Source organism: Tenrec ecaudatus, chromosome 3 (genome assembly GCF_050624435.1).
Source record: "Tenrec ecaudatus isolate mTenEca1 chromosome 3, mTenEca1.hap1, whole genome shotgun sequence".
Classification (NCBI taxonomy): domain Eukaryota; kingdom Metazoa; phylum Chordata; class Mammalia; order Afrosoricida; family Tenrecidae; genus Tenrec; species Tenrec ecaudatus.
In genome coordinates this window covers 71778925-72022717 of record NC_134532.1, presented here as the reverse complement: position 1 = coordinate 72022717, position 243793 = coordinate 71778925, and the positions used below count along the sequence as shown (strand labels likewise).

The 243793-nt window shown below is 40.6% G+C and overlaps 2 protein-coding genes and 1 pseudogene across 2 annotated transcripts; 1 reads left to right on the top strand and 2 right to left on the bottom strand.

Moving 5' to 3' along the window:
• The first annotated feature begins 1929 nt into the window (after window positions 1–1929).
• SMARCA5 (SNF2 related chromatin remodeling ATPase 5) lies at window positions 1930–50487 on the top strand. Its single transcript, XM_075543746.1, has 24 exons — window positions 1930–2551; window positions 4658–4732; window positions 13989–14155; window positions 16666–16766; window positions 21996–22096; window positions 22875–23054; window positions 27553–27708; window positions 27794–27925; window positions 30831–30899; window positions 33431–33540; window positions 34545–34771; window positions 36740–36861; window positions 37564–37716; window positions 38530–38662; window positions 42268–42416; window positions 42976–43095; window positions 43871–43981; window positions 44293–44406; window positions 44818–44940; window positions 45547–45679; window positions 46717–46835; window positions 47235–47447; window positions 48399–48506; window positions 49276–50487. Exons 1-24 carry the CDS (start codon window positions 2375–2377, stop codon window positions 49339–49341), a joined length of 3159 nt encoding a protein of 1052 aa, XP_075399861.1. The 5' UTR covers window positions 1930–2374; the 3' UTR covers window positions 49342–50487.
• Window positions 50488–65241: 14754 nt separating this feature from the next.
• FREM3 (FRAS1 related extracellular matrix 3) lies at window positions 65242–160459 on the bottom strand. The gene is made up of 8 exons (XM_075544808.1): window positions 155293–160459; window positions 153048–153137; window positions 97857–98003; window positions 91292–91522; window positions 88880–89005; window positions 81293–81544; window positions 69380–69529; window positions 65242–65474 (listed from the first exon to the last, which is right to left on the bottom strand). Exons 1-8 carry the CDS (start codon window positions 160457–160459, stop codon window positions 65242–65244), a joined length of 6396 nt encoding a protein of 2131 aa, XP_075400923.1.
• Window positions 72702–73115, bottom strand: LOC142443063 (large ribosomal subunit protein bL27m pseudogene; annotated as a pseudogene).
• Window positions 160460–243793: the final 83334 nt, after the last annotated feature.

Below are 243793 nucleotides of genomic sequence, written 5' to 3'. Positions count from 1 at the left end.
ATAGTTAAAAAATGGCTGCAGAAGTACATCAACAGGGAACTTCTAAAAGTTCAAGCTGAATCCAGAAAAGGACATGGAGAGAAAGAGGCATTTGCTAGAACAGAACAGGAGGCAACTATGTGGTTTAATGTCAGGAAAGGTGTGCACCAGAGTTGTATCCTTTTATGTACTTTTTCAAACTGTAGACTGAAAACACTATCTGAGAAGGTGGACTATATGGAGAAGCCAGCATCAGGATTGGAGGAAGACTCATTCACAACCTGTAATCTACAGATGACACAACCTGGCTTGCTGAAAGGCATGAGGTTCTTGAAGTACTTCCTGATGAAGATCCAAGACGAGTCTTCAGAATGGATTAAATCAACATAAAGAAAACAAAAATCCTCACAAATGGGCCAATAAGCAACCTCCTGATAAACAGCAAAGTTTGAAGCTGTCAAGATGTCATTTTACTTGGATTCACAATTATAGCCCATGAAATACCGTAGTTAAGAAATCAGTCTGCTCTCAAGAATGTTTTAAAGTGTTAATAAGTAAATATGTCATTTGGATGACTAAGGTGTGCCTAACCAATCCATGCTATTTTCAGTGGTTTCATATGCATGGGACAGTCGGACAATGAATAAAAAATACCAAGGAAGAATTGATGGCTTTTGAATTGTGGTTTTGGTGGAGAATATTCAACATAAGGAGAGTTTAAAAAGGTCTGTGGAAAAATGGAGTTTAAAAAATAACAGAAAATTCCCACCAAGAACTTTTTTTTGAAGGTCACTGGCGTACCAGGGAGGAGATCAGCCCAATAAGGACGCTGTTTGAAACCTCGGCCTCTCTGACGGAGAAAGACGGGCTTCCTACTCCTGTAAAGGGTTACAGTCTTGGAAACTCACCGAGGCAGTTCTACCATGTCATAGATGGCCGCTATGAGGTGACATCAACTGGACACAGGTGAGGTTTTTTTTGTTTGTTTGTTTGTTTGTTTTGGTGTGCCATGCCATGCTCAAAGAAAGACCCACTCTCTCTTGGAATGATATACAATCAAAACGCTCCTTAGAAGCGATGTTACCACTTTCACTCACCTACATGTTAACTGGAGGGACCAGTTCTTGGAGGATAGCATGCTTGGTAGACCTTCAAGGAGATGGGTTGACATAGCCCATGCAGTCATGGATTCAATCACTGCAAACGTGAACGTGGTGCACGACCGGCAGTGAGCTTCCTTCTGATGTGTGTGGGATTGTTAATGACTCCGGCTGGCAAGCCTTTCACAGAAACAAAATGTATTTTCTAAACGATTGATTCACCTATGAAGTGAAGATTAAGTACCAAAATCCCAAACTCACTGTCATGGAGCTGATTTCGACTTGCATTGACCCTACAGGACAGGTTAGAACTGCCTCTGTGGGTTTGAGACCCTTTTAGGGAGTAGAAGAGTCTGGTCTTTCTCCGTGGTAGCGGCTGAAGGTTCAAGCCACCAGGGTTCCTATTAAAATCACAATACAGGACTTTTTGTTGGAGACAACAAGGAAGGGAGAAGTCACTTGGGTTAACGAATGACCTGTGCCAGAGGTACGGAGACACTTTAAGCACAGGTGTCACAAGTATTAAAAGCCAGCATAGGCCTCCATGTTTCAGTACAAGCAGCAAAATCTGAGCAAGTTTACAGGAAATGCAGCCAATCTCCGTCAGGCCAAGCACATAAGAGAGCCAAGGACCCAGAGCCCTTAAGAAGGCCAGAGGACTGAAGTCAATGGGATGCCAGATGCGCGCAAGCTCCCGGCTACCCAGAGGCTCCGCCCACTCCCTCTCCGCCCCGCCCCGCGAGCACGCTAGAGGCCCGGGAGGTGTGAGAGGCGGGCGGGGGAGGCAGAAGGGTGCGCATGCGCCTTCCGATTCTAGCGAGGCACTCCGCAGTATCGCGAGAGTTGAGAGACGGTGGCGTAGGTAGTTGTCCTGGTTGCTGGCGAGCTAGGTGGCTGCCGTAGCAAGAAGTGGAGGCGGCGAAGCTAGTTCCCAGCCTCCATCTCTTTCGCTTTCCTTTCCCTTCCCTCACGCCCTCCGCCCTCCCCTAGAGCAGCCCGCCTCCCTTGACCTCGGCGACCCGCCTGGCCCCGCCCACTCGCGCCGACGCGATTCCCGCCGTGAGGTAAGAAGCGGGGTCGAACCCTGAACACCGCCGAGGAGGCCGCCGGCCGGGAGGAGGTCGCAGGGTGCCGCTCAGGCCCGTCACCGAGCCGAGGCTCCAGGGAGAGTTCGGGGAGCCCTCTTGCCCCGCCATCGGCTCGTCGGGACGCACACCCAGGCCTAGGCCTTTGCCTCCCTCCCTCCCCGCGGGGCTCAGGCGGCAGCAGCGGCTGACGCAGACGGAAGGAACATCATGTCGTCCGCGACCGAGCCTCCGCCACCCCCGCCGCCGGAGAGCGCGCCTTCCAAATCCGCAGCCTCCGCCGCCAGCGGCGGGAGCAACGGCAGCAACAAAGGCGGCCCGGAGGGCGTCGCGTCCCAGGCGGTTTCCTCTGCGGTCAGCGCCGGCTCCGCGGACGCCGACATGGAGGTGAGGGGGCCGAGGGCGGCGTGGGGGGCGCGGAGAGCGAGCGGGTCCCCTCCCGGCAGGCTTTCCTCACTCGGCACCAAACTCGGCCTCGGGCCTTTGGGATCCGCAGGGTGCGCTCAGCCTGGCGCCCTCGTGCTTCCTCACCCGGCGCCGACTCCCTGTGGCTCCTGGACACTTTGCATATAAATTACCTGCTGCTGCTCCCGCTGCTGCAGCTTTAGCCCAACCTGGCTGCAGCGCGCCTCCGAAGAGGATGTTCCGGGTCCCCGGGGCCGAGGGGGAGCGCCCGGCTTTTGTCGCCAGGCCTCGCCAGTGTCTGGGAAGCGAGGTTTTCGTTGCCGGGAGTGGGTCCAGGGCTCCGGGCGGTGCAGCTCCTCCGGGAAGGAGGCAGGCACGGAGGCGGCGCATCCCTGGGCTCGGGCCCGCTTTCCTTCCTCGGGGTCCCGGCGGGGGCGCTATCTGTTTGGGGCAGAAACAATGGCGAAGGCCAGCGGGCCGAGTGCGCAGTGGGGATAAGCGAGGCGCAGCTGCTCCCGCGGAGGGACAAGAGGCCCCTCCCAGGCACTGTTCCAACCCCAGGGATGCAGCCAGAGCATCAGCAGCTGTCTTGGACCCCTATGTAATGGGAAGGAGTGGGGAGGGGGGCGGTGTGAGTGGATGAATTGAGTTACTGACCACGGGGTTCAGTCCAGAGCTACCCCTCTTGTGGGCCTTTGCCTCCCGCCGCCAATTCCGAGCGCCCCCCACCCCCTTTAAAATTTAAAAGCCATTTTAAATAGACTACCACTGACTGTTGAGCCCTGTGGGCCTGTGGGATGGCGACTGTGCCCGTGCTGTGGGTGGGGGTGCAAAGAGGGAGCTGCCAAGCCGGGTCTCTGGTCTGCCCACGGCTTGGCGATATCAGGGAACAAAATTGCTGCGCCTAAGATTTGTATTCTTGGTCTTGGACGGCTTTGAGATAGTTTAAGAGTCCCGGTGGCATGAGGGTTTCTGGGACTCTTCCATCCTCAAAAAGGCGAATGAAGGGAATGGTGCGCAAAGGTAGTGTCGAAGTAATACAATTGAGGAAATGGCAGCGCAGTTGTATCAGTACGTCCTTTGCCGCAGTCTTATTAAGAGTCTAATAGAATAGGAAAGCAGATTATTCTGTAGTTTGCAGTGATGGAAACTTGTTACGAATGATTGGTATTGAGTGTTTGCCTCTCTTACCGCCCCTCCACCCCCTCTCATAAAATTTTTAAAGGGTTCCTTTGGATTACCAGATCTATTTAATTTGGATTTCTGCTTTATGACTGCAGGAGGTTTAAAACTAGTGACATTGAAAGCAAAATTGTGTGCAGACAGGTTGGCAGTTTTCATCAACTTCCCCAAATGGTTTGCCCTTGAACTCTTGGATACCTTTTTTATAGCCCTGGAAATCTTTACTGTAGCAGGAATTGCCAAGCACAGATTTCTACATTTATGAAAATTATTCTGTTACCAACTGTTCTGTAATTTTTTAAATGGATGAGTAGAAGTTTGCAATGTAAAAATCGTTGCTGATTTTCGTTGTTTGGCGTTTTAGATTGCAGAGAATAAATTTGCAAGAAAAAGACATTTCATACAGTTTAAGAGTCAGCCTATTCAGTTAAGACTGAGTGCTTTGTTTTTGCAGTATCTCAAAAGATAAAGATCAGAGTGAAATGGTACTTTTCAGTTGTACAATTGTGCACTCCACAAAGCAACCATTAGAATTTTTTGATTAACAAAAGGGAACAGTCTCCCCCCATTTGATATCATATAAACCCCACTTCCCACTACAAATTAGAAAAAGAGAACCAGTTGCCCTTATGGCTTTTATTGAAGGAAATTTTATTGTAGGACTGTGATACAAGTAACAATATTGTGTTTTAATTTAGGTAATAGCCACACAGTATCTGTATTTGGTTTATATAGATTGTTATCTGCATTGTATTTAATTTCTAGATTTCGTATGAGTGTAGAAGACAGCGATTTAAGTATTAGAAAGTTTGTGACAGGAATATATGCTTAGGAAAGTGATTTGGGTAGAAATTAGTCAATAATGGTGTAAACTACTTTTAATTCCCAATTTTCCCATCCTTCCAGGAAGTATTTGATGATGCATCACCTGGGAAGCAGAAAGAAATCCAAGAACCAGATCCTACGTATGAAGAAAAAATGGTATGTTGTAGGCATGTGAATAGCCTATAATGAAAACTTTTCTTTCTTTTTTTAATGAAAACTTTTTATTGGATGGTTAAATGTATTGAACGACTTTGATTAGTTTTTCTGACTAGGGTACCAGTTAAAATAAAACATAACATGAGGTGCTGCAACTTTTGTAACAATTGTATTTACTTGTAAATTAATATTAATGAAATATAATTGTTTGGATTATGTTAACATCGAAGATTTTAACATCTCTAAGGTGAATTAAATATCAGGAAAAAGAGTTATTGAGCATTTGCTTTTCCTGTATGTCTAGCTTTGTACTCTAGATGATTAGAAAGAGATAATGCTCCTTGTGCATGGCTTTTCTTATACCCATGATTGGTTTTCTAAAAATCTATGGAAAAGGGGAATTAGAACATTAACAATTTAAACTTTATTTCTCAATATATACTCCATGGAGTTTAGGACAGGTATAGGAGATATCAGCCATTTCTGTCCATCAGCCATTTCCCATCCCTAAAGAACTGAGGTCCTGGGAATTTAGCCATGTCAGTGCAGTGTTTTTTTTACATTATTAATTGAAGAAAATGGTGGCACTAATATCAGCTGATGCCTACTGATTCCCCTTCAAATGTTCCCCAAATTGCCTTGCTTGATAAGAGAATTGAGTAGGAGGAGCATGGTTAAGCTGGGTGCTTTTCTTTTTTAAAAATTATTTTATTTGGGGGCTCGTACAACTCTTACCACAATCCACACATCCATTCATTTTGTCAAGCATATTTGTATATTTGTTGCCATTAGCATTCTCTAAACCAGGGGTCCTCAAACCACGGCCGGCGGGAGGACATTTATATGATCCGCCGGGTGTTTTTGCCCCGTTTTGTTTTATTACGTCAAAATAAGTTATGTGAAATGTGCATAGGAATTTGTTCATAGTTTTTTTATTTTTAAACTGTAGTCCGGCCCTCCAGCAGTCTGAGGGACAGTGAACTGGACCCCTGTTTAAAAAGTTTGAGGACACCTGCTCTAAACATACGCTTTCTATTCAGCCCTTGGTATCAGCTCCTTATTTTTCCCTTCCCCCCCCCCAATGAACCCTTGATAATTTATAAACGCATATCTTATGCTATCCGATGTCTCACTTCATCACTTTTCTGTTCATCCCCCAGGGAGGAGGTTATATAGATCCTTGTAATCGGTTCCCCCTTTCTATCCCACCTTCCCTCTACCCTCCTGGTATCACCACTCACCACTGGTCCTGAAGGGATCATCTGTCCTGGATTCTCTGTGTTTCCAGTTCCTATCGGTACCAGTGTACATCCTCTGGTCTAGCGAGATTTGTAAGGTAGACTTGGGATCGTGATAGTGGGGGAGGAGGAAGCATTTAGGAACTAGAGGAAAGTTGTATGTTTCATCGTTGCTACACTGCACCCTGTCTGGCTCATCTCCTCACGCAACCCTTCTGTAAGGGGATGCCCAGTTGCCTACAGATGGGCTTTGGGTCCCTACTCCGACTCCCTCTCATTCACAATGATAAGATTTTTTGTTCTTTGATGCCTGATACCTGGACCCTTCGATACATCGTGATCACACCGGCTGGTGTGTTTCTTCCATGTGGGCTTTGTTGCTTCTGAGCTAGATGGCCGCTTGTTTATCATCAAGCCTTTAAAACCCCAGACACTATATCTTTTGATAGCTGGACACCATCAGCTTTCTTCACTACATTTGCTTATGCACCTGCTTTGTCTTCAGTGATCTTGTTGGGAAGGTAAGCATCATAGAATGCCAGTTTAATAGAACAAAGTGTTCTTGGCATTGAGGGAGTACTTGAGTAGAGGCCCAATGTCCATCTGCTACATTAATACTAAACCTGTGTATGTATGTATATATATATATATATATTTCCCCATCATATATAAATGTATTTACATATGTACATGCCTGTATTTAGACCTCTATAAATGCACTTTGCCTCCTAGTTCTTTCCGCTATTTCCTTTTACTTTTCAGGATCATACTTGGTAAGTCATTTTTCAATTTTTTATTTTTATTTTTTCCAGTAAATGCTTTGGGATCTTGGATAATCCCACTTATATTAAGATTTCCATGAAAACGCTGCTCTTGTCTGTAGCTGATCTGAGCTTGACAGCTTTGAAACCCATAGAGCAGAAAGTTTCAACTTCCAGTGTATTTAGTTAGAATTGTGTAAATTGAACCAGGTGAGAGATCTTTGGTGTTGGCTGTTTTTTTTTTGGGGGGGGGGCAGTTTTATTGGCATAGCCTACAATTCAGTGTTCTTTCATACTAAGGAGAGTTGAACAGTCATCACCACAATCAATTGTTTCTACTGTTAATTATTAGTCTTCAGTTAGGGCAGTGGTTCTCAACCTTCCTAATGCCATGACTCTTTAATACAGTTCCTCATGTTGTGGTGACCTCCAACTATAAAATTATTTTCGTTGCTACTTCATAAGTGTAATTTTGCTAGTGTTATGAATCGGGCAACCCCTGTTTTATGGTCGTTCAACCCCCAAAGGGGTTGAGACCCACAAGTTGAGAACTGCTGAGTTAGGGCAGTGAACAAGATTAAATTTTTTCCTTGCAAATTAGTTTTGGTGGTCTGCCACTATGAGCTTCAGCTTTAAAATGTTCTCATCTTTTAAAAAATTATTAATTGGGAATTAATACATATGTCATTCCATAGTTCAGTTGTATCCAGCAGAATTGTACATTTGCTAGCACAATCAGTTTCCAAATACTTATCTGCATGGACTCCTTGACATCAGTTCCCCTTAGTTTGGTCACCACCATGGTACAACAACCACGCCCCCCCACGCCCCCCAATCCCGTATTCTATTTGCTCTCTATAGCAGCGCTTCTCAACCTGTGAGTTATGACCCCTTTGGGGGTCGAATGACCCTTTCACAGGGGTCACCTGTTTCATAACACTAGCAAAATGAGTTATGAAGTAACAATGAAAATAATTTTATAGTTGGGGTCACCACAACATGAGGGACTGTATTAAAGGTTCGTGACATTAGAAAGGTTGAGAACCACTGCTCTATAGGTTCATCAATCCTGGTTTCATGTACCAATAAATGAAAAAAAAATGTAAAACATACTTCAAGAGGGTAAACCCAGTGACATAACTCCTGAGATACCTCTTAATATGTATAAATACCAATCAAAATACAAACCAAAAATACAGAAAATTTGGAAACCAGGTATCTAGCATGCATCGTAGGGAATCTGCTGACAGTTTTAACTGCTTAAGTCATATTTATGCGTTTCATCTTCTATATTCAACTGTTGTACCCATTATCCTTTTTTAAAATGAGTTATACATTTTTGCATTCCTAATAGCTAATTTTGCGACCTGTTTTTAGTTTCATATATCAGCTCACATTTGACATAATGTGAACACTTTTTCTTGTACATTTTATGCTTTTCAGTCATTATCAACTGCTATCTTTTCAGCTGACTACTTGCATATTTTTATTTCTAACCCAGCTCTCCAATTATTTTCATTTACTTGCTGGATATCTACTTTAAATATCATTGTCACTGCTAGCTTAGAAGGGTTCTGAATTTATTATCTTTACCCTGTAGATCTACTTGGTGTTATTGTAGTGAATGAAAGGGCCTCTTGCTGTATGCCAACATACCCATGATCGTACATTAAGCTTTTAAAAGTAATATACGTATTTCTCTTAACTTTTTAAGTTAGCATCCCTAATTTATTTTTAAAATTTTCCTAATTTATTTTAATTGTCATCTATTTATAAATTTTGTTGCTTTCTTTCCTTTCTTTATGATATGACCTCATCCAAATTGCCTCATATTTTTGCAGAGAAATCCCAAAACTTCTTGTTGTGAACTGAGTGGAGATTTACAGAACAGATTATCGGCCCTGCACTCAGTAATTCTCTTACACATTTTGTTTCCCCTTATTGGTTGTGGTATAGCATCACTTACCTTGCTTTATGGGTTTCCTGCTTTATTCCACCTTTTCTAATTTTGAGTTTTGTCCTTGGGGTAATACCATTTGATCTTCAGTGGTTAATTATTGTAAGGTGCTTGACCTTCACTTCTGTTGTTATTCCCTTATAGACTAGTCTGTTATTTGGGTGAGAATTGAGCCTTTGGGATAAGTTCATTTCCAGACCAAAAGGGTGACTGCTAGCCATGTTATCAGGGTCCCACCAGTAAGCTTGGTCTTTATGATTTTGAATTTTGTTAAAAATTTTCACCCATGCTATCTGGGATCACTTAATCCCTTGCAGAGCAGTTGATAATGATAGTTGGGGTACCATCTATCTAGTTTAGGAGTGGGGAACCTTTTTCTTCCAAAGCACCATTTGGATATTTATAACATCTTTCTTGGGCCAGATAAGATTATCAACTAAAACACATAGCCACTAAATGTGGTTGGACATTTGATTAACTCACTGTCATGTGGTGGCTAGAACTGCTTCTCTTTGGTGAGACTTGTGATGTTAGCTGATATAGATGATTTCTCAGGCATAACGTGGCCTGAGGAGTGGATGTTCTCCAGCCTTAATCTAGTTCTTTTGGTGTAGGAATTTGGAGATTGACGTTGAGTGGTCCGTTAGTCCATTGGACTAATTGTTTCTATGTGTCTTCAATTTTCCTCAGTTTTCCTCCAGACAAGGAGGCCAATAATAGTTGTACCTTTAGATGATTGTTCATAGCTTTTACACTCCACTTTGCTGCACACCAAAGTGGACTTTGTAGACTACAGCAAAATAATCTCTTTAAAAATAGTTTTATTAAATAAAGAATAGTTTCATTGACATGGTTCACATAGTATACACTTTTCTTTTTTTTGGATATATTTTTTAAACATTTTATTAGGGACTCATACAACTTACACAATCCATACATACATCATTTTCAAAACATTTGCTCTCCACTTAAGCCCTTTGCATCAAGTCCTCTCTTTTCCCCTTCCTCCCTGCTCCCCCCTCCCCCATGAGCCCTTGATAATTTATAAATTATAGTTTTGTCATATCTTGCCCTGTCCGGCGTCTCCCTTCACCCATTTTTCTGTTGTGTGTCCCCCAGGGAGGAGGTCACATGTAGGTCTTGTAATTGGTTCCCTCTTTCCAACCAACTCACCCTCTATTCTCCCAATATCGCCCCTCACACCCCTGGCCCTGAAGGGATCATCCACCCTGGATTCCCTGTGCCTCCAGCTCCTATATGCAACAGTATATATCCTCTGCTCTATCTAGTCCTGCAAGGTAGAATTTGGATCATGGTAGTTGTGGGGGAAGGAAACATTTAGGAACTTGAGGAAAGCTGTATTCGCCATGGGTGCTACATCGCACCCTGACTGACTCATATCCTCCCATAGACCCCTCTGTGAGGGGATCTCCAGGGGCTGACAAATGGGCTTTGGGTCTCCACACTGCACTTACCCCATTCATTCACTATGGTAAGATTTTTTTTTTTCTGATGATGCCTTATACCTGATCCCTTCAACACCTGGTGATCGCACAGGCTGGTGTGCTTCTTCCATGTGGGCTTTGTTGCTTCTGAGCTAGATGGCCGCTTGTTTATCTTCAAGCCTTTAAGACCCCAGACACTATCTCTCAGCTTTCTTCGCCATATTTGCTTATACACCCGTTGGCCCTCAGCGATCGTGTTATGGAGGGGTGCACCCAGTGATATGATTTTTTGTTCTTTGGGTCAGAACCTGAAGGGTCAGAACCTTGTGATCACACAGGCTGGTGTGTTCTATGTGAGGCTTTGTTGCTTCTGAGCTAGATGGCCGCTTGTTTACCTTCAAGCCTTTAAGACTCCAGACACTATCTCTTTTGATAGCCGGGCACCACAGCTTTCTTCACCACATTTGCTTGTTCACCCGCTTTGGCTTCAGCGGTTGTGTCGGGAGGGTGAACATCATAGAATGCCAATTTAATAGAAGAAAGTCTTCATGCATTGAGGGAGTGCTTGAGTAGAGGCCCAAGGTCCTTCTGCCACCTTAATACTAAACCTATAAATATAGGCACATAGATCTATTTCCCCATCATATATTTGCATATGTACATGTCTTTGTCTAGACCTCTATAAATGCCCTTTGCCTCCTAGCTGTTTCCTGTTTCCCTTGACTTTCCTCTTGTCCCACTGTCATGGTCCATCCCCACCTGGGTTACAGCTATACCTCTTCCTTACTTTACCCTTGATCATTCCCTACCAGGCCTGCCACTCCCACCTCACCATCAATTTGGATCCCTTGGTCCCATGTCCCTGGGTTTGTTAACACCACTTCCTTACCCCCCACCTCCCCCTATCCCAAGTCCCCCCGGAACTGTGTGTCCTGTTGTTTTTCCTACAGATAGTTCATCCAGCCTATCTTATTTAGACAGACCTGCAGAGATAATAACATGCACAAAAACAAGTAGACACTTTCATATTTAAGTAGAAACTAATCTTTATGACACTTCTCTGGCTATTGTAGGAGGTTTTCAGTGACATTCCACAGTACTTTTCATCTTCACGGTGACCTTTATTGTTAATCGCTTTTCATTTCTTCCAAGGTTTTCAGTGCCAACTTTATTTCCCTGTGTTTTCACTTAAAAAATTTATTCTAAATCGGTAGTCACTTTCTCATCTGCTATTTTCTATTAGCAAGTTTTGCTATCTGCTCAATTTTTGAATCCCCGATGCTGAGCACTACTGATGAAAACTAAGTAATAGTACTGGTGGAGACCAAGGTAAATTTAGTTTTTGCTCAACTGGACATTCATTGTTGCTTAGCAGTTCCATTTCATCATTGCCATCAATTCCGTTCCACATCATGGTGACTCTAGTTCAAGGTAGAGCTGCCCCTGTGGGTTTCCAAGGCTGTAAGTCATCATCTCTTCTCTTCCCCGCTTAGCTTAGTGATTTCTACTGTACCTATGATGTCTGCATGCACAGGTTATTTCTTTTTTTGTTTAACAGGTTTTTTGTCTTTAACAGTTTTATTGGCATATGATTAACATGTAATACAAGTATTAAGCAAGACATTTGGAGCCCCTTGAAAGTTCCTTTTTTTGGAAAGGTGTGATCTTAAGTTTTACATCTCAGCCCCCCCCCCCCCAATCATGAAAGTTCACCTCAGTTAGGCTAATCATGACCATTTTTGTAAAAATTTTAGTTCCACTCCAGATCCTTAGCTCCTTAACCTTGCTTTATTTTAATTTTGAAAACTTAAGCCTTCTGACAAATTTACATAATTGAACAATTGTTTCTTTTCAGTACTGGATTGTAATGAAAACTTTACATGGAAAAAAAGTACTTCACTTCTGATAGACACAACAATTTGTTGAATTGAACAACTTTTAAAGATGATATTGCTGATTGGAAAATATTTTGAAATTGTGAAGACTAAAGTCATTTTTGAATACTGTAGAAAAGCTTTTAATGTTCAAAACCATTTCTTTAATGTCTGAGGACCCAATATCCTCTGGGTTGATTTCCAAAGCTTGTATAATTCTAAGCACACAGCTTTATTTCCTGGTCAACATCTTAGCGTTGCATGCATGTTTTGGGCTTCTTTCCCCATTGGAAAAAAAAAGTGTCAATTCAATGTTTAATCAGTTTGTAATTTTCAAAAAGGAAAAGGCTTAGTCTCCCTATGTGTAGAACATTACCAGAGAGAAATGTGTTCATCTTTCATTAGGGTTTCTCACTGCTATTATTGTACAGATTGGATTTCTTTAACAACCTTTTGCCATTGCGATGCAGTGAAATATCACATACTTTCTGCATAGTAAGTTGGTCTTAACTTTTACAGTCGTGTGATATTTTAAAGTGAGTTCGACTTTAAAAAATATGTTCCATTTGCTGCATTACAATGTTTGGATGCTTTTTACCTTTTTAAAATTCATTCTAAAAGTGGAAATTTCAAACGTTTGCTAGTAGGGAATAGTTAAAAGTGTGACAGGTGGCAGATATGAAAGGAAGGAGTGGTTTTGATACCAACAAATGAGATAATACTTCATTATCTAAAACAATTTTTAAACTGATAATTTTTTAAAAAATTGACACTAATCCAGTAGACTAACTCTTGATTGATCAATGAATTTTCCTCCTACTGTTGAATATATTTACTTTTATTGTTCAGTGTCTGACTTCTAAAACTTTTTTGTTTGGAGTGGGGGGGCTGTATTTATGATAACAAATATGGTAGTTTTATGCCTAGAATTCAGTGACAGATGCAAGGGTAAGTAAAAGCATTGCTACTACGGTTTCAATTCATGCTGCAGACAGGTTTATGTCAAACGAAATATGTTTAAGCAGTGGAAGACTAGCCTCATTAGAGTATTTAAAAAAGTCCAGTCAAACGTTGCACTTGAGGCGATTGGAGAGGTCACCGATCTAAGATTTCCAAATGTATACATGAAACCTTGATAGATTTCCGTGAAGGACACAGGATGATCACAGGGTCTTATTAGAAATTTGTGAAACTTGAAAACTGCTCAGGTGAGAAATAGGCCAGGAAAGCTGTGCCTAGGAATTTCTCCCATCATAGTGTACCTGCTTATTCATTCTTGCAAGGGGCAACAAGAGCTGTGCTGTGGATTCTGGAAATGTTACTGCATCTCATGCATTCTGCAACCCTTGTTTCGACTTTTCACGTTTTCTTTCTCAAAACATTTAAAAGGAATGCAGTTTGAGCCCCTGGATGACTTTCTGAGATGGTGTAAATTGAGTGCAGAATTGTTCGTGGAAGGGTTAGAGATAAACTTAGCATCTTCGTAAGTTTGTAGTCCTGGATGGCAGCTGTACTGAGAAATACTAGTTTCTCATTTAGACTTGCTTGATACAGGTTTCTGGGATTTTGTAGCAATAATGATTGGCTTTCAAAGACAGTCATTGAACTGTCATGATTATATAAAGTGGTTTTACCAAATTGCCACTTACATTCAGTTCCTTATTCCCATCATTTCAGATCTGCTTTCTTGCATTCATTTTGTCATTTTTAGAGTTTGATTTGAGTAGAATAATACTGGGTTTAATCATGTACAACAGGGAGAACATGCCATTATCTTTTAGTTATTCACTAGTGTCTTTGAGCTCTTATGTAGTCTCCTATGTGGCTTGTTAAAATTAACATCTTTTTGACTTTCATCCTTGGGTCAGTAATTTGTTCTTTTTTATTGCTGAGTTCATTAAATGGAGGCATCTCAAAAATTTGATAATGTGAAGTTTTATTGATGGCTGATCAAATGTATCTTTAATTTTTTCTTCTTCAGCAAACTGACCGTGCAAATAGATTTGAGTATTTATTGAAGCAAACAGAACTGTTTGCACATTTCATTCAACCTGCTGCTCAGAAAACGCCAACTTCACCTTTGAAGATGAAACCAGGACGTCCACGAATAAAAAAGGATGAGAAACAGAACTTATTATCAGTTGGCGAGTGAGTAATTTTGAGTATTCTAAATAATCTAAAAATCTAATCAGTTCTGTAAAAGCCTTGCTATTCACTACTAAGTCAATTCCAAGTGTATTAGTCTGGGTATTTTAGAGAAACAAATCCACAGAAACTCATGTATAAGAGAGAGTTTTATATAAAGGTTAAGTGAGCATCAAGAAAACATCCCAACTCAGTGCTGCCCAAGCCCACAAGTCTAACATTAGCTCGTATGTTTGTCACCAGTCCACGAAATTCTCCATCTCACAAAACACATGCACTGATGCCAACTTCAGGAGGAAAGCTGAATCAGTGAACGTGTAAGCATCTCAGCTCTGGCAGGGGTCTCCACACAGCTGCTCCAGCACCCAGGGCTGCTTGGGGGTAGGTCCATGCATCTTCTCAGGGATGTCTTGCAGGAAGTGAGCCTTACCCGCTGAAGCAGGGAACTGGCTAAGGCACCTGCACCTGGTCTGACAATCAGAAAGCAAGAGACCCGAGAACTAGAAAGGCGAGGCACACCAAGCCATTTATCTCTCTGCCCTTCAATTAACTCCACTTATTTATCGGCCAGGTTGGCACAATAAACTATTAACTATCTAATCCAAGTAATGGCGACCGTGGGTGTTTCAGAGTAGAACTGCTCCATAGTGATTTCTCAGCTATAATTTTACATAAGCAGATCTCCAGGTCTTCCACAATACTGCTTGATGAGTTTTCAGTCACCAACTAGTAGTACAGCAGTCGAAAACAAGACATTGCAGTCTTGAAAACAAGACATTAAATCACTTTTAAATTTAGCAACAACAAAACGTTTCAGTGTTGTATTTTTACTACTTCAGTTGGTTTGGCAGGAATTAGCCATAAGTGTGTAATGAAGTTGGTATGCATAATGCCTTAGTTTTATAGCGTTATATAATTTATTGGTTATAACAACCATAGTGACATATAAGAAGGGTACCAAGCATGTAGTTTTGAAAGCATGCATCATGAAATGATGTCAGGGAATGGATAGTACAAGTAATTGTAATTTTTTTTGCTTGGTATATAATATAACATAGAAAATAGATTTAGACATCTCAGTAGTAGAATTTATTGTCTGTAGATCAAACATCTTTATTAAAGATAAAAGAAAATAAAACCAAATTCAGTGCCATAGAGTCTGTTCCAGCTAATACTGACTTTATAGGATTGAGTAGAACTGCCCCTTTGGGTTTCTGAGATTTTAAATCTTGACAGGAACAGAAAGCATATTTTCTCCTGAGGAGCACTTGGTGGGTTCAAATCCTACTCACCTTAATGCGGTTAGCAGCTCAGTTTATAGCATTATATAATTTATTGGTTGTAACAACCAAGGCTCCTGATGGAAGGTATGTAGTTATAAAATGGAGAGTTTCAGAATTGGGTAGTAAGTTTTACTGAATGAGAAGCTTTGGAGAATAAGAAACCTTCAATAATAGGGCTTCAGAAAATTAGTTTTATGGAAACATATCTGACTTCTGTGGGTAATAGCTGGACATGCCTATTTAAAAAGTTTTTTGATGCGGAGTGGCGACCCAAAGCCTTTTTGTAGACCCAAATTGTAGACAATTGGACATCCCTTACAGAAGGGTCACAAAAAGATGAGCCAATTAGGATGTAGTATAGCACCAATAAAACATAGTGTTCCCCTAGTTCTTTAATGACCCATCATGACCTCAGTTCTACCTTACTAATCTGCCTGGAACAGAGCATGTGCACTGGTACAGGTAAGAGCCCACAACACGGAATCCAGGACAGATAAATAACCCCTCAGGACCAATAATGAGAGTAGTGATACCAGGAGGGGAAGGGGAAGAAAGGTGTGGGGAGAAAGGGGGAACTGATCACAATGATCTACATATAATCCCTTCCCAGGGGACAATAGAAAAGTGGGTGAAGGGAGATAGTTGTCAGTGTAGGCTATGAAAAAAAAGTTACCAAGGGATCATGAGGGAGGGAGGGTGGGGGAGGGGGATAATTGAGCTGATATCAAGGGCTCAAGTAGAAAGAAAATGTTTTGCAAATGATATGGCAACATATTTACAAATGTGCTTGACACAATGGATGTATGCATGTATTGTGATAAGAGCTGTATGGGCCCCCAATAAAATGATTTTTTAAAGTGTTTTGTGTAACTGTCATTAGAATCCTGGTGAGTCGCTGCTTAAAATCTTATGTCCAGATTTTGGGTCCAACCATATAAGAAAAGTATAATTCTTAGATAACTCTTTTTCTCTGTCAAGATACTTAGTAATTTCTAAAAACAAGGTGATAAGTTGGATTCCAGGTTAACCTAAGGTACTATACTATAACCTAAGATACAATAGTTTTTTAACTGCTTACACTATTTCAGATTTAAATTTAGTGATAACTTCTGGTATTCACTATTTAGGCTTTAAGTGCTTTTTAAAAAATGGAATATTGGTAAACTTAACAGTTCAGTTGAAATAGTAGCTCAAAATTTAAATTGTTTGATTTTATTTTAAACTTGACAGTTACCGACACCGTAGAACGGAACAAGAAGAGGATGAAGAACTATTAACAGAAAGCTCCAAAGCAACTAATGTTTGCACTCGATTTGAAGACTCTCCATCATGTATGTGAAATGTTTTATTACTTGACTGAAAAATAACGTACTTTTAGGTATCGTTTGAATGTTTTTTATTTGTCTCAGGTATAATTTAGTAATCTTTTTAAATTGTAGAGTAAACCTTAGCTTTGTTTAAAACTAGAGTTGATAGTATATCAATGTGATAGTAGTGATATATTACTTAAGTATATAAAATACCTATATGTTGTTGCTACTTTAAATGTACAGCTAGGAATGGTGTTTTGTTTTCTATTTGATTGAGATAAAACCAAATGAATGTTTTTAAAAAGAAGTCATGAAGATCTGATTATTCTTCACCTGATGGTTTTTATAAAAAAATTTTGCCCTGAAATTTAATTAGTGATTTTCCAAAAGAAAACATAGGTTTAAATTTTATTTATAATTTTGATTGGTGGCACAGAGCTTCCCTTTGTTTTTGCTGAAGCTCAACAATTTTTGTTCCTCATTTTGAAGATTAGTTTGTGCTATTACAAGAGTTGCAAGCATAAAATAATTTATAAAGTTTTATATAGGGAATGGTTATTTGTACCATATCCTAGGGTTTGTTGCAAACTGAACTTTAGTCACATAGATAACTGGTTAGAAATTCATTCAGTCTGTTTTAAGGCTTTGTTTTGGGTACCGAATAATCAGTTTGTACGATGCAAGAGGTGAGGTATTATACTATGTGGAAACATTGGATTTTTTGGGTAATTTATTTCTTGCATTCCTGCTTTGTAATTAATTTCCCTAGTCTTGGTTGGCTTTTTATTAGAAATGGTATTCAGTAGAGACTGGAAAATGTATGCGTTAAAGAAAACAGTAATTAAAAAACCAGAAATAACACAGGTAATTGTGGAGCGTATGCTTGGTAATTAGCCTGGGATAATGGCCAGTATATAAAAAACACTGAAAGAGATGTGTTTCTGCAGGATTTTTAAAAACAGAATTTCCTTTGTATTTACAAGGAAGGGATCAAAATCACCAGAGAACCCCTATGTCTTTTTGAAAGGTTCTAACTTGTAATACAAACACTTGTAGTAGCTTTAAAAAGGAAATGATAAAGATTAGTCAGTACCTAGGGCCAGAATATGGGAACTGAGTGACTGGAATAGTATTCTGATACCTATAAATAAGAAACAACTTTGGGCTGGGTTCTCCAACACTTAGGGTTCCTTGTTTATCTTTCATGGTCATTACTACCTACTTTACTCAAGATTTCAACAGCTACTTCAAGTGAGTTAGTTATTCATGACCTCACGTTGGCTCTGACTCCCAGTGATCCCCTTCACACAACATAGCTGAACACTGGCTGGTCCTCTGTCATTCCTATACTTGTTATGTTTCAATCTGTTTTGTTAGCTGCTGTATGTGTGAATCTAGAACGGTCTTCCTTTTAAAATTTGCTAACACTCTTTACTTAGTAGGCATGATGTCCTCCCGCAGGGACTGCTTCTTCCTGATATCATATTCAGAGTCCATGAAGTGAAGTCTCACCGTCCTCATTTCTAAGGAGCGTTTTGGCCATACTTCTATGACAGGTTTGTTCTTCTGGCACACCCTGGTGTATTTAATGTTCTTTGCCAGCATCATACTCCAAGGGCATCAGTTCTTCATTGGTCTTAATGTCCTGCAGTCTCATGCATACGAGGCAATTGAGCATACTGCTGTTTAGGTCGGGCTTAACATATTCCTCTAAATGACACTTCATTTTTTCATCGGATTTTCCCAATACAGTATATTTGATTTCTTGATTGCTGTTTGCGTGGGCATTGCTTTTAATTCCAAATAAAATGAAATCCTTGATAACTTCAATCATTTCTTAGTTGTCCTTATATTTCTCACTGGTCCAGTTGTGTGAGGATTTTTGTTTTCGCTACGTTAAGATGTAACTCATGCTGACAACCAGTCAGATTTCAACAGTAAATGCGCCAGGTCCTCTCAGTTTCAGTAAGCAATGTTGTAGTATCATCTGCATAGCTCAGGTTGTTGTTAGTCCTCATGGTCTTTTTTATATGGTCTGGTTTCTCAGATGATATGCTCAGTATGCAGATTGAATTGATCTTAAACCATGTAATATCCCTTTGTTCTGTTCGAATGAGTTTTCCCTGGTCTATGTACAGGCGATGCATAAGCACAGTTGTCTTGGAATTTCCATTCTTTAAAATTACCCATAATGCTGCTATTTGTAAGGTTTTCACCTTAGGAATCCATAGTCAATGCTTATGGAAGTAGCATTCAAGAAATCAAGCAACATATTACATTGGGTAAATCAGCACAAGATCTCTTTAAAAGTGTTGAAGATTAATCAGAAGGCACTTTGAGGACTTGAGCCTGGGCCAGACATGGTATTTTTAGCCTCCTCATATGCATGTGTAAATTGGACCTTGAGTAAGGAAGACCACAGAAGACTAGATGCCTTTGGGTTATGGTGCTGGTGAAGAATATTGAAAGTACTGTGGACTGCTGAAGAACAAACACATCTGTCTTAAGAAGTACAACCAGAATACGCTGAGAAGAAAGGCTAGCAAGACTTAGTCTCACATATTTTGGGTATGTTATAAGGGGGGACCAAACCAAAAACCAAACTCACTGCCATCAAGTCAGTTCCAACTCAGAGATCTTATTGGACAGTGTAGAACTGCCTCTGTGGGTTACAGCGACTAAATTTTTATGGGAGTATGAAAGAAAGCCTTGATTCCTCTGGTGGTTTTAGACGACTGCCCTCTTGTGGTTAGTAGCCCAAAACAAAACCACTATGCCATTTGGGGCTCCAAGTCAGGAGATAACCAGTTTCTGAAAAAAGGGACATCATACTGGGTTGTGCCAAGTATCCTGTAGTTAATTCTGTGAGCATATATTATCCTGTATTGTAATTGTCTAATTATCCCTATTCAACTATAGCTGCCTTAGGACAGGACTGAGTCTTATTCATTATTCATGTGTAGTGCCTAGTACTGGTGGTGTGGTATGATCTGTGATCTGCATGGTTGGCAGTTCAAAGCCAACAGCAGCTCAGTACTGTAGAAGGTTAGCAAGAAAGAGGAAGCCCCTCAAGGAAATGGATTTACACAGTGGCTCCAACAATGGATTCAAATGTAACCATTGCGAGGATGGTGCACGGCTGGGCACCGTTTTGTTCTGTTGTATATAAGGTTGCTATGAGTTGGAAGTGATGTGATTTAGCACCTAAGAACGACATAAATTTGTTATGATCTAGTTAAATACCTATGTAGTCAATAAAACAGGTGTAACCAGCTTTCAAGTTATTTTCTGCTTTCAGCTCAGATCAATCAGACAGCAGTCATACCCTTTGTTCCAGATCCTCTTCTGATTTTTTTTGAGCCTCTGACAGTCTATCAATGTACTGCTGTAACTTCTTTTGAACTATCTTTAGCAAAACTTTATTTTTGTACGATTGTTAATGACACTGATTGATAATTTCTTCATTTTATGGAATTTTTTTTCCTGTTCAATGGGCACAAATACAGATCTCTTCCAATAAGTTGGCCAGATTGTTGTCTTCCAGATTTCTAAGCATAGCATAGTGTTTCTAGTGGTGCATCAGTTTGCTGAAATATTTCCTTTGGCATTCACCCCATTACTGACCCTTTTTCTTTACCATTGGTTCTTGATTACAGGCTGCCTCCTGAAATGGTTAAGTGCCGACAAGTTCTTTTTGGTATAGTGACTTTAGTCCTACCCTCTTGGTGCTCTCTGTGTCATTCACGTCTCGCATGTTTAGTTGTTACCTTGAGGAATGCTGAACATTTTCTTTCTTTTGATTTTCTATGTAGCTCTTTTCATATTTCATTATGATACTTTGTCTTCTTCAGCCACCCTTTGAAATTCTCTGTTTAGCAAATTTATTCTATCATTTCATCCTTTTACCTTGACTACTCTGCATTAAAAAGCAAGCTTCACAGTCTCTTGCTACACCCATTTTGGATGTTTCTTTCCCATCTTTTAAATGCACTGTTTTCTTTATGTATGATGTCCTGATGCCATCCGACAACTCATCTAGTATTGGTCATTAGTGTTCGTTACATCAAATTTACAATCTGTTCAGTAGACCGACCCTCACCTTAATCTGACTGATGATACCAAACTTCATCATCTCTTCACAGAAGTGGTTGATTAAATCCCTGTGAATTCCTTCTTGTACTGCCCTTTTTTATTAAATTCCACTTGTCACTGGTCCTTATTTACTAAAATTTAAAAAATGGTTTCTTTGGCGTATGTAATTCATATCATTTAATCTAATAGTTCAATCACATTAAGAGGAGCTGTACAGTCATCACCTCAATCAGTTTTAGAACATTTTCTTCATTCTTGTGTTCCTTGTTATTAGATTCCCATTTCCATCCAGTCTCCCTTGTCATGCCTGCAAGGAACCATTACTGTCTCTAGATTTACCTGTCCTGGATTGGTATGACACAGAAAAACTTAAAACAAACAGAAACCTCTTTTGGAAGAGCAAAATATTAAAAACTAAAGCAAAATTTAAATGATTCATAAGGGAGTTCAAATGCTAGGATGCTAAATTTAACTTCACTGACAGTATTTCATTTTCCCAATGCTTATGAACTAAACACTATTCTACTTCAATTTGTCATTCCTGACATACTAGATTGTATGACTGCTTAAAAATGTCCAACACCAGTCATTTTCAATCTTTAGGAGTTCCATTTTTACAATTCCAATTTTGAATTCCAATTTAAGATCCTATTCAGCAAATTCCTTTTCTGGTTTTTATACAATGGTAAATGAAGGTCTGAGAGCTTTACTCCATCTATATCATTAAGGTGGACCGATTTATGGAGGCAGCTTTTCCCCAGTCTTTGAATAGGTTCCAACTTAGGACGCCCTCTTCTGTCACTATATCTGACTCTGTTCTGATACCAATCAGGTTTTTGGTGGCCAATTTTTTAAGAAGTGTTTTTCTAGGTTTTTATTCCTAGTCTGAGAGCTGTGCTGAAATCTGTCTATTGTAAACAACCCTGCTAGTTTTGACTATGATCTAATGGTAAGCTTCTAGGACCACAGCCCTGCCCTAATACAAACTGGTACAAAACTGTTTTGTGACCTACAACTTGCCAAATATCTTATTTAGATGATAGGAAAGTCAGAGTAGTCATGTGTACCCCCAAGTTAAAACAGTTGGGTATTAGATGAAGTCACTTGATTATTTGTAATTTTTTTCTTTAAAAATGTCTTTTCCTGTTCTATTTTCAGATGTGAAATGGGGCAAATTGAGAGATTATCAGGTCCGAGGCTTAAATTGGCTTATATCTTTATATGAAAATGGCATCAATGGTATCCTTGCAGATGAAATGGTATGTGATTTATGGTTTTTTAAGAACTAGATTGGTGGGGGAAGGGGATTATTTTGCAAAATATCTTAGACCATTGAGTTTATGAAAGAAAACTTTGTTATTAATATTGCCAATCTAGGACATTACAAAATTTACCCTTAGACTATTATTACTAGTTAGGCTACATAAATAGGATTTCAAAGTACAAGAAATTAATCATCTGCAAGTATTAAAGTTATCTAAATTTATTGTGAGAAATAAGCTTTTGTTTAAATTTTACAAATACCATTTATGCAAAAAAGTAAACTGTTAATAACAAGCTTGAATATTCATTTTAAAAATTGAGGTCTTCAGATGTTTTTATCAGCAATAATTTTTCCCATGATGCCAACTCTTTTCAGTTTTCATATATTTTAAAACATTTTAATTCTTGTATGTTAGTCACTATTTATATATGTTTAAATATTTTTTTGTGACATGTGCTAAAAATACTTGCTTGGAAAAGATATGGCGTCAAGAAGTGAAAGATTCAGTTCTAGCTCTGCTGGGTGACCCTGAGAAATTACTTAATTAAACTTTCTGAGCCTTAGGTGGATGATAATAATAGTACCTCCCTTCATAGACTTATAAAGATTAAAAGATGTAACACTTATAATTGAACACATTAAGATCCTTCATGTTAGCTATTACACGTATGTTTTTATTTTGTAACATTCATACATAGATACATGCATACACAGGTTTAAACGTGAAATTTTGGTTTTGCTCATTTTATTGTGCTTGTTTTGAAATCTTTCAGGGCCTGGGAAAGACTCTTCAAACAATTTCTCTTCTTGGGTACATGAAGCATTATAGAAACATTCCTGGACCTCATATGGTTTTAGTTCCAAAGTCAACATTACACAATTGGATGAGTGAATTCAAGAGATGGGTGCCGACACTTAGATCTGTGTGTTTGATAGGGGATAAAGAACAAAGAGTAAGTTTGTTCTATTTCATTATATGTTTTCATTAAAAGAATGTGAATTCAGAATTGGAGAATGGCTATAGGAGGAATAAAGGCAAAAGACATCCAACAATCTTGTTTTTTACATTTGTTAATTTACAAATTATCATGATGCTTAAGAATTATACTGCCCAATAATTGGCAACTTAAATAACCATATACTTGCAATTTTCATACTTAGCTTTGTTGTGAAATGTCTAGTTCTGCAGACATGGTTTTGCCTCAGTGAGTGAGCATTATTGAATTGATTGCTTTGTGCCTAACTCATTGTTTTCTTATTACTTAAGTTTTTAACCTGTATAAGTGAGTATATCCCATGTATTTCAGTCTAAAAAGCCTTTCTGTATATGTGTGTATGTATGTGTATATATATATTTATTTTTCTCAATGGTACTTTAAAATCTAAATTATTGGCTAGATCACTGTTACTTAAATTTTTTTTCACCAAGCTGTTACTATTGCCTCTCAAGTGAACCAGGGATATATATAAATTTTAGATATACAAATGGAATTTGAGTTCACACTTAATTGGAAGCTCTAATTTTAACAATTAGTTCATACAATGTGGCCCTACTAAATGCTTGGCCTTCATGAAGTCAATACTCAAGATAAAGTTGCTTTAGCAAAGTGTGTGAAAAAAATCTCATAGTACCTGGTTATCAGAAAGAATAGCAAGTAGAATCTTAAAAGGCTCATCGAAAAACAAACAGCCATCTAAGTCTACTGGAACAAGCACACTCCCTACTGTCCTCCAAGCATTATAAATAATAAAATACAAGATCAGAGGAGGGATTTAGAGCTTAAATTCTGAGCAACTGATTTGCAGAAGGCTATGGACGACAGTGAAAGCCCAAAATCGCCCATATAGGCTTGAGTATAAGCTGAGTTTTTCAGCACATTTTTAATGCAGTTTTTGTGGTAAAATTAGGTGCCTCAGGGTGTGGTGCCCCAACAGACTGGACTGGAAAACACTCCTAAGGGCCAACAAATGATCCTTGAACTAACTACAAGCTTTTCTTTCTTGATGTGTTTTGTTTTTTTGTCAGTGGTTTCTTGTTGTTTTGTTGTCTGGTTGTATACTGTTGCTTTGCTTTCCTCTGTCTTGTTTTCGTGCATGTTATTGTCTCCACAGGTCTGTCTGAATAAGACAGGCTGGATGAACTATCTGGAGGAAAAACAACAGGATCGACAGTTCCGGGGGACTTGGGATAGGGGGAAATGGAGGGGGGGAGGTAAGGAAGTGGTATTAACAAACACAGGGACAAGGGAACAGCATGGGACCCAAAATGGTAGTGAGGTGGGAGTGATCAAGGGTAAGGTTACGTAAAGAAGAGGTATAGCTGTAACTCAGGTGGGGACGGATCATGGTAGTAGGGCAGGAGGAAAGTCAAGGGAGATGGAGGAAAGAGCTAGAAGTCAAAGGACATTTGTAGAGGTCTAGACAAAGACATGTATATGCAAATATATATATGAGGATGAGGAAATAGATCTATGTGTCTATATTTATAGGTTTAGTATTAAAGGTGGTGGAAGGACCTTGGGCCTCTACTCAAGCACTCCCTCAATGCATGAATACTTTCTTTTATTTAATTGGCACTCTACGATGCTCACCCTCCGAAACAACTGCTGAAGCCAAAGCGGGCGAACAAATAAATGTGGTGAAGAAAGCTGATTGTGCCCGGCTATCAAAAGAGATAGTGTCTAGGGTCTTAGAGGCTTGAAGGTGAACAAGTGGCCATCTAGCTCAGAAGCAATAAAGCCCACAGGGAAGAAGCACACCAGCCTGTGCGATCACGAGGTGCCAAAGGGACCAGGTATAACGCATCATGCAAAACAAAAATTATATATACCATAGTGAATGAAGGGGAAAGTGCAGAGTGGAGACCCAAAGCCCATTTGTCGGCCACTGGAGATCCCCTCACAGAGGGGTTTAGGAGAAGAGATGGGTCAGGGTCAGTCAGGGTGAGATGTAGTACCGATGAAGAACACAGCTTTCCCCCACATCCTGGATGCTTCCTTCCCCCAACTACCATGATCCGAATTCTACCTTGCAGGACTCGATAGGGCAGAGGTTGTACACTGGTGCATACGGGAGCTGGAGGCACAGGGAATCCAGTGTGGATGTTCCCTTCAGGACTAGGGGTGTGAGGGGCGATACTGGGAGAGTGGAGGGTGAGTGGGTTGGAAATGGGCAACTGATTACAAGGATCCACATGTGACCTCCTCCCTGGGAGATGGACGGCAGAGAAGGGGTGGGGAGGGAGACTCCGGATAGGGTAAGATATGACAAAATAACAATCTATAAATTATCAATGGCTCATGAGGGAAGGGGAGTGGGGAGGGAGGGGGAAAAAAAGAGGACCTGATGCAAAGGGCTTAAGTGGAGAGCAAATGCTTTGAAAATGATGAGGGCAAAGAATGTACGGATGTGCTTTATACAATTGATGTATGTATATGTATGGATTGTGATAAGGGTTGTATGAACCCCTAATAAAATATAAAAAAAAAATTAGGTGCCTCAGCTGATATTTGGGTCAGCTTATACTTGAGTATATAGGGGGTATTTTTCTCTGTTACTTCTTGTTGGTTTTTTTTGGGTGTAATTTTTTATATGAAATCCAGTACAGGTAAATCTATAGAGTTTAAATTAGAGATTAATAGTTCCTTATGGTTGTGACTTCTTTGTTATTGCCTCTAGATTTACCTATCCTGGACTCCTAGTAGTATAGTCGTTACCCTATAGTTGTTACTGGGTTGCGAGGTCAACTGTTCAAAACCACCATTCACTATGGGCAGAAAGATGCTTTCCACTCCCATAAAGAGTTCATCTCAGGAAACCCACAGAGACAGTTTTACCCCGTGCTATAGGGTCAGTATGAGACAAGATCAACTCCATGACAGTGCATGAGTTGAGTAGGGTTATGTCGGGGATTAGGGGCGCAATGAGATAATAATAATGACCATTCAAACCGAAAAATTAACCAGTTGATTCTGATTCATAGTGATACTGTAGGACAGGGTGAAACTGCCTCTGGGTTTCTAAGACCGTCATTATTTAGTAGATGATGTGTATCCTGGTTACATATTGGGCTACTAGCTGAGGTTAGTAGTTTGAAACTACCAGCCACTCCATGGGAGGCAGACATGGCTTTCTACTCCCTCAGAGTTTTAGAAACTCAGGTCCAGTTCTTTCTTGCTTATAGAGTCACTAAGACTGAGTCAACTCAATGACAGTAATAATTACAAGAATGAAGAAATGTTTTAAAATGGCAAGTGGTGATTACATAGCTCTTTTTAACATATTTAAACCGTTGAATTGTTTTAAATTAAAGGTGAATTATATGCCAATAAAACTTTAAAAATAAAAACACTGGATAAAAGAAGTATGGACTATAATCCACTTTAAAGAATATAGTTGGTTTCTTTACCCTTTGGGGAATGCTAGTATAATTGAAGAAGTCTTTGTTCTTGTTTTAAAAGTAGGTTTGAGTGAGGTAGTTTGCAATATATGGAGTCGGATTTTTAGATTGATGTGTGTAAGTAAGAGTATAGAATAGTGGGTTAAGATGATCCATAAATGGATTGAGTCAGTTAAAGTAGTCAGTATTATTTATGATTTCTACCCAGGTAAGCTGAAATATAAATTGATTGTCATAGCCCTTTTTGGAAGAAAACTTAGAAAAATGAAAACACTTTTGAAAGTGTATCTCCAATCAAACTATGCCACTGAATGGATTTCAGCTCATATAGTGACCCTGCAAAACAGAGTACAACTCTGCTCTTGGATGTTTCTGAGGCATTAAGTCTTTATAGGAGCAGACCACCTGCCCTTCTCCTTGGAGCAGCTGACCTGGGGGTTCGCAGCTCACTGCCATCAGAGCTGCTTGACTCAGATTCAAAATTTTATTTATACCGTATTGAAGGAAGGCGTACTTTGAATTTTTTTATCCCCCATTATAGTGACTATTCTAGATTTTATACCCTTATTCTGTACTTTAATTTCCCCGAGTGCTTTTTATGATTTGCGGCCTACTTCTTAAAATTCTCTTTTCACTTACTTCAACTATAAAATTATTATTATTCAGTCCATCTCATTGGGGAGGATTTGAGTTTTAAATATTTTAATATATCTGCTGAACCGCAAAAGAATAAAATGTTTATTTTAGTCCTTTGCCTTTTTTATATCTGAAGTTTTCTGCTGTGTAACCCTTTCTCAAGAATCATAAGGCCAAATGGAGTTGTGCAAAGAAGGAATTTTCAGTTACCCACCACTAACTATTAATAAAGCTGTCTCTGATAGTAATGATTAAAGTTTTGTGTTGCGATTTTTAGAGCTTGTTGCATAATGTAGCGACTAGAACCCTTCCAGTTTTAGGATTTCCACCCTCTTTTATATATTAGGTTACTTGGCATTAGTATACTTAACGAACAGTTTAATGTCTACATAATTTTTTCTTCTTTTGTTATGCAGGCTGCTTTTGTTAGAGATGTTTTATTACCAGGAGAGTGGGATGTGTGTGTAACGTCTTATGAGATGCTTATTAAAGAGAAGTCTGTGTTCAAAAAGTTTAATTGGAGGTACTTAGTTATTGATGAAGCTCACAGGATCAAAAATGAAAAATCTAAGGTAATATTGAGTTTGAAATGCTATGTATTGCTTTAAATTTTTATAAAATGTGTGCAGACTACTTACTATAACTTTTTTTATTTAGTTGTCAGAAATAGTGAGGGAATTTAAGACTACAAATCGACTGTTGTTAACGGGAACACCTCTTCAGAATAATTTGCATGAATTGTGGTCACTTCTTAACTTTCTCTTACCGGATGTCTTTAATTCAGCTGATGTAAGTACTTTTTGTTTTCTTGGTACAGTCAGGGTGATGTTTTGTCTAATACTACAAAATAAATTTTCATTTGCCTATGCAGTTGTCCTAGCGTTCCCTATTATAATTTCTATGAAATACTATTGTGCTTTTTGGCTTTAAACTTATTTTAAGTAATTGTTGCTCTGGAATGGCATAGGCCTTTTTCCTATTTGATGTTCATGTTGGCCTCACTTTGTTTTGGTTGACCGTTCATGTTTTTAAGGTGCTGTTCAAAAGTATTTAAGTGAATTTACCAGTTTTAAGTCCAGCTTTCCTTAAGATGGCCTTCACATTTGGTGAAATCAGGCTAACCATTTTTTTAACATGATTTCATAATAATTTTTTCTTTCTGGGTTGTTTACTAGAGTTTAATTTTGAGCCTTTGTATGTGTGTCTATGTCTGTCTCATTTGTCAGTCTTTCTGTCCCCGCTTGAATAGTTTCCCAGCATTACATTTATATAAAATGTTCTGAAATCTATTTGACTTCCTCTCCTTCTAGAAGTTTTGAAACTATACCATTCCCTCTCTTTGTAATTTTCTTGATTACAAATTGCTATCTGGCTTCCTCTTTTCAGTCTTGCATATTTGTTGTACTTTGGATACAGTCATGTAAATCTTTAAAGAAGTAGATAGCCTGATCTTTCGCTAATGGTGATGGTGGTTTCAGAAGATTGGCCTGCATTCAGTATCCGAGTATGTAACCCACTGTTGTGTTTTCATTCACCTCCTGTGCAAGTGAAAGTTGTTGAATAAGGAAGACCAAAGAAGAATTTGTTTTATGGTGATGGTGAAAAATATTCATTGTCCCCAGAACTGTCAGAACAAACAAATCTTTCTTGGAAGTACAGCCAGAAAGCAAGGCTGGCCAGACTTAGTCTCCCTTTAAAAAACGAACATGACCCTGACTTCTGTTTACCTGGAAAATGCCCTTTTGCCCTTGTATTTGAGGGCCACTTCTGTGTATCTGATTCTTGGTTGGCAGTTTTATTTTTCTCTCCGAGTTTTGTGTGTGTTATCACATTATCTTCTTAGTTGTATGGTTTCAGCTGAGAAATCAGAGTTTGGTCTTTCTGGTTCCTCTTTGTAGATAACTTTCCATTTTTTCCTGAGCTCAGAATTCTCTCTTTGTTTTTGGTTTTAGAAACTGATTATGTCATGGTTTTCCTTTGGGGGTTATCCTGTTTGGGACTCTTTCAGCTTCTTGAATACATATCTTACTGTAGTTCATGAGATTAGGAGTGTGTTCTTAAAATTTTCTGATAATTTTTAGATTAGGAGTACTTTCTTAAAGTACTTTCTGATCATTTTCTTTGTGCTTTTTCTTATCTATTCCTGTTCTTGAATTCCAATCACAAATACATTATTCCTTTACATGGTATCCCATATAAGTCTTAGGTTTTCTTTTTCTGATTGTTTCTCTAACAAATTAGCATTTAGAGATTTGTCTTCAAGGTCACACATTAAACCAGAAGTGCAGTCCTTAAACCCAGCAGATAAGTGACTGCTGTGGAAAAGAGGGTGTTACTGGTTGCTGGTTGAGGGTTGAACACACTTCTGATCAGCAGGAGGATGTAGGGAACAAGAGAGGATCCCACTTTCTCATGGCCAGCCACCACTGTACAAGTGTGGCCACAGTCTGGAATTCTTTTTTTTTCTCCTCCAAACCACCAGCCTGACATTATTTATTGTTAAAACATGATGAAGAAGCAAAAACCAAGGAATAAACCAGATTATTTGTCAATAGAAGTTCAGTTGATCAGATGGGGACAAAAGTCTTCATGCAACACAACATGATTTGAGCCTGGGCAAATGCGGCATGTGTGCCATATCATCCCTCAGGGGCTCCTCACAGACCCAGCCTGGTTCTTCTCCAGTGTCGTCTCTGGAGTTGTACCTGACATTACCGGTTTCATTCGAATCCATTGGGGAATGCGCCGATTGTGTTTCTTGGCCAGGAATCTCTTGATCCTGAAAGTGTTATGAGATGACATGGTGAAGTCGGAGCAACCCCACACTCAGGATGGCAGTGAGGTGCAGGCATGCTGGCAGTTCACCAGTTTGTCTGCTCTCTGGCTGTTTTATTTTATTCAGCTCCCCTAGTTGGTCTTCAGTCCACTTCTCTGTCCTTTCCTCGGAAGCCCAGGGTTCCAAGATGTTTGATCAGGTCACTTGTATCTTTGTTGTGGATGATCTGTAGCATGACTGTTGGCTCTTGCCTGAAGTTGAATCTCTACAAAGTTCTGAAAAAGTACTTATTTTGTTAAAGTAAGGATCATTTTTGTATGAATGAGAAAACCTATTTACCAAAAATCTGCTATTATTACATATTTTGGTATTTTGGGTTATGATATTTTTTTTCTTACTACAATGATACTTCAGTATATTTAATGATCTGTTAATGCTTTGTCTTTGTAAACATACTGAATTCTAAGATTATGCAATCTAATAAATGTTTGTTTAGAAGATAATGGGGAAATTTCCTTTATTCAAGTACTCAATTATTGCCCTATAGAAACTGTGTTGATAATGGTCTTAGAAAACAAACTAAATGTTTTCTTTTAGTTTTTAAGCTTTCTGTGAGAAAGGATGATTTTCAAAAATAATTTTTAATTATGTATAAAACTGGCATTGCAACTGGATTCTTTCCAGTGTAAAAGTTGTCATGTTGGTGTTTTGGGGAAAAGTGTTTAGGAATTATGATTTCTTTAAACTATTAGTTCTAAAATTTGTTTATATTATAATGCTTTACAAAGGGCTTATAAGAAATGATATTTGTGACATACCTCACCACAATTCAAGAAGTATAAGCTATATATAGGGAACGAGAGTACAGTTAAAATTATTTCTCTCTGATCTTAAGATGGTTTTTGTTTGTTAATTTAGGACTTTGATTCCTGGTTTGATACAAACAACTGCCTTGGGGATCAAAAACTAGTTGAAAGACTTCATATGGTAAGTTACCTCTTGTGTGAAAATGGTAGAGAGTTAGTGTGCTTTTTTTCAATAACACTACCACAAACAATAGTAGAATGATTGAGAGATGGGTTTTTAGATGTTTGGATCCTGCCAGCTAATTTAAAAAACATTTCCCCACGTTCTAGTCTGCTTCCTTTTTTTCTTTAGCCTGCTTCTTATATTCAACTTTTAATACATTACAATTATTCCATTGTCAGTTTTTTTATTAACATTATGCTAATCCCATTATCTGTTCTTTGCAGTTTTTTTTTTACATTTTATTAGGGGCTCATACAACTCTTATCACAATCCATACATATACATACATCAATTGTATAAAGCACATCCGTACATTCTTTGCCCTACTCATTTTCTTTTCTTTTTTTTAAAATCTTTTTATTGGGGCTCATAAGGCTCTTATCACAATCTGTACATACATCAAATGAGCAAAGCACCCTTATACATTCGTTGCACTCGTCACTCTCATAATTCACCTTCCACTTGGGTTCCTTCTTTGCAGTTTTTAAAATGAAAACATCATTTTATTGGGGGCTCTTACAACTCTTATAACAATCCATGCATCAATTGTATCAAGCATATTTGTACATATATTGCCATCACTCATTCTTAAACATGTACTTTCTTTTGAGCCCTTGGTATCAGCTTGTTTTTTTGTTTTGTTTTGGTTTTTTTACTATTTTTGCGATGGCTAGAATCCCCTTGCCAGCTTTCATAATACTTATCCCTAGACTGTTGGTAATGCCTTTTCAGTTTATTCTGGACATTTAAACATTACAGGACTTTATAAAGAGCATTGAAATGATTGATTCATAAGTGTTTTTCCTACTAGACTGATAATATACAGATGGTTGTTTTTGTACCTCTAGCAGGGAAACATAAATAGGGGAAATTAAATTTTTGAACACATTTTTTCAAGGTAAATTAATTTTAAATTGCTTTAAGCATTTTTTATGTACTGAAATTTAGTTTTGTTAATTTTTTGAAGTTAGGTCATAATCTCTTAGGTACCTTTATTTCCATTTGGATGGCATTTAAGCATCTATGGATACCATTTAGATTTATTCGAAGGATTGTGGAATATGTATATATAGTTTTGTGGGTGAGTAATTAGACAGAACTTAGTTTTTCATTCTTAATTTTTCACTTCATTTCTCTTTTTTTAATAAATTGGTAGGTATGTGGTTTCAACCCATCTGATTGAGGGTCATCTCTTTTTGCTGCCACTTCACTTTACCAAGCATGATGTCTTTTGCCTCAGGCTAGGAGCAATCGAAAGGCCCCCTGCAATGTTTATATCTGGTGTCTATAGAGTCGATATGGGTCAGAACCAGCTCAGTGGCACCTAACAACAACACATAGAGCAAAGAAACCAGACAACCCACTCAACAGAATTCATCAATTACGCCATTGCTGTTTATTTTAATCAGAGCTAGGTAGCAAGGAGCTTTTCAATTTAGGGTAGAGTCATGCCTCTTTTACTCTGCTCTGCTTTTTACTCTGAACTCCTTCATTAGCTTTTGTGGTCTTATGATAAAATAGTTCCTCATAAATTTGCGTGAGTTAGAGGTCGTAATGCAGCCAATAACTGTGTCTGATACTTATCCCCAGTGACCCTTTCAGCCCTTCCTCTGAAACAAAAACTGGTAGCTTAGATTTTAAAACAACTTCACGTTTTGTGGGTTGGCTGGCTAGTGTCTTTGCTGTATTCATCTGAGTTTGTTTTAGCTGCATTTAGCTGAATAATTTTGAAAGAGCCAATGTAGCTGAAGGTCTTCACTCAGAAGTTGGTTGTTGGCTAGATTACCTTTCTTGCATGTGTGTGTGGTTATTTTTGCCACCAATTTTTAATTTTGGTGTTGCTTTCTTTGGTGATACAGTCATCCGATGTGAGAACAAAACATGGCATAAATTTTTAGTTTTGCAGGTACTTTAAAATGTACTATTTATGAATATTCATGAACTACACATAGCATTAGTATGTCTGATAAATATTGAATAAAAGGCTAGGCATAAAGAAGCCAGAGATAATATTGTAACGTTAAAAATAGCAGAGCTAATGTATGGTTTAAAGTAAGACTTGCTGTCCCCTGGGTAGGAAAAAGAAGGTAGCAGATGAAAGGAGCACAGGAAAAACTTCTGGGTGTTTGTCTAGATGAGGTCACATGGGCATTTTAAATTTTTTATTCTATACGTCTATTTTGTATGGGTATATGTTAGTTTTCAAAGAAATAGTAAATTCGACAAATGTTGCATCCCTTATGTAGGCCCAGCTATTTATTATGTTTGGTAATCTGTATGCTAGTTGTTAGCTTTAAACCTAAAAGGCATTAAATGATGAAAACTTTGTTTCTAATAAAATGTATGCTTTAACATTTTATGAGTAATATAAAAATCCATACTCATTATAGAAGAAATAACTTGAAAGGACATTCATGTATTTGAAAGACTTTAGTTCCTCAGGTAATTTGCATTTCATTGAAGTCATGTCTTATTTTACCTCCTTTAAGGTTTTACGTCCATTCCTCCTCCGCCGAATCAAGGCTGATGTTGAAAAAAGTTTGCCTCCAAAGAAGGAAGTAAAAATCTATGTGGGTCTCAGCAAAATGCAAAGGGAATGGTATGTCATTGAGATGTTGAAAGTGTTATAACCAACTTTCATTTGTATGTTCATGGAAGCTTATATTAAATAGTCTCGTAAATAAGTCAAACTTATTAATTCCCTTTTTGTTCTTATTATCTTTGTGCTCTCCCTTAATTTTTATCAATATATAGAATAAGTATACTGTGCTCCAAAGTGGAGAAATCACAGCCACTCTACTCTGTACCTTTCATACCACATTGAAAATATATTCCATTCCCTACTTGATTTGGATAGATCATTTTAAGAGATTGGGGTTGTTAGGCTGTAACAGAAGGATTACTGTAAAAGTTGGGCTGCTTTACATGCCTTCAAAATACTGTGTTTGAAGGCCTACTGGGAGGCAAAGATTATTAGGCTTCCTCTGGCTCTAAAATACTGAACTACGACACAGTCAGTGCTAATGGAAGACATTTACTTCTTTCTTTAGGTAAACGTACCGATGAACTTTTTAATTAGAGCTATGTTGGAAAGGGGCCCTGATAAGATAGTGGGTTCCTCATTGGGCTGCTAACCTAGGGCAGCAATTTGAAACCACGAGGTGCTCTGTAGGAGAGAGCTAACATTCTTCCCCTGTGAAGAGTTCATCTCAGAAAGTCATAGGGCCGTCTTGCTTGTCTTAAACAACGCCATGAGTCAGAATTGACTAGATAACAGTGAATTTTGGTTTGGTCGGAAAGGCCTGCCTAGAACAGTATTTTGTACATCCATGATTTGAGGTGTTGAAGCATGTATTGCTAAGGTTTTGTTCAAAAGTTTCAAGGTTTAACTGGATTGAGATAGATATCTTATTCCCGTAAAATGATTGTCTAAATCCCAAAACCCCTCAAAAGGTATTTCAGGTTGAGGTGGAAAGAGGGATTAGAAGTTGATGATTTGTTTATTCCAGGTCTGTGGGGTTGAGGTAGAAAGGTGATTTATTATGTAAAGTGACAAGGCCTGTTCAGAGACTGAGTACTTTAAAGTACTTTTCTTTTCAATAGGTATACTCGAATTTTGATGAAGGATATAGATATATTGAACTCTGCAGGGAAGATGGACAAAATGAGACTGTTGAATATCCTGATGCAGCTGAGGAAATGCTGTAATCATCCCTATCTCTTTGATGGAGCTGAACCTGGTCCACCATACACAACAGATATGCATCTAGTTACCAACAGTGGCAAAATGGTGGTGTTGGACAAGCTGCTCCCCAAATTGAAAGAACAAGGTATCCATGTTATAGTCACAACTGGGAAGTAATGACAACTAAAAATTCTAATGTTAAAGAAGGCACTACATATTTGAAGTGATTACTTTTACTCGTTATAAAACTAAATGGGAGAGACCTTTAAATTGTTTATTATCTCGGCTTTTTGTCATAAAATGCCTAGACCACTTTTTGGATCCACGTAGTTCTAATATCCTTTATTAGACAACGGTATATGTGCTCACGGCATTGTTTCTAGAATAGTCACATATATTTTTTACTAAATTAACTACCGTGTGCAGACCCAAGTCTTACAAAATTTATAACATTCTAACTCTTTGTAAGAGAATGGTATGTGTGTGGTGTAATTATAGAAAAGTATCTTTAGAGATGTGATCATTGAAGGAACATAGTATGAAGCCAGCATCAGTCATTACCTGTGTGCTCATAGCAAACCTAATTTTTTCTATACTGTGCCTAGATCCTTCTTCCCAGGTTATTTTGCAACAAATCTCATATATTTCATGCATGAATAATTTATCATTTTAAATTCTTATGAACTAGAAAGAGATACGAAGGCATCGATAACCACTTCAGTATGCACACAAACACATAGGTAGCTCATCTTCACAATGGAGTTCTGTTTTGACAATTCCATTATAAGTCTGTTTTGAGGTAGTCGAATACTCTTTTATTTTAAGTTTTAAATTTTTATTACTAGTGCCTTTTACTCAGTGGAAATACATGTTTTTAATGTCTTTGGGAGGTGGTTTGAGAATTACAAGACATTAGTAAATTACTGTTGCAGTGTTTTATGTACTATATATTATTTATAATATTTACATTAAACCAAACCCCAAATACCAGTCAGTCATACGTTAAACACTACATATATGTGGATGCTTCAAAAAGTTTCTGGAAAGATTACTGGTATATTATTTTTTAAGTTCTCTTTTCTATGACCTTTTGAAGCCACCTCAGATTATATACACATAGATAACACATACAAGAGAGCTTCAAAAAGCTTATGGAAAAATTGTCATCCTTTTCATTTTTCCATGAAATTGTTGAAAGTCCCTTTATATACATGTATACTCACATAAAATCTTAAACTTTTATATATTGTGACATTTTAAAGTCCCAGTGATTTTTATAATAAGAAACCAGTATAGAATCGGATCTCAAAGTTTTCTGTTTCTATGTATATTTTATACCAATACAGGAATGTCTTCTAGGATGTTGGCTATCAAAACCATGTTATAAGAGTTATCAGTAAATTAGTTTTTTTTTAAGATACTTATTCATGTGACTATAATTTCAAAAGCACCTTGGAAATTAAAGAAAAGCTCATTTGGTGAGGAAGAGTGGCAGGAACCTATTTATTTCATAGGAAAAAAATTTATGTTTATTGAAAGATACACTGAACTCTCTAGGGAAAAGAGATTATCGAACATTCATTCTCATGCATTTGGGGTATGAGAAGGTGGGACAGTCAGATTGTCAACTGAAGCCGCTAAGACAGGATCATTTCACAAAGCTGGCTGGAAAATGAGTGGTGTTGAATCATTTCCATTATGACAGATAAATGAATGGTAAGTTGTTTAGATATCAGGCACAGAAGTAGATGACAAAACGGGCATATGGGCGTGTATTGGGGAATGAGTAAGGAAGCAATGTCACAGAAGGGCGTGGTAGTGGTGCGAGGACGGGGAGAGACAATGTATGTGAGTAAGAGTATAATGTGTCTTCGGGCTTATGAGAGGTAGGAGGCAGATAGCCTTCATTTTACCTGAGTGTGCTATAAAAACAGTACCCTTTTTATGCCAGAGTGGGGAAAGTGGTAAAGAATGACACACTTGGATAATCAATACAGATTTTTTCCCTTTGTAATTGAGTAATTTGGAAATAGGAGGTAATTTGGTTAACCATATACTTTTAAATAAGATTTTCTACTTTTGAAGCCTCTGTAATGAGATATTATATTAACAGGTTCACGAGTACTAATCTTTAGTCAGATGACAAGAGTGTTGGATATTTTGGAAGATTATTGCATGTGGAGAAATTATGAATATTGCAGATTGGATGGGCAGACACCCCATGATGAGAGACAAGTGAGTAAAAATCAGAGGATATGAATCTGACTTGAACAGTTAAAACTTTGTCTGTTGATCCCTTCTCTGCATGCTGGACCTGATCTGGTTTTTGGCATTTTCTGCATTTTTGTTTGTTCTTATTAGGATAATATCTCAGAGATGTTATATCACTGAGGTCGCCCTTAAGAAATCTGTGTTATTTGCTCTTTTTTTCGGTATATGAAACCCAGAATTGATGAACTTATAGGGACAGCAAGTAGAATAAGGGATTGGTCAGGGAGGGTAGGAGTGGGAGAGGTAGACGATGTCAAAGAGTAGTAAGAAAAAGAATATATGGAAACTGATAGTGGTAGCAATTGTATAATTCTGCTTGATGCGATTGAACTATGGAATGATAGGATATATGTTTTAACTTCCAATTAATAATGCATTTTTAAAAAAATGATATTTTACTTTTTATTGATTTTGTTTTTTTGACTGAGACATTTTTTTATTCATTTCCTAACTAATTATTACAGGTATATGAGGCAATCTATTGACTTTGAAAGAGCTATCTTGTACTCCAATTACAAGGTCTGAGTTCTTGTTAAGTAAAATAATTTTTCAATGAATATTTTTGTCCTCTTTAGTAATATAAATACATCTTTCATAAATAATGAAAAACAATTTAAAAATCAGTTGAAGTAATTTTCTGACACTTGTTTTATTTTTTATACATAGGATTCCATCAATGCATATAATGAGCCAAACAGCACAAAGTTTGTTTTCATGCTAAGCACGCGGGCCGGTGGTCTTGGCATCAATCTTGCTACTGCTGATGTTGTAATTTTGTATGATTCAGATTGGAATCCCCAAGTAGATCTTCAGGCTATGGTAAGAGATCGCAGATAAATAAGTTTTAGAGTTAATTAGAAAATATCCAAATACAAGTGATTTAACCCAGTAGTCTTTTCTCTCCCCTAATATTTCTTTCCAGTGACTACTTTGAAGGTGGTTTTCATCCACATCAGGATACTTCCATCTTATAGCTAGGCCATATTTTAGAATGCTGGGCTTTTCTTTTAACATCTCTTATGTCACTTGAGGGTTGTCTAATTTTGTTTTTAAATGTGTCAAACCGGAAAGCGTTCTCATAGAGCGTAACTGACTGCAAGGAAATTGTTAAATGGTCTGTATAGTTGTATTCCAAGGGGAAAGGAAATGGGCTTGCTAAGCAATTAGCTTGCCTGCCATGTATTACATGCTTAAAATGTGTGCCCATATGTGGCCAGATCAGGGAACTAATTTTTATATTGGGTTGAGAAAATTTATGATCTATAAATTAATATCAGAACTTAAATGACTTAGCTCATGGTTCATCTATTATTTAAAACGAGGGCTATTTTTAGTAATAAAATTTGTCGACTTACCAGAAGTTAAATAGAAAATGAAAATTATTTTGAATACTTGCATGTAGTTAAATGTGAGGACTTTTGAAGGTTAGGTCATAATTTAGGCTTGAATTAGGTAGAAAAATAGTGAATATAAATAAACCCAAAGTTACAAACAATTTTTTCTTATATTTTTATTGCTACTTTGTTAACAAAATTTTAAAAATGTTTTATGCTTGAAAATAATTTGAATGTATGCATGTGAGAATTACTAAGTTTTTAGACTATATTCAAAATAACATGGTTGACTGTCTAGGACCGAGCACACAGAATCGGACAAACCAAGACAGTGAGAGTGTTCCGATTTATCACTGACAACACTGTAGAAGAAAGGATAGTGGAACGTGCCGAGATGAAACTTAGACTGGATTCAATAGTCATTCAACAAGGTGAGCCTTAACTTAAACATTTTACCAAGTTGGAATGATAAATTGGTGGGGGTGCTAGTTTAGGAGTTTTTGTTATGAAGGCATCTTCTTGAATCAGGTAAGCTAGTAGCTAACATTTGTATTACAAAGCTTAGTTTGTTAATAAAAGTGTGGCAGGGTCAGGAATGTTGACTTTTGAGTATTGGCTCTATAAGTTAGCAGTCCCTCTTTTTGCTTATTTCAGCCCATTACACTCATCTCTAAAACGAGAAGAAAGTGTGTGTCTCCCCCCCCACCATATCTGCTGTCAGAGTTGATTTTTTTTCCACTCCCCAAATGAAGGAGTTTATTAGGGGAATTAATAGGTTGCCAAAAGTCAGGATCTCTAAACAGTAAGGATACCGTCATTGATCCACACAACACCTCTCCTCAGTCAACATCCAACTCTCTTGAGTCCTCAGCCTCTCAATCACATGGCCCCTGGGCCTCTGCCTCCCTGGTCTCTACTCTCTGTTCATCTCCTGGTTTCCTTACCTTGGTCTCTGGCCTCAGCTTGGCTCCTTCACTCTGTCTCATAGTTACTACTGAGCAACAACATCACATTGATCCTCACTCTTCCATCTCCTTTGGATTTGTATGAGAACAGACAGCTTTTCTTCTGTGGAGCAGCTGATGGCTTTGCACCACTGTGCTTGCAGATAACAGCTCATTCGTTCATCATTTAGCCCACCATTTAGGATATGTTTTTAGGATAAAAGGGATAATATTTAAACAATAACTAAATTTCTAGTATGAAAAAGTGTGATGATGGAGGTGATATTTGATCACCTCACTTCATTTGTGGAAGAAGAGTCACCATCTTTAGCATCAACTGCTAGTTCTTAAATGAGGTTGAGGTCAGCTATGCCCAACTTCTGTACCACTTAACACCAATTGCCCTTCCCACAGCACATTAATGCTGGGTTCAGTAATTCTTTGTAATTGCCATAGAGCTTGTAGACAGTACTCAGAATGATGGGGTTTATTAGGAAGCTAACAGGTTACAAAGAAACACATTACATTTACTGAGTTCTGGGGAATGCTGAAGAAATAAAAAATGCAAAAGTGTGATTTTGCTTTTTAAAAAAAGTGATTATTCAGTAAGCAGCCAGCCAGGTGCCTGTGACTTGATGCTGAGAGTGTTAAGGTGAACAAAATAAGTGCTTTTACTTCTATGGTGTCTGCATTAGGAGGGGACACGGACTAATCAGATATGTAAGTAGGGCTAACACTTGTGAGAAGGAACCCTGCTGGAATAGTGGGCGAAATGTTAGACTCTTACGGTTATGTTTGCTCAGCAGAGCGAGGAGGCTGTGCGGCTTGTAGACTCAGAGCCCGAAACCCCGCAGGGCAGTCTCTTCCTGCAGGATAGTCCCTCTGTCAGACAGGGTCTCTGAGTTAGAATCATCTGGACACATAGCAAAGGGTGGAAATGGGGCTATTATTTTGGATTAATTGAAGGAAACATCAAGGTCTCCTTTTAAATTCACTTTTAAGGAAGACACCATTTGTTTTATGGAAGTTAAAGTGTGCAATAGTATAGGTAATGCAAAAGTGGGTTGGGCGCCAGGAACTTCAGTACCCATTGACCACTCTTCTGTTGCATGGTTGTCTGCATGTTTGTCTATAAAGCTGAAATGTATTTCCTTTGTGTTAATTTTGGCAACCAAATGGTAGCCCATGATGTCATTCATAGTGTTAGCCACAGGTCTGAATACCAATAAGTTCTTAATAGTTTCTGTTAGTGAAAGCTTATAGTATCAAATGATTGTTGTGTGCCCGACGGTGTAATACATTCATTGTCTCTTTTAAAGCTTTTTTATGCCAGCTTGAGAGTTGGCATCAGAAGCAGAGCAGTCAAGAGGTCAAGTCACCTGTCCATTGTTTATACTGCAGTTAGCTCCTGGTTCAATAGGAGGCATACTTAAAAATCCAACAGCCTGTACCCCGAAACACTGTGTTTCTGAAAGACTCTTCTTGCCCAACAGAGAACTAGTTTCTTTAAAAGCACTTTGATAATAAGGCAGTGTTTAGTTCATAGAAATAGAAGGCAAATGTTTTGAGAATGATGATGGCAACAAATGTACAAATGTGCTTGACACAATGGATGGATGTATGGATTGTGATAAGAATTGTATGAGCCCCCAATAAAATGATTAAATTAAAAAAAATACATTCTGTGGATATATCTTCACATCGAAAGTCATGAATGTTAGGTTGTGCTGTGTTTTTTGTTTTCGGCTGTTTTGATGTTTTTATTTTATTTATTTTTTTAAAAACATTTTATTAGGGGCTCATACAACTCAACACAATCCATGCATATACACACATCAAGATGTTTTTATTTTTTAATACATGTAAAGAATTGACCAAATTCTTGCTCACTTGATCTTAATTTACTAGTGCTGATTTTATTTTATAATCCAAATAAGCTTTTGAGAGTTTTACTTAATCCAGGAATTAATGTGGTATGTTACAATTCTTTCATAATATTTGGCAGTATGAAGCTTTTATTTTGTACTTAAATTTGGAATGAATTAAAATTTTATTTCAGGAGTATTAACTTTGACATCTTTTGTACTCACCAGAAGCTTCTTATACTGATTTATGTTGTTTCCACTTATGGGAAAATACTTTTAATCATTTCTTACCAAGAACTTTGATTTTCAAATATCCCAAATTATAACCACCTCAGGTGAAAAAAAAAATTTCATTGTGACAATATTACAATCAACCCATTATGTAGTTTTTGAAATATTAAGAAGCTTATCACCTGAAAAATTGGCATTAAATTTTGTGTAAATATATGTGTGTGTGTGTATGTGTTTATACCATAGTGAATGAAGGGGGAAGTGCACACTGGAGACCCAAAGCCCATTTGTCGGCCACTGGAGATCCCCTCATAGAGGGGTTTAGGAGAGGAGATGGGTTAATTAGGGTGCGAGGTAGTACCAATGAAGAACACAGCTTTCCCCCACATCCTGGATGCGTCCTCCTCCCAACTACCATGATCCGAATTCTGCCTTGCAGGACTGGATAGGGCAGAGGTTGTACACTGGTGCATATGGGAGCTGGAGGCACAGGGAATGCAAGGTGGATGATCCCTTCAGGACCAGGGGTGTGAGGGGCGATACTGGGAGAGTAGAGGGTGAGTAGGTTGGAAAGAGGGAACTGATTACAAGGATCCACATGTGACCTCCTCCCTGGGAGATGGACGGCAGAGAAGGGGGGAAGGGAGACTCCGGATAGGGCAAGATATGACAAAATAACGATGCATAAATTACCAAGGGCACATGAGGGAGGGGGTAGCGGGGAGGGAGGGAAAAAAAAAGAGGACCTGATGCAAAGGGCTTAAATGGAGAGCAAATGCTTTGAAAATGATGAGGGCAAAGAATGTACAGATGTGCTTTATACAATTGATGTATGTATATGTATGGATTATGATAAGAGTTGTATGAGCCCCCAATAAAATGGTAAAAAAATTTGCGTAAAAATTCAGTGATCAGATGAAAATAAACAAATGATAGAAGCTACTACTTGCTAATAAAACTCTACTTGATTAATATACAATACAATGATTTTTTCAGGAAGGCTTGTGGATCAGAATCTGAACAAAATTGGGAAGGATGAAATGCTTCAGATGATTCGACATGGGGCAACACATGTATTTGCTTCAAAGGAAAGTGAGATCACTGATGAGGATATTGATGGTATTTTGGAAAGAGGTGCAAAGAAGGTAAAGTGCATAATACTTTTTTTTTTTTCAATTTAGTTGCTTTAATTCCAGATGGTACAGAATTCTGGGCATAGCAAAGACTGAATCATGGCTCGGGCAGGATTCTGGACTGGAGTCACTCTGTTCTAGCAGGGAATCTAGATGTTTACACAGGAATGGAATCAAGGGTCATCATTGCCCCAGTCACCAAGAACAGCTGACTTTTTGCCAGATTTCTTCATTCCACCTGGGGCCAGAGGGTCCTTCCCCATGGTTTTCACTTTTAGCCCCTTGAGTCTCTTCTGCTCGTTCTGTTTCTGCTTGTAAGTCTTATCTTCCTCGTTCATTTCCTTGGTCTGCTTTTTGGGTTGTTTCAGGGGCTTCTTGCCTCCTTTGCTGTGACATAAATGATAATTCTTTTAAGTTGTTTCCTAACAGAACTGTGTGAGGAAATATTTTGATGTGCCAGTAATAGATAATATTCCACTAAAAAAAGGCATTTGTGTACTCTAAAGACATTTTTTGAGTAGTGTGTTTATGGCCTTTTAAAAGTCCAATAAGGTGTTTCTTATGTTTCTAGACTGCAGAGATGAATGAAAAGCTCTCCAAGATGGGTGAAAGCTCACTTAGAAACTTTACGATGGATACAGAATCCAGTGTGTATAACTTTGAAGGAGAAGACTATAGAGAAAAACAAAAGGTATGCTAGGAAGAGGTTTTGATTATGTTAGTTTTTAGTTTACCGGAAACCTAGAATTTAAATACATGGTATAATAACTACCTTGTAAATTGTGGAAAACATCCATCATCTGTTTATATATGAGAAAGAGAATTTAATTTTATTTAAAACTAAAGGCTGCATTTTAATTTATAAGCTTTGAAATTATTTGAAGTTTGTGTAATTTTGTGGGACAAATATAATTATTTAGAATATTTGAAAATCAAAATTGCTGGCAAAAAGTTTTTTACAGCCTTAGTAGATTTTTTTTTTTCCCTTATAGCAGAATTGATGGTAGGGGAAATTTTCCTAATTTCATAAACACAATTTGTTAACATACAGAGACACTAGAAAATACCTACAAGGTAAAAGGAAAAATAGTCTTACCTACTTAGGATTTTTCTTATTAAGTTAAGACATGTGTTAGGGGGACTTCCAATAATTTGATGGAAATTTTCTGTTTTCTTTTTTGGAAGCTCATTGTGTACCTATGTCTTCTAATAAATGTTTAGTATGTATTGTATAGTTTTTTTTTAGCTCAGTAGAATATTTTATTTGATTAAGAAACCTGTAAGTGCCTATACGTTTCACTAGATGTGTTAACTATATGCTATTGAATATAGAACCTTAATCTCTATTGTAGAGCTTGGTGGTCATCTTTTGGGAATATTCCATTTACAACCCTCACTTCTAATGCATAATTAAGAACTTGCTAGTATGTGTAATAAGTTGATTTGAATTATTTTTCACATGCTAGATTGCATTCACAGAATGGATTGAACCACCTAAGCGAGAAAGAAAAGCCAACTATGCTGTTGATGCGTATTTCAGGGAAGCTCTTCGAGTTAGTGAGCCTAAAGCACCCAAGGTATGTTGACAACAAAAGAAATGGAAATGTATGTACATTTTCTTACAGTCATATGATCAAATTAGCCTACTGACCAAGACATTTTGCGTGATTTCTTAGAGTGTACTCTTCTATTCAGTTTTTAGTTGAAGTTTTCTAAAACTAATTTATGTGCTCACTAAAAGCTTAGTTAACATAATTTCCATTATATTAGAAAGTGCATGCAATTTTTTTGAGAGGTGATTATAGTTTATATAGATAGAATGAAAATGACTAGGAATAGATTTAAGGTAAAAGAATTTTTTTTTAAATCCTGTTTTATTTTTCTTTAGGCTCCTCGACCTCCAAAGCAACCGAATGTCCAAGATTTCCAGTTCTTTCCTCCACGTTTATTTGAATTATTGGAAAAAGAAATTCTATATTACAGAAAAACTATTGGGTACAAGGTATTGGAAATGCTTTATTTCATGTCCTTTCCTATTTATACGCCATTGTGGAGGTATGAGGATTGATTCTTGTGAATCTTTAAGTCCTTTGAGCTGAATAAAGGCAGTGAGTCATTCTACCTTACGATATGTCATGTGTCCGTTAGTCTTTTAAAGAGAGAGGGAAAACCCAAATCTGGTTTATTTTTAATATAAATGCTGCTGTTAATACAAGGGGACTAGAAAAGGCTGGGGGGAAATGTGTTACCCTTTAATTCTTTTTTTTAATGAACCCTTTGAAGCCCCACTGCTTTTTTTTGGTATGATTTGATTAGACGTGTGTTGTATTAAAATAACTGGTTGAGGATTTTAGTTCATGGTAAAATTCTCTAAAAGTTTACTGATTTGATAACATAGAAAAATATTTTTTAGGTGCCACGAAATCCTGACCTACCAAATGCAGCACAAGCACAAAAAGAAGAACAACTTAAAATTGATGAGGCTGAACCTCTTAATGATGAAGAGTTAGAGGAAAAAGAGAAACTTCTAACACAGGTGCAACTTTTAGTCCACACAGACTTAATAGTTTTGTAGGGCACTCTGCCAGATCGATTGTGTGAGGAGTTACACTGCTTTTGTTTCAAAGTTGGAACATTTAGAGCCAAAAATCCTCAAGATGTGTGTAAATGCCACATTTATATAATCACTAGTTAGGCAGTTCAGGAGGTTTGTAGAGTTTTACTGGTCTTGGTTAAGCAGGTATTCTGTTGATTAACTTTTTCTTACAATGTTCCCATCTTTCCTTTGCAGTGAATCTTCTACATTGCCAACATTGTAGTATTCTGGTGTGCTCTGATTTAGCTAGTATCTTATACAAACTCATCTTTTGAAGTCCAACCTGAAAGTCACCTTTTCAAGCAATCTTCCTTACTTTATTTCCCGCTCAGTTTTATTGTTTAGTTATCTAACTGATATATTGCCAAAAGTATCTATTATTTGGAAAAAATAGTATTTTAAAATATCAATAAAAAAAAGATTGCCTCGAAACATTGGAAAATTTATTTCTATAATACTTAGAACCAAAATATATCCCATGTCTGCCCTCCTCTCCCCCTGTGTTTAAGATTCTATAATAAAATATGCTGTTTCTGTTCTTCATAGGGGTTTACCAACTGGAATAAAAGAGATTTTAACCAGTTTATCAAAGCTAATGAGAAGTGGGGTCGTGATGATATTGAAAATATAGCAAGAGAAGTAGAAGGAAAAACTCCAGAGGAGGTCATTGAATACTCAGGTAATTAATTTGTTTTAATCGATTAAAGAATGTTTACCAGGCTTTTGAGCTTTAGTAAAATGTTACATTTTCTTGCTCTGAAACTCGATTTTTGACGCAATTTTGTGCTTTGTTCTGTGCTTTTCTTTTAAAACTTCAATTAGAAAATATGTCTTACATAAAATGGTATAATTGCTTGCTCTTTTAAAACCCTAGCTAACCAGTTCTGGTCAAGAGAATTAACAATAGGTACCTGAATGACTGTGGTCTCATTCCACTCCTTTTTTGAACGACTTTAATTATTGCATGGCTGTGTTTCCTGATGTTAGTTGGATTGTCAAGTGCGGTGTTGTGGTGAGTGTTGAGAACCACTGCCTTGGTTGCAGCAAGTGAAGAGGACGTGAAGTCCTTATTGGTAAAGATCAGAGATTATAGGCTTCAGTATGGATCACGCTTCAAAGACAGAGCTCCTTGTTAGATCTCTGTCTGTTCGATACATGAAATCCAGGATAGTCAGCCCTATGCAGGTTCAGTAATTGGATTAATAATTACCTAGGGACATGGCAGGAGAGGTTGGAGTATAAGAACAAAGTGTTCTTTAATTGATCCTGGTGATGATGGCACAATGCTTAAGCGGATTGAACTATTGGTCAGTTAGCAAACAACCACAAATCTTTACAACTGGACCAACATCATATTAGACAGGATACCAAATTCATGAATTATTCTATTTGTATTTTGGTGCTGGCAAAGGATATTGGAATATAAGATGGACTACAGAAGAACGAACTAATAGAAGAAGTATAGTTCGAATGTTCTTTAGACGCAATCATTGCAAGACTTTGTCTTACTTTGGACATGGTATCAAGAGAGGCCAATGCATAGGAAAGGACATCTTGCTTGATGGTTAGATTGACAGCTTAAGGGACAACCAGGCAGTGTCTCATTCTGTTAAACAAAGGGTTGCTGAGAGTCAGAAAAACTCAACAGCACTTAACACAACAAGCCAGTAAAGTTTTTATTATTCCTCCCCCCTAACCCCTTTACTCTCTTTACAGCTGTGTTCTGGGAAAGATGTAATGAACTCCAGGACATAGAGAAGATTATGGCTCAGATTGAAAGGGGAGAGGCAAGGATTCAGAGAAGAATTAGTATCAAAAAAGCACTTGACACGAAGGTACTGTGCTTATTACGAAATGTAACAGTTAAAATAGTCCTGTCTGTGAATATAAAGCATTAAAGTAGCTTTTTAAAAGGAAAAGCGGTCTAAAGTTAAAAACAAAACAGTAAAGCCCTACAGTTATTCTCAACAGAGTATATCGCCATATTAGGCTATTTTTTGTAAAGGCATTACTAGTTTTAGCTCTTTTCCTAAATATAGGGAAATGACCTTTATCTTCATAGTGGTAGAAACTAAACAGCTTTTTTCAGGAGAAAGTTTATATAATGGAATTTCAGTGTACTGAATTGAAAGTTCTGACTTGAAATACAATATTGCTTATTTTGTTAAAGTTGAGATTGAGGTATAGGTTACATAATACTTGTATTTTATTTAATAAAATATCTGATTTGATAGATTGGACGGTATAAAGCACCTTTTCATCAGCTGAGAATATCCTATGGTACCAACAAAGGAAAAAACTACACTGAAGAAGAGGATCGGTTTTTGATTTGTATGCTTCACAAGCTTGGATTCGACAAAGAAAATGTTTACGATGAATTGCGACAATGTATTCGCAATTCTCCACAGTTCAGATTTGACTGGTTTCTTAAGTCCAGAACTGCTATGGTAAGTGCATGCAGCATTTTTGTGGAATGTAGGAAGGAGTTCAGGTGCTATTCCTTAACTTTTTTTTATATCATGTTATTGGGGCTTGTACAACTCTTATCACAATCCATACATCCATCCATTGTGTCAAGCACATTTGTACATTTGTTGCCATCATCATTCTCAAAACAGTTGCTTTCTACTTGAGCCCTTGGTATCAGCTCATTTTTCCTCTCCCTCCCCACCCTCCTTCCCTCATGAAACCTTGGTAATCTATAAATTTTGTCATATCTTACACTGTCCGACATCTCCCATCACCCACTTTTCTGTTGTACGTCCCCCAGGGAGGAGTTTATATGTAAATCCTTGAAATCGGTTCCCCCTTTCTACCCTACCTTCCCTCTACCCTCCCGGTATCGCCACTCTCAGCACTGGTCCTCAGGGGTTCATCTGTCCTGGATTCTCTGTGTTTCCAGTTCCTATCTGTACCAGTGTGCATCCTCTGCTCTAGCCAGATTTGTAAGGTAGAATTGGCATCATGATAGGGTGGGGGGGGGCGCGGGGGAGAAGCATTTAGGAATTAGAGGAAAGTTGTATGTTTCAGAATGTAAATGCTTCTTTCTAGTTGACTTTACCCCTCAAGTATGTGCTTTTTAACTTTTTACATAAATGACACTTAGTTCTCAGGCATGGGCAGTAAACATCAATAGTATATATATTACGAAATGCTTTTATAAGTGAAGGAAATATTTATGAAAATTACTTATCAGCATGACTTAAAGAATTGACGTAAATGTACATGTGTCTGCCTCATTAGTTTGGTTGTGTAAGAAAATGACTTGTCTATTTCATGTATTATTAGGTGAATAAATCATTTTATATCAACCTATAAAAACATAGCTGTTTTAAAATTGAAATACTAAAAATCTGTAAATGAAAAATACACATTTATCATTGTAAATTGTAATTCAGGAGCTCCAGAGGAGGTGTAATACCTTAATTACCTTGATTGAAAGAGAAAACATGGAACTAGAAGAAAAGGAGAAGGCAGAGAAAAAGAAACGAGGACCAAAACCTTCGGTGAGTACTCATGAATATGTAGTTACAGGTTTTTAGACTTTTCCCCTTAAATGAATTATCATTCATTTCTTATTTTTTTCTCATAATTAGTATAGCTTTAGATCTCTTAAAAGTTTACATGAACTTTGTGTTAGTGACACACACTCTAATTGGAAAGGAAGTTCACATTATGTGGGAAATATTTTCATGATAATATAAAATACAGCAATTTGGAAAATCTGAGAATGTATTTTTTGGGAATGCCAAAACCTGTATTTCTCATCAGAAATACAAATTAAATTTTTGAATATTTTCAAGAAATACCAGGAAAGCAACACCTTTTACTATTGACTTGTAAGCTTTGATTTATTGTCCCAATGATGTCTCAATAAAGTGAAAGCGAAAGTATTAAGAGGAAAAGGTCATACATTTAGGTGCATAAAGTCATGAGTAAATGTATCTGTATGGCCAATATCTGGTATTTGCAATTTTCTTCTAAAAACACAAATTTGCTATTTTCACTTGGTTGGGAGATCATATATAATTTATTTGGTATTTTGATACTACTGATAATGTGAATTATTCATTTCTTATCCTTTCATTGTTAGCATTGAACCTAACTGTTTAAGTAAAACAGAAGCAATAGCTTGTTTTGAAAGATTTTATTATTCTTGATATGGAAATGTAAGGATTCTCTTGACTATGTAGCAACTAAAGTGTTGTTATGCATCAGTATATTTCATGTTTAAGTTTTTTTCTTGAGGAAAAGTAATCCTTTTGTTTGTTTTAGACACAGAAACGTAAAATGGATGGAGCCCCTGATGGTCGAGGAAGAAAAAAGAAGCTGAAACTATGAATATATTTTTGTTTTATAATCACTAACTTTAAACCAGTAGTTCTTTAATTTACGGGTCTTCATAAGATGTACTGTACAATGCTCAACTGTTGTCATTCAAGGACATCGTCAGGCTCATCTGTTTCCTGAGCTAGAAACATAGTATGTAGTTTCACTTTTTTAAATACAACAGCTGTGCTGAAATTTTTTTTATCTTTTAACACTTGAAGTAATAAAATAGGCTTCATTTATTAATAAATGCTTCATTTGATTTATTTTTCTATTATAGTTCCATTTGTGAAGATTGTGATTTTGTGCATCAGCTATAGTTTCTATATTTGTAAGATTTCCAACACAAGGAAACAACTTTCAAAAAAAGCAAAGCAAACATATCTCTGAGTGTCAACTTGTTGTGTAATTCTTTTCCCTCACTTTGCCTTTGTAGAAATCTGGGTATCTTCTTTGTGGTACCATCAGTCTCATCTGGAAGATTATGTAAATTGCATTCTTCTTGCTTAAGTGGGTAGAAAGGGGGAAGGGCAAGACAAATTGTAATTAAATTCTATGCATATTTTTGTTATGCTTTCTGTTTCTGTAGTTGGTTTGGAGGGTCTTTTAGTTGTATAGCCAAAGACATTTAGTATTTTCTGGTTCCTTGTTACTGTACCATTTTGTAAAAGGAATATTATTTTTTAATTGTTGGATAAATATTTTGACAAATGATCTTCAGAAGCAGCCACAATTTAGAAAGATAATGTCAGAACTGAGGTGATTTCTCCCCCCCCCTCCTCCCGTAAGACCTAGCCAACATACGGTATGAACTTGTCATACTGTTAAATTGAAATTCATGGCAAAATTTATGCCCTCCCACTTTGCAGAATTTTGAGTTTTAGAGTAATTGAAAGTTTTATTTTATTATATTTCAAGATAATTTCTAAAAGTAAGTGTGAGCAGCGAAACTGACTATAATTCCAGTTTTTGTTTTCTATGACCAGACTTGATAGACTGGAGACCTTGAAGCAGGAACACCCAAATTGTAGTGTCAGGATTTTAGCTGTACCAGAGGCCTTTGTGTGCTACACAAAATTTGTATAAAGTTTTATATGTGCAGATGGGTACATAAGCAGTTCTCCATTTTTCTAAGGGAATGCAATAAATGTAGCATCGTGAATAAATATAACTTTTATAATCCTTAAAGTGGTGTTTCCATTTCTTTAATTTCTTCCCCACTTTGTTTTTAATTCACTTTTCTTTTGGATGTTATCTTTTTTACTTAATGAGAATTTTCTTTCTCACAGATTTCTTAGTGTTTTATGCACCCACAGTCATTGACATTAAAAAAGCAAGTTGATGTCTGCGTCATTGTAAGTACTGTCCATTTTAATCAAAGCCATGTTGGTGGCAAGACTAACTTCAGTTCCTTGGTCCAGTTGGCCTTTGGACCTCCAGAATTGACTTCTACATAATGTTGCATTCTTCAAATAGGTTCTATCCCCCAAATACAAACCCATTGCTTTGAATGGTATTGATTCTGACCGATGACAATGGGTTTCTGAGGTTGTAAATTATTTTCTGGAGTGCTTGGGGGTCGAAGGTTAGCAGCCAGTGCCTAAAATAGATACTGTATGCAAAATTTGAGGAACAGTTCTTTCATGAAAGGGATAATTTTTGAGGATTATTTTAGAAAAAATAATTTTAAAACTTCACAGAGGTGACAAATGTTTCAGAGAAGGAAAACCCAAATCTCTAATCCATTGCTGTTGTGCTGATTTCAACATAATATTGATTTCATATTGATTTCTTGTGGAAGCAAGACTCACATGCATTCAAATCACCAACCTTTTGGTTATTAGTCCAATTGTTAGCCACTGTGCCCACAGGGCTCCTTAGAGTAGGGTGGGTGGGTGGGTTGGGGGAGGCATGTTAGTAGTGGAATTGCAAATGAATCTCGTGCCTTGGGAACTTGGAAACTATAAAAGAAAACACTTGAGAAGAGCACTAAAGATAAGCACATTTGGATCTATCTAATGAATGAGATGTTTATGCTTCACAGATAGATCTAGAATGAAATACAACCAAGTTTTTATATTGCTATTATAAGAACTAGCCATCTTTTAAAAATGGGAATTGATAGAACGTACTCAAAATTGGAACTATGGGAGAAAAAGGAAGCCCTGAACTGGTAAAATGGTACCTGGAGCTAATCCTAAAAGAGGATTGGTGATAAGTAGGTGACCAGTCTTAGCAATCTGTTATCTAGGATTTTAAGTTTTCTAAGTAAGTGATCCCTGCCCCCTCTGTGTGGAAAGCAATATGTTTATTGTGAAGATTGTAAAATAGTGTGACCAGATGAAAACAATAATAGTCATTGCTTTTGATATTTTAAATAGTTATGTTACAATGTAAGGGTAAAAACTTTCTAATATATTTTTTAAAATGGGCATTTAAAATTAACTATATATACTCGAGTATAAGCTGACCCGAATATCAGCCAAGGCACCTAATTTTGCAATAAAAACTGCGTTAATGTGCTGAAGAACTCGGCTTATACACAAGTGTATATGATAACACACATTTAAATGCCCTTGGTTTTATAGCTGTGCTTACATACTGGCAAATTTTTATCTGGAAATGAACGATATGTCCTTACTTAGTGTAGTTGGGTATATAGGCTTGTGAATGCTGGGCTTCCTTATGGGAGGGATACTTAACATCCTCATAGGATAAAGATGTGGGAACTTAAGGTACTGTTTTACTGTCCTCACTGTGAATACTATTCTTTCTTGAAACGACCTTCCTTTGTTTGTAGGCTTCACGGGCATTCAACACTGGCAGTTTCAAAATACCAGGAGTTTAATGTATTTTGAAAATTCACACCATGCTCCATGGATATATTCTTTAACATTTTTTTGCCAGGAGGGAGTGAGAAATGCAGAACCTTTGGCTTCTCCCCAGCCATGTTTAACTTGAGTCTGTTTTACTAAGATCTTCAGGGTGATTAATGCCCACATTGTTTGAGCATTGCTTTTTAAAATTATTTGCCTGAGCAAAATAAAATGCATAATTGGAGTAATAGTAATTTTTTCTAGTTTACCACCAAAAATCTGCCATCTAGTCTATTCCAAATCATAGTGACTCCTCATAGGGTTTCCCTCACCAAATCTTTATGGGAGCCAATAGCCTCATCTTTTTCATTTGGAGCAGTTGGTGGGTTTGAACTTTTGACCTTGAGGGGAGTATTTCAGTTTAAAAGCTTTTGAGTCTTGGGTTTTTAGATAGTTTTATCAGCGGGTGATAAGACCTGACAAAGTTTGAAGCACTTGCTCATGATAATCAAGGATTGCAGCCTTTGGTATGGCTATGACTCAATGTAAAGATTAAAATCTTCATAACTGGACTAACAGGTAACATCATGGTAAATGGAGAAAAGGGTTGTCAAGGATTTAGTCTTGCTTGGGCTCACAATGCTCATGGAATCAGCAGTTGAAAAGATCAAATGATGAGGTACATTAGGCAAACCTGTACAAAACCTCTTAAGAGTATTCGAAAGCAATGATTACCGTATATCCTCGTGTATAAACTGAGTTTTCCAGCACATTTTCAATGCAGTTTTTGTGGTAAAATTGGGTCGGATTATACTCAAGTGTATATGGTAGTTACTTTGATGACTAAGCTGCAACTGACCCAAGCTATGGTGTATGTTCAGTTGCCTCATGCATGTGAAACTTGGACTTTGAATAAGGAAAACTCAGAGAACTCTTGCAATCAAATTGTGCTGGAGGAGAATATTGAAATTACCATGGACTGCTAACAGAAAAAGTAAGACCAGAGTTAGTACTCCTTAGAAGTAAGGATGGCATACTGGCATGAAGCAGTGAACTAACAGGTCTGCTGGGCTGGCCTCAGTCCCAGCTATGCCGATCTCCCCAGAGGATAGCACTGAAGACAACCCAGGGAGAGTGGACCACATCCTGGCCCACCAAGCCCCCAGAACCAGACTGCACAGAGAGACTGTAGGGCTGGCTCCACCACAAGACAGGAAACCCCCCTCATTGACCCACAATGCTATAGGAGACAGCACTGGAAAATGCAGGAATTGTGCTTTTCTGATCACTAAACCGCCCCAAATAAGCGAGAAGTGTGCAAAAGCGCAGCAAGGTGAGCAAAGCAACAAAGACCATGAGGAATCCCGAAAATAGACTTTGGAACCAGTGGGCAGGGATTGGCACCTCACCAGACCTGGTTGGAAAACATAAGGGTCAGTAGACAGACTTGAAACTGTAGCACACACACCCCTTTCATGTCTATATAAGGTAGGATAAACAATCATCCCAAGGAGAAAATGAGGTCAGTGGTTCCAGGGGGACATGTGAGAGGAAGAAGAGGTGGGGGAAAGGCCAGGAAGCTAGCAAAACCAGGGGCTGGACAAGAAATCAAAAATAAATGGTGAGGAGGGTATAGAATGCCTGGTGGGGGTTGATCAAGTGGAAAGTAGCTAAGAGGAAATTACTGAAATCCAGATGAATGTCGAATATTATTGTGGGACAGGAGGAAAGTAAAAAGGAAAGAACTAGGAGGCAAAATACATTTATAGAGTTATAAACATGCATGTACATAGATTAATACATAATGATAGAGATACAGGTGCAGACTTTGTACCTAAAGTACTCCCTTAATACAAGAACCCTTTGTTCTAATAACCTGGCCTTCTTTCTGTGATGCTCACCTTCCCAACAGGATTGCTCAAATCAAAATGGGTGCTTACGCAAATGTGAAGAAAACCGATGGTGCCTGGCTATTAAAAGATAAAGCGTCTGGGATCTTAAAGGCTTGAAATTAAAACAAGTGACCATCTAGCAGGGAAGCAACAAAGCCCATTTGAAGAAGCACACTAGCCTTTGTGATCACAAGGTGTCAAAGGGATCAGGTATCAGGCATAGAAGACCCAAAACAATTATATCAATGCAAATGATGGGAGTCAGAGTGGAAGCCCAAAGTCCATCTATAGACAATTGGACATTCCCTCACAGAAGGGTCACAAGAAAGGAATGAGTCAGCCAGGGTGCAGCATAGCACTGATGGAACACACAACATTCCTCTAGTTCTTTAATGTTTCCTCTCACCCACTGTCATCCAGTTCTACTTTACAAGTCTGGCTGGACCAGAGCATGTACACTGGTACAGAGTGTACATGTACACTCGACACACGTAATTCAGGACAGATGAACTAATGACAGTAATGGGAGCAGTCATGCCATGAGGGTAGGGGAAAGGTGGGAGAAATGGGGAACTGATTACAATGATTGTCATATCACCCCACTCTCCCCTACCAGGGCGACAAACAACAGAAATGGTAAAGGGAGACAGTATAAGAAAGTATAATTTATCAAGGGTTCACAAGGGTGGGAAGGAAGGAAAGCTGATCCTAAGGACTCAAGTAGAAATTGAGTGTTTTGAAAATGATGGCAACATATACAAATATGCTTGATGTAATTGATACATGGATTGCTATAAGTTATAAGAACCCCCAATAAAATGCTTCATTAAAACAAAAAAAGATGGCAAGACTTCATCTTATAAACTTTCCCTGGAGAAGGACAACATGCTTGGTAAAATGGAGGGCAGTGAAAACGGAAGACCTCTTTAGAGATGGATTGACACAGTGGCTGCGTCAATGGACTCAGGAATAGGAACAATAGTGAGGATGGCACAGGACCAGTTAAGTGGTTCTATTGTCACTGTGAGTCAGAACCGGCTCAATTGTACCTTACAGCATTTAAGTAGCTAAATACCATATAGACATGAGTATACGCTGACCCAACTATCAGCCGAGGCACCTGATTTTACCACAAAAACGGCATTAGAAATGTGCTGAAAAACTCAGCTTATACACGGGTCTAAATGGTAAGCTTATTAAGTCAGTGGTAGTGTGTGATGCTAGGGACGCAGCAGTAGCAACACTTGGAAGCCACACATTGAGTTCCTGAAGTTCATAAATGTACTTTATGGGATCTTTTGCAAAAGGATGACTGCAGTGCATATGGTAAATGAGTAACTCCTAAACCGCATTCCACGTAGTGAATACTGAATGCAAGACTATATACTTCTTCTGCTAGGTCTCATTATGATGAAAGAAGTAGGCTTGCTGACAAAATGGGTTCAGTTGATTGTCACATCTTTTACAGGAAGAAATATTTTAGGCAACATGAAGCCACATAAAAGGAATTCCCATCTAGTTTTGCTTTGTATCTCATTTGAGACACAGCTTTGAAGTCAGGAGCATATGCTTATTTGCTGGTCAGGCTCCACTTGACAGAGAAAGTGGTCTTCATATTCAGACAGTTGAGACTCCAGAGGAATCACCAGTGCTCTGTTGGGAGGTTGCTGCTAAACTGCTGCTACAGCTGCTTACACATGGGCTTTCTCATCAGCTGCATAAACCCTGTCTCTTGGTAGAAAGGACATAAATAATACACTCCGGCTCAGGAACAAGGGCCCAAACCACTCCCTGCAGGGGCATAGGGCTTCTGTTTATTGGTGTTCTCTGAACATTTTTCACGATCGATCAGGCTGGTCTGTTGAGTATCCATGGCCCAGATAGGAACTCAGGATTGACTCCTACTGACATTGCAGCCTCTTCTTCTCAAAATGATTTGCTTTTTAAAAGTTTATTAAGTGGACAGTATAAATCATAGAAAATACCATGCTCTTCCAGTTGAGACCTTTGTGGGCCGGGGGTGGGGGTGGGGGTGGGATCTGCTTTGAGGAAAATTAGGAAGTATAAGAACCCACATGCGGGAAGGAAATGGGAGTCATGTTAAACATGAGCTGCAGGCACATGCGCTAGGAGCAGCGGAGGGCGGGCTGAAAGCAGATCCTGGCTCTTCCACTAGAGGGTGCGCTTCCTTGTGGTTTGTGACTAACTCAACATCCAAATTCCCATTGCCAAATTTCTTGAACATTTACCATAGAGATGACACAGGTATTTGGTGTTAACTTTTTAAAACCTGGTACTATCAAAAGAGGAACTCTGGAGCTGTGATCTGCACGTTCAATTTGAGAGCCCCAGCCTCTCGTCAAGAGAAAGATTAGGTTTCTTAGCCCCATAAAGAGTTACAGCCTTGGGAGCCCATAGGGGCTGTTCGGCATTTCCCTATAGCGTTTTGGGGTCGAACGACCCTTTCACAGGGGTCACCTAAGACCACTGGAAGACACATATTTCCAAGGTTGAGAACCACTGCCCTGTAGGGTTGCCATGAGTCAAAAATTAACAAAAACCAGTGCTCCATCTTCTTGATTAAATCATAAACTTTGATTTTAAGTATTTACATGAAATCAAATTAACCTGGGGTCAAATGTTTCTTTGACCAGCCACCTTGTCAACTCATAGCACTAAATTTCTATTTACCATTCCCTTCCCCACTCAGTGAATTACTACCTTATACAGCAGAAGGCTGACATATGAAAATGAATTACACACTAGGATATTGAACCTCAGAGTAAGATGGGTGTTTCAGGCAGGCAGCCAAAGCCTTATTTTCTAGATTGCATTTGGGAAATAATTATCTGCTCCTTTACATAACATTTCAATGTTGCAAATTAAAAAGTCGGCTACAATTTTGAACTGGGTCCATTATTACATGGCCATGGACCATTGCTTCTGAAAGACAATATGTAAGACTGATGCTCTGGACCGTAGGACCGCAGGGGAAAATCAGATCACATTCAAGTTGCGTGCTGAAGTGTTAGTTTGGCACCTTTGCTTTCTTTGTATGCAAAGCTAGTGATTGCAAATGTTCAGAAAGAGAGTGAAAAAAATCATGAACTCTTGAAACCAATTTTTTCCAGATTTTTCAAAAGCAGGTATCAGACACAGGGCTTTCCTAGAAATTCCTGATGATGTCATGACATGAGGAAATAATTAGTAATGCCTAGAAGCAGCAATTGGTGATGGCATCACTCAAGGTTTTCTTTTTTTAATACATTGGTCATTTAATCTGAAGAAATAAGGGAAGAGGGAATATTACCAAAAGTGATTTTTTTTTCCAGGATAAACAAAATTATACTTTACTAATGACCAACTCTTAAAATTACAGTGACAACGTGGTTCAGTAAAAGGTAATTTTCCCCATAAACTTTACTCTTTATTTAAATAAGCAAGTAAGAGAAAGCTTAGGGAACCCAGGCTGTTAGTCTCCAACATCTTGTAGCTGTCTCTTCTCAAAAACATGGCCTTCATAGTTGCTGTGATAAGGAAGAACACGTTCACATTGGCCTTCCTGCTTGGAACCTCAGCAGCCTTTAGCCACAGCTAGTCATTTGGCTTTTAATTGCAAGAATGTATTCCGTCAATTCCTGAAGCTTCCTTTATTTGCTAACACCTTCAATGCAGCTCAGATATCCTCCTTGAATATCACTGATTCTTGATCATATGCTCCCTATTGAAATGGATGAAGGTCAACGAATTCTTTATTTGGTAGAGTGACTGTGTGTCTAGTCTTCTTTGGATGGTTCCTGCCTTTATTTCTTCAGTTCGTTCTTTCAACTTGAGAAATGCTGTGTTCTTTTTTATTTTTTAATGCCATGTCTTAGCATAGTTCATTACAAAAGCGATTTCTTGTTTAAGGTAATACCAACTTAAATTGTCTTAAACTATCTTAAATTGTGATAAAACGTAGATGGTCACAACCCAAGGTCATGGATGCCCCATGGTGCTTCAGATCAAGGTTGGCATTGGATTCCATCTCTCACCACAACTCTCATGCAGTAGCTATTTGGGGGACAGTCTCTCAGCCAACTCAGATTCTGATTTCTCAGGTCAGGGGACCATGATTGGTTAACACGTGTGGCAAGAGAGAATGATGTTAGCTGCTTCCCAGGGGCAGGCATTGCTTGTGGATCTGAGCAAAACGAAATCCTTGACAACTTTAATCTCTTCTCCCTTTGTCTTGCTGTTGTCTGTTGGTCCGTTTTTTTTTTTTTTTCCATTCAGTTCCAATCCACACTGATGTTTGCAGCCCTGATCCTCATCAGTAAGTGCTTCAAGTTTTCACATTCAGCCAGCAAGGTTGTGCTCTCTGCATATTGGAGGGTGTCAATTACCCTTGTCATTGGGAGTAAAACATTGTAAAGAAGAAAGAGAAACTAACAGAGTGTCTGAATTGTTCTCATGCCACATCTTGGCAACCTCAAGTGGAGACACACAGTGGGCTCTGTCAATAGGAAAAGGAGGCTTTATCAAAACACAGCACGGAAAGAAACTAATTGCCAATCTGTCAATTCCAATCCTGCAGGACAGGTTGAACTGCTCCTGTGAGTTTCTGAGACTTTACGTCTTTGTTTGAATGTGCATATGTGGATATGTCTATGCCACAGTGCCAGAGCCCTCCCTGGTGGTGTGGTGGGCTGGCATTGGTCCGCTCCCTGCGAGACTAGCAATTTGCAACCACCAGCAGGTACTTGTAGAAAGCTGAGGCTTTCTGCTCCTTACAGAGTTATAGAAACTCACAGGGTAGTTCTCCTCTGTCCTACAGGGGCCATGTGAGTCAGAGTTGACTGATTGGCAGTGAGGTTTTTAAAAATTGTTTTATAGGGAAATATGAGTCAGAATTGACTGATAGGCAGTAAGGTTTTTTTTTTTTAATTGTCCTTGTAATTAAAAAAAAACCATGTGCTATAGTGGTTATGAGTTCGGCTGTTAACCACAAGGTCAGCAGTTCAAAACCATGAGCCTTTTCTCAGGAGAAAGATAAGGCTTTGTATTCCGGCGAAACATTACAGCCTTGAGTGATTAAATTGTATAATAGGTGAAGCATATGCCTATGATGCTAAAAAAAAAACAACCCAAAAATGAGTTACCATCTCAAATTGTCCTACCCTGCCCTCCAGGGTCATTATGAGTTGAGATTGGCTGGATGGCAAGGAGTTTGGCGTTTAAGTTGTGTCATTAAAGGGAAAAAACACTGGCTCTTGCTATTGACAAGTTGACAACTGAAAGGGACAGGAAGCGAAACTTAAATAAGTCTTTGTTATGCCTGCTAGCACTTTCAGAGTTGAAACAATGCATAAGATGCTCTTGGGGTCTAGGGTTCTCTCTCCCCCTTTCTTCCCTGCGTGGCTAACTGAGAATGAAATGCAAATCGAAGGAAGACCACATCTGATGGGCAGGATATCTGGCGGCCTCACCTCTGAACACAGAGGTTTCCTCCAGAAGTGGACAAGTCGTCTTTTATGGGAATCCTCACCGGGAAGATTCCTGAAGCGTCACCCAGAGGCCTCTGGGATCCTGACCAGAGCAGTTTGCCCAGTGCCAGGGACTGCGGGAGGCTGACTTTCATTTTGGAGAATTTGATGACTGGTTCTATGAAATTAATAGCACCACTTATATAGACTCGCTCATCTTAAAAATCACAAAGACAAACGTAAGACATAGGCCACAAACAATCTATTAAAATGTGAGATGCAAATAAAAACAGGAAGCTCCCCTTTTAATTTATAACTTTTTAAACCATAGACATGTCTAATATATTTACAAGTCTTACTCAAATACACGACCAATCTATTTTTTAAATCTTTCTGGAGGGAAAACGGGAAGCATACATACTCAAGCTATGTTTGCCCACTTACACTAGTTCCTAAGGAGTGATATGGCCAATGAAGGTCTCCTCCTAAGGAACAGAGATACTTTGATTTAAATTTTGGAAGATGTGTGACAGCAGAGTTTGTTTGCATTGTTATTCCTGGAGAGCTAGTGCATTCTCATTTTGGTTAATAAGAAATTTCATGGGATGAAAGGGTTAATAATGGCTCGATTAAATAGTAAGTAGTTTCTCAGTCCTGAGGCAGGGCTGTTCTGCTTGAATGCATACATCTAGATTTGGAAAAGTTGCATATCAACACTCCTCTTATTTATTACTTTCTAGCACCCGCACCTGTCATTTTCTGTGAAAGTCAGTAAAATTTCACTGCCTTCCCCTCCTTGCTCCCGAGACGGGTCTCTTTGGAGCCCCAAAAGAGGCTCGAAGAGCAGGGTCGCCTTTGGGGGTGTCAAGTGCAAGTCTCAGATCTTCATCTTCCTTCTCCATTATGGCAGCCACTCGGTTGACCTGCCCGTAGCTTGTCTGTTTCTCCCACAGGAAAAAGAAAGGATTGAAAGACGAAAGGAAGATGGAAAGAAAGCCGTGCATCTATCTGTTAAGGAAACATATTGGAGTGCAAATGTGGGAGGAAAATATTTAAAAGTATTTCTGACTTTCCCCCTAAATGCTTGACAAGGTTATGACTCATCCTTATGGAGTGTATGGGTGTTTCCTGAAGACAAGAACAGCTTAAAGTAAGTAAAGTAAATCTCTAACAGAGGCCATCGACCTGAACTACTGTAGAAGGAATTCAACTATAATGCTTTTCTCCTTTATTTCAAAGACCATCTTTCAGAAAGTTAGCTAATAAGTCACATGCTACCTCCAGATAAGCAGTCAGTAATATGAGATCTGACCCTACTTTTGGTCAGGTATATTGGTAAAAGTTATAACTATTTATACAATTTCAATTTGTTCAATGATCTATAATACAAATGAAACTCCCTCGGAGAGATTGTGTACTAATAGTGACTTTGTTCGTTCCCTTATTAATAGCCTTCTCCATCTTGGCTGTAGAAAGAGTTTCCATGTAGTCAGCTATAACACCTTTTGTGGGGTAGTTTTCAAAATGGCCACCATCCATTCATGTAAGCAATCTCTTTGCAATGCTATGTCATTGCTTCTTCCAAGAAGAGGTAGAATTTTTTTCTCCCCCCCTTCTACCTGCACTTGGCAGGTAAATTCTGTGGCAGATTGTGTTTTTCAAAAATAACCAAAGCAGTATGTCTTCCTTATGCTCTGCTAGAACCCTACACTCTCCACCGAAATGCTCAGTCTACTGTCTTCCCCCTAAAACAGGTGATGTTTTATGCATCACAGTGAATGGAATGGGGCAGAAGTGATGCTACGTGAATTTGACCTTATGATCGTAAGCCCCCACGCCCCACACACCAGGGGGATGAACAGCAGAAAGTGGGTGAAGGGAGACAGCAGTTGGTGTAAGATATGAAATAATAATTTATCATTTACCAAGGGGGTTATGAAGGTTTGAGTGGGGAGGGAGAGAAAAAAGAGGCGCTAATACCAAGGGCCCAAATACAAAGTAAATGTTTAGAAAATAATGATGGCAACATATGTACAAATATGCTTGATACAATTGATGTGTGGAATGTTATAAGAACTGCAAGATAAAGTGATTTAAAAAACTCCAAACAACTTTTTTTTGGCCTAGTTCTCTCTCATATATTATCTAACCATGGAGAATCTTTGAAGTATAAAGAAAAAAAATACCTGTTAATCTCCATATTGTAAAAACAAAGTCATTATTTTTCCTAAGCATTGATTTTTACTCTTTTTAGAATTTTTAAGGGTTACAAACAGCCATAACAACACACATTTGTATTGGATTTTTCCACTTCACATAAGCATTCTTCACATACTTACACAATCTCTGGTTCACTAGAGTTTATACTGTACGGTTATTCCAGAGTTATACTACATACTACAGTTATTCTGTGCAGTACTGCTATGTTGTTGGTTACCGTGGAGGTGGCCCCATGAGTTACAGGCTGCTGGTCCTCCAGCATCATCATGATTGCTGACACCCAAGAGTTCATTGTTATCTTGCATCTACCAGATGTTAACATTGGTAAAGCGGGACACCATTGATAAAACGCATATCCTGGCGAAATAGCCACATGGCAGCCGAAAACCGTCTACCCTAGCTTGTCGTGCATTCTTTCCAAAAATCGAGACTTTAAAAAAATGCTGCGGGACGTGGGAAAAACTGTTTAAAAGTGGGATGTCTGGTCACCTACTGGCACTGCATTAGCTAATTTTGGCAAGTAGATGGTCAGACCATTTTTCCTAGTCTGTCTTAGTATAAAAGCTCCACCCAAACCTGTCCATCAGGGGTGATCCTACTGCTAACTCCAATACTGGTTGTATAGCTTCTAGCACCATAGCACCTTGTTTTGAATAAGGCTAGGAGTAGCAACATTCTCATGCTTTGTTGTCCAAAAGAAAATGGACAATTAACTTTCTGGCCAGAAAACAACACTGTGAAATCATTGTCCGTTGTAACCTGCACTGTGTCCTGGGGAGCACAACATTCCACTAAGAACAGATGTCTCCCCTCCAGCAAATTACTGTCCTTAGCTGCTGGCCTCTTCCATTCACCCTGTAAATGGACTCCTTCAATTGGACCCTGGGTCCTGGAACAAAATAGGTAACACGTCCCCCTATACGTAGTTTAAGAGCTATCATCGCATAACTGGTGTATCTCCATTATGCTCTCCAAATCCCTCAGAAACAAATGAGAAAATTGGTGTATTTCCCCCCATAAAAATGTTAGCAAAGGGGAAGAGTGTATGAAACGTGGCAAACAAGCTCAATTTCCTGCAGAACATATTTCCATCTTTGGAAGGTAATGAAACCTTTTTCATTTGTTCAGGCCAGTAGACAACTTTCCTTGCCCACCTGTAGAATACACAATCATCAGTGTTTGGAATGCACTAGGTTTTACCTTTTTTAAAAAAAATTTAAATCATTTTATTGGGGACACTTACAGCTCTTATCACAATTAATCCATCCATTCATTGTGTCAAGCACATTTGTACATAAGTTGCAATATCATTTTCAAAAAATTTTCTTTCTATTTGAGTCTTTGGAATCAGCTCGTTTCTCCCTCCCCCACCCTCTTGAACCCTTGATAATTTATAATTTTTTTTTCATGTCTTACACTGACTACTCTCTCCCTTCACCCACTTTTCTGTTGTTTGTCCCTCTGGGAGGGGGTTATATATTGATCATTGTGATCGATATCCCCTTTCTCCCCCTACCTTCCCTTCCCCCTCCTGGTATTACTAGTCTCATTATTGGTCCTGCGGGGTTTATCTGTCCTGGATTCCCTGTGTTGCCAGCTTTACCTGTGCCGGTGTATTTTTTCTGATCCAGCCAGATTTGTAAGGTAGAATTAAAGTCATGATATTGGGTGAGTGGGTGGGGTAGGTGGTGGGAGGAAGCATTAAAGAACTAGAGGAAAGTTGTATGTTTCATTGGGACACGTTTTTATCTGAAGCAACTAGAAAAAGTATTTTCTTAAGGAGAGAGGAAAAGAGGGAAGGAAAGAAAGAGATTCAGGAAAATTGTAAAAGACTGAAATGTGTAGAGCTGAATCTTCTGTTGTATTTTTTAAACCATGAATTATCCTTCTATGATGAAATATGATCAAAAGTAACATTTCCAGATTATTGAATGTGGGTGAGGGAGGCTGAAATTCACTTCTGGAATGTTGCATGGTATATGTGTGTACTCATGCTAGAACGTGTAAAAATGTCATTTTTGCCATTTCCATGTTTTGGTGCTACGTGTCATTATTATTCTATTGTTTAATAGGTCTGTTGACACTTCACCGGTCTTTTCCAATTAGGCTGACAATTTCCGTTTTCCCTGGGCATGCAGGGATTCAGTGGGAGTGCCAAGACAGGTGATGCATTTGAAGCCAGAAGGAGGGCATCTCTGCGGGTCTGTCTGATACATCTGAGAATTATCTTGGCCAACAGACACTCTTTCCATTACTTTCCCCCTAACATGTGTGGGTCAAGGTTTATGAATTCTTGACATGTAGTAGAAATCCAGTCAGTATGTGTCAGATTTTTAATTTAAAATGTTGTTCACCCTGGTGGCTGGCCTCATGGCGGGTAATTTTCTTTCGGTAGGTCTAACTTAGACAGACGTACAACTGGAAGGATAGTAACAGAAACCTTGTCTAAAGTTCTCATTTTACAGAAGGAAAAAGTGAAGTCAAAAGTTACGAGGTTGCCTTTGAAGAAATTTCCTCTCTGGTGGGACAAACTAATGCTGTTTATTAACGAAGTGAGAACTCAGCTGAATCTAGATAAGGACTTTTCAGCCCATCAACACAAACCCCAGCTTCTGGAGAACCTTCCTCAGTGCGTTGGAGAAAATTTTCTTTTATATGTCATTTGGTTACAGAATAAACAATATCTGAAACACAAATTCAGAAAGGAAGACGTGAATTTAAAAGACCTTAAAGATAATGACGTGAAACCAGCATGGTTTTCAAAATAATCTCGGAACTGATATATATGATGATTAACTTAGGCGACAAAAAATTATTTATATTGTTAATTTAAAATTATTTAGGGATTTCTTGGACAGTTTTGGGATTGTAGAACTTTAAAATTTTTAGATCTTCTCTTCTATTCACATTAATAAACAATGTCTTTGCTGTGCAGATTTATATTGGTTTATTGCTTACTATCTTATTTTACAATGTTTGCAAAGAGGTGAGGGTTGGTTAAAGGATTTGGATACCTAAGTAGTTCTGATAAAAGACATGTAAAGGAAAACAGAGCAATAGGCCAAAATTGAGCATTAAGCTATATTCAAATGATAGAGCTAGACCTCTCTTATCACAATAACCTGGGAAACCAAAAGACGATCTGTTTTACAAGTAACAGGCAGGCCTACATTCCCAAAGTGCTTATTGTCTTGCATCCACCAGGAAACAGAGACTGACCCTTGGCTCCTAACTATTGCTTTTATTGATGGTGATGGGTTTTTCTGGACTTAGAAACAAGCTTACAAATAATAGGAAAAGGATAGCAGGAGCACAATGGAATCCTTGACTTTGCACATGTGTATGCATTTGCAGTCACACAAATTATAGTTGCACATCACAGGAATCTAACTCCACACGACAGTAAAACACCATGAATACCCCAGAGTTGTTACGATCTGGAAACAGTAGCGTTTCCTTCTGTTGTCAGGAGCTGGGCGTTGGCTGTTTCTCTCCTGTACAGTCTTTCAATCAGAGGACTTAAGTACAAACACTTTGCTTACAGTCAGTGATGGCGTCGGTGATGATCACGATGCTTTTATTTGGTTCTCCAAGGACCGCACCCAAAGGCATCTGAAGATGTAACTCAAAGCTCTCTGGACCTTCCGGGACAGACTCTCCTTGGTCATCAAGGATTGTCACTCGGAATACTTGCACGCGGACCCCGGGAGCAAAGTCCAGAGGTTGGTTGATGCCAACATAATCTATTCCAGCTGGTGGGAAATGAAAAAACAAGAGTGAGACAGGAAAGGCCCCCGCTGTGCAGTTTCCTCAGCTGTGCAGTGTATCTCCACGCACCTACTGCACTCTCAGAATTGTATAATGTAAGTTCAAGCCCCAGCAGAGAGAAGTTTTCATGTTTTCTCAAGTGCCCCAGTAGTTCACCCGTAGCATACCCAGGTGCCATTCTCAGCCCTCCCTGTCTAGACAAAGCATTCCCAGCGCTTGCAGTGAAGGGAACTTCACCTTTGGAACAAAAAGATGTGCCTTTCTTATGTGTACCTTTTAAGAGCTCTATGGAGGAGCCCAGGTGGTGTAGACTGCCACGCATCGGGCTGATAACCACACACTCAGTAGTGCAAATCCATCAGGCCCACCGAGGGAGCAAGATGAGGCTGTCTTCTGCCATATCATTTGCAGCAGTGGGAACATCTGCCCGTGGATGGCATAAAGCCCCGGAATCACCAATACCTGCTGACTCCACACGGCTCACCAAAGACAAGCGGCTGCACCCATCCAATGAGGGGCGAGTTACTGAAGTGTTTGACCAGCATGGCTCGTGAATGCTCCTATAGAAGTCCACATGGTCCTTGGCAGAAAAACGGTTCCCATCCCAGAAATCCCGTCTCAGAAGCCCAGAGAGGCATGTCTACTCTGTTCCTTAGGGCGGCCATGAGTCGGAACCAAGTCCAGGAGAACAGTTTGGGTTTGGAAGAGATCTGTTGTGTAATTCATTGTGATTAGATTGAACATATTCACCTTTGGCTGATGCCTAGCTGAATCTTCCAAAATTCTATTTCCTCTTCCTCAGCTTCTGACAGTCCTGCCCTTCTCCTGGTTGTTATTAATCTTTTTCAAGTGAGCCCACCTGACCACGAAACCTCCTTTAGAATCAGCAAATGCAATCTGAGTGCCCACATAAGAAATGACTACAGTGTAGTATATCCAGTTACATAAAATGGTAAACCACGATTTCATACTGATATAAATAAATACACAAACTGAAGAAGAGGATAATTACATGATCCCTAGAAATTGCCTTACAAAAAAAATACTGATTAGTCACTAAGGGAAAAAGACGAACTTTACAGACACCTGGAAAATACCACCTTCACCAAGTCATCAAAGTTACCACCACCAGCATAGGGACTAATTAATAAATGTTTTTGTTGTTACTGTAATTTTTAAGGACACATTGTAGAATTCAATGGGAGCACAATATCATTTTTGTAATTTTCTTGCTAAAGATGCATATCCTGAATCTAATTATGAGACATCGGACAAGCTCAACTTGAGTGAGATTCTAAAACCCAAATCAAACTCATTGCCATAGAAACGATGCCTACTCATAACTACATCACAGACATGACGGAACTGCCCCTGTGAGTTTCCAAGACTGTCATTCTTCACTGGAGTAGAAATTCCTGTCTTTCCCACATGGAGCTGCTGGTGGTACTGAACTGCTAACCTTACAGTTAGCAGCCCACCGTGTAACTACTCTGCCACCAGGACAGTCTATCCGCTACAAAAACTGAACAGTCCTCTTCCAAAGAAATGGCGGTCATGAAAACCAAAGAAAGATCAAGGAAGTACGTCCGATGGAAAGCAATCAATCGGAGACAACAGTAAGGTCTGATTCTAAACAGCCTCCTGTTGCTATAGAAAGGCATTTGGAGATACTTGGTGTGACTTGTACAAGATCTGAGAATTATATTGTCCTGCGCCAAGTTAAGGACTCTGGTGGCACAGTGGATTAAAAAGCTGGGCTGCTAATTGCAAGATCAGCAATTTGAATCTACCAACTGGCCTAATAGAGAAATATGAGGCTGTCTGCTTCCATAAAGAATTACAGCCTGAAAAACAGTAGAACTACCTCCTATCGGGTCACTAGGATTTACCTCGATGGCAGTGGGGTTGGATTTGATATCAAGTTAACAGACTAACTTTGTGCTTGCATTGTGGTGATATAGAATGTTTTTGTAGAAAGTACTCCAGTATTTTGAAGAGACATAACATGTTGGTAGCTCAATGACGAGGGGAGGCGGGGAACAGTGTACTAGTCACTATTCTGTAAGTTTGATAGCGTGTCAAAAATGACAACAAAATCATCAAGTAATTTCATTGAATAAAAATAAAGCCAGGTGACAGCCAGGAAGAGTCCAGGTTTTGGATCCTATGAACTCTGGATCCTATTTCATCTCTTTGAGTCTCAGTTTTCTCAATTACAAAATGGTGATAATTTGTACAACTCTTCTTAATGTGATTGAACTATTCAATTGTATGACATGCGAATTGCATGCCAATAAAATCATTAAATATATATACAATGAAAAAATAAAATGGTGATGATTTTAGCTTGTAAAGATGTGGTGAAGATTTTAGGTAATAAGGCAAAGATGGTAACACTGTCTTGAAATAGTACACATTCAATACATAAAGTTTTAAGTATATGCATATAATAATTTATAATTAAAATTACCCATCACATACAAGGATATATAATTTAATAATTCAACACATACAAAATTATTATGGATTATGTAGAATAATAAGAAACTGTGGTAGTGTTTTGGGGTAGGTCTGTGACCACTGACTACAAGGCTGGTGGATCAAACCCACTGGCCACTCCCTCAATCCACAGAATGACAGGTCTGCTGCTCCCGTAAAGATGTTCCATCTCAGAAACCCATCATGTGTCAGAAATGACTTGATGGCAGTAAGTTTGGTGGACTAATATATCTCATGATGACATATATAATAATCGTATATGTAAATAACTTAAATTTGCATGATTATGGTATAATAATCATATGCAAGTAATATATGATTGCATAATAATCATACATATAAACCATATAGTACTACTATATAACAATCACATATAAAAGTCATATTATTTATGTAATCATTATATATGTAAGCAACTGCATGTATATGATTATCAGATGTTATAATTAATACAATAATCATATATGTAAACATTTTAGCATATATTTTATGACATAATAATATATGCTAAATAATAATTATTAATTAACCTGAGTTGATAACAAATATTTACTAGGCTCTGTTGGTGAGCATCCTCGAACAGAGACATAAAGACATAACAATCTGCATTCATGAAGATGTACAGCCTTGGTAACCTCATGGGGCAGTTCTACTCTGCACTATAAGATTGCTCTGAGTCTCAATCAACTCGATGACAGTAGGTTTGGTTTTGCATCGACGATCAAGTACTTTCTTATGTTTCAACCCACAAGTCACCGTCCAAACATGAATGTCCATCGTGAGAGCAAGCAAAAGAGTCATTACTTTTAAATGATTCAGAAACAAAGGAATTTACTTAAATAGATTATTCTTCTAACCACAACCAAGATATCTAAGGAATCAATTGATCAGATTTATTTTTGTTTTCACAGACTGATATAGAGTGAGAAAATGGCCTACTGCACTCAGGAAATGAAAAAACAACAACCTCAGATTCAAAACGATAACAACAAAACCCTAAGATCCAACCTCCCCTTCTCCCCTCCCCGTCCGTGCCCCCAAAGAGCTAGTAAGGATCATCCCTGGCCCTGGTGGCACACATTGGGCTGTTAATTGTAAGATCAGAAAGATGATAAAACATCTACTAGGATAACAATACTACATTGTTTATATATTTGTTTTTCTTGGTACACTTTTTATTGAATTAGGTGAAGGATTACCATGCCGATCGGCAGTTTACACTCAACAACTGAAACCCATTTTGTTTCAATTCATCCATTGCCATCCCTCATCCCACTGCCTCCCTGTTTCCTGTTCCAGGTCTCCTTTCCTAATTTGTCCTTGGGTAAGTGCTGCCCTTTTGATCTTAGTGGGTGATTATATTCAAGGACACCTTTAACTGCTCTCTCACCTTCTGCAGAGGCTGGCTCGCTCTTCCTGGAGCGCACAGAGACAGAGGATGCTTGGGAGAGGTCAGGACCTGTCCTCCAGACATAAACTTCCAGGTAGTCAGCACTTTCCTTGACAAGATACTCAGCATCTCCAAAATACAGGACAGGCTCTAGAAGGACAGGAAAGGACAAACTGAAAACTCGTCAGCCCCAGAGCCTCCAATGGCCCTCTGTGAGCTGAAATATTTGTTACAACAGTTTTGCTGTTCTGTAGATTGAGGAAAAACAAAACAAAACACACAGAAGGAAAACAATGAGGTACCTTGGTAATACTTAAATAGACTTTGGGGCCAGGGCATGGTACCTCACCAGACTTGACTGGAAAATACTCATAAAGGTCAACAAATAGACCTGGAACTATTTATAGGCTTTTTATTTGTTGTTGGTTTTCATTGTTGTTGTTTTGTTTTCTTTGTTGTTGCTTTGTTTTGCTCTTTCTTGTTTTTGTGCATATTATTGTTTCTACATGTCTATCTAGATAATATTAGGTGAAATAAACATTCCAGAGGAGAAAACAAATGGACTGACAATTCTGGGGGGGGGGGATACGGAGTTGGGAGGTGTGGGAGAGGAAGGGGATATCAACCAACCTAGGGACAAGGGAACAACAAGTGATCCAAAATCGATGGGAGAAGGCTATAGGATGCTTGGTGGAGTTTGATCAAAGGCAATGTAGCAGAGAGGAATTACTGAAACCTGAATGAAGGCTGAACATGATAGTGGGACAAGAAGAAAGTAAAATGAAATAGAGGAAAGAACTAGGAGGCAAAGGGCATTTATAGAGGTCCAAATACAGGCATGTACATATGTAAAAATATTTTTATATAATGATAGAGAAATAGTTCTATGAACATATATTTAAAGTATTAAGGTAGCAGATGGACATTGGGCCTCTAATTAAGTACTCCCTTAATACAAGAACACCTTGTTCTAACAACCTGGCTTTCTGTGATGCTCACCTTCCTTGACACGATCGCTGATGACAAAATGGGTGCATAATCAAATGTGAAGAAAGCGAATGGTTCCTGCCTATCAAAAGATATAGCATCTGGGGTCTTAAAAGCTTGAAGATAAACAAGCAGCCATCTAGCTCAGAAGCACCAAAGTCCACATGGAAGAAGCACACCAGCCTGTGTGATCAAGAGGTGTCAATTGTGTCAGGTATCAAGTATCACAGGCCCAGAACAAAAATATCTTATCATTGTGAATGAGGGGGAGTGTGGAGTGGAGACCCAAAGCCCATTGCAGATAATTGGACATCCCCTTACATAAAGGTCACACGGAAGAGACGAGCCAGTCAGGGTGCAGTATAGCACCGATGAAATATACAACTTTCCTCTAGTCCTTCAATGTTCCCCCACCCCCACACCTATCATGACCTCAATTCTACCTTACAAATCTGGCTAGACCAGAGCATGTACAGAGGTACAGATAAGAACTGGAAACACAGAGAATACCAGATGGATAAACTCCTGAAGACCAATAATGAGAGTAGCCATACTAGGAGGGGAAGGGGAAGGTGGGGGGAGAAAGGGGAATGGATCACAACAATCTACATATAACCCCCTCCCAGGGGGGTGGACAATAGAAAAGTGGGTGGAGACATGGGTCAGTGTAAGACATGAAAAAATAATATAAATTATTAAGGGTTCATGAGATGAGGGTGGGGGGGTCGGGTAGGGAAGGGAGGGGAAAAACGAGGAGCTGATACCAAGGGCTCAAGTAGAAAGAAAATGGTTTGAAAATGTTGATGGCAACATATGTACAAATGTGCTTGACACAATGGATGGATGTATAGATTGTGATATGAGCTGTAGGAGCCCCCCAATAAAATGACTTAAACCCCCAACAACAGCACATACACACACATAGCCATAGAAAAGAGTCACATGCTATTATTTTGACTCCAGGAAATATAGTGAGAGATAATCAGATGGAATTACATTCAATTTTCTGTTTTAAGAGATCTGTCATGTCAATGAAAGTTCCCTATTGGGGAAAATTTGCTGAATGCCCATTACCTAAGCAAGTTAGTTATTGTTTGGGTAAATAGTGGGAATTTGGGGGAGGCTCTTTGGTGTTGTAATGCTTATACGTGGTCCTGCTAATGGCAAAGTCAGAAGTTGGCAACCTTACAAGCTACTCCTTCAGAGAAAGGTGAAATATTCTGAAATTCCCATTTCCTTTCTACCCATAAAGAGTTACAGTCTTGGAAACCCACAAAGACAGTTCTATTCTGTCCCACAGAGTCACTACGAATAGGAATCAATATGGCAGTGAGTTTGCTATTTTGGATCTATCTTGAGAAAGGAACCCCAGTAGTATAGTGGGTTAGGAGCTCACTGCTAACCAACAGGGCAAGAGTTTGAATCCGTTATCTGCTCTCCAGGGGTAAGATGAGGCTTTCTGTTTCCCATAAAGATTTAAAGTCTTGGCAATCCCAAAGGGCAGTTCTATTCTGTCCTACAGGATCACTATGAGTTGGGAGTGATTGGATGGCAGTGAGTTTGGTATTTTTAGCTTATCATGGGAGCTACTACTCATTCATCATTTTGTTGTACTGGTAAAACTTCCAGACTAGACAGGTAAGAAAGAAAAGCTTGGAAAACTACTTCTGAATATTGTTGCTGTTAACTGACATTGAGTCAGCTCCACCACCTGGTGACCTTATGTGAATGGAAAGATGCCTGGTCCCAGCACAGCTTCATGGTCCATTGTTGGGGCGACGATGTTAACTTGCTGCATGGAGGCTTGCCCTCATTTCCCTGACCCCCTGCTTTACCTCAGGTGGTCTATTTCTAGTAGTCGGTCTTTCTTCATGATGTGTCCTAACGAAGCACACCCAATTCTTGCCACTCTCCCTTTAAGGAGCATTCTGGTTATATTTCTCCGTAGATGGATTTATTCCTTCTTTTGGCAGCCCATGGTATATTCAATATTCTTTTTGAAGAGCATGTAATTAAAATACAGCATTTCTTCTTCTGTCTTTTCTGATTGCCCAACTGTGCATACATGTGAGGTGATTGAAAAGACCATGGCTTGGATCTGGCACATCTTAGCCATTAAAGTGACATCTCTCCTTTTTTTTTTTTTTAACTCTAACTATGTTTATTTCTGCCCCAGCTTATGTTACCCAAAGGGGGTTCCAGCTGCGTGTCCTGCAGATACACCACCAAGCAAACTGTCTCCATGGGAGGCCTTATCACCACCCACACTGTTTCTGGTACTGCCCTCTCTGGGCACCTGGGATCCAGTCTCAGTCCAGCAGCCTCAACCAGGAGCTCAGAACATAGGTACCAGCTTGAAGGTGCCCTCAGACTTGGTAGGAAGCAATGGACAAAAGTCTTATAGAGCACATCACTCTTGGGCAGCCTGGTGACCAGATCCATGACTTCTGCTTTGTTGGGGCACATAGACATCCGTTTAGTGGACTATCCCATCTTCTAGGGCATACAGGCCCACATGGGCTCCTGGGTGCCAACAGAACTTGTGTTGAATCCCTAGGATGTTGCCAGCATGAACACAGTGCCCTTCCATTTTCTTGATGCCAAAGTGCTTGCCAGGTGACTTTCCACCAAGGTTTTTGGAGCTGCCACCTGTCTTCTTGGATGTGTACCTGACAGCAAATGTGGGTGCTTGGAGGGAGCTCAACAGGCTGTCCATCCTTGCCCTCAGTGCCAGCACCACCAACGCCATGTTTGCTCGACACCTGACAGCTCTGCTTTTTTAAGCTTTTAAAGGGATCTTGGAAACTTTATGGATCCGAGCAGACTATAGCCTGAGACAGTGCTGTGAGATGAAACCTCCAGGTTGGAAGGCATGATGCGACAGCAACTACATGAACTCAAAGTGCTCATTAAAATGGAGATGGCACAGAGTCATTCGAGCATAACTCAGGTCGCCATGAATATAAGCTGGCTTGAAAACAGCTAACAATAACAACTCCTTGAGAAAAGCTTTCTCTCTCAATTATGGGGACATGCTTTTTCTCATGGTTTTTACTATTCCCAAAGACTGACAGAAATCTTGGGGGTGGTGAGGTGGTATCCTGTTCAGTGATGTGCCAGAAATGCTGTCTCCAGAGGGGGTCCCAAGAAAGGGAGGGCTACCCTGGTCTCTACAATCTTCATTTCTCACCTCATTGTATTTATTTATTTTACCTGTTTCTACTGAAAAACATTTTCCTTTGAAGAAGATAGACTCAAATTAATAGCTGAACAGAAAATATTAAAGGGCAGCTCAAGAAGACAAAGCAAAACATTATAATGAAATATACAAAGACCCAGAGTTATAAAAGAGTTAGGAAGAACATGCTCAGCATATCTTAAACTGAAAGAACCGAAGAAGAAACGCACTCCTCAAGCTCCAATCTTGAAAGATACTATGGCCAAAATATTGAGTGATTCAGGGAGCACTAAAAGAAGATGGAACGAAAACACAAAGTCATTGTATTAAAAAGAATTAGTTGAGCAATCATTTCAAGAAGTAGCATATGAGCAAAAACCAACGGTGCTGAAGGAAGAAGTTCACACTACACTGAAAGCATTAATGAGGCTCTAATTAGACAGAACAAGGTTTCAGGAATTGATGAAATATCAACTGAACTGTTTCAACCAGCTGATGAAGCACTGGAAGTACTTCCTCATCTATGTCAGGAAATTTGGAAGACAGATACTTGGTCAACTGACAGGAAGAGATCCATATTTGTACACATTACAAAAGAATGCTCAGGGCAACGTAACCGAGAGGAATTGCTGAAACCGAAATGAAGGCTGAGCATGATAGTGGGACAAGAAGTAAAAGGAAATAGAGGAAGGAAGTAGGAGGCAAAGGGCATTTATAGAGGTATAAATACAGGCACATACAAATGCAAATATATTTATATATGATGGGGAAATAGATCTATGTGCATATATTTGTAGACTTAGTATTAAGGTAGCAGATGGACATTGAGCCTCTTCTCAAGTACTCCCTCAATGCAAGAACACTTTGTTATATTAAATTGGCATTCTATGATGCTCACTTTCCCTACACGATCGCCGAAGACAAAGTAGGTGCATAAGCAAATGTGGTGGAGAAAGCTGATGGTGCCTGGCTATCAAAAAATATAGCATCTTTGGTCTTAAAGGCTTGAAGATAAACAAGCGGCCACATTGCTGAGAAGCAATAAAGCCCACATGGAAGAAGCACACCAGCCTGTGTGATCACGAGGTGTCGATAGGATCAGGTAGCAGGCATCAAAGAACAAAAAATCATATCATTGTGAATGAAGGGGAGTGCAGAGTGGAGACACAAAGCCCATCTATGGGCAACTGTACATCCCCTTACAGAAGGGTCATGGGGAGGAGATGAGCCAGTCAAGGTGCAGTGTAGTAATGATGAAATGCTTAATGCTTCTTCCCACCCCACTATCATGAGCCCAATTCTACCTTACAAATACAGCCAGAACAGAGCATGTACAGGGTTATAGATAAGAACTGGAAACACAGGGAATCCAGAAAATATAAACCCCTCAGAACCAATAATGAGAGTAGCCATACCAGGAGGGTAAGGGAGAGATCAGGGGAGAAATGGGGTGTCGATCACACTGATCTACATATAACCCCCTCCTAGGGGAATAGACAACCGAAAGTGGGTGAAGGGAGATGTCAGACAGTGTAAGACATGAAAAAAATTATAAAGGGGTTTGTGAGGGAGGGGGAAGGGACAGGGGATGAGTTGATACCAAGGGCTCAAGTAGAAAGAAAATGTTTTGAGAATGGTGATGGCAACAAATGTACAAATGCGCTTGACACAATAAATGTATATATGGATTGTGATAAGAGTTGTACAAGCTCCCAATAAAATGATTTTTAAAAAGAATGCTCAGATTATACAGCAATGTCATTGATATCACATGCCAGCAAACTTTTGCTGAAGATCATCCTACAATGGTTGTAGCAGTGCATGGACAGGAAGCTGCTAGAGATTAAGGATGGATTCAGAAAAGGATGTGGAACAAGGGATATTGCTGATATCAGATGGATCTTGGCTGAAAGCACAGAAAACCAGAAAGATATTTACCAGTGTTTCATTGACTGTGCTAAGGCATTCAACGGTGTGGACCATAACAAACTATGGTTAGTCTTAGAAGAATGGAAATCTCAGAACAGTACATTGCTCATGCTGAAATTATATGAATCAGAGGCAGCTGTGGATACAGTAAAAAGGCCATACTGCATGGCTTTAAAATCAGGAAAGGAACGGATCAGGGATGCATCCTCTCACCCTACTTATTCAATCTGTATGCAGAGCAAATCATCAGAGAATCTGCTTTATAAGAAGAAGAAAGTGGCATCAAGGTTGGATGAAGGCTGAAAGCAGGGAGGACTTGAAGCATTTGCTGATGAAGATCAAGGACTGCAGCCTTCAGTATCGATCACAACTCAATGTCAAGAAAACCCAAATCCTCACAACTGGACCAGTAAACAGCATCCTGATAAATGGAGAAAAGATAGAAATTATCAGGATTTCTTATTCCTTGGCTCTACAATCAATGTCCTGGAAGCAGCAGTCAAGACATTAAACGACACCTTTCCTTGGGTGTTGAAAAGCAAGAATTTTACTTTGAGAGCCAAGTTGTGTGTGACCAAAGACACGGTATTTTCATTTGCCTATGCCGGTGAAAGTTGGATATTGAATTAGGAGACTGAAGAAGAATCAATGCATTTGAACTATGATGCTGGTGAAGAGAATTGAAAGTATCATGGACTACCAAAAGAACAAACGGATCTTACTTCGAATAAGTACAGCTAGAATTCCCCTTAGAGGCAAGGATGGAGAGATCCATCTCAGGTACTTTGGATATGTTGTTAGGAGAGACCAATCTCTGGAGAAGGATTTCACACTTGGTCAAGTAGAGGGACAGAAAAAAAGAGGAAGGTCAGTTGACACTGGCTACACTGATGAACTCAAACTTAAAAACAATTGTGAGGAGGGCAAAGATCGTGCAGTGCTTCGTTCTGTTATATATCGGGTCATTAGGAGTTGGATCCAATTTGAAGGTACTAATAACCTGGTATGGGTGAAAATGCAGTACTCTTAAAATTGTTCAACTTTATGAAATGTTGCCAGCATTTTAGGTTTTTAGAGCCTGCTAAGGGTTCCTGAGCAACACAAATGGTTTACATTTGACAATTAACCTAAAGGTTAGTGGTTTGAAACCCACCTATGGCACTATGGAGGGAAGGCTTGGTGAATTGCTTCCATAGAGATGAACTTGGATATGACAGAGGGCAGAAGACTGTGTGGCAGGTAGAGCTTATACCAACTTACACTTAGGGATGGAGTACAACCTGTCAATCAGGTAACAGCCTGATGATGCCTCTTGGGAGTTGTTGCCTTTTTACTATGGAGACTCTGGGGATCCTTCCCCTCTCTTTCTACGTGCTGGGACTCCGGGGCTGACCAACACCTTTTTTATATAAAATTACTTCTTAGTATAAAGTTCTTTCTTACACACTTATGAGTGTCACTGATTTTGCTTCTCTAGACAACCCAGTCTAACACAGACCTTCTATGACAATATACTTCTAAACTAAATACAGTATAGGCCATTATAAATATTTCTTGAGGAATTATTTAAAGAACCCACCAAAACCATCCCAAACAACATTGGAAGTTGACAATTGGTCACGAGCTGGATTTTGTGTTTCTTTTCCTGCTTTCTTTCCTGTTGTTCTTTCTTTTAAAATATCTGGCATTGGCTATGTCCCCAATTTCTCTAACTCGAGCACAGAAGATTTAAAATTGCTGAAGCGTTAAAGTAAATATTCTGTGAGGCACATAGAAGGGCATAGGATAACCAACTTAAAAATGTCTCTTTAAGTGGAGGGTGAGTGGGTTGGAAAGGGGGAACTGATTAAAAGGATCCACATGTGACCTCTTCCCTGGGAGAGGGACAGCAGAGAAGGGGGGAAGGGAGACTCCGGATAGGGCAAGATATGACAAAATAACGATGTATAAATTACCAAGGGCATATGAGGGAGGGGGGAATGGGGAGGGAGGGGGGAAAAAAAGAGGACCTGATGCAAGGGGCTTAAGTGGAGAGCAAATGCCTTGAGAATGATTGGGGCAGGGAATGTATGGATGTGCTTTATACAATTGATGTATGTATATGTATGGATTGTGGTAAGAGTTGTATGAGTCCCTAATAAAATGTAAAAGAAGAAAAGAGAAAAAAATGATTAGGGCAAAGACTGTACAGATGTGCTTTATACAATTGATGTATGTATATGTATGAACTGTGAAAAGAATTGTATGAGCCCCAATAAATTGTTAAAAAAAATGTCTCTTTAAGGATGCCAAAAAAAAGAAAAGGATGCCAGTGAAAGACCCAGAGCAAAAAATCATAATGTGAATGAGAGGGGGGCAGGAGCGGGTGCGGCGTGGAGGCCCAAAGACAATCTTTAAGCAATTAGACATCCCCTACAGAAGGGTCATTGTTGGGAGATGGGCCAGTCAGGGTGCAGTATAGCACCAATGAAATATACAGCTTCCCTCTGGTTCTTTAATGCTTCCATCCCCCCAATATCATGACCCAAATTCTACCTTACAAATCTGGCTAGACCAGAGCATGTACATGGGTACAGATAAGAGTTGTAAACACAGGGACTATATGATAGATCAACTCCTTGGGACCAATCTTGAGAGTAGCCATACCAGGAGGGTAAGGGGAAGATGTGGGGAGAAAGGGAGAACCGATCACAATGACCTATCTATAAGCCCCTCCCAGGGAGATGGACAACAGATAAGGGGGTAAAGGGAGACATCAGACAGTGCAAGACATGAAAACATAATATTTAAAAATTATTAAGGATTCATCAGGGAGGGAGGGGAAAAGAATGAGGAGCTGATATCAAGGGCTCAAGTAGAAAGAAAATGTTTTGAGAATGATGATTGCAACCCACGTACAAATGTGCTTGCCACAATAGATGCATGTATGGATTGTGATAAGAGTTGTTTGAGCCCCCGATAAAATGATTTGTTAAAAAAAATAGAAAAAGAAAAAAGAAAAGGATGCCAGAACTTCCATCTATTTTTGGGGTATTTTTATGCATAGACTTACTCTTACAGGTTAGTCCTAGTTTGTTCATCTCATTAACTTTGCTGTTGACGTAACGCTGTGCTGTTAATAAAATTCATGTCAGTAGTTTTGACTTTCATTCTTTGACTTCAGTTATTGCCATTTGCATCTCAGTGGCCATCCTGATTTACAGACGCAACGGAATGATTTGGAATGTGAAGACCAGTGTCAAAGCTGGAACAATTTAACCAGGTGGGTTTCCGGGGGATGTGCAGGTGACACAAAGGCTAAGCACTCTGTGGCTAACCGCAGGTGAGCGGTTCCGACGCTTCTAGTGGCTCTGCTGGGGAAGGCTGTGATCTGCTTCTGTAACGATCTCAGCCAAGACAAGTCCCGGGCGTGGTTCTCTGCCGTCATGTGAGGTCTCTATGAACGGGAGTGGGCTCCATCGCACCCAACAAGTCCGAGATGAGTCGCTGGGTTGTACAAGCGACGAATGTGCTCTGCTGCTCAGCGAAAGGTTGCATGTTTGAGGCCACCCAGAGGCACTTTGGAAGAACTATTCTCCCCAAACTTTAGAACAGTGCTACTCTCACACATATGGGATTAGCATTTGGGGAAACAACTCGACAGAAATGCTCGGACCCTCATCTTGGTTTCATTTTGGGGCGCACAGTGTTCTATTGGGTGCGTAGCAGTTTCTTTAGTCCTCTACGGATGGTTATCTGGACTGTTTACAGCTGCTTCCTATTGTGAACTGCATGACAACGAACACTAGAGAGCATATGTCTGTTCATGTTGTTTCTTATTTCTTTGGGGTATACGCCCAGCAGATGTATTGCTGGCTCGTGTGGTATCTCTATTCCCAGTTGTTTTAAGTAGCGCCACCTCCCTGTCCACAATGGTTCTACGTGCTGACAAGTCTACCAGCAGTGTATAAAGAGTTCTAATCTGTCCAAAACCTCTCCGGCATTTATTCTTTTCTGGGTTTTAGAAAATTGTTCTATGTTGTGGGTGTAAGGTTAGGTCTCATCATTGTTTGGAGTGCTATCTCTGGATGGATGGTGATCGTGAGCATTTTTTCATGTTTGTTAGCCATTGGAGTGTCATTTCTGGTGAACTGTTTGTTCATGTCCTTTGCCTGCATTTAATTGGACTATTGTTTTTTTTCCCACTGCAGTGTCACAGAATGGCATACATTTTAGTAATTAGTACCTTGTCCATTGTGTTGTTGCTAAAGATATTTCCCCCCAGGGTCCTGGTTTCATTCTTTGGATGAAGTTGTTTGATGTGCATAAGTATTTTATTTCTACTAAGCCAGTCGTAGATTTTATTTTCCATTGTGTGTGCTTCCTGTATCACACCTGGCCGTCTGTGTATGCCCTGCAATAGGTCTTTGACACTTGTCCCACTTTCTCATGACGATTCTTAGTGCTCTGGGTTTACAGTTAGGTCTCTAATCCATCCTGCGTGCATTTCTTGTTCATGGGTTGAGGTATGGGTCCTGTTTCATTCTTTTGCATATGGCGATTCAATTTTCCAGTTGAAGAGGGGTATCCCTTTCCGATGAAATGCCTTTGAAATGCCCTTTGTCAAAAAGCAGTTGCCTGAAGGTGGATGCAGTTAGTTTTGCATTTTCGATTCTGTCCTTTGGTCTAAGTATCTAGCGTTGTACCGGTAGCACATCTGTGGATGTGTAGCGGGTCCTAATCCTCATCTTAACCATAGCCCCGAGATGAGAAGAAAGCAAGAACACTTAACCTTTCAGCGCTGCCTTCATGCCAATGTTGCCCTTCTTTGCATTCCGACTGCCCCTTTCCTGAATTTGCCGTTCATACTTATCAAGTGGATCTGACCATGTGGTGGCCCCTCAGAAATCTCAATAGGTCAACCCGATTATGTCATTTCCTCAGATTCTCGTCTTCTCTTGGGAAACAAAAGATAAGTTCTACATAAGACTGTGGGAATAACATTTCTTTTTCTCCAGCAAAGACTTTTCCAGGTAACTATGGGAAACATGCCTAGAAAGCACCCCTGGGCATCTTTGTGGCCTAACAGAGGGTGTAGAAGACCCATTTGAAATTCCCAGAGAGTCACATTCTGGAAATAGATGTTATTTTAAAAAATGAATATTTTAATTCTAATTCAGAACTTTCAATGGGAAAAATACACTACGGATAAATCATAGATCTCAGGATCTATACTTATTTTTAGTGCTTACTTCTTACCAAAGACAGGGTTTGTCATTGAATTTGTAGTCACAGCTCCTCTGTGGGAGAAAGCTGTGGCAATCCGCTACGTTAAAGCTTAGAAGCAGTCAGCATCGGCTCCACAGGCACGGGTCTAATAAGTACTGAATTCCATCTGGTACTTTTTGCTGTGAAGATGATGTATCTGTGAAACAGTCTGGCTAAGTAGGTCTTCTTCCTGGCTTCCTCATCAATCTTTCCCCTTAAATGTGTGCATGTGTGTGCAAATACTTGACACTTCACTAGTGTGTTCACAAATGCAGCTCAGTAGCACATGTACCATGTTCTTTAACCTTCACCCCTGACTGCTCCCCAACCTCAGCCTTCAGACGCACATCTTTGAGCTATTTTCTTGTTTGGGCTAATAAAGTCATATACACATATGCAATATTTCTTCATCTATTCTAATTGTTAATGATGTGCTTTTGCTTGAAAAGTCTTTGGAGGAAGAGGAATGGCAATCATTCATTTAAAAGACTAAGATGGGCTTGCCTTTCGACTGCTGGGGGAAATGACAAGGCAATGATTGCCAAGAGTTTGGAAGTAGGACGAGGACTCACCATCCTCACGATCCGCCAGGATGATCACCTTGGTGGTGGGGAATTCGGCTCCAAGCTGCCCTCCCACTGGCAGGCTCAGGGAGACGTGAAAGGATTCCTCTTCTTCGTAGAGGGCGTCATCAATGATTACCACCCGGCAGCTCTTCTCAATCTCCTGCTTTCCAAAGTGGAGGACGCTGGTGTGGTCCTCTGGATGGGAGACGTAGTCAGGGGAAAGCAAGACCGTGGAAGGGATTGTGCCTGTGGCAGAACCTACATCGATATAAGAAACCACAGTGAAGATGAGAAAGAATTGAAATCTCATAGAGGAAACCTGTTCCCTGCTGGTTTTTTAAACTATTTGTAGACTATTACTATCTAAATGATAAGGTTCTCTCTCTGCACCTTAGGCACCGATATCAACATTGTAATTAGAAGGCTTTCAAAAGAGATTCTGGTATTTTTACATGGTCAAGATGTATAAGATGCAACAGTGATAGCTCAGTAGTAGACGTTGGGAGACCTGGACTCAATTCCTGGCCAATATACCAGCAAGTGGAGTCACCACCCATCAGCTAGTAGAGGGTTGTGTGCTCACCAAGATGCTGAACAGACTTCAGTGGAATTTATAGACTAAGATAGACTAAGGAGAAAGGCCTGGTGAGCTACTTCTGAAAACAATCAGTCACTGAAAACCCTATGGGTAATAATAGTCTAATACCATTGTGCCGAGTCTCAACAAATTGGGGACCGATTGCCTGGCAACTAGCAACGACAGTGTTGAATCATTAGTCAAGGGAAGGGGCAAATGAGGAAAAGGGTCAAATGATTCCAGGGCTGATTCTAAGTGTTACACGTGGGAATGCCGAGACACTGGGACTAAAGAAACTCCAACATGATAATGGTACAGCCCCCCCTTCCCCCCTCCCCACCCCGCTTCTCAGCAGGATCCACAGTGGTACAGCTGTGAATAAAAACCAAGCTTATTGCCGTCGAGTCACTTCTGATTCATTGGATTCCACAGACAGGATTTCCGAGGCTGTAAATCCAGATGGGAGCAGGTAGCCTCCTCATTCTCCTGGGGAGTAGCTGGGGCTTTGACCTTGTGGCTAGCAACCTGGCTATTACAATCTAGTGCCACCAGGAGTGGCTTCCATCTAACCTGACACCAGCCCCCTTCTGACAAAAGTTTCCTTCGTTACACTATAGTAGAGACACAAATAGAAATTACTTGTTACTTTACTAGGGAAGTAGGTTTCAAAGATTCCAGTTTAGGTCCCATGTACTTTAATATTTATTGAATTAATTTACATACATGAGGATTCATCAACTTAAAATGCACAATTTAACAAGTTTTGGTAAATACATAGTTTATGTATCTACAAGCAGAGGAGCTCTAGTGGCATAGTGGTTCCACATTGGACTGATAACTTCAAGGTGAGCAGATCAAAACCACCAGCCACTCTGCAAGAGAAAGGTGAGACTTTCTACTCTCCTAAAGAGTCACAGTCTCAGAAACTCACAGAGGCAGTTCTACCCTGTCTATAGGGTCACTATGAATCAGCATTGATTTGATTGCAATGAGTTTGGTTTTGTTTTATAATTATAGAACATTTTAATACCTCACCAATAATTGACTTGTATTTTCTTAAAATCTATGCCCCCTTTTCTTCTATGGCCCCAAACACTGCTTTTTGCCACTATTGGTATGTCTTCTTGAAAATTTCAGATTTTCATGGGAGTCATGGTGTAAGCTAGGTGCTGACGAGCTGCTGTGGACTCCCAGGGATCCCATGTTCAACAGAACGAAACAGCATCCAGTCCTGTGCATATCCTCACAATTTTGAGTGGAATCATACAGTATACAATCTTCAGGGTCTGTCTTCCTTCATTTAGCACAATGATTCACCAGTGTTGCTGTAGCTATCAGGACTTTATTTTTTACTGCTGAGTCGTGTTCAGACAGGCCTCCACCCTCCATCCTTCTTTACTGATTCCTACACCAAGCAGTCCTCACCTGATGCTCAACTTCCCTGCTAGGTTTAAATATCTATTGCAATGACTATGGACAATTATGGGGGTTTATTAGGAAATTAACAGATTACTACAAGTCAGGGTCAGTAAACAGTAGGGATATAGTCATTGCTCTACAGCAGTGCCCCTCCTCAGCCAGCAGCCAAGTCTCACTCTCCGGTTCTTCGCCTCTTCTTTACATGGTCCCTTGTCTTCTGCCTGTCACTCCACTGACTCATGGTCTCTGGTGCAGGGGCCCTCTGCTTTGTCTCCATGTGGCTCATTTTCTCGGTCTCATGGCCTCTGGTGTCTCTGGCCTCAGCCTCCACCACTTTAGGAGGGGATCTCCAGTGTGCCTTGCTGATGGTGCTTCTTCCTTAATGGTCCCAGGATTCTCTCTGTCTGCTTCCCAGACAGATCTCTTATACATAAAAGAATGGCTTCGATAGAGGTGTGGCTTTGTCTTTCAGCAGACCATACCCCCAAGAAACAAATGGTGGTGACTTAGTTTATTGTGCCAACCTGGCTGATAAACACATGTGGGGTTAATTGAAGGGTGGAGGGATAAATGGCTCGGTGAGCCTCACCTTTCAAATTCTTGGGTCTCTTGCTTTGTGATGGTCGGACCAGGGTGCAGCTGCCTTAGTCAGTTCCCTGCTCCAGCTGGCAAAGCTCACTTCCTGCAAGACATCCCTAAGAAGTCACATGGACCTACCCTGATGCAGCCCTGGGTGCTGGAGCACCCGTGTGGAGACCCCTGCCAGCGCTGAGATGCTTACACGTTCACTAACTCGGCTTTCCTCCTGCAATCGGCATCATTGTGTCTCTTTTGTGAGATGGAGGAGGACTTTGTGGACTGGTGTTGGATATATGGGTTAATGTTGGACTTGTGGGCTTGGGCAGCACAGGGTTGGGATGTTTTCTTGATATGATATGCACTTAACTTTTATATAAAACCCTCTCTTATACATAAGTTTCTGTGGATTTGTTTCTCTAAAGTACCCAGACTAGCACAGGTGGTGACTTGAGTCCCACTCTGTAGCAAGGTGAAGACTTCGAATACCTCCTACCTTAATCCTGTCCACTAATGTAACAGAGAACCCCCTCCAAAATGGGACTTCTACCACAGGCGTAGAGGTTAGAACTTACAATGCAGGATAAAAGGGGTCATGGGTAGTAGACTCTTAAGAAATTTCATTTCACTACAAGGTCCAAAGAGGATGCTCCACTCCTTGGTCTTCTTTATGAATGGTAGTGAGATCACTCCTTCCTACTTCGGAGACGACTCATTTACAATCCAGTTGGATGGACAACACCTTCATTTGAGTTCAAAGTTCTTACAATCACAGTGAACTGTTAACAATGACTCACAGCTGAGGCATATAACACTGGTAGTATTCCAGACTATGGCTTGAAGAGCCATAGTAAATAATTTTGGGTGGAATCATTTGACCTTATTCTGTGACAAAGAAGACATTGCAGACACTGCAGAATCCTATTCATGACTGAGTTCTCTGAGCTCACATTGAGAGGCTGGCTTTTGACATGTCAGAGACAATCCCTAGCTATAGCACTAAATGTCAGAGGCAAGCATTCTCAACTAAACGAGGAAGTACCTAGGTAGCAATCAAGACAGACCCACAGGATGAGATGAAATATTGTTCTTGTTGTTCAGGGAGATTGCTTGTGTTCCAGGACACAACAAAAACGAAGACAAAAGGTCGTACCATTTTACAACCATCTGAGCAGATTAAAAAAAAAAAGGTTTTTAGAACATAAGAAAACCAGAAATGATTTCTTTGTTATTATTTATTTAAGGTCTAGACATTTGAAAAGGGATAGCCTTTGGGAAATACACTTTTCATTTTCCTTATTGTGAGGGATACACACTGTTGTTATGGTAGGTACTGGAACAAAACCCCTCAACTCCACGAAATATGTGTCTCAAAACTGCTTCAGGGAAATATCAAAAGAAGATCTACACTGAACCCACATATTAAATATCTAATATTATCTTCATGGATTCTCTTTTCCAATGCATTTTCCCTAATGATATAATAAAAAAATATTTATCATGAGACGCATGCTAATTAGGCTTGTCTCATTTTCTGTGTTTTTTCTTTTAGCGGACCGGTCCACTGGTTGGAATGACAGTTGTTTAGCGCTATTAATTTGTTTCTAGATCATAGTGACCTTATGTCTAATGGCATTCCTTCCGTGGCCAGGCTTGTGCCGTCCTCATAATTGTTCGTGGCAACCCCTGTGCCAATCCCTCTCACTGAGCATCTTCGTATGTTCTTCTTTTTGAAGCCTGATATCTTTCTCCAGTGAATGGTCTTTCCGGATCATATGTCACAGAATGAGGTCACATGTGAGAAGATCTTAAAAGCATAGAAAAGATACTCGATAAAGATCGGCTTTCACACAGCTTCTTAACCACAACAACGGAAACCAGAAGACGGGATAATACAGGGAGAAAAGTACTGCTTATACCAACCTAGCATTTCAAGAATGAGGGTTGAAATAAAGACAGTTTGTTAAACAAATACTAGAGAATTTAGCCTCAGCAGACCTACAGAGAAAAGACAGCTAAAGAGCATACTTCTGAAAGAGTAAAAATGATCGAGGTGCCAGGCGTAACTTCTAGTTACACCTATAAAGAAAGAACTAAACACAGTGAAGGAGTTTTAAGAAGGAAAGAAAGGAGAAAGTTTTTCTCCTAGACGTTCTTGGAGCCATCTTAGATGACTACTTTCTACCTTCTCCAGAGAGACTGTCCATTCTGAGAAGTGGGACTGGGTCCATGGTTTGTGGTTTACTACACCGGCCCTTTCATCTCGGAAAAGTTAATAATTTGAAAACCTCAATATATTTGACTTGAGGCTGACTGAAAACCGCAAGATAATTCCTGCCCATTTGGCTTTAGGTTCTGTGGTTTGCTCTTCTTTGGCGGCTTCTTTCAATCACAGCAATGTCCTGACAAAGACAGTAACTTCTGGGAAGAAAAGGATAGATGACATTGGCTTAGAGAAGAAACGGGGCCAGCAATACAAAAAACCAAAACCAAAAGGCAGTGTCAGGGTAGAAGGAACACTCATTAATAACCATCCGTTGCAGAAGGCACAACTTTGCTTCCAACAGTGAAGATGAATTGAAAGGCTTCCTATGCTGAGTCTGAAGTATACCAAAATCCTCACATCTGCTCTCATAAACAAAATCATGAAAACTGATGAAGGAAGCGGCCAATGATTTCTTTCTACTCAGATCAATAATCATTGTCTATGGGAACCGCGGTCAAGAAATCAAAGGACTTATTACATTGGGAAAATCTGTGGCAAGGGAACCTCTTTAAGGTATTAAACATCAAAAAGATCAATTTGATGACTGAAAAACCCAACATTTCCTTTTTCAGTTGCCAGATTTCATTTAAGAACTGGTCAAGGAAGAAGGGAGATGGAAAAAGGAACACATTCAAATTGTAGTGTTGCTAAAGAATATGGAATACACCATGGATCACCAGAAAAATGAACACTTTCTAGGATGTACAGCTGGATTACTTCTTAAAAGTGAGGGTAGTCAGGCTTGGTTTTGCTTTCTTTGAACATTTCATCAGGATCTATCAGTTGCTAAAAATGGACATTAAGCTTGAATAAGTAGAAAGAGGGTCAATGAAAATGAGATGCCTTTTATAAGTTGGGTTGACTCATTCACTGCCATCAAGTCGATGTCCACTCATAGTCAACCCTATAGGACAGGGCAGATCTGCCCCTTTCTGAGACTATATATATATATTTTTACAGGAGTAGAAAGCTCCACCGTTCTCCTCTAGAAGGGTTGGTGGTTTTGAACTCCTGACCTTGTGGATCACAGTCCAATGTATAACCACTATGCCATCAGGGGTCCCTTGGGTTGACAGCATGGCTAAAACAATGGGCTTAAGCATAGCAAAGATTGTGAATACAGTTCAGGCTGGAGCAATGTTTTGTTCTGTTATGTGCCTACACAGTGTCTCCATGAGTGGAGACCTATTCAAGGGCACTAACAATAACTCTAATTTGCAAGTGTTTACACAAAATGTCTTTGAGTGCAAAACATTTTACTGTTGTTGTTGGCTGTTGTCAAGTTGATTTCGACTGACAGTGACCCCAGACAACAAACTAGAACTGCTCAGAGGATTTTCTTAGCTGTACCCTTTATGGGTGCAAACCTCTAGGACTTTCCCCACCTAGTCTCTGCGGGGATTCAAACCACCAGCAGCATTGGTTTGCCCCTTGTAGAGCGTTTGGTATAGACAGGTATGCATTGGGTTGCTGATGCACGGTCAGCAGTTCAAAACCACCAGTCACTTCTTGGGATAAAATTGAAATTTTCTACTGTAAAATTTTCCAGCCTCAGAAACCCACAGGGACAGTCCTATCCTATCGTATAGTGTCACCATAATTTTCAATAGATTTGGTGGCAGTGTTTTTCTTTCTGCTTTGTTCTTTGAGAGCATTTGGCACGGGACCCTTGGTAGCACAGTTTTGAGTTGGACTGCTAACCACAAGGTCAGCAGTTCAAACCCACCAGATGCTCTGAGGGAGAAGGACAATGTTTCACATTCTCTATTCCTGCTAAAGAATTACATGCAGTCTCGGAAACCCACAGGGCCAAGACCAGAGCCTGAGGCAAGGAGACCATGAGACAGAACAGAGGAGCGACCTGAAGTGATGAGACTGTGAGTCAGAGCAGTGGGCTGACATCCTGGCCCATGGAGGCTGAGAGGCTGTTGACTGAGGAGAGGTGTTGCTGTGGACCCATGACTGTGTCCTTACTGTTTCCTGAGCCTGACTGGTCGTAACCTTTTACCTTCCTTAATAGGCTTACTTAATTATAAATATTGTCTGCAAATATTATGTGGCCATTGCAACAAATTATGAACCCAACAAAGAAGTAAAGTGCTTTGAGAAGAACTGGTAACAGAATACGGCCAAGAAAAGTGGAGGGTAGAGATAAGTCTGACCTTTGCCATGTCATAATAGGGGAGCCAGAGGACATTAGAGATGGCTCTCTGGGCTGTTTATTGCATAGGCTTTTGCCTATGATCTTGGGGATGTGAGAGAAGGGAGAGTTCATTTTGGACGGTACAGAATGGGAAGATGAGTCAGAACGGGAGCTTACTGTGGGGGTGTGAGGACCCATCGGCTCATGATTGTGGGCTTTGGAGTTGTGAGGTGGGGAGGGGTGAGATTTTACAATGTTGCCTAGAGCCAAAGCTAATGGTTAGAAATAAGAATCTCTTATTTATTGCAGCACCAGTTCATATAAACTTAAAATGTCATTTAAAATGTCTCCTTAGACTCATGTAAAACGTTGTGAGGTGGTCTAGACAGATTTTTTTTTTTTAATCTCAGTTTTGAGTAAAATTGTATCGCAGGCTGAGGAAACCAGCAGTTGGGAGGTGGGGCACCTGCACAAGGCTGCAAGGGAGATGAGAGGCAGGGTTTAGGTCTCCACAGTGAACAGCCCTTGTCCATCGTTGCTGCAGCCACCACAGCCATTGTTTTCCACCAATCATTTCATTCCTGGAGAGCAGGACCGCCCAATTCCTCATACCTTGATTTGTTGAGCAAATGACCATTAGCTCCTGGCTTGCATCTCCGGAACGCCTCACAGGAATCAAAAACTCCCCAACATCCTCCTCTATTTTGTATTCTGCCTCTGGGATGTAAACTGTTGGTTCTAGAACAGATAACAGAAGTCTTTTCAGCAAGATTCCATTTTGACTGGTATTTTCATGTATCTGAGCAGCATTGTATATAGTCTAATTTCTATATCTATTTTATCATATTTAATCATAGTGAGGATGAGAACTAGTTATTATTGTGTATTAATAGGAAATGTAAAAACTGAAATTAGGTTTACCAAAACAAAATGTAAAAACTGAGATTAGGTTTACCAACACAAAACAAACCCACTGACACTAGGTCAATACTGACTCACAGCCACCCCTCAGCACAGGGGAGAACTGCCCCCGCAACTTTCCAAGATTGCAACTATTTATGGGAATGGAAAGTCTCATCTTTCTGCTGCAGAGAGTGGGTGGTGGTTTTGAACTACCAACCTTGTTGGCCATAGGTCAATCCGTAACCATTATGCCACCAGCGAAACAGATTCAGGAGACCTCTTTTGACAGGTTGAAAATAATCTCATGTTAAGATGGACAGGAAACTCTTGCAGTAAAACTTTTCAGTAAGCACTCATTGTATAACTGAGAATATATCTATTTGTTTAAAAATATAAATTTCATAGGGTCTAGTGAAGAAGTGAAGTAACTATATGGTTCATATTCAATTTCCTCCCTGCGATAATGTGTATCTATATTTATATACACGCACATGATTCTTGCTCTTGGCAAAGCAAGCAGGAAGGAAAAATGTTATAGGTGGCCATAAGTTCTGCTTTGGGAGCTTGAAAATGTAAAATGATAACCCACAATTTGACAATAATTATCTAGCTATTATGATTAATGTTCATTCTTCCTTACTTTCCTGCCTAAAGAAGTTTCAATAGCCATTGTCAGAAGACAGTTCAGGAAGAGATACATTTGATTAGTGATATTTTAAAACATTTGAGCAGAACTGAATAGTCTTTGACTTCTACATCTTCTCCAAATACCTTTAGGAAAACCGTGATTTCCAATGAAGGGAAATAGACCACAGATAATTTCCCCCCTCCATTTTGTCCCCTATTATTTTGACATATGTATGATAGTCTCACATAACTCAATCCAAATATTAGCCATCACGGAAAAAGCTAAAAGCAAAAAAAGGTCTTAAATGTCAGGTGAAAAAAGTTATCCAACAGGATCGAGTTATTTAATCACCTCCTCTCTTCTCCCATTCTGGAAAGCCTGTTGCTATTTGCCCTATTCATCAAACTCCCATGTACTTTCCCATACTCTGCTCAAAGTGTCCTCCCTGAGGTCTAGGAGCGTGGCCAAGAAGTCTAATGGCTTGGGACCATTTTGAGTTCATCTCCTCCTTACCTTACAATCCCTTGCGTGCTAATTAAGACAGGTGCCTCAGTTTTGTTATCAATAAGTCTGCTCTCATACCTTATTCGTTTGGTGGTGGGGGCAGAGGTTCTGCTTCTTCTAAAGTGCAGAGCTACAGAGCTCTCTTTTAAAAATTCTGTTCCAAGAACACTGGGACTAGATTTGGAGGGGTGGCTGGCTGCAAGACACGAAAAGACTGAGAAGCTGGTGGGCTTGGAGTGAGCCTGAAATGAGACTAGTTACCTGAGTGTGAAGCTGCTTGTGGAAGTTGCATGCTTCATGTCAACCAGATACTCGTGGCTAAGGGTGGAGGCAAACCTGTCAATCAAGTGGTAACTTGATGACCCCTCCTTGGGGCTGTGGTTTTGTGTGTGAGGGACTCTGGTGAGTGCTCTCTGTGATTTCACCTTTCGAATTGCTGGGACTCTGCTGCTGAGCTGAGAGCTGCAGGCACGCTGCCATGTTTCCACCAACTTTGGATCCTTACGAGTCTGCACCCACCAGCCTGTGGTCTCCCTGTTTCCCGGTTCCCCATTCTGCACCATCAACATGAGGCTGCGTGAATCTGAAGAGGGACTTAGGACTGCATGGGACTGAAATTGGACAGGGCTGAGATGCCTTCTTGATAAACAATTTCTTCTTTATACAAAGCTCCTTCTTACACATCACTGGATTTGTTTCTCTAGACAACCTGACCTAACACACTGCTCTGTGTGAAAGGTGTGCAGAGCACTTGTAGTGGGAAATAAATACAGGTTAAAGAAACACGGATAAGGATCTCCTCTATTTCAATCACCTATATCCCTTCTAAAGCTCAAGAATAAGTGGGGGAGGGGGAAATTGGAGCCCTGAAATAATACCATAGTTACCATTAATTCCTAAAGAGATATGACCCTATCCACAATTTACAGAGCTTGAGAGTGGCTGAAATGCAAGGGATCTGTGTAAGCATATCACTAGGTACCACATACCGTCTCCAGGATCAACAATCTCAACGGTTGCTGTTTCCGGAACCTCCAGTGCAGCCATGATCGGGTCCCACAGAATGATCTGGAAGGTCTCTGAAGCCTCATATTTCTGGTCAGGTATAATTCTCACCCTCCATAGAGCTGTAGTCTGTCCAGGACGGAATTGAACTAGCTGCTGGGCTTTTGCTTTAAAATCTTGATCTTTGCTTGCAGTCTCATCTCTGGTTCCGATGCCTGAATGAAAACAAGGAAGCTATAGACATTAAGCAAAGGGGCTGAAGTCCCTCTGCGCCCATTCCTTCTCAGAGACTCTGACGTCCTTTCCAGTGGTTTCCACTGTGGTTGAAGGGTGGAGGACAGAGAGCTTGCTTCTTGCAGTGCTCCCAGATTGTACTTGGAAGCTAGCCTTGTTGGCTATGAGGATCCAAATAAGCAGAAACCCACCGAAGTGAGACTGGCTAGGAGGAAGGACAAGGCCGAGAGTGAGAAAAGAGAGAGAATAGTCATGGATCTGCTGATTATGTTATCAAATATGGAAGGAGGCATGACAGAGAAGAGAGAAAGTAGAAAATAGTCCTAAATTTGTTCACTAATAAATATTTTTTAAAGGACTCTGATGTGAAAACTCTGCCAGGTACTTGAGGTTAAAAGACAAATGTGTAAGTCTGGGTGCTTTAGAGAAACAAATCCACAGAAACTCATATGTATAAGAGAGAGTTTTATATAAAGGGTAAGTACACATCAAGAAAACATCCCAACCCAGTGCTGCCCAAACCCACAAGTCCAACATTAGCCCATATGTCTGACACCAATCCACAAAGTCCTCCTCCAACTCACAAAACACACTATAACACCGACTGCAGGAGGAAAGCCGAGTCAGTGAGCGTGTAAGCATCTCAGGGCTGGCAGGGGTCTCCACATGTTTGCTCCAGGACCCAGGGCTGCACTGGGGTGGGTCTATGTGGCTTCTCCTCAGAGATATCTTGCAGGAAATGAACCTTGCCAGTGAAGCAGGGAACTGGCTAAGGCAGTTGCACCCTGGTCCCACCATCAGAAAGCAAGAGAGCCGAGAACTAGAAAGGCGAGGCTCATGGAGTCATTTAGCCCTCCGACCTTCAATTAACCCCACATGTGTGTATCGGCCAGGTTGGCACAATAAACTTTAACTATCTCAACAAGTAAGAAACTGTTTCAGGAACCAGAAAAACCAGTTTAAAGAAGATGAGACTGGGATGGAGCGTATGTGGAGACAAAGAATTTTTGACTATTTTCTTTCCTGATGAATTTGTGGTAACTGGGACAGCATTTGGCAGGTGGTAGGATTCAGTAAATTTTTGATATGTTTTTTAGGAGTGAGTATTCTATATTTGATCATTCCCGTATTTGAAGTCTTTAGGGGAATGACTCAGATTCTCACTCATGGTGGTTTTTTTTTTTTTTGAATGTTCCAGGATTTTTTTATTGTGAAGAAATTACTAGCAATTTTCCAGCTAATTAAGGCAGTGTCAGTGGAAATAAAAAGTGGGCAAGAGTGGGGGTAGATTTGTGATCTGTTAGGAAATAAACCTTAATGACTTGCTGAAGGGCCTAAACAACAGCAAAGCAGACTGAGAAAATACCTAATCTGAGCTATAATGGTGAAAGGTGCTATCCCAGTTAGATAGGTTGCACCCCTCCATCACCTCACAAAGTTCAAGCAGCACTGTAGTACTGTGTGGTTTCGATTGCACTTCCCAATGAAGGCCCGATGAAGCAAGAATCCCCATGTTGGGGGTCTCATGATAAGCTTTAGGCTCTGAGTTGTTCAAGTGGGTGGAGTCAAACATTATGACCTGACACCGGCTGCTGTGAAAAACTTCACATAAAATGAGATCAACAGCTTTTTAGTGCCCACTGCTTTTCAGAGAATCTTATGCATTGTAAACAATAACCAAAGTTGTAATAACCAAACTTACTGCCATCGAATCAATTCTGATTGCAATATAAGAAAACAATTTCCAAGGTAGGATGATTGATGTTGACTTTTCTAAACTGTCAAAGAGAGTCTGTATTGACCCTACTTGCTAATCCACTGTCTGAACTTTAGGGGAGAACTTGTCTAGCCACAGGTGAAGGATTCCTGGTGGCATCGACATACTGTTGAACTCACCAGTTGCTCTGAGGGACAAGCTGTGGCAGTCTGCTTCTGTAAAGATTCACCAGATGAAAGCAAGCTTCACTGCTGTTGAACTGATTTCAACACATGGAGACCCCCAGGACAGAGTCGGCCGCTCCTTTAGGCTGCCAGGACTCTAGACCTTTATCGGAGCAGACAGCCTGGTCTTGGTCCATCAGAGGAGCTGCTGAACATTGCAGTCAGCAACCCAATGCTTAACCCCTGTGTTCTTCCTTAACATTGACAGCTTGGGAAGCCTTATGGGGGCAGTTCTAAATTCCATTCTGTCTTGTAGCGCCACGATGAGTCAGAATTGACTGGATGTCAGGGCATGCTTCCCCACCACCCCTGCCCGCCCTCTTTTTTCCCACCTTGAGTTAGTTAGTTTATTGTGCCAACCTGGCTGATAAGCACATGTGGGGCTAATTGAAGGGCAGAGGGATAAATGGCTCAGTGAGCTTCGCCTTGCTAGTTCTTGGGTCTCTTGCTCTGTGATGGTCGGACCAGGGTGCAGCTGTCTTAGCCAGTTCCCTGCTTCAGCTGGCAAGGCTCACTTCCTGCAAGACATCCTTGAGGAGAAGCCACATGGACCTATCCCGATGCAGCCCTGGGTGCTGGAGCAGCCATGTGGAGACCCCTGCCAGCGCTGAGATGCTTACACTTTCACTGATTCAACTTTTCTCCTGCAGTCGGCATCATTGCGTGTGTTTTGTGAGGTGGAGGAGGACTTTGTGGATTGGTGTCAGACATACGGGCTAATGTTGGACTTGGTTTGGGCAGCACTGAGTTGGGATGTTTTCTTGATGTGCTCTTAACGTTTATATAGAACTCTCTCTTATACATGAGTTTCTGTGGATTTGTTTCTCTAAAGTACCCAGACTGACACACCTGTTGGAAGTGGAAAAGCTAAAGAAGAGTGAGTGACATCTCCTGTCACTGCTTCAATGAAGCCAGGCGACCCCACCACACGAATAGAGCAGGTGTGTGTCTATTCACTTCTCTTTGTCGAGCATCAGCTTGGCTCTCGGTGCTGAGGACGTAATGTTGAATTAGGCAAAGTTGCCACCAGATAGATAAATAAGAGACATTGGTGATTTCCATTTTGATGAGTTGTATGGAATAAGAATAAGGAGCCCTGGTGGTCTATAGGGTAGTGTTGGGCTGCAAGGTCATTGTTTAAAAACCTACCATCCATTGTGGGAGGAAGATGAGGCTGTTTGATCCCACAAGGGTTTATAAGCTCAGAAACCCAAAGGATGAGTTCTATTCTAGTCAATAGGATCACTATAAGTCGGAACTGCTTCAATGCCACTGGGTTAGGGTACAATAGTTGTAGTCAACATTGAGTAAGCATCTGTTGTGTGTCAGTGAATATGCCATATTGTTGATTTACAACGATCATTATGTTGAATTCTGTGGCCATTTGAACAAAGTGGTGGCGTCTAGTCTATCAATCAGGTCATAGGCAATGGCGCCTCTGTGCAGGCCTGGCCTTCTCCTGAGAATTCTGTGAATGTCTGCTTTCCTCCCTGGAGGTGGGACACATACTCTCTCTGTTTGAGATTCCTGTTGACAAGTTACATGGAGCCAGCTGAATGGCAGCCCGAGGCCTGGAGCTGATGGAGTTACATAGAGACCTGCACCAGGTCTGAAATGCTTCCACCTACATTGGATCCACCCCTGGCCCTTGATCTTCCTGCATTCAGCATTGTTGCATGTGCTCTGTGAGTTTAAAGAGGAATTTATGGACCAACGATCAGACATATGGGATAATATCGGACTTATGGACTTGAGCTGGACTGGGCTGGGATATTTTCTCAATATACAATTGCTCTTTGATATGAAGCTCTCTCTTCCACTCATGAGTGTCACTGGATTTGTTTCTCTAGTCTACCTGACTAACACACATCTATAAGCAGATCTTGAAGTAGATACTTTATAGATAAGGAGACAGAGTTCTTTTTCAATGAGTTAGTAACAGAGCAGGAATGTAAACTTCACCATTTTTGACTTGTTGTTCCTTTACCTGTTGTGGCTACTGGATACTCTCTCTGAGATGGGATTGTGTGTAGGAGGAGTTTCTCAAACACAAGGAAGATGCTTTGGAGAGTCACATCTGTGGTTTTGACATGGTTTTCAATGGTGTTAGATGTATCAGGAGGGCTGACTGCTTTTCTCTCAACAACCAATAGTGGGTGGCTACTATCTGCCCCATACTCTTCTCAGGGAATGGAACTGAACTAAGATCTAATTCCTGTCTCTAAGGAGCTGGACATCTACAGGGAAGATAACAGACTGTCAGACATAGGATGTATGCCAGGGGATGCTATGAAGTGCTATGGAGAGCCTAAAGCAAGGCATGAGATAGTGTGGTATTGGTGCTGATTCAACTAGGGCGGTTGAGCACGGTTGAAACCTGAGAGGTTTAGGCAACAAACCTTTAAATTGTTATGGGCAAATGCACATTAGTTTTCCTGAGCCAGGATATGAAAATAGGTCTCAACAGATCACCCAAATCTTGTGCCAATAAGAAGGCCACAACATAAATACTATATATATTTGTGTATAAGCTGAGGTTTTTCAGCACATTTTTAATGCAGTTTTGTTGTTGTAAAAATAGGTGCCTCGGTTGATATTCGGGTTGGCTTATACTCTAGTATATACGGTAACTATGGAGGCAGAACCTCACAAGAGAAAGGAAGTATAATTTCAATGGAAGTTTCTGACAGTAAACTTCATGGTGTGTTAATAAGGTAACCTGCGGGGGTGGGGTGGGTGGGTGGTGGGAGACTGAGGCTGAGGACACTTGTGGCTGACTTCTTCTAAGGGCCCAGTCTGACCTGGTGCTGGGGAAAGATGGAGAGGGCTGAAGTCTAGAGAGGAGTCAGACAATAAGCCTGTCTTTTGTTTGCTTGCTTGCTCTCTTCCCAGTCCACTTCCTTCCTGGCTTCTCTGCAACCATTCTGGTGTATCTGTGGGACTCTGGGTGGGATCTTGAGGTTTGAGAACTCAGAATGCTCATTTGAAAGGAGAAAGACACACAGCCTTTTCTGTTTTCTTGGTTGTTGTTAGGTGCCATCAAGCTGGCATAGCGACCCTATGCACAACAGAAGGAAACCCTGCACCGTCCTGCTCCATCCTCACAGGTGTTCCTATGACCGAGCCTATTGCTGCAAAAACTGCTTCCCTAGCAGACTCTGGAAAGCAGTGCAAAATTATCTCTGACAGTTCTACCAGCTCATGATGCTATCGAAAAGTAATGACCCATTAGTTATTATTTGTAACTATTCATGATGATAATGAGATATATTATGTGGGAATGACTTATCTGTTTACCCCAAGGAACCATATTCGGTACTATGTCCTTGTAGGACACAGAGAAATGTGAAATTGTACATGTGCTCAGGAGTTTATAGCCCAATAACAGGTTTAGAACAATTCTACAGAATCTAAAGAAATATAGAACTAAACACTATCATGCATATGGACTCAATTGTTCATAATAAATGGCCAAACCAAACACAACAATCCACAACATGCTTAAATACCTAAATCTCATTGGGGCTTTAAGTAATTTGCTCTCCTTTGTTTTAATCTCACAATTTATGTTAGATTTATTTATTAATTCTGTTAGATAACTGTTCACTCACTCACACTCACTGCCATTGAGTTGATTCCGACCCATGGTGACCCTCTAGGGCAGAGTAAAACTGCTCTGCTGTGTTTCTGAGACGGTAACTCTTCCTGGGTGCAGAAAGCCTCATCCCTTTCCCTCAGAGCAGGTGGTGGTTTCGAACTGATGATCTTGGAGTTACTCTCACTGTGTCACTCACTTTATTACAAGAGCATTAGAAATTAACCCACCTCCATTTGAAGAACATAATTTGCTAACAATACTTGCACTGGGATGTGGATATACCCCACCAGACAAAGAAAACAACCTGAGAACCAGATGGCCAATCTCAAGCCAGATTCTTCCCTCAAACCTTGCTTATTGAACATTGCTTGACCTGTGTCAGATTTTGATAGATAAGATCTACTCTGTCTCTTTGGGTACCAATATTCCTTACATACTCTCTGCTCTTAATTCACAATATGCTGCCTGAATGATTCCTGCTTCACAAACAAAATGGAGTGACTTGAGGATTGTGGTATATGGCTGCAGAATGCCTTCATTTCCCTGGAGTCCCTTACATGATAACTTAAAAGAAAAAGGATAACATCAGAAGAAGGACAAAGTGTGATGTCCATATACACTGCTGACTCACATGGAACAAAAATCACAGCACAATTTCACACATACCTTGAGAGGAGTTCCCTAAACCACTTCCAACCTATTCTCTCAAAACGGATTTTTAAGTCTAGCTTTCATTGTCCCTTACCTCTGCCAACAACCCATGCAAAGTTCCTTACTGACAAAGGATGTTTCTGCCAGGTATCCTCTGCGGCTCAGGGTCACTTCCAAGAAGGCGGAGTCTTCATCCACAAGGTAGTACTCTTTCTCCAAAGAAATCAAAGCCCAGTGCAGATGGAATGGCTGGTTTGTTAGCTTATTTCCTCCTGAAATTGATAAAGGAAAAGAAGAAATCTGATGGAATATTTGATGAAAAAATAGCAGTGATCAGGGTTGCTTTATGCTTTGGCAGCCATGTGTTCTAACATGCTCTTTTTCATATATAAAGAGAAAAAATGCCTTGGCTTTTCTAGAGAATTCTAAATCCTCTTTGTTCTGCTTAATGTGAATAGAGGCAGGAACCTCCTTTTCATAAAGGTTTTCTATTCAGCAGAACCTGTGAAAACGGGAACCTGCGTAAGGCAGAAGTCTCAGAGGAGGAAAACAGAAATATCACCCACCAAGCCCAGCAATAGGAAGATGGTGAGACTGCAGCCTTCACATGCAGAAAACCTCTAAGATCTGTCAAAACAAGGCCAGCCCATCAAATGTTGGCTCTGTTTTAGAGTACAAAAGAGATCCCTCTCTCAAATGATTTAAGCTCTCCTTAAATTAAGTCTAAACAGCCACAAAACAACACAAAGACACAGACACATCATCTGGATGAGGGAGGCCCTTCGCATCAGGTCAAAATGCCACCCCAGGGTTTATTGCGATAAACCAAACTCACTGCCATCGAGTCGAGCCTGGCTTATGGTGACCCCATAGGGAAGGGTAGAACTGCCCCTGTGGCTTTCTGAGACGATATCTTGGTTTTGTTTTTTTTACACACTTTTATTAGGGGCTCTTACATCTCTTATCACAATCCATACATTCCTCCAATGTGTCAAGCACATTTACACATATGCCGCCAGCATCATTTTCAAAGCATTCTCTTCCCACTTGAGCCCCTGATATCAACTCTCCATTTCTTCACCCTCCCTCACGAACACTTGATAAGTTATAGATTGTTTTTTCTATATCTTACATTGTCCTCTGTCACCCCTCACTCACTTTTCTATTATTCCCCCTGGGAGGGGGGTAATCTAGATTGATCCTTGTGATCGATTCCCCCTTTCTCTCTCTACCTCCTCTAATCTCCTCCTGGTATCTCTATTCTCCTTGTTGGCCCTGCGGGATTTTGTCTATCCTGGATTCCCTGGGTTGTAGGCTCTTCTCTGTAGCAGTGTGCATACTCTGGTCTAATCTGATTTGTAAGGGAGAATTACGGTGGTTGTGTAACTTTTTAAAAATAATTTTATTGGGGTTTTGTACAACTCTTATCACAATCTATATATACATCAGTTGTGCAAAGCACATTGCCCTCATCAGTCTCAAAACATTTGCTCCCCACTTAAGCCCCTGGCATCAGGTCCTCATTTTTTCCCCTCCCTCCCCGCTCTCTCCTCCCTCATGAACCCTTGATAATTTATAAATTATTATTTTGTCATATCTTGCCCTATCCGACATCTCCCTTCACTCACTTTTCTGTTGTCAGTCCCCCAGGGAGGGGGTTATATGTAGATCCTTGTAATCGGTTCCCCCTTTCCACCTCGCCCTCCTTCCACCCTCCCAGTATCGCCACTCACACCACTGGTCCTGAAAGGATCATGTCATGGATTCTCTGTGTTCCCGGTTCCTATCTGTACCAGTGTACATCCTCTGGTCTAGCCAGATTTGTAAGGTAGAATTGGGATCATGATAGTGAGAGGGGTGGGGAAGCATTTAGGATCTAGAGGAAAGTTGTATTTTTCATCATTGCTGCCTCACATCCTGACTGGCTCGTCTCCTCCCTGAGACCCTTCTGTAAGGGCATGCCCAGTGGCTACAAATGGGCTTTGGGTCTCCACTCTGCACACTCCCCCTCATTCACTATGCTAAGATGGTCATGTAACTCTTTATGGGAGTCGAAAACCTCATCCTTCTCCAGTGGGGCGGCTGATGGTTTTAAACTTCTGATCTTACAGTTAGCAGCTCCACTTGTAACCACTATGCCCCCAGGGCTCCGCTTGGTTCATGATCAGAAGGAGTTCAATGGAGGCTTAATTTGTGTGGGGACTTTGCAAATGAAGTTTGGACTGGCACGGCCCTCCACAGCTTTCTGGAAACCGGTGCTTGGAATTTAAGCTCTCACTGGTTGCACTGCACTGGGTTCCAAAGAGCCAAAGCTCTGTAGTTTTAAGATGAGTTCTTACTCAACACCTCCACTCTTCCCTCTCTGCTTCCTCCTCTCTCTTGTTAGCTTCCTCCCTCCTTTCTTTCTCCCCTGTTTTCTGAGTTACTCCTTTCTATTCTTTGTATTGAGTCCTCGTGTGCTGCTGTTTTTAAGGGGGAAAAAACCCCCAAACCTAAAAATCCTAACTTGCTGCCATTGAGTCTCTTAAAACTCACAATAATTTACAGGACAGAGTAGAACTGCCTTTGTGGGTTTCTTTCTCCCAAGGAGCAGCTGGTAGTTTCAAACTGCTGATGTAACAGTTAGCAGCCCAGCTTGCTAAATGGGCCTTCTCTAGAAGAGGAAGAAGAGACCCCAGATTCAGAGATATTTTATAGAAACATATTTATCAAGCTTTAAACAGGATAGAGATATGGGAAAAGCAAACATGAATCAGTCTGATAGGGATGCCATAAACATGAGGCCGTAATGGTGTTCAAAGGACTCATTGGCGTGTGGCTAAATTATGCAGCATAGAAAACAAAGGAAAAAATCATGGTCACAGATCACAGATGAATTCATCACAGTTGCAGATCACAGATCCATTCATCACAGTTGCAGATCACAGATCCATTCATCACAGTTGCAGATCACAGATCCATTCATCACAGTTGCAGATGGAGAAAGGAGATAGAGAAAGGAGCCATGATCAGGATAGGTATTGTTTCAGGGTACAAAAAAGACCCCAAATCTCACATAATTTAAGAAGAACATTTATTAAGTCTTAAGACAAACACAAAACAAAGAGCAAAGACAGATCATCTGAATGAGGGGGGCCATTAGCATGAGGTCATAATGGTGTCCAAGGATTAATAGAGAATGAATGGTTTAAATAGGTCAAGGGAGACAATGGGAACTATCCTAGAAGCATGATTGGTCAGAGATCCAGACATCCCAGTTGCAGGTGGGACTGTGGAAATGAGAATGGAGCCAAGGTTGGGACCTGCAGGGTGTGCTAGACAGAAGAGCTTACAAGATTCATCCGACGAGGGTAGTTATAGCATGACTCATGGTATACAATCCCAGTACCCAATCCCAGTCAAGGACACACTCTGCAAGTCCCCGAGGGAGGCTGCCCTTCTCTGGGCTGGATAGAGGAGGTGGTAGTAATCCACTTTCTAATGCATTCTTCCTGGGGGCAAGACTGTTCACCTTTCTGGCTCATGGTCATGAGGAATTAATTCATGTGGAGACTCTGAAAATGTATTCTTGGTGTTCACAGTTATACACATTTCTCCAACACTCGTGCTCAGAATTGCAGCTCTAATACAGCATACTATCCATCACGTGTCTGTCAGTCTGTCTTGTGCTGGCTTGTGTGTTGTTGAGATGCTGGAAGCTATGCCACTGGTATTTCAAATCCCAGCAAGGTCGCCCAAAGTGAACGGATTTCAGCAGAAATTCCAGACTAAGAACAGACAGTGGAGAAGGACTCAGCTTTCCACTATGGAGGATGGAACCACTGTAAATCTTTTTTTTTCTTGCATTATTGAAAGATTAAAAAAAATCACTTTATTGGGGGCTCATACAACTCTTATCGTCATCCATCCATCCATCCATCCATCCATCCATCCATCCATCCATCCATCCATCCATCCATCCATTGTGTCAAGTACATTTGTTGCCATCATCATTCTCAAAGCATTTGCTCTCTACTTGAGCCCTTGGTATCAGCTCTTCATTTTCCCCCTTCCTCCCTACACCCCCTCCCTCACAAACCCTTGATAATTTAGAAATTATTACTTTTTCATGTCTTACACTGTCGGATGTCTCCCTTCACTCACTTTTCTGTTGTCCATCCCCCAGGGAGGGGCGTATATGTAGATCTTTGTGATCGGTTCCCCCTTTCTACCCCACCTTCCCTCCACCCCCAGTATCACCACTCTCACCACTGGTCTGAGGGATTCATCTGTCCTGGATTCCCCACGTTTCCAGTTCCTATCTGTACATCCTCTTGTCTAGCCAGATTTGTAAGGTAGAATTGGGATCATGATAGTGTGTGTGTGCAGGGGGTGGGTGGGGGGAAGCATTTAAGAACTAGAGGAAAGTTGGATGTTTCATCATTGCTATACTGCACCCTCACTGGTTTGTCTCCTCCCTGCAACCCTTCTGTAAGGGGGTGTACAGTTGCCTACAGAAGGGCTTTGGTCTCTACTCCGTACTTCCCCACATTCACGATGACATGATCCTTTGTTCTTTGATGTCTGATACCTGATCCCTCAGACACCTGGTGATCACACAGGCTGGTGTGCTTCTTCCATGTGGGCTTTGTTGCTTCTGAGCTAGATGGCTGCTTGTTTACCTTCAAGCCTTTAAGACCCCAGATGCTATATCTTTTGATATCCGGGCACTATCAGCTTTCTTCACCACATTTGCTTATGCACCTACTTTGTCTTCAGCGATCGTGTCAGGAAGGTGAGCATTACAGTGCTCTTACATTGAGGGAGTACTTTAGTAGAGGCCCAATGTCCATCTGCTACCTTAATACTAAACCTATAAATATATGTACATAGATTTATTTCCCCATCCTCATATATAAATACATTTACATATGTACATGCCTGTATCTAGACCCTTATAAATGCCCTTTGCCTCCTAGCTCTTTCCTCTATTTTCTAGGAGCCTATCTATGGGTGATAAATATAATAATATTGCTTTTGTCAGTAGAGTTATGGATTCCTGGAACAGAAAGTAAATTGAGGCAGAAGACCTTGCAAGTTAGGTCAGAGGACAAAGTCAAGGGGCGTGTCCGTGATCGTTTTCTTTCCCTGCTGGCAGCTATTTTGAAATCCTGATGTGCTGGGTGAAATATACCACATCCCCTTCCTGCACAGGGTGGTCACGGCACCCATGGCCATTCCTCTTTCTCAGACTTGTGCTTATTTCACTGCGGGCCAACTAGCCCACGAGCCTGCTTAGTCCGTGCCAGCGCTTCAGGGTGCCACTGCCCAATTCCACGCCCTGGCCTCCAGGTGTCCTCCTCTTAAGTCTCCTGAGCCACCGGCTTAATATCCATTCTCTTCTTCAGGGACAATAGGCTGTTCTGTGCAATTTCAAATTAAGCTTTTTCAGGGACAAGGAAAAGAAGTGGAACACACAGATGCGGTGTCTGCAGTCATGTCTCTGCTTGTCTCCTCATAAGCCCTGCTACCTCCCAGACAGTGATTCACTTCCATCTTTGGACGGGTGGGGCTGGCGGCGGAGTGGGAAATCTGTGTGCTCATGTCATGGGTGGGTGGCAAGTGTCAATATTTCCGCCTCTATTGAGGGCGAGAAAAAAGTGTTCAGTGTATTCTTTTTGGAGCTGTCCCCAAACTGTCTTGATGACATATTTGTTTCTCCATTTTCAAGAATAAAAATGCAACATGCTGCTGCTGCAGAAGACAATGCAGGTTTTCTGTGCCCCCTTTCTCCTTCTTAAAATAGTGTTCTTCAGTGCAAGCGCAGAGGGTGCTGTAGGGAAAAATAGAAAGCACCCCCTTTTCTCAGATTCTGCTCTATGCCTCGATCGGGCCAGCATATGCTTCTCATGACCGAAACAAAACCACCCAGAATTCTCACCATCTAGTAGGGAAGTAGGAGCATATGGGTTGGATAACCCTCTCTGTTTGGGAATAGAATCAACTGGAACGCAGAAAGCATCAAACTCTTCTTCCTTCTCAAGAGCATAATGATGCCAAAACACACTGCTCCTTCCAGAACAGCTAATGAACGATGGCTTCCTATTGGGAGATCAAAATAAACACGCCCATTTTTACATCCCTATTTCTCGCTGGCTCTGTTTCCTTTCCTTTCTCATTGGAGATGGGGATTGAATTTTATTCCTATGCTAAAGGGGCAGGGACACTAAACTTCCCTGGGCCTTAAACAGTCAAGCAATTTAAAGAAATTGCCCACACAGCATCCTGGGTTTTTATTAGCACAAAGACACCATATCTGATAGCAACACCTCCTACACTAATGGGAGAGCCGGGCAGCCTACAGTTGGCATGGCCACGAGTGCCACAAAGGGCCTTTACGTGTGATTGAATCAGTTGGTCTCAAGTAAATAGATTGCCTTTTACAGTGTGGGTGGACTTCAATCAGGTGAAGACTAACTAAAGGATTTCCCTAGGGTGTGTTCAACCGTCAGACATTAAATCAATACTTTGCTGGAGCACCCTTATTTTGTATGCTTCCCATTTAGGATTTGGGGGTGCCAACCTGCAAGAATTCCAGACCTATGGATCTTGGATTTGTCAGCCTTCAACAGCTGCTAAGTAAATTTCTCTCTATGCATACATATGTGCTTATTTCCATATGCATATATGAGGATAAGTCAAAGTATTGCCACTAGGGTTTCAGCTTGTACATGCATGAGTTGATTCAAACAAAACATATTTAAACATGTTACAATCAGTGAATGGCTGCCGACTAGTTATTGCAGCAATACACTTGTATTAGTCTTATTAAGGAGGGCCTCTGATGATGCAGTGGTTACTAGTTAGGCTGGTAACTACAGGTCAGCAGTTCAAAACTACCATTCACTCTGTTGGAGAAAGACGGGCTTTCTACTCCCGTAAATAGTTACAGTCTAACAGGCAGCCATCTAGCTGAGAAACAACAAAGCCCACATGGAAGAAGCGAACCAGCCTACCCTGACAGGATCGCTGAAGACAAAGCCGGAGCAAAAGCAAATGTGGTGAAGAAAGCTGATGGTGCATGGCTATCAAAAGCGATAGCTCCTGGGGTCTTAAAGACTTGAAGATTAACAGGCAGCCATCTAGCTAAAAAACAACAAAGTTCACCTGCATGAAGCACACCAGCGGGAGTGATCATGGGGTATCGAAGGGATCAAGTATAGGCATCAAAGAATATCATTGTGAATGAGGGGGAGTGTGGAGTGGGGACCCAAAGCCCACCTGTAGGCAACTGGACATCCTCTTACAGAGAGGTCGCTGGGAGGAGAAGGGCCAGTTATGGTGCAGTGTAGCAATGATGAAACATACAACTTTCCTCTAGTTCTTAAGTGCTTTCTCTCTCCCCCCACTCCCCCGCCCCAAACACACACTCATGATCCCAATTCTACCTTACAAACCTGGCTGGACCGGAGGATGTACACTGGTACAGATAGGAACTGGGAATACAGGACAGATGAACCCTTCAGGACCAGTGGTGAGAGTGGCAATACCGGAGGGTGGAGAGAAGGTTGGGGAGAAGAGGGGAACAGATGACAAGGATCTACATAATATAACCTCCTTCCTGGAGGACGGACAGCAGAAAAGTGGGTGAAGGGGGATGTCGGATGGTGTAAGATAAGACAAGATAATTTATAAATTATCAAGGGTTCATGAGGGAGAGGGAGCGGGAGCGGGAAGGGAGGGGAAAAATGAGGAGCAGATACCAGGGGCTCAAGCAGAAAGCAAATGTTTTGAGAATGATGATGGCAACAAATGTACAAATGTGCTTGACACAATGGATGTATGTGTGGATTGTGATAAGAGTTGTACGAACCCCAATAAAATAATTTAATATATAAAAATAGTTACAGACTAGGAAGCCCACCGGAGCAGTTCTGCAGGGTCACTAGGAATCGGCATCCACTAGATGGCAGTGAGCTGAGAGTCTTCTTAAGGTGCTTTCAAAACCCTAAGTTCCCACCATCACAATGATGGCTCCTGAGGGGCTCTGCTGGGCCAGCTCACCCCAAGGCTGAGGCGGAGTCAGCTCCGAAGCTACGGCAACTACTTCTAGGGGATTCCCGAGGAGTGATCTTGATGGATTTTCTCAAAGGGCACAAGAAGATCACAGAGGCTTATTATGAAACGCTTTAAGAAAATGGACAGCTGTGTTGGTGAATAAAAGGTCAGGAAAGTTGTGCCAAGGAATTTTTCCCTCTCCCCGTGACACATTACCTCTTTGTTTTTCAAGGGTAGCGATGGCTGTCCTCTGAAAATCCGTGGGAAACCTTACTCGGATTACCCTACAATCCTGATCTTGCCCCCCCCACCCGAAGACTTCTTTCTCTCCTCAAAATGCAAAGAAAGCTGTAAAAGACCACAATTTCAGTTCCTGGAACCTGCCCAAACTGCAGTTTTGATATGATGTAAAACTAAGATTGAGGCTTTTTCAGATAAGGTTTAGAAAGATGAAAAACCACTTTCAGAAGTGCATAGGCCTAGATGGAGGATACGTTAAGAACAAGCAGCTTCACATTTTGACATATTTAAAAAATTATTTTAAAAAATCATTTTATTGGGGGCTCGTACAACTCTTACCACAATTCGTACATCCACCCATTGTGTCAAGCACTTTTGTACATTTGTTTCCCTCATCATTCTCAAAATGTTTGCTTTCTACTTGACCCCTTGGTATCAGCTCCTCATTTTCCCCCTCCCTCTTCACTCTCCCCCTCCTCCATGAGCCCTTGATAATTTATAAATTATTATTTTGTCCTATCTTACACTGCCCGACGTCTCCCTTCACCTACTTTTCTGTTGTCCGTCCCCCAGGGAGGAGGTTATATGTAGAACCTTGTGATCTGTTCCCCCTTTCTCCCTCATTTTGATATTTTTATTAAAAGGTCACTGTGAATGCGAGTCAACTTGATTGGAATCAACTGGGATTGATTCATTTTCAACGAAAAGGATTTTTTTTAAAGAAAATGGTTTTATAGCAATACTTTTTGATTTATCTTTGTGTTTGTGTGCGCATGTATGTGGGAATCCATGCATATCACTCTGCTTCTGCTTCTCAGGAGAACACTGTCGCTCACTCTGTGTGTGGCACTGCCAGCTTGCATAAAAAGTGCTCTGGCTCTGCAGCAGTCTGTAGAACTTGACACCTTAGATGAGCGCTCTCCAGAGGCCCACGTTTCTGCAAGGAGGATGGGTTCTCAAAGCGCTCACAAGCGCCTGTGTTGGGAAGTGAACAGTTACAGCTAGAGGAGCAATCTTCACTCTGACGGCTTTTTATGGCTCAAATAATTTCTGAAGACCAATCTCCTGTGTGACTATCTAGTCTTGCGAACACCCTTGAAGAGTGAGAGCAGGTATAGTTGACATCTGACAAAAGAAGTACCTGAGGTTCAGACTCCGCCTCACTTAAGGCCACATAGTGAAGGCATTCAACAAAGGCAAAGCCCGCCCTCCTGTGGTTCCTTCTCCCCTCTCCATCCACCTCCACCTCCCTAGGGATCCTAGGAGATGTCTGTATCAAATTACCAGCACTGTGTCAAGGTCATGGTGTTGATTTGCAGCTCTGAGGAGTCTTATTCATCTTCCCAGGTCCAATCTGAGTGCTCTTCTTCTTCTTTTCTTTCAAAATTTAATTTAATTTTTAAAAAACATTTTATTAGGGACTCATGCAAATCTTATCACAATACATACTTACATCAATTGTATAAAGCACATCCGTACATTCTTTGCCCTAATCATTTTCAAAGCATTTGCTCTCCACTTAAGCCCTTTGCATCAGGTCCTCTTTTTTTCCCCTCCCTCCCTGCTCCCCCCTTCCTCATGAGCCCTTGATAATTTATAAGTTATTATTTTGTCATATCTTGCCCTGTCCGACATCTCCCTTTCACCCCCTTTTCTGTTGTCCATCCCCCAGGGAGGAGGTCACATGTAGAGCCTTGTAATTGGTTCCCTCTTTCCAACCCACTCTCCCTCTGCCCTCCCAGTATCACTCCTCACACTCCTGGCCCTGAAGGGATCATCCGCCCTGGATTCCCTGTGTTTCCAGTTCCTATCTCTGAGTGCTCGTCTTCAAAACAGCTTCTGTGGGCAATGGCTTCCATCTCAACCACTCAATTCACATGCCTCCTTGGGTAAATGTGCATCCTTTCTAGAATTTTGGTTAGATTTTATGCCATCTTGATGGTACCTGTGTGTGGTAGAGGGGGAGTCCAACCTGTCAATCAGGTGGTAGCCAGGTGATGCCTCCTTTGGGCCTGACTTTATTTCTAAGAGAGACAGTGAAATCCCCTCTCTCTTTCTTGCCTTTCATCCTCCCTGCTTGCTGGGATTGTGTATCTGCCGCCAAGGAGTGGTGCCCCACGGGCTGCTGAAGCTGGGAGCCAATCAGAGAGCTGGGAGAGCCCTGGCATCTTCTCATCAACCATGGATCCACAAGACTGTACAATTGGCTTGTGATCTCCCTGCTTTCTGCTTCAGCTTCACCATTCTGTGTCATTGGCCGGCAGCTACAGGAGTCTGAAGAGGGCTCCGACTAGCATGGGGCCCTTGGACTTGAGTTGGACTGCGCTGGAATCGTCTCGATAGAAATGTCTTTGTTTACACATTTGAGTGCCACTAGTTTTGTTTCTCCAGACAACCAGCCTAATATGAGCGAGTTGCTTGTCTCTTTTAATTTTAAATAGGCCCGATGACTAAAGTCATGTGTGTTTAATCAAAATTGTGTTGCCTTTTTCTCTCATCTTTCACCTTGCCCCTCTTCACACGACTGCCTCTCTTTCTGTATTTTACTTCCTTGTGTATTCATAAGCTATTTCATGTTTCTGGAAGACTAGTCAGTACACAAACACACACACACACAGACACACTGCCCTTTTAAAATTCAACCTACAAAGGATGCTTATTTAATAAGCAGCATCCATGAAGTGAATTCTCAATTTATTCCTTGCCTTTCCCACACCACGGGCTCAGATTCTGAGAGTCCTCTAATAAATCTCAGGATAATGCTTTACTCCCACTTCATTTTCACTGAGCAAAGACATAACAAGGGGCAAGGTCTTAGAGGTCATTGCCTGTCTACAGATCTAGTTCTAAGTGGGCAATAGACTGAATGCCATTGACCTACGAGTAGCAATGAGACAGGTCAGAGCGGAATTGGCCCTGTGGATGTCCTAGGTTGTGTCTCTCCCTCCTTTGAAGCAGCTGGTGCTTTGAAATCGCTGACTTTTCAGTTAACAGCCTGACATATAACTCACTAGGCCACCAGGGCTCTTTAAGTGGGTAGTAGTAATAAGAATTTCTGTAATTTTACTCTTTTAAAAATAACATGAGTCTACAAAGCACATAATATTTCTAAGGAGCGTCTCTTAGAGTTTATATTTATAAGCAAAGAAGCATTTCCCCACTCAGAAAATGTACAGTTTATGATTTGAGCTGTAGGATAAAAATAGGATACCACTTCCCCAATTGAAGCCGAAATCTCTCGCCCAGGGGCTGAGTTTCAAGAGTAGGTGACCTTTTGGTTTCTTAAAACAGATCCAGGTATATGCCACAAATCAAGAACTAAATAAGAGTGCTATTTGCTCTCAAGACTGCCCTTTCAAAAATGATTATTTTTATGAATTTCCAGATTCTGACCTCCTATCTACATAGCATAATGAGCAATTCAACACACTGCAGATAGTATCACTGTGGAAAAGAGGAGTAACATTTATGGTAAGACATAGCTGCTATATCCCCCATGCAGTCCATATTCGGAGAGCCCCGCAGGTCCACCCGTGGTGGACCTGTAGCCAGGCCCAAGAGGAGACGGTCAGAAGACAGAGACTCCACTGTGGGGAGCCACGGGGTTTGCTACGTATGGACCGAAAGACTAGTGGATGCTGTGATTGCTTCTCCACTTTTCTTCATTCCTGTTCAATTACTGCATTAATTAAATCTGATTATTCTTCCACCAAAAAAAGAATACACCGCCATCAAGTCAATTCTGACATATAGCAACCCTGCAAGACAGGGGACAACTGTCCCTGTGGGCTTCTGAGATGGTAAACCTTTACAGGAGTAACTAAAGTAAAACCGAACAAAAGACCAGACTCACCACTATCATTTGATTCTTGAGCCCTGGTGGCGCAGTGCTTTTGTGCTGAGCTGCTAAATGCAAAGTTCAAAACCACCAGCTGCTCTGCAGGAGAAAGACGTATCTTTCTACCCCTGTAAAGAGTTAGGCCCACCTTTACTTTACAGGAGTAGAAAGCCTCATCTTGCACCTGAAGTGGCTTTGAACTGCTGACCTTGGGTTCACAGTCAAACGGCTAATCCATTTGCCATCAATGCTCCTGGAGGGTAATTCTACTTGCTTCAAGGATGATTAAAAAAAAACTTTTTGACTTATCCCCCTTTCCCCTTCAATACATTAAAATTTTCTGAAACCTTTGTACATTGTACACATCTAAAATATCCTGCCTTCATTACTTAAAAAATATTATAACATATACTTTGTCATTCTTTTTTTAATCATTTTATTAGGGGCTCCTACAACTCTTATCAAAATCCATACATACATCAATTGTGTAAAGCACATTTGCACATTCATTGCCCTCATCATTCTCAAAGCATTCGATCTCCACTTAAGCTCCAGGCATCAGCTCCTCATTTTTCCCCTCCTTCCCTGCTCCAACCTTCCCTCATGAACCCTTGATAATTTATAAATGATTATTTTGCCATATTTTGCACTGTCTGACGTCTTCCATTTTTCTGTTGTCATTCTAATTAACCATTTATGTGTATAATGTGTGCATAATTCAGTGGCATTCATTACATTCACCAAGGTGTTCCATAGTCTCTCATGATCCCAAGCAGAAAATCTATACTTTCTAAACAAATACCCCTACATCTTCTCTCTGCTAATCCTTAGTAATTTCTAATCTACTTCCTTGTTCTATGACTATGCCTATTCTAGACGTCTTATTGCTTTTGACTCAAGTTTAATTATGCAATATTGATACTTATTGCTTCTTTTGCTCCACCTAGTGATGTTAAGGTCCGTCCACAATGTGGCATGCATTGGAGCTACTATTTTTCATGACTGCATATGGTCCATTGTGTAGATGTACCACAGGTGGTGTGTTTATCTGTCTGTTCATGGACATCATGCTGCCTTCACCTTCTGGCTGTGGTGAATGAACTACAAGGAACGTTGGTGTACAAGTGCCTGGTTGCGTGACTGCATTCAGCCTTTTGCTATAGACCTAGGAATGGGACTGTGGAGCCCTATGATAATTCTATATTTAACCTTAAAACAAACCAGCAAGTGATTAAAAAACAGCCAGTTGCCATAGACTTGATTCCAGCTCATGACTGGTTCTGGACTGTCTTTATCAGGGTGGGCATGTCTGCGTCCATTGTTATGGCCACAGTGTATTTTAATTGGCTTCTAACCCAGGAAACTCATCTTGTTTTTTTTAAATGTCATTTTATTGGGGGCTCATATTGCTCTTATCACAATCCATACATACATCCATCGTGTCAAGCACATTTGTACATTTTTTGCCAACATCATTTTCAAAACAGTTTCTTTCTACTTGAGTCCTTGATTTCAGCTCCTTATTTTCCCCTTCCTGTAGGAACCCTTGATAATTTATAAATTATTATAATTTTGTCATGTCTTGCACTGACTGATGTCTCCCTGAACCCACTTTTCTGTTGTCTGTCTTCCTGGGAGGAGGTTATATGTAGATCATTGTGATCAGTTCCCCCTTTCTACCCCACCTTCCCCTTCCCCTCCTGGTATCGCTACTCTCATTATTGGTCCCGAGGGGTTATTTATTTGTCCTGGATTCCCTGTGCTTCCAGCTTTTATCTGTACCCGGGTGCATGCTCTGGTCTAGCCAGATTTGTAAGGTAGAATTGGGGTCATGAGAGTGGGGGGTGGGGAGGAAGCATTAAAGTTGTGTGTTTCATAGGTGCTAGACTGGCTCGTCTCTTCCTCGTGACCCTTCTGTCAGTGCATGTCCAATTGCAGGAGAATACTCTCACAGCACAATATTGAACAGCATTCTACTGTGATTTGTTGGCTAATTTTCTGACAGTAGTAGTTCATCAGGCCCTTTTTCATATTATGTTTTAGCCAAAAAGCCCCAATGAAACTTTTCTGCCACGGGTGACTCTGTATTTGCAGTTCTAGAGGCAGAACTCCTAGCATCCTAGCCACACACTAGCACCATAACGGGACAAACTGACATATGGAGATTGGTTTTTTAGTGGAAAAGGAGGTTAATCCACCACAAAGGTCAGGATATCTAAAAAGAGACCTAGATACCAAATGATCCAGGACCTAGCTATCAGACGATCCTGAGACAGCCGCCAAAGCGCATAACGTGAAGTGGCGGAGGGCTACAGAAATGTTGGCGGGTGATTGTCCTCAGATTTCTTACATTGCTCCATGTCTCATGAGCACAGCATTGTCAGATAAAATACACAGCATACAGTAGTATAGAAATTCAGTTAAACAATGAATTATGCTTTATTATATATATGCCTCATGTAATAATTGAGCCATATAGATGTACCCCCCAAAAGTATTCATTTATCTAAAATTCCAGTTATATCGGGACATCTGCATTTTGATGTCATAAATCATGAAACACTGTGAGCAGAGGCTAACAGCATCTGTTCTTATAAATCTTTTCAAGGCAGTGTGCATAGCAAGCAGCCTGAAAAGACAGGGATACAAATGTCTCCTTCTGGGCACAGGGTAGAATTGTGCACTGCCCAATATAATAAAGACTATCTTACTCTCTCTCTGGGGTAAAGTTTGGGCAGGTTTGCTCACAACCCCTTTAAAAGACTGGGATTTCCAAAATTCCTAAATTTCAGCCTCCGTGGTCATGAAATCCCAGTGCATACAGAGCATTCACCTGAATCATTCTGTGGGACTGAGGGGACACGGGCGACTGAGACGAAAATGAAGCCCACGTTGCCTGTTGTGCCATAAGTTAAACAAAACAACATTGCTTCTGGCCCAGCAGCAGCTTGTCTTCTGCTCGCATCCTTTAAATCCACAGCAGGTTTAGTTGTTGTAAGGTTGTTTCCTTGCAAGTGAACATTTCAGACTCTTCACGATTTTTTACATAAAGCAAAAGAAACAGATCTTTTATTGGTAACTGGTATTTTATTGGTTGTTTTGGGGATTTGCACATCATTCTGTTTTGTTGCTGTGCGGTGTCACACTGGCTCTTGCTGCCATCAACTGAGGATGTCCTCGGAAACTGACTTAGCTCAGTATCACAGCCAAGGGGAGACAAGAGCACTGGTTGGCAGGATAATGGTGTTGAGGGTAACAGCACAGCTGCAGGTAATAATTCAAGGTCTTTTAAGATAGTGTACATTTCTTGTTAATTGGGCTGGCAGAGTTTGGAGACGTCTCGGAAGAGTCAAGGTCTTATTTGGAGAGCCCCACAGAAATTGATCTTGACCTTTCCTCTCTAGATTCTGTTTGATAGTAGTGATCATCAGAATGGAGAAACACGCATGATCTCTTATATAGATCATCTAAATTAATCCTTATTATGCTGTGTATAAGATGAAGACCTGTCGCTGAGTACTGTAATTCCCAAGATCTCACAGCCTGTTTGGGGCCGGGTGGGAATTCAAGTCCAGGTGTCTTGACCACCTTGTGACAGTTCCAAAGACAGACCTTAGGAATCAGTCGGTGTATGCGCTGGGGCAGCGACCTTGCAGTCTCAAAGTTGAGTTCCCTAGTACGTGGCTTTGGAATCACCTGGCTGTCTGTGCGCTTTGCACAGTGACTAGCCCAGGTTCTTTCACAGGCATAACATACTCTATGAGCCAGACTGTCTTTAACAAATTTATTCCATACATATCAATAGCAAGTCAAGAAAAGCAGGCAAGACTCACCAGCAAAATCAAGGGAGGGAGTAAGAGTTTCTTTCCATTGCAGGGGTCAGAAGTTCTATCCCTCTGGGCTCTTGGATGGATTCGTATATAATTTTTTTTTAGCCATACGTGTGGTCATAGGTGCTCAGTCCAATAAGGGGTGCAATCTCAAGTGTTTAGTATGAGAAGGGGTGTGTGGTAGCTGCATAATCTGTTGTCAATTTGAGACTTAAGAGTGAAGGGTTGGAGTTTAGGCTCCAGCAAGTCAATCAGGTCACAGCTTGATGACCTCATTTGGATATACTAAGGAGATAAATAGCTCTCTGGAGGCAGGACACGCCAACTCCCTGTGAGACATTCCTGCAGAGATAACACATGGAGCTGCGCTAGTGCCCTGAGCTGCAGGAGCCACATGGAGACCCCTGCCAGCACTGAAATGCTTCCACTGCTACTGGATCTACAAGATTTTCCACCCACTGGCCTGTGATCTTCCTGCATTCGGCATCTTTGTATGTGTTGTGTGAGTCTGAAGAGGAAATTATAGATTGGTGTCGGACATATGGGCTAATATCAGACTTAGGAACTTGATCTGGACTGGGCTGGGATGCCTTTTCAATTTTCAATTGCTCTTGTATCTAAAGCTCTTTCTTATACACATGTGAATGTCTATGAATTTGTTTCTGCAGTCTACCCAGACTAACACAGGGAGCAACCTCAAGTGTTTCATCTGATAGTCTCGGATTCTGTCCAGTTCCTATTCTGCTGTTTACGTCTTTATTCTTGGTGGCCTCTTGTCAGCTTTTTTATTGCTCATGGTTACTCCATTTTGTATGCTCTATGCATCAGGTCTGTGTCTTGACTTATGTCTGAATGAAGGAGATAATTATTTTACTTCTCAGAAGCTTCATTTATTTGCAGTAAATTGGCTTTTGTTGAAAAAAAAAGGTACACTCAAGAGGAAAACCTCCACATGAGTAAAACCTGCAAAGCTCAGTAAGTAAATATTGATGGTGCTAGGTTAAACTCATATGTGCCTATAAGTATTTCTAGAAACATTTAAAAAATAATTTTATTGGGCACTCTTAAATCTCTTATCACAATCCATACATTCCTCTGATGTATCAAGCTCATTTGCACCCATGCCGCCATCATCATTTTCAAAGCATTCTCTTTCCACTTAAGCCCCTAATATCAGCTCCCAATTTCTTCCTTCTCCATGCCTTGCCTGCCCTCCCTCACGGACCCTTGAGAAGTTATAGATTATGTTTTCCATATCTTACATCGTCCTCTGCTGCCCCTCACCCACTTTTCCATTATTCAAACTCCTGGGGGGGGGGCGTTCAAATTGATCCTTATGATCGATTCCCCCCTTCTCCCCACACCTCCTCTAATCCTCCTGGTATCTCTACTCTCCTCGTTGGCCCTGAGGGGTTTATCTATCCTGGATTCCCTGTGTTGTGGACTATTATCTGTAGCAGTGTGCATGCTCTGGTCTAATACAATTTGTAAGGTAGAATTGAGGTCATGATAGTGGGAGGGGGAGGAAGCATTTTGGAACTAGAGGATAGTTGTGTGTTTCATCATTGCTACATTGCACCCTGACTGGCTCTTCTCCTCCCCGTGACTCTTCTGTAAGGGGATGTCCAGTTACCTACAGATGGGTTTTGGGTCTATACTCTGCATTCCACCCTCATTCACAATGATATGATTTATTTGGTCTTTGATACCTGACATCTCGTGATCACACAGGCTGGTGCGTTTCTTCCATGTGCACCCCTAGATTTTTAATCCTCAAATTGACACCAGATTGTGTAACTACCACAGGATGGTTCAGAGTGGGTCTGCATTCCAGTCGTTTCGGTGACAAAGCACCAGGCATACGAGAGGAACCATTTTGCCTCTTGAAACTAGCTCATCTAATCATTAAATGCAACAGATCTCTTTCAATGCAAGCTGGGGTGAATTTCTGACACACAGCATCTTAAGATATACTAAAATGGTTGTTGTTTTGTGTACTAGGTTTCATTTTACGTTTGAAATGAACTTGTGTGTCATGAAGGGCTCCAAGTCTACTTCAGTTTTACTTTCCTTTCATGTTTAGCCACTCACAATATTTAGATCTGAGGGCAAGGAATCTACAGGGGATTTTTTTTAATGAAGCAAGTTTTATTTATTTAATTAATTATTATTGATTATTTATTTCATGGTAAATCCTCCTTTCTTGGGGGATCACCAAGTTTTAAAGTTTCTTCTGCAGTAATAAGTAACTGGAACACTGCGGGCCACTCCTGACTATGTGCTTTAGACTCACACAGCCACAAGCCACAATGATGCAGAATGCAGAAGATCACAGGGCGGTGGGTGCAAAGTTGTGTGGATCCAGTAGCGGAGGCCACATCACAGGGCTCGCAGCAACCTCGGTCAGACAGCAGGAGGTGAAGGCAGGAGAGAAAAGGAGGTTCCCAGGGCCCTCCATGTGCTCTGTGTTGTTTTCTAGACCTTACTTTGACTCGACTTGGTTCTAAGGGTTCTATAGAAAGCTTGTGGTTGGGCCATGTTTCCCTTCATGCCTTACTTAAAGGGATCAGTAACACAGGCTGGTCTTAATCACTCATTAATGGAACTATGTATTCAGTATTTAGATATTGATGATGAGACAGAACTTCTAAAGAGTTTACAAGAATGAATTTACAAGCATCTACATTTACAAGAATGAATTTCTAAATGAAGCTAAAGACATTAGATTGCTTGAGAAACAGCAAAGTTAGGAAAGCTATAGAACATAGCAGATCATTTTCAAAGGACTTAAGAGATGCACAAGAAAACAAATGAGTCATTCTCGATCTTAGAAAGCTCATACAAAACCTTAGTTCAATACTAACAACATTTGTAAAATTTCAATTTCAGTTTACCCAGATATGGTAGTTACACAATTTCATGTCAACTTGAAGATAGTTAAAAGGGTAGGGATAGAGTTTAGCCTTTCTATCAGGTCACATCATGATGGTCCCTCCTTGTGGGTGTGACCTTCTCATAGGAGGGCCCTGGGAACCTCCCTCTCTCTCTGCCTTCACCTTCCTGCCGGCTGACCCAGGTTGCTGCAAGTTCTGTGATGTGGCCTCCGCCAGTGGATCCACATTACTTTGCACCCACCTCCCTGTGATCTGCCTGCATTCTGCATCATTGCTTGTGGCTGCGTGAGTCTAAAGAGTGACTTATGACCAGTATCGGATTGAGGGAGTAGTAATAGGCTTATGGACTTGATCTGGACTGGGCTGGGATATTTTCTCGATATATAATTAGTTCTTGATATAAAACTCTTTCTTACACATATATAGGTGTCACTGGATTTGTGTCTCTAGTCAACCTGGCCTGCCACACAAGATAAATATATGAAATGACTAAAAGAATAGATTCAGAAATTGCAATTATCTAGGCATTAAAATATAATTCCCTACTCTTAGCTTTAAACAAAATTTGCCTGTAGATGAACGAACTCTCAATGATATTGCCTCAAGGGTCAGAAGAGTAACTGTACCCTTTGCTACTGATACCAACATAAAGGGATTATTTTTCTGTAACAGGAGTAGAATAAAAGCATACTTATAGTTGATATACAAGGGGATACATTTATTCCTCCCACACCCACCCCGTCGCCACTCAGAATTTCACTGGGCAGAGCAGAGCTTTCGTAGTACACATTTTCCCTACTAGGGGAACATAGACCTAATCGCTCTGAGTTAGTGCACCCAGTGGTATCTCCTAGGAAAGTTTTTCTGGTCACAGTGAATTTTTTTCATAAAAGCAGTTTCACTTGAACCTTGTTTTCTGTGATGACTGATTTAAGAGAACAGCATGCAGCTGTGAAATTTTCTTTTCTGCTCAGGAAAAATGCGGCGGTTACTTGTGATGTTAAACACAGCTTACAAGGACAGCGTTATGGGAAAAAACTCAAGTGTATGAGTGATTTTCTCATTCAAATATGGTAAAATGTTGATTGATGACAAATCCTGGACATCCATCAACTTCCTGATCGGACGAAAATGTTGACACACAGTGCATTTGGAGTTCATTCCACCAGGTCAGACAGCTAATCAAGCTTTCTATTTAGAGGTTCTGAAAAGATTGCATAACAGTGTGCGACAAAATAGGCCTGATTTGTGGCAGACCGGGGACTGGTTTTTCCACCATGACAACGCACCTGCTCACACAACCATCTCATTGCACCAGTTGTTGACAAAAACAGCATGCCTCTCTTGCCCATGCACCTTACTCATCTGACCTTGCTCTGTGCGACTTCTTTTTGATTGCACAAATGAAAAGGGACATGAAAGACCAGTGTTGTGATGACATAGAAGAGGTGAAGAAAAAAATGAGGGAGGTGCTGTCAGCCATCCAAACAGATGAGTTTGGAAAAAAAAAAAAAAAGAGTTTCCAAGAATGGAATGGCAGATTTGACAAATGTATTAGGGTAATGGAGAGTACTTTGAAGGTGATAAGGTTGTTTTATAAAAAATCTAAATACATAGCTTCAAAAAAAATTCCACTTTGCGGGGGAGGTAATCCCTCGTACATACCAAAGAAAGTGTCCCAGTAGAATGTGGAAGTTATCAAACAATATCACTAATACCACATGCACGGAAAATTTTGCGGAAGATCATTTAAAATGGCTGTAGGAGTGCATTTACAGAGAGCTACCGGCAAGTCGAGCTGATTTCAGATGATACACCCTTGCCCGCTGAGTGAAGAGAACTTAGAGATTAGACACTCCAGCCTCGAATACAAATTACAAATCAACATAAGGGAAACACAGAGTCCTCACAATCAGACCAATAGATAACACCATGGTAAACCAAGAAAAGATTGACCGGTTTAATTTTGCTTGGATCCACAGTCAATGCTTATTGAAGTAGTGGTCATGAAATCTAAAGACATTGTGCACTGGGCCCATTTGCTGCACCAGACCTCTTAAAAGTGTTGAAGATCAAGTTTGTCTCATTTTGAGGACTAAATTGCACCTGACCCAACCTATGACATTTTCAACCCTTTCTTAGCCATGTGAAAGCTGGATAACGAAGAAGGAAGATTGCCGAAAAATTGATACATTTGAATTACGGTGTTGAAGAATATTGAAACTACCGTGCACTCCCAGCAGAACAAATAAATCTGTCTTTGAGCAAATAAGACCAAGATGCTCCTTATTATTGAGGATGGTTGTGGGAAACAGAAAGATTTCTCCCAAGTGCCTCCCCCCAAATATGTTAGACTTAGGACACTGCTTGCAGCTAATGGTAAACGATTGTCAAGTTGTCTCCCTGAAGACTCCAGCCATCCAGACCGAGCAGACACCATTGCTTCTCCCACAACAGGCAGGGCTCACTCCCTGCTGCCAGGGTCAGTGGATTGCTTCCCCTGAAAGCTTAGGCTCAATAGTGTCTCTAGCTCTAAGGCAATCAAGGTTAGGCCGCCATCATGAATCTAGGGTCCGCCCATCTTGTCACATGTGTACCCTTAATCCCTCTTCTTCCTATCGTGTATGTATTCCTAGGTTGTCCCCCTCCCAATACTGTATTACCTATAGTGAAACTCCTTCCTGTGACATATATCTTGACCTGTAAGTAGGGGGATTGCACACTCCCCAAAGATATATAAGCCTTGGTTAGCAATAAAGAGCTATCTCGCTTGCCTCTCCCTGGCTCCTTGCTCCCCTTTCCTCTCCCCCATCCTCGCTCCCCTGTTCCCTCTCCCCTTGTCCTCCTTCCCCTCCCACTCTCTCCTGCTCTCTCTTTTTCTCTCCATGAGGTGAGTATGCTACTATGAAATGTGTCTGACTCCTTTATTTCAATCTCTCTGTTATCTCTCATGCTCTCTATGACTTCACTATAATCTATCTCTCGATATATATTAACAGTACAATTGCGCCTATCAAACCCACGATTAGTTGTGGGTGGGGCTGGCCTTTTCCCCACAGATGGTGAGACTTTGTTTCATGTACAGTGGGAATGTTTGGTAAAGTCGAGGGTTGGTGAAAAAGAGGAAGACCCTTGATGGGATGGATTGACACAATGGCTGCAACAATGGGCTCAAACATCACAACGGTGTTTGATTATGTTGTTTGTTGGGAGCTGTGACTCTCAACCATCTTGACTGCCCTTTAACAGCAGCAACAATAAAATTGTGCCTCTATGGATGCTACCTGGAATCTCACTGAATAAAACACTATGTGCAATTATTGTACTAAAAGTATTCATTTGGACCAATCTATTCACTATAATATTATGAGCTTTAGAAAAACAAACTCTCTTTTGTCCTACGCCACCTGCACACTTACTTGACATAGATAAGTTATGGTACGGGAGCAGTAGATGGAGGACACACATGAAGTGCTGCTCCATATAATGATTCTTGAAATTTTATATCCTTTTTTCCCCAGTTAGTACTCGAGCACTTGTAAACTTACCGTCATTATCTCTATTGACACGGGGAAAGCAGATTCTCATAACACAGATATTTTTGTCATTGTCTAATTTACCGTAAGGCCATCTGAAACCAGTAGCAGTTCCAGGAATAAGACATAGATTATCTACTGGGACAAGCTGACAACTCTTTGCATTTTATCCATGCGTCCATATTGCCTGCCACTGGGATAGTACAGAAGGATATTAATTTCCACAAGATTTTAGAGCTGATCAAAAGAATTGTTTCCTAGACTTCCTGTAGTATCTAAGTCTCAGTCTAAGTAACTGTAAAGTTTATTTTTCTAGTTTGGCAGGTATGTTATTCCAGATAGACTATAGAAACAAATTCATAGACACTTATGTGTGTATAAGAAAGAGCTTTATATTAAAGAGTAAGTGTATATTAAGAAACCATCCCAGCCCAGTCCATAAGTCCAGTGTTAGCCCACATGTCCAATTCTAGTCAATAAATTTATCTTTATTCTCACACAGCCATGTAATAATGCAAAATGCAGGAAGATCACAGGCCAGTGTGTGGAAAGTCCTGTGGATCCAATGGAAGTGGAAGCATTTCAGCACTGGTGTGGGTCTCCATGTGGCCCCTCCATCTGCAGGGTTCTGGCTCCATCAGTGTGCCACCATGTGGCTTGTCAACAGGAATATCTCGCATGAAGGCGAAGCAGAAAGTCTGTCCTCCATTCAGCTATTTATCCCCATTGCACCTCCAAATGAGTCAGTTGATTCTACTCATAGCAACTTTCTTAGGACAGATTAGAGCTCTCCCTATGGGTTTCTGAAACTGTAACTCTTGCAGAAAGTAGAAAGCCTCATCTTTCTCCAGCAGAGTTGCTAGTGGTTTTGAACTTCTGATCTTGCAGTTAGTAGCCCAATGCAACCTACTAGCTACTTGAGAACTGTGTTGGATGGGTTCTCTAGAAATGTAGAACCTGAAATGTTTGTATGTATATGTGCATAGAAATTTATATCAAGAAATGGTTCACACAGTTGTAGAAGCAGGTAATCTGGATCCAAAATGGTAAGCTAGAGGCTTCTCCTGACTCATATGGGCACAGGGCTGATGAGCTAGGAAGCAGGAAGACAAAGCAGAAAGACCAGAGTTTGTGGGTGAAAAGTTGAATTAATCCAAGGTCGGCAGTCCATTGATGGCTCCAGGGATTGGCACACAACATGGCAGAAGGGATGAACCAGATGCAGGTTCCAGATCCATCAGAAATGACAACCTTTCCCACTAAGACTGCTTAAAAACAGCAGACAATAATGCCAAAGAGTCTTTCTTCCAATTGTATCAAAGGCTTTACCTGCACTCTATCAAAACTGTTGTCTGCTCACAGAATTGATTAGATTATGTTAGATCCTGTCACGTAGTGGATTACATTGTGTTAGATCACATGGGGGATTACTACCAAACCACTGAAAATCCTGGCCCAACCACATTGACACAAAATGTAGCTATCGCATGTACTATGATGAGGGATAGGACTTAAAGTATTTGCTGATGAAAATCAAGGATTTCAGCCTTCAGTAGAGATTATGACTCAATATAAAGAAGACTAAAATCCTCACAACAAAACCAATAGGTAACATCATGATAAACAAAGAAAAGATTGAAATTGTCAAGGATTTTGCTTTGCTTGGATACACAATCAATGCCCATGGAAACAGAAGTAAGTATACCAAAAGAGCCACTGTATTAGGTAAATTTGCTGCGTAAGATCTCTGCAGATTGTTTCAAAACAAAGATTTTACTTTGAGGACTAAGTTGCACCTGACCCAAGCCATGGTATTTTCAATCACCCATACACATGTGATAGTTGGACATCGAATAAGGAAGATTGAAGAAGAATTGATGCATTTGAATTATGGTGTTAGCAACAGATGTTGAAAGTACCATAGACTGCCAAAGGAACCAATAATACTCTCTTGAAAGAAGTAAAACCAGAATGCTCTTTAGAGGTAAGGATGGCAAGGCTTCATCTCATGCACTTTGGGCATGTTGTCAGCAGAGGTCAGTCTCTGGAGAAGGACATACTATTTGGTAAAGTAGAGGGACAGTGAAAAAGAGTAAAGCCCTTGACAAGATGGATTGATCCAAGGCCTACAACAATGGGCTCAAATGTAACAATTGTGAGGATGGCACAAGACTAGTCATGTTTTTTCTATTGTACACAGGGGCCTTATGAGGTGGAACTGACTTGATGAAACTTAACAATAACAACATTTACTAACCCAAATCTGACATAGACAATACATTTAAAGCAACCCAGCAGCCAAAGATGATCGATAATCTAGGGCTGCTAACCCCTCACGGGGGGAAGTGTCTGAGGTATGAACAACATACTTATGGACTCATTTTACCATATTCTGTATGCAAGTACCTGTGTTAGTCTGGGTAGTCTAGAGAAACAAATTTATAGACACTCTGATGTGTATAAGAAAGAGCTTTAAATGAAGAGTGATTGTGTATTAAGAAAACATCTCAGCCCAGTCCAGATCAAGTTCATATGTCCGATATTAGTCCTTAATGTCCAATACCAATCTATAAAGTCCTCTTCAGGTCTACATAACACATGCAATGATGATGCTGAATGCAGGAAGATCACATGCCAGTGGGTGGAGAGTCCTGTGGATCCAGTGGTTGTGAAAGTATTTCAGCACTGGGGTGGCTCCCAGGGCTCTGGCTGCAACAGTGGCTGTATCAGCGTAGCTTCCTCAGGCTTGTCTTCTGGAACTTCTTGCCAGGGAGAGTGTACGTGTGTCCTGCCTCCCGTGGGCTATTTATCTTCTTGGCGCCTCCAAATGAGGTCATTGAGCTGCGACCTGATTGACAGGCTAAATTCACTCCTTCACTCTTAATAGTCTCAAGTTGACAACAGATTATGTAACTACCACAGCACCCATATAGAGAGTCACTGAGTTTTAATGGTGACTCTCTGGTGTAACCTGGAATGCTGGTCATATGTCTTTCCACATTCCGAGATGCCCTGTGTACACTGAGAACACAGCTGCATTTATTAAGATATGGTTAGTCCAAGATATGGTTTGTGCTTAGAGCAATTTTACCATGATGTTATATTTGTTACACAATGTGCGCTGTGTACCCTTTCCTAATTAATATATAAAGATTTACTTTGGAAATACAATTTGCCTTTGAGTCCTCAGTCCACTGACCACTCTTTTCCTTCAGGTCACCACTCTCTGCGGGTCCACACCGCTGGGCGCTAACAATCCATCCTTCAACATCATTGTATGTGTTTTGTGAGATGGTGGAGGACTTTGGATTGGTGTCGGACATATGGGTTAATGTTGGACTTGTGGGCTTGAGCAGCACTGGCTTGGAATGTTTTCTTTCTTTCTTTTTTTTTAAACGTTTTATTAGGGGCTCATACAACTCTTATCACAGTCCATACATATACATACATCAATCGTATAAAGCACATCTGTACATTCTTTGCCCTAATCATTTTCTTTTCTTTCTTTCTGGAATGTTTTCTTGATGTGCACTTAACCTTTATATAAAACTCTCTCTTGTACATGCATTTCTATGGATATGTTTCTCTAAAGTACCCAGACTAACACACCATCTTAAACTTGTCTCCAACCTCCATCTGTCAATTTACTAGCTGAGTCACCCAGGGTGAAGAGGTTACAGTGAAACTTGCAGACTAAGCTAGATGAGGAAGAAGGTGCTAGAGATTTCCACCTGAAAATTAGCCAAAAACAGACCTTAGAGGACCAGAATGGAATATTGTTTGGCTCATTTGCTTGGAACACTTCATAAGGAGGGATCAACCAATAGAGGAGGGGATCATGTTTGCTGACGTAGAAGGTCAGCTAGGACAAGGTACAATAACTGCAATGATGGAGTTGGACATGCTGCCACTCGTGAGACTGGCACAGACATGAGCATAATTCCTTTATGTTGTACCTTCGGTTTCATGAGTCTGGGTCAACTCAAGGGTATGTCTGTCTATCTGTCTATCTATCTATCTATCTATCTATCTATCTATCTATCTATCTATCTATCTATCTATAATTCAAGTCTATTCCTCTTTATACCTCTTAAAGGGTGAAGAACTACGAGGAGGTGAAGATGGCACAGGCCACTTTCATAGAAAACAGTTAAGTGCTGAATTAAATCAGGCGCTTCAACTGAATCGCAGTACTTGCATTCAGCTCTTAGAACTACATTGTTGTGGTTTTGAAGAACTAGCAGTTTAGAAAATGTGTTTTCTGTTTCCGCACCAGTTCCCAGCTGTGTATAGCATCTCATTATTATGGGTTAAATATCAAAGATTGCTAATTTTCTCCATGTTCATATGCTTTTCCAGGTTTTCCCTAGAAAATTAACTTTAAAATAACAAATCTATTCATTCAAATGGAGATTTTGTTTATTCTAAAAGCAAAGAATAAATTACAGGGAGTTCTGGAAGCCATCATGAACTCTAGAAAATGAGGCTGGCAAGTAAAATGGAATTCAGACATTTCTCATTCACTTTTCCCTCCATTCCTTAAGAGTCTGGTGAGTGAGAAAGCATGAGATGAAGCTCATGTGTGCTTGCCACCTGCTTTTAATGGTGATGTGAGGAGCTTGGAGGAAAAAAACAAAAGAGAAAAAAACTACACAAGTGATCCTAAGACCTGTATCAGAGGGCAGAACAAAGCCTGCAGGGTGAGAGGTAATGGAACACATGCTCCAATATGATTACTAGAGAGTGGGCTTCATTCATTTTTACAGCTGAGCAAAAACCACCACAAACTTAGCAAACAAAACACGTCTACTAATTCCCCGTTATTGTGGGCCAAGAAAGGAGCCCGGATGGTGCAGTGGGCGACCTGTTAGACTGCCAACCTCAGGGTCAGCCGTTGGCGCCGCCTAGCGGCTCTGAGGGAGAACGCGGAGTCTTTCTGCTCCTGTGAAGACTTAGACTCAGAAACCTGAAGCGGCAGCTTTGCTCTGCCTAGAGAGCTCCTAGAAGTCAGAATCTACCCAGTGGCGGTGGGGGGTGGGTGGGATCAGGAACCCAGGTAATGGCTGATCTGGGTCCTCTCACTAGGCCACCATCATGGGGGCCCTGTGTGAGGCAAACAGTTAAAGTGGTTACTACCAAACACGAGGACTGAAGCAAAATGGGTGCATATGAATTATGGTTCTGGTGAAAAATTCTGAAAGTACCAAGGACCGTCAAAAGAATAAACAGATCTGTCTTGGGAGAAATACAGCCAGAACGCTCTTGGGAGGCAAGAATGGCGTTATTGGGGGCAATTATCAGGAGAGACCAGGCCCTGGGAAAGGACATCATGCTGGGTAAAGTAGTTGCTGCTGTTAGTACGTTTGTGTCCCTTCCCCCTCACGGTGAATTTATATAGACCCAACGGAAACAACACCCTGTGCGGGCCGTGCTCACAATGATTCTCATGCTTGAGCCCATTGCTGCAGCCACTGTGTGCATTCTTGTCGAACGTCTGCCTCTTGTGTGGCACGGTAGAGGGCATTGCCAAAGAGGAAGACCCCCTTGGAGATGAGTTGGCGTGGTGGCTGCGACAATGGGCTTAGAGTATAAGAACAATTGTGAAGAGGACACAGGAGCCGGTGGTGTTTCGCTCTATTGTATGGAAGGTCACTACGAGTCAGGACTGACACGACCTCTGACAACAATGATGTGGCGCTCCTGGATGGTGTAAAGTCAACATGGTAAGTTGTTCAACGGAAAGCGTGGCTGTTCCAGTCCACACAGACTCTATTCAGTTAGAATATATTGGCAGACTGCCTGGAGTCAAAGAGGCAGCAGGGAAAGCGGAGTAAACACTTTATGGAAAAAACCACAGTGGAGCTTTCCCTCCACCATCTCCATCAGGTGCTGCAGAGTCAGCTCCGACTTCCGGTGACTACATCTATGTCACAGTTAAGCCTGTAACCTGCAGGGGTTTCTATGGCTTATTGTTCAGAAGTCGACCTCCAGGCCTCACTCCCAAGGTGCCTCTGGGGGAATTTCGATGTCAGACAGCAGCCCCATGCGGTAACTGCTGTGCCATCCAGAGATGCTCCAGGTGCTCCATGCTTGCTAACTGAGCCCATGGGGTCCAGAGGCTACTGAGAGGCCACCGGGTCTGCATAAAAGGAAGGACTGGAGAGCCCTTCCAAAGACCCTCGCTATCTTGTGCACCAGCATCCTCCCATCCAGAATTCTTTTTCCCTAACAAGTGAATTTACAGGTGAGAAAAATTGTAGCTGCAAAGGAAAATTAATGGAAAGCACGGAAGGAGAAATTATGTAGAAAAATATCACCCTTTTGTGCCTAATTAATCACAGCAAATGTGCCTGCCAGTATGAAGCCAGTTTATCAGAAAATAGCTCAGGTGGAACGGTGAGGGAAAGAGTATTACTGACCTGGACACTCTTACCTTTGACAAAATGAGCTAACAGAAAAATTGGAGGTGAACAGAAATGGATTCAGTGGTTAATAGGGTTGGAATATTTTATGTCCACAGAACATTCTTACATGACTTCTTCCTCCATGCTCTAGAATTAACATTTAGAATGGTTGCTAATTTATTGCTTTGCCTTTGGTCAACTTGACTTTAGAAATAAAAGGCAAAGGTGTACCTTTGCCAAAATTCTCTATAGGCATGAGGGCTCACGCTCAGAGGTCACAGTGTGAGGTCAGAGCAGGCAGTTATTGATCTTTCAAGAGGAATGGGAAGAGAGCTTTCTGGGATCAGAAGCTTTTCAGATAAAGATATTTGTTAAACCCAATGTTTCTCAAGGCCCCCCCCCTCTTTTAACACAAGGATTATTTGAGCACAGCACTGATCAACAGCTAGTTCTACAAGACTCCATTTAGGAAATGTTTAAATTACGCTGAATTTGTATTAACATGCCATGAGAATGCATAAATTCATTGCCTAAGTGCGCCCATGCCTTGCACCCTTGATGACAAATGAAAGTGGACTTTCCCTGAGAAAAGGCAGGGACTGAGGGCCTGGGTAGAAGCAGCCAGGCTATAAGTTTTGAAGTCTCAGAGACTTCTTAAAAATTCCCTGTGAATTTGGTGTTTCGCTTTATAATATAAGCTCTTGTATTAATATAAAAGAACTGTGCTCACGGGAGATCTTTCAAATTCGTTGAATCTTTTCATGCTCCCCAAGTTTGTACCTCAAACCCAGAACCAAGCACACTGCTATCAAGTTCATCCAGACTCCGAGTGTCCGAGAGTCCGAGTGTCCGAGGCTGTAAATCTTTACAGGAGCAGAACGTCCCACCTGTCTTCCTATATGAAATGGTCAATGTTATGTGCATCAAGTGTTAGTGAGCTTATGAAGTCTCTTTTATCATGTGCTTATTAATATTATATACCTTATATTTCAAGAATCACTTAAACATTGTCATTTATTTTGTATTCGCGCCAACAATAAGTTAGAGTTAACTCTTTATTTTACTGGTTACTCCACCCCCCTCCTCAGCCTTTTTTAAGATCTCACTTTTCAGGGTCAATTGGCTGAAGGTTTACAAAACAGATCATCAGTTTTAGATCCAACAGCTCATACTCATTTAGTTTCATTTCATTAATTGCAATCTCCTCAATGCACCCGCATTTATACCACTTACTCTCTGGGTTTTCCATTTCTATAACTACCTCTTTCCTAACCCCTCTGTTTTTTATCCTTGGGTAAATGCTACCCTTTGGTTTTAAGTGACTGATTATTCTAAGATATTGGTCCCTTACTATGGTTCCCAGGTAGAACTGCCTATTTATTAACTGAAAATTGAGTCACCCCTAGAGGTGAGTAAAGCTTTCGGTGTGAAGGATGCATAAAGCTCATAGTTGTGGGGGTCCCACCTGTATTTAGTGGACCAGTAAGCCTGGTGCCTTTTTAGGATCTTGAATTTTGTTTCACATTTTTCTCCCACTCAATACCGGACCTTCCTGGGGTGGAGTGTGATTCTTTTCAGAGCAGCTGTAGTGCTCTGAACCCAAATGCCCATCAACTACTGAATGGACCAATAAAATGTGCTATGTGCATACAGTGGGATATAATTTTGCAATGTAAATGAATGAAGTACTGAAACATATAACATAGAGGAACTTTGAAAACATGCTGAGTGAAAGAGCTAAGATGCAAAAGAGCAGGCACCACCCATTTCTTCAGGTCCCAGGGTTGTAGCTGTTAGAAAGTCTTGTAAGAAAACACATCATAAACTTAAGTTACTGAGCGTCTTTGATAAAATGCACTAAACATTTCTCACCTCATGGTAATTACAAACTTGAAAACAAGTGTATTGTAGAATAGCGTTATAGAAGAGTAGAGACAATTCCTATTCTCATATTCATAATAAACCCTATTGCTTTCCTTCCACTGAAATAAAATGCTTCTTCACGGCAGTAACGAAAGAGATATTAAGTGGTCCAGGATTAGCAATTTATTCCTTCAACAAATGTTGACTAAATAAACCATATTATATACTTATATACCAGTGTTGTTAGGGGCCATTGATTCTGTTCTGACTTATAGCATCCCTCTCCCAGGGTCATTTGCCCAAGAGAAATGTAAGTTCATGTGCATATAGAAAGTTGGACAGGAAGGTTGTGGGAGTGGCCTTCTCATAAGGAGAGCCCTGAGAACCACCCCCACCCACCCTCTGCTTTCCCCTTCCTTCTGGCTGACCTGGATTGCTGCCAGAGCTATGTCCATTGGGTCCACACAACTGTGCACCTATGGCCTTCCTGCATTCTGCATCATTGCATGAGGCTATGTGAGTCTGAAGAGGAATTTATGGACGGTTATTGGGTTTATGGACTAGAGTTCAACTGGGCTGGGATGTTTCCTTGATATACAGCTATTTCTTGATATAAAGCTCTTTTCCCCACATGAACTGTATAGAATAAATAAATCTACATAGACAGAAAGTAGAGTAGTGATTACCAGGAGCCGGAGCGGAGCACGGGGAAGCGGAGATGTGAGCGGGGGCTGGTGAGTATGGGGCTTCATTTGAAATGTCTTAAGACTAGATTGGACAGTACTGTGAGTACTAAAAAACCCCAACTTGTACATTTTAAACAGTGAATTGCATAGTGTATTAATTTTATCTTAACAAACTGTTAAAATGGTGATTCAGTATACATTTTATGTAAATGGACGGGCTTTGTACAAACAACAAAAATTACTGAGGGGAAGGTGGCTCCTCAGGGTGTGGCTGATTAGTCGTATTCTCTAGTAGTGAACACAAACTCATCTGCCAGCTTTAATTGCTATGAGCTATACAAATGTTCTGCTGTTTGCAGTTTTAGGCACGGGCAGAAACCAAGTTTTCTTAATGTATTCATGCCAACCAAATGAAATTCCACAAGAGAAAGCGAATTAGTTCACACCTTCCTTGATGTTTCCTTGTAGCAAATGAATTACGCTTAGCATCCCTTTGTCATACCCAGTTATACGGTTTCTACGACAGAAATGTATTAGGTAGCATATTAATTATATATGTGCTTGTTTGTATAATAGTGGTTTCTCAGAAAGATTACCTTTCTCCACAAAATCAGTTAAATCCCACTGAAAATTCTTCTTTATATGATGTCCTTTAGGACCTACTGGGATGCTATTGAATAGAATTCAATAGAATAGTCAATAGCATTTAGGATTTTAGGGAGAGGAACTGTTTTATCATTTAATTTTTAGGAGAGACAGTGGAGGCTAGACCATAGAGTTCGCATGCCGCAAAGCTAGGACTTCCAGTGAGACCTCCTGGTTGTAGGCCTGTGCTTTCTCAACTAAGTCTTGCAGATCCCAAATGGTAATTCTTGATATTGACGCTGGTATAGAGTCAGGCTTGAAATACTTTCCGAAGCAGCAGTCCGTATGCATCATTTCATTAGCACCTCATCAACTGTATGTGCTGCGATTGTCGTTAAGTGCCATCAAGTTGGTTCTGACTCATAATGACTCTGGGTTCAGCAGAACTCCTGTTACCACCTGGTCTTGTGAATCCATGCAATTATTATAGTTGAGCCCATAACTCAAGTACATCAATTATCCTGAAGTCTTCCTTATTCATTGTCCAATTTCCACCTCTGATGTGATTGAAGAAGATATCATGGCTGGAGTCAGGGGCACCTCCGTCCCCAAAGTTAAGCCTTGGTCTTCACTTTCAAGAGGTCTTGTGCAGCAGATTTGTTCAATGCAATGCAGATCAAAATCCTTTGACTTCTTGCCTGTTTCCTCTGTGAGCATTGACTGTGTATCCAACCAAAATGAAATCCTTGATAGCTTCAATCTTTTCAGCATTTACTATGTTTTCTATTGGTCCAGTTGCAAGAATTTTGGTTTTCTTTACATTGAGTTGTGATCCACATTGAAGGCTGCAGTTCCTAATCTTTATCTGCACATTTCAAGTCCATGCTTTCAGTGAATAAGGCTGTGTCATCCGCATATCCTAGATCGTTAAGACCTCCTCCAAACCTAGTGGTGAATACTTCTTCATATAGTTCAGCTTCTCTGATTACTTGCTTAGCGTACGTATTTCACAGTACAGTGAAAGGATACATTCTTGACACACATTTCCTGATTTTAAACCATGCATCATTGCCTTGTTTTATATATATATATATATATATATATATATATATATATATATATATATATATATATATATATATATATATATATATATATATATATATTTGAGTGGAATCAGCAGTTCTTAATGATTTGTTGGGTGTGAGGGAACAAAAAGAAGAAGACAAAGTCAAAAGTGACATCCAGGTTTCAGGAATAGAGTGTGAGACCAGGTTGTCTAGAGAAACAAATCCAGTGAAACTTATATGTGTATAAGAAAGAGTTTTATATAAAGAAGTAATTTCATATCAATAAGGTATCCCATACCACCCCATCTCAGGTAAGTCCAATGGCAGTCCATTAGTCTCTCTGGAGACTCATATAGCTACAGGTCAATGACACAAGAATGTGAACCAGGAAGATCAGAGATCTGTGGGTTCAGACAACGGCTCTCGGGGTCAGAAGGCCCACATGAGGCTGCCCTGGGACGCGGGCAGAGTTCTAGTGTGCAGGAAAGTGAAGTGGCAGAGAGAGAGGAAGGCTCCCAATTTCCCAGATATTAAGAAGGCCATACCCCCAAGGAAGCACCTCCAGGCTCTAACCTGATTGATAGGTCGGATTCCACCCTACATTTTCTTATATCTTTGACACCAAACCGTCCTGCATGGGTAACGAGGTGGCAAGTATACATTATTCACTGAAATGGGTTTTGAACTATCTCTAGCGAAACTTTACTTGCATGTGATGTTAATGATGTTGTTTGATAATTTCTACACTTTCTTGGGTCTGACTTGAAATAGGCACTTACATGGATCTCTTACCGTCAGTTGACTAAGTAGCTCTCTTCCAAATCTCTTGATCTAGACAAGCGAGCGCTTCCATTGCTTCATCAACTGGTTGACACATTTCCTTTGGCATTCTGCGCATTCCTGGAGCCTTGCTTTTGGCAAATGCTGTCAGTGCAGCTTGGATTTCTTCTTTTAGTGTCATTCCTTCAGTCCATTGGTCCTTGATCATATGTTATTGATTGAAATGGTTGAATGCGGGCTGGTTCTTTTTGGTACAGTGACTGTATGCCTTTTGATGCTTCCCACGTCATTGAGGACTTTGCCCATAGAAGCTTCCACGACTCCAACTTGACACTGGACTGTTTTCTTCATATTGAGATATGCTAAGCCTGCTCTTCCTTTCTGGTTTTTAACTCTAGGTCTTTGCATATATCATTATATATATGACTGTAACTGTTACATGTTTAAGAGCAAGTTTCAGAGGTTTTCTTTCCTTCTTTCTTGTCTTTTTAATGATCGTTTCATTTTTCATGTAGACAAGAGGGTACCTCAACAAAAACCTGGATTCTTTTTTTTTCCAAAGCTATGTATTTGATTTTTTAAAAATGAAACTACCTTAGCACTTTCAAAAGTACTCTCCATTACACCTAATACATTGGTCAAATCTGCGATTCCATTATTAGAAATATTTTTCAGACTCATCTGTTTGCACGGCTGACAGCCCCTCTCTCATCTTTTCCTTCACCTCTTCTATGTTGTCAAACTGTGGTCCTTTCATGTCCCCCTTTATTAAAAAAGAAATCACACAGAACAAGGTCCGGTGAGTAAGGTGTGTGGGACAAAAGAGGCATGCTGTTTTTGGCCAAGAACTGGTGCACTGAGATGGCTGAGTGAGCAGGTGCGTTATGGCAAAACCAGTCCCTTGTCTGCCACAAATCAGGCCTTTTTTTGTCCCACACTGTTACACAATCTTTTCAGAACCTCTAAATAGAAAACTTGATTAACTGTCTCACCTGGTGGAATGAACCCCAAATGCACTCTGCCCTCACATCACATCTGGTATTTTGGGGTACCCCCTCGTATAGTTTTAATATTATCCCACAGCTCATTAAGTATTCTACTATTAGTATTCGATATATTAAATCTGTTCTAGAGATGTCCTCAAAATTCAGGTAGGATATACTCTAGTTTGTATTTAGACTTTTCTCCATTTTCATAGGAACAATGACAGTTTCTTCTTCAATCAGCCCTTGGCTTTGTTTTGTCTGCTGATACTGAGCTTCACTATTGTCTCTTTCCACAGATGTGGTCAAGTTGATGCCTGTGTATTCTCTCTGTCAAGTCTCATTGTACATCACCATTTATATTCTTGAAAGAAGGTATTTGCAATGAACAAATTGTTGGTTTTTAAAAATCTTATCATATGATCTCCAGCTTCATTTCTATCGCCAAGATCATATTTTCCAACGACAATTCCTCTTTGTTTCCAACTCTTGCATTCCAATTAGGATGCCCACACTTGACCTCACATACTTTGTTCATGTTTGTGAGACCAGTTCCTGGAAAAGGGCAGTGAAAAGGGGGAAGACTGTCAAAGAACTGGGTTGACACAGTGGCTTCAACAATGGTCTCATGCACAGGAACAGCTGCGAAGATGATGCAGGACTGGGCTGTATTTTGCTCTGTTGTTCACAAGGTTGCTTTGAGTCAGAAGTGATACTTCACAACAATAACAACCTGCTAAAAGAAGCCATGACATAGGTATTTCAAGTACCAGCAGGCTCACCCATGATGGGCAGGTTTTGAGAGTAGGACAGACTAGGAAGAAAGGCCCTGGTAGTCTACTTCTGAAAATTAGCCAATGAGTCAACCCTAAGGATCAAAATAAATTTTACATAGACTGGAACATGAGCTCCCTAGGCTGGAAGGCACCCAAAGCACAAGGGTTATGACAATAAACTTAAGCACACCAACTAATTTGAAGTTGGCATGGGGTTACCCTAAAGCGTAGAGAATACTTTTAATTTGATTGACTGATAGCTGAAAGACTGGAAGTTCAAGTACACACAGAGGAGACTCAGAAGAAAGATCTGATGACCTACTTCCCCAAACACCAGCTATTGCAAACCGTATGGTGCACAGTTTTTTTCTGACATGCAAGGGGCCGCCAGGAGGATGAAGCGGCTCAGTGAAAACTGGTATAGAGAATCCTTTGACTAAGAATTCTTTTTTTTTCCAGAAAATATTTTAAATCAACTCACCAAAGATTTCATGTGTCTTAAAAACAATTTTCAGAATGGGAAATAAGACACAGTAAAATAGAATAGCATTAATAATGTCACAGGTGGCGTATCTTGGAGGGCCGGATAGAGAAGGAGAATTGGGGAATAATAGGATGCATCTGACAGTCACACCGGTTGCATTCTACAGTCTTGGTTGAAAAAAGTCAATGAAGAAGAATGAAATTGGAAGGTGGACATAGAGGTAGGTTGGAGAAAATAATAAAAGAAAAGATGTGGAAGATCAATGCCGTCACTAACAACTGTATGGAGGCCACGCTTCTTTTTCTTAAACATTGTCAAATAGCAAGCTGTGACAACCTGAGGGCCCTGTTTCTGATACCACCGCACAATCCATTTTCAAGTTTCTTCATCACCCTTAACAGAAGCTCACTAAGCAATCTTCTTCCCACCTGCCCCTCACTGTCACGAGTCAATGCTGACTCATGGAACCCCTGTGAGTTTCCGTGAATGCCACTCTTTCCCACCCAAGCACTACCCTGGTCTGACCCTGATTAGCTTCTGAGATCAGATGAAATCAGTTGCATTCAGGGTGGTATGGCCTTGGGACTATAACTGTTTATGGGAGTAGAAACCCAGTCTTTCTTCCATGGATCTGCTGGTGACTTCAACCTGCCAACCACGTGCATCGCAGCCCAACGAATAACCACTACAGCACCAGAGTTGCTCTCTGCCCCTTCATAACCACTAATAAACTTTGGTTTCTATATACTTCTAGACAGTTCATTTCATTTAGATATTAGGTTATAAAGTAATTGTCCTTTGTACACTGACCTACTTTACTCAGCATAATGATTTCAAGGTTCATCCATGTTGTTGCACGTGTCACGACATCATTTCATGGTATACATGTGTACCACATTTTGTTTACCCATCCATCTGTTGGTGCATTATTGAGGGAGGTTCTTTCCCACCTTTGGCTCTTGTGAACGGTGCTGTCATGAACACCGGTGTACATGTATCTACCTGTGTTTGTCATTAGGTGAATGACAGAACCACAAGCTATCACTTCCTGCCCACTTCTACTAAGATGGCAAACAGGGACAAACCCCACACAAACCAGGTGTTGGTTAGGATGTGGAGGAATAAAAACCCATCTCTGCCTCCCCAAAGTGAAAATATAAAAACCCTGTGGAAAACATTCTGATTCTAGAGTTACCATCCTTCACTGTTTAAGTTGGCTTGAGACTCCTAAAATCACATCGCTATTAACTTTCCAGTTTTAACTATTTGTCAGGGCACGAGCCTCTGGAAACCTGACCAGGAGAAACATCATGCAGGTTTGCATATTGTAGTAGATGGTCTCCTGCTAATGAGGTGAGCGAGGATTTAATAACTACTTGGTGCTGCTTCTCTGCTAATTTCTCTTAAAAATAGTCTGAGAAATGATAAAGAAAATGCTCTGCTTGAAGCTTGATCATCCTGCAATCTGGAGAACATTTCTCTACTAAAATATCATGCTCTGGGCCTCCAGACAATCAAGGCTATAGGTGAATTATCCAACCTGAATTGAAACAATGATTTCTGGTTTCTCAAAGTGACATTGGTGTCATTCAGTCATCTGTGAGATTTTGTACCTCTTTATAAAAGGTTTGTTTCCAAAGGGGTACTCTCCATAAATATCAGCTTACAAATGTTCACCTATAAGATCTGCATTAAATTAAATTGTTTCTACCTTTCAGAGAAATGTGTGCTATTTGAACTGAAGTATAGATTCACATGTTCAAGGAGAGTTTCATATTGACCTACTTTCAGAAGGATTTTGTGATGTCCATATCCTTCCATGTGACATCCTAGCATGTCCAAGTGCCAACAACATTAACTATTTCACTCACCCTCTTTGTGATGTAACTTCCTTGTGTCCAAAGCAGATGTCCCACCTATCTCAAAATAGTGTTCTCGAGATTGGATGAGAGCTAATCTAAACTTGGGGGCAGTGTGGACCTCTTGCCTTCCAAACAGGAGACCCAGGCTGGACTCCTAGCCCACGCACCTCATGTATAGCTCCCCGACCCCCACCTGCCTGTCAATGGAAACTTCAATGTTGTAAGGATGCTGAACAGGTTTTCGTAGTTTCCAGACTAAGAAGAAACTCCTAACAAATGATTCCCAAAATATTAGCTAGTGACAAGCCTATGGATCACAAGTGTGACCCTCTGTGTGTCAGGTCTCTACAAGTTGAGGCTCATCCGACTGCAGCTAACAAAATCAGTGATTGGTTAGGTCAACACTAGGCCTGAATTTGACACTACAGTATTTTTCCTTATTATTGAATTTTCAAGACAGCTACACATTGAATAACCATTCCAGTTGAATTGAGACATTGTTCTCTCTTCAGAGAGATCATATATAGCGCACAAGGAGCTCTGGTTGTGCAGGGGTTCAAGTGCTCAGCTGCTAACTGGAAGGTCAGTGGTTTCAGCTGGCCCTCCTCCCCCACCTCCCCTCTCTGAGTCATTCCATGGAAGAAAACTTTGTCAATCCACTTCATAAAGATTTGCAGACTTGGAAACCCGATGGAGCTGTTTTACTCTGTCCTACAGGGTTTCCTGGAGCCCTGTTGGCATAGTGATCACACGTTGGGCTGTTAACTGCAAGGTCCCACTGCGGGAGAAAGACAGAGCTTTCTACTCTGGAAAGAGTTAGGCATTGCCTTGATGGCAGTAACTTTTTTGTTTTTTGTAGGCTTACTATGAGTTGGAATTGTGTGTGTTTGGTTTTATACTCATATATATATTTATATATACACGTATTTTTGTCATTATGTATTAGACACAGGTGTATGTACATGGAATTTAGAACTTAAGCCTGAGGCTGTAAAGTGTCTTTGAAATTTATCTCTCATATTTATATATGAGGGTGGGGAAATATATCTATGTGCATATATTTATAGGTTTAGTATTAAGGTAGCAGATGAACATTGGCCCTTTACTCAAGTACTCCCTCAATGCAAGAATATTTTCTTCTATTAAATTGGCATTCCATGATGCTCACCTTCCCAACATGATCGCTGAAGAGAAAGTGGGTGCATAAGCAAAACTGTGGTGAAGAAAGCTGATGGTGCCCGGCTATCAAAAGATATAGTATCTGGGGTCTTGAAGGCTTGAAGGTAAACAAGCAGCCATCTAGCTCAGAAGCAACAAAGCCCACATGGAAGAATCATATCAGCCTGTGTGATCATGAGCTGTCGAAGGGATCAGGGATCAGGTATCAGGCATCAAAGAAGAAAAAAAAATCATATCATTATGAATGAGGAGGAGTGCGGAGTGGGGACTCAAAGCCCATCTGTAGTCAACTGGACATCACCTTACATAAGGGTCATGGGGAGGAGAAGAGCCAGTCAGGTACAGTGTAGCAATGATGAAACATACAACTTTCCACTAGCTCCTAAATGCTTCCTCCCCTGCCACTATCATGATTCGAATTCTACTTTACAAATCTGGCTAGACCAGAGGATGTACACTGGTACAGACAGGAACTGGAAATACAGGGAATCCAGGACATATTATCTCTTCAGGACCAATGGCGTGAGTGGCAATACCAGGAGGGTGGAGGGAAGGTAGGGTAGAGAGGGGGAACCAATTACAAGGATCTACGTATAACCTCTTCCCTGGGGGACAAACAACAGAAAAGTGGGTGAATGGAGATGTTGACAGTGTAAGATATGACAAAATAATATTTATAAAGGGTTATCAAGGGTTCATGAGGGAGGGGGAAAATGAGGAGCTGCTGCCAGGGGCTTATGTAGAGAGCAAATTTTTTGAGAATGATGAGGGTAATGTATGCACAAATGTGCTTTATACAATTGATGTATGTATGGATTGTGATAAGAGTTGTATGAGCCCCCAATAAAATGATTTAGAAAAAAAGAAATTTATCTCTCAAGTGATTATTTAGTAGCCCACTTATATAATGCAAGAAAAGAACTACTTGACATTTTTCACACAATAAAATTTATTTTCATGCAATAAAATATTTCTTAACTTGATATATATGGTAATCAGGATATTTAGCAGCTGACCAATGAGAAGCAAAGGTGCATAACAGTGCGATCTGAATGGCACTCTCTCCAAGTATAATAGGTATTGATTCACTAGCAGAATGATATTAAAATAATATGATGAGTAATATCTTTTCCTTTCAAAAATGTTGTCTCCTTTCATTAATCCTGTTCCTGGGGTGTGATTATTTCTCCCACCAGATTCCATTTGTATGCTCAAGCTGGCTTTCTATTTTCATTTAAGGAATTGCATGGGTTAAAAAGGAAAAACTATATAGTGACAAAATAAACTTGTGCTTTATCTTATGAGGAAAAAATGAGCAAAAATGTTAACATGCAAATAGTCAAAGGTAGAGAGAGACGATAGCTACTGTTTCTAAGGCTAATTGTTGTGACTCATGCATGTTCCACTCTCATTATATATTTAATTTTTATTTTACAAAATCATCTTCAAATCATCACAATTACGGTGTTTGATATTTATAATTAATATTCAGTTCTACAAGCCATAAAATGAATGTGCAGTTTTGTAGTTATTTCCCTAATTTCTACTTATCCTTTTACTCAGGAGTCCTCGTGGTGTAGCGGTTACGTTTTGCGCTGCTAACTGCAAGGTCAGTAGTTCAAAGGGCTTTCTATTCCCATAAAGAATTACAGTCTCAGCCTGTGTGATCACGAGGTGTCGAAGGGATCAGGTATAAGGCATCATCAAAAAAAAAATCTTACCATAGTGAATGAAGGGGGAAGTGCAGAGTGGAGACCCAAAGCCCATTTGTCGGCCACTGGAGACTCCCTCACAGAGGGGTCTAGAGGAGGAGATGAGTCAGTCAGGGTGCGACATAGTACCGATGAAGAATACAATTTTCCTCCAGTTCCTAAATGCTTCCTCCTTCCCCCCCACCCCCACTACCATGATCCGAATTCTACCTTGCAAGTCTGGATAGAGCAGAGGTTGTACACTGGTGCATATAGGAGCTGGAGGCACAGGGAATCCAGGGTGGATGATACCTTCAGGACCAGGGGTGTGAGGGGTGATACTGGGAGGGTAGAGGGTGAGTGGGTTGGAAAGGGGGAACCGATTACAAGGATCTACAGGTGACCTCATCCCTGGGGGACGGACAACAGAAAAGTGGGTGAAGGGAGATGCTGGACAGGGCAAGATATGACAAAATAATAATTTATAAATTATCAAGGGCTCATGAGGGAGGGGGGAGAGGGAGGGAGGGGAAAAAGAGGACTTGATGCAAAGGGCTTAAGTGGAGAGCAAATGCTTTGAAAATGATTAGGGCAAAGAATGTACAGATGTGCTTTACACAACTGATGTATGTATGTGTATGGATTATGATAAGAGTTGTATGAACCTCTAATAAAATGTTTAAAAAAAAGAATTACAGTCTCAGAAACTCACCGAGGCTGTCCTATGGAGTCACTCAAACCAAGTCAAACTCAGTGCCATCCAGTCAATGGTAACTCAGAGTGACCCCCTGTGGGTGTCCGAGACTCTAACTGTTGATGCAAGTAGAAAGCCTAGTCTTTCTCCCAAGGAGCTGCTGCTGGTTTCAAACGACTGCACCTGAGGCTCCCAGCCTAATGCCTGAGTCAGAATTGACTCGATGGCAGTGAGGTTGTGTTTTATTTTTTTACTCAATAAATATGGCTTGAGGACCTACTATATCCCAAGTACTAGGTAACTTTCAGAGGGCTATTTCAGTTCTAAAATAGATTATAATCACTATATAGTTATTATATTTGATGGCCTATGCTAATTTAGTCAGTCATACTAGTTCTTATTCTTCTTTCTTTGCCAGCTGTACATTGCCAACGCTATAATTGTAAGCAGCTCCCTCCCTCTTACATAAAGATTGAACCTTAGAAAATACTAAATAAAATCTAAATGTTTCTGCTATCTTAGACGTCTATGATTTTAAACAATTAACAGGACACGCAGCTACAGGTAGAGTTAAGTATGTGCAAAAAATAAGTGTATGTGATATATACACATCTATATCACATTCTATCTGTCTTTTCAGCCACCTACTTAAGTAAAAACAGCTTTCCGTTTCCTCTGGAATAGGACTAGGGATGGGGGCAGGAAAGAAAGCTTTGGCTAATTTATATTAAATCAGTATGATTTGAGATAGCAATCACGTGTGTATGCATTATTTTTATATTTTGAAATGGGAAAAAAACACTAGGCTGTTTGGGCGTTTGTCAAAGAAAACTGGGGAACATGAGCCTCTGGAACAAGACTGCACGGACCTGGTCCTTGTGTCCGCCGCGCTCCTCCTCACCCAGGGCCGCCGTGTCCGGGCACAGGCCCTTCCCCACAGGCTGGGCTCAGAGTTCGCAGTCACAGGACAGGGCCAGCTTCCCCACACCAGCTGCGCCTGCGTGGACCCCGGAGTTCCCACTGTGAGGCCCGCCTTCCCGCCTCCATTGAATCCAAAGGTTTTATCGTTTTTTAAGGAGGAAGGGGCCCCGTGTAAAGATTGAGCTTGTAATAAATTGGAATTTCAAAAAAAAAGAAAGCAAAAAGAAAAGTATCTGGAAATCATCTCACTTTTGCCTCAAATCTGAAGAACTTAAAAAAAAATTAAATTGTGAATTGGGTAAAGGTTTATAGAACAGATCAGTTTTCCATTCACCAATTCATACACATCTTGTTGCACCTCATTGACTGCAGTCCCCACAGTGAAGCATCATTTTCCCACTTCCCTGTCTCTCCTCTTTCCATTCCGCCTTCTGAACTTTGTGCTTGGCGGTTAGATCTCAAGTGGTTAATTAGTCTAAGGTATGCATACTTCATCAGTGTTATTGTTTCCATTATTCTGTGGTGAGTTTGTTTCCAGACTGTAAGGGGTTATTGCTTCCCTATTTGGTAGTGAGTTTATTTCTCTATTATTTTAGGCCATGCGCTCTGTGGTGACCTGTACTGGCATCTCTAAGAAACTAGGTCTCAGAGGCATAGCGACTTCATCAGCAGGTAGTTCACTGAATTGCAGACTTGACAACATAAGAACCTCCTTGCCAGTTCAGCATGGCAGACCTCTGAACCCCAGAAGTAGAGACTCCCTCAAGGTCCGTAGAGGGCACAAACAGCTAACCTAAAGGCTGATGACTTGACCATACACTGTGATATTGTAGAAGAAGGATGTGGTGATCTGCTTCCATGAAAAAGAAAACCAAGGGACCCCCCCTGGGGCAGTTCTACTTTGGCACCACTAGGGCCCTCGTGAATTAGAAAGAATAGCAGAGACCCCTCCAGAAGTCCAGTGACCTGCCAAGCCAGGGAAGCGAGAGCCACCCCTGACGCAGTTTGTAATGACAGGAGTTTCTTGGAGCATCTACTAGCAAAAAAGTCTTTACTGTATTCATTCGTTGTTGCTCAGACTTTTTATTTTTCAGGATTAATAGTTAATGTTGGCATACGCCAAGGAGCTCTTGGTGACCCTGTAAAGTAAGCACTGCTAACTGTGAGGTCTGTGGTTCAAACCCACCAGCTGCTCCTCAGGAGAAAGATGTAGCTGTTTTCCCTGTCAAAATGTTCAACCTTAGAAACCATGTATAGGATGCAATGAGTCAGGATCGACTCAATGACAGTACACTGTCTCATGTTTTCTTCCTCAGTCAGACCTCTGTCTTGGCATCCTGCTATGAAACAAAGCTTTGATGTCTCAAGCAACTATCCCTTTTGGGGAAATGTTAGGATTTTTGAGACCTTTAAATGTCCAGGGTAAATCAGCATTTTCATTGGAAAAAAAATCCCATCACAAATGTAGGCTGATATGTTAAAAGTTCATGGCAATACTGTAAGCGAGAGGGGACTAAATTACTACAGTTAAATTACAATAGGTATAGAGGAGCTTGGGCACTGTAAGTTAAGTGCTGGCCTGCTCATTCACAAAGTTGGCAGTTCAAATCCATCAGTGGGTCTGCAGAGAACAGATGAGGTTATCTGCTTCAGTCAAGATTTATAGTCTCTCCAGGATTCACAAAAGTAAGAGGGTTGGTGAGGGAGGGAAAAATGAGGAGCTGATACCAAGGGTTCAAGTAGAAAGAAAATGTTTTGAAAATGATGATGGCAACATATGTACAGGGTTCTTGATACAATTGATGTACATATGAATTATTATAAGAGCTATAAGAGCCCCCAATAAAATGATTTATTAAAAAAGATTTCTAGTTTAAGGTGTCTACTAGAGAGTCACTATGTCAGAATCAACTCTATAGGTGTGGTTTTTGTTGTGTGTTTTTTTAAAAAAATTTTTTTTAAAGACTTTTTAAAAAAAATTTTTTTATTTTAACAATTTATTGGGGCTGATACAATTCTTTTCACAGTTCACACATATACATACATCAGTTGTATAAAGCACATCTGTACAGTCTTTGCCCTAATCATTTTTTTCTCTTTTCTTCTTTTACATTTTATTAAGGACTCAAACAACTCTTACCACAATCCATACATATACATACATCAATTGTATAAAGCACATCCATACATTCCCTGCCCCAATCATTCTCAAAGCATTTGCTCTCCACTTAAGCCCCTTGCATCAGGTCCTCTTTCCCCCCCCTCCCTCCCCATTCCCCCCTCCCTCATATGCCCTTGGTAATTTATACATCGTTATTTTGTCATATCTTGCCCTATCCGGAGTCTCCCTTCCCCCCTTCTCTGCTGTCCCTCTCCCAGGGAAGAGGTCACATGTGGATCCTTGTAATCAGTTCCCCCTTTCCAACCCACTCACCCTCCACTCTCCCAGCATCGTCCCTCACACCCTTGGTCCTGAAGGTATCATCCACCCTGGATTCCCTGTACCTCCAACCCTCATATGTACCAGTGTACAGCCTCTGTCCTATCCAGCCCTGCAAGGCAGAATTCGGATCATGGTAGTTGGGGGGAGGAAGCATCCAGGATCTGGGGGAAAGCTGTGTTCTTCATCGATACTACCTCACACCCTAATTAACCCATCTCCTCTCCTAAACCCCTCTATGAGGGGATCTCCATTGGCCGACACTTGGGCCTTGGGTCTCCACTCTGCACTTCCCCCTTCATTTAATATGATATATATGTTGTGTGTTTTTTTATTGGAAAGAATAAGATGAGTAAGGAAGAAAAAGTAGCTCTATTTATTCTAGTCTATAATTTTCTTTATACTTATCTACTGCCAAAGATGCATATCTGTGTGTAGAGATAGAGATTTGAATAAAAATAGGCAAATTTCAGAGTCAAGCATAAAAAAAGCACTTTTGTGTAAACCAAGTCGATATACCACATATACTCAAATATAAGCCAACCAGAGTATAAGCCGAGGTACCTAATTATTACCTGGGAAACCACACAAACTGATTGACTTGAGTATAAGCCTAGGGTGGAAAATGCAGAAGCTATTGGTGAGTTTCAATAATCAAAACAAATGAAAATAGAATTACTAAAAATTGAGACATCAGTGGGGTAATGTATTTAAATATTTATTTTGAATAAAAAACATAAATTATAGGACAAGTCATTTAACATTAGTAAACCAGCACAGTAAGTGGAAAATAAGTTCAACAAAAACAATAAGCTATCAACAATGATACCTTAAGAGTACTATTCCCTGAGCCCAATCAGCAACCAAGCTAAAATGTAAACAGTTAAAAATTCTCCAAAACTGGATTCCTCATCATCATCCGTATTCCAATGCAGGGCTTCAGCTGGTGTGAGGTTATCATCGACGCTGTCCTCACTGAGATCGCCGTCATCACCATCACTGCTGTCATTTTCATACAAAGCGCAGTCTTCACTGCCATCCATAGCATTGCTAATACTACATTTCTGGAAGGCACATCGCACCATGTCTTCTGGAATGTCTTCCCATGCATCTCGAACCCACTTTGGTATTAACTCTATGTCAGGCTTCATGAGATTTCCTCCTTTTGTTAGTCGGGCTTGACCAGATGACATCCATTCCTGCCACATCCTTTGCACACGGTCTTTAAAAGGCTTATTCAAAGATACACCCAGAGGCTGCAGTACAGATGTAAGCCCACCTGGAATAATGGCTAAAGTAACTTTACTAGATTTTGCCAATTTTTTATGTCATCTGATGGTGGACTCTGAACATATCCCAAACAAATAACGACGGCTTTTTCTTTAAGGCTGCTCCTGGTCATCAGTTCCAAATTTCTTCAAGCCATTTTTTTGTTCCGTCTTCAGCCATCCAGCCTTTAACATGTGCACGCACAGTAAACCTTGGTGGGAAATTGATCTTTTTAGGCAAGGTCTTTCTTTTAAAAATAATGACAGCAAGTAGCTTAGTTCCATTAGCGAAACATGATAGAACAACTGTAAAGTGTTTTTTTTTTCCATTCCCTGTGGTTTTGAGGAAAATGGGTTTTTCTCCAAAATGTGCCACAGTACTGTTGTTTGGAAGATCAAAAGTCATGGCTGTTTCATCCATATTCCCTATATCTCCCAGGTCATAATTATAAATCCTTCTTTGTTTTATAATAAATGACTGGAATGACATAATTTTTTCTTTTGGGTCTTGTGGAAATTTCTGGGAAATCTTTGTTCTTTGTCTCAAACATAGTAGGCCAAACCTATTCATGAAGCTGGTATACCATCCTGCTGATGCAGCAAATTTTTCAATGCCTGGTGCTTTATATTTGTCATCCTTAGCCATTTGTAGAGCATGTATGCGGATTCCCGTGCGTGTTATGCAGTAAACATTTTGATGACACTCCATAACCCATTTATGCAATTTATTCTTTAGAGCCCCATAAAAAGACATTAAACCACAACAAGCTTTTTCAGCTTTTGGAATCTGTTCCAAGTCAGCCTTCATTTTCTGCCACTCCCTCACTTGCTTTTCATCAACACAGAATTCCCTACTTGCAACACTGTTATTGCTCTCTTCTTCTCTTGACACAACCTTCATTTTGAAACCAGCCTCATACAACTGGCGTTTTTGTTTTGGTTCAAGAGTATCCATTTCTAATAGGATAAAAAAACAAGACTTTGAAAAAGAACTTTCGTGGTAATGCACCCCACCCCAAGTGTTAGCTGGGAGGAGGGGGTAGTTCATGCGGGTGGGGGATGCAGGATGTGAATTAACACAGAGACCAGAGGGGAGAGATGGAGTGCAGCCACAGACACATCCTTACCATTTCAGCTGCCTGTGTAAGTGAATCACTATAGGTGCTTCTGAGAATTGGAGCCATCCACGTCATAGGACGGCTCTGATTGGTTAGATGTGAGTAAACAAACATGCAAAGCCCTGCTGGGCTTTGAATGAACAGTGGAGAAATGCCAATCACCCGTGAGATAACTGGCGCTCATCCCGTTACCTCGGGGGGCGGGGGGCCCAGTGAGATGCTACACCTTGCTGGGGTACCATTGACCTGTGTATAAGCTGAACCCCAGTTTTTCAGCACATTTTTTTGTGCTGAAAAACTTGGTTTATACTCAAATATATACAGTATATAAATTTTGTTTTATGAATAATTTTCTTTGTGAAAGAATGCATAAGAAACAATTCCCTTTTTGGGAAAGGAATTAGTTATCAATGTACAGTTCAAGTATTATTACTTTTAACCATACATTTATTTGGTTAAAATGTTTATAACAATGATTTGGTAGAGGAATTAGGGGCCGCTTAAAATATTTTATGCCTTTTATATTACTATAACTTGTAAGTTCAGCTATACTTAAGAAGAATTTTAGAAATATTTTCAGTTGGAATTATACTTGGTTAGTACCACAGTGCTAAGTATAAGATTTTAATAGTATACCCATCATAATAATAAGAAAACACCACTACCAAACTCACTGCCATCAAGCCGCTTCTACCCCATAGTGACCCAATAGAAGAAGGTCGAATTGTCCCTGTCATTTCTGAAACTATAACTCTTTACAGGGGTAGAAAACCTCATCTTTCTTCTGAGGAGCAACCGGTGGCTTTGAACTGCTGACCTTGTAGACTGTAGCCCAACACCTTACCCACTAAACCACCAGGGCTCCTAAGAGAGTTTCTAATATTGCTTCTTAACAATTCTCCTATTTATTAAATATTCTTCTAAAAACACTCAATCTTGGATGTTGTGTAAAGGTGTTGCCCTTTAAAAAATAATTTGTAGCAAAGGTTCATGGGTGACACAAGTGGATTGTGATCTGTGGCTAACCTAAAGGTTGGTGGTTCAAACCTACTCAACACCACAAAAGAAAGGCATAACGATCTCCTCTGTACAGATCAGTCAAGAACACCATACAGAACACAGTTCTACTCTGTCACACGTAAAGTCACCACAAGTTGGAATCAATTGGGCAGCAACTGGTAATTTGTAACAAAAAATTTACTGCAATAAAAATAGTATGGCTGAACAGACTGGACAAAATCCTATGGAGGGGTGGGGGGGGAAGCATATTTCCTTCATGTCAACTCCATGTATGTCAGAGTACACCCATGCTCCATAGGATTGCTAATGGCTTACTTTTCCAAAGGGGATCACCAGGTCTTTCCTCTGAGGCACCCAGGGGTAACCGCAAAACTCTAAACTTTAAGTGCGCAGCCATGTGTGTTGACTATTAGTACATTCAGAGAGCCTCCAAAGCTAATACCTTACCCTTACTCACTGCCATCGAGTCACTTCAGACTCATGTGGAGCTTGTATAGAGTTTCCGAGGCTGTAAGTCTTTATGGGAGCAGATAGCCTCATCCTTCCCTCAAGGAAAGGCTAGTGTATTTGAACCACCAACCATGAGGGTAGCTTGTAGTGCCCACCAGGGCTCCTAAGAGCTAAATAGGAGATAGAATGACATAAAGTCAAATGAAAACACAAATGACATTTGTTGCTACTGCTGTTAGGTGATATTGAATATTTCTGACTCTTAGTGTCAGTGTACACAGAAAGAAGTGTTGCCTGGCTGTCCTGCCTCTCATAGGAAAGTGGGTTATATAACATTTTGTTTCGGATCCGCAAACAGGACCATCTGTGACTGTTTCTTTCCTCTCATGGATGCGCTCCTCTGCACCGTGGGAGCATGGCTGATGAGCCTCATCTGTCTCTCTAATTGTCTGCTCTGTTGCCTGTGGACCTACCTTGCTCATAGCATATCCCCATGCTTACAATTCATCTTTACTCAACATTTGTAAAACATTAAGAGTACAAACCAGGTTGCACTGATGGGAGAAAAGGTTGACAGCCAATTTAATCATCGATTCCTTCCTGCCTAAAAAGAATCCACATTGATTCACCTTTGTTTATAATTTTGAACCCATTACATTATAAAAGGGAACATTTAAAAATTATCTCTAAGCCAGAATTACTGGGCTTGCCATATAATTCAATATTATTGACCTAAGATTGTTGTGATGTATTCGTGTGTTTTTCTCCCTAAGTGGAAATTGCTCTTTTCTAATAATAATGGTACTCATTATCAAGTATCTGCACAAGACAATGTAAAGAAAAATTCGAAGAAATAAAGATTTAATTAGTCATGGGCATTCTAAGCAATTTTAACATCTTGCTTTATGTACTTTAGACTTTTTCTATGCATTTAGGTGTATGTGCCAAACAATCATATATAGTTTACATCTTTAATACTGTTTTCCATGCAGTTTTTGTCATTTAACAAGATCTTGTCAACCTCTTACTATGTCAAAAAATAGAAATTTATTATGACATTTTTAAATACTCCTAGAATGTTTATATGTATTTTTCTAAAATTTCCCCCTCTGTTATAAGGAGTTATGGAACTATGTTGAACATTCTGTAGCCATCTTTGCTTTGAACTCATACTGTTTTTGTACTTCTTTTTGGATAATAACTAATTTAGAATTAATTTAATATGACCCCAAATTAGAATTGTTTGGGAATTATGAGTAAATAGACTTCAAGTAAAGGCTATTTTATTTTTTTGGGAGGTGGGGCTGGCATGAACATTATTCCTGTATTTTCTTTTCCTATAGAGTTTAACAACCAATTTCCCTTGAGTTTGTCAAATTGTGGTGGTTTGTGTGTTATTGTGATGCTGGAAGGTATTCCAAATGGCAGCAGGGTCACCAAAAGTGGACAGGTTTCAGCAGAGCTTCAATTAAGAGGAATTAACCACTGAAAATCTCATGGACAGAATTGAAACATTGTCAGATACTGAAAACTTCATGAAAAGAAGCAGAACATTGTTGGAGAAAGTGCCAGACTGTGAGCCCCTCGGTCTAGAAGGCACTCAAAATATGACTGAGGAGGAGTTGCCTTTTCAAAATAGAGCTGACCAAAATTATGGAGACGGAGTAGAGACTGTGCGCCCTTCATTTGCTCCAAAAAGAGTTTGGACCCTTCTTTTGCTGTTGGGGCATGACTCAAAATGGGGAGAAACTGCTGCAAACAACAATAAATAATTGGAACTTTGCATAAACAAAGCATGAATCTAGGAAAACTGAAAGTTATAAAAACTGAAATGGAACCCACAAAAGTCAACTTCTAGGCATTAGTGAGCTGAAATGGACTGGGAGTGTCCATGTCAAATCAGAAAATAATTTTCTTACTATGTTGAGAATGAAACAAGAGGAAATCAAGGACATGCATCCATCAAGAAAGCAAAAGGTCATTAAAAAGACAAAAAAGAGAGGAAAGATCTAAGTGGATGTCAGAAGAGACGGACACTTGCTCCTAATTGACGGTAAGGCAAATGGAATAAATGGTGAAATCAAAGAGCTAAATGAAAAATTCCACAAAGCAGTTTGAAAAGAAAAAAATAAAGTAATATAATTAAAAGTGCAAAGACATAAAATTCAAAAACTCAAAGGGAAGAACACATTCAGCATATCTGAAATGGAAAGAACCAAAGAGAAAATTCAAGCCTCAGGTGGCAATCTTGACAGATTCTATGAGCAAAATATTGAATGATGCAGGGAGTATCCAAAGAAGATGGGGAAAATACCCAGAGTCCCTGTATCAAAAAGAACTAGTCAGCATTCCACCATGTCAGGAGGTAGCATATGAGCAAGAACCAGTGTTACTGAAGGGAGAAGTTCAAGCTGCACTGAAAACATAGCTAAAAACAAGTTTCCAGGAATTGATGGAATTCCAATTGAAATGTTTCACCAAGCTGATAAAGGACAGGAAATACTCATTCCTGTATGCCAGGAGACTTGGAAGATAGCAAGTTGGCCAACTGGCTGGAAGGGATCTCTATTTGTATCCATTCCACAGAAAAGTGACTCAACAGAATGCTGACATCGTAGAACAATATCATGAATATCATATGCCAGTAAAATTTTGTGGAAGATCATCCAACAAGGGCTATAGCAGTATATTGTCAGGGAGCTGCCAGAGTTTCGGGCCAGAGTCAGAAAAGAACATGGGATAGCATTGCTGATATATCTCCCAGGGATATCATTGCTGATGCACGATAGATCTTGGGTCAAAGCAGAGACTACCAGGAAAATGCTTACTTGTGTTTATTGACTCTACGTAGGCATTTGACTATGCGGACCATAACAAACTATGGGTAGGCTTGAGAAGAATGGGACTCTCAGAAGGCTCCACTGTGCTCCTGCCAAACCTGCACAAGGATGAGGAGGGCAGCTGTGTGAACAGAACAGAGGAATACTGCCTGGTTTAAGATCAGGATGAGCTGTGTGTCAGGGTGGTATCCAAAGAGCTAGAGGAAAGTTGTGTGTTTCATCGGTCTGAACTGACTTTCTAAGTTGACTTTCTTGAATTTAACTGGCCTAGCAGATTCCCTGGGAAGCTGTTATTTTGATTGAACTTCTCTCTCTCTCTCTCCCTCTCTTTCTGTCTCTATCTAAAAGCACCCTAATGTATCTAAGCTAAGTGTGTCCTTGAGAGAGCTTGTCTTCAGCCATCATCACAGAGACATATTGAGCACCTTTTATCTGGGATAAACCCTGTATGAACTGGAATCTTAATAGCAATACTTTGAACTTACCCTTGCAGACTATGGTTGTGAGGTCTGTTCCCGCTCATAGCAACCCTATGTGCAAACATTGCCCAGGCCCGAGTCATCCAATTGCTGTTATGTTTGAACTCATTGGTTCAGTCACTGAGCCAATGCATCCCCTTGAGGACCTTCTTTGTTTTTGCTGCCCCTCCACTCTACTAAGCATGGCGTCCTCTTCCAGGAGCTGTTCTCGCCAACTAGCACGTCTAAGCTATGTGAGACGAAGTCTGCCATTCCTACTTCTAAGGAGCATCCTGGCTGTATTTCTTATAAGACACATTTGTTTGTTATTTTGGCAGTCCATGGTATTTTCAATAGTCTTCACTGGTATGCCATTGTTCAAACGCACTCATCTTGCTTTGGTCTTATTCATTATCCTTATCCATTCATTCCTTATTCACCTTTAGTGACATGTGAAATTTGACTCAAGCTGAAGAGTTAAAGGGAAGTCTTATGAATTGGATGGCATGCTTAATTGGCAGAGTGGAGAGTGCTTTCATGATAACCTTGAGCATGAGGCATTTAGCACCAAAAAGTAGTTAAAAAGCAGACTGAATAAGGTTCCACTGAAAAGAAGTCTTAGTCAGGATATCTCAAAACTGTAGACATTGGTGAATCATGAAAATCAGGCCCAAACCAAAACCAGACTCACTGCTGTGGAGTTGATGCCAATGGCAGTGAACTTGGTTTTAGTTTTGGCGGGATTTTCATAATTCATCAATGTCTATAATGAAAAGAAGTCTTAGTCAGGATCTATCAAAACTGTAGAAATCGACAAATCATGCAAACAAGGAACATTGTTAAAAGTTTCTATTTAAAACACAAAGCTCCATACATAAATATAGTTACATTCACAGCTACATGAGAAGAAAATAGAGAAAAAATATTTGTATTTATTACTAATTTTCTCTATGCTAAGCATTGTAGTACATTTTTGTTATATGTTGCTTCATTTAACTACAGCACAGAAGTCAGAAAAAGGCACAAAAGGATAGCAAGATGTACAGAAAGAAAGATAATTCTTTTGCATTCAGCATGTAGCTTCAAAGAGAAGAAATGTGAATTCAAGTTACTTCTTTTTCTTATACTCGCATGTTGGATGTCTAATAAATAAGAAATGGGTTTAAAAGTGAAAAGTGCAAAAAATGTAAGACTCCTAGGTTCCAGGCACTACCTAAAAAATAGTTTAAAAAGCTGATCCTGTGTTTTCACATGCTCTCATTACAGCACCAGTGAAATCTTTTTTCAGACTGACTTTTAATATGGGAAAAAAACAACATTAAATATTAGTTTTTCAGTTTATTATTCTAATGGCAACAATGTTTATGGACTGTTCATTATATGCTGGGGATTCTTCCAATGTTCTGTGAAAATTCCTCCAAACCTTCTACCTTGTAGCAGGTGTAGTAATACCTCACCTGCCCTTCCCACTCCCCCCCAAAACGCCCCCTGAAAACCAAACCACACCAACCAAACAAACAAAAACATGTGCCAAGGGCTTTCATTTATTATTGTTCTTATCCCTCTTAGCAACATGTAGAGGAAGTATAGATACTAGTATTTTATAGATGATGGATCACAAAGCAGATACATAAATTGCTCTGGGATGCACTAGGCAGGTTGAGAGTCAAACCTAGTGGACTGTACGGATTTTAACACAGGTCTGCTTTCCAGTAAACAGAGACCATGACTGATTACACACAATTTAAGCAGAAAATGCATGCTGCTCACTGGGAATGAGTAATGATTTATATTGAAAGAGGTTATTGAGTGGCAAGAAGCCCACGGACATAATGTCTGCTATTATTTTGTCATACTAGAAAAATGATTTTCCTTTTGCCCACACAATCAGCAAATCTCTAGCTGTGCAACACGCCCCCCCCCCCAAAAAAAACCCATCTCCAAGCCACACCTTCTATTAACTAGCTGCTTCCTGTTATGCTGCTTTGAAGATATAATAGAAAGAAGTGAATGCTGCAGAATAAGGCGGGTTATGTTTTGGTGGGGCTGGGGGAGGCGAGGTGATGGGCAGGTTTATGCTCCACATGCTCATCATGATGTTGTTCATTCGGTCCAGGAAGACTGATATTCTAACATCCCAGGAGCCCTCCGAGATTCCATTCTGGAGATGAAAGGCCTGCTCATAAAACCTAAGCCTATTGTTGCAGCTTGTTTTAGAATGACCGGGTGCCTGGATATCCCGAGGAGCAGATTCTTCTGTAGGTTCACACACACAGCCCGGGTTGAGTCACACACTGCACGCCTCATTACTGAAGGTCCTCTTTGCGCTCTCTCTTCATTACCTAGTGTAGCTATAAAGAAAGTGCCACAAATGGGCGGCTTTAACAAGTTTATTTTACACGGTTTAGGAGGCTGGACGTCTAGGTTCAGAGTGACAGCCCTACAGGAAAGTGTTCTTCCCATCAGTTCTGGAGGAAGGTCTTTGTCTCGTTGAGCTTCTGCTCCTGGGTGATCTTCACGTGGGATGTCATCTCTTTCCCCCCATCTCTGCTGTTTTTACCTCTTAATCTCTCTTTTTAAAAACATTTTATTGAGGACTCCTACAGCTCTTATCACAATCCATCCATCCATTGTGTCAAGCACATTTGTACATTTGTTGCCATCATCATTCTCAAAACATTTGCTTTCTACTTAAGCCCTTGGTATCAGCTCCTCATTTTTTCACCTTCCTTCCTGCTCTCCCTCTCTCATGAACCCTTGATAATTTATAAATTGTTATTATTTTGTCATGTCTTACACTGTCTGACATCTCATCTCTGCTGTTTTTACCCCTTAATCTCTCTCTCTTTTTAAACATCTTATTGGGGGCTCATACAGCTCTTATCACAATCCATACATCCATCAATGTGTCAAGCACATTTGTACTTTTGTTGCCATCATCAGTTTCTCAGTTTTCCCTCCCTCCTCCACCCTGACTCTTAAGCTCTTGTATATCAAATGAGATGGACTCAAGGTACACGCTATGGTAGCCCTCCCTTCTTAATAACATAAAGATACACATTCCCAAATGGGATTACAAACATAGGCTTATCGGTTAAAATTTACAACACATGTTTTTTTGGAGGGAGCTAGTGGTCACAATTTAATCCATAACACGTCCCTTTTCTAAAAAGGTATTGTCAAGACTCCTTTGACAGGACCATCCATTTTAAAAATAGAACTTATTTGCTGGTCACTTATGAGATGACTTTACTGGACATTTATGACATTATGGATTGGTATCACTATGTATAATTTAAACTTTATTTTCAGCTTCATATTGATTTCAATTAACCAAGAATTCTGTATAAGGATTCAGTATTGACTTACCATTGTCTTCAAGAGAGAAGTAGAAGACATCCTTCGTCGCTTTACTGTCCTCTCTTGCGACATAGCAGATTCTCAACTCATCAATATCAGCTGAGAAAAGAGCATTATATCACACTATATTAGCAAACAGAGAATTAATGTGTTAAGAACTTCAAACTTTTAATGGAAACGTGGCAATGTTTCCATAAATAAAATTTAAAACCATGACCTGGTGAACACAAACCTAACTTTTTCTCAAAGTAGAATTGGAAAAATGGAGATCTAGTTTTAAATATATCTCAGTGCTACGGTGTATATGATCCCTGATTGATGCTGAGCAAGGAGGACATTCTAGTTAGACAAGACTTAGAGCAATCTGACACTATGGAGAGCCAGGTCGATTGAGTTTTGATTCTTTTGCACAAGTATGGAGCATGGACCATGGTGAGCACTCGGTTATTACTGAATTGAATCAAAACAAGAATAACAGCTGCCTTCTAAGAAAAAAAGACTAAAATAGATATTTTTATATTCTCCTGAGTTTTCAAGAATTTGTTACTGAGGCCTACAATTCTGTCTTTCAATGGCTAATGATTCGTATTTTAAAGGCAATTGAATTTGGATCGTTGATAGTTAAAGGTTTTGGGTTGACTCGGCTGGCCAGGATTCCCCGTGGTTTGGCAGTGAAGGCTAGTAATCTCCGCGAGGAGACCTAACACAATGCAATCACTTCCAGTATGAGAGCTGCCTTGAGCAGCCAATTAATTAGAGGCAGTGGCTTCAAGAATGTGGTCATCTTCTGACAGAAATGGGCACTAGGCAAAAGCTTGTTTGTGTTTCGCTGGGTCTGGATCCTACATCTGGCTCACCATCTGGCCTCCAGTTTTCTGGAGGGGGGCCAGCAGTGTGCTGTACTGTGTGCGGATCCTGAGAGCGGTCAGCAGCCTACCATCACATTGCAACCTTGGATTTATCTGTCTGTAACCAGAAGGCTGCTTCCTCGCTTAGCGCTCTTGCGTTCATCAGTCTCAACAAGTGCATGAGTCAGGAGAAGCCATGGACTTGGAAACTGCTCATCTCAACAACCCATGTGAGCTCTTTCCTTGACCCAAACCTCTCTCTCCCCATATACACACAGAAGTGTTACTAGTTTTACTTCTCTTGAGAACTCCGCTTGTGACTAAAAACAAAAATGAATTAACTGTCATTGAGTCAATTCAGACTTATAGTGACCCGTAAGGCAGGGCAGTATAGCCCTAGTGGGTTTCAGAGACCAGAACTATTTACAAGAGTAGAAAGCTGGTGGCTGGTAGGTTTGAACCTGACATTGTGGTTAGCAGCCTAATGTGTACACACGACGCCACCAGGACTCTTCAGCCTGAGAGAGGAGATATTCATTTACTAGAAATATTCTTATTGAACCACACATGACTTCATTTGCCTTAGGAGCAAAAAGCCAAACAAATACCTAAACAATGCAATTAATACCCTTGAAAATGTAACCAAGCTATTTTCAAAATCTCCCATCACAAAGTCATTTTACTCTGAGATGGCATCAAGGTGTAAATGTGTTATATGTTGGAAACCCCATACATTTCCTCACATCACGTCTAGAAAGCTATATAAAGAAGTTGGGAGACTGTCTAAAGAGAAACCTGGGAAATCACATCACTTGGGAAACCAGAGGGGTCTTTTTCTTTATTTCTTGTTCATCATTAATGGAAGCATCACGTCTAAAGAACGTGGTTGTTAAAGCATCCCCCCTACACGCATGCAAAGTTAGTTCTGAGCTTTCTTAGATATGTGGAAATTACATCAGCATAGGGGAATACAAATATGTATTTACAAAATCCAGACAGCAAACTACTTAAAAAGGCAGCTTTACTAATACATTATGCAAATGATCACTAGATATTAATCATTTACTCAAAAGAAAACAAATATTAATACAAAACCCAATATTATCCAAACAAAACCTTATCTTCTAATGTTTCAGTAGCAGAATGTGCCCACGGTCTGCAGTGTTAAAGTGTAACACAGCCTTCTTAAATGCCTGTGGGTTCTTGCTAAGTGGCTAGTCTGTTGAAACTGCAAAATAACAAAAAGCTTATTGCCATTTTGATGATCAGAATAAGTTAATATGCTGTGCTATTTCATTAGGACCCAAATATTTCTTTCCATGGCCTCAGATCAGTCTAATTTTCCATAGAGAACAAGGGCACCGAAGGAGAAGGGAAGAGACAGCTAAGGGGCAGTAAGTACTAACCTTGTGTAAATGCTTGTGCTCTCTCATTTCCATGGCCAGTGTTCACAAGGAAGCCGTGCTCTGGTTGTCTGGTCACTTGAAACTTCAGGAGTCTGTGGGGACTGCCCTGGTCTTCTGCCTTCAGAGAATCGCTGGTAATTAGGAAACCCAGGTGTCCAGCTGGAAGGCGCTTCAAGGCTGGGGCACCTGTGTTAATGACAACCTGGGGAAGTTTATTGTCCAGGGAGTTTATCTGGATCCTCATTACCTGAGGTGTGCGTGTCTCCACGGCAGTATTTGGGAAGACAGAGAAGCCAGTGTGCTTCCGATCAGTCACAGTCAAGGAGAAACTGTCTTCCTCAGCATCACTGTCATCATGCCAGTAGCTGATCAGGTTTTCATTCACGTCCTGCTTGGTGAAGGTGGAAGCAGGCTGGCTGCCATTATATAAAATCCTACCATGCCTGGGGACTTGGCTGATGATAAAGAAAAGGCGATCTTCTGGGGTGTCATTGTCCACGACTGTCAATTCTAAAGGAGTGATGAGTTTGCTCTCCCCTTTCTGCAGCATCAGTTTGTGGATGCTCAAGATAGGTCTCTTACTCTCCAGATCCAGGATGAAGATCCAGAAGATTTTGAAGACAGTATGGTGTCCATCAGTCCCATGCAACTCGAAGCTGTCCGTCTTTATCTCATCATTTGAAGTATGAACATAGAATATTTGGTTGCCAGCCAATTGAAGCTGAGTGAAAGAGGCAATGGCTTTGCCTGGTTGGTCAGCGCGTTCCAAGTGGCCGTGGCTAGGAGCTTGTGTGATGCTAAAGAGAAGCTGTTCATCAGCGTTGTTGTCACAGGTGCTAAGTAGATGTGTGCTGAGGGTCGCTCTGCCATCTTCTTTCAAGGGGACTCCTTTACTTACTACCTCAGGAAAGATTTCCTCCAGGCTGCCAATTTTCACATAGATGTAGCAGTCCTTTAATGGGTTAACTCCATCCGTCACATCGAACTTGATAAGGTCGCGAACACCTTTTTGACCCATGTGAGTGTAATAAAGGAGGCCTCGATCAACCTCCTCCTGGGTAAAGTTCATCCCAAGGGTGAGGTTGCTCATCACCTCCCCTCCAGGCTTTCTCACCTGCTGGAGAAATCCTTGTTGAGGTTCAGAACGGAGGACAAAGTTGAGGCTTTCATCATCAGAATCAATGTCGGTGGCCTTCAGGACCTTGTTTGTGATGACTCTGCTGTGTCCAGTCTCGACTTGCAGCACCTTGTTGATGATCAGTTGAGGGCTTTCATCATCTACCGGGATCACGCTGATGGGGACCTTCCTGTGTGTGGTGTGCTTGCCGTCGCTCAGCCAGATTTCAAAACCGTCCTCGGTGGTCTCTGAGTCATCATGTTCATACACGATGGTGGAGGCCTCCCGTATGTCCTCTAAGGTGAAGCTGTGGATGGGCTGGCTGCCTGTGGCCAGCTGCTGCATGATTCGTCCATGCTGAGGGAGGACTGTGAGTTGAAAATGAAGCTCATTCGGTGGCAAGTCAACATCTGTTCCACTGAGAAGGAGGGTGTCTATGACCAGGCTCATTCCTTCCAATACCACAAACTCGTGGGTGAAAAGCTGAGGCTGCTCATCGTTGGTGGGTAGAATGATGATAGGGAAGAAGACATTGGGGGAAACATTGATACCGTCAGAGCAATAAAAGGTGAATTGATCTTCTTGCGGTTCTAGCCCTTTGTGGATACTCTGCACATAACTGATGTGCATCTTTTGGACGTCTTTGATGGAGAAAGCACTGATGGGGCTACCTGCCCTTGGCACTTCTGAGCCAGGCCCTGGTGCAGTCTTTTCCAGGTAGCCGGAGGCTGGCTGACTGGTCACTGTGCATAAAATTTTATCCTGGGGAGTGTCCACATCTTCGATGCAGAGATGTTTCAAGGTCAAGGGACTCTTCTCACCTTCATAGACAATGTAGGACTCCCCCACGGAGGCCTTGGGGGCCACATTGTCCACTGGCAGCACAGTGACTTGCACATGCACTCTCTTCTCTGTGCTGTCCCCCAACACCCACTGATAAGAATCCTTGCAGAGAGCGAGGCTGAAGGCATCATGCTGCTTCTGAAAGCCAACTTCGCCTCCAGTGTGGACATAGGCTACTGCCCCACTGGTGAGGTCCTCTTGAGTGAGCCGTTCTGCGGGCAAACCATGTACCAGAATGGTGCCCAATTTGGGGCTATTTTCTAAAATAAAATTCAACATAGAAAGACGTTTGTCTTTTTTGTCATGACCGATATCCATGATGATCTCAGTGGCTCCATTCTCTAGTACATCTATGGAGCCATCCGATAATGACCTGTCTGTGCTCCGGATTCTAGTACTCTTGTCAGTAGTGGGACTCACAGAAATATGGACAGTGATGGGCACATGGTGTACCCTGTCACTTACCTCTAACTGGAAGCTGTCACTGGTAGTCTGGTCTCTGTCATGCTGGTAAGATACACTTCCGTTGATAATATCAGCTCGCTTAAAAGATTCTCCTGGGACCATACGTTTTTTCAAGTACTGTAAGTGTCCATGTTGGGGTTCCTGGACTAATCGGAAGAGGATGTGGCCAACATTCGTATCAGGGTCTAGAACATCCAGCTCATTACTGCTGAGGATAAAGCTGCTTCCTTCCAGGACAGCGAAGCCTCTGTTCGTGACTTGCGGAGGCTGCTCTTTCAAAGGCTGCAGGAATAACGTGAATGTGCCTGCAACACTATTGCCTGCAGCATCTTCCACTAGGTAGTTGAATTGCACAACTCGGAGCACAAAACCCAGCTTCGTCTGGGGAGGCTGGTAGGCAACTTTGTGGTGATTTACCTGGGCCTGGGTAAAGTGCATGCTGGGTGTATCTGGCACATCAGTGAGTACAATTTCTCCAACTGGGACTTGGCGGTTGCCATCTGTGTCCGTTGGAGCTGTCAGTAGAGTGTATTGTAGGTTCTGGTCATCTGAATCTTGGTCTGTGTATTGGAGGAATTTCTTCTGGAAGTGAGTGAGTTGGTATTCTTGCACATTCATTTCTAGAGTAGTTCCGGGATACAGCTCTGGTCTCAGCAGATCCACTGGCTGAACCTTGACAATGAAGAAGTGCAGCTTGGATACATTGGGTGGGTCATGGTCGTCCTGCACATGGAAGGTCAAATGGACCTTTACAGTTTGAGGACTGTGGTGTCCAAAATGGTGGTAGAAGAGTCTTCCTTCTATTATATCTCTCTGTAGCCACTCAGTCACCACTTTCTCATACAATCCTTCCCTTTCCACATAATGCCACTCTTCCTCAGTAGGAGACAGAGGTGCTTCAACCTGCCTCAGCAGCATCTCCCCTAAGGGCTGGCTCGAGTGAGAAGAACTTCCTGCTGCTTCTTCTTCCAGAGTCTGTTTCTCCAGCACAAAGCGGATGGTGGACTCCTCAGAGTCAATATCCATTGCGCTAAGGACCAACGGGGAGATCTGGACCACTTGCCCTTCGCTTACTGATAATCCCATGTTGGCAATCACTACAGGTGGTTCATCATCAACAGGTATAATGGTAATGGGGAAGAGGAATTCCACCTGGTGGTGCCCGTCGTCCATCCGGAAGATGATGTTGTCACTATAGGTGTTGCTGCCATCGTGCAGGTATATGACTCGCCCTGCTGTCAGGTCCATTGGTGTGAAATACTGGTATTCAGAAGATGCCCCAAACCCCACCAAGTGCCCATGTCTCAAGCCCCCAACTACAGTCACTTTCACCTCTTCCAGTTTGTCTCTACCACCTATCTGTAGGCTGTCGCCACTGCCCAAGGATCTTGATTGGCCTTCAAAAAGCAGCAGTCCCCTGTTACTGGTTGCCACCGGGGCCAGGGGATTCAGCGGTTTCACCACCACCACAAAGGCAAAGGGGTCTGATGTGGCACCTTCTCTGTCCATCACCTCTAGCTCCAGCTGAAAGAGGAATTCCTCACGAACACTCTGTGTAGGAGGCTGGTAGGCAATTTTCAGGTCCCGAAGCTCCCTTTGGGTGAAGGAAAAGATGGGAAGTCCCCGGGGGTCGTCGGTGGTGATCAGATACCCCTGCTGGCAAGGGTACTCCGGGGAGACTCTGGAGGCATTAAGAAGGTTGAAAACCAGGTCATCAGGGTCTGACTCCATGTCCTCTGCGACCAGAGCGTCAGGCGTCAGGGCGGTTAGCATGTGCTGATCCACCTCCATCCTCATCGTGGCCTGGAAACTGGGCCAGGGGGCCTTGTTCTTGGCTCCCTCTCGGATTTTCACCAGCAACTGGAAGTGCTCGCGGGCCAGCACCTCAACTGACCCAGAGCCATGGTCCTCTGACCCTAGGAACTCTGCCATCATGGGCACATAGTCCCGATTGGGTGAAAGTGGGGCGGCGGCCATGTGCTTGTAGCGTATTCCAGCCTGGAGGAAAGTCTCACAGTTCACACCTTTGCCCTGAGGGAGAGGGGTCCCCGCAGCGTCCACTAAGCGCCCATACCTGGGCAGCGAGTCCCCTTGGAGTGGAAGAGGGGTGAGCCGGCACCCGCGGGCGGCTGGAGTCACGGACTGCGGGGAGGCGAAGTGCAGCACTCTGTGGCCCACAGCGGGGCTCCAGCCCCCAAGCTTCCCCACCACCAGCGGCCTGTTGCGCGTCACCAGCTCCAGTCGGGAGAAGACCACTCGCACCCGCAGCGTGAAGGGGAGCACGAACGAGTTGATCGGGGTGTCGTAGCGCAGTTGCAGCGGCACCCGGGAGCCGACGGGACGGCGGGCCCCAAAGTCCGTGTATCGAACCTGGTGGGGCCCGAAGGCGCAGGGAAAGCGGCGCGGGGACAGCGAGCCCCGCTGTAGCGGCGGGGTACCCAGCACCGTCACTTCACAACGGTCCCCGGGCTGCACCCGGATCTCCAAGTCCCGGTGCGGGTCCAGCCAAATCCAACGCCCCACGGGCACCCGGAGCTCGGGGTTAGCTACCAGGACTCCGGGGCCGTCGGGGACGCTGAGGCCAAGTTCTTCCCGGGAGCCGGGCAGGTGGAGCTCCGGGCGGCGCCCGGTCCCGGGCCAGGCTACCTGTCCTTGCAGCGCAGGGCAGCTCAGGAGCAGGCAGGCAAGCGCCGCGGCCAGCTGCCGGGGCGTCCCCGCGGGGAGCCGCCAAGGCCCAGCCATGACCACCCGGGACTTCGCGGCCCGCGCTGCCCGAGGCTGCGCTCTCCCAGGCTGCGCTCTCCCAGGGGTGCGCTCTGCCCCAGGCTGCGCTCTCCCAGGGGTGCGCGCTCCGCAGCGGCTGCAGAAGGCGGAGGGGACGCGCGGACCCAGTCAGAGCGAGTGGTCGCGCTGCAGCGGTGGCAGGTAGGAAAGCAGCTGGGGGGGAGGGGGAATGAGGGGTAGGGGCGTGGGTGGACAGGAGGGCGGGGGCGGGTTGGGGGACACAGACACGCCCCTGCAGCGGCGGCAGCAGCAACTGGCACGCAGTCTTCGCCCCAGCTCTGCCTTCCCGAGGCGGACGTGCCCAGGGGGTGGCCAGCCACCGGCTTGCCTACCTCGGATTCGAGGATCCTGACGTCTCCTTCCCCAGGGTCTCCGAGGGACTGTCGTTCATGGCTGGGAGAGAGATGGCGCTTGCACCAGGGTCGCTTCTGTCCGGGAGCCACGGTCCCAGGGTCCCTTCCCCCAGGCCAGGGTGTTTCTCACGGAGGCAGAGACCACCGCGCCTCCTCCCCAGCGCAGACCCGAGAGCAGGTCCCAGCTCCAGGGAACTTTCCCGTTTCGACAGGAAAGCGCTTGGTGCCAGCTGTTTTGCAAATAGCATCTCCCAGGTCTTGCTTGCTGGCTGATGAGCAGTTTATTCCCCATCTTGTTTTTTTCAGAACAGTCCTGACATTTTTCTTCTGCTCAGTTTTTGTTCCCGTTGGCGGGGTCGGGGTGGGGAGGCGGCAAGAGGATAAGCATCAAGGCTGCAACCCGGAGTAGCTTTGCATTGGTCTGCGCATCCTCTCCCATACCAGGTCCCCTTCCTCCCATTCCTTTCCTTGCTGGCTCCCCAGTGACTCTCCTTGGGAGTTTATTCAACACGCGGTTCTCTAATTACTTCCTTTGTAGAAAACCAAAGCAAAACAGCTACCAACGGGGTGGAGGTGCAGGTAAATATTAGCAAAAAACAACAAATAAACAAAACAACCCAGCTACAGAGCCCACTTTTGCGAATGAATCTACATGACACTTGATTATCAACCAAGGACGGCTGCTGTCCCTGTGTGTAGGTTAGGGGTTTCACAGCTTCATAGTCGCTCCTTACGGATTAGAGGACGCCACTGAGCCACCGTGCAGAGCACTATTTTCCTATAAAGAATGTGCCTCTTTGTGCAGTTCATGTGAATGCGAGGGAGTCTTTTTGATGAGAGTGTAAAATTCACCCCAAACTCTTCTGATAAAAATGGCTTCAAGGGAACGGTAGCTTGATAAGCCGTCATCACTAGATTATTCCCTTGCTTCTGTACAGGTGTTTGTCATAGCTCCTTCAGCAGCAGAGCAGAGATAGTCTGCTAGTGGCTTGAAAGAGTTAATTTTTCACCAAATACGAAATCTCCGCTGGCCAGTGAAATACGGTGGGTCCCTCAAGCAGATGCTCTGTCACCTTAGCACAGATGTGGTCTTAGAGCCAAATGTTACAGATGCATGTTTAGGCCCATGATAAGATGTCAGTGCAGTGTGTCTGTACATTTTTATTAAAAATAGTTAAAAATGGAAATGCAGATAAAATCCTGTGGAAAGCGTCATTTCCAAAAGGCATGCTGTTTCATAAAACCCCTGCTTGTCCTATGAAGCCTATAAAGGAAAGGTCTTATAACAGAACTTTTGTTAGTCTGAAAATATTCAATGATATTGCTGTATGGATACAGTCTTGGTTCCTATCCAAGCACTTGTCAGTCTAAGGCTAACGATCTTGTCCATGTTGTATTTTCATCATAGGATAGACAATTGAGATAGCAGAAGAAGGAACTGCTCTATTTATGTTTTCGTCTTTTGAACCTTTCTCTCTAGCTAGTGTTGCTATTCCACCTCTTCACCACCAGACTTCTAGAGAGTGCTTTTTTGGCTCATCCTCTTTTACATTTTCACCTTCCATCACTCCCGCTTCAGAACAGCATCACTCAGCACCCACCTTACACCCACCAACCAAACTTTCACTCTCATCAGTATTAACCTCCATGGGGAGAAATCCAATGACAAATAGCTGTACTGTCCATGTGGTCTCATATCATTTTTGTTTTCCTCCTATCTTCCAGTTCAAAGGTCACTCACTTCTATAAGGAAGACGTTTTCCTATGTCCCTCCAGTCATGTTTCTGTTTGTTGCAGCAAGAATCTCATTTCATAATTCCATAACTCATGGACAACTGGATTCACACCTGCGTTCTCACTACACTATGAGCAGTATAAGAGCAGAAAGCATGCAGATGCTTTGTTGTTAGGGACCATTGACTTGGTTCTGACTCATAGCTACCACATATACAGCAGAATAAAACACAGCCCGGTCCCTTACCATCCTCGCCATCACTAGGATTAAGCCCAGTATTGCAGCCACTGCGTCAATCCCTCTTGTCTTCCACTTTCTCCCTGGTCCTCTATTTTAACCAGCACGATGCCATTCTCTAGGGCCTGGCCCCTCCTGACTACATGTTCAAAGTACACGAGACAAACTTACTTCTGTGATACTAACAGCATTGTTGGATAATTTCTGCACTCTGTTAGCTCACCTTTCTGTGGAATGGGCACACCCTCTCACTTAAACTGTCATGCTAACTCTGCCACTGTTTCTATCACCGAGGTCATGATTTCCAGTTGTGTCCAACTTATGCACTGTACTTATCAGTAATTATCAGTGCCCCTTCATGGCATGTTTCATTAATTTCAGACTGTAGAGATTCATTTTTGGCAGGTGTCATTGGTGCATAAGTTCTAATAATAATCACATTAAACAATCTTCCTTTTAAGCCTATAACTATTGTTCTAACACTTAACAGTATGATATGACTCATGGAAACCCTATAGGGCAGAGGATTACTGCTCCTGTGGGCTTAAAGACTGTAATTACATCTTTATTGGAGTAAAAAACTTTATCTTTATCCTGAGGTATAGCTGGTGATTTTGAACTGCTGACCTTGTGGTTACATACATACGTCACCCACTCTGCTGCCAGGGCTCCAGAATTGACTCAATGTCAGTGGGTAGCAGCATTGTACTTGGAGGTAGATCTTGAAATGTTCTTTATGATGCTGAATGTGAGGACGCCCCTCTTTAGTTTGTCATTCCTGGCATGTCAGATCATCTCATCTGATTGTCCAATTAAGAACGGCCAGTACTATATTAGTGTTCGCCACTAATATTACCCTAGGGACGGGCGCATGAACAAGAACAACAAACCCCCCCAAAACAAAAGACAACTCAAACTCACTTTTATTGAGTTGATCGTGACTCATAGCAACCCTATAGGACAAGGTAGAACTGCTCTGGAGGGTTTCTGAGGCTGTACATTTTTACAGGAGTAGAAAGCCTCATCTTTTTCTGCTGGAGTTGCTGGTGGTTTCAAACTGCCGAGGTGGTTAGCAGCCGAACTTGTAACCTGCTATGCCACCAAGGCTCCTCAGGATGGACTGGCACATTGTAGATATGTAATGCATATTTCTTGACTGACTCAGTGACCGAATAAGAGAATGAATTGATAATATCAACAATAATCATTGGTTTATTTATGAAGTCTCTGTGCAGGAAGAAGAAACCAGTGCAAGTTTAGCATAATTCCATCTTTGTCTGCCACTCTTGTTACTAGCTGTCATTGGGTTGGCTCTGAATCATAATGGCTTTATGCATAACCGTATTCAACGGTGCCCTGATCCTGTGAGACCTTCATGGTTGCTGGTATGTTTGAGTCCATGGTGGCTATGGTCTCGAGGCTACTAACCCAGGGTTTCATATCCAGCACTATAAGAGACAATATTCTGTTGTGATCTGTAGGGATTTCAATGGTTATTATTTGAAAATAGATCGCTAGGTCTTCCTTCCAGTCTATTTTAATCTGGGATCTCCAATTAAATCTGCATTCTAGGTGACCCGACTGGTGTTTGAAATAGCCGTGTCAGAGCTTCCAGTATCAAAGCAACATGCAATCCACTGAACCACCACAAGTTGGCAGAAGGTAATGTCTTCCACTCTAACTGCATGCCAATTATTAAAGGACAGTGACAGGTCTGCTTATAGAATGAAAATGTTATGTCTGACTGAATATTTGTGTTATCGAAATTTTCTTTCGGCAGGTGTGTTAGTCCGGGTAGGCTAGAGAAACAAACCCAGGGAGCCTCATATATGTATAAGAAAGATGTTTATAGACAAGAGAAATTGAATATTGAGAAAACATCCCAGCCTAGTCCAGATCAAGTCCATATATCTGATATTGACCCATATGTCCAAAACCAATCTATAAAGTCCTCTTCTGACTCATGTAACACATGCAATGACGCTGAATGCAGGAAGATCACAGGCCAGTGAATGGGAAGTCTTGTGGATCGAGTGGTGGTGTAAACATCCCAGTGCTGGCAGGGGTCTCCTCATGGCTTCTCCAGGGTTCTGGCTGCATCAGGGTGGGTCCATGTGGCTTCTCCTCAGGGATGTCTCTCAGAGAGTAAGCCTTGTCAGTAGAGAGTCTCCAAGGGAGTGAGTGTAGAGAAAGTGTCTCTACACTCCAAGGAGGAAATTAACAAGAGTTCCCAGAACCCTCAGGAGAAGGCCATGCCCACCCAGAGACCCAATGGACAGACTAGACCCCCCACGCCTTCACTCTTAATCCTCTCAAGTCCCAAATTGACACCCACTTATGTAGCTACAACAGCAGGGATATTTCACTTATCCACGTTCTATTTCTTTTATTGCTCAACATCCAAAATTTATCGTTTAAAGGTGAGTGACATTTCAAGTTACTCTTTTAGGAGAACAGGAAGGAAGTGCACAGTATATTTTATGCTTGAGACTTTCAGATGTCCTAAGCATATAAAATTTTCCCAAACCCTGCGAGGTAATTTGTAGGGAACTGCATGTCCCTCAACCCTGGATCAAAGCCATATGCAACTCTCACGTATTTATTCTCGGTTTTCTGTCATATAAATTGTGCCTAATGGTCTTCCTGCCCTTGTTTCCCCTGCGGTCATTAGTTACTTGACCTATGCTAGGATTGGTGCTCAATTGCTCATTGGACAACACACACCTGGCGGCACTTCCGCCAGGCGCCTGGTATGCCTCATTAGCACGCGGACCTGTTTGAGCACAATTGCCCGCCATTTGGCAGGTGCGTGACTATTGGCTACCCCGGCTATACCTTATTTCCATATGACACAATGGTGCCTGCCCTTCGCTGGCTATTTAAGCCTCTGCTCTCAGCTCAATAAACGAGACTTGATCAGACTCCTGTCTTGTCTCCATTTTCCGCGTCTCTTGCCCATCTTCATTCCCAGTCCCTCTTTCAGGTATCCACGTTGTTGATGACCCGCAGGACGGGTCAGTAATTATGTGCCCCATTTCTAATTTATATGTTATAATAATGCCAGTCACCTGTCACTATTATGAAGATTAAATGGACTGCTATATATATGAATAACCTTGCTAGCATACCAGAATGCACTGGAAAATGAATTGGTTTGTTTCTTGCCTCTTCTGGGGATCTGCCCAGTAGGGGGATTGCTGGGTCATATGCTAACTCGATTTCCATCTGTTTTAGATATCGCCAGATCGATTTCCATGGTGGTCATACATACTTCCAGGTCCACCAGCAGTGGATGAGAGTTCCTGTCTCCCCACAGTCCCTCCAACACTTGTTGCTTTCTGATTTTTTGAATTGGGCTACCTTTGAGGGTGTTAGGTGGCACCTCATTGTTGCTTTAATTTGCATTTCTCTTATGGCTAAAGATCGGGAACATTTTCTCATATGTTTGTTGGCCATTCAGATTTCTGCCCCTGTGAAACTTCTGTTCAGGTCCTCAGTGGAAAATTAGTTTTTTTTCTTTTTGGAAGCTAGCAAGTATTATAGATTTTAGTAAAATGCCTTTGTCTGATGTGTCATTGCTAAAGATATTTTCCCAGTCCATAGACTCTGTTATTACTCTCGGTGAATTCTTTCGATGTACCCGGATGTTTCATCTTCAGTATATCCCATTTGTCAATTTGTGCCTCCTCTGTGTTTGTATCCTTCCCTATTTCTGATAGCCTATGTATTCCCTGTGCCAAAGTTCTCAAGTTGGTCCCAATTCCTAATATTTTGTGGTTTAACTTTAAGGTCTGTGATCCACCTTGAGTTTATTCTTGTGTGTGGAGTGAGTGCGTGGAGTGAAATAAGGGTCTTGCTTCATTTTTTCTGCAAGTTAATATCCATTTTTCCAGCACAACTTGTTAAAGAGAGCTTCTGCTTCCCATTGGATATTTTTGGGGCCCTTATCAAAGATCAATTGTCTGTATGCTGATGATTTTATTTCTAGGTTTTCAGTTCTTTTCCATTGGTCTGAGTATCAGTCATTGTACCAATACCATGCAGTTTTGACAACTGTGACTGTATAGTATGTGCCAAAGTCAGGTAAAGCAAGCCTTCCCACTGTGTCCTTCTTCTTGAGGAGTTCTCTGCTAATTCTTGGCTTCTTCTCTCTCCATATGAAGTTAGTAATCAGTTTTTCCATTTCTTTGAAGAAAGATGAGAGTAACTGTATCAGGATTGCATTAAATTTATATAGTGCCTTTGGCAGAAGTGACATCTTGACTATATTGAGTCTTCCAATCCATGAGTATGGGATATTCTTCCATTTGTTAAGGTTGCTCTTGGTTTCTTGTATTTGTGTTCTGTAGTTTTCCCCACATAGATCTTTTGTTCTTTTAGTCAGGTATATCCCTAGGTATTTCAATTTGTGTCTGGCTATTGTGAAGGGTACCAACTTTTTTATCTTCTCTTCTGTCATCTTTTCCGATGTGTATAACAGTCTGATGGACTTCTGTTTGTTGATCTTATGTCCTGCCACTCTTCCAAACTCTTCTATTGCTTCCAGTACTCCGCTTGTGGAGCTTTTGGGATTTTCTATATATAAAATCATATCATCTGCAAATAACGATAGTTCTTCTCTTCCTTCCCCAGATGAATACCTTTTATGTCTTTTCTTTGCCTTATGCTGTTAGCTAAAACCTCCAGCACGATATTAAATCAGAGTGGGGACAAGGGGCATCCTTGCCTGGTCCCCTTTTTCAGTGGGATTGTGATAGTCTTTTCTCCATTGACTACCACATTGGCTGTTGGTGTTTTCATATGTAGCTTGTATTTTCTTAAGGAATTTTCCTTCCATTCCTATACTCTCAAGTGTCTTAAACAGGAATTTGTTTTGGATGTTGTCGAATGCTTTTTCTGCATCTATCCATATTATCATGTGGTTTTTATAGTTCTTCATGTCAATGTGATGAATAATACTAATGGTCTATCATATATTGAACCATCTCTGCATCCCTTGTATGAATCCCACTTGGTCATGGTGAATTATTTGTTTTATATACTTTTGTATTCTGTTGGCTAGTATTTTGTTAAGGATTATTGCATTGATGTTCATTGGTGATATTGGTCTGTAGTTCTCGATTCTTGTGGGATCCTTGCCTGGTTTGGGTATCAGAGTTATACTAGCTTCATAGAAGGAGATCAGGAGTTTGCCATCTTTATCTATGTTCTGGAAGAGTTTGTGTAGGATTAGTGTTAATTCTTCCCTTAATGCTTGGTAGAATTCTCCAGGGAAGCCATCTGGTTCAGGGAATTTTTTGTTGGTAATCCCTTGATAACCTTGTCTATTTATTCTATTGCTATGGGTCTATTGAGATTCTTGACATCCATCGAGGATAGTCTAGGGAGGGATTGATTATCCAAGAATTTGTCCATCTTCCAAATTGTTGAATTCATTGAAGTACAATTCTTTGTAGTACTGTGTAATTATCCTTTTGATTTCATTAGGGTGTGTTGTAATGTCCCCTCTTTCATCCCTTATGCTTGTTATTGATACTTGTTCCCTCCTTTCTTTGGTTAGGTTTGCCAGTGGTCTCTCAATTCTGTTTATCCCTTCAAAGAACCAACTTTTAGCAGCATTAATTTTTCCATAATTTTCTTATTTTCCTTCTCCTGAATCTCAGCCCTGATTTTTATAATTTCTTTTCTTTTGCTATTAGGATTGTCTGGCTGACTCTGCTCTAATTGTTGTAAATTTTGTGCCAGCGTATCAATCATGAGTCTCTCTTCTTTTCTCAGGTGTGCATGTGTTGTTATGAAACGTCCTCTGGTAACTGCCTTTGCTGTGTCCCATAAGTTTTGGTATGTTGTATGCTCATTCTCATTGATTTCTAGAAATTTCCTAATTTCATTTCTGATTTGGGCCAGTACACACTCCTTTTGCAGGAGAGAGTTTTTCATCTTCTAATTGTTTGCTCTTGATATCTTCGTCTTCCTTTTGTTGATTTCCAGCCTTATGGCACAATGGTCAGAGAGAGATATCTCTATTATTTCAATGTGCTAGATTTGCCTTATGCCCCAGCATATCTTCGAATATGTGCCATGGGGACTTGAAAAGAATGTGAAATTATTTGTATTTGGATGAAAAGCTCTGTAAATATCTATCAGGTCAAATTGTCTAATTGTAGTGTTTAGATCTCTAGCCTCCTCGTTGAGTTTCTTTTCCTGTGATCTCTCTTTCTCAGAGGGCAGTGTATTGAAGTCACCCACTATAATTGTTGAGGCTGTGATTTCTTTTTTCATCTTTTGGAGTGTTTGGTTGACGTATTCAGCGGGTCTCTCATTCAGGGAAGATATGTTTACAATGCTTAGTGGTTCTTTGTCAACCATTCCCTTGAGCATTATATAATGTCCCTACTCCTCATCTCCACACGGCTGCTCCAGGGAGGTCCATGCGGCTTCTCCTCAGGGTTGTCTTGCAGGAAGTGAGCCTTGATAGCTGAAGCAGGGAACTGGCTAAGGTAGCTGCATCCTGGTCCAACCATCACAAAGCAAGAGACCCGAGAACTAGAAAGGCGAGGCTCACCAAGCCATTTATCTCTCCACCCTTCAATTAACCCCACATGTGTTTATTGACCAGGTTGGCACAATAAACTAACTATCTCAACCAGAAAGGATTTCAAGTCCTCTTCAATTTCAGCAAACGAGGTGGTGTCATCTGTGTATTGGTCCAGTTGTGAGGATTTTAGATTGGTTTTCTTTAGATTGAGTTGTAATACATATTGAAGGATGAAATCCTTGATCTTCATTAGCAAATGCTTCAAATTCTCCTCATTGTCAGTAAGCAAGGTGGTGTCACCTGCATACTGAAAAATTTTATTAAGGCTTCCTTCAATCCTGATGCCACATTCTTCTTCATATAAGGCAGCTTTTCTAATGATTTGCTCAGTATACAGATTGAACAAATATGGTGAGAGGATTCAACCTGGTCTCGCACTTTTCCTGATTTTAAATCATGCAGTATTTCTTTGTTCTGTTCACACAACTGCCTCTTGATCCATGTACAAGTTCCTCATGAGCACAATGAAGTGTTCTGGGATCCCCATTTTTCTCAAGGTTACCCATAGTTTGTTATGGTCCACATAGTTGAATGTCTTACCATAGTTAATAAAACACAAGTAAATGTTTTTCTGATAGTCTCTGCTTTCAGCCAAGATCCATCTGTCCCTGCAATGATATCCTTTGTTCCATGTCCTCTTCCAAATCTGTTCGGAACCTCTGGCAGCTCCTTATCAATGTACTCCTACAACTCTTTTTTTTTACGATCTTCAACAACATTTTACTGGAGTATGATATTAATGATATTGTTCTGTAATTGGAGCATCTGTCAGGTCACCTTTTTTTTGGAATGGGTAAAAATATGGGTCTCTTCCAGTCAGCTGGCCAAGTAGCTGTCTTCCAAATTCTTGGCACAGAGGAACGAAAGCTTTCAGGGCTTCCTCAGTTCACTGAAATATTTCAATCGATATTCCATCTGTCCTTGAAGACTTGTTTTTGCCTAATGCTTTCAGTGCAGCTTAAACATAATTAAATCATATGGTATTAGAAAATAAAGGAGAGAGAGACTCATGCCTGACACACAAGCATGGTTTTCACTTATGTAATAGTTTCATAGACTGCTGTGACCAAGTCCTGTTAACTGAAAATCAAGACCCCACCTACATTGAGCCATTCCCCACTCGTCGTGAGCCCATGTTGGGTTTCAAAGGGCTGCAAATCTTTATAGAAACAGACAGCCTCGCATTTCCTCTCCTGAGTGGCTGACGGGTTTGAGACACTGACTTAGAGCTAGCAGTCCAATGCTTAAATAGGTATCTTCAACCAACAGAAATATATTTTCTCACAGATCTGGAGATAAAAAACCCTAAATTTAGGGTGAGGGGAAAGCCATGCTCTCTGAAATCTTCAGAAAAGCTGCTTGCTTGCCTCTCAGTTTCTGGTTCCCCCAGGTGTTTCTTCGCTTGTGACTCATAACTCTAACCTCTGCTTCTGTCTTCACATGGCCATGTTTCTCCAAATCTTCTTTCTCTCATTTTTAATAAAGACACTCATATTGGATTAGGACCTAACCTACTCCAACATGGCTTCATAGAAATGTGACTTATAGCATCTTCTAAGACCTGAATGTCAAATAAGGCCATTCAGTGATATTGATGGGTAGGATTTTATTATAGGCCTTTGCAGGACACAATTCAATGCATGACAATATGTAAAGGGCACACTCTCTTTCACAAAGCACCTTGTGTCACAGACATGTTGGTTGGTTTTTTTTTTTACATGACTGTTAAGCAGTGGAGAAACATTTAACACACCAATGCATACACTGTGCTGTGGTATTGAGATTTCAGGCCAACTTGAATAGGTATGAAAGCAGAGGAGTGAAGCCCAACCTATCAATCAGATCACAGCCTAACAATGTCTCCTGGGAGGTGTGACCTTTTTTTATAAGAGAGACACTGGGGGCCCCTCCCCTCTCTCTTGCTCTTTATCTTCATCCTTGCTGGGACTCTGTGTCTGCTTCCAGACAGAAGGGTCATGAACAACCTCTAATAGGCAGATGACACAACCTCTGTGTATGCCTCTAGGGTGACCCCATATGGATCATTGACCCTGAAATCCAGCTTTTGAGCTTTCTACACCTGACCATGTTTCCATTGACCTTGGATCCACTTGGACTCTGGACCCGCTGGCCTGTCGTCTCACTGCACCTGCTTCCCCGTTTTTTATCACCAGTCTTCAGCTATGTGAGCCTGAAGAGGGCTCCGCTTAACAATGGACCCATTGAACACAAATTGGACTGGGCTGGACTGCTTTCTTGATATTAAGTATATTTTGATATAAAGTTTCTTTACATATGTGTATTTGTGTGTTGCTGGTTTTGTTTCCCTGGACAACCCCGGCCAACACATGTGGCCATGGAGAAAGGGCCTTTTTCATTTGATTTTAAATCAGGATCATAAGAAATGACAATTATCTTGCTTTTGTTTTAAATTTCATTTTCTTTTACCCCCCCCAGAGCCCCAAATTGCATGTTCTTGATAGTTATTTATGCTCAGTAAATATTCCATGAAACAAGAAACACAATAGCTAATCAGCTTATGATGAAATGTTCACATCATTTCTGAATTATCCATGGGAGTATTTGTCCTTTTATGTTTTTTAGTTTGTTTTGAAAGGGCTTACTTTATGTTAAGATAACAATGGAACTTTTGGAAAGTTTCACAAACACCTAACCAAATTAAAATAGGAGTAACTTTCCAAACTTTCTTACGCCTTCCATTTTTAAACTTTTTATTCACTACGAAGACTTATTGTGTAACAGTGTTAAAATTTATACTATACATTGTAGTGTATATAAACTTTTCAAGATGTGTAGACAGACAAATGACATATGTATAGACAAGAGACTTATAGTCCATAGGCTGCCTTGGACACTGAGATGCCTATGCATTTGATCTCCTTGATTCGGGGACAGAGAGCTACGAGAACTGGGGAGTGGCAGAGGAGTGGTGGGTTCGGAGAAGCAGCAACAGAAGAACCAAGGTCCAGAGCACAAGTGAGAGCAGTGGGCTTCTCAACCCACGGAGAATGTGGAGCTGGGTGTTAGTGGACAGGAAGCTCATTTGAAGAGTAGGGCACTTCCAGACGCTTAATTGAGAGAGCTTCGTTTGATGACCTATAGAGCCAGAGCTGGGCACCTTTAATCTGAGGCTATGGTGAAGGATTGTGCTTTTTGAGCTTTGTATCACTGTTCAAACAGGGCAAAGGTCAGATGGAGGGGCCAAGGGCCAGTGAGAGGCCTTTCTGCAGGCATGGCAGAAAAGAGGTTGTCCTGACCAATGGACTCCATCTTAAATATTTCTGATCCTGAATTGTAACCTGTTGACTTCCTTAATAAAGCCCCAAATTGTGGGAGAACAAAAATAGAAATGAGAGTTTAAAGCTGTCTGGTATTGAGACATATTAATACAATGGACTGATACAGCAGGAATGCCCAAATTAATAGTAGTTATTAATTTCTGTCGTTTCTGTTTATATGGAAGGATTGTGGGGAAGTAATTAGAATGTTTTTAGACAAAGAAAAGAGAGAAGAGGAACAGGTGGATAAATGTAGAAGAAAACACACATCCTCCTGTTTGGAATAATGAAGTACTGAGTAGACACCGATTAAAACAGATGGTCTGCATACACAATTTGAATTCTGTCTGTGGAAATTCTCCTGGCTTCAATATGTTTTCATGCTTGAGAGCCCACCGGCGTCATTTGGAAGTGAAGGAAGACTCATCAGGAGCAAGGGACTAAGTAGCCAGGAGAGACACGTACAGTGAGAACGAACTGAAGTGGCGCAAAGAAAGTGCTGTGATCTGAACGTGGAGCCGTCAACATCTGCTGTTTTCTTGCTTATCCCTGTTATTTGGGAGCAAGAATTGGCTTTGCATCTGGGTGGTCTCCAGTGCCCAACATGGAGTAGATGTTGTGTATTGCACATCCTAACTCCTGCACTGTGGCTGGTCCAGCTTCAGGGTTGGAGGAAGGCTCTGGGACAACCTGTAACGTGCAGATGACATAGCTTTGCTACCTGAATGCAAAGAGGATGTGGAGCCTTTGCTGATGAAGATCAAAGACCGCAACCGTCAGTGGATTGTAACTCCATGTAAACAAAAATCTTCCCAATAGACATCTTCATTATAGACAGAGAAAAGGACTGAAATAGTCAAGAATTTTATTTGTTCAGATCCACAATCAATGTTCATGGAAGCAGCCGCCAGGATATCAAAACTATGTATTACCTTGGGCAAATCTGCTTCACAAGACCTCTTTAAAGGGTGAAGGTACAAAGAACGCTCGCTGAGGATGAAGGTGCATGGGACTCAAGTCTCTGTTGCCTCACACGCATGTGAACACCAAACAATGAGCAAGGAAGACTGTAGAATAACTGGTGCATTTGGCTTTGGATGTTGGCAAAGATGATTGAAAGTACTACACGGGCTGGCAGAAGAACACATTTGCTTGGAAGGATTGCAGCCAGAATATGCCTTCAAAGTGAGGACGGCAAGACTTACTCCCATATGTTCTGGACACGTTATCAGGAAGGAGGAGTCCCTGGGAGATGCAGCATGCTTGGTAAAGTACAAAGTCGGGGGGTGGGGGAGGTGGGGGAAGAAGACCTTCAACAATGGCTACAACGCTCAGGCTTAACAACAATTGTGAGGCTGGCATGGGACTGGGCAGTGTTCTTTGTGGTGTACATAAATAGGGTCACTCTGGGTTGGAACTGACTCAATGACACCTAGAATCAACAACAATAGTATAGTGAGACTCCCATTTCGGAATCAGTTTTCTTTGTATGCTAATAAGGCAGTACGATTGAAAAACCCCAAACCAAACCTTCTGCCATCGAGTTACTTCTGACTGAAAGCAATCCAATACAGGGTTTCAGAGGTTGTGAGTCTGGATGGAAACATGTAGCCCTGGTGGAGCGGCTGGTGGGCTTGCATGGAAGACCTTGCAGTCAGTAGTCCAACACTTACTTGGCAGCACACCCAGGGCTTACTTAGTGTAAAGACCCACTGGAATCAAGGAGGTTCTGACTCACAGCAACCCTGTAGGACAGAGTAGAACTGTCCTGCGGGTTTCTGAGACTGTGACTCTTTACGAGAGCAGAAAGGCTCCTCTTTCTCCCCAACAAATGGGCAATATGATTGATTACACGTTTGATTGGCATCATATAGTTGAACATGTGTGCCCTTCACAATACAGAGATAAGAGTTTGTTTTAAATGTAACATGTCTTTTTTTTTTGAGTCACGAAAGGCCATTCTAATGGAGTCCAAATCAATGCAGCATTTCCAATAGGCTAGGTTATTATTGTGCCCACTGCAAAATGTAATATTTTAATGATACAAACTTCTGTCTTGGGAGTCACATGCACCACACTAGCTGTGTTCTTTTGTTGTTGTGGAATGAGTTTTATTTTAATACTCTGATATGTTGATTACTCATTTCAAACATATTAAATCAAAGTTTGAAGAGCTACTTTAAGCATACACCTAAATTCCATGAGTTTTTATTACATACACTATTGTAATATTTTTACAGGTTTATTTGTTATTAAGACATTTATGGTGTTCAGTATATTTTTTACTTGCATGCGTTGCAAGACAGATGTTCTAAATTAAGATGTGGTTGGTCATCACATAGGTATTGGAATTGGTGAGCTCAGTTGATGGGAGAGAAGTAGATAACAGTTTTAGACTTGGCTGAAATAGAGAATAGCCTTTTATATAAAAAGCTTTTCAAGGGCATTAATAAATATCATGAACAGTTGGGAGAATAGTTTTAACTGAATAATCCCTTTTTTCATAATTAGATTTCCCCCCCCGGTTTTAAAATAACTAAATCTAAAGGCAGACACATTAAGTACTCATTTTAATCAACACTTCACTGGGCCCGTTACACTGGCCAAAGCATGTCAGATATAGTTCATGTTTCCTGTAAATATAGGCCCTTGGAATTTGGTCTATAGAACCAGTATCGACGGCAGAGAAGGGGGGGAAGGGAGACTCCGGATAAGGCAAGATATGACAAAATAACAATCTATAAATTATCAAGGGCTCATGAGGGAGGGGGGAGCGGAAAAAAAAAGAGGACCTGATGCAAAGGGCTTAAGTGGAGAGCAAATGATTTGAAAATAATTAGGACAAAGAATGTACGGATGTGCTTTATACAATTGATGTATGTATATGTGTGGGTTGTGATAAGAGTTGTATGAGCCCCTAATAAAATGTTTTAAAAATAAAAAAATAAAATGAAAGAGCTTTCAAAAAAAAAAAAAAAAGAACCAGTATCATCATTTTCATATATCCCCAAGGCTGCTCTAGGTTAGGGAGACCTGGTGTCACAGTGGTTGTACTTTGGGCAGCTAACCTCAAGGTCAGCAGTTCCAAACCACCAGCTGCTCTGTGGGAGAAAGACCGGGCTTTCTTTTCCCATAAAGTCTGAAAAACGGCATCAACTCGATGGCAATGTAAAGAGAGGTGGTTAAAGTTAACAAAACCTGAAGGCACCCCACCTACTGGGCATGTAGCTAAAACTCTGAGACAGTGTATTCTCCCTGCACTCTTCCATAGCCTCGAGTCAGGTCTAACTCATATTTACCCGATAGTGACCCTATAGGGCAGAATAGAGCTGCCCCTTTGCTTTGCATTTTGTGGGCTGTAAATCTCCACAGGAGCAGAGAACCCTATCTTTCTCCTTTGGAGTGTCTTGTGGCTTCAAACTACTGACCTTGGGGTTAGCAGCTCAACATGTAACCCATGAAGCCACAGATTTCCTTGGAGAGTAAGTCAGCCTTTCACGATCGTTTCCTGTTCCTTTTCATGACTGTTTCACTGAGAGGCAGAGTTTTTCCTGGATATTTGGAATGTAGTAAAGAAGTCAGGTGTGCAGAGGAAAGGGATAACTCAAAGTATTGTAGGAACACCAGCAGGATGCACAAAGTAATATCCAGGCAAATTACAGATTATTTATACTAAAAGAGAATGCTGACTCATATAGGCTAACATAAATATCCCAACTCAACAAAACCATCGAATTCATTGCTGTCATTTTAAAAATGAGAATGATCTCACCAGTGACTGTCTTAGTGTAATAATCTATGCAGTTCCAAGATTATTGGAATGGTCATTTCTGAATCTGTCTTCAAGTTGCATTTGTTTGTAACTTGGAACCGTAGGTACAGTTTGTGTGTAATATCCGTCAAATGTCTTAGTATATGAGTATAGTCATGTGATACATAACGTCCATCTGGGCACAGTGACTGTAGGTAGACATATGTAATCTGTTGTAACTCAGGGCATCATTCCCCTGCCCTAGGGGCCTCCTCTAGGAACTGATTTCTCTCCTCCCAAACCAAACTCTCTGCCATTGAGTCAATGCTGACTCAGTGACTCCTGTGGGTTTCTGAGACTGTGACTGTTTGTATGAGTGGAAAGCGCCATCTTTCTCCCCTGGAGCTGCTCATAGTTTCAAACTGCCGACCATGCAGATCCCAGGCCAACACGTAACCACTATCCCACCAGGGCTTGGCAAATCATATGCACAAAATCCTTACTGTTTATTATACATTTTAATCATTGAATAATATGCAACAAATATAGTTATGAATGGCTAAAATGTAACCTTTCATAGATTGCATGATTGCTAACAACAATATTGTCTCATAAAATCTTTCTGTTGAATCTTTCTACACGGAATTACAATATTAGTTACATTATTAGTGACTGAATGGAAACCTTTTTATTTTTCCCTTCTTTTCCTTTCACTACTACCTTTTTTCTCTCACAAATCTTATTTATAGAAGCTCACAGATATTAATTACCACAATATTGTAGGCAAAACACCAGAAATTTTGAGAAAATCAGTAACTGTTATAGATTCTGCCACAACAAGAGATAAGGCATCTTGTAGCGTGTGCAGAACCCCCATGATTTGAAGTGTCTTTGTAATTGGGAGCTAATGACATTTCTGGTTGTTGTCTATTATTCCACAACCAAACTCACTGCCATGGACTCAATGCTGACTCGTAACGACCCCGCCCCCAGTGGGTTTCTGAAACTGTAACTGTTTACGGGAGGAGAAAGCCCAGTCTTTCTCCCGCAGAAGGTGGTTTTGAACTGCCGACCATGCAGATCAGTCAATCTCATAACCACCACACCACGAGGGCTCCATGTGGCACTCATTAGAAGGTTAAAAAAACTAAATTGGCATAATGCCTTAGCCTTGTACATTGATTGACACATATCCGCTGCACTTATGGAGAGTGTTACAGAAAAGAAAACATTTCTGCAGAAACATTGCCCCAAAAATGAATAGTTATTTTGGTAGACCCTTCTCTGATAGTGTCGCCCGGTGTGGTTTGCCTTCTCAAACCCCTCTCGTGATGTCAGTGCATGGAGCAGGACAGAGAACGCAACAGCTTCTGTCATTCGATAAGTCTATCTCACGTCTCTTGTATACAAAGTTGCTATACTGCTGATGTATGGTACAGTATATATGCGCTCTATCATAAGTAAGTGCTGATGGGCATAATAAACACGGGTTACTGGCTTATGTATAAACCTTTCTTAAAGGTTTATAACAGTGGATGCTTCCACTCATGGGCAGCATCCACTCTCAGGTATTGTGCATTTCCTCCGGCCTCTTAGAGTTGTCTCTCTGTTTATTTTCTGTAGGAAATATTGCCTCGAAGGCATCCTGGCTCCCAAATGAAGCAAAAGCAGTGCGATTGAGAGGAGCAGCAGGAGGCAAAGGAGAACTATCGATGTGGAAATGAAGCAGTGAGTTATTAACAACACGAAGGTGGAACATTGCTCTCAAGCTAGGTATGTCACGGTGATCCTCAAAAACAACGAGGAAAAATCTCCAACCTGTTGAAAGGATCTAGTCTACTGATAGCTACTAGGTGAATAAAACTGCGAGAGGGAGGGAATTATATCACATATGGAGAAATTGCTAACGACGCGGACGGAGGACAAAATTCTCAAGCGCGTGCTGATGATTATTGACAAGGCAGAAGCTTGTTTGAGATTCTTAAAGAAAAAGCAGGACCAGACTCTAGTCTGGCGTACCTATAGTATCCAACTACATAATGCTCTATTTCACAGAGTCTATCATGTTACTAGACATCTAACTATACACAGTGTAACATTCCAGGCGTACAAATGAAACACCATTTCCAGACGCACTAAAACAGCCTTCACATAATGCAGCAATGATAGGATCATAATGTTTTTGACATTTTTGTAAAGCAGAGACCATTTGTATTAAAACCTTTGTAGGTACTACATTTTAATTTCTAGGCTTTATGGTAGTTGGAGGAGCCCTGGTGGCGTAGTGTTTCCACACGGGGCTGTGATCCGCAAGGTTGGCAGTTCGAAAACATCAGCAGATCCTGGGGAGAAAGACTGGGCTTTCTACACCCGTGAACAGGTGCAGTCTCAGAAACTCACAAGGCAGTTCTAGCCTGTCCTATGTTGCTATGAATCAGCCGGGACTCCATGGCAGTGAGTTTGGTTTTCTGGTTTCTGGTGGTTAATTTGTAGTTGTACGTAAATCACACATTTGCGAACCGAGGCTTATCTGTATTGGTTTCATCTTTCCTCCAGTTGTTGTTTTTAAGTGTCATCTAATTGGTTCCAACTCATCGTGACCCTATATACAAGAGAAGGGAGCACTGCTCAGTCCTGTGTGGCATCTCCCAGTTGATAATTTCAAAAGCTTAATCACCACGAATCTTCACCTCCTTTGCCTTCTATATTTCCCCTCTGCAACTATTTATTCACAGTTTGCTTCGAGTTGAGCACTGTGATGAACACAACATAATACCAGTGTTCAGTGGATTAAGGATCTTTTAAGACCCTGACTAGTTATTGCTCAATTTCTCTGATCGCTTCCCGTACTGTTCCTTTTCCACAGAAACTATTCTTATCCGGATGTTTGCTACTTCATGCTTCAGATATTATGTTACCTTTTGATTCTCTTACCATGTTTCCTACAATCACGAAAATACCACTTCAATCATGTTTCTCTGGTGTGTTCTATCACCCTGCTGCTTCCCTATTACGCCAGCCCTGCCTCACCCCTACTCCTGCCCCTGCCTCTGCCCCTGCCCCTGCCCCTGTCCCCGCCAGAGAAAGTGTAATGAAATTGGTCAAGTGATACATTGCACAGATGGCTACCAAAAATACAGTTGCTGTTGTCGGTTCTCACGCACGGCAGCCCTATATGTGCCGGAGCAAAGCTACTCCATACTCTGTGGTGTCTGATTTTCCAGAAGCAGATTTCCAGGTATTTCTTCTGCGGTGCCTCCTGGTGGATTCGAGTGTCCAACCTTTCAGGGATCAAGGGAGTTCTATCACCATTTGTAGCACCCACAGACTCCACAGATGGCCACGGTCTGCCTTTATTTAATATAAGGTGATCTGTGATATTTTCTTCCCCTGAAATCATCTCCTGTTTTTCTGTGAATCTAGTTTCAATAATAGGTCAAACTCCACCACCACAAAGTTTCCCCAGAGCCCCAGGATGGAAGTGCTTCCTCTCTCTCCTGATTCCTTCATACCTCTCGCACGCTTCTTGTCAGGCGCCTATCTGTAAGGCTCACCACAGCCTGTTCCTGCTCGTACTTTGCCTGAAACTGCTACTTGGACTGTGCCCTTTATATTTCCTAGAATTCATATCACTGGGACTTTTTTTGATCACTGGGACTTTTACAAGCAGGAGTTCATTCGGTATATTTATGGATTGATTGGCCCAAGTAAAAATGTATTCATTCAATTGTTTACTTATTCATAAAACATAGAAGCAGAAATAATTATACAAAACAAATTGAATTATACAGCACAAAATATAATTATCTAAGAATGGTCATAAATATTGGATGGCTAGCAGAAAGGTCCATGGTTCAAACCCACCAATCACTCTGTAAGATGAGACCATTTGCTCCTGGAAAAATCTACACCTGAAGAACTTATTATGGGGTCACTCTGAGCCAGCGTTGACGTGAAGGCAGAGAGTTTAAAATCAATGTAGCTATAGCATTGCACACTTCCATAAGATGATGTAGAGACCGGCTCTTATCTTACATATCGCACAGGTTCGAGAGAGTACGAGCTACAAGAGAAAACTTATATACAAAAGAGACAGACAAAAAGTTAGGGCATGGGGGTCTCTGCAGCAAGACCTCCAGAGCCCAGAGCTTTATTAGGAGAAGGTCATGTAGCTTACGTTTGTGCCAGGATTACACAAAGGCAGTTTACAGTTCTTAAGGCATACAAAGAAACATTAGCACTCTGACCAAGTTATTCATAGACAAGAGGGAGGGGAAGATGAGGCTGAAACATGAAGAAACTGAGAAACTTGCAGGTGGCTGCTTTCTGCAGCCTTTTCCAGGAAGCAAGGGGCAAAGGGTCATTATATCCTAGACAGAGGGACAGACCAACAGTCACTTCAGTCAGCTTCCCAGGATGAGCTGTTAGCATCCTTCCATGACTTCGGGCCTTGAATGTGTTGGTTCTGTCCCATTTGCCTAAGGAACCAACAGCCCCCTGCCATTTCTGTCAGTTTTCTTGTACAACCCAATTAATTCCCATTGATAATGGCATTTGATTTTTTCCCAAAGGGTTTTTTTTCAAAGTCTCAGAGGCAACTTTGCTGGCATAGGTATAGAGTAATGCCTTGCTTTCTAAAATTTGATTCTAATTTCAAAATGGGTGCATAAGCAAATGTGGTGAAGAAAGATGTTGGTTCCCTGCTATTAAAAGATACAGTGTCTGGTGTCTTAAAGGCTTATAGTTAAACTAGCGGCCATCTAGCAACAAAGCTCAGATGAAAGAAGCACACCAGTCTATGTGATCATGAGTTGTCAGCAGGAAGAAGTATCAGAAATTCAAAAAACAGCAACCAAATTGTTGTGAAGGGGTGTGGATGTAGTGGAGACCCAAAACCTATCTGTACAGTCCCTCTCAGAAGGGCCATATAGAAGGGATGATACATCCAGGGTGCGGTATAGTACTGATGAACCATATAATGATCCTATATAGTTCTTTAAAGTTCCTCCCCTTACTATTATGGTTCTTGTTTGTTTTACCTCATTAATCATTGTGGTTGTTACATAATCTAGTGTCAATTTTAGGATTAAGAGTGAAGGGGTGGAATCTAGACTGCCAGTCAGGTGTTAGCCAATGAGGCCTTTGTGTGAGCATGACCTTCCCCTGACAACTCTGGGAATTCCTGTTTTCCTTGGAAGAGATAGAGACTCTCTGTCCACTGCTCACTCCCTGGGAGACACAGGAGCTGATAAGACAAATGGAATTATGCTTGTGCCCTGAGCAGGAGAAGCCACATGGAGACCCCTGCCAGCTTTGAGATGCTTACAACACCACTGGATCCACAAGCCTTTGCACCCACTGGCCTGTGATCTTCCTGCATTTGGTGTCATTGCACATACTTCATGAGTCTGAAGAGGACTTTATAGATTGTTATCGAACATGTGCTAATATCGGACTTAATGGACTTGTTATGGACTGGGCTGGGATGTATTCTCAATGTTCAATTGCTATTGTATATAAAGCTCTTTCTTAAAGCATATGAATGTCCAGGAATTTGTTTTTCTAGTCCACCTGGACTAACACAATCATGTTAGATTTGAATATATTCATTTTTATATTTAAGATCATTCAGTACAGGAAAACCAAGACTGAAAAACCCTTCTGAAACAGTAATAAGAATAACCATTCCCTGAAGGTATGGGAAGGTGTGTGTGTGTGTGTGTGTGTGTGTGTGTGTGTGTGAACAGGGATCAGATAGCATCGATGACTGTATAACCCCACTTGATGGGATGAAACAACAGAATTGTATGTGAGTGGATATATTGGATTGTGTAAGAGATGGCAAAAAAAACCAAACAAACAAAGAAACACAAATCTCTCTCTCTCTTACACACACACACACACACACACACACACACACAAAGTCCTGTTATAGGAAAAAAAAAGATTGCTGGGAGTAGGGTGGGGAAAGAGGATAAAGGGGAACTTATATCAAGGAGTTAAAAGAAAATGTTTTGAAACTGATGGTGGTAGCAATCGAACAGTACTACTTGATGCGATTGAATTATGGAATTTTATGATATCTATAAGGGCTCCCAATAAAAATATGGAAAAAATATCCAATTGGGGAATTAATGTATTCTCCAATGAAATTTATACAATGTAGCAATTCTAGTTATTGAAATAAAACTTTCCTAAGCAAAAAAAAGACAGTGCACATGTATGTGTGTATATGTAATAAAATATATTATATTATAATATATCAACACAATTATATATTTAATAATTTAGTAATTATAATGGATATAAATAATTTGAATAATTATAATAAATAAAACCACACTATTCATTAATAAAATAATTAATGTATAATTATATGAAATTATGCCCCAACAAATTATTATGAGTAATTATCAATATTAGTAATTAGTAATGATTTATATACTATAAATAGAATGTATCTAATAATATATAATTATACACTTAATAGTTTAAGAGTTATAAATATATATAATTGTATAATATGATATTATATAAATGAACAACACACACACACAACACGACGTAGCCCTGCTCCATTCTCACAATATGTATGGTTGAGCAATGTTACAGCCCTATGCAAATTTATCTTGCTGAGGGTCTTCCTCTTTTTCTCTGACCCTCTTCTTTACCAGGCATGATGCCCTTTACTAGGGGCTTCTCTCTTCTAGTGGCATGCCCAAAATGTATAAGATTAAATCTGCTGTCTCGGGGCAGTGAAATTTTCTCACATGACTCTCTAGCTTAGTCTCTGTAACTCTAACCAAATGACTGGGTAGCTATGCAAATAGGATGCGTGTAAGACTAATAGAGGGCATTGATCATTTTTGTTACCACCCTGACCGCCTTGCCTATAAGGGTGAGTCATGTTTGAAGCAGGAGAGAGAGAAAGCCCAGGACCATTGGAAGAGCGCATTCCAGCTCTCTGTCTGAAGTAGTGGAGGCTGAGACCAGAGGCACCAGAGATTGTAGGATGGAGACACTATTGGGCCAGTTGTGAGGATTTGGGTTTCTTTTTATTGAGCTGCAGTCTAGAGTGGAGGCTGCAGTCTTTGATCTTAATCAGAGTTTCAAGTCCTCTTTGGCTTTGCACACATGTATATAGCCCATGTTGCTAATGAACCTTCTTCCCATCTTGATGCAACATCCTTCTTCATACTTCATAAACCCAGCTTCTTGGATTATTTGCTCAGCACACAGATTGAGTAAATATGGAGAAAGGATATAACCCCAACAGACACCTTCCCCGATTCGAAACTGTTCAGTATTATGTTGCTTTGTCTGAATAACTGCCTCTAGGTCTAGGCACAGAGTCACACGATGGGGCCAGAATAGAGGTATGCATGTGAAATTCCTTTGTGTCCTGTGAAATTGTCCATAATGGAAGTAGAAGGTCGAGATGGTGTTGATTCCAGCTTCCTGTGGGTGAGAGCAGACCTGTAGAACTCCATGGGTTTTTCCAAATGTACAGAAATAGGTGGTCAGACCTTTTCTGAGGTGTTCTTGGGTGGATGCAAATGTCCACAGTTTTGGTCAGTAGCAGAGCCGCTTAACCCTGTGTGCCACCAGGGACACTATAATGCAAATGTCTATGCTGATGAGTCCCTTACAACTCCTAGTGACACTAGAGGATATAGTAGAATTGTGTTAAGAGGGTTTCTTAGGCTGTACATATTTTATGCACATTAAGAAGAGTTGTACAATTTTCTCCACATTCAATTCTAGAACATTTTCTTCTTCCTTGTATTCATTGGTATTCATGTAATTATTTATTTTTCCAATTGTGGCAAAAATATACACAATAAAACATCCTCCAATTCCACCACTTCTTTATTTATTTATTTATTTTTTTTCCACCACTTCTACATGTATGATTCAGTGCCATTGATTATACTCTTCATGTTGTACACGATTATTGATATCCTTTTCCAAATTATTCCACCACCGTTAACATAAACTCAATGCCCCTAAGCATTCCCCCCTTTGTTTTTTTTAAAAGATTTTTATTGTTTGTTTTTTTTAATTCTTAAGTGATTTGGCCAGAAATTTGACATTTTAATCATGCTTTTGAGTAAATGATTTTAAATCCCCATGATACATTTCAGGTTTCTGTCTCAGTAACTTTGCTCTCATTTGCATGTAAGTCTTTAGGAAAGCAGGTACCTTATCTTTCTCGTGCAGAACACCTTGTAGGTATGAACCACTTACTGACGTTTGGTTAGTCACCCACCAAGTGCTTAACTGCTGTGTCACCAGGGCTCCTGTGCTAATAGCAACCCCATATAAAACAGATTCTCGCTCTCAATCGGACCCTCTCTTCACTGAGTGAGCTGTTTCACACCCTCCCTTTGTTCCTGATGTCAAGAGCTCTGTCCCTTGATGCTGCCGCTTGAATTGTCTATTGGAAATTTATCTCCTAGTTTTAGTGTCCTTTGTCCCCCACTACTCACCTCCCCAAACGGATTTCTCCTTTCTCCCTGTCTTCTCCCCTGCTCCACTCTCCTCTCAGACAACTGGTATGGTGGTCTTTAATGACAAATTATGGGTTTGGGGCATGAGATGTGTTATATTCCCCAAATGAGGCAATTTGTAAAGGGGTATAAAATTAGACACTGACTTCATTGTGAACCTAATTTACCCTATTATAGATTACAAAGCATTCACTTTTACACATTAACACTTGAATGCTAAATATATTTGTCTTTGGGTCACCAACATGTGGAACTGAAATTTTATTGAACTCCAGAAAGTCTGCTGGCAACAGTCCATCTTTTCTTATTTTTCCATTCAGAAACATTTATTTTTGGCAACTTAAAATTTTATGGTCTATGGATAAGCTAAAGGATTTTAACTCACTCAAAGGTAATATCATTGATAATAATTAAGAAGATACTTTTGCATCTGTTGTTTGACAAATTAGAAATGTTTAAAAAATGCCACCATACACTGAGAAACTTGTATTTACTGCCTGAAAATGAACAAAAATTAAGTTTTCCATAATCTGAAGCAGGTAGGAGAATTGTATATTGAGTATCTGCTGATGAAGAAATTACATCATAGTTATCTTCTCAGCGTACTATTGCAAAGAATCTAAATCTTTGAGGACTGATAGAAAGAATGTTTGGTTATTCTATATGAAGCCATGAAATTATGGAATAAAAAGAAGATATCAATAGTCTAGAGTAGACCTCTATATAGTATTTCAGGATTGTAATACATTTGTGAATAATAAATCTCCATTGTGTTTATGAAACATTATTATATGTGAATGTGGGTTTATTAAGAAGAATGGATAGTTTCACTAGGATTATACTAGTCAAAACCGACAGAATGTCAGAAAACAAAAATGCTGAAGAAAATAACTCTTTCAGTATTGTGTGCACTCTTCCTCCCCACAACCCCTCAGCAAGGGGTGTCTGGTTGGCTACCATTGGGCTTTGAGTCTCTACTCTGCTCTCACCCACATTTTCAATGATATGATTTTTTGTTCCTTGATGCTTGATACCTGATCTCTTCGACAGCTCGTGGTCACACAGACTGGTGTGTTTCTTCCATGTGGGCTTTGTTGCTTCTGAGCTATATGGCCACTTGTTTATCTTCAAGCTTTTAAAACCCCAGATGCTATCTCTTTTGATAGCTGGGCACCATTAGCTTTCTTCACCACATTTGCTTATGCATATGTTTGTCTTCAGTGGTTGTGTCAGGAAGGTGAGCACCCACTGATATGGTTTTTAGCTCTTTGATGTCTGACAACCGGTCTCTTCTACTCCTCGTGGTCAGCCAAGCTGGTATGCTTCTTCCATATAGGCTTTGATGCTTCTGAGCTAGATGGCCTCTTGTTTATCTTCAAGCCTTTAAGACCCTAGATGCTATATCTTTTGGTAGCCAGGCACTGTCAGCTTTCTTCACTACATTTGCTTATGCGACTCATTTAGTCTTTATCATCTCTACAGAACTGTAAAGCTTTATGAAATCCGGGATAGGGTGTGCTTTGTTTACTTGGGATTTCTGGTGTTCTAGTCCCGTGCCATTTGAATTATGGTGCTGGTGAAGAACATTGAAAGTACCGTGGACTACCAAAAGAACCAACAGATCTGTCTGGGAACAAGCACAGCCAGAATGCTTCTTAGAGGCAAGGCGAGTGAGACTTAGTGTCATCTACTTTGAACGTATTAGGAGAGTTTACTCCCTGGAGGACATCATGCTTGGTAAAGTAGCGAGACAGTGAAAAAGAGGAAGACCTTCGACAAGACGGGCTGACACTGTGGCTACATCGGGGGCTCACACATGAAAACAATTGTAAGGATGGCATAGGACCAGACAGTGTTTCATTCTGTTTTACCTAGGGTCACCATGAGCCCTAGCTGATATGACAGCACCTAATAAGCACAACAGATGCAGGTGGATGCTGGACATTTAATAAGGAAGATTGGTGAAGAATTCACACATCCGAATTATAGTGTTGGCAACCATATGGAAAGTACAATGAACTTCTTGAAGAACAAACAAATCTGTCTTAAAAGAAGTACAGTCAGAAGGCTCCCTAGAAGTGAGACCCTGTCACATCCTTTGGACATGTAATCAAGAGAGACCACTCCCTGGAAAAGGGCATCATGTTTGGTAAAGTAGAGAATTAGTTCAATATAAGAAGATTCAGAAAGACATGGAGTAAGATAGTGGCTGCAATAAGGAGCTCAAACAAGAACAATAGGGAGGTGGCGCAGGAAAGGGAAATTCTTAGGTCTTTTGTACCCAACGTCTCTATGAACCATAAGTGATTTGATGACACCTGCAAACAACATCTTTATGGTTTCTATTCTTATTCTAACAAGATGTGAATTGTCAAATGCAATTGAGAGTATGTTTCAGAAATTGTCATCTGTGGATGACTGTTTTTTGTTTTTTTTAAAGTCAGAACAGATTTACAATATATCTGAAGAAAAACCAAATGTGCTACCCGGGGGGTGGGGAGTGGGGAGTATTTATGATTGTGCTTCCTCCTGTGTTCGATACCACACTGAAACTTTTCTTTTATCTACAATTACGAAACCACAATTCATTGACATTGTTTATATTTTCTACTCCTGCACATATTATTATAATTTTTATATTTTAAATCATTTTACTTATCACAATTCATATATCCATCCATTGTGTCAAGAACATATGTACATTTGTTGCCATCATCATTCTCAAAACATTTGCCTTCTACTTGAGCCCTTAATATCTGCTGCTCCTTTTCCCCCTCCCTCCCCACTGCCCCTACCTCATGAACCCTTCATCATTCATAAATTATTATTATTTTGTCATATATTACACTGTCTGACGTCTCCCCCTGCCTTCTCTGCTGTCCCTCCCCCAGGGAGGAGGCTGTACGTAGATTCTTGTAATCAGTTCCCCCTTTCTACCCTACATTCTCTCCATCCTCCAGGCATTCTCTCCACTCTCACCACTGGTCCTGGAGGAGTCATCTGTCCTGGGTTCCCTGTGTTTCCAGTTGCTATCTGTACCCAATGTACATCCTCTGGTCTAGACAGATTTTTAAGGTAGAATTGGGATCATGATACTAGGGGGAGGAAGTATTTAAGAAGTAGAAGAAAGTTATATGTTTCATCATTGCTACCCTGCACCCTACCTGGTTCATCTCCTCCCCACAACCCCTCAGCAAGGGGTGTCCGGTTGGCTACCATTGGGCTTTGAGTCTCCACTCTGCTCTCACCCACATTTTCAGTGATATGATTTTTTGTTCCTTGATGCTTGATACCTGATCTCTTCGACAGCTCATGGTCACACAGGCTGGTGTGTTTCTTCCATATGGGTTTTGTTGCTTCTGAGCTATATGGCCACTTGTTTATCTTCGAGCCTTTAAGACCCCAGATGCTATATCTTTTGATAGCTGGGCACCATCAGATTTCTTCACCACATTTGCTATGCACACATTTTTCTTTATTGATTGTATCAGGGAGGTGGGCACCCACTGATACGGTTTTTAGCTCTTTGATGTCTGTTAACTGGTTCCTTCTGCACCTTGTGGTCAGACAGGCTCGTTTGCTTTTTTCATGTGGGCTTTGATGTGTCTCAGCTAGATGGCCACTTGTTTATCTTCAAGATTTTAAGACCCCAGACGCTATATCTTTTGATAGCCGGGCACCATTAGCTTTCTTCACCACATTTGCTTATTACAATTTTTAAACTCATTCTTGTCCCATTAACTTAAATACCGTGTCCTCTAAACAAAAACTCTCTCTTTCTCTGTCTTACCTCTGGTGACCACTAATAAGCTTTGCTTTCTATTTGTTTATTTAATATGAAATTACATTATATTTGTCTTTTACTTACTTATTTCACTCAGCATATTTTTCTAAATTAATCTATTTTGTGGTATCTATTCGGACTTAATTTCTCTTTAAAACTGAGTATTATTCAATTGTGTGTACATACCACATTTTTTATATTCACACTTTGGCTATTGTGTGTAATATATATATTGGTGCATGCATGAACTTTTCTTTAGATTTCAGCCTTCACGTCTTCTGCGTAGATCTCTAGGAAGGGGATTTCTGGATTAAGGGGCTGTTCTGTGTTCAACTTTGTGAAACCCCACCACACTGTTCTCCACAGTGTTTACCATTTCATATTTTCAAGCTGTTTATCGTTTTGCATTCTCACTTGTAAAGGACGAGGGCTCCACTTTCTCAGTAAGTTTGCTGACACCTATTGAGTCCTTTGTTTTTGATGCTTCTTTCTAATACAAATACTTTTTATTATAGAAATTTTAAACATGCAGAAAATGAATGAGAACACTATAATGAATATTCATGTCAGCAACACTTGGATATAATAATTACATTGGATTCTCAAGAGATGCAAAACCAGGGAAGCTTATCTGAGTGGTGAGTTCAATTGGGTTCTCCAGAGAAGCAAAACCAATGAAGTCTGTCTGTGTTGTATACGGCAGGAGCTTGAGATCAAGAAATGGCTCACACAGTTGTAGAATAGAGAAGTCCAGTCCCCTTCAAGTTAGGCTTCCCTTGATTCATGCAGCGATGGAAACTGATGAATAGGAAACACAATGATAAAACCAAGGTGGGAGGATGTGCACAGATTGGTGGATGTAGAGGTAAGTGAAATCAAAGCAGGTTAAATGAATCCACTATCAGTAGTCTATTGATGGCTCCTGGCATCAGCAGGCAACACAACAGATTAAGGGCTCTCTCTTATATAAAAGTCCACACCCAAGGAGATATCATCAGGTTTTTGTTTTTTTTTAATAAATCTTTTTATTGGGGCTCATACAACTCTTATCACAATCCATACATACATCAATTGAGCAAAGCACCCTCGTCATTCTCAAAATTCGCCTTCCACTTGGGTTCCTGGAATCAGCTCGGTTTCCCTTTTTCCCCTCCCCCTCCCTCCCCGTTCCCCTCTTCCCCCTGCACCCTTAATAGTTTATAAATAATTATTTTATCTTATCTTACACTGCCCTGCGTCTCCCCTCACCCACCTTCCCATTGCCCATCTCCCAGGGAGGAGTTTACACATAATCTCCAAGATCAGTTCTCCCTTTCTGCACCTCCCTCACTCCGGATGTCGCCACTTCCACCGCTGGTCCTGAGGGGTTCATCCGTCCTAGATTCCCCGTGTTTCCAGATCCTCACTGCACCACTGTACATCCTCTGGTCCAACCAGGTCCACAAGGCAGAATTGGGGTCATGATAATTGGGAGGGGAGGAAGCGTTCAAGAACTAGAGGAAGGTTTTGAGTTTCATTGTTACTACACTGAACCCTGAGTGACTCATCTCCTCCCCACCACCCCTCTGCAAGGGATGTCCAGCTGTCTACAGATGGGCATTGGGTCCCCATCACGCACTCCCCCTCATTCACAGTGATGTGATCCCCCTCCCCCCCCCCCCCCCCGCCTTTGTTGTTTGAGACCTGGTCTCCTCTGCCCTTCACGATCACCCATGTTGGTGTGCTGCTTCCGTGTGGGCTTTGTTGCTTCTGGGCTAGATGGCCACTTGTTTGCTTTCAAGCCTTTAAGTCCCCAGATGCTATATCTCTCAGTCCGGGCACCATCAGCCTTCTTCAGCACACTTGCTTATGCACACATTCGTCTTCAGCGTTTATGTGAGGAAGGTGATCACACAATGATTGTTTTTGTTCCTTGGTGTCTGCTATGTCATCAGGTTTTAACCTACCTGATAGATTGGGCTCCACCCTTATCTTCACCTAGAATTGTCAAGATGACCTAGACCCTAACTATCAAGTGGGCTTTAAAAATTTTATTGAAAATGTAATTAAAAAGGAATATTTCCATGAACCTTTGAAGTCAATATTTCTCAAGGGAATGGTTCATATGGTTGTAGAGACTGGCAAGTTCTGTGGGTCAGCTATCAGGCTCGAGGCTTCTTTGACTGATGCAGCTGCAGGGCCTGGCTATCTGAAGATTGGCAGGTCAGATGGCAGGTTTCTGGCTGCACAGGCAAATGAATTTAAGGTTGGCAGATGATGGGCTATTGCTCTAACAGTTTGTAGGGGCTAATGGTTTATAAGATTAATAGGCTTTGTGGCCAGTTGGATTCAGAATCCAGATTCAGCTAAAAGCAAACAAATGCTGCCAGTATATATATATATATATATATATATATATATATATATATATATATATATATATATACACACACACACATATATACACACACACACATATATATACACACACACACATATATATATACATATATATATTGGAAGCAGACCATATCCCTGAAGGATCATTATATTATATCTCATCATGGGGGATTACTAAATCATAACTGTTAAACCACTAGGAATCATGGTTCAGCCAAGCTGACCTAAAACCTTAACCATCACATAGCTTCTTCAATTTGTTTCAGTATTCCAGAGAAAACCACATACATTGCCACAGTCTATCTTAAAAATCCCAGCTTGTATTTCCAAAAGCAAGGACTCCATCTTACATGATTACAACACCACATCAAACAAAATAAAAAATCTGTAATGTCATTTAACATAAGACCCTTTTGTCTTGTTTCCCTAAATGTCTTTGAGAGCTGTTTTTGGTTATTGTCCCATCAAAGGACTAATCATTATATTTAATTGTTAGGTCTCTTATAAACCCTAGTCTAGCATATGGCTATTAAATAAAAAGGCTCAAGCAGGATGAATTTGTGTTTCCGACAAGTTTCCTAAACTGAAGTTCAAACCAGCTTGGAAAATGGAGGAACTCTGAGACTTAGAGTAAACATTGGCAGAGCTGTTTTAGAGAAAAGCAGCCGCTCGATTCCTGTGAGCCACCTGGACCTGTATAAGGATCTATTCCCCTTGCTGTTGTTAGGTGTGGTTGAGTTGGTTCCAACTCATAACCAGCCGGTGTACAACAGAATGAAACACTGCTCTGTCTGCCTCCATCCTCAAAAATTTCCCTATGTTTGAGCACCTTGTTTCAGCCATTGGGCTGCATCCCTATTGTCGAGGACCTCCCCTTTCTTCACAGACCCTCTACTTTACCAAGCATGATGTCCTTCCTTCTCTTGGATAGCGATCACCTCTTGTTTGAAGACTGCTTAAGCTGCAACTGAGGCGGGTGTTTTAGAAGTTACTACTTGCCAACTTCAGGATTTGTCCCATCTTTCCTCCTGACTTCCAGAAATCGTCGTCAGGTCTCGGCATGGCTCTACTCCAGAAGTGATGGCTGTAACAAAGAAGAAAGCTACGAGTCCCTGAAGAAGTGTGAGATCTGCCTGGGGTATGCTTTCATGCCTGAGGAGAACATGCGTGAAAATGGATTTGGGGGCTGGTATGAGGTCTGGAGGCAGAATGTAAAGTTGCAAAAGGGTGATTTTATTGATAAAGGTAGCTCCTCGGTGATTTAGAAGGTAGTCCTCTGGCAAGAGCACCTGAAGTCATCCTTCTACTGTTAGGATGACTCCGTAGTTTGAAAGAAAACACATCAAATGGCCTGGCAGCTGGCCACACTTGCCTTGGCGGAGTATTGTGAAAGGGAGTAAAAGGCTGAAAGAATATTTAATAGAGTTATTATATAAGCACTGAGAACCTATCACACGACTATGTTCTTTTGGAGGCTCCCAAGGACAATCCCTTTACTAAAGAAATAAGAATTTGCTGGTATAGGTATTGGTATCATTCAGAAACTCAAGAGTGACTGTTCTTTACAGGTTAGGTCTACAAAATAGGATTTTGTTTTCTGGAATTTGCCTCAGTGCTGTTGTAGAAATGAGAGGATTTCTGAATAAGAGGCCAGGTGGTAGCCCTGGATCATCAGGAGCAAAATGAAGGTAAGTGTAGATGTCAGGTAAGGCAAGATGGCTGCTGGGAGATGATGTCCTGGAAAGTTAATAGAAAATTATGTTCACTTAATTAGTTGCTGTTGAGTCAGCCCTGACTCCTGGGGACCTTGTACAGCTGGACAAGACACTGACTTGTCCTACCATGCTTATAGGTATGCATAGACCCATCTCATTGAAGTTTCTTTCTATTCCATTGCCCTTCCACTTGACCAAACACTTGTACTTATTAGTCCTTCTTGATGCCTTCAAAATAATTGTGTTGAAGTCTTGGACGATATTCCGTAGCCTTCTTGTGAATTCCTTGACATTTTCTCTAAATACAATCATCTCATCTACAAATGGGGTAATTTTACTTTTTTTCCTTCCCAATTTGGATATCTTTAATTTAGTTTTCTTCCTTACTTGCTCTGACTAGTGATCCCAGCACCATATTGAATAGCAATGATTAGGAATTCTCTTCCTGTTTTTTTATGTGAGACGGGAATCTCTGTCTTTTCCCACTGAGGATGATGTTAGCTGTGCTTTTTTCATAAATGAGGAATTTCTCTTCTATTCCCAGTTTGTTCACACATGCACGTGCGTGTTGACTGATGCTAATATATGGACATCCATCAGACTTAAATCGGAGACGCCAACATTCAGAGAGAATTTTGTTTTGTATGGAAGGCTGGAAATCTCACTAACCTTTATATTTCACCAGCGGTGCTAGGCCAAACATCTTGACTGCCTTATCTTGATTCCCAGCTTTCAGCTTGTGTGCGTGTTTTAACTTGTATTTTTCTGTTTGCCCATGAGGTAGCGGTGTGGTGTCTCTTGAAATCTCCTTTAGTTGTTGTAAAAGTAGTAATTCATAACGAAATAAAACATACCTGTCGTCATCAAGTTGATTCCAACTGGGTGCCCCTGTGTACTACAGAGCACAACTCTCCAAGGCTCCATCGGGTTTGCTTGGCTGTAATCATTATGGAAGTGGATAACTAGCTTTTCTTCTGCAGTATCTCTAGGTGGGCACAGACTGCCAGTTTTAGGCTAGTGTGTGGTTGCTAGGTGCTGCCAAGTTGAATAACCCTGAGGCTGTAAAGGTTAAGGGCTCAGCTGTTAACTGCAAGGTCAGAAGTTAGAATCCACTAGCCCCTTTATGATAAAAAAGATCTGCCACTGTCAAGGTCATTAAGAACAAAGTCTGGTTAATTATTACAGTCAAAAGGAGTTAAAGAAGGCATGATAAAAAAAAGAAGACATGATAAGTACATGTAATATGATAGTCTGGGTAAGATCTTGGAACAGAAAAACACATTAGGCAAAAACTTTTAAAATCTCAATAAACTATGGACATCAGTTAATAATAATGTCTCACTATTTGTTCATTAATTATAAAAATGTATCATACCAATGTGATATATTAATAATAGAGGAAATTGGGTGAAGGTTTATATGAGGACTCCATGTTCTATTTTCTCAATGTATCCTAAATTTAAAACTACTCTAAAAAATGAAGCCTATTTTACAAAATCATCTCCATGACTCAGTCTGATGGCAAAATCTGTTTCTTTATGGGATACTGACTGATACTCCAAATGCATATCAGTGGCCTGAATTAGTAAGTAGACATTGTGATGGCTATCGTGTTATTTGCTCATTAAAAAGAATCTTATGTAAAGTAAGAAAGTGAGATATTTATATAGTTCAAGATAAAACGTACAAAACATGATACATGATCTTATAAGTAGTGTGTTTGCAACTTTGTTTTCTCAAAGCAATTTAAAGAAAAAAAAAGACCAGAATAACAGACTTTAGGAATATGTATAATGAGTGATTAAAAAAAACAATTTGGATTTTCTTCTTTAGACATCTCATGAAAACCAAGTGCTCAACTGCTATAGGAGAGGTTGCTGATTGAAGCCCACATGATGGGTTCTTTGATTGGTACTTGCTCAAACACAACCACAATTGTAAGGATGGTGCGGGGTCAGGTGGCGTTTGATGGTACCTGGGTTGCAATGAGTTGGAACTGGCTTGACAGCACCTAACAACAATATGATTTGTACGTGGTCATTTTTAAAAATTTTGGAAACAGTACCATACTGAAATTGTTTGCAAGTATTCAGACACCTATTAGAAAAAAGTTATATTTTCCCCTAAAAAAAACAGCTTTCTAGAGGAGATATTAAAGAAGGCAATGCAACTTATCAATCCTTCATCTTATCTCACATTTCAGAAATATCCATCTTTTAATTTTGCTGACAGTGGTCTTGCCAAGGGCATCAGTGACTTATATTGTGCTACATCTAGCAAATATGCCTGTGTTTATATTTAATTATTTGACCTTTCAAGAACATTTGCCATCATCCTTATTGTTCCTTCGCATAAGACATTATATTCTCCTTGGTTTCTCCGATATATGGAGTAAGACTACAGGCCTCAAATCTTGGTTTTGTCACCAATTAGCTGTGAAACCTTGGGTAACCCTGAACATGTTTGGGATCTGTTTTCCTTGTGGTTTAAATGATATAGTCAACAATAGTACCTAGGAAAGACTCGATGTGCTAGTTGTGAAGATGCAGTAAGTGAGCCTATGTGAATGGACTTGAGCAGTCCTTGGCACTGGTGGTGGCATCGCTAGGCGTTGGGCTGCAATCCACATGGTTGGCACTTTGAAACCACAAACAGTCCCGAAGGAGGAAGGCTGGGCTTTCTACCTCTGTAAACAGTTACTGCCTTGAAAACCCACACGGGCTTCACTATGCGTAAGCATTGACTTGATACCAGCGAGTTTAGGTTTTTTGATTTGGGACTTAAGTACCAGTGAAATGATAATGGTTTGTTGGCAAACTTGTTCTCTGAAAAATCAAGTGGTGGTTTGTAATGCTTGCCAAGTTTTTTTGGTGTAAATACTCCCACCAAGGCTTTGAGTATCCCAACCAACTTTGATAATTTAACAATTAAACTCTTTTAAGAACTGGCTTCAGCACACTATTGGTGGCTATTTTCTCCCTTGACCTTTTAATCCACTCCGCTTAAGCTCCAGCAAAATAACTTTTTTTTCCCTGAATACTATTTTTTAAAACATTTTATTAGGGGCTCATACAACTCTTATCACAATCCACACATATACATACATCAGTTGTATAAAGCACATCCGTACATTCTTTGCCCTAATCACTCTCAAAGCATTTGCTCTCCACTTAAGCCCTCTGCATCAGGTCCTCTTTTTTTTTCCCTCCCTCCCCCTGAATACTATTTTTATTGGCTTATCTTCCTCATTCCAATATATCCCTTACCTTCCTGTACAGTTAAGCTGTTGTTCAATCCCATCAGGTGGGACGATACAATCATCAATACCATCAACTCCCCTCTCCCTTTCTTGTACACCCCCCTCACTTCCCGTACCCTAAGGGAACCCTTATTTCTGTCACAGTTTCTGAGGGGACCCTATCTTGACTACTTTTTACCGAGCGATCTTAAATGTACAAATGAACAAGCGCCAATCTAACATTAGCAATGCCGTATGCCATGCAAGAGCCATAATAGTAAGGGGAGGAAATCCTGAAGAATCGAGAGTCACATGGTTCATCGGGGCCACACTGCACCCTGGATGTATCCTCCTTCTAAGAGGGGCTGTCCAATCGTCTTGCTGATGGACTTTGGGTCTCCACTACACCCAGCCCCTCATATCAATTTGGATGCTTGTTTTGGGAACTTCTGATATTTCTTGCCTCATGATCACACAGGCTAGTGTGATTCTCCCATGTGGGCTGTGTTGCTTCCCTGCTAGATGGCCACTTGTTTAACTCCAATCCTTTAAGACCCCAGACTCTATAGTTTTTGAGATCCAGGCACCATCAGCTTTCTTCACTCCATTTGCTTGTGCACCCATTTTGTCTTCAGCAATCACATCAGGGAGGTAGGAAAATATATATTTCTTCTGCCATTTCCTAAACACCATTCCTCTCCAGTGGTCTGTCCAAGACTGTCATATTGTTTCAGTTTGTACATTTTTTATGAGAAATCTCATTCACTTAAAAAAACATTGACACGAATTCAACATAACATAACCGATCCATTTAAAATGTAAAATGCAACATTGTTTTTCTGTTAAAGTGTATTTGAATAGTTATGTAACAATCACAACAATCAGTTTCAGAACCCTTTTCTCACTCCCAAAGGAAATCCTGTATACCTTACCATTCACTTCACATTTTCCCAACCTCTTGACCTTCAATATGCTCAACCACTAATCTACTTTCTGCTTCTATAAGTTTGTCTAATTCTTATAGAAGACACTTAATATAAATAGAATTATCTAAATAGAATTATCTAATATGCGAGCTTTTGAGATGGGTTCTTCCACGTAGCATAATGCTTTCAAGTTTCATGCATGATGTGGTCATTAGTACTTTATTTTAATTATTTTACTTTATTTTTATTTTCAAATAATATTTCATTGTATAATTGAATCACATTGCATTTATTCATCCATCAATTTGTGTACATTTATTTTGGTTGTTTGAGTTTAAAAAAATCTTGTAAATAAAGCTGCTACAAACATTTATATAACATGGTTTTTGTGTATGAATTTGTTCATTTTGAGAAGTAGAATTTCTGGGACATATAGTAGCTATGTTTAACTCTTTGAGGACCTTTTTGTTGAACTGTTTTCCAAAGTGAATCACCTTTATAAAATATAAAAAGGCATGAACTCTATAAAGGAGATAACATCCTAGTAGTCAAAGCTATCCAGCAATATATAAGATCTCTTTTAAAATCTAAGCAGTTCTTTGTCATTGGAAACATCTAAAAGGTGAAACTAGATTTTCTCTCAAAGGTTGAAATGGGTGATGTGAATGGGATTCTTGTTTTGGATGAAAGGCTCCTGAGTATTGTAAGCATCTACCATCCTTGTGGGGTACCAGCACCCACAACCAAATGGGTTCATGGGGGTGGTTGTGTAATTGAGGGGTAAATTAAAGAGACATCAGTCTAACAAAGCATGTAAGGGCTCACTTCTGAATTCATGACTTCAGGAGACAGGTCCATGCAGAGAGAGAGAATATATTGCCTAAAGAGGCTTATATACTCTAGGGGCATGCAAGCCTCCTAATTACGGGTAACCACATATGTAACAAAGTGGGACTTACCTCAACTCTAAAAATTCCTAAATTCATTGGTGGAGTAACCGAACACCAGTGCTTGTGGCAGGTACGGGGGAGTGGCTGTTTTCAGAGCACAGAGAGCAAGAGCACATGTCAGCTCCTAGAATTAATGCTGCTGGCTAGATAGCAATCAGCCGTGTGCTTGTAAGAGGTAACTTTAAGGCAGCACTATTGTGGGAGGCTATAGTGGGGAACAATATTAATTGTGAGAATGTGATTGGGATGGTCTCCAGATCACAAGGGTGAAGGCCTCCCTCCAACCCAGAAACCCAGCCTGCTAGATTTCTTAATATATGATAATAAAGAATTCATCTGTATATAATCTCTTCTTGTTCTCTGCTGCCCAGATACTAATGCATAACACATGGTAATAATGAACTAATAGGTTTGATGACTTAGAAATCTTTGTGTAAATATGGATAAAAACAAACAAAAAGGTTTACAGTTGTAAAGGTGATTCACATAATCACTAGGTCAATATATTCAAAAGATCAAAGACTACTATATTATAGAGAACTGTTGAGTGCACAAATCAGTGTTATCTTTGCATTAGATGAAAACCTACCCATTGCGTTGATTCTGATCTTTACCAGAGGAGCTAGCCTGGCCACTTTCTGCACAGTGGTTGCTGGGCTTGATCTGCTGAATGTGCGGTTAGCAGACCAACGCTAATCCCATAGTGCCGCTAGGGCCCTTTGAGCTAAAAAAAAAAAAAAAAGGACACAGTACATTTATGGAAAATGGCCAAATATAAATCTAGAGATTTAGAGAAATGTCAGTATAGAATGAATCAAAATAAATCTCCTCATTTCTGTATTTTTTTTGATCATTGATGCTATTAGAATATAATGGAAATAAGGAACTTTCTTGTTGGAAAAACGTGCTTACTTGTTTGAGGAGCAGCAAAGAAACCAGAATGAGTGAAGAAGCAAGCCGACGGAATGATGCCAAGGAGGAAAAAGGACAGATCCCGTGGCGTTGTTGTCTATTTTCTTAGTAAGATGGGAAACTATTGGAGGACACAGAGCAAAGGACTTTCATGACTTTCCTTCTATGTTAACAGGTCTGGGAAAGACAATGACTTGCATATTCCCATTAAGTGTGGGATGAGAGTAAAACCCAAACCAAACCAAACTCACTGCCATTGACTGACTCCTAGTGACCCTACAGGACAGGGTAGAACTATCCCTTTGGGCTTCTGATACTTTATCTCTTACAAAAGTAGAAAGACCTGTCTTTCTCCCACAGAGTAGCTGTTGGTTTCAAACTGTTGACTTTGACATTAGCAGCCCAAGACATAACCACTACACTACACTACAGCTATCCTGGTAAAGGTAAAGGTAAGTGAAAGTACAGAATAGAACATTTGGGACACACCTAGACTAGTAGTGATTTTTTAGGGAAATAAATAAGGTTGAGAGCTAGGAGCCCTGGTGGCTAGTGTTTACTCATTGGGTTGCTAACTGCAAAGCTGGCACTTAGAAACCCCTAGCCACTCATTGGAGAAAAGATTGGGCATTCCACTCCTGCAAATGTTACAGTCTTGGAATCTTACAGGGACAGTTTTACCTTGCTCTATAGGCTCACCAAGAGTCAGCATCAACTCAGTGGCAGTCAGCTTTTTTTTTTTTAATGGAAAGACTAATAGTCTCTTCACGTCAAGACCCAATCCAATGAGTGTCCAACAGTTCAGTGAAGAAACTCTAAAGGGAAATATTTTACTTTTCCATGAATAGGTATAGTCATTTGACTTCAAAATTAATATTGGCGTATATAGCATTATACATGGAAAGTGAGAGTGTTAGACAATTCAGCATCTGGTTGCTAGACTTGTGGACTATCTTGGAAGAGTTTCATGCTGTATGAGCCTGGGAGACTTCTTTGGTGGCATATCCCATCCATGATATCTGATCATTCTTCCCTGGTCTTTCTGGAGGGAGAATTTTGACATCTCCCTACTTGAAACTCTCTTCCTGTTTCCAGAATCCTTCCCACAGTATTTGAAAAGCAGAAACATAACTACTAACCTGAAGCACAGAAGAAGACCTATGGAAACAATTTGATTTAAAATTTTTCATTTTTTAATCAAGTATAGGAAACTATTAAAAAGCACAGAGTAAAAGATTCTTACAACTTGACTTCTAAGTATCAGAAGATCAAGAATTAAAGATAGGTTTAAAGGAAGAGTATGTCTCATCAGTTTCCAAAGGAAAACAAATTTTATGAAAATAAATATTGAAATTCTACCCATAGGTTGAAGACTGATTGTAATTTTAGGAAATATCTCCCAAGATTGCAAAACAGTAGAATGTAAATTCTTCATAAAAAAAGCAGGGACTAGTGTCCTACATTTTAGACGATTTCCATCAGTTTAAAAGTATTACAGAAACCAAATGCATCACATGCATCCCAAGCTTAATTAATGTACTCCCTGCAGTTCAATACATACCACTCAGAATTCCTTCAGAATCCATCCTCATTTAGATCTTTGAATTATTGTCAGTAAAGGAGACACTTCTTTATGCGTGATATTTCCTACCCCCCTTTAGCACAGAAAAAGAATATAGCCATCTCTCATTCTATTCAGAATTAATTTAACAAATTAATGATGTATCATTAGTAACAGCCAACTTAAAGTAGCTGGCAGTACATGAGGGTGTAATTCAGAGCTTCTGGGCAAGGCTAATGAATGGTGGCTTGGTGGTGCTCAATGGCATCTTTTATCCATGATGCTTCGTCTGCCAGGAACTACCACAACCCATATATTTCTATCATTTAAAAGAAAATCAGCCTATAGTCACATTTCTAGAGTTTATGAGACAATGTATAAGAATATATCTTACCACTGTAAAAGTGATCAATTATATTTTAAAAGCAATATTCAAGAAACATTAAATGAAATGACTGCCCTATATTTCTTTTAAAACTTGCCATCAAATTTCAAAACATAGATGTGTACCCCTCAATCAAATGTATCTAGCATTACAAAACCCCAACCCCACCCCTGACATTAGGATAAACAAGTGTTTAGTCACATGTAGGGGTATAGAGATGCATGTGTAGGAATAAGTACAGGTGTGAACACATGTGTGCGGGTCTCTTTTAGAAAAATAAGGACAATCACCAGGTTTTTCAAGGCACCTCTGGAGGGGTTTGACTCACCCACTCTTTTGTCAGTAGCCAAACACTAAACCAATTGAGCCACCTAAGGATTCTTTTTGTGGAGATAACTATTTTTTTTAATCATATAAACTTTTAATTGTGAATTAAGTGAAGATTTTTGGAGACCACAATCAGTTTTACATTCAACAATTTATATACATTTTGTTATAACTCATCCACTGCAATCCCCTTGAAATAAGCAGTGGCTTATCCCACTTTTTCCTATTTCCATTCTTCTTTCTTTATCTCCTGCTCTTTGGTAAATACTACTCTTTCGATCTTACATGGCTCATTATTCTAACATGAGATGAGTTCAATTTGAGAACTGAAGGGTGACAAAGCTCCATGTTCTGGAGGGACCCACAATCTCTGTCCATCCCCAAAGCCTGGTCTCTTTTTTATCGCTTTTGAGTTAATGTCTACATTTTCTAACACTCTTTCTGTGACCTTCTTTTTAAAATTTTAAAAACTTGTTCTTTGGTTCAAGAGAATTCTTTTCTTAATCATTTTATTGGGGGCTAATACAGCTCTTATCACAATACCTACATGCATGTGATCCTTTCAGAGAAGGTGATAGAGGTCACCAGGCACCATCTAGTTCTTCAGGTCCTGGGAGTGTAGTAACTTGTATTTTCACAGTCCATTAACCAATTGTTTCCCTGTGTCTTTTGATTTTAATCACTTGTATTTCCCTGGACAGGAAAAGATCAATAGTCGTACCTCAGATGATTGCCTTTGAGTTTTTAAGATGAGCTCCACCCGCCACCCCTGTTGCTCTTCACCAATGTTGGAAATAGAACACTGTCCTTGTGACCTATGCCATGCCAATTGACCTGGGTGCCAGGCCTATCTATTCTGATGTTCTTAAAAACTACATTCTGACCCAAGTGAGCTACATTAGGAGAACTCTTGTAGTAGAGGTCCCCTTGCTCCTCTTGGTCAGCAGATATGGAGGCTAGGCACAGTTGCAGCCTTCTCAAACACACACCAAGAAAGGTAAGTACACTGCTAAAATGGAAGAGGCACTTCATTAAGTGAGTTTTAAAAAAAATCATTTTATTGGGGGCTTGTGCAATTCTTATACAATCCATCCATCCATCCATTGTGTCAAGCACATTTGTACATTTGTTGCCAGCGTCATTCTCAAAACATTTGCTTTCTACTTGAGCCCTTGATATCAGCTCCTCATTTGCCCCTCTCCCTCCCCACTCCCTCCTCCCTCATGAACCCTTCATAATTTATAAATTATTACACTTTGTCATATCTTACACTGTCTGTCATCACCCTTCACCTCTTTTCCATTGTCCATCCACCAGGGAGGAGGCTATATGTAGATCCCCATAATCGGTTCCCCGCTTCCACCTCACCCCACCCTTCCTCCACCCTCCAGGCAGCACCACTCTCACCACTGGTCCCAAAGGGGTCATCCATCCTGGATCCCCTGTGTTTCCAGTTCCTATTTGTACCAGTGTACATCCTCTGGTATCCCAATTTTCTGATCTGGCAGCAGGAGCTCTGGATGGATGAGTCTTATAACTAGTCACCATACATGAGTTTTTTTAAAGCTGATTATTTTACCTAAGGCTGAGCATTTGATTTAAAACAACAAAACGGGATGCCAGTCACAAACAGGGCTCAGCGTATTCTCAATATAAGTGATGGAGTGGATCGCAAAACTTGGGTCCTCTTCCCCATTGGCGTATGAAATGTTGGGAGGCACCCTGGTCGTGTGAACCAAATAGCGGCTCACAGAAGTGTCAGGCTTGACTCTCTTTGGCATTAGTAGTGGTTCTAGAAATTAGATTTGTCCCAAACTATCTTATAATGAAATAAAGTGCTACTTTATCAATATAACATCTCTTCACTGGAGTTCATTAATTTTCTCATTTTTCCTTTCTTGAAAAGATGAGAAAAAACAAATTAGAATTACTTCTCAATACATGACCCTCACTTTGCATTAAGGGAAAGAGCAAAACCTAATTCCTTCGTGGGGCCATGAGCGATTAAATCTAGGTTTATGCTTCCATGACAAATTGGAAGACACATTTGTTTCGGAATCCAATAGAAGACAGAGAAAGATGAATGGGAGGAAACACGAGAGACTTGTAGGCTTCTCTCTCTCTCTCTTTTTAATGTAAGGTAGTGTCTGATAGAAAGGAAAAGATTTGTGCTACTATACCTGGTCCATAAAATTGTTACATATATGTGTGTTAAAGATTCAAAAGCACTGAAGAGAAGACACTCTCTGTATTTACAAGACATACTTAAATTGTAGTTTTTACAAATATATTAACTTTTTACACACTCAGATACATGTGCGACTAAAAACTGCAAGACTATCAACTGCTTTCACAGACATGGCTTATTTAAGCCTCAACATAAGCCAGTGGAATGGATCTAGTTACACTCTTTCTGGAGTTGGATGAGCTCATTTTCTTGGAGGTTAAAGGCCACATAATTATTAGGATATGACCAGACCATTTGAATGAAATTGTGAAAAAAAACTTCCCTTAGAAGAATTAATACAAGATTAGTCCCAAGGAGCTGGAGATTAAAGATGCACCAAATATGCAGCTTTCCCAAGAGATTATACTACTCCATTTTTCTGGATGTCAATCACCACTCCTTACCTTAGTACAATGCTCATATCCCTGAGTTTTGCAATCCACTGGACCTCGTAGAACTCATGAGGCATCAAGGAAATGGCTCACATGGTTGTGGAGACCGCTAAGTCCCAAATCCAAAGTTCTGGAGGCGTCTCCTCATCAACAAGGCTGCATAAACTTGTGAAATCACATCAGAAGATAGCAAGTCCCAAGAACCAGCGGCCAGGCAAAGGCAAGCCAAATGCGAGGTCTAGGGTCAGAAGTTAAAATATCTGAAGTCAAAGCAGGGAAAAATTGGAGGCAACTTTTTTTGTTTTTGTTTTTCAACAGATTATACCACCAATGATACAAGGGATGGTAGTATGAATCACATACTCTTGTGAGGTGGAGACTCAAAACACATTTCACTTTAACCCCGGACACTGGCATACCAGAGAACTCCCTCCAGAATGGAATTATAATCAGAGGAATCAAGGCTAGATTTTACAATCTATCACATTATGGCTGGAAGGGACTTTTGCTTGTAAGGGGCAAATTAAGTAACTGACTACATCTCAGTAATGCTTTCTCCTTTCCAAGAACGACTGTCTAAATCTACCCTAAGGATCCCTGGTGGCTTAATGGGTTATGTCTTGGCCTACTAACTACAAGGCGACCCGTGGGGAGGTGGCGGAGATGAGTCTTTCTACTCACTTAAAGAGTTATACTCGCAGGGGCTCCTGTGCTCTGCCCTATAGGCTAGCTACGAGTTGGAAACAACGAAACTGCAGTGACTTTTTTAAACTTCCCCTCTCACCCATCTACTCATCAGGGTTTCTCACATGCCATGGAGTTTTATACATGTATTTGCCACAAGTCTTGGGACAGCCCTGTGAAGTGTGTGCGTTTATCTCTATAGTCACCAACAGAAGAAGAAGGTGAGGCAGAGATTATTTAGGAAACTTGTCTACGCCTTTCCAGTGCCTAAGTGGCAGTGCCGTGTTGTCATGAGGGATCTCTGACTCCAAAGGGAGTGCTCTTAGCAGGTAGCAGCCCAAAGCTAACCTCCACGCCAGCAGGGCTTGCTTTACCCAATAGCAATTCAAAATCATGCTTTGAGTGAAAATAGAAGTGACTAAACCAAGCTTCTGCTCCCATGTGCGCTCCTGGACTGATTTCTCCATCTTCAAAGAGAGCAAAGTTGGGCCAAGTCCTTTTCACTCTGCCATCTCGGCCAGTTTTCTTCTTCCATAACTTACTGGTATAGTGGGTGACCTTTGGGTTGCTCACCGCAAGGTTAATGGTTTGAAACCACTAACAACTCTGAGGGAGAAAGATGAGTCTTTCTAGTCCTATAAGGACTTAGAGCCTCAGAATCCCACAGGCGCAGTTCGACTTTATCCTGCTGGTCACTGTGGGTCAGAATCAACTCTATGACTGTGTCTGCTTTATTTTTTGTTTTATTTTATTTATTTTTGGCCACCTTCTTTAATAGCTGTGTGATTACATTGGTCTCATCAGAATAACCTGGGATAATTTCCCCATTTTATGGTCACCTGATTAGCAACCTACACTGACTCTGAAACATAACTTCTTTTATGTTATGTCATATAGCATAGTCACAGCTTTCAGGTCCTGGTGCATGGACATTTGGAGCAGTCATTGTTCTGTGCCTACCACGTCGATTAAATAGATGAACAAGATGTGTGTTTGTAGGATCAGAAGTGTTGCGTAGTCATCTGTACGTTTGAATTCAAACCATAATTTTGAATTGCTATTGGGTAAAGGAAGCCCCAGTGACAGAGTAGTAGTTTGGGGTAACTAACTGCAGGTTCAGCAGTTTGAAATCACCAGCTGCTCCACAGGAGATGGTATTACTGTTCTCATGAAGGGCTGCAATATTGGAACCTCCCAGGGGCAGTTCTACTTTGTCTCGTGGAGTCCCTATACGTTGGAGAAGACGGTATGGTTTAAATCAGGAAGGTGTGCAACAGGGTTGCATTCTCTCACCACACTTGTTCAGTGGGTGTGCTGAGCCCATCATCACAGAAGCTGGTTGTGTTAAGAAGAACACTGCACTGGGATGGGAGGAAGCCTTATTAACAACCTGCAGTATTCAGATGAAGAACCTAGCTTGCTGAAATTGAGACGCGCCTAAAGTGCTTGTTAATGAAGGTCAAGGGCAGCTGCCTTAATAAGGATGACAACTCATTGTGGAGAAGGCCCAAATCCTGACAACAGGACCAATAGGTAACATCATGATAAATGGAGCAAAGGTTATCGTCATCAAGGATTTTATCTTGCTTGGATCCACAATCAATGCTCATTGAAGTAGTAGTCAAGAGTTCTAAAGACAAGTTTCACAAGACCTCTTCAGAGTGTTGAAAAGCAAGAATACTGATTTGAGGACTAAGGTGACCCAAGCCATGGTATTGTTAATCACCTAATATGCGTAAGAAAATTGGACCGAATCAGGAAGATTGAAGAGGACTACTGACAGCACCACGAACTACCAAAAGGACAAACCAATCTGTCTTGGAAGAAGTATAGCCAGGCGCGCCTTAGAGGCAAGGATGGGAAGACTTCATCCTACATACTTTGTACGTGTCACCAGGAGAAACCAGTACCCGTTGAAGGGCATCGTGTTTGGTAAAGCAGAAGCGCAGTGAAAAAGAAGAAAGCCCTAAACGAGATGTACTGACATCATGGCTACACCGATGAGCTGAAACATATGAACAATGGCGAGACGGCATAGGACCGGGCTGTGGTGCATTCTGCTGCACATAGGGTTGCCGTGATTCAGAACCATCTTGACGGCATCTAACAACACGGTGGGGGGAGTCCAAGTCAATGACAGAAACTCAACGTTGTTCATGACACATTTACAACTTCACACTGAACACACTGATCTTATTTCTACTCCAGACTTTGGGTTGGATCCACAAAATAAACTTATTCCTGCACCCCCTATATCCTTGAAAGAGTTAAAGTGAACATGATTTTACTTTTGGGATTAGCATTGCAATTCATGGAAGCTCTTAGGCTTGTGAGATTGATTGCTTAGTTCATAATAAATAAGGTCAAGCTAGATCATTTGTTTCTTTTATGTACATTAGAGAAAGTGTCTTGCTTGGATTGATTGAGTCTTAAGATGCATGGCTTAGGAAATGTAATGGGGGACTGGATTTCGGCACCAACAAACCCCTATGCACTAGCCCAGAAGAGTGATTTAGGATATTAATTCCCCTTAAAATATTTAAACAGTACAGTATTTTGTAACATACTTAGCTTTCAAAAGAAGTCTTTTTTATGACTTCAATTCAGTTCCACATTCTTCTTCCAAGGTCAGACTCCAGACATAAGTGGTTTTGACCACTCTCCTATTGTGATGCTAGGAGGTGGATTTTTCTAGAGAAGCTTAAATCTCTTATTCAAAGAGCAATGCAGGTAAAGATTTCCCAAGAGCTAATTATTCACAATGAATTTTGGGGCTAGGGACAAACGTCCATTAGCTGTGGCTGGACCATGAATATTGGCAATCATATACCTATGTAAAAAAATGTTTATCATTGATCTTTTGGATGGGTCTGAGGTCTTGGTATTATTTATTTACTGACACACATCTTTTCTCCCTGTCCTTGAAGGATGTGATGTATAATTATTCTCAGCTCAGATAATTAAAAAAAGAGGAAAAAACAGCTTAATGAACCCTTTCTGATAATGTATACAAGATGGTATGCATAATGTAGGACAAATATATCTTGCAGAATGTCTGCCTTAATTTTACAAATGAAAAAAGTTTTATCTTTTAAAATGGATGGATAGAATTGAATCTGTATGCTCTGGTTATTTTTAATCAATGTTTTACCCTTAAAAGGACATTTTAGGCCAAGTGTAAGAATTTTTTAAATATGGGAAATTAGGCTTAGACTAAATGATCTCCATAATAAATATAAGCTATGCACCAGAAAAGTATGTGGAAATTTAAGAGATCATGTACAACCCCCTCCCAAATCGAATAGCAATTTCAAATAACAAAATTTTGAGACAGCAAATTTTATAGTATTCTTTATAGTCAAAATTTTCATGCTTATAAAATTTTAAGTATATTGGAAGACTGCTTTATTTATAGTAATAACATCACATTTAAGGCGACATGCCAAAACATCAAAGCCGTCCTTTGAATCACTGCATTGGTTGCGCTCTGCACATGTTCAGTCCTTACAGTCCTTGTTCCTGAGATGCAGTCAGTTAACATGGCCCTGCTAACCCTCAGCCTTATGTGATGTATTGTAATGCTGGATTCTAGCCAGTGGCTATAATCCCATTTTGGAGGTCGTTTCTGCTGTACTAATGGGCAGGATTAAGGTGGGATTAAGTCTTGATTTTAGTAGTTTCCCTGGGGGTGTGGGTTGCTGAAAGACAAAAACCACACCCCCGTCAAAGCCATTCCTCTGTGTATAAGTGCCATCTCAGTGACAGAGAGAAATACCAGGACCATCTGGGAAGCATGTTTGAGAAGTGTCAAAGGCCCAGACCACAGGCACCAGCGACTATGGCAGGGAGATGATGGAATAGAGTGAGGAAGCCTGGCTGAGACCAGAGGCTGAGACACGGAAATCACCAGGCAGAGCAGGGGAGCAGCATCAGAAGCCGATGTACAGATGGGCTTGCTTTCTGGTCCACAAAGGCAGAGGTCAAGGGACCACGTGGCTGAGAGACTGAAACCTGGAGAGAGATTTGGCTGCTGACTGAAAAGAGATGTTGCTTTGGACCAATGCATATATCCTTCGTGCGTACTGATCCTGACTTGTGATCGTCTATAAACTTTCTTAATAACTCCCCATAATTCTGAGTATTGTCTGTGAGCCGTGTGGCCATGGCAGTGAATTATTAAACCTAGCACAGAAGTAGAGTGCCTTGGGAGGAACACTTTGTGTCAGAAAAGAATGATGGAGCATTCAGGCATGTCTGACCCCTATTTTATGGCAGCAGGAAGCCAAGGTTAGATATGCCACCCCTTCCACATCATTTCCTGTAGTTGCACATGATCAAAATCGATAATAACTCAAGAGGATGCAGTAAACAAGCTCAGTGTTTCCCCTAAAGTCCATCTCGAAAACAGTATCTTCTTATTGTCACGGAGCAGGAGATGGCTTTGAATCAAACCAATTTAGGAAACAGACTCATAGAGATGCAAATAGGCATTCTTCATTTGGTCTGAGATCTTAACACTTCGCCACTTTAAGCAGAACATAGATATTTTTTGTTAACGTGCTTTTTCTTAGTGGATGCTATTTTCTTGCCCAATCAGGTATTTTATTTTATCTGATTGCCAAATATGATTTTCCAATATTGCTGCTTGAAGACTAGAAGTCAGATCTTATTGTATAACTTAAGGTTTTATCATTGATGAAAAATAAGGCTTAGCTTGTGACGAGTACTTACTAGTCTATTGCTTAAAGGATATCTATAGGCTAGCTGGCCACTGGCCACACTTAATAAAAAGTAATCTGGGATAAGCTTAAATCCATTTTCACATTCCCATGTTTTATTCAACTACCAACTAGACAACAAACAGGTTTCTCTTCAAAGGGAATGAGCTGTCTTGCTGTGAGATTTTAGATTACCTTGGAATAGTCTTGCTGTGCTGTGATGGATTAGAGCTATTTTAAAGGATTATGAAGAGGTTTACAATATATGTATGCTCTGAGGGCTGAGCAGTCTGAAGTGTGTGCTCTCGATTGTGAAGTAGAAATATGTTTTTGAGAAGGTACAGTGAAATTATACAATCAGCCTTGGCATGATTTTTTTTTCATAATTTAGGTGGGTGGAAATGAGATTACTAAACGAATAAAGCCTTGTAGAAATTTAACAGTTCTGGGACAATATTTAAAACATTAAATCATTGGGATTTATACCAGATCCATAACTTGAACGTTTAGGCATAGCTGATGGAGACCATGGAGATCATTTAGTCTAGCTTCCTGATATTATAAACAAAGAAGATAAAGATCCTTCATTATTAAAAACAAAATAATCATAAAACAACTTAGGATTGGACAGAAGGCTTTGGCAATAGAGTTATTTTATTACAGCCATAACATTCCATCCAGCCATTTTGGAATACATGTATGGAAGATTGTTTATAAACACTCCCTGTGCAAGGGAAGGTCTCTCATCCTAAAATCCTCCACTTGTCTGTCAGTTTGTCATACTGTGGCGGCTCGTGTGTTGCTGCGATGCTGGAAGGTGGTTTACCAAAGTGAACAGGTTTCAGAGGAGCTTCAAACTAACAACAGACAACAAAGAAGGATTCAGACTACCTACTTTGGAAGAAAAAAAACCCCTGAAAACTTCCTGCACAGATTGGAAGCACTGCCACGACTGTTAGCCAAACAAAGAAAACAGAACATTGTTTCTTGCAGGAGGATTGGCCACTCAGGTCCGAAGAGTAGAGCCAACCGTGGTGATGTGAGTAGGGTAAAGCCTGTGGGGGAGGAGCCTTCCAGGTCCTCATTTGTTGATGGACATGACTCAAGATAAAGAGAAACAGGTGAAAAAAATCATCTAATTATTGGAACACGGAATGTACGAAGTATAAATTTAAGAAAATGGGAAGGGGTCAAAAATGAAACAGAACACATGAAGATCAATCTCCTAGGCATTAATGAGCTGAAATGGACTGGTATTGGCTATTTTGAATCAGAAAATCATATGATTTACTATGTTGGAAATAACACAATCAAGAGGAATGGGGTGGCATTCATTATCAGAAAGGATCTCGCAAAATCCATCATGAAGTACAAAGCTATCTGTGATCAGATGATATCGATCTGCCTTCAAGGAAATCCAATCAATACAACTCTTATTCAACTTAATATACCAGCCACAAAAGCTAGTGATGAAGAAATTGAAGAGTTCTATCAATGATTTCAGTCAGAAACTGACCACACATGCAGTCAAGATCATTGGAAAGTTATTGGTGTTTGTGATGCAAAAGTCGGAAACAAACAGGAAGGGGCAGTAGTTGGAAAATATGGTTTTGGTGATAGGAATGAAGCTAGAGATCCTATCATAGAATTTTGCAAAACCAAAAACTTGTTCATAGCAAATACCTTTTTACAACAACACATAAAGCGACTATACACATGGATTTCCCCAGATGGAATGAACAGAAATCAAATTGACTTCATCTGTGGAAAGGTCTGATGGAGAAGCAGCTAAAACCAGGTCTAGGCTGCCTGTGGAATAGACCATAAATGCTCATATATAAGTTCAGGATAAAGCTGAAGAAAATTAAAACAAGTTCACTGGGTTAAAATATGGCCTTTAGTCTATCATGCCTGGATTTTGAGAACATCTCAAGAACACATTTGATGCATTGAACATTAATGACAGAAGACCTGATGAGCTGAGGGAGCAACCAAGAACGTCATTCATGCAGAAAAAAGGTCAGTAAGAAGACAGGAAAGGTCGAGGTGGATGTCAGAAGAGATTCTGAAACTTGCTACCAGCCCTCAAGTAGCTAAAGCAAATGGAAGAAAGGATGAAGTCAAGGAGCTCAATAGAAAACTTCAAAGGGCAGCTTGAGAAGACAAGCCAAATATTATAAGGAAATGGACCTAGAATTAGAAAACCAAAAAGGAAGGAGATGCTCAGCATCTGGAACTGAAAGAACTCAAGAAAAAAATTCAAACCTCAACTTGCAATTCGGAAAGTTTCTTTAGGCAAAATATTGAATGATGCAGGAAGCATCAAACAAAGATGGAAAGAATACACAGACCCACAGTATAAAAAATAACTAGTCCACAGTCCACCTTTCAGCAGGTATCATATGAGCAAGAACCAATGGGACTGAAGGAAGAAGTTCAAACTGCACTTAATGCATTAACCAAAAACAAAGCTTCAGGAACTGATGGAATACTGCTCATTTGCCAAATGACGCAAAGAGATCCATAATGTGTCCATTCCAAAGAAAGATGACCCAGTCGAATGCTCAAATGAGAGAGTAATGTCATTGATATGACATGCAAGTGGAATTTTCCTTACAATCATTGAACAGCGATTGCAGAAAGACATTGACAGGAAACTGCCAGAGGTTCGTGCTGGATTTAGGAAAGGAGGTGGAAGAAGGGATATTATTGCTGGTGTCAGATGGATCTTGGCTCAAAGCAGAGAATACCAGAAAGGTGTTTACTTGGGTTTCATGGACTATGCAAAGGCATTCAACTGTGTGGACCATAATAAATGGTGGATAAACTTGAGAAGAATGAGAACTCCAGAACTCTTCATTGTGCTCATTTGGAACTTGTCCATGGATCACAAGGAGGTTGTGCAAACAGAACAAGGGGCTACTGCATGGTTTAAAACGGGGAAAGGGCTATATCATCTCATCAGACTTGTTCAATCCATATGCCAAGCAAATCATCGGAGAAGCTGTATTATATAAAGAAGAGTGTTGTGTTAGAATTGGAGGAAGGCTTATTAATAACTTGTGTTATGAAGACGACACAGCCTTGCTTGCTGAAAGTGAGGAGGAATTGAAGCACTTGCTGGGGAAGAACAAGAATTGTAGTCTTCAGTATGGCTTACAACTCCATGTGAGGAAGACCAAAATCCTCACAAGTGGACCAATGGATGACATCATGATACATGGAAAAAAGGTTGACGTTGTCAAGGATTTTGTCTTACTTGGATGCACAAGCAATGCTCATGGAAGCAGCAGTCCAGAGACGAAAAGATGAAGACCTCTTTAGCGTACAAGGATATAACTTTGAGAACGAAGTTGCGTCTAACCCAAGACATCGTATTCTCCATTGCCTCACATGCATTTGAAAGCTGGACATTGAAGAAGAAAGACCACAGAAGAATAGACACATTTCATTTGTGGTGCTGGAGAAAAATACTGAAAGTACCATGGACTGCTAAAAGGAAAAACCGATCTGTATTCAAAGGAATAGGGCCGGAGCACTCCTTAGAGGCAAGGATGGGAAGACTTGGTCTTACATACTTTGGCCATATTGTCAGGAGAACCCAGGCCCTGGAGTCCTTTGGTAAAGTGCAGTAGTGGCGAAAAAGAGGAAGACCCTCATCCAGATGGACTAATGCAAGGGTTGCATTGATGGGCATGGGTGTGAGAACAATTATGAGCATGGTGCAGATCACACAGCACTTCATTCTGTTGTGCATAGGGTCACAAGGGGTCATACCTGACTTGATGGCACCTAATAGCAACAATGAAATCCTCAAATATCACATCCTTTAACCACTGGGCAAGAACAATTTGGGTTATAGAAATGCTAAAGTTGGGGGATTGTTTTCCAGTGAACTCTAGGAAACATTAATGACTTTGGAGGATATTTAGATGCAGGAAAAGATAAGTTATAGAGTATTGGCAGCACATGAAAAAAATGGGAGGAGAGTTTTGTGGAAACGGTGATAAAGGACTGAATAGAAATAGCGTAAGAGACAGGGTTGAATAGAGGAGTGAGTGTACAGTGAAGAGATGAGTGTTGAGGCCTGAGTGAATGTGCACTGTCATGCCAGGGGTCAAGATTGCAAAAAAAAAAAAGATAACATAAATTGCATACTGGCAGTAGATGACACAATAGTTAACTGACATAAAGAGGGCACAGACCAGGAAAGCTTCACAAGCAAAAGCTGGTCTTCCATGGGCAACAACTTGCTCTCTGCAGCTGGCTCAGGGCAGCTGCTCTGCACACACCACTCTTGTACTGCAGATGAGACTTCACTCTGTTCCTGCCAGGAACAGATAAAGAAGTGGGGTTGACCAGGAGCCATGTAGAGAAGAGGCTAGGAAATAGGAGCCTAGCTCCCAACCCCAATCTCAGAGGATGTTCTGGACCCAAAGACAACCTTGACTGGAGATGTAGAGACTATGACAGACTATTTCCTAACCATGGGATTCGATGGTGGGCTGAGTGAGAGTAATCCAGTGACATTGGGAGAGGGTGAAAAGAGCTCACTGGAACATCGTGTGAAAACCAGTGAAGCCCATTGGCGCAGAGCTTTATGCCTTGGAGCCGAGTGAACGCTTTTATAGCTCTTTATGGCTTTGCTATAAAGGCACAAGTTCAGGAACATACACATAATTTATTTTATTAAAACTGCATAATTGCTGTCAGGATGTGTGCGATGAGCTAAAGAACATTTTATAGCAAGAATGATAAAGATGGGCATATAATAATTGTCCATTAATATGCAAATTACTCCAAGTCATAATCCACTTTAATTTCTCTTTTTATTAAAACTTATTTTTGTATGGGAAAGAATAAACTCTTAAATGATCCAAAAGTTCACTTCATTAGCAGAATAATAAGATTAAAAGAATGTCTAATCTCCACACAAAAGTCCAAGCCTTTAGTTAATTCCAACACATAACAATCCTATAGAACAAAGTAGAACTGCTCTATAAGGCTTTCAAAGCTGTACATTTTAATGGAAACAGACTGACTCATCTTTCTCTCCAGGAACAGCTGTTGGGTTCAAACTTCTGACCTTTGCTTTATCATTCCAGTGCTTAACCCACTGGACCATCAAGGCTTCAGAGAATGTCTACAAGTTTTTAAAAAAATCAGGTTGGGAGGAAAGATAAGAAAAAAAGTCTAATTATTTATCTTGAATTTGTTATTTGTGATATTATTTCTCCCTGCATAATCATTCTGATCATTTAAACCAACGGTGAGGAACTTCACTTGGAGGACTTTTAAGACCGCCCAAATCATCAATACCCTCTAGGACCACAAGCCTCAAGCAGAGAGAAACACTTCCCGCCTTCACATTAGGGGTGAGTTAATTAAAGGTTTGCAACAGTCTAATTTTCAAGTTAATAATTTAGAATAGCCCACAAATGATGTTATAAATATCCAAATGGCCCTTCACAGAAAAAAGTGTCCCCAACCCTGATTTAAACATTATTTACCAGAAGCATTGGAAATTCAGAATTTTGTATAAATACCCTCTAATTCTTTAGAGTCTAAAGAATTAAAAACAAATGACACTGTGTCACATGCAACAGTGACCTTCAGGATTCTAAACCATTATGTCTTTGAGAATTTATGTTATTGGCGATAAGAAGGACCATAGTCAGCTGAGCTCCCACTTGGAAATGTAAAACAGTGAGCAAGGAAGCATGACACCCCTCCCCAGCCCCAAACCACAAAAACCCTTCCCAATCAGAGAGGCATTAATTATGTTGTTGGTATGACATTGAGTGGGGTTTTACTCATATGACTTCAATTACAACAGAACCAAATACTACCTGGTCCTACAACATCCTCACCATGATTGTGTTTGAGGTCATGGTTGCAGCCAGTATGTTGATCCACCTGCTCAATGGTCCTCCTTTTCCCTGACCCTCTACTTTACCAGTGATATCCTTTTCTAGGGCTTGGTCAAAAGTATATGAGACGAAATCTCATCATCCTGCCTTCTAACGAATATTCTAGCAATACTTCTCTCAGGACAGATTTGCATATCCCTCCCATCTAATTCACAATGAAAAAAATCACTCATGAAATAAACAAAAAGAGAGAGTGAAAAGTAATTTGTTTGTTCTTCTGGCAGTTCATGGTACTTCCAACATTCTTCGCCAACACCATAATTCAAATGCGTCAAGTCTTCTGAGGTCTTCCTGATTCATTTCTAGTTTTCACAAGAACATGAGGTTATTTGAAGTATGATGGCTCCAGTAGTCCTGAAAGTGACCTCTTTGCTCTTCAACTCTATAAAGAGGTCTTGTGTAGATTTGCCCAATGGAATATCTTATTGGCTTTCTTGACTGCTGCTTCCATAGCATTCATTTGTGGATACAAGTACAATGAAATTCTTGACAATCTTTCCTCCCTTTATCACAATATTTTCTATTGGTTCAGTTGTGAGGATTTAGGTTTTCTTTACACTGAGTTGCAGCCTGTAGTGAAGACTGCAGTCTTTGAATTTTATCAGCAAGTGCTTCAAGGTCTCAGGGCTTTCAGCAAGCAAGCCTGTATATTTGAAGTTGTTGAGGAGTCTTCTTCAAACCCTGATGCCATGTTCTTCTATAGTCCAGATTTTTATTTGCTCAGGCTACAGACTGAATAAGTATGATGGGAGGTTACAACTCCATGCCTTTCCTGTTTTAAATCATGCAGTGTTGCCTTCTTCTGTTAAATCTCTGCCTCTTGGTCTAGGTACAAGTTCTACATCAGAAAAATTTACCTTCTGGAATTCCTGTTCTTTCTAATGTTATCCATAGTTTTCAATGATCCACACTTCGACTTCCCTTGGATAACCAATAAAACACAACTAAACATCTTTCTGGAATTTTGTATGTTCAGCCAACATCCATCTGACAACAGCAATGATAGCCCTTGTTCTACAACCTCTTCTGAATCCTGCCTGAATATCTGGCTGCTCCCTGCTAATATACTGCTGCAACCATTGTTGAATGCTCTTTAATAAAATTTTACTTTTATGTGACACCAATTATATTGTTATATAATTTGGGGGGGTATTTTTGTTTTGTTTTGTAGAATGAGTACAAATATGGATCACTTCCAGTTGGTTGGCCAGGTAGTCTTCCAAATTTCTTCTTAACAAGTGAGTGCCTTCATGATTCACCACCCAGTTGAAACATTTCAATTATTATCCCATAATTTCCTGGAGCTGTGTTTTTCACTGATGCCTCTTGGCAAATTGGACTTCTTCCTCCAAGACCAGTTGAAATGCTTAAATATTGACCACTTTTTTGGTGCAGTGATTGTTTATGTTTTCTCTCTTCATTCGATACTTCCTGCATCCTTCAATAGCTCGCCTACAGAATACTTCAATATTTCAAATTGAGGCTTACATTTTTCCTTCATTTCTTTCAGCTTGAGCTACTACTGGTATTTTACTCCATTTTCACTTTCTAATGTCAAGTCTTTGTACATGTAATAATAATAATAATATACAAACAATAATATGCTGTTTGCAATTTTCTATTCGGCTCCTTTCATTCATCATTTTTTATTACACTTCAGCTACTCTATGTTGGAGAGCAATATTCAGAGTCTCTTTTTGACATCTATTAGTCTAGTGTTTCCCTTACTTATTTAATGACCTTTTGATTTCTTCATATAGGTCTCCCCTGCCCCCAAACCAGTTTATTTGGAGTTAATATAGATATCATATCATTCCACAGTTAAGTCACATCTAGAAGTATTGTACAATTATCAGTTTCCTTTTACCCCCTACCTCTCCCACTGTACCCCCAGAAACTCTTTTTCTACTTGCTGTCCATATGGGTTCATTAATCCTGAGTTAATTAATACTGAAAAACATATAACAAAAATTCAAGAGGGTAAGCCCCAGTGACTTCACACATCTGAGGTAGATGCCAGTATGAACAAAAAAAATACAGAAAATGTTGAAAACCAGATCAGACCCAATGTGCATCAGAAGGGGGGTCAACTGACAAGATTTTAACTGTTCCAGACGGGATTATTATTTTAATCTTCTATAGTAGTCTCTCTAATGCATTCTGCTTGATAATCACGTTCTACCACCACTTTATTATGGAGAGAGGGGAATCACAGGAGGCTTATTTCCTATGTAAACTCAACAAATGTACCTTGGGATCTCACTGCCATCCATAGCCTTCTGAAAACCAGATTCTCACAGTTAGGCTCTGCTACTGTTCCCTCTTTCTACTTGGGATTATGATATACAATCCTTTGGGAACTGATGTCAGTGTGCTTCTCCCATGTGGATTTAGTCGACATCTTAAATGGCTGCTTGTTTGGAAACAAACCTTTAATACCTCAGACACTATTTTATTTGGTAGCTGGGCACCATCTAATTCCTTCACCACACTTCATTGTAGCACCCATTCCTCTAGGTTCCCTTCCTGAAGACCAGTATAAAGGAGGGCCATGATGTTAAGAACTAATTATTCTTAAATTGGAGCGAGGATTTTGTACAGACCAAAATCCATTTCTGAATCTATAGTTTTTTCCCCCCCTGGCTTTGACTCCCTTTAGAGACCTGCTTGTGAATTTATGGTAGAGTCTTATAGATCATCCCCCAGTGGAATAATGATCTTCCATTAACATTGTCTTAGTTTAGCTCCTGGTACTTATTGTTTTAAAATCTGTTGAAAGAAGGATATTGGGCCAATGCAGGCTAACTCTGTATCATAGTACTTGAATTATTCACCTGAATATACCTGAATCAATTCTGGTGTGACTGGATGCTATTTACACAAAGAATGGGAGTGGATTTTCAAGGAACATTTATAATAATATTCACTGGGAATGTCCTTTACAAGGATACCAGAATAATATATATCTTAATACAGGATAAAGGGCATTGATGTAGCAAGGCCATGCTTGTCTGCCTACCAACAGTTCAACCATCTTTGTACAGCTATCTTCTATTTCCTCAGACATGAGTTTTTTTTCTTAAATCCTCAGGTTACAAGTATGTCTGAGGCACAGTCTGGTTCACCCAGTGGAGATTCTACATTGGATCTTACTGATGCAGCTTCTAGCATTCTGTGATCTCTGAACATCCAGTTTTCAATGCCCAGCATTCCACAGCACCTGGCTTGGTTCCCCAGGATGTGCCCAGAAACCTGGGTCAATGTGGCCTATTCAGTGCATGCTATCAGGACACATACCCCTGTAGTCCCCCAAAGCATTTTTAGTTATTCTTACCCCAACCTGGAGGTCAGTCCTCCCACGTTTCCTACCAAGAGTCATGCACTGTGTTCCCCCAGACGTGTCTGCTCATTTTCCCCGCTCCTGACGACTTTCCCATCAATATCCCTCATCCCTCTGATAGGGTTGTCTACTTGTCCGGGGGACCTTGTCTTAGTTTTTCATGGCAGCCCTTCAGTGAACAACACCCCCCTTCTCCTCTCTTCAAAATTTGATCCCAGCTAATGTGAGGCACCTACTGGCAAAGTGATCTTTAAGATACACACCTAGAGAGGATGGTGTGTGGTTCATTGGCACCAGTCAGGCTCTCTAACAGGCTGTCTGGCCACCCTGATCAGCCCTCTGGATGCCTTGCAAGCCTGAGCTTGTGCCATTCGGTTGCCTGTTCCTATAGTGGTGAACTCATAATTGTCCTTTTGTGATTGACTAACTTCACTTAGTATAATATCTTCCTGGTCCCTCCATGTCATGAGATGTTCGATGGTTTCATCCCTGTTTTTTAGTGATATATACCAGAGGGTTTTAAAAAAAATACAGTCTTCTACAGATGGGTATTTAGGCTGTTTCCAACTTCTTTCTATCGTAAACTCCGCTGCTATGAAGATGGGAGAGCATACATGTGTCATGATCTGTTTCTTATTTCTTTGGGGTGTATGCCCAGAAATGCTGGGTCGTATGGGATTTCTATTGTCATCTGTTTTAAAAATCACCTATCGCTATCCACCTTGGCACAAGTCCACCAGCAGGGAATAAAAGTACCAATCTCACGAGACCCTCTCCGGCATTGTGTTGTTCTCAGTTTTTATTTTATTTTTTAACTGGGCTATGTTTATGGGTGTTAGAGGTATTTTATGGCTGCTTTGGCTTGCAGGTCCTGGATGGCTAGTGAATGAGAGATTTTCCTCATGTGTTTCATAGCTCTTGGAGTGTCATCTTTCGTGTCTGTTCAGGACCTGTGACCACCTTCTCCAAGGGCTGTTAGGTTTTTTCTTGTAGGCTTGTAGTGCATTGTAGGTTACAGTAATTAGTCCTCTCTCCATTACGTCATTGCTAAATATCTTTTCATTTGTAGACTCTCTTTTTATGAAATCTTTTAGTGCATACAAGTGTTTTATTTTCAATAGGTCCTACTCATCTATTTTGTCATCGTAATGGTGGAAATAAAGGAGCGTGCTTCCCTTGTTACAGATGGTAGCCCATGTCATTCCTGTGCTTAGATTTGTCCCAAATTTCATCTTGATGATCCTGATAGCTTTGGGTTTTACATTTAGTTCTTTGATCTACTTTGAGTTTGTTTTTGTGCTTGGGATGAGATATGAGTCTTGCTGCATTTTCTGCAGATGAATATCCAGTTTTACCAGTACCATTTATTGAAGAGGCCATTTCCTTCCCATTTAATGCTTATTGGGCCTCTAATAAAAAATCAGTTGTCTGTATGCAGATGTTTTTATTTCTGGGTGTCCTTTTTCTGATCTGTGTATCTATCATTTTACCAGCGTCACGCTGGACAACTATGGCTGTGCAGTAGGTTTAGAGGTCAGGTAGTGCAAGACCACCTACTTTGTTGTTCTCTTTGAGGAGTTCTTTGCCCATCTTATGCTTCTTCTCTCTCCATATGCATTGAATTTGTAGATAGATAGTATTGACATTTTCACAATATTATCTTCCAACCACAAACACAGGATGTTCTTCCATTTGGTTTCTTGTAGTAATGTTCTGTACTTTTCTTTGTACAGGTCTTTTTTTGGGGGGGGGTTAGGTTTATTTCTAGGTATTTCACTTTGGTGTGGCTATTGCGAATGGTACTGTGTTCTTGATGTTTTCTTCAGGATTCTCATCACTGGTATAGAGGAATCCAAATGATTTCTGCTTATTAATGTTGTATCCTGCTACTCTACTAAATTCCTCAATTGTTTCCAAGAATCCTACTATGGCCACCTTAGGATTCCTTCTGTATAAAATCATATCATCTGCATATAGAGAAAGTCTTACTTCTTCTGTGTCCAATTGTATTCCCTCGATTTCTTGTTGTTGTCTTATGGTACTGGCTAAGCCTTCCAGCACAATGTCGTAGAAATATGTTTAGCCTTTCTCCACTGAGTGTAAATATTAGATAGTGGTTTTTCATATATGACCTTCAATGTATTGAGGATTTCCCCTTCTATTCCTATCTTCTTCAAAGCATTTATTATGAATGGGTATTGGATATTGGCCAATGCTTTTCTGCATCAAGTGATATGATCATAGGGTTTTTATCCTTTTTCTTGTTAATGTGGTGATTTATGTTAACTGGTTTTTTATGTAGAACAATCCCTGAATCCCTGGTATGAATCTTACTTGGTAATGATGTATTATTTATTTTTATATATTGTTAGAATATATTGGCCAAGACTTTGTTGAGGATCTTGGAATCTATGCTGATAAGGGATATCTATCTGTAGTTTTCTATCTTTGTAGGGTCGTTGCCTGGTTTTTGTATCAGGAGTATTCTGGCTTCATAGAATGGGTTTTGGAGTTTGCTGTCCATTTTTATATTCTGGAAGATTTTGTGTAGTATTGGTGTCTGATCTCTGAATACTTGGTAGAATTCTGCTGTGAAGCCACCTGGACCAGGGCTTTTTTTGATTGGGAGTTTCTTTCTTTTTTTTTACATTTTATTAGGGGCTCATACAACTCTTATCACAATCCATACATATACATACATCAATTGTATAAAGTACATCTGCACATTCCCTGCCCCAATCATTCTCAAAGCATTTGCTCTCCACTTAAGCCCTCTGCATCAGGTCCTCTTTTTTTCCCCCTCCCTCCCCGCTTCCCTCTCCCTCATGTGCCCTTGGTAATTTATACATTGTTATTTTGTCATATCTTGCCCTATCCGGAGTCTCCCTTCCCCCCCTTCTCTGCCGTCCATCTCCCGGGGAGGAGGTCACATGTGGATCCTTGTAATCAGTTCCCAATTTCCAACCCACTCACCCTCCACTCTCCCAGCATCGCCCCTCACACCCTTGGTCCTGAAGGTATCATCCACCCTGGATTCCCTGTGCCTCCAGCTCCCATATGCACCAGTGTGCAACCTCTGCCCTAACCAGCCCTGCAAGGTAGAATTCGGATCATGGTAGTTGTGGGGAGGAAGCATCCAGGATCTGGGGGAAAGCTGTGTTCTTCATCGGTACTACCTCACACCCTGACCGACCCATCTCCTCTCCTAAACCCCTCTATGAGGAGATCACCAGTGGCCGACATGTGAGCCTTGGGTCTCCACTCTGCTCTTCCCCCTTCATTCAATATGGTGTGTATATATATATATATATATACATATATATGTATATATATACATATACATACATACATACATACATACATATATATATATTTATTTTTTTGCATGATGCCTTATACCTATTCCCTTTGGCACCTCGTGATTGCACAGGCTGGTGTGCTTCTTCCATGTGGGCTTTATTGCTTCTGAGCTAGATGGCCGTTTGTTCACCTTCAAGCCTTTAAGACCCCAGACACTATTTCTTTCGATAGCCGGGCACCATCAGCTTTCTTCGCTACATTTGCTTATGCACCTGTTTGTCCTCAGCGATCATATCATGGAGGTGTGCAGCCAATGATATGATTTTTTGTTTTTTGGTGCCTGATAACTGATCCCTTCAGGACCACGCGATCACACAGGCTGGTGTGTTCTTCCATGTGTGCTTTGTTGCTTCTGAGCTACATGGCCGCTTGTTTATCTTCAAGCCTTTAAGACCCCAGTCACGATCTCTTTTGATAGCCGGGCACCATCAGCTTTCTTCACCACATTTACTTGTTCACCCGCTTTGGCTTCAGCAGTTGTGTCGGGAGGGTGAGCATCGTAGAGTGCCAATTTAATAAAAGAAAGTAGTCATGCATTGAGGGGGTGCTTGAGTAGAGGCCCAAGATCCTTCCACCACCTTAATACTAAACCTATAAATATAGACACATAGATCTATTTCCCCATCCTCACATATATATTTGCATGTACATGTCTTTGTCTAGACCTCCATAAATGTCCCTTGACTCCTAGCTCTTTCCTCCATCTCCCTTGACTTTCCTCCTGCCCCACCACCATGCTCCGTCCCCACCTGGGCTACAGCTATACCTCTTCTCTACGCAACCTTACCCTTGATCATTCCCCACCATGCCTGACACTCCCCCCTCACTACCATTTTGGGTCCCATGTTGTTCCCTTGTCCCTGTGTTTGTTAACACCACTTCCTTACCCCTCTCCCCCTCCCCCACTCCAAGTCCCCCCGGAACTGTCGGTCCCATTGTTTTTCCTCCAGATAGTTCATCCAGCCTGTCCTATTCAGACAGACCTGTGGAGACACTAACATGCTCGAAAACAAGACAGAGGAAAACAAAGCAACAGTATACAACCAGACAACAAAACAACAAAAACAAACCACTGACAGAGAACAAAACAAAACACTTCATGAAAGAAAAGCTTGTAGTTAGTTCAGGGATCGTTTGCTGGCTCTTAGGAGTGTTTTCCAGTCCAGTCTGTTGGGGCATCACACCCTGGCCCCAAAGTCCACTTTCAGCATTCCCTGGGGACCTTGTCACTCCATTCCCTTGCTGTTCCGCTGCACTCCCCCAGTGCTTTGCCTCGGTGTGGTGGGATCAGGTCAGGTGATAGCTGCATTTTTATAATGACTACATGGATATTTCCCCTGGAATGTGTCCTTCCTAGTGTAGTAAATTATGTTGGACTCAAAATGGCCCATACCAACCCATTTCAGCTCACATAGAAATTAGCATCCAGACCCAAGCCACACTGTGGGTTTTGTCTCTTTTGTTCATTATGTTTTTGCCCCCCCCAACTTCCCTATTCACCCATCTCTCACCTTTCCTCTATTTCACTACCATACATTTTCCAGCTTCTATTGGTAGTTCTCCATGTCACCAAACAGAACCAAATACCTCTACACAACCGAACAGCTCACACACCACTCACAGCTATACCATAATAATGAGGAAACCACAGCAAACAACAACAAATCCAGAAACACACACAACCAAAATCTCCAAATTCAGTGGAGTATTAGAAAAAGCATGAAATGACCAGATACATAATTCAGAAGAATAATGTTCAGGTCCTTTCAGGAGATATGGGGAACACTCAAGAGAACAATGGAAGAAATAGAAAAATGAAAATCCTTAAACCAAAAGTAATTCCAGAAGAAAAAGAATGAGGTTTTAGAATTAGACAACATAGTAAAAAACCGGATAATAGAACTGAAAAAGGGGAAAATCGAAACAGTGAGTGTGAAGACAATCAGAAGAAAGCCTGTAAATGATGTGGGATGTTATCAAGCAAAATTATATATATATTTCTGAAATAAAATAATTGCCAACAAACAATCCTATATCCAGAAAAATTACCCCTCAAATACAAGAGAGAAATAAAGGCATTTCCAAACAAAGATAAACTAAAAGAATTCATAAAAACAAGAGTAACATTAAAAAAAGAATAACTATGGACAACATCAAACAAACCTGAGAGCATCAGACAGCACAACACTCAGAGACCAATACAATAAAAACTGCACTCAAAACAACAGAAATAGAAGAATAAAGATACCAATAAATCCACTAACACAAAAGGAAAAAGCAACAAAATGACAGCAGCAATCCTGCATATGTAATAATGACACTAAATATCAATGAGTTAAATGAACCCTCCAAAGACAGATTAATAGACTGGATTAGAAAATAAGACCCATTAACATGCTGCCTATAAGAGACAAAAGTTAAACTAAAACGAAAAGGATGGCCAAGAATGGAAACCATAAAAAGCTGTCATAACAATATTGATCTAATTTTAGATTACTTAATCTAGTTTTGTATTAAAATGAATCTGATTTATCCAATTTTAATATAAATAGACTTGTCTTATTTAAGGCGAATAACATAAGGGGAGACAAGAATGGTCATTACACAATGATCAAAGCAACAATACACTAAGAATGCATAACGATAATAAACATATTTGCATACAATGAAAGATACTCAAAACACATCAAATGTTTATCCAGTTGAAAACAGAAACAAACAGCTTGACAATAATTGTAGGAAACTTCAACAAACCACTGTCAAGGACTGACAGATCATCCGGAATGAAGTTCAATAAGGAAGCAAAAGAACTAAACAGGACAATTAACCAGCTTAATCACCTATGCGTATCCAGAGAACTTTCCCCAATGACACAATATACATTCTTCTCATATGTGAGGCCACAAAGCATGCCTCAACGGATTAAAAGACATTTAGTTACTACAATACATCTAAGGTCACAATGCTATAAAACTGGCAATCAATAATAGAAAGAACAGGAATATACACACAAACATAAGTAGACTGAACAACATACTACTTAAAAATGAATAGGTAATACATCAAATAGAGATGAAAAATATGTAGAAAAAATGATAACGATAACGCATAATACTAGAACCTTTGGACACAGCAAAAACTATTATCAGAGGGCAATTTATAGTAATCAATGTACACATGAGAAAAGAGGAGAGATCCAAAATCAATGCCTTAACACAACATCTCCAGCACCTAGAAAAAGGGCAACAATATAACCCCTTTAACTACAGAAGAAAGGGAATCATAGAGATTGGAGCAAAGATAAATGAGCTGGAAAACAGAATAATAGGGAAAATCAACAAGACAAAAAGGTTTTTTTTTTAAAGGATTACCAAATTGACAAACTGCTGGCAAATGTAATAAAGGACAAGAAAGACAAGATGTAAATATTTAGAAGTATAGAAGAAAGGGTGAAATCAAAACAGATCTAAATGATATAAAAGAATATTAACACAAAACTATGAACAATTATACTCCAAAAGTCTATAATCTAGAGGAAATAAACAAATACCTAGCAGTTAAACAATTATACAAAACAACGAAGATAAATGTAGAAAACCCGAGCGGACCCATAACAAATGAAGAAATAGACAAAGCCACCAGGAAGAGCTGTAACTAATTGTACACAGATTATTCCAGAATAGAGAAAGGCACAGTAAACTCCCAAACTCATTTAATCAAGGAAGCATCATCCTGATTCAAAAGCCAGGCAAAACCACAAAGACAGGAACCTATAGACCAATATTTCTTCTGAAAGTATTTTAAAAATTAACTATGAAATTCTGGACAATAGAATAAAAAAACATATCAAAGAAATTATTCACCATGATCAAGTGAGAGTCATACAATTCAAGGATGACTCAATACTCGGAAAGCAATCAATACAATCTACCATATAAACAAGACAAAGAACAAGAGCCACGTGATCATTTTAATAGATACAGAAAAAGCATTTGACAATATCTAAAACGGATTCCTAATAAAAACACTCAAAGTAGAAATACAAGGGAAACTCCTCAACATAATAAAGGCCACATATGAAAAACCGGTTGCCAATATCACACTCAGTGGGGAAAACAAGAAAACAGCTCCTCTGAAAGCAGGAACTACTTACAGATTCCCCTTATCACTATTCTTATTCAATATTGTGTTGGATTTCCTAGCTAGAACCATTAGAAAATAAAATGAAATCAAGGGTAGGACATTGACCAAAGAAGAAGTGAAGCTGTGTTATTTGCAGACAAACGGATTTTACATAGCGAGAACCGCAAGGACTCCCCAACATCCTTGGGAAACAATTGAGAGATTTAGTTAAGTAACAAGATACAAGAGTAAAAAGCAGAAATCAACCAGATTCTTATATACCAGCGAAGAGAACTCCAGAAAAAGATTCCAAAAGACAATGCCATACACAAGAGCCACACAAATGATGAAGTAACTGGGAATAAACCTAACTGTAGACACAAAGAAAACTAAAGAACACTATTAACAGAAACTGAAAGAGACCTACACAAATGGAAGAATATTCTTGTTCAGGGATACAATATTGTGAAGCTACCAATACTACCGATCAAAATCTACAAATTCAAAGCAATTCTGATCCAAATCCCACTGTCATTCTTTAAAGAAATGGAAAAACTAATTTCCAAATTCATATGGAGATGTAAGAGACCTAGGATAAGCAAAGAACTTCTAAAAAGGAAGAATAAAGTAGGAAATTTTGGATTACCTGATCTTAAAACCTGTCACACAGCCACAGTAGTCAAAACAGTCTGGTAATGACAGCTAATTAGAAGAATGGAACAGGCTTTAAAAAACCCAGAAATAAAAGCATCTGGCTACAGATAGCGTATTTTGGGCAAAGGACTCAAAAGACATTTAATGGGAAAAGGGTACCCTCTTCAACAGATGATGCTGGAACACCTGGCATCCACCTTCAGAAGCATGAAATAGGAACTATAACTCACCCGATGACAACAATGAACTCAAGATGGATTAGAGACCTAAATGTAACCCCCAGAGTTTTTAAGATCATCAATTAAAAAATGAAGACAAACTTAAGGGCCCTGTTTCAGGGAACATAGGGACTATCAAATATAGTAAAACACACAGAGTGAAAGACAAAATAGATCATTGAGAACTAAAAATAAAACTTACGCACAACAAAAGACTGTCGAAAGAGTAAAATGAGAGTCCACTTATTGGGCATTTTTTAAAGTAATGACATAATAGACAAGGTACTAATTCCCCAAATCTATAGAATTCTGCAACCCTTAAATAATGAAAGAAAAGCCAATTAAAAGGTAGACCAAAGACATGAATGGACAATTTACAAAGGATGGCACTTGAATAGTTAACAAACACACGAGGAAACGCTAAATATCACTAGACATCTGTGAGTTGCAAATCAACTCAATGGTGAGAGGTATCTTACTCCCAGAACAATAGCACAATTAAAAACAAGCAAACAAACTCCCCACAAATACTGCAGAGGATGCAGAGGTTGGAACACTGCTGATGGGTTTGCAAATATGTACAACCATCGTGGAAAGTGATGTGTAAATACCTAAAACAAATGATAATAGAAATACCACACGACCCAGCTATACTTCTGCGGTGCATATACTCCCAAGAAAGAAGAGACACAGGATAAAGGGATGTATGTTCTCGTGTGTTCATTGTAGCGCAATTCAAAACAGCAAGGAGCTGGAAACAGCCCAAACACCCATCAGTAGAAAAATGGATAAAGAAAGTGTGGTACATACACACAATGGAATATTATGCATCCCTTGAAAACAGGGACGAAACTGTGAAACATCTCATGACATGGAGGCACCTGAAACCATATTGCTGAGAGAAGTTAATCAGCCGTAAAAGGACAAACATTGTAGGAGTCTACTTCTGTAAGGGCAAACACAAAGGTGAAGGGAGACTGCTTTCAGGGCATGTAATCTTCTAATCCAGTCTCCGAAGCAATGAGTTACAGAGCATGTCTAGCATCTATGAACCATATATCATACCCTGTTATGTACATATTAAAAATCACTTCAACAGAGGAGATGCCACCTTAGCTAGGGTCAGCTTTTCAAGACGTGGGAAGAGGGAGTAGACAATTCAGTTGCTGCCATACAACGTTGTGCTGAGGTCACCCCATACCAGCAGACACGCCCACTATAATGTAAGGTTGTCAACCTTACTGGGAATTCAAGTTAAGATGGGGAGAGCGGGGCGTGTATGTCATGAAGAAGGCAACTATATTTCTGTTGTGGGAAAATGGAGAGAAGCAACCTCTAATTTGTCAAAAAAGAGATCACATACCAATACTTATCTAGATCACACAGGGAGGATATGCCTGGTACTATGTTCCTAATTGGATACTTTTGATCTAGTTTCTATACAGCCTATGATTATTACCCAGCCGGGTACTATGGAATACTGGGATGTTAGTCTGTTCTTTTGTGGCCCACCTCCTCCTTCAGAGGCCTCGCCAGAAGGACTTGGTATGGAAACTCCACTGGGATTTACCTCAAACTCACCCTGTGGCCTTTGGACTTAAGGCTGAATCTCCTTAAGTGAAGGAGCTATGAGAAGAAGCTATCCCAAGAGAACAGAACAGATAGACATTAGACTGGTTTGGACCTCTTGCATTGAGAGTGACTAATGAACAGTGAGCCAGAACAACTGTTACTTAATATTTTACAGCTTTTTTGTAATGAAAATGTATTATCTAGTAGGCATGGCTCTGCCACTGTGAATGAACATTATGTGAGGTATTAGCCTATCACCAACCCCCATTGTTTGTGTAAATAGTGTCCAGTCACGTAAGAGTTTCATCTATACATTCAGTAATGCGTGTATTGTGATACATAGTTGACTTATATTTGTACTATTTCCTTTTCTCAACAGTGTTTTACATTTTATATCACTGGCTAAATTAGTGACACTATCAATAGAATTATGGTATATTCCAGAGGGATGATTGATAATGTTCTCTAAAATAAAATGACAATGATGCCCCTAAGGTGAACCAGACACATGTAAATCATAGTTATATGGATGGATTTGGGGCTCTTAGTTAATTCTAGCCCCTATCTAATAACAATTAGTTACTATAACATGGCCCTTCTTGATGCTCACCCTCATGAAGCGATCACTCAAGATATGAGTGTGATAACAAAGTGTGTTGAAGAAACTAGATGGGGCCTGACTATTACAAGGAATATTATCTGTGGTCTTAAAGGCATGCCTTTAAACAACCATCTAAATGAGGCATCAACTAAGTCCACATGGGAGAAGCACACTAGCCTGCATGATCAAAGGATTGTAAATAATCAAATCCAAATCTGAATGAGGGACTGGTATCAGAGCTTAAATTGTGAATGCTTGGTTTGGAAGGTTATGGATGACAGTGGAAGCCCCAGATTCATTTGCAGGGTCCATTTGATTAAGCTTCCAGTGACTCTCCTCTGATAATCATCATTGAGGGTAATTGTAGGGAACTGCGTGTCTCCCTACCCTGGATTTAAGCCATGAATTTACTCTCGGTTTCCTGCCATACAAATTGCCCTGAGGTTTTACTGCCCTTTGTCTCAATTCCCGCCAGAGGGTGGCTGCCTTGACCCTTGCTAGGATTGGTGCTCTTTCACTAGCAGCTGCTATGCTCATTGGTTAATACATGACTGATGTCATCTCCCCCCCAGGCTCACCAGGAATGCTTCATTAGCACACTTACCTGTTTGATCAGTTGCCCACCATTTCTTCCTTATTTAGAGATGCATGACTATTGGCTACCTCAGCTGTACCTTATTTTACATGTGACGTAATGGTGCCAGCCCCTCGCTGGCTATTTAAACCTCTGCTCTTGCCTCCATTTCTCCGCGCCCTTGCCCATCTTCATTCCCAGTCCCTCTTTCAGGTCCACGTTGTTGATGTCCCGCTGGCCGGGACAGGTAATGAATAGCCTTGTTATCAGATAGAGAGCATTGTGATCCTTATTATGGCAGACAAAAGTTAAACCGTAATATCTTATCATTGGATCTCCCTTTTGACACATTTAAAGTTACTTATATGGTTTATTAATTATATGCCAATACTAAAATGTTTTTTAAGTTAAGCATCTATAATACTTTATGCTCAATGTCTTTATATATTATATTATTTGTGCTAGGTCAAGAAATAATGCAATATTATTCCTATTTTATAGAGAACGAAACTGAAGTTTAAGAATCAAATAATTTTTCTAAGGCCACAAAAGCTACATTTAATCTGTAACTATATTAATAAACTATTAATGGGATGATGACCATGCTATGATGAATTCCAGTAGACATGGTATCTGGGTAAAGTGAAATAATTGAGAAAGATTATTTATCTTTATCTCCAGGTTCTATGTCAGAGCAATCCTAGATTCAAACACACATTCGGATACATCGCCTTCGGAGATTAAAGAGACATAAGCCAAAGGCAAAATTCTACCAACCTTAATGATCTGGACCCTTCGTAAAGAAGCAATGACTCTTCCAGGGGTTACAGGCCACCACAGAGTGATTCATGAAACTCTTCTGTTAAATTAGAAGTTATTTTGAGAGGCGACTAGAAGAAGAAACCAAATTGGGCTTTCTCCTTTCTGAAAAAAGGGAACGATCACATTTATGCTCTCTCGACTTTCCTCCATTTTAATAGTGAAAGGAATGGAATTCATTGATTTTCTAATACAGTATTGACTCATTTTGTCAAAACATTCTGAGCATTGGCTTGGCAAACACAGATAAGAGACCAACTCAGAAAATCCTTCATTGTTATGGATTTTAGCTCTAGGCAACACCTGTGAATAAAGTAGACTTTTTTTTTTTAAATGCCAAAATGTCTAGTGAAGTAGAAAATCAATAGATTTCATATACAGACAGGTTGGAAATGCATTTAGTCTGCTGTTTGTGGCTTTTATTAGACCTGATAATTGCATTTGTTAAACAAATGGTAGAGAATAAACAGGATCTTTGTATTGGAAATGGAAATTTAAAGCAAAAGTAGGTCTAGAATTAAAGTATAAAGAGAAGATGTTGTTGTTGCTGCTTTTCACCAGCAATGGATTTTCCTGTGGTTATCGCAAGAAACAAGATTATTTTTTTAGATTACCTACCCTAACTTAAAACAAAAAACAGCCTCAAAAGTAAAGAAAGTTTATCCATGGCATCTTTTGAAAGCTTTTTTGGGAAACACTTCCTAAATATTGGCGTGGCATAGCAGAACTCTCTGCATTTCTGTGGCACTCTCTTTTTAAAGATTAGATTTATCACGTCACAATGGGGAGCTTCTTGTCAGAAGTGGAGTCTGAGAGAAGGTGTTCCTTCGACTATACCTCAGATTCCCATCTTGTATGATAGCACAGAGACAATGCTCTGGTGAAATACAATATCACATATTGTTCACTCCCAAATTGCCAATCCATATACAAAGACTCTTAAAGACTGGATGAAATGTTGAGTAGGACATTAACTTGGATTTGGCACATTGTTGCTTCTGTGTAAGAACCTTCTTTGTCATTACCCTCTCTTAATTAAAGTATCACATACATACAGAAAACGTAAGCGGTTCAAATGTGGAATAGCTACAAGAGGAACACAAGTATACCACCACCACTCAGGACAAGAGCAAACATTACCAGGTCCAGAAACTTCTTGTCTTCTTTCTCTCATAGTACTGCTATTTGGCGCTTATCTCTATAGATCACTTTGGTCTCTGTTTGAACTTTATTTAAGTGGAATTTTGTAGTATGCATTCTGTGTTTGGCTTCTTTTACTCAGTATTATTGAGTGGTTAACCCATCTGTGTTGACAATAATTTGTTGATTTTCATTGCTATCTAGTGTTTCAATAGGAGGCCTGGTGGTATAGTGATTAGGCATTGGGCTGTGATCCACAAGGTCCACAGTTCGAGACCACCAATTTCTCTGTGGGAGAAAGGACTTTCTACTCCTGCCAATAGTTACAGTTTCAAAAACTCACAGGGGGCAATTCTATCTCTTCTATAGGGTCACTATGAGTGGTCATCAACTCAATGGCAGTGAGGTTTTAAAAAATTGATACAGTATTTCAGGTGACCTAGTAGTGAGTTACATGCTGGAAGGGTAACAGCAAGGTCAGCAGTTCAAAATCCCCTGCCAATCCAAGGGAGAGGCTTTCTACTCCCATAAAGAGTTAGTTTCAGAAACCCACAGGGGCAGTTCTACTCTATCCTATAGGGTGGCTATGGGTTGGAATTGACTCAATGGGAGTAAGTTTGAGGTTCGATAATTAGTAAGGGTATGATCCCTTCAATAGTGACTACTGGCCATTGGATAATCTTATTTGTGAAGTGCTTGTGAAGTCATTTGACAATTTTAAAATAAGGACTTTGGATTTTTGTTTTGTTCTTAGTTGTTTTTAAAAGTTCTTTGTATGTTCCAATTTGCACTACCAATGGACTTCTTAAGGGAATAAAAGATGATGTTGAAATATTAGAGAAAGTGAAAAGGCTTCATAGATAAATAAAAATAGAATCCATTTTCTATCTGAGTTTTAGAAATTTTCAGAAAGCCAAATAACTATTTTGTGACTCATCAGGAGAGTCGCTTTGTTTCATTCTGTACAGTGATGCTTAATTTCAATACTAAAAGAAAAGTAATTAATGCTCTACTTCTCCTCCCACATGTTAAACGTTTGACATTATACATGAGTCATAGAGTAGTCACCCAGGTATTGCTATGTGTGCTTCCTTCTTATCATTTTCTAAATTTCAAAATCCTCTGGTAAAAATATATGTAAATCTGTTTCTGTATTTCATTTGATGGATTTATCTCCAAGCTTGTTTAATTTCACAAGGACTAATAATCTGATGCTTAAACATACTACAGACTTTGCACGTCTGGTATAATGCCATGATAATAATCTGATGCTTAAACATACTACGGACTTTGCATGTCTGGTATAAGCCATGAAGGTGCTGCCGCTTCCTCTTCTCCTTTTTTATTGAGAATTTACTCGACCGCCTCCTACTTTCCAAGCTATGAACTCAAGAGTGCTATACCAGGAAGCAAAGCACTTTTCCTTCCTTGCCTTTCAGCAGGTTGTTAAAATGTGGCCTGGCCCAGCTATTAATAACATCCATTCCCAGGACAAGCTCGTAGACTACACTCATCATTGCGTAAGGAAGTTTCCTTAGTGTTTTCTTGAAAGCTCTGATTCTGCCCTTTTACTTTTGCAGCAACTTTAATCTGGCACCAAACGCTTGTTGGTGACAAGACACACAAAAGGGAAATTCCACTCTCATTTCCAAGAATGCATTCAAAGGGTTGACATAGTCACCAGTGGAGGGGTTCAGTGCCAACATCCTGTGTTCTGTTGCCCTAGGAATGATGGAAGGCTAAGTCAAAAAATATTGCTGCAATCATACATCCCTGGGCTTATTGAAAACACAACGCACTTGAATATGTCTCTGATCAGTGGATGCTTACAGACAATGTCTCTCAGTAATAAATTTGCTTTAGTCTCATTTGAGTACCTTCAGGGAAAAAAATATCCAATAAACAGTGGCATCTGAGGGGATCTACTGGCTAAATTAAATCCAAGGCAGAAAAGTCAACTCATAAGGTTATGGTGGCTGTTTTTGACATTTCAAGTTTTAAGAAAGTTGAAAGCTACATCTATGAGAAAATTAATCTAGACATGGGAATATAACACCATGAAGAAGAAACACATTCTTTTAAAAAAAACTACTCCAACAACTGAAGATAATAGAGTCAACTAAGACTCTATGGGGAGCCTGGTAGTGTTGCCATGTGTTGGGGTACTAACTGCAAAGTCAGCAGTTTGAAACCACCAGAGAAAGATGAAGCTTTTTACCCCTGTAAAGATTTGCAGTCTTTAATCTTTAAAATCTATAGAAACCGAAAGACTTCAATAATAGGAAGATGCATATTCCAATTAAAAAATGGGCAAAGGCCTTGAACAGACAGTTCACCAAAGAAGACATTCAACAGACATATGAAGAACTGCTCGCAATTACTTACCCCCCAAGAGATCAACGATTAAACACATGATGAGATAGATCATGATTTATGCCATCGTTGACAACAAATCTCAAAAAGAAACAAACAACAGAAAAAAACAAATGCTGGAAGGGGTGTGGAAGCCTCATGCACTGATGGTGGGATTGCAAAAATGTACAACCACTGTGAAAAGAAGTATGCAGTTACTGCAAATGGTAACAGACATTTCCTTATGACGTAGCATAAGCCCTTGGCTGAGTATCTATACTTAAAAAATCAGAGCCATAGCATGAACACCCAGGTTCGTCACAGCAATATTCACAAGCAAGAAGGAGGAAATAACCTAAGTGCCCATCAGTGGAAGAATGGATAAATAATCTTTGGTACCTCCACACACTGGGATACTATGCACTGCTAAAGAGTAACGATGAAACTGTGAAGCACCTCATGTCCCGGATGGACCTGGTGAACATTATACTGAGTGATATTAACCAATCACAACAGACCAATCTTGTATGAGACCACAGTTCTAAAGGGAAAATACAAGACAAACATTTTCTTAACAAAAGAACCAGACTTTGACGGTTAGGTTGAGAATGGTGGTAAGGGAGAGAAGGTGAATCAGTAGGCTAACAGGGGTTGGGAAACTGTGGCTGGCTAGTCATATTTGGCTCTTTAGGTAGGTCCATGTGGCTCTGAAATAAAATTCAAAAAAGTAAAGGATATTATTCAGATAATGGTGATTTCATTTGTTTATAAAATATATTTATAGCTCTTGAATAATTTTTAAATTGTGTGAGGGACAGGAATGTCTCTTATTCTTAAAAGTTTGGTGACCCCTGGACTAGAGGGCAGTCAGGTATTAACTTGGTTGAAGAGGAAGACAATGTTCCAAGAGAAGGAAAAGGGAAATCAAAGTGGGGCAGAGGTGAGGCAGGCAGGACAAGCTTTTGGGGGGTGTCTTAAGTATTTAAATTGTTGAACAAAACTGATGGTCTGAAATGTAAACCCCAACCTCATTTCACAAGAAAAAGTTAAAAAGAAAATGATTTTCCATCTCAAAAGTCCACGTGGGCAGTTCAATTGTGTCCAATAGAGTTGGAACTGACTCAAGGGCAGCGAGTATATTTTGGAAACTGAATATAAATTATGCGCATAGATCCAAAAATATAAAATACAATGAAAGAACAGAACATTAGGGAAAATGTTTTTGCAGTAGTTTCCTATATTTTGTAAATTTCTGCCCACTTTCCACTCTCCACCTCCAACTCCCCACACAACCTTAGATACCCCGGCATTGTGTATTAACAAACAACCCCCAAGTGACATAGTGGGTTATGTGTTAGACTACTCACTGCATCTTCAAAACCACAAGCCACTTTGGGGGAGAAAGATGAGGATTCTACTCCTGAAAAGGGCTTCACTCTAAGAAACCCACAGGGACAGTTCTACACATCCCTATAGGGTTCCTATGAGTCAAATGGACTCCATGGCTGTGAGGTTTGTGAGTTATACAGGAACAGATATCTTTGCCTTTGAGTGCTGTCAGTTATATAAACTACTGCTTTTTTAGGTTTTGAAATTAAAAAAAAATCATTTTATTGGGGGCTCATAACATTCCATACATCCATTGTACCAAGCATATTTGTATATATGTCAACATCATCATTTCCAAAACATTCTCTACTTGAGCCCTAGGAATAAGCTCTTTTTTGCCCCCAAGGATTTTTTTAAACCACTGATTTTTTTTGAGGTTTTAAAGACTAGGAAGGGTAGTGCATTATGCGTGGGGTTGGAACTGCAAGGTCAGTGGATAAAACCCATGCACTGCTCCAAGGAAAAAAGATGAGCCTGTCTACTGTGAGATTTACAGTCTTGGAAACCCTAAACAACAATTCTACTGTCTCCTTTCAAGTGGTTATGAATCAGAATAAACTTAAGGGAAGGGGTTTTTTTTGTTTTTTGTTTTTTGCTTATTTCCTTCTTTTTTGTTCTGTCTCAGTATAAGAATAGGAGAAATCCAAAATTCTGATTTTACTCAAAACTGGAACAATATATAAGGAAGATAGATGTTTCAAATCATAGTCTTTCAGCCTGTTCATCAGAAGGATAGCATGAAGATGCAAGACTCTCACTTCAGAGACAGAAAGGCAAGAAATAGCCAAATTACAAGCTTCTAAAATTGATGATGTAGCTTTCAGAAACGATCTAAGGTAGGACTGAGCATACAATATTAGATTTAGTAATCTAGTCCAAGTTACTTTACTTAATGCAGGTAACCCACGTTACTTAATGCAGTCCCTGTGGAATTTCTATAAGTCGCTGCATTTCTCAGAGACTAGCAGGTAGGATGTGGATGCCACCTGGAATGGCTAGATAACTCTGAGAGCTTTTCTTATTTGCTTTACTTACTTGCTTATTTGGGTATAATAGTGTTAATGGAATTTTCCCGAGTTATTGTGGGAGTCAATTCATATAAAGCACTGAGTATCTTAACCGTCAACCACCTCAAGCGATTGTTGCTTGGTAGCAATGTCACCTGTAAGGACATGCTTCTTGTTATACTCTCTCTTGCTGGTGATACTGCCTACTCTGGGGTGTTCCTATGCTTTTCTCCCCACAAGAAAAATAAGTATCAATGCCACCCATGAAAAGCAGGCCTCATAATCGAATGAAGATTTCAGCAATGTAAACATATATCTGAATCACCTAGACAGCCTAGGGAGTAGGGAACCGCTTTATTCTTTAAAAAAAAAAAAAAAGGAAAAAATGTAATAAGGGGTCTGAGTGCTTTAAATTTAGAGAAAGATCGGTTGGAGAAAGTACTGCCTGATGGTCTTTCTTTTCTGTGTGAAACATGACAAAGTACCCAGTGAGGCATGACATCGTGCCACTGGTGAAAAACTGAAGATGATAACGAGTAGATGATTTGAGGCAAAGGTTTAGAATAAATGCCCGCAAGAATAAAGCCATATTTGAGTGGATAGAGAATGTTGAGGCCACTGGACCAAGAGTCCAATTGAAATTGTTGTTTTGTAGTTTGAGGTCTAAAATATAAAAGCAATTATGAGGATGGTGCAGGACCAGGCAGTGTTTCGTTCTGTAGCATGTAGGTAGGTGGGGTCACAGTGAGTTGGAAGTAATGTGATGACACCTAAAGGCAATAAAAGAGTGTTGTTAGATTTGCTCTCTTTTTATTCTATCTTATCCATCTTGTTTATTTGATATGCTTTAATTGGTAGAGAAAAAAACAAGGTGTCTTGTGAACACAATATTTTAAATCCAGGACTGATGGCTGGATGAGGGCAGAGAACAGAAAAACTGAAAATGTGGCTGAAGGCGGGAGGGAAAGAGCTAAAACTGAAATGAGTTGATATTATGATGAAAGAACAGATGTTGAGGGGGGCAGTTAGACAGGGTTCTCTAGAGAAACAAAATTAGGACATCTATCTATCTATCTATCTATCTATCTATCTATCTATCTATCTATCTATCTATCTATCTATCATCTCTCTACCTACCTACCTATACACAGCATGAAGGAATATAACAGCTAATTAGACCACATGGCAGTACAGAGGGCTCAGTTCAACTCACTTCTGTGGAACAGTTACTATATTGGAAGTCCTTCAACTCACAAAGGCCGCTGGGTCCAAGGTCTAGGAAGCAGACAGCTGAGTCTTCTTTAGGATAATGCAGGCAGTCAGGCCACAGGCAGCAAACAGCATGGCGGGTCACCAATAATTAGCAAGGCGACACGATCTGACAGTCCTAAGCTCACACAATGTACACACCAGCAGTGTGGTGAAGCAGGTTTCGAAGGAACCTCAAGCTCCAGTGACATGATCCTCAGGTTGCCAGTCCCACGGGTAGTGTAGCTCACAAGTTGAGGCAGAGAACTAGCAGCTGCATGCTGTTCTGATCACCGGAGAGCAAGAGAGAGAGGCGGAGCTTGCCAAGCCATTTATCTCTTTGCCCTCCAATCAAATTGTAACCTTATTAATTCCACATGTTCCTATTGGACAGGTCGGCACAATAAACCTACCTATCATAGCGGGGCTGGGAGGTAAAACAAATGAAAGGGAAGGAAGTGTTAAGAAAGTAGGCAATGTAAATATTCTAACATGGAGCTGGAACAGGTCCAGATTCTCAATTCCAACCTGTGGGGGTGCAAACTATGGATAGATCTCCATGGAAGCCGGTGACAGAAGCTTTCCTTGGAGATTTGCTGTAAAAGATAAAGGTGTCTCCAAAAGCGAGTTTTGGCTGTGGTCTTGTAACAGCTACGATTTCAAAATACATCTCATTCTTATCTTCCCTTTGCTCTGCATGCCCTCAATCCCCTTTCTGGCATCTTGGATCTTTCCAAGGTCCTGTAACAAATCACTTTTCCTATCAGGAACAGCACAGAGGCATAAATCAATGTAATGTGTGCATGTTTCTTTCTTTCTGAAAGACAAGTCCAAATTATACATGAAAATATATTTGTTACACAAATTAAATGCTGACATTTAGAAATTTCATACTTGTACTTTTTAACCTTCAAATAACTTTACAGCTATTAAGGTCATTAATCTTTTTAACACTGGTAGCATAATTCAGTTTTGGAGTTGAGCTTATTCAAAAGATTAACACAGGGTGAGGAATTATTTCTCTACTTGATGCAATTTTCAGTAATAATATTTGGCCTCTGTGACAGTATTTCTTTGGTCATTTTGACAGTGAGAAAATAAGTATTTCTGTTTTTCTCTCCATAAGTGGGAAGCAGTTATTACTCCCTTCAACATCCTCTTAAGACTTCACAAAAATATAGGTTGTGGATATTGGTAATAGACAGTTTAGACTTTCACAAGACAAGAAGACTAGATAATATTTTTTATCACATGCTATACATAACAAATATGAGCTTCCTAATCCCTTTTCTGTTTTGAAGTTGCCTCCTGGCCTTGTTCTAGCTAATTATATTGAACTACTCCATCATCGCTTTCCACAGATATGATTTGACCCGTGCCGTGGGTCATCAACAGCGTGGATACCTGAAAGAGGGATTGGGAATGAAGATGGGCAAGAGACGTGGAAAATGGAGACAAGACAGGAGTCTGATCAAGTCTCATTTATTGAGCTGAGAGCAGAGGCTTAAATAGCCAGTGAGGCGTGGGCACCATTATGTCATATGGAAATAAAGTATAGCTGGGGTAGCCAATAGTCATGTACCCGCCAAATGGCAGGCAATTGTGCTCAAACCGGCCTGCATGCTAATGAGGCATACCGGGCACCTGGCGGGAAGTGCCGCCAGGTGTGTGTGTTGACCAATGAGAGTAGCGGCTGCTAGCAATTGAGCACCAGTCCTAGCAAAGGTTAACTAGCTAATGACCACAGGGGAAACAAGGGCAGGAAGACCACTAGGCACAATTTACATGACAGAAAACGGAGAGTAAATTCATGAAAGTTGTATATGGCTTTTGATCCGGGGCTGAGGGACATGCAGTTCCCTACAATGATTGATTTGGTTCCTTTGTATTTTATCCATTTAGGTCCACACATATAGTTCTCATTATTGTATTAAAAATATATTTCCAGTGCATAGGCACTTGGTCTTGCAAAATTCAATCATAGGATCATCAGTCCCATTTCTGTCGACAAGGCCAGATTTTCCAACGACTTGCCCTTCTTTTTCCCAGCATTAACAATTCAATAACCAGTAATTATCAATGTCTCTTGACCAATTAAAGATTGCAGAATTTAGTAACAACCTTCCATTTCTTCAATTTGTGCATTAAAGTTAAGTGTGTGAATTTCAATAATAGTCCTATTACTTAATCTTCCTTATAGGTGTGTGAGTATTATCTCTGACAATATTGTACTCCCAGGTCAATCTTGAAATGTTCATTTTGACAGTGAATACAACACGGCTGCTTTAGTTGATCACTCTTCATGTAATAGACCATATGATTGTCTAGATCCAATTGACCAGGTGATTTCTGTTTTCAAGCATTCCATTGAATTGCGGGCAATTTCCAGTCTTTCTAGCCCCATACATTGTACCTCACCTGCTCTGATTATTAATGGATGTCTGCAGCTCTCTCTTCTCACTTTGATTTGTGCCTCACCAACACACGAAGGTCTGGGAAGCTTTACTTCATTCAACACATCTGAGCTGACTCCATTGGAGGAGTCAGCTCTGCTCCAGCCATATTTGGAGTCACTTTAAAACTGACTGGCTCATCTTGTGGCACCAAAGCACCATTACCTTGATATCTATAATTTCCATAGTTTAAAAACCACAAGGTTTCCCAACATTTGCCTGGTTTAAAATTAGAAATGGTGTGCGTAATAGCTTCACTTTGCTTATCTGTTGAGCAACTCATCTCCGAAACTGCAGTATATGATGAACGCGGCATCCGGATTGTTGGCAGACATTAAGAACCTGCAATATGCAGGTGCGACAACCTTCCTTTCGAAAGTGAAGACATTTGAAACCCTTCCCGGTGAGATCACATACTGATCATTTCAAGATTGTGGCATGAGATGGCAAGCTTTGGGGAGAACTAAAACCCCAGGACTGGAAAGAGAAATTCTTCGTCGTTGCTTCTGCTAGGTGTCGTCAAGTCAGTTGACTCATAGTGCCTCTATTTTACAACCGAACAAAACTCTGCCTGTCTCCGTGCCATCCGCGCAATTGTAGTTCTGCTTGAGTTCGTTGTTGCAGCCGTTCTGTCAGCCCATCTTCCTCTTTGTTTGCTGATCCTCGATTTCAGTAATCACGATGTCCTTTTCCAAGGACCGCTCTTTCCCAATGATGTGTCCAAGGGAAATGAAAGGAAGTTTCATAGTTCTTGCTTGTAAGGAACAGTATAGCTATGTTTCCTTCCACATAGCTTTGCCTGTACTGACAGCTCATGGTAATCTCAACCTTCGGCAGCAAATCCACTGCCCAGTTTTCACATGCATGTGAGGTGTTGTAAAGTGCCATGACTTGGATTAGGCACATGTTAGTCTTCAAAGTGACATTTTTGCTCTTTAACAGGTTGAGTCTTGTGTATCAGATTTGCTGAATGCAATATGTCATTTGATTTCTTGACTGCTGCTTCCATGGGGATTGACTGTGGATCCAAGAAAATGAAATATTTGAAACTTCAATATTTCTGTATTTATCATGATGTGGCATATTGGTGCAGATGTGAGGGGTTTTGTTTCTTTCTGTTGAGGTGTAATATCTACTGAAGGCTATAGTTTTTGATAGTCATCAGAGTTTCAAGTTCTCTTTGCTTCCAGCAAGCAAGGCTGTGCGATCTACAGCTCACAGGTGGTTAATGATCCTTCCCCAATCCTGATGCCACATTCTTCCAATAGTTGGGTTTTTGCATTTGCTTGGCATAGAGATGGAAGGAGTATGGTGAAAAGATGCAAACTAAGGGCACATGATGCCTGATTTTTAGCTATTCAAAATTCTTTGTTCTGTTCGAATAACTCCCTTTTGGTCTAGGTAAAGGTTCTGTATAATAAGTACAATGAATTGTTTGAAATTTCCATTCTTTGCTATGATCCACAGAATTGAATGCCTTTGCATAGTTAAAGCACACACATACACAAACAAACATCTTTCTGATATTAGTGATAGTGTATTATAATTTGAGCATTTGGGTCAACCTTATTTGGAAGGGTACACATATGGATCTCTTCTAGTCAACTGGCCAAGTAGCTGTCTTATACATTTCCTGGTGTGTACAAATGAAAGCTTCCAGTGTTTCATCAGCTATCTGAAAATTTTGGATATCCAAAAATTTTGGATATCCAATCAATGGATAGCTTTGAAAAGAATGTGAATTCCCCCGCTGAGGTAAGTATTTAAAAAAAATTCTTTTTTTTAAATGCAAAAGTGGCATAGGGGAAAAAGCTACTGTATACAAACATTTCTGGGGTGAAGACTGTGTAGTATGGCAGAGACCAGACCAAAACCAGGGATGCACATGGTAGACAATGGTGGAGGAGGTGGGGGAAAGGAAAACAAAAGGATGAATACAAGGAAGAAAAGGGTAGTGGGGTCATGGGGCATTAATCCACCCAAGGGGAGGGTATTGTTTATATCTCCACAGGGAAAGTGGGACCAGACTTCAACCCAATGCCGCAAGGTGTGAATGCAATATCCTGGCGTGGAGTAGGGAACCAGTGGAGAGGTCTGGGAAGCTGGCCCCAGCACCATAAATTAAGTGGATTCCTGCCCCTCTCCCAAAAATAATTTGTTTCAAAGGACGACATTGATTCTGCAGCTCCGGGAGATGGACATATCTGATCAGAGCACACGGGAGCAGATGAAGGGGCAGGAGGAGAGAGTGGAACACTGCCTGGCCCACCAGGCCGTGAGGATGATGTTCCTGAGTAGAGCAGCCAGTCCACAGAGAGAACAACATGTCTGGCCCTACTATGAGACATGATGCCCCTCAGTGACTAAGGGCGATACAGGGGACAGCACCGGAGACACAGTGTGGGAATTGCACCTGACCTGATCCCACCACACCGAGGCAAAGCACTGGGGGAGTGCAGCGGAACAGCAAGGGAATGGAGTGGCAAGGTCCCCAGGGAATGCTGAAAGTGGACTTTGGGGCCAGGGCGTGGTGCCCAACAGACTGGACTGGAAAACGCTCCTAAGGGCCAGCAAACGATCCTTGAACGAACTACAAGCTTTTCCTCTGTGAAGTGCTTTGTTTTGTTCTTTGTCAGTGGTTTGTTTTTGTTGTTTTGTTGTCTGGTTGTATACTGTTGCTTTGTTTTCCTCTGTCTTGTTTTCGTGCATGTTAGTGTCTCCACAGGTCTGTCTGAATAGGACAGGCTGGATGAACTATCAGGAGGATAAACAATGGGACCGACAGTTGGGGGGGGAACTTGGGGTGGGGGAGGGGTAGGGGGGGTAAGGAAGTGGTGTTGTTCTATAGTTGCTATTGTTCTATAGTGCTATTGTTCTATAGTTGGAGCATTCAGTTAAGTTACCTTTCTTTCAAATGGATCTCTTCTAGGCAATTGCCCAGGTAGCTGTCTTCAGATTTCTTGCAATTGACCAGTGAGTGCTTTTGGTGCTTCATTAGTTCCCTGAAACTTTCAGTTGGTTTTCTATCAATTCTTAGAGCCTCTGGTTGGCTAATACATTCACTGCATTTTGAACTTCTTCCTTCAGCACGATTGGTTCTTGGTCATATGCTGTCTCCTGAAATGGTGGACTTTTGACTAGTTCTTTTTGATAAAGAACAGGAAATACTGTGTTTAACATCAAGAAAGGTGTGTGTCAGGGTTGTATCTTCTTAACATACTTATTCCTTCTGTATGCAGAACAAATAATCATAGTAGGTGGTTTATATGAAGAAGCAGGAATCTTATTAATATATTTCAACATGTAGGCGTACATGAAGAACTTTGCTGAAATAGAAGAGGAAATGAAGCGCTTGCTGATGAAGATTAAGGATTTCAGTCTTCAGTATTGATCACCTAAAAAAAAAGACCAACATCTTCACAATATGTAACAGCATGATAAATGGAGAAAAGGTTGAAGTTGTCAAGGATTTTGTCTTGCTTGGATTCATACTGAATGCTCATGGAAGCAGCAATTAAAAGATCAAATATGCATTGCATTGGTTAAATACAAGACCTCCTTAAAATACAAAAGCAATGATATTTCTCTGAGTAATAAGTTGTGCCTGACCCAAATCATAGTATTTTCAATTTCCTCATATACATGTGAAAATTGTACATTGAATAAGCAACTCCAAAGGAAAATTGATGTTTTTGAATTTTGGTGTTGGTGAAAATATTGAAAGCACCATTGTCTGTTAAAAGAACAGACAAATCTGTCTTGGAATATGTATGACCATAGTACTCCTTAGAGACAAGAATGGTGAGACATCATCTTATATACTTTGAACATT

What these genes read in the sequence shown, in the direction of transcription:
- SMARCA5 (XM_075543746.1), top strand. Translation starts at nt 2,375, where the DNA reads ATGTCGTCCGCGACCGAGCCTCCGCCACCCCCGCCGCCGGAGAGCGCG. An exon ending in GTATCCTTGCAGATGAAATG is followed by an intron (nt 22,097 to 22,874) that starts GTATGTGATTTA and finishes GAAATCTTTCAG; the next exon opens with GGCCTGGGAAAGACTCTTCA. An exon ending in AAGAGAAACTTCTAACACAG is followed by an intron (nt 44,941 to 45,546) that starts GTGCAACTTTTA and finishes TGTTCTTCATAG; the next exon opens with GGGTTTACCAACTGGAATAA.
- FREM3 (XM_075544808.1), bottom strand. Translation starts at nt 160,459, where the DNA reads ATGGCTGGGCCTTGGCGGCTCCCCGCGGGGACGCCCCGGCAGCTGGCC. An exon ending in AGCACAAGCATTTACACAAG is followed by an intron (nt 153,138 to 155,292) that starts GTTAGTACTTAC and finishes CTCTTTTCTCAG; the next exon opens with CTGATATTGATGAGTTGAGA. An exon ending in CTTCTCTCTTGAAGACAATG is followed by an intron (nt 98,004 to 153,047) that starts GTAAGTCAATAC and finishes TATCAATTTCAG; the next exon opens with GAGGAAATAAGCTAACAAAC.